The 232566-nt window shown below is 42.8% G+C and overlaps 3 protein-coding genes and 3 long non-coding RNA genes across 22 annotated transcripts; 3 read left to right on the plus strand and 3 right to left on the minus strand.

Moving 5' to 3' along the window:
- Positions 1 to 11493: 11493 nt before the first annotated feature.
- On the minus strand, positions 11494 to 24365 carry RBM17 (RNA binding motif protein 17). 6 transcript variants are annotated; one of them, XM_052680986.1, is made up of 12 exons: positions 24278 to 24365; positions 22227 to 22367; positions 20766 to 20882; positions 19969 to 20135; positions 18809 to 18906; positions 17864 to 17920; positions 15397 to 15538; positions 13696 to 13847; positions 12952 to 13028; positions 12470 to 12568; positions 11900 to 11972; positions 11494 to 11771 (listed from the first exon to the last, which is right to left on the minus strand). In XM_052680986.1, exons 2-12 carry the CDS (start codon positions 22347 to 22349, stop codon positions 11668 to 11670), a joined length of 1209 nt encoding a protein of 402 aa, XP_052536946.1. In that variant the 5' UTR covers positions 22350 to 22367; positions 24278 to 24365; the 3' UTR covers positions 11494 to 11667. The 6 variants fall into 6 exon arrangements, with proteins under 6 accessions (XP_052536946.1, XP_052536950.1, XP_052536945.1 ...); XM_052680990.1 differs by having other exon boundaries at positions 18809 to 18903; positions 24189 to 24334; XM_052680985.1 differs by having other exon boundaries at positions 24189 to 24334.
- A 17822-nt stretch (positions 24366 to 42187) lies between these two features.
- IL15RA (interleukin 15 receptor subunit alpha) lies at positions 42188 to 57963 on the plus strand. The gene is made up of 5 exons (XM_052680955.1): positions 42188 to 42479; positions 53708 to 53893; positions 54109 to 54216; positions 54793 to 55029; positions 57770 to 57963. The coding sequence occupies exons 1-5, from the start codon at positions 42419 to 42421 to the stop codon at positions 57811 to 57813; spliced, it is 636 nt and encodes a 211-aa protein (XP_052536915.1). The 5' UTR covers positions 42188 to 42418; the 3' UTR covers positions 57814 to 57963.
- A 7258-nt stretch (positions 57964 to 65221) lies between these two features.
- Positions 65222 to 77222, minus strand: LOC128079602 (endonuclease domain-containing 1 protein-like). 2 transcript variants are annotated; one of them, XM_052680953.1, is made up of 3 exons: positions 69750 to 70970; positions 67642 to 67962; positions 65222 to 66946 (listed from the first exon to the last, which is right to left on the minus strand). In XM_052680953.1, the coding sequence occupies exons 1-3, from the start codon at positions 70008 to 70010 to the stop codon at positions 66401 to 66403; spliced, it is 1128 nt and encodes a 375-aa protein (XP_052536913.1). In that variant the 5' UTR covers positions 70011 to 70970; the 3' UTR covers positions 65222 to 66400. The 2 variants fall into 2 exon arrangements, with proteins under 2 accessions (XP_052536913.1, XP_052536914.1); XM_052680954.1 differs by lacking the exon at positions 69750 to 70970 and adding an exon at positions 72159 to 77222 and having other exon boundaries at positions 65227 to 66946.
- A 30967-nt stretch (positions 77223 to 108189) lies between these two features.
- Positions 108190 to 230257, minus strand: LOC128079471 (uncharacterized). 11 transcript variants are annotated; one of them, XR_008206162.1, is made up of 8 exons: positions 207973 to 211899; positions 207677 to 207862; positions 192800 to 193040; positions 169407 to 169459; positions 114818 to 114907; positions 114491 to 114563; positions 112590 to 112675; positions 108190 to 111682 (listed from the first exon to the last, which is right to left on the minus strand). It is a non-coding gene; the product is annotated as an uncharacterized LOC128079471 (long non-coding RNA). The 11 variants fall into 11 exon arrangements; XR_008206164.1 differs by adding an exon at positions 137053 to 138405 and having other exon boundaries at positions 207677 to 211899; XR_008206161.1 differs by lacking the exons at positions 207677 to 207862; positions 207973 to 211899 and adding an exon at positions 228976 to 230257.
- On the plus strand, positions 125350 to 127117 carry LOC128079477 (uncharacterized). The gene is made up of 2 exons (XR_008206174.1): positions 125350 to 125514; positions 126550 to 127117. It is a non-coding gene; the product is annotated as an uncharacterized LOC128079477 (long non-coding RNA).
- On the plus strand, positions 135767 to 140666 carry LOC128079474 (uncharacterized). Its single transcript, XR_008206171.1, has 2 exons — positions 135767 to 136297; positions 136890 to 140666. It is a non-coding gene; the product is annotated as an uncharacterized LOC128079474 (long non-coding RNA).
- Positions 230258 to 232566: the final 2309 nt, after the last annotated feature.

The following is a 232566-nucleotide window of genomic DNA, read 5'->3' on the forward strand; positions in this document are numbered from 1 at the left end:
TTCTTGGGATAAATGCTGATCATCAGTTCATCTCTGGAAGAATAACCCAAGAATGTGGTATAATCAGGTTTAGACCCAATTTTGAACTTGGGCACCACATTTATCAAAAGTCCATGTTTGGATGCTTATGTCTGGATCTTTTGTCCTTTATATCCTGCTCATGCTTGCATAGTCTGGAAAGTGCATAAATCCTCAGTTGTTTTTTGTTTTGCAACCTTGATCTTTCTCGGATGCTCCAAAAGCATCTCAGTTGGAACATCTCGGAGGTGACCAGGATCCATGTTAGAGGTTAAGATCCATGGGAGGACCTTGCTTCCATCAGGGAGTGAAAGAAGCTTTACCACCCGCTTTGCACATGGAGTGGTGCAAAGGGGGTGGCAAATAAGTAAAACACCTGGTTGATAATTGGGATTTGCTCCAGTTGCTGTATGTGTTGGGCCAGAAGGCTCCTGGACAGAACCGTGTCTCCGTGTGTCTATTCTGCTTTTCCATGTTTCCTCGTGGGCCATCTCTAGAAAGCAAATTGCATGTTCCAGCCAAGACCATCGTAGGAGTCAAAGCATCTTGTTGCCTCATTCTCTGTATTACATCCTACTGTTTTTCACCCACAGAAAGCACCTCGGGCATCTACGTGGTGCCAAGCAGTTTAAATAAACAGGAAAGTGTCCAAACATAGTCTGGGGATTTCTGGTACGCTAGGATTTTCATCCCTCACCCAATATTCATCATAAGAATGGCACAACATTGAGAATATTTAAAAAAAATCTGGAAGATGATGTCAAGATGGGATTTAGATGGAATCAAAACAACATATGGCTTGGGTTGGGGAAACAAGGATGGCTCTTCTCTTGGTGGAGCACAAACACCAGACTGCACGGGCAGAGAATGCAGCTTGGCATCACTCAGGCTTTTAGGAACAGGTTGGGCAAACATGCTGGGAGTGGTCCTAGCCAGCACTGATCCTGCCTCGGGGCTGAGGGATGGTGTAGATGGATTCTTGAGATCTTCCCAAGGCTTCCATGCTGGGAGAGACACCGACAGCAGCAGCGTTTGCCAGCACCTTTCCAGCCGTGGCCTGTAGGAAGCTGTCTCCAAAGGAAACAAAAGCATGATTTAATGGCTACTGAAATGTTGGTGTTGTTCAGTTAAAATTAATTCAGTGAAGAGTTCTTTTACCTTTATACCAGGTTTTAAGCCCATGTTTGGCTGAGACCCTGACTGCAGCCAGGAAGGCAGTATTTGTGCAGAAAACGGTGGAGATACAGCCCAGACTCCTGACAGACTCCAGCTAAAAAACAAAACTACTCATTTTCATCAATATTTGCACATTTCAAGGGGCATGGGAGATGGAGTGCTCTGCCATGCTAAGATACTCAGCATTTCTGCACATACCTAAGGAAAGTGGAGAGACATTAACCTATACATGAGGAATGGATATTTCCATCAGTGATGGCCCAGCCAGGAAATCACTACTGAATTGACCTGCCTTTCCCATCAGCAGCATGGCAAGATGATGCACTGTCTGCAAGCCAGAGATGTCAGTGCTGTTCTTGGGCAGGAGCCATGCAGTCATTTCATGCTGAGAATCGGACACAAGGATCCACTTTGCAAAGAGGCTTGTGCACTATGAACAAAGAATAATGTGAACAGCTCATTTAAAATATTTATATCATCTAAAACTACTTGTGTGGCACAAACCCAAGAAAGACAAGGGTGCCTATAATAGCTGGCATTGAATGCATGATGGGTTATGCTTGCATGATCAGTCAGGCTTGCATAATTCTATTTCTTCCTTTTGTAAGATGCTGGATTCCCTGGGCATAGGCTGTTAGCCCCTGGCCTCAACCCCTGCATTACACAGTGATTGAAGGTGTTGCTTCCCCAGACCTTATCCCTCTGCTCAGCTATTTTTCCATTGCTGCTCTCCTAAGCCAATCTTTCCTTGCTCCCAAGGTTGTACTTCAGTGACCAGCCACTGGCAAAGCTTTGTGTTGTTTATAGCCCCAAGCCTTCTATTTTCAGTCTGCATCCTCACTTCCAAGGCTTTTTCCAACCATCCTGAGCTCCAGGTAGCAGAGACACCTGATACCAAGCTCTGTTTTGCAGCTGGTGATAACACAAGTTTGATGCTTCAGCCTTGAAAATTTAGCAGAAGGGAAAGTTGCAGAGAGGCCTCTGGCTTCTTACTATGTCACCGACAGTAACAATAGTGTTTCTGCTGAGAGAGTAGGCAGCACACAACCAGGTTGTCAAGAGTTTAAGGTGCAGCATAGGCTGGAAACAAGCAGCTCTTGGAGACTCTCCAGTCAGGCTCCACGTGCACTGCAACCTGACCTAGACAGATTATTTTTGCTAGCCTGGTATTAGGGCTGGCATCCTCATATCACAAAGATTAGGTGCGCTATAAAGGTGCCATGAGAAGATTGGATTAGAGTGATGCAGGTCAAAGACTTAGGTAAAGGTGCTCTTGGTCCCTTGCACAGCTCTGGGCCCCAGCCTCATGTTCTGCCTGCAGTAATTGGCTTTTGGGTTTGAGAAAGAAAGGCCCAAGAGCACTATAAGGAACTGGACAGCATTTCCCATGAGTGATCTGCATGCAGTAAGTACTGCAGCAGTACCACCCACTGCCAGAGACATACCTTAGTGGCTTTCCTGCAGATGCCTGCTCGAGCAGGTTCCTAAATGTGATCGTGCTCTTTCCATGCAAACCCAGCCTCACTTCTCCAGGGACATTTCCATTGATTTCCATGGCTTTGAACTGTTACAGCACTCCTCTCCAGCACTGAAGGGAGAGCATCACACTGAGAGAAACACCTACATCCTTCTTCTGATGCATCCAGGGTGACAATCTATTCCTTCTCGCCAAGTCCCCCTGAAAGATGAATCCAGGCTCCATGCTTTTTCTTTCTGATTTTTTTTTTTTTTAATGTATGCATTGATTTTTATCAGTGCCAATGTCACAGTGCTCATAATACAAGAAATGATAACAACCTCATTCTTTTTGTGTTTTTATTCAATGTTTCTTGAGCTTTGACTGAAAAGTGCTGAAGGAAAGACTATCAGGCTTTGTCCACAAATAAAGTAAACTCTTTCATAGAAATAAAACTAAGCAAAACACTTTGGCAAAGCAAAGTGAGGAAGAAAATACATGAGTAGCACCGTGATAGATGGCCATATTTTCAGGACTTAATTTTTTTTTTTTTCTTCCTTATTAATCCTTAATTCCTGACATCCTCTGAAGAGCTGAGCCTTTGCAGGTGAATGTGATGCTCTGGGGACTTCATTTGCAAAACCAGCTGTGTTGTGCTATGTGGTATGATGTGCAGAGCTTTAACTGATGCACTGTAGGTAGCTGGGCTGCATGTTCCTCTTTACGTTTATGTTTGAAGCAAATACCTGAATCCTGGTTTGAGTGCATTTCATTTCCATTTTCCTATCAAGGTCCTTATATGCCTCGTACACAGACAAAGAGGGAAGAGGAGCCACTGGGATCTATTCCAACTCACATCCTCTCCCAGTGAGGAGAATGCACCACTACAATTGCGTAACTCCAGCGTTCTCCTGAAGTGCCTCAAACAACTCAAAACCCATCAATTTTTCCTTCCCATCCTCACAAGAGAATGCTGGAGGAGCAGAAGCTTGTTTTGCTAGAGTATCACTTGAGTTTTGGTTCACAGTTGCTATACAAGTTTTACAAGTTTGAAGCAGCAAAGTCCAAAAACATTACCCAGCTTTCTGCCCGCAGCAAGAGGTGGAGAGATCTGTGAGGAGCTGAAGACCTTTGCCTTGGCAGGACCATATGGATTCCTGAGCTGTCTCAGATGGAGGCAGGAGATCACACCTTAGAGACTGAAAGAATAAAAATAACAAAAAGGCTGTGAGATGGTAAGATGCTTAAAAATTGCTTTGGGAAAAACACATTCTTCCTACAGGAGAAAGAAGAGGTAGAAGAGAAGAGAAGGGCTAGTTGTCTTCCTGTGAAATGCCTTGTTTTCTTTATCACTGAGGTTCTCTTGTGTTTTATCAGCCAGTGAAGCACATGCAAACTTCAAACACTGTTGCAAAGTCTCTGGCACCTGCTTTTATCTGGTTTATGTTGTAAACAAAATTTAGTACTGGAGATGCTACACTTGCTCCAAGATGTAGGGGAGCACCAGCCTTCATGCCTGCCAAAGCAGGGTCCTGCACAGGGAGCACAGCTGAAGGGGAGCACAGCTTCAGTCCCCCACCTATCAGGCTTAGGGTGCAGTAATGCTGCATTGTGACCAGCAGCAGATGTACAGCTGAACTCTTGCATTCCTAAACTAACACAATAGGAACAGGGAACCAAGTCTTGTGCTTTGGGATTAACCTACTTCCCGTTACTTAAGAAGAAACACTATAAATACTTGTGTGGTGCAGAAACTGGAGAAAGCAGATAAGAGAGGAGAAATCTGCACAGGTGTGCATGCTATCCCTTCTCCAATTAACTGCTTTGTTTTCCTTGAGTCTCACCTGCTCTGATGTTCCTCAGTGCCCATTTCCCACCCCATGTCTGGCATACCCATGTCTCTCTCCTGAGGAACAAAGAAGTGGAAATGGTAGGTTTGTGCAACCTTCTCCAGCAGTTAGAAGCCCTACAGACTTCAATCCATTTTCTCCTCCTTACCAATAATTTGGTTTGCAACTCAAGTAACACTAGACTTGTAGCAATAAATAGCATGTAAAATCACCTTGCATATTGAAGGCATACAGAACATATACCTGCTGGCTTGTAGAAAGAGAAAGGCAGTCATACCAATGTGAGCAGTCATTTCAAGAATGTTTCAGAGTTCATGGGTCCTTTGGTGAGGAGCAGAAAGGAGCAGCTTCCCATTTGTTGCTCCTGTCACAAGGCATAAATACTGATGAGAAAGCATGGAGCTGCACAGGAGTTAAGGCTTCTATGCTCTGGGGCTGGCTGACATTAAAAGCCAGTCAGCCAATTCTTGCAACACTGAAAAATTCTGCAGTTCTCAGAGGTAAAGTTTCATTTTCAAACTCACTGTGCAAATGCATAACAGGAACAGATACGAGACTTCCCTTGAGATTTGCCTTCTCTCTCACAGACCAGTCTTCACAGCACCTCAAAACATCCACATATGCATCTCATTCATTACTCCAAGCACCAGTGCTGCCCCCCTTCTCAGCTCAGTTATTTCTCACGAGCACCACAGCAAGCCAGCATTCAGAAAAAGGAAGGGCATTGTGTCCTTCCAGGAGCTGCCTGCCCATCTTCAGCTGGGCTGTGCAGAAGTCCTGTAACAACCAGTGATCAGATATTACTTGTGCTGTGCAAACAATACTCTGCAGAGACTGTATTTCTAGGTTGTGTTTTTTTTTTTGTTGTTATTGTTGTTTTGTTTTTTTTGTTACAGCTGCAAGGGTCAGTCTGATTTTGTGTGTTGTGCCTCCTTTCTACATACAGCAACGTGCTGTGAGGGAGGGAGAGAGATCAATCACGTCACCTATTTGTTCTGAGGTCCATATGTTGAGCTAGAACCAAAATCTCAGTCTTCAGGAAAGTATGCTGGTGACATAAAGCTGGCTGCTGGAGTGACCAGAATAGCAGTAAGCAGTATTTCTAACAGAAGAAAATGGGTGAAATACAACTAGGAGTAAGCAATTTGACCTGTTTACTCATGAGGTTGAATACTCACTACCTGCTCCTCATCAGTGCCTTCCTATTGATAGCTTTAGTCCAATAACTCATCTCAAAGTCTTCCCATTTCTGAAGGTTCATGCAAGTTTTCCAGGGAGAGGGCAGCATGTGAATCACAGAGGGCAGGCCCTGAAGCAGTGAGAAAAATAACAACCATTCACATAACCCAAACTGCAATTAGAATGAAGTCTTCATAGAATCATAGAATTGCCTGGGTTGAAAAGGACCACAATGATCACCTAGTTTCAACCCCCTGCTATGTGCAGAGTCGTCAAGCACCAGACCAGGCTGCCCAGAGCCACATCCAGCATGGCCTTGAATGCCTCCAGGGATGGAGCATCCACAACCTCGTTGGACAACCTGTTCCAGTGTGTCACCATCCTGAGTGAAAAACATCAGATTGCAAGAGAGAAGTCATTTAATGGAAGTCTTGCCTGTAGGACATGTAAAATTCTGAAGCTCAGAGTTATTCTCCAACTCATATTTGAAAAACCTCTCTTCCACAGTTCAGCACAGCAGAAAGACAAAGACATTGTCTCCTGGCTGACAGATCCAACATTTCACAAAAGCTCAGTTCTTCCCTCTAGCAAAGGGGAAAAGCCCCAGCTCAGATACTGACTGCCACCAAACAGGAGTTGGAAGTTGGCCAGTGGGTGGAAATAGAAGCAGTGGTACAACTCGTCACGGTGCCTGCATCTCCTGAAGGGTCTCCTCCTATATGCAAAAGTAGATTAAAAAATATAGACACAATGTGAAGAAACATGAGAGTTTCCAAAGTAGTTCCTAAGGGACTGTAAATTCTCATTTCTTTGCTGGCAGCAAATTAACAAACTGAGTGCAGTACTAATGCAATCAAATCACTATTCCTCTTCTAAGGACAAGTGTCATCACTTAAAGGTATGAATTCTTAAGAGTCCCATCATTATCACACAGCACTGCAGTTATTGGGACAGAGGGTGCTTGTAATCAACATGATTGGTTCTCTGCAATTGTAAGGAGCTCTTGATTTATTAGGGAAAGCAGCAAAATTACATTCAGGAAAATGTTATCAACACTAGATACATCTGAAAGCAGCCCTCAGCTGTATGGATGCTCTTACTCTTTTCCAAAATTCTGTAGAGAATTTTCATTTATATCTAAGATTCTGGAGCAGCAAATTGTAGAAAAAAATTGCAGGTGTATGAGCAACAAGAAAATCATCAGCAGCATGCAGCATGATGTTGCCAAGGGAAAGTATGCTTGACCAACTAATTAACTTGTATGGTGAAGTGGCATAGTAAACAAGAGGAGAGCAGTGGACATTGTCTACCAGGAAGGCCTTTGAAATCATCTTCCCTAGGATTCTCAGTGTGTCATTGATGCCAAAAAGGCTAAAGTTATGCTGGGCTGCATAAGGAGTGTGACCAGCAGGTGGTCACATGTGGTTTACTCAGCACTGGTGAAGAACCTCGAATACTGGGTCCAGTTCTGGACTCCCCAGTACAGTCCAGGATGGACATACTGGAGAGTATCCAATAAGGAACTGTGGAGATAAAGACTGCAATAGCTCTCCTGGGACTGGTCAGCCTAGAAAACAGAAGGCCCAGGGAGAATCTCATCACTGCCTACAAATATTTGAAGGGAATGCTGAAGGATGGGGATATGCTCTTGTCGGTGGTGCCCTGCTCTAGGACAAGAAGCAGCGAACACAAATCAGAGCACAGGAGATTCTTTGAACATCAGGAAGCACTTTCTGTGCTGTATGGGTGACAAAGCACCCAGAATGGTTGTAGCCCCACTCCTCGCAGACCTTTGAAAGCTGCTTGGAGGTGGTCCAGGGCACTCTGCTCTGGGAGTGCCCTATTTAAGCAGAGGTTGAACCAAACAGACCCAGAGGTCCCTGACAACCTCAGTCACTCTACAATTCTGTGAAATTAAGGGCACTGAAGGACTTGCACTGATAGTCCAGTAACATTGATTTCCCATGAAATCCAGAAGAGAAATGTAAGCACTTCCTGGATCTTGGTGGCGTATCACTTTTCACTACCAACTCTATCTGGCCATGCCTCTTCATTGGTACTTCACAAACTGGGAAAAAGAAAAAGCAAATAATAATAAAAAAGAAGCTATTTTAAGTGCTATATTCCTATTGCTGCATCTGCTGGCAGAAATGGAAGAAGCAATATTATTTTACCATCTAAAAAATGTAATTTGCAACATGAGGTAAGCTGCAACTTACCTGTGCGTGGATCAACACAGCATAGAAGCAGAATCACCTGTAGAATTAACAACTTCAAGCTGATTGAGCCAGACCTGAAATTTCAGCCTCTTGCTCCTGTGGTTGACATTCCTGTTGCTGCTGCATGGCTTATCTCAATTTCCTTCTCTATAAAATCAACTGCTTACTATTTTACTACATCACAGTTCTGTCTCACAGGAAAGAGCTTCAGAAGTACAAAGTGTATTATTTTGATGAATGATGGGTAATTAAGGAAAAAGGTCATTGTAAAGTCTGACTAAGTTTAAGGCTAAGAGCACTTACCATTTTCTGCCTTTAAATAAAAAGCAACTCCTCCAGGAGGAATTTTGGTTTTAGTTGCATAGTTGCAAATATATGGCTAAAGGGTATAATCTCAGCTCTGCAAACAACCTTTTGCATGACCTTGGGCAAGACTCATTTTAGCTGTCTCCCCCTCTCTTTGCACGGCTGTTTAGATAACATTTTGAGGCAACAACTCTCATCTTTCATATAATATTAGCACATCAAGCTTACATTTTGACAACAGTAATTTAAAACTTAACATTCCCTGTGAGCACAAGGCTCATCAGATTTCTTTAGTCTGACACTAAGTGGGCAAGTGATGAACTGACAGATTAAACTCAGCATAGGCTAAATACAGAACAGTGCACATAAGAAAATACAGTTGTAACCTATGTTCATAATGATGGGCTCTGAAATACTGTTACCACTCAGGAATGAAACCTGGAGGTTATAAACACTAAAAATGACAAAGGCATCAAGTCAGTGCTTCCCTGCTTTTAAAATAACAATCACTGTCACAATTTAGAAAAGTAAAAAGGCAGCAAATGGTTCTGCCATGATGCAAATCCCTGTTCTTTAGACTTCAGGGTTGGTAGCACACTACAGACATCTTGTTCAGCTCCTGGCTGACATGTCCTAAATGTCCCTCTCAGCTTGCTGCTAGCATCAGGACGCTGCCAAATCTTCCTTAAGTAGGCATCTAATCTAGATTCTCGGAAGTAATGAACAGTTTGTGCTTAGCCTGAGAGGGGATTCAGTAATTCAGCACCTCAGAGAATCAAAGCCCTTACAAGGTAACACAGAATTAAAGTTTAACTTTAGGAAACCTGGACTAAAAAAGGTTGGTGCCTAACTTCAAGTACAAAAAGACAAGGAAACAAGTGCAAGCAAAAGTTCATAGGTGTAACAGAACTCCAAGTGTTGTGGAGCTTTTTGACAGGGTGCTGACAAATTATGGAAGGAAAAAAGGATTCATAAGCAGGAAGAGCTGTCAGTGTTAAATGAAAGGGAATTTGAGAACCTAAAGTCAGTAATAACAGTTTCCAGAGGAGGTAGGAAGTAGAGAATTCAGAAACTACATTTTTTAAAGGCATGCAAGGACGAGTCTTATCTGACAAAGCCTGAGCCATCACATAAACATACATTAAGTAGAAGAATATGCATTTTCAAAAAAGAGAATACTTTTCTATTAACTACCTTAACTTACAAGTCACCTGTAAGACCTTAAACTAAGGACCATGATATGTTTGACCCTTTCCAGGCTTCCACGTCAGCCTCTGTGTCATTTCCTGCAGCAGCACCTAGAGGCCAACTGCTCACAAACCACACTCCAACATCACTAAACTCTGCTGCACCCAGCAAAATTACTTGCTACAAAGGAATGAAGCTTGAGGTGCAACTAAGGCAACGTATATCTGCTAACACCTCAGGAGGAGGTCAGCTGTCTTAGTGACCCCACGGTACAGATAAATACTTTTTACAGAATATTTGTGTCTCCCCTATGCAGATCACTAAACCAAAAAGCCCCTTTCTCTGTATTTACAGAGGTAAGTGTTAGGCCTTAAACACTGACAATGATCTTTATAACTAAAATGCACAGAGGTTGCCAATAAAACAATTCTCAGCAAACAGAAAAAACCCGTACTCAGGAAACAGCTACTCATTCAGAACAGCAGTATTTGCTGAAATAAAAGCCAATTCCTATTTCAAGTTAAGTTCAGATCACAATAAATGGATTACCAGCAGGTACCTTTCCACAGCATGACATACAAATTATTTAACTCTTGTAAGCAAATATATGCTAATTGCTGTTAGCCTAATTTCTTCATTTTACTACATAGTAGAAAGGGCTTTAAAGCATATTGCTCAAGGTCAAAGAGAAAACTAATAACAGAGATAATAACAGAATCTGAATTCTGTTATGGCCCCAAGACCTGTGGTTTCAGCATTAGTCAGGCTGGTTCTTCACTTTTGCTGCAGTGAGGTTTTTCTAATGGTGGATTACAGCCACTGCCAACAGTGGAAAGGTGCCATAGAAGTGACCACCTTCTTGTGTAACAGGAGACAGTAAGGAAGCTGACACACAGTAGGTAAAATACAAGTTTTTTTTAAAAAAAATTGCTTTCTCTTTTACAGGCAAATGTTTGTACAGAGGTTGTTGGAACACAAGCAGACAAAATCAGCGAGAAACAAGACGAAGGGTTTGTCGTATGGATCTGCAGCCAAAACTTAATAAAAAGGCAATAACTGGAGATACCCACAGCACTGATCAACTACAGGTCTATATCCCCTCCCCCAGGTACATGTGTATAACAGGAAAAATACATCCAGCATCAGCTTTTGAACAGCTAAAATGCCCTCAAAGCTCCCTTCCGTTTTAATACCTACACAATTTCAGTGGCAATTGTAGATGCAACAGAGCACACAGACAACCACCATCACTGCACAGCCTTCTCTTGCCACCTGTCACATACTGTTCCCAAACAAAAGGTGAACATGAAACCAGAGCAGAGTGCTACATACTATTTTACATCAGACTGAAAAGAGCTGCAGTGTTTAGAAATTTAGTTTGTCATTTCTTCATTTTTCTATGAGAATTTTCTTCCATTGCTTTCTTCTTCGGTGTCAATCAATTAAAAAGTTAGTTACCTACATTATAAGAATTGAGAATCTGATAGCTGGCCAGATGAAAGAATGAGTTTCTCCATTCTATACACAGTTTCAATAACTACCTGCAATCAGTTAACACTGGCTTTCTAGCAAAGACTGCCTGGCAGTATAGAGCATCTGCTAACAGTCCACTCATTCTGATTCAAATGCCTAAGCTTTTTAATTTCCTTTCTCCTTTCCCTTCCCTCTATTAAACGTGTTTTCTTTGGACTCGGGAAGAAACACAAACCCACTCCTTGTTACTTTAGTCTCCATTCTGGCACAGAAAATATTGTGCTGAAGTAAAACAAAACAAAACAAAACAAAAAAACTATCTGCCAACTGCCCAACAACCCCAGATCACTCCCGTGTGCAGGGATGGAGGACTGAGAAGCAAGAGAAATATCAGGAAAGAGAAGCATAATAGCACACAGTCCTTTTCCAGAGCTTCCCACTTACTGCGGACGCTGACCAGGAAACTGTGAAGAAGCACCAGAACAAGGAAAACAGGAATACAGACAAAGCATTTCCTCAGCAGTTGGTTTTCAAAATAATGAAGTCATGGATGAAAAGTTCAAAAAAACCAAGGATTCCCAGAGCAATAAGCAGAATTGTGCAATTCAAAAACACACAGACGTGAATCTTAATTTCAAAGGGCTTTATATTACAAAAAATGAAGTCACAACGAATGCGAAAAATCCATTCAATGAGGCTTGTTTCCAGTCTGCTAGGAAAGCTACTTTCTCTTCTTTTTTCCCAGCCTACTGCTGAAAACACGATTGCCAAAACAGTGACACCTCGAGCTAGATTTTTAAAATCAAACTTGCTCTGCCAGATCCAGTACTCTGAACTTGTCCAGGTTGTAGAAACAAGCCTTCACCACTCGGCCGCCAAAGTATCTTCCATTTAGATCCACAACAGCTATAATTGCAACAAAAAACAGGTCAGCAAGCAGCAATGCAGTGACTAAAAATTTGAGTCTAATGAGTGAGACTTTGATCTCTTTGAGGTGAACACTGAAATTCATACGACACAGTTTAGTAACTTACCTTTAATTGCAGACTCAACCCGTTCAAACTCCAAAAATATTCTTACAGCTTCATCATCAGGGGCACCAGGAATCTGAAAGAAAACCCCCCCCAAAAAAAAAAACAACCCAGCAGATCTGATTAGAATAGCAACAAAACCACTGTTCTATGAAGTGCTTTTTCACAAAAGTAGAATGTAAAATTAAGCCAATATAATTCAATTCTCCAGTTGCCAAAGGGAGGTTGAAGACTGCTGAACTTGGGTCCTGCTTCTCTATGGAAACCTTTCAAATCAGCTAGGGTGAAAAGTTTCAGTAATCTAAACTTATAAGCATCTCAAAGTAAAAGATTAATTTAGCAGGAGGAACTAAAAAAGGTTCCAAAAACACAACACTCAAGGACTTTGCTATTTCTGACATTCAGAGTTTGCACTTTACAAAAATTGGAAACATAGAATCACAACACAACAAAGGACCCTTTGAAATCCTCTAATCTATGCTGCTCCTTCACAGCAGCAGCGTGCCAGTCATGAAAGACAAACGGCCAGTTCACTTTTGGAGTAGCCAGAACGAGAGAAAGATTCTGTCTTACCTCAAAGATGACACATTTCCCAACCTTGCCATATTTTTCACATTCTTCCTTAGTTTCGACTTCTAGATCTTCATCCACCTCACCAGCACCCACCATATTCTGAAAGTTTAAACAATAAACCTAAGTCATTGGATGCAGCCTGCATAGATAATAATGTAGATAAATCACAGACGCATGCAACTGTGACTGTGAATAATTTAAGCTATTGTTTATCAGGTCAAGAATCATTTTGTCACGTTCCAGAGCCCAGGCAGTTCCCTAATACTAAGACACTGTGACATGGTTGCTGCATAATCTAAACTAATGTTGATTTACAGTCACAAATTGTATCAAAGGAAAGCATACATTTTCACCACAACACACAGAGCACCACCTAGGTGCAGTTCAGAATTATCCAAACTGCACAGAGTAACTGTAACAGGAATGCAGGTTTTACCATTTAAATCAGTTGTGTATGGTGGAAATACCAAGACACAACTTACCCTTAGTAAGACCACTTTAGTTGGGCATTTCAGTATCTCAGTCAATGGATTAGAATCTGCTTTCTTGGTTGCATCTGCTAGGAAGAGAAAAAAAAAGTTAATCATGGAATCATTTTAGACTAATGATCATATGAAGGCTTTAATCAGCTTTTTCCTGTTAGCAAACAGTGAAACAAAGGCCATTAAGTATAGTTTTGTACAGGTAGGAAGAGATCTTGTCGCTTCTTGGAAGGACAGTATGCACAAAAATCACTGCTACAAAGATCACAGACAACGTGCTATTTCCTTCAGGGAAATCATTCATGAGTTTAAAACTGCATCAGATCCTCTAAGAATTAAAAACCAGATTTCCTGACTTCCAACACTTGTGTTCAGGCAGAAGTGCTGTTCCAGTAAGTGGAGATGCAAACAACAGCAGGGAAATGAGGACATTATCTAAAGCACATGATAGGGAAAAAGCCAGCAGGAATACAGCACTGAAGTGAATATACAGATAGAAGGTTACAAACACTAAAGAAGGACGGCTAATAAGGGAGGATGAGCTAAAATAAAATAATTAATAGATCACTTTAAACAATGTTATAAAGGGAAGTTTCCACAAAAAAGAGCATGAGGCATTGTTCCAATTAAGCAGTATTTTCTGCTAGAACTAATAGCTAACAAAAATCCAGGAGCTTCCACTGAGCACAAACTATTATTTCCCACTATCACTTTCACAAACTTATTGGTGCAAGACAACATTACCTTTCTCTGTAGCATCTCCAACAATGATCTTGCCACCCCTCTTGCTAGTTTTCTCTACAGAGAGTGCTGTGCTCAGCCCCTGTTCGTGCTTTCCCAGCCCTTGGCCCTCTCTGAAACCATACTTCTGCATGATTTTATGAGCCACTGTCCCTCTGCAAAAAGGAAAAAAACATCAGTTAGTTAAGGCTTCTTACATCAGTGTTGTCACTGCATTTCTCCAGAGTGTGCAAGTACTCAAAAGTTGCTCACACTTTTCCAAACACATTCAAGGTTCTAGTAGCAGAGCAAGTCACACATCATGCCAAGGTCCATTTAGTCCAGTTTCTGATCTCTGTCAGTGGCTGGTATCAAAAGCCTGAGAGAAAAGGTGGAACCTAATGTGGAACCATCTGCTTCCCACATTAGATCACATTATACTACCTACTGTTTTGAAGCGTGCATAAGGTCCAAATCACGTGGTTTTGCCAGCACTTCCTATGACAAACCTGGATATTCTCAGTATTAATTGACACAGCTCTTCTTTCTGAATTTTCAAGAGCTTACTCAGGTAATAATCTCCAATCTATTAAAAATACCATCTTCATTGGCATTTATTTGGAGCACATACCTGGCTAAGCCAAGGCATGAAAGAAATGTCATGCTACAGTAATTCACACCACAGTAAATAATCTACACTAAGTCACCTCCATTCTACCAAGAGGCATTTAAGACCGCACAGAAAACACTGGATCAGTGACTACATGACATATACAAAGGCCTGGCTACATAATGCTTGAAAGCTGAAACATTAAGCCACAGGATAAACAGTAGTCAATTGTATAGAGAAAAGATTTTCTATAGCAGCACCTCCTTCAATGAAGTTCCCAGTGCAGTTCTAAATAGAGAAGGTAGCAATACCTCAATGTGTTCCCCAGTACTACTTCAGTTCCATGGTTTGTTGTTGTTTGATTATTTTTTTTAAACACTGCCCAGAAAAATGATGTTTCTATTGAAAAATGGATTGAAAAAACTGTCTCCAAAAATAAATGTAGTGTAACAGTGTAATAAACTATGCTTTTATGGCTGCATTTCGTCCTGCATCCAGTTTGGATCACATCAAATCTGCACTTCTGCAACACCCAGTACGACTGAGAAGAGAGCACACAGCTAACCATGACACCTTTCAAATGAGGTCTCAGGGCTATTTTTAACTATACATTTGACTTCACTTTGCCACCCACTGTAGAAACACAAGCATCACACACAACAAGGACGCCAGGCAGAAAAGTAAACGGACAGATTTGCAACCACAGCTGCTCCCACACTCGTGCAAATATGCTTTGAATGTCTGAAGAAACGAACTGCAGTTGAAATAGGCACATAACAAGATTAGGACAAGGCTGGAAAAGAAACCTAGTGGAACTGACAAGCCACCTTTGCTTTCCTGCAGACTACATTAGCTTGGATTGTACAACCCATAAACGCTTCATGCTGGAACGTGGCTTCAGAACTTGTCTTGAAAACACAGCTCTCTCAAATGCAGTTCTCTCATTCAAGTCAATCCACTGCTTTTTCTGTATCCTGTCAGTTCTGTCTACTTGCACTCAGGCTAACCATATACACACAATGTGTTATTTACCTTACTGAAAACTATTTTAACTTTCCATTCCTGTCACCTTCTAATGCTTTTTTCCACCAAGTGTAAATATGTCAAACATTTACCCCATGTTAGCAAGGAATGAGTTGCTAGGTCCTGTGGGGCTACGAGGTCTGTCTGGCTCATCGTACACTGGAGGAGGAATGGCTGCTTTGGAAGATGGTGCCCGAGGTCTTGACTCATCTTCGTATGGGAACGATGCTACAGCTGAAGAAAAGAGACATTTGCTTTGTCACTAAAATGTGCTGCATGTTACAAATGCTACAATACGATGCTTTCAATTTCAGCTCATTTAGAGAAAGATCTCTATCACAGAATCACAGGGTTGGAAGGGACCTCAAGGATCATGAATCTCACCTCCCCCCTGCCACAGGCAGGGCCACCAACCCTAGATACTAGACCAGGCTGCCCAGGGCCTCTACTTGCAAACTGTACCTTTTCTGCTGTATACAAAAACCTCTTTCACATAAACCCAAACCAGAAGAACGTTTCCTATGCACACAGAGCTTTAATACCCCCTTATCTTCTTTCCCTTGCCCCAAGATTTAAACTTAGAGTTATTCTGGATTTTTGTCACAGAACAAATAATGAGTTTACATACACATCGTGCATGTGTAAGTCTGTAGCACATTCATTAACTTCTTACTTATCAAGCTGAGAAAAACATTAAGCAGCCACCTGCACCACAGTGAGTCTATCCAGACAGGGGACAAACAAACCCAACGTTCCATTCATCAGAACACAATTGTGACATTATGTCAATACACACATCTTAGGCCTAAAGAACTGTAAAGAAAGCACACTGTACACTTACACAAAGGAGAAATCAGTCTTCCAAAAAAGAACCAGCACAACTCAAAATATTTATACAGATCTCTCTGATAATTTCTGAACTGACACAGAATGGGAAAGAGACACATATCATCCAGATTAGATTACTATCTTCCACTGAGAAGTCAAACTGAAAAATGTAAAAAAAAAAAAAAAGCCCCACAACAAAAAAGCTACAGTACACTGAAGAAAACACACAGAACACACTTTTGAGTGTATTTAGGGCCTTTTAAACTGAATTTGTTTTAAATTATCTTATTGTGAACTACCGTTTATATCTTTCCCACTATGTCATATGTGAAGTTTGAGAACACTGATGAGGAAAAAGAAAATACTATCTAGAATCAGAGTACCTCAAGTTGGAAAGGACTCACAAGGCTTTGAGTCCACCTCTCAGCTCCACCCAGGACCACCCAAAATCCAAACCCTATGTCTGAGGGCATTGTCCAAATGCCTCTTGAACTCTGGCAGCTTGGTGCCACTCTCTGGTGCAAAGCTTTCCCTAACAGCCCCTGCCCCAGCTCCGTGCTGTTCCCTCTGGCCCTGCTGCTGTCACAGAGCTCACTGCTGGCCCCTCTGCCCCCAGTGCAGAGCTGTGGGCTGCCACGAGATGGACTGAACTGCTGCACTTCTGCTACAGCGCTGTTTTCTGAGGTTTTTCCAGTCTAGCTTTGGGTATCAAGTAACCAGCAGCACAAAGATTTCTTTGTAAGCTCATCTCACAGAGCTCTCCCCTCAGGATATTTCTAACATTTCCAGCCTATATTTATTTTTCCTTGACTCTACTCAATTGCTCCTAATTATTTACTCAGGACAATTTCTGTTTCTAGAGTTTACACACTTCAAATGCTTTCACTATTATATCACTCATTTACTCTGCCAACCTTCCATTATTTTATTTTAAATCTTCTTTCAAATAAAATCTGCAAAGTCCTTTACGTGCACAGCTTAATTATTTTTAAGGACATAAAACAACAAACAGCACATTGTGTCACTTAAAAACTTAATCAGACATACAAAAAGAGCCCTGAGCATTTTGCTCTTACAGCAAGAGTCTGCCACCTAGTGGAATACTGCGACCTTCAACCTGAGTTCATCGAGGACAACCCTTCTGCACATGTAATTCTTCAACAGATATTATTTGCATTATCTATTACTAGTAAAATGGAAATAGGAACTTATCTTTTGCCTCTAAAGTAAGACCTTCAACGTTTCAGCTTTCACACAAAGATGAGAGCTGCTTAAGAGGATTCTTCTGAGTGTTTTTTGGTTATCCCTCAAAGATTTTAAAAGTTGCGTTTGCAGTGCCTGATTGCTTTAGAAAAGGGTCATTCATAAAGCACCTCTGAAAGCCAAGGGCAATGGAAGAATTCTCTCTTCATACCACTGAGGTTTTTCATCCACCTTTCTGCAACACCACTTCTTTTACACCACAAATGAATAACTGGACACAGTTACAACAGAGCAGCCTGCTAAACCACTTCTACAGCCATACAGAAAGAATCCTTTAACATAGAGACAGGAAACAGTATTATTATGGGTTCCCCACAACCTCCCTGCAGTCAACAATAAACTAGGATAAGTAATCAGGCAAGAAACAATCACTTGAAAAGAATAGCAGGATGACTTTACTGAATAGAAAGCTGAGTGAGAATTAAAAAATATTACTGCTTTCAGAGAACAGGATTTTGTTGTACTTACGTTCTTTGTCCTTCTCAACCAGAGAAGTAGGTGGTGCAATTGCAGCTCCTCCCATACCTATGAGTAAAATGGAAGAGAACACGTTTGTGTCATTATGTTCCGCTGCTTGGAATAGCTGCACTGAGGTGTAACACAGCTGCTGGCTCCAAAAGCAGCAGCAAGAGTGTGAGTGATATGAATGAAAAGCACACCAAAGAAGATCACACTGCAATCACGTGCTGCATGTTGTTTCCAGAGTCAATATATTGCACAGAATTTCAAAAGTAAAGGCTACAAGGGAAGCAAACCTTCAGTCCTAAAACAGTTCAATTAAGCCAATACTCTGCTCAAGTTTGACTACACTTACATAAGAGAATGGTACAAAGCCCCTTCTCTATTTTAATATGCAGCATTTTAAGGTAGTCACTGACTTCCAAGGCAGAGCCAATATTTTCCATGCCCGTGTCAGAAATTTACTTTTCTAAAATAAATCAGACCTCAATTATTCACTCAAATGGCTGTTGTTGAGAAGAATGAAGTTTCATTTTGTTAGTGCTAAGGTATCATCCCAGCACGTATTTTGCTAACTAGTTCTGAGAGCATTCAAATCACCAGGAATGGTAAGCACCAGTAGCTAAAGCTCAACAGTGATTCTCGTGGCTTTATTTTATTCCACGCTTTCCTTCTCTCTTGGAATTCCACACCGTGCATAAAGGTAAAATAGGTACTGACAAACCAGTGGAAAGCCACAAATAATTGAGAATGTACCTCCTCCAAGGAAAAAAAAAACAAACTGTATTAAAATAGTGATAATGTAATAAAATACTGGGTTTACTCCAATGGCTCGAATGTTAACAGTATGCCTCTCAGCTAAGAGAAATATAAAATACATTAAACCAGGACTGTGACCATATCCTCCTCCTCCCTGCATTTTTCTCCTATTAAGAAAATAAACAGCTCTCTTACTTCTTTTTCTTCTCTCCCTTTCGTAATCTTCATCTTCATCAGAATCTGGATCTGGTCTTCTTGAAAACCCACTGGCTTCATGTCTGTCTTTACGTCTTCTAAGAGACACAGCAAGTTAGGATAAGAAACAATTCAAGTCTGCTTTAACTCATGATACTGCCTTTGCCCTGTGAATTTAATGGCATCTGGCCAATCAGATTAGCATTTTATAATGTGTTTTCCATGAAAGTGAAAATAAACACCCTTTTAGGTTTTTTTTTGTTGTTGTTGGTTTGCTTTTATCCTTTTTTTTTTTTTGTAAAATAGAAAATGGATTCAAAACAAGATCGTTTTCCATCTGCAAATCAATCAAGGATAAAGTATGGAAATGAAGAAGCCTATGAATAAGTGTAGCCCAAGCTGATGACAGTGACTGACAGACTATAATGGGAGAGGTGCTGGATGCAAGCAATAGCAAGGTAGCAGAGACATGAATTAATCACCCTGCATTGAAGAGAAATTGAAATTTCAAATTCCTTTCAAATTCCCCACCAAAGGCTATCTGAAGCAGTATTTAATCAGTCAGTTTTTAATGAAAAAAAAAAAAATCCTCATGCTTAAACAGTGTAATTCCACAGACTTTATGATTCGTACTACGATGAAAATGCTTATTAGTTTCACTTAGAATAAGCAAATGTAATCTTATTTCCTGGCTGGCAGATGTCTTACCACCTATTTCAACAGAACTTTGAATCTGCATTCAACCTTTAATAAGATTAAAGAGGTTTCTTATTCCACAGAAAAAGCACTGAGCTACTTAAAGATTTCTTTTGGCCAGAAACAAAAGAGAAATAAATACAGAAAGTATGCTTCAACTGAATGCAGAACATGAAGTAACTGGCAACTATGCTTCATAAAGGCAGTGCTAGCTACGCCTTTAAAACTGGAATGAATTCACAGGTCAGTGTGAAGTACGTGAAAAGAGAAAAGATGATTTATCTCTGAGTGTTGAAAGCATTTCTGATGTCAGGTTTTACTGACATGAAACACTTCAAAACAATCTTATTTGCTAAACCTAAAGAAATTTCCTGACACTCTTCAGGGGGATAAAACCAAACAGACGTACATTTAACAGCCTATTCTTCACCTAACTGCCAACTCGTCATACATTAATGCCTTACTTTTCTCTCTCTTCTATTTCCTTTTGCCTCTCCAGCTCACGCTGCCTCTGTCGTTCCTCTCTTTGCCGCTTCACCACTTTTTCATAGTCATTTGGAAACATGGGATCATACTCATCTGCCAGAGGAATCAATACATCTCCTGCAGAAAAACCACTAGGTACGGGATCCTTGGAAGAGAAAAAGGAGAACAGGGACGTTTGTCAGCTGAGATCATAGAATCACAGTCCTGGGCAACCTGTTTCACGTGTCCTTGCTTGAGTAGAGATGTTGGATCAGATGGCCTCCAAAGGTTCCTTCCAATCACAGCTGTATCACTGTGATAACCATTTGTATCATTACACAAGTCCAGTTCCAACACTGGTGCAATTACAATTACCTTCATTATTTACCTGACCAAATCACCATTTTGCAAAGTATTTTGAAGCTATCCAGAAGAGATATGATAAGAGCAATGTTTTATTTTAATTGTACATTCAACAGGATGCTTTCATGTTGTACAGAATCATAGAATCACTAGAATCACTCAGGTTGGAAAAGACCTTAAAGATCATTGAGTCCAATCACGACCTAACCATACTACCCTAAAATTAGCATCACATAGAAATCTGTAAAAAGCTGAAATGCTCATTCATGTAAGAACCTGGGAGTTGAGATTCCAATTCTGGAATACAATTGGTTCTTTTAGCACTCAGAAAGACCATTTAAAAATAAAATGCAGATGGCTGCCAAAATATTCCAATTCAGAGACATCTGTTAGCAGATGGAGCCTATCTGCTTCTTGAGTTAATGGCTCTTACCTTTAACCCAGCTGCTACATGAGGCGGTGTGTCCACGATCTGTCTTTCATCAGAAGAACTCCCTCGCTTCAGGTCAATCACTGGAGCAAGTACTGTTGTCTGCTTGGTTCTCTGACTCTGAAAAATGGCCAAAACATAAAATGCCTAAAAAAGCTACAAAAACCATTTTCTATCTTTTGTTTCCTTTCTACAAGATAACAAAATAGCACACTTTCCTCTTTTTAAGCAAGAGAGACTTTGCTTGTGCATGCACTAAAACACACAACTAAAATTCACAGATAAGTGAATGCTTTGCACCAGGATGAAAAGCACACATTAGAAGCTCAGGGGACCTCTTCAGATCAGGTTGAACCTAGCAGATTTTTTTCAAGAAGGGTCTTAAACCTATTCTGAACACATGCTTTACCATCCAGTAAAACATATCGATGTATATTCTCCATTTTTCAAACTTGCTCTGTTCTATTACTGCTGTTCTATTTCATAGAATCACAGAATGGCCTGGGTTGAAAAGAACCACAATGATCATTGAGTTTCAACCCCCTGCTATGTGCAGGGTCGCCAACCACCAGACCAGGCTGCCCAAAGCCACATCCAGCCTGGGTATTTGCACACACACAGACAAAGAAAATACCTAACACAGCAGCCATTTCAAATTTCATTCCCACACACTGCTCCAACTAACAGCAAAATCCTGCTGTCGATTTTAGCAGCATAAATCAACATTAATTCAACTGAAAAATTGCCATGTCTCAGTAATCATTTCCTATCTGTACCAGTATTTAAGTAACCTCACTCTAGACCTTACAGATCACAACAAATGTACACATATCCTGCATGAATCAAAGCAGAATAACAGTACTGTGTAAAGCCATGAGATGAAATACTGTCACAATAAAAGAGCAGAAAACAACTCTGTTGCAGTTTAAGCTCAAGGAATTGGCTTGCACTACTTCTCCCTTCCATGCACACGCATTTTCTCTAAGAATTTCTAATACACAATGATTTGTACTTTAGCACCTAAGGCCCTTCAAACAGAAAGCATAAATCGATGCAGATATATAAGTAATAACTCTATAAAGAATGACCAGAATAAGCAGCACTGACAACTTTCAAGAGCAGCACGATCTTTACTTACACTTTAAACAAGAAAAAAAATAATTAACCTAATTATCTTCAATGTTAAATGTGAAGATCAGCTTTTGGCTCAAGTAGTAACAAAATTTGAGGCTCACAGCAAACACCAATTCTTTGTTAATTTTCATCTTGCCATACTTCCTTGAACAGACCTGAAGGAAACGCATCTTTTGTGCCTCCCACCTGTTTTGTGAGGCCCCTTGCTAGAAACGCACAGACAACAGGACAAAATCACCTCAAATCTGTATTATAAGGTCATGAACTCTCAATGGTCTGAGCATGAAAGAATATTAAACAACAGGAAGCAAAATTAGGAAGAGTCCATACCTTTGCTTGAGTCAAAGCTGCCTTCTTCACCTGCAGTTGAGACTGTAGTAGTTTGAAGTTTTTAGACCAGCCTTCTGTTTTGGAATCGCTGGTCTCAACTCCCAAGTCATCGTAAAGTGACATTTTTTCTTCAATTTAAAACTGGAAAACAACAAAAGGTAAATCAGATGTTGTCACTATGCCCAGTGCCTAGCTGCTGCTATTTCGGGTACGCCTTGTCTTGTAGCTTTTAAATTTTAAATATCCTTTTTTTTTTTTCCAAGCCAGAAAGAATTCCAAGCAATAACACTGTTGTTTTTTGGGTTTTTTTTTGCTGCACAGTAGCAGACATACAGGACCTACAAGTAAGACTGTGCAAAAATAACCACTTCAAAGGCAATGAGTACTCTTCAAAAGTTGATAGGTGTTAAAAACATCCTAAGTTTACACTTCCAGCAGTATATATCAATCATTTCAAGCTCTGAAGTTGCACTGTAACCCAGACCAATATTTGGAGATTTACAATGAAATTCAACATCAAGTGCATCACAATCCTCAAAACTTCAAGATCCAGACAGAATTATTCTCTGTTGATGTTAAAATTGATACGCACAAACATACCAACACTTCATTCACCTGCTTAAATACTGCTACTTTTTTGCCTCCCTGCACATTCAAAAAGGGTATCTTACTGTAATTCTATTTTCCAGAGTATTTTCACAACACTTAAAGGCCTTGCAAATACACAGACATACATTTATACAAAATTAGCAAAACAACATCAGCAGCAACGCAAAATGGAATATATCACCTTGTGTGTTGCTTCACCTAGCATGAAAGGCAGAAGGAAAAATGTGAATATAAAGAGAAATCCACCACCTGTGGAACAACCTGTAAGGCCATTATTTAGTCTCGATGAGGCCTGGACTATAGTCTCTCCTACCAAGAGCTTCAGTTTGTTAATTTACTGCAATATTACTGATGAACAGATTGCAGTGAAATCCTACAGATTCATCAGCAAGATCTTGCTTTCACAGATCTGACAGGGAACTCAGCATATAGGTGTTCTTTGCTAAAGATATATCTGAGATGCATTTAAACTTAGGGGAAAAGTCTCAGGTAGAGCTGACAGCAAGCCCCAAAGGGGTCACACTCAGCAACAATAAAAGGCAAACAAATGAGGTCTTATCTTGCAGTGGAATAGGAACAGCCAGGGCTTGGTAGAACAGAGTTCACTGCAAGATACTGGAGAAGACAGGATTATTGGGGGTTACTGCACATATGGGCACGAGGAACACCATACATACAGGAACACAGCACAAGGGAACAAGATGTGGGCAGGGTGAGAACAAGGTTAGAATACAAATTCCTGACTGCTGCAGGGAAGTGCAGTCTGAGAATCATAGAATGGCTTGGGCTGGAAGGATCAAGTTCCAAGCCCCTACCACAGGCAGTGCCACCACACAGATCTGGAATGAGACCAGGCTGTCTAAGGCCCCATCCAACGCGGCCTCCAACACCTCCAGGGATGGAGCATCCACAGCCTCTCTGGGCAGCCTGTTCCAGCACCTCACCGCTCTCTGTAAAGAAACTCCCCCAAACGCCCAATCTAAACCTTCCCTTCCTCAGCTTAAAACCATTCCCCCTTGTCCTATCACTGTCTACACCAGTAAAGCAGGAGTTCTGCTACTCCGGGGCAGATAGCACACACCTGGGGTACGTTACTGGACAAGTATAAATAGACAGGACTTTGCACCTCCAATTTGAAGGGGATGGGCTGCAGCACACCGGGGGCCGAGCCAGCAAACACAGAGCCTGTAACCAGCCACGCACAGTCTGCCCCGCAGGCGGGCAGAGGGCCGAGGCCGTGAGGCACACAGGCCGCGCAGCGGGGCTGAGGGGCCCGACCCCCCCCCCACGCTAGGCCTTCGCCCCTCTGAGAGGAGCAACCCGCGGCCGAGGACCCGCTCCTACCCCACCCACCTCTATGCCTTCCCTACCCGCACCCTCGGGACGCGGAGCGGGCTTCCCAAGCGGGGTGTGCCGGCCAAGGCCCGCCGCCCGCTGCTCACCCGTCACCGCGCCGCCGCCATGAGCCGGCCGCTGAGGCAGCCGGGAACGAGTCCCCCTCACGGCGTCTGCGCCTGCGCGCTGCCGCCCGTTCCGCTCGGCCAATGGGGAGCCGACCGCATCGCGGTGGCGCCGCCGTTGTAGCTCCCCCTGGTGGCTGGAGGAGGGAGAAGCATCCCTCGCCTCGCAGAATGGACAAGGTTGGAAGGGACCTCAAGGATCAGGAATCTCCAAACCCCCTGCCCCACACAGGGCCACCGAACTCCACATTTAATACCAGACCAGGCTGCCCAGGGCCCCATCCAGTCTGGCCTTGAGCACCTCCAGGGATGGACGGGGCATCCACAACCTCTCTGGGCAGCCTGTTCCAGCACCTCACCACTCATAGTAAAGAATTTCTCCCTGACATCCAATCTACATCTTTCTTCGCTCAACTTCAAACCATTTCCCCTTGTCCTGCATTATCTACCCCTTCCAAGATTTGATTCCCCTCCTGTTTGTAGGCTCCCTTTAGGTACTGAAAGTCTGCAATGAGGTCACCCTGCAGCCGCCTTTTCTCTGGGCTGAACAAGCCCAGCTCCCTCAGCCTGTCTTCATAGGGGAGGTGCTCCAGTCCCCTGATGGTCTTCGTGGCTCTGCTCTGGCCCTCTCCAACAGCTTCCTGTCCTTCCTGTACTGGGGGCTCCAGACCTGGACACAGTACTCCAGATGGGGCCTCACAAGAGCAGAGTAGAGGGGGACAGTCACCTCCCTGTCCCTGCTGGCCACCCCTCTGCTAATGGAGCCCAGGATACCATTTGCTTTCCAACTGCAAGAGCACACTGCTGGCTCATGTTAAGCTTTTCATCCATCAGGACCCCCAGGTCCTTCTGTGCAGGCTTCTCTGCCTCCATCTTCCCCTCCCAGTTTTGCCCCAGCATACACCAGTACGGAGTGACCCCTTCAGAGACAACCTCAGTCCTGTCTCCTCCCATCGCTGTGGCCTTGGGGAGGCTGCTTTCTGATGCAGGAGGAGTCGCTGCCATTCCTGACATCCCTCTGCAACCGGAAGCCTGACAGTAGAGCCCACTCCCACCAACCGGAGTGTCCCCAGTGCAAATTCCTACACAGACAGAAATGAAACGGTGTTTCTGGGGCTTCTGGCATGGTCAGGGCACTTGGTTAGGACTGCCCAGTGATGTTTTCTGGAAACAATCGAGCATGGAGTGATAGTCCCTGCAATTTCACAGTATGCCATTGACTCTTTTCGGAGCCATGCTGAAGTTTGAAGTGGAATTAGGAATTCGGTCGGCAGAGGGCAGGGCTGCATTCGTTCCCAGTGCGAGCTGCGTTTCCCCGTACGTGGTACCACATTTCTCCATCCTAATTTCTTAAAAGATCTGTGGTAGCTTACGGAGTGAATGATCTGTCTGACTGGGCATTCAGCTCACCTCCAAACCTTCCACTCGTTATTCAGGGCCTTCATTTTGACTGTTGGCTTATAGCGGGCAAATGGATCTCCAGCCCATAAAAGACAGTTTCAAATCAGATGAGGTGAGATTTCTAAGAACTGCAGCCACTCGCACCACATGACAAAGTGGTGGAAATAGATAAACACGCAGCCCTGTCTGCAGAAGAAAGCAAAACACCAAAGCGAATATTGTCACTTCGTCCTCAAAATACTGTGTGCACTATCTATCTCTTTATTGATCAGAAAGGCCTTATCTCCAGTACTGCTTTCATCTGTGATACTGTGCCATCTATTTCCTTATGGTTAGATGAAAAAGTAATGCCAGAGAGTAAGGCTACTGCTTTGAGAAGAGCCGTTTCCAAATTCTGGACTCTTCCCCTGCTATTTCTGCTATCCCCTGCTGAGCAAACCTTTCTAGGCATTGCATTTCCAGATGGATCTATTTTAATAATAGCAGTGAAAGTGAGAAAGAAAATGCTCTTCAGTTTATTTAATGCATCTCCCAAGCGGGTTTTTTTTTTAGGATTTGGACTAGATGGCTTTCAGAGGTTCCTTCCAACTCTAAGGATTCTATGATTCTATGATTTAGGAGGAAGTTTTTCACTCAGACGGTAGTGACACACTGGAACAGGTTGTGCAAGGAGGTTGTGGATGCCCCATCCCTGGAGTGATTCAAGGCCAGGCTGGATGTGGCTCTGGGCAGCCTGGTGGTTGGCGACCCTACACACAGAAAGGGGGTTTGAAACTAGATGATCATTGTAGTCCTTTTCAACCCAGGCCATTCTATGATTCTGTGGTTCTATGGTTCTATGATTCTACGATTCTATGATTTCCCCTTTGCCCTAGAAGTGCCTGCATTTTTAAAGGAAGGAAATGATATGAAGCACATTTCTATAGCTCTGTGCAAGAAAGAAAATCAACAGGATACTTGAATGCTGATTTTACAGAGACAGAATCCCATTGAGAAAAGACTGGCATCCTATGTTAAAGGAAGGAATCCAATGGTTAATTGCATCAAAAGGTACTGAGAAGAATCACTGTAGATTGAAACACTGCACCGAAACAGCATAGCGCAATATCATAGCATGAAAATCATCAGGAAGGGATTAGAGTGTGCAAAGGTAGAAAATGCAATCATAGTGGGAAATTTCAATTCATGCTAGGCAGACTGGGAACAAGTCACAACAGGGAGGGTAACGATTGAATTATTAGACCTATAAATAACTGCCTACTAAAGCAATGAATCAGATAAATTGCTAGAGAAACAAGTCTTGGTTAAGTAAGTCTGGAAAGTGCATCTGATGTGGATCAAAATGTATCTGTCCCTCTTTGCAGGAATACCCACAATATACTTGCATGCACCTGCATAGGAGATGGGCAGATGACAAAATCCTTGTTAATTTCAGGAAAGCATGGAGCAACTGCAGGCAGGTAAAGGAATCTCAGCACGCTGCAATGTGTAGAGGTCCCCACGTAGAGAGGTTACAGGCAGGAGCAAAAAGTGATGGAGAGACAGTGGAATCAGCCAGAAGCTGAAAGCACAAAGGTGCAGAAGGATGGCATAGAGCTGGCTGGGTGATGAGATGGCAGATGGGACCCAATGTTAATGAATGCAAAGCAATGCACGCAAGAGAAAATAGCACTGACAAAACACACACAGCGGCAGGCTCTAAATCAGCTGCTGCCTTTGAAGGGATGCTGCATTCATTGTGGATAATTTGCTAGAAATGCCAACTCAGTGCTCTGAGGGAGGCAAGAAAGCAAACAGGCTGCTGGAAATACTAAATAAAAGAAGAAGAAGAAGAAGAAAACATAATATGAATGCAGTACACATATGTACTTTGAACGGCCATCTGCACTCTTGGGCATCAATCACCCCTAAGAAGCAACAGCACAATGTATAAACTTGAAGACATCAGATGTCATGGATAAGAGGCAGTTGGAGGGGACCCAGAAAGTATCCAACATCCAAAATAGTACCAAAAAAAAAAAAAAAAAGGGAAATAGGGTGACCTCATTTTTTCACCCTGATGTGATCTCCAAGGGAGCGTGGATCTGTGTGCTGTGGGATGAGGGGAGGTCCTGGAGGAGGGGCTGATCTTTTACGTTTTTTATTAGGTATCCTCGAAGGACGTGAGCTGCTCGTATGCCGAAATGACATTAGAGGGCAGTGCGTCGCAAGCTTTGGGGTGTTCGTGTGGGTGCGGAGCACGAGGACAGCAGCAGGGCACAAAAACACCAGGGCTGCTCCGAGAGGGGTCTATCGGGTTCAGAAGGTGGGTGAAGCCCATGAGATGGAGCTGTGATTTTCAGCTGAGGGTTTCACTGCCAGCTGACCCCACTGCACGTTGTGCTGTTTGCACAGGCAGAGCCTTCAATCCATTCTGCATATTTTGCCTATTTATTTCTTCCTTTAGGAAAGAACTGCTTCATTGTCACTGCCATCTTCCCAGTGGCATTCAGCATTGTCTGGATGGCAAAACGAAATATGAGGAGGGCATTGCCAGTAGGAATTTAATGCTGGCTCAGGAAGATCAGTTCAGGTTTGGGAAATCTCCAAGGAGGCATGACCTGAAAGAACTGAGAATAGTGATACAGAACACTTGACATATTCTTCCTTCTGCTGAGGGAACAGGTGAAAATACCTACAAAAGAATGAAGAAACTGTATATTTTGCTGTATATAAAATGACCCAAACTGCGGAAAAATGTTTACCTAATTTTTATTGGCTTCACATTTTTACCTAATTTCACATTTTGGCTCAGCTCCACCATGAGAATGAATAAGAAATATTCCGAAAGATAAATATTTCATCACAAATTAACGTGTCTGAAAGACTAATTTCAGTGTTTTTTTATCACAACTATAGAAAGCTGTGTTGCTATTGGCACTGCACAGTGAAGTGTTTCTGTTTGGCTGGTGATGGGGAAGAGTACAATAAATGACGACACGACCGTTTTGTTCTAGCATCGCTGTCTCAAGCTTGAAGAGCTCAGAAAACATGTTGAAAATGCAACAGTGAAAATATTACACATGACCAGACTCAGTGCAGATGGGACGTCTGCCGTCATCGAAACAAAAAAAAAAAATGGTTGTGCTGCTCTGCTAAGGAAAGGTTTTGGATGGGAAGCTATTCAGAGCCCCCCATGTCAGCCATAAAGGGACTCTTGGTGCCAAAGATGCAGGTTTCTTCTGTGCTTAAAATCCCACTGGAGGATCAAGAAAATTGGAGACATTCCAGGAGTATTTGTTTTTGTGAAAATAAGAAGGGAAAAAATACATATATATATATATATGTATATATATATAACCTTTGCTGAATTGTTCATCGCCTTTAAAATGAGAAGCTTTCAGAAAGATTTTGGAAGCCAGAGAAACAGAGCAGGAGGGTTTGGAAGAGAAGGAAGGAATTAGCTTTGCAAGCTGCTTGCCTCCCTTCCCAGCCATGACTGAGCATGCCTGCATTGAAAGCTTGCTCTCTGGTCTTACTGTCTTTCTTTTACTCTCCTCCTACAATCAGAGACAAACCTTGGCTGAACTGTTATATTTTAAAAAAAATTTAAGAGCTTTCACTCCTTTTTAAAGGTCAAACAATGTTAAGTACTACAGTGGAGATCCTTCACTATTAGACGTTTAGACTTGTCTCCAGATTTGAAGATCTTATGCCAGAAAAAGCCACTGTTTAAATTCAGTGATTTTCTTGCCATGTGAAAGTGCTGATTTGTTTCTAAAACCATCTAATTCCTTTGATTTTCCACCCTAAAATATTACACAAATATACTGCAGGTTCAATCAATAATGACACTAATTCATCTCCTTTTGTTTTGAGATTCTGACTGGAAACCATTTGAAGCATTCTGGGCATCATATCTCTGCGTATGAATGGATCTCAAGTTGAGTCCTCAAAAGATGGAAGGAGTCTCAAACTTTAACATTCAACATCCATTGAAACACCTGCACAAAAGCTCCATCCACAACTACAGGTGCTGTTTCTGCTTTAACTACACTATCATTCTGGATTTGAGGTTAAATTCTAAGAAAAGTGGCCTGTTAATGAGTGATATGACATTGCTCTGGAAATGCATCTGTACTGATGATTTACATATAGGTAAGATTAGCCTTCTGCTTGCTGCAAGATTTGTATCAACTTCTTGTGAACAGTTGTTTTTGGGCCAAAACAGCTAAATCCAAGAATTTAAGGTTTAAAGAGAATACTCTGAAACCCCTGAAGACATCCATCGTGATCCTCTCTGTATAAACAGGATTACTTGGGGTTAATATCACATTGATGAGCACCAAGATGGTCATGGATTGTCATACATTGTCCAGAAAAGTTGTACAATCTCCATCCTTTGAGGTTTTCAGACCCAACTGGATAAATTCTAAAATCAAAGGGGTCTGTTAACTAATCTTACGTTAAACAGCAGATTTAATAGACACTCCATTGCAGTCTGAGTGATTCTATGCTTCTATGATTATTTCCTTGGCTTTTTCACTGGAATACTTCTCCAGGGAAGTGAGACCAAGGAGAGGACTTAGCATCTGAGCTTGCCCTGCATTACTTATCCAGTGCTCTGATCACTGAGAAAATGTGCAAAAGGATTCCCCCTCCTTCTCACTGCGTAGTTAATTAGAAATAGCTTGGGAATTGTAAAGCACAAGTAGATTGTGGCACCTGCTGTGTTCTCTGAATAAGCCACTTGCTCAACCTCATGCCAGTGAATTTCCTACTGCCTGAATCCAGGTGACATCTTTGCCATAGAGGAGCACCGTGACAGATGTTCAGATCACTCCTCCTAGGTCATTGGATAGAGTTGGATATTTCCACTGAACCAAAATCTCACCTAGAATGTGCAAAGGATTACCAGTTTTTAAACAGAAATTCAACTTCTTTCCCATATATACAGCCTTTTTGTTCTGGGACATGTTTTTGCTTATTTTTAATATGGCTCTTTCTTCCTGTGTGAAGGATGTGGTCTATCCTTGGCCCCAGTGGCCAAGTGAATAACACTGATACTCTCAGTGGATTTTTGAAGCTAAGATGAAGCTGTTAAATTGAGAATCTGTTGAAACACAGCTGGTTTGGATCTGTCCTTGAGGACTTGGGGAGTCCTAGAGGACTTACATGCAAACCCTTCCAAGTTGCCTCCACCATGGAAATTCTCTGTCCAAACAGGAACACGTATACCAAAACATCCTCATCATCGACACTGGGAATGGACCAGTCTGGTCTGAATGGTACTGCTTTAGGGTTTTGACCTACAGCAAGATCCAGGCAGCATTTCCCAGCTGTTTAGCAGATATATCCCACACTCCCTTCAGAGTAGGAATGCCTATAATGGATATATGGACATGTAAGATTTAGTAAGAAGCCTTATACAATTATAGCGTATTTCATCTCATCCAATTGTAGTTGTCTAAAATTAAGATATCCAGTAAGTTTTCAAGCATGAGCTAAGGACAGGAGACAAACCATCTCCAGGAGACATTCCATGAAGGAACACTTTCTACTTTTACTGAAACAGTTTCCATGTCCCATTTTATGTCCCAGCAGTTATTTTTATTCATAGCAGTAATTTTGTAAAGAGGTTTGGGTGCCCTGGGGTTTCTGGTAACTCTACAATTCACAGCGTACTGCTGTAATGAGGTACGACTGGAAATTAAGACATGCTTCATGGCAAGGGCAGACTATTCAGCATTTTAGGTGAGTTTTCTTGCTTCTTCCTTTGGAGATATCCTAGTTGTTGGAATGGATTACTGGACCTGATACTGATTTACGTTGATGGGGAATTTAGATCTACCTAGCAATTCCTGGTTTTCTTAAGAAATAGCATTGCAGCTAGAGATAGGGTACCCTGAAGTCCTAATGATCTGGTCCCATGGCATCATGCATAGCAACATGAGGAAAATTGGATGTTGAACTTCCATCTTTTTGAAGGAAATATTCACCACGTTTCTTGTTTTTCTCCCTTTTTCCAGTGTATAGAAAACCAAGACCTTAGACATAAATGAACCATAGCCAGAAGTGAACATCTTCTATTCTTCTGTTCCTGAAAAACGAGGAAGACATCAGAAAAAAAAAAAAAAATACCCACTCTTTGGGTAAGAACCTTGTAAACAGCATTATCTCCATCGTCAGAGCAGACCACATGCACGTAAAAGGATGTGTTATCAAAAATATCTATAATGGTGACCTTAAAACAGTACAAGAAGTGCTAATGAATTTCTTGTTATTTTAGAAAGGGACTTTCTTCTCTGTTGGTGCGGAGAGCTTCCTGAAGCAAAAACAAATGAAGCTCTTCTCTCTCTTTCTTTTTTTAAATTTAAGTTAGAAAACTTTTCAACTAAAATTCTTCATAGTTGTTTTCTAGCTATTCAGAATTAGAACTGCTCTGAACAAAGACTTCTACTGTACTGTCTTTGCTCAAAGACTACATGACACTAAACAGGATAACACAGAGACATCCCTGTACTTACAGTCATGATTTTTACTAAAAATGTGTTGTTATCAACACTTTATTGAGTTTCAGCAGAGGAAGGGCAGTGAAGTGCTTTCCCCAGGCCACATTCAGAGCTGGAGAGACCAAAATTAGTATGTGGCACTCTTAGCCATCTCTTCTGGGCTTATCTTTTGACACTCCCTTCAATGGGAGGCCATTCTCAATGAGCTTTCCCTTGCTTAGCTCATCTGTTTTCTCAGTTATTTGAGCCAGAGTGAGAAGGTACACAGAGCTGAAGCAAGCTATGTCTTTGTTACTTGCCCAGTTCCACCGTGTTCTCTCCTCTCTCTCTGGAGTTCAACTAGCAAATCTCTAGGGCAGTTGTCCATTGAAGATAGCAGAAAATACTCTAAGTCTGAGCTCTGTCATTAGAAAGATTTGTATTTTTCTCAATAAAGTGAGAAAAAGTTCAGGTTCTGTGAGCTGATGACTGGACCAAGAACTGGAAAGGAAATCTTTCTATTTTAGTGTATTCATGCAAATGTAAATTCCACTTAAGAGTGATGATACAGATATGCTCTTTTTGGAGGACATGGTATGAATACCACATAGCCAAGCAGGCAGATACCATCATTTCATTATGCTTTATATTTTTGTATTGTCCTATATCTGTTCTTCCTGTGATATCTGACTTGCACGTACCTGATGTGGCATCTAGAGTGCCTTCCTTTTCTAACTTTAAATAAGTTGGCAAAACACTCTGAATCAAGGAGTCTTCTCTGTGCTTTTTTTATTAGTCATATCAACTGTTTTAGGGTTTCCATTGTTCTCCATAAAAACAATCAATGATTTATTATTATAGATATATATATATTTAATGGTACATGCTATTTTTCCATCTGACCACTTGCTTTCTGTAAGTGTTGCTGTATCCTTTTGAAGCACGAAACCATCTGAGATGTGATGGGATGCTGCTGAGGGAAAGTGGTCTTCAGCAAAGTTTGCATATTTCTTATCCAGTTGGGAAATGCAGCTAGTTTTGAAGCTGTTTGCACACACCGTTTCAGCTCGGAGTCCTGGAGCAAGGACCCTTATTCGGGACCAAATACTCTATGGTTACAGTGAGCTTTGTCCTGGTGCAGAGGAGAAAGTGTGAGGCTATTTGCCATGCATGAGCAAGTACTCTACAGCCTCCAAAGACAATCACCAGGCTGGCCATTCCTTGGTCACATGAACAGGGTAATGGGTCTGGCTATAACGTGTGCAAACTTTTATTTATGAAGGTCATACTTCCTCAGGGTAAGTGGAGTTTTGTTGACTTCACTGACTTTGTTTAGCAGAGTTTTAATACAGCAGTTTTAATACAGAGCTGTTTCGTTGTTTTTCTGTATGTTTTGTTGTTGTTGTTGTTGTTTCAAGGAACAGCTACAGGGCATGAGATAAAAGCTGTGTTATGGAAATACCTCCCGCACTTCATTAACATGTACCTCATTCAGCTCCTCTCTAGATCACATTTCTCCTTCTTTGTCCTCCCAAGCCCCAGAAGGGCACTGACCATCAGAGGCCTGAACAGCACAACTACCAAGACATTTTTTACTACTAATTGCAGCAGATGGAGTTTGTTTGTGGCAACTGAAAGCCAAGAGTTAAGCTTTGGTGGGTATCCTCAGACCACATGTGCTAATCCCACGGTAGCTGTCCCAACCCCACACCTTCTCCTCTGCACAGATAGTGCTTGGTCCATGAAAACAATATGGTAACAGCAATAAAGTAAGATCACAGAAATCTAACCCAAAAGAAAGGAAACCAGACAATTATTTAGTATTTCACACATAAGTGTCTCTTTTCAGACTTACAGCTGTTTACTAGCATCAGTTCTCCCTCATTAGCCAGAGCAACACTTAATTGCCTTGTTTTAGATCATCTTCGTCTACATGTCCTTGAATATGGGTGTCATTGCAGTACTTGAGAACAGCTAAATCTGCAGTATAAATACACTCCAAAGAGAAAACCCTGAAGCATCCACAGGAAAGGAGTGCTTTAAAATGATGTCCCCAGGCATGAGGTCTGACTTTTGCAGCATTTTCTCAACCTGGGTTACTCTGGCAATAATTTGAAGGATTGCTCTTGATGCTGTAAGAAGAAGCTTGGGGACTCTTTGAAAGGGCGTCATAAAAGAATGCTGGGCCTCATTAGGAGCAAAAACAAAGGAACGACTCCTTAATATGCAATGAACAATAGGCCAGCTTTAATAATTTATGCTCGCCGAGGACCAAGTCATATTATTTTCTATTTCTTTAGCCATGCTGATGCAAAATGTATCCTGGCCTTTCTACATTGACTCTACTTCCTTCCTCACCAATTTTCTCACTCTTACACTAACATTTCTTGGTTAGCGGTTAGATTTAGAAACCTCCAACTTAGCCTAGCTGCAAAACTTTTCTAAACATTTCCTACCTCTAGTATTTACATTTAAAAGTTCTTTTTTACACTTCTGTAAGGAATCCTCAAAATCTGTGCAGTATGGATTTTTTCACTCTCAGGGAATAGGCACTGGATTAAGAATATCTAAGAACTGAAATGCAACCACTCACATTTATTTCTATGGTGTAGTATTTAACCCCAGTTTCTGGGACATCTGTAACAGCTTCCTATGAGATGTCAACTTCAGGGCTGACTCAACAAAATTCACACCGCTGAGATTAACTCTGCCTCAACTGAACTGCCTCCTAAGGAGAAGCACTCACCCCACTTCTAAAACTGAAAAAGAATTAGAAAGCTGCCTTAAGATGAGCAGAAGGAAGATTTCTAATGGTGGTCTTCAACTATGGTAGGTTCTCTTATGGTTGTGTCAGTGTGAGCGCCCAATGGTAGGATAGGAGTAGTATCACAGAGGTCGGACTCATCCCTCTGATTTCAGATGCCTAAAATATGGGGTATTTATGTCTGAATTTATCATCTAGATCCTCTTTATTTTCAATGTGGAAAAACGGGTATTTAGAAGGCATGTTTCATCTGACCTATTTAAAACACTTTCTGAGATACAGTCATGCCCTAGTTGAGTCTACATGTCTTAGTTGACAGTAAAGGGAGTCTAGACAGACAGCTTGGGTATAGACGTTTCCTCTGTGAGATTCTAAAAGTGTGGAGAGTTTCATCTTTGGTGTCTAGGGAGGAAAGCCTTCTTTTTCTTGGTTAGATAATGGCAGGTGTTGCATATCCAGTGTCCAAGACAGATATTACACAGAGTTTTGGTCTGATTTCTATTTCAATAAACAACATCATTATGTTATACACATGTATAGACCCAATACAATCACAAACTCATGTAAAAAGGAAGGCTAAGCACTTTCTCTAGGCTAAAGAATTGTTGGTACAAAAATCAGTTGGTCTCTGAGACTGCCCAGAGAGGTAGGTTAGATCATAGAATCATAGAATGATAGATGGCAAATAAGAGTAAATGATAATACAGGACTTTCTCTGAGTAAAAATTATAGGTTGAGAGTGCTGATTGTAGCTTGCTGTGTCCAGAAATGGAGGAGCAATCCTTAACAGAGCCTAGAATCTACATCTGGAAAAAAGTTGAGGGGTCGTTTATGCTGTGCCCAGGCAGAATCAGCTCCACCTCAGTCATTACCAACCATTACCAAGGTCTGTTACCTTGTCCCTTTCTTCCCCTTCTCCATCATCATTCTGCTCTCAGTCTCAAGTTATCCAGTCTTTCCTTTGAGATCATGTTTTCCAGACATTTTGTCATCCTCTTTGCCCTTTCCTCTTAGCTGTCTTCTGCTGGTTCATGCTTGCACAACATCCTATCCATGTCTTTATTGTCACAGCATCAAACAGAGAACTGCTTGCATGTTTTCTACATTTCAGAATTACATTTACATTTTTTAAATGCTTGATTTGATCTTTTTACATGCGAGCCCTAATTTGTTTTCAGAAGAAGAGCTACCTAATCATTGATGCAGCTGTTCAGTTTTGCAGGTAGGATGTTTTATTCTGTCTACATGTACTACTCACACCTGTTCTCTAATTTGCAACCAGCTTGTCGGTTTGTTTTTTTTTTGTCCAGTGTATTGTGGTCATTTTAAATTCTCTTCCTGCCCTTTAATATATTCATGTGCTCTCCTGGCTTTGTACCTTCTGCAGATGCAGCAAATATTATCTATATTCATGGTCCAGATAACCTGAAAATACTGAATAGGCGAAGACTCACAGTATAACTTGGGAAACACCTTTCACTACATCATTCTCTTCTGACATTTATTCAGTGCCATTCAGTATGTTCACCCATTTTTACACAACTTTTCCTATAAGCCAGAAGCTCAGCCTGACACCAAGTCTGAGGAGAAAGAAAAGTTTAAAAATTATGTCTCCTTCAGATCTGCTCATTAGATATTGTTTTATTTTAATAATAATGTGCTTGGTGTTGGATTCCTGCAAGGAAATGATAGAATGTATTTTGACTGTTGCTGCACGCTAATCTGATCATTTTAGAGAATACCACCAACAGCTAAAAAAAAAAGCCAACAGAATGTCAGGTTCCATCACCAGGAATGGGCTGGGAACAATGTTTTGCTGCCATCTAAAACCTCAGTGGGACCACATGTAGGGTGGCCTGTGCTATTGTGAACACTGCAACTCAAAAATGACTTCGTGGAATTGGAGAAGGTCCAGAGAAGGGCAATTAAATGATCACAGGGATGGAACAGTCGCCTTACAAAGAATGTCAGCACAGATCTGGGACTTTGACATGAAGAGAGGGAGAACATGGGGCTGATGAGTTAGGTTAACTGCATTATGGAGGTGAGAGTAAACGAGCCACCAAATCCTACAGTAACAGAAGGGAAAAGACACGGTAGATCCATCTAAAACAAAAAAAATGGAAGCTGTTTTTTGGTATAGAATATTCCTTCAGGTTGCTGCCAGACAAGGTTTAGTGGAGGACAGTGGTACTGACAGACTCAAATGGGGATTACGGAGTTGATAGTTGTCCATAAATAGATCCAAAATCCATGAACAGAGATGCAGCCTGTAACTCATGTAACATCCATGGATGTTAGTGGAAAATGGCCTGATCCAGCTAGGTTGTGCTTATGTTTTATGTATGACACTGCATGAACCTTTTCAGTTTAGGACCTTGCACACACTGACCTGGGAGGGAAGAGGGTAGCTTTTTAAAAAATACTATTGTTATTACTATCATTACTATTGTCATTATTATTATTTCACATGAAGGATCTTCAGGGACACTATGTGATCCTGGTCTCTTGGTCCTGGTCTGGTTTTACATAGGGAGCTTAAAGCTGTTTGTCCAACAGCAAGAATTTTGATGCAAATTCTGTGTTTCAGAAAAGCAGAATTTCCTATATCTCTGTGGATGTGAACAAAAGGCCCATATTCTCAACTTGTTGGCCGTCAGCCATAGTATAATAAATATTCATGGAGACAGCTATGGTGAGAAGTATTCAAAACACTGAGAAAGGAGAGATGTCGATTCTTGGATTTGCTCTGGAGGATGAAACCCTCCTGATACCAACTGACAGAGGTAGGAGCACATCAGGTTCCTTTCAGTACTCACGTACACTCCAACTTTTGAAATGAAGCATAATGGGTTTGTAAAGGAGTGAGTTAGTTGATGGATTTTATCCAGCTCTGAGTACCAGACCCCAGTGGTTCCCTTCAGTTTTATGGTCTTCATCACGGAGACTGGCATCAGTGAAAGAAATGGTTAATGAGAGCATGACGAACAACGCCCAGGACGGTTGACAGGTGAGACTGTTCATAGTCAATAAATAATCAATATAAGCTCCCTTTTGAAGTTCAGTGTGGATTTTTGGGATGGATCCACATCACCCAGCCGTAGCCACGTAAGAGGCTCATGGTTGGTTTAAATTGGTTATGCTGGTTGAATAGTCTGCAGATGGGGGGATGGAGAGAGGTTTGGATGGGTGATTCATCATATAGATGTCAATGTCCAGAAGAGGTGAATCACCCTGTAATTGCACTTGTTGACTTTCTCCGCTGACTCAAGAAAGAACTTTCAACAACTATCTGGACCATGCAGTTCTCTCTTGACTGTAACTGTGACCTTGTCAAATATGATTCACTTAAGGTACAAAAATTGTGTGCCACGTGTCAGCTCTTCCCCATTTTTATTGGAGATAAAAAGTAGATAAAAAAAATTGGTCACCATAAGTAGGTCTTGGGGAAACATTTCTGATGATCATTTCTAACATGTGGCATAACCAGGATTTCCCCATGTTTTCACATTGATGGGTTGATGGTTGACTAGACGATCTTAGTGGTCCTTTCCAACCTTAATGATTCGGTGATGCTGCTTTGCAGCAGAGCTGGATGTTGTTGTGGAGGATAGGAAAGTCCTTTATGCCAACATGTAATTTTTGTCATCTCTGTGAATACATTCCCACATTTGGCTTAATTCTGAAATTCTGAAAGCTGACAGCAGATGCTTTTTTTTAGATTCTTCCGTTCCTAAAGCTTCTTTCTACACTGAGCATCCTCCAGATTTAGAGAAAACTTTCATACCTCGAGGTGGTGGTAGAGCAAAAAATATTGTGTTTGTGTGTATCTTTTCCACTGCAGAAAAGATTTGGGCCAGAAAATAAGCGTGTCTGAAAGAAAGAAACTAGAGCTGATCTGTGGGGCAAAAGCCTGTTTTATCATGTCATTGTAATGACTTTTAATGAAAATACTAATCAGTAAGTAATCTGTAAAAGAAGCCAAAAGTGATTTAAGTGCAAAGACTATCTGAATTGCAGCTTTTATAGGGTAGCACTGCTTCCCCATGCCTAGGGTGAGGTTCCCATATATTTCTTCCAAAGTAAAAAACAAAACAAACAGAAACAGCTTTTGGTTATTAACCACCCTCCCAATACATTCAAGGAAATATAAGAAACATACAGGTTAACAGCATTTAGTTAGCTATTCATGCACCCCATGTCCTGACAAGGACCATATGAAATGTTACTCCCTTCAGCAGAAGGTTTAGGTAAGAATGAGTCACAGAGGAACTGTTGAATTAAAGAAATAAAGCACAGAGCTTGCTTATTCTAGTGAGTTCTATGGATATTTACCACTGTTTTAAAACAGACCATGTTGCAAAAACATCATAGCAGTTCTTTAAGCGGACTTGTCTTTGCTTACAACACCATAGGTTTTATTAAAAAACAGTGCCCAGCTGAAAACTTCATACTAATCTGTTTTATTTCAGATGCTGAAGTAAAGGAAATGTGTCTCTGGGAAGATCTTGATACAGGGCTCTGTAAATTTCTGCTTTTTGTCTGGTTTCTGAATGATTCTGCTGTTTTCCAACAGATAAGCTGCATAAGGTGCAGGGTAGGTGAACTTAGAGCCTCCACTGATCAGAAGAACTTCAAACAGTAAGATTTTTAAGAGCATTTTTGAGGGATTTTAATTGGCCCTTGTTAAGCATAGACCTAAGAAAGGCTGGAACTGAGTCTGCATTCTGCTCTCTGACAACTCCTTTTCTGCATCTTGGAATTACAGAACCATTGAGGTTGGAAAAGAGCAGTAAGCTCATCCAATCCAACTCTCAGCCCATCCCCAATATGGCCACCACCCAATGTTCCTCAGTGCCACATCCACACACTTCTTGAACACCTCCAGGGACGGTGACCCCACTGCTCCCCTGGGCAGCCTTGCCAATGCTTTCCTGCTCTTTCTGATAATAATTTTTTCCTCACATCCAACCTGAACCTCCCCTGGCGCAACTGAAGGCCATTGCCTCTCATCTCTCTTGGTTTTGCGGCATTGTTTAAAATCAAAAATAGTTTGCAGCATCTTGCTTTGCCATCCTCATTTGTCTCTGAGACTGAGACCATCTGGTGGTCTCTTTTCCTGTCAGCCCTCTGCTGAAAGAGAGCGCTTTCTGAGCAGCCAAACCCTGGAGACCATTTTGAGAACACACAACTACCAGCATCTTCTTTTACCAACCCCACCTTCCTCAGAGCTCAAGAAACTCCTAGTTCTCTCCATCATTATCCAGGTTTCGTAGAAACAGAGAATCGTTTGAGTTGGAAAAGACCCTTAAAATCATCTGGCCCAACTCCCTTGCAATGAACAGGTTTCCACCACTTCTGAGTTTTTTCATCACTAACCCTTCTTTTCTTGTCACATATTTCTGTTACAAATCATCTAAATTATAACACCAATTGTAATTATTTTTCTTGTAAAAAAAGAATCTTGTGTTTTTTCCTATGTACACATCTTTCCCCTGCTCTTGCTGCCCTTCCCTTCCCCCCACCTTTCTGCACCCAGCTCTGCTTTAGGGCACCTGAATAACTTTTGCTGGCAGAAGCAGTGCTGTTTTTTTCCAGGAATCGCTCAGCACGCTGACCTATTTCACCAAGCTGACCTAACTAATTGCTCTCACAAGCAGCAACCGTTTTTCTGACCTTTAAAAAGCCTAAATGCTGAATTACGGGTCTTTCTCATGCAAACTGTGCTTGTAGTAATTAACCACCTGGGGTCACCGTTCCTTCCGTCTGACAGTACATAGCGTGCTCTTGCTTGGAGGAAAACTCACCATTTCTAATAAAATCTTAGTGGTTACTATCCACCTATGCTGAGATTTGCTGTTTGAAAGTAAATGGTTGCATGGAAGTGCTCACAACTTACCTTCCAAAAAAAGACTTTGGCTAGCAAGAGAAAAAAAATGTAGCTAGTGAAGAATCTGCATCTGCTGCCCTTTTCTCAGGGTCTGCACTCATGTACTGACTGCTGGAATTTAGAATAGCTGGGGGATGCAAATTGGCACGAGGGGGCTGCAGGAATGGTTCCCACCTTCCAAATTCAGGTTGGATTTTAGGAAAAATTTGTTCTCTGAAAGAGTGGTGAGGTGCTGGCACAGGCTGCCAGAGAGGTGGGGAAGTCATTGTCCTTGGAGACGTTTGAGAAAAGGGGAGATGTGGCACTGGAGGACATGGTTTAGTGATATGGTGGGTCAGTGTTGGAATAGGTGACCTTGGTGGTTTCTTCCAGCCATAATGATTCTATGAAATAGCTATGAAAGTCGATAGTTCAACCAGGAAAGAAACAGAAGAAATCATTGGAAGTGAACTCCTCTACCCCCAAAGAGCAGATCATCAGTGTCTAGTAGAGGAAAGACAAGTTTTGAGAAAAACTCTGGGATTTCTCTCAGTGCTATTCACTAAATACGTTTTCCTAACCCAGTTGACCCATATGAGGTTGCATATCTTTGAGCACCTTGGAAAAAGGTGATAAATTAGGACCTATGAGTGTCAGATGTTCAAAGACCAAATCTCTCCAGGTCTTTCACTGGACTTTGGTATGAGTGCTTCCTATTATCCTCTTACATATGGGAAATAATTTGATGAAAGCACCCTCACTACTAAAACAAAGCCAGTGAAAACCTGTAAGCATGGAGTCCCTGGTGAACAGATGTAAGTAGTGCATCTTGTGGTTGTATCCAAACCAGTGGGGGGGGAAAAAAGCAAAAAAAAAAAAAAAAAAAAAAGCAAAAAAAAAGCAATTTAAATCAATTTTTATATGAAACCTAAACAATTTATGGACAACAGAAGCCATTCCCAAAACTGCCAAGCTCATTCCTATAGGTAGGGGATCATAGATTGGGGTCAAATGTCCTTCCTTCAGGAGTTCAGCTGCCTCAGAGAAGCTGCATGCATCAAAACACAAATGAAGTGGGGCTTCACTATGAGCAGATAGACTTCCAAAAAGCCAAAGCAATATCCATTGGGACTTTTTACTCTATAGGCAGAGCACACAGTTTGTGTCTAATACCCACGCTCATACACCAGACAGCTATACTATGGTGATGATCCTTCTCAAATGCTTGTTCAGCTGCATGTTTGGAGCTGTGAGGCTGCAGAAACCTGCTAATATTTTGCCCCTTCTACTGCCCTCAGCTGCAGGAACAGCTCTGGAGTTAGCAGCTCTGATGTGTCAAACCACTTCCTCCCCACGACAGCACGCACTGCGGCGCTGTGCATTAAGTTTGATTTCCTGGATAAAAGCTACTAATACTTGAAGAGGGAGCAGCCTTTAATCTCTCTGCAGAGCCAGTCAGTGAAACGACCATTTGCTGACCACAGAGTCCTTGCTAGTCCTTGGTAGTTCTAGGGCTAACCACGCAGTAGACAGCTTGTAGGGTCAGCCAACACAAACCCTTCGCTTCTCAGAAACTTCACCATCCTCGGCGTTACGGAGGAAAGATGTAAACAAGTCCCATGGAGCTCAAGCACCTTTTGATGTGGCTCTTGCTTGGATCCATCATGGGGACAAGGGCAGGTAAATGACTATTTCTGCTTTCTGGGGAGGGAAAATATGATTTGCATTTTCATGGTGGCTGCTGGAGGATGTTCGCAACATCCTGACTCTTTTCAGGTAAGGAAAGATGTTAAGCACTAAGGAATTTTTATTCTAAGAAAATGAGAGGAATGGGTTTTGTGCCCACAAAGCATCAGTCAGAGACAATTTAGAGCAGCATGGGATACTTTTGTCTGAGTAATGTATGTATCCTCCAACCCACCTCTGGAACAGTGGGCAGATCAAAGCAACTTTGGGCTTCTCAGGCAGCTTCTGAATTTGTTTTTCCATTTTGTGCATTAGGAAATATAAAAACAGACACTGAAATGTCGTTGCTTCTATAGATAAAATTGATAGCCCTGCTATTAGCTAAAATGTGCCATCCAAGTTTGCTATAGGTACTAAAGGTACCAAATGTCCTTTCAGCCACACCTCCCTAGCAGCAGAACCTTTAAAATATAAATGGAGGCAGCTAATTCATTCAGCACTGTTTTATATGTGTATGCATTACAAAACTGCTTATATTTGGCTTATTTACTGTGACAATTGTGTGCACTAAGGAGTGGTCTGGTGATGTATCACTGTGTTTGCTTTTAAGCTGCTTTATTCAGGGGGGATTAAATTTATATTCTCAGGATAAATGTGGTATTTCCTTCTGTATCTGATGGTGACACCTAGGTTCAGAGGTGTGAGCAGACACAGCCTAAAGGGTTTTGGATAAACTGATATTTTAACAGCTAATGGATCATCTCCAGCAGAGCTGTGTCTTTCACTAAGGTCAGGGCATCTCAAGGAAAGATGCTTATATCCAAACAGCTCTACCCATTAATGCAGAAGTACTTCAACAAATATTTCACTCTCAGTTGATTTCATTCTGTTTACATAATTTTGACTGTAAAGGCTGAACCTTTTCCTATGCGGGGTATTTTGTTTGCCAAACGAAGTACCACTGCCCACGGCAGCTGTTCAAGTGCTGCATGTGAGAGCATCGCAGTGAGACTTTCAGCCATAGAAATGTAAATGGATGGGATCGCTTCTGGGATGAGTCAGGTCCCTGCATCTTGCTTTCTGTATTACTGTGCCCAGGAGACATTGTGAGAGTTCTTGCTGACAAGTCTCGTTTATCAGAAATCTTTCTGGGTTTTGGAAAAAAAAATGGTGAGGTGTTAAGTAGTTGCATTTTATGCAATTTCACATGTTCCAGTTCTTTGATGAATAAATAAACGCATAGCATTGCATTCTTCGCTGTACCTCTAAGCTTCCCTCAGCTCCCTGTATTTATTTTGAATGTCTCTCCCAGTGCTCATACATAATAATTTATATCTATATAAATTCGTCCCTGCAAGTAACACAATTGGGTAGAAACACTGCCCTTTGTACCAGCTTAGGACTTTTTATTGTATAAATGCCTGAAGTACTGCAGTTGCAAGACCTGCCGTATTTATTCTTTATGGGGTTCGACAAGGAGAGTGTTTATTCCTTATGGTGTTGAACAAGCAGACCTGGGAACAGGCATAAGCAAAGAAAAAGGAAAGAAGCTAGACCAACGTGGTCAAAAAAGAGCCATGTCTTCCTCATCCAAACACACACAATCCTGGTCATGTCGTTTTGCCTTATTCTTTTCAGCTTTTCCCAATATTTCAGGTTCAGTTCAGTAAACAGATCTTGCCATAGTTGTTGTTTGCAAGAGTTTCAGTTAAAAAAAAAAAAAAGAACCATTGGGAATAAATATCACTGGGGGAAAAAGAAAATAAAATCTATTATTTCAAAGAACAGTTTCACTGATGGGTCTCAAAGTGTTTTGCAGAGGGCAAAGTTCTCTGACATTATATGGGGAAACCAAGGGTCGTTAATTTAAACTACACCTTAGTGCTGAAGAGGAAAAGAGAAATTCAGGTTTTCTCCTGAAGAACATCTCCTTTACCTCACTTACCCTGCACAGCAGCAGTGCCTAGGAGCTGTAGGCATGGACAAGACACATGCTAGGTGAGGGTCAAATACAAGATAAAAGCTAGACTGTGCTCCTATGACCTTTCCATCTTGGTATTCATTTTACAGGAATACACTGAATATATTTGCAAGTCAAACCTGGAAGGGATTAAAACTCACAAAAGGAAGAATTTCATTCAGCTGAATTTCATTCACACAAGATGGGTACCAGATCTCAGTCATTTAAATGAGAGGAATTTCTTTCCCATTATACTTGCATATTAGCACTTGCTTCCATGGATTTGAAATGCAGTGCAGAATAAATTAAAGTTGTCAACCACACACAAGTGCTTCTTTTAAGGTCAAATAGAGAGCAAATATGCTTATAGAACTTCCAGTTACAGTGATCCTCAGCAGCAAAGTGCCCATCATAGAGTTACAATCTAAAACTAATTTTTAATTGTTAAAATTGTGATCCTGCTAAGAAAAAAGAATATTGTGGAAAGAAAGCCTGCAGTATCTGCTTCTGAGATAGAGAGATCTCCTCCCTACATATGTCCCCATATGTCCTTCACTTCCAGTTTGATATTAAGGGTCTTTTAGAACCTAAATGATGCCGTGATTCTGTATGATTCTATGATTACCTTTTATTATGGTAAAAAAATCCACTGTAGCTACTACTGGAAAAAAACGACCTTTGACTCTGCTCACTATGTAGCATCACTTGCTCCCTGTAGTATCATGATTTTGGCCCCACTGTTTTATTTCCTGATGTCCAGCTGAGTACCTTTGTCTCTCCTGTTACATCAGCTGCATCTTCAAATCCAAGCTTTTGGATGTTAACTACCTGTGTTCTCCATCTCCAGAACTTATCTCAAATCTTGGAACAGTTTCCCAACCTGGATTACTTACTCTTCTTTCCACCCTCCTTCAGTGCTTCTCTAAAATCACATTTCCAAAGTCCTCTTATGACTTTCTTTGCTCAAATCCCTGTTCCTCATCCCAGCACTTTATCATCTGCCGCTTTTTCTTGATGTTCTCTCTTTTTAAAGTGCAAACATTCAGAAAAAGGATATATATTTTTCTTTAGTTGTCAAAATGTTCCATTCATCACAAGGTCAGAAAAAGCAATCAACGCTGACAGATAATTTCCATTCTACTCACGAGAATTCCAACAAAGATCTCAACGACCAGTTCTACACTAAGATCATAAGTCAAATCAAATGAGTTCTAAATTACTAAAGTTAAGATTCCCACCAGGCCTTTTATCAGTGTTGTCCAAGACTGGGACACTTGCTGATCATCCAGTTCAGTTATTATCAGAGAGGATATTTTCCATAGCCCTTCCAATCCAACAAAAGGAAAGGCTGAGAAAGTTCCAGCCAAAGGAGTCTGAATGTCCACCATTGCTTAAAAAGCCAAATTTCCTTCTCAGTGATGTGTAATTCCATTTAGAGGAAAATACTCAAGAGCCAAGTGTAACATAAGCCACAGATTAATTAAAAAAAAATTATATAAATCTATTTAAAAACAAATGGCCACATACCAAAATGATGCTTTCACATAGAATACCTACAAAATCAGACGCTATGTTCTCCTGTCATTTTGCATTCAGGATTTTCCTTTAAAGAAATGGAGCTCTGTGACTTTACCACAGAACCAAGAAGGCTGCATTTGAGCTGGTTTACCTACCGTTACCTCCCTTATGAAACATTCCCCCTCTTTCCTAACTTTCCCTCTTTCGAATCCACATTTGCAGTGCAAGTCCCCTGCCCAGTTCCTACCAGGTGTGAGATTTCAGCTTCCTTAACTTTAGCCATTTGCACCATTGATGTCTCCATCAAGATGGATGAGTAGACCCCCTCCCTAGCCAGAGGAGATAAAGAGATACTTTTAGGGCACAGATCATCTACCAGATTGCATATAAGGGTGTAATGAGTCACCTTCTGCAAGTCCCTTTCTAGTGACTACGGGGGGATTTGAAATGTCTGCTATTTGTTTGCTGGGTGACGCTCATTAGTTTATGCTTTAAAAAAAGGCATGAATCTATTTTAATGGAGATAAATATGTTTATGGAAGAAGGAAGACAGATCACTGAATCATAGAATCATTACAGAATGATAGAATCATTTGATTTGGAAGGGACCCTTAAAGGTCATTTAGTCCAGCTCCTCTGCACTGAACATGGACATCCACAGCTCGATCAGTTTGCTCGGAGCCCTATTCAGACTGGCCTTGGATGTCTCCAGGGATGGGGCAACCACCACCTCTCTGGGTTTCCTGCTCCAGTACCTCACCACCCTTATCGTAAAACCTTCTTCCTTATCTTGTAAAAATTCCTTCCTACTTTTAATCTCTCCTCTTAGTTTGAAACCATTTCCCCTTGTCCTAACACAACAGATCCTCCTTGGATCATTTCTGAGGCCCTGTCCTGGACGCACTCCAACAGGTCCATGACTCTCCTGAGCCAAGGACTCCCCATCTGAACACAGTGCTGCAGGGGAGGTCTCGTAGCGCAGAGCAGAGGGGCAGGATCAGGTCCCTTGCCCTGCTGGCCATGCTTCTTTTGTTTCAGTCTGGGACACAGTGGGCTTTCTGTTCTGAGAGGGCACGTTGCCAGCTCACGTCCAAGTTTCCGTCTACCACTTACCCCCAAAATTATCAGTGAAGGAACACCTTGGTCACCAGAAGACACAACAAATAGCCTCTTCAGGCTATTCTGTCAGGAACTCACAGCAGTGGAGATTTCAGATTGAAATGAAATCAGTGTACTGTCTACACCATGTTAATTCCCAATGCAAACACTAACAGTGCTCACCCACCTCTGCAGCTGATAGAGAAGCACCTGTAGGCATTGCATTGAAGAATGTAATTTACATGCCTACTGTCCTCCAGAGGTGCCTTCTCAGCTCCACTCCTTACAGAGGGAGATAAGAAAGCAGCTTCCTGAGGTTAAACTATGCTTCATATCTTATCCCTCCGCACGAGAAAGGTTTTTTCCACTGTAACAGATTCCAGCCTTGTTTATGGAAATATTCAGATTAAGAACGCTTTCATCCTTTTTAACAAAGTGTTAATAGGGAAGTCCCCAGCTCATACTCCAACTTACTTTATGCTGTCTTTTCAATAGAAACATGTTCTAGAATAACACACTCAGCAGACATTCAATTCTCTATTCCTTAGAATAAAATAGGAACACAGAAAACCATCCCCTGCCCTGCAGGGTTGGTGTCTTTCCTATTGCTGTTTTCATCTGCAATGCATTTCTGTCATTTGAATTGCAGACTCGTTACAAACCAAGATGAATTCAATAATCTGTGTTTAATCTACAGTAAAGACAACCAAAATCTTGCAGGCAAATTATCGTAAACATCAGGTCTGCAGCTCAGCACCACAGCTTCCATCTACTGCCAGCTTACAAATCCATATAGACTCACATGACATTAATCAGATGGGAAAGAAGCAAGCAGAGCTACAGCTACCTTGCTACTGGGCCCTTTGGGAAAAAGTTTTCAAGTTAGAAAAAGTTCATTACCATTTCAGTCCAGTTGCTGGTATCAATTCCTTCTGTTCACCCATATCAGTTTCGTCTTCATGAGGTATGCTCTATTTAGAGAGCACGGAGTTTCAGACAGCAAGAACCCCTTGGGCTGAATTAGCTTTTCAGGAACAGCTGGGGAAATCTCTTCATTTTGACATAGTTGGATTCCTTGGCATCTCTAGGGAAAGGCTCTCTTCATCTCTGAACTGGCAAGTGTTTGAACTGCTTGGCTTCGTCCCCTGCTCCTAGCCAGATCTTCAAACAGCCAGTTTCCTACTGATCCCTTCCTATTGCCTTTGTATTTAGGGGAAAAATGTCCTATGTCTGCAGCTTGCTGTTTTAACTTTACATCAGAGTAATGTCAGCGCTGGTGACACGTCACGTGGCAGAGGAAGTTCTGAGTTTAGGTTGCCATGGCATGACTCACTGCCTGTGTTTGACTAATCACTAAAAATACCTGCTAAGAATTTCCCCATTCACTTATTTGGGACGAAAGGTGCTGTTCTGATGCCTTGTCTAACACCACTTGGCCAACTCAGATATGGAAGAGAAAAACACAGGTGAGCTTCATAAAAACTGGTACTAAACAACTACTGCGAGCAAAGATTTCTATTGGGTCAATAATATATGTGACTGGGAAATCTCAGGGAAGAAATACAAGCACTAAAGGAACTGATGAGGTTTAGCTAATGGTTTTCTTTCCTCTGAACCTACATAGGGGAGATTTAGACTGCATATAAGAAAAAAAAGATCTAGCTGTAGATGTCCCTGTTCATTGCAGAGGAGTAGGGCTAGATGACCTTTAAAGGTCTCTTCCAACTCAAATGATTCTATGATTCTATGATGATGGCATTAAATGTCGAGGAGAGCCAAAAGCCTAACTTGTAGGGATAGAAAGTAGAGATAAAGTCAAAGAGATGAAGCTGTGAAAAATAGATCCACAGCAAGTAATTTATGGAATTTCTCAACTGGTCAGAGCACTGAAATAAAGATCTCCATCACTAGTGCCATGGGATCTCTGTGGCTATTTTATGTGTTATTGAAAAGCTCTTCAATCTTGCAGCATAGAGTAAGGTTTATCTTGCCTAATTTCTGGTTAAGGACCCAGTCTCACCCTAATGCCTGTATTCCTTGCTTAATTACTGAATTACAGTGATTTAATTGTTAGGTATGCATCAGTTACAGAAGGCAGTTAAGTTTCATTTAGCACAGGATGATAAACTTACAAAAGATTTGGCATGGTTTGTAGGCCAAAACACAAGCACATCAAGGAATTCTGCCTAGCACTGGCCTCTGATAGCACCTGTAACATGTCTGTGAGCTTTTATGGGTGCCTCAGATGCCTTGAGACATCTGAAATGGCACTGGGGAATCTTTCCCTAAGTTGGAATAGCAAGAACCCACCTATCTTATGGCAGAGATGACAAGCAGAACTTGGAAGGCTTAACCTTAATTTTAGGGAGCACACCAAAAGATACTCTGCTTTTCATTTTACATTTGGCAGGTATTGATCGTCTGAATTATAAGTCTCCATGCACTACATGATCATATTGAAAAACTGTTCCAAAATTTCCAAGAATGCTGTAGGCACCAAAAATCATAGAATCGTAGAGTCATTAATGTTGGCAGAGACCACTAAGATCATCTAGTCCAAACATCAACCCATCACCACCACGTCCACTAAACCATGTCTCCCAGTGGCACATCTACCCTTATTCTGTTGATAAGTGGAGAAATGAGGACTAGAATAGTTAGATAGTTAGTAGCTCTGAATGTTAAAGTCATATGGCAGTTTTGGTGGGGAGGAGATGAAAATGGTGAGAGGTGATGAAGCTTGCAAGGGAAGGAAAGAGAGGAAAGTGATTATCAGGTTTGAAGTAGAAGGCAATGAGGGTAAACAGCAACTTTAAGGATGGAGATATGAGCGGTGTGCTGAAGGAAAGCGAGGAGGCAAAATCCCAATAGGAGATTTGAAGGTGATGTGAGGACACTGAAACAAAGACCACTGTTACAGTGTCATGGAATCTTAGTGGTTTTAAAACTGATTATTGGCACGAATGTAGCCCCAGAGCTGATGTAAAATTAGGCAGAAGTCAGAGGAAGAGAAGCTGGGCTGTGGAAAACTGGGCCACCAGAGGTTATGAGGTAGCTGTCTCCTGAGTGTGCTGGTCTTTTATCAGATCTACATATTCTTATCACGAGAACAAAAACAAACTAACATTAATTGCCTTCTAGGTGAAAAATAGCAGAAAATTAAAATTGACCGTCCTTTAAAAATGTAAAAAAGTCAGAAATCTAGTCACAGAGTAGACCTGCACTCCTATTTCTTAGTTGCCTTGCTTTTTTCCCATCTGTTGACTCTTCTATCACCCACACTGCAGGGATTTTGAGTCTTTTGGGGTCAAACCATCCAATTTCCTTGGGCACTCTTGGAAGAGTGACTGGGGTGATGGTAGAGATGGTAGGCAATACAATCCAAATCTCTTCCTGACTCCTTCTTGGCACAGTTTTTCTACCCTATCCTGTGATGTCTAGTGCCATGAAACATTCTTGCATGCCTATATGCAACCACATACAGCCCCTGCAGCTTTGGAGGACACTTACTGTACCTTGAAGAGAGTCTAAAGATATGAATTAGTTTGAGCCTATGAAGCTTCTAAATGTCAAAGCACTGGAAGTTCTTTTGGGTTTGGTGGCCAAATTATAGTTTCCAATCTTAGATGGACTTCACTGGGTGTATTGTCATGATCATGAATTACTATCACTATGTAATTTATATTCACATGAATTACTATCTAGTGCTACAATTTCTGGAGTACGAGATGATAAGTTGGGCTTTTTTGGGTCAGGCATGGTGCCACTAACTGTCAGACACTGAAAATTTAGCATTAAAATATAAGACATTAGAAGTACAGAAATACTATAGATCAGCATGTCGGGAACCTACTTATTCTTGAAAGGCAGGTAAAAGCCCACTTAAAGAAAAGCACCCTTGAACACAGATAGGACGCCTAGAGACAATGAAGAGGAGTAATGGCAGTTGATGTCTTGGCACATCCATATTCATGCATGAGGACTGGTATAATAGTAAACCCTAAAGCTGATCAATTCTGTATCAAAAAAAAGGGAGAGGAGGTCAAACATGACAAGACCAATGGTTTTGAAAGGATATGATTGTTGGAAAGGAGAAGATTCTCAAAAATGAGAGCAGAAGAAATGTTTAGCTGTGGTACTAAGGGACACGGTTTAGTGGGTTTATATTGGTAGTGGGCAAATGGTTGGACTGGATGATCTTGGAGGCCTTTTCCAACCTTGATGGTCCTATGATTCCATGGTTCAAAACACGTGATGTGACAGTAAAGAAGTGGAAGCCAATAGAGAGAAGCAAAGAGAAGCCCAGAGTGGCCAAGGTAAGGCCTAGGAGAGTCATCTTTCTAAATTCTTTCTGGATCAGAAGGAATGCGGCTGTAAAAGCCAAAGAAGATACATCAGTGGTTTAGATGAGAAAAGGTGAGAATGTGAGTGATGTGGATGAAATTAAAAGTCTAGATAATAGGAATGTTGCATGAGATCCAGCTGAATCTTGTACCTTTTGATCCAAGGGCACAGCTCAACTGGAAACCAGGTATTGCTCGCTGCCACCCCTGTGCACCATTTATATGCAACCCTCATCTGATGCCTGCAACTTCAGAAGAAACCTAAACTCATTTGATCATTGACTGAAACAGTTGCCCTTCATGATGAATAGGCTAGATGCTGTGGCTTTTCTTATGAAGAGACTAAAGAGTTGTAGGTTTGGGTAACTTGTGTTGAGATTCAGATCTGCAGCCTGCTTCAAAGAGGCGTTTGAAGTCTTGAGGGAAACATGCTTTTAGCTTATAGGGAAAGTGAGAGTACGTGCTCTCAACTTGCTGCTCATCTGATAACTCTTTAATTTTAATCACCCTGACAGTCTGTGGTAAACCATGTGGTTAACTATTTCGAGTGCCGTGTGCTTCACTTGAAGCCACAGTCTGATTTGGTTGTGAGGTGAGTTCTTTGATAACACAAAGACACGGGGCCATGAAAACAGTCCTTGTGTGGCTTGGCTGTTAAGCCATTCACAATGCTCTTCATTGTGGCCTTCTTTGAAATTAGTGACTTTTACCAAGTGCAGGATAATGAAAAGCAAAAAGGGCAGAAAATATCAAAGTGAGAAAATGATGAGTGGCTCCAACAGAGCTTTACAGGACTGGGCTTGGGGATTGCTGGCTGGTTTGCTATAGGCATGGCTTTGTTTCAAGGAGAAGTCATTTTAGGAAGTCAAGGGCAGATGCCAAATGAACAGCTATCAGGAATTCAAGGCCCTTTCAGAGTCTTTCTCGCTAGTTCCCAGGCTGAATTAATTGTGGCTGTAGAAAATGTGAAGACAGTGATTAAACATTTTATTCATAATAGCTGTTACTATTGTGCATAAGCTTAAGGGGCCAACGATCATGAACCCAAATATACCGAGTGCCTGCCCCGATGTACCCAGTATGTTTTGTTTTCAGATTTCTCAGCCTTTAGACCTTAAAAAAATCATTAAGTAGTGCCTTCATTATATTCTGGGTCTGCAGCTCAACTTTCAAGTGCACTGAAAATGATCTCAATTCATTCCAACTGATTGAGAAGTATATTTAGTTGCAATTTGCTGATGACACAGCACTTAACATCCTTGTTTGGGGACAAGTTATATATAGGTTTGAAAACTAATTTCCTAGTAAGCTGCTTGTTGGTGTGCCCAGAGAGAACTGTCTACTCTGCTTTTGCAGATGACTGAAACTTTTAATAATTTTTTATTAAGTGTAGACAAATGCAAGTTTCATGTTACATCGTGGAGATTCCCAATGGAATTTTTCTGCACTTTGCACAAATCTGTTCTTGTAAAATCAATGGTAATGGCTAATTCCAACGTGAATAAAGACAGTTAATAACAACAATATTTTAAAAATAATATAAGTAATAAGTGTATTTTAAATCATGTAAAATAATAATTTAATTAGAAAACCAAAGCCTCTTCTTGACCTGGAGACAATCAATCAAAGAAGCAAAACTTCTCCCATTGCTTTCATGCCATCCGGTTTCATCCCTTAGCCCTCCAACAATGGACCAATCCTCTGTTAGGAGGAAGAGGAGGAGGAGGAAGCTGGATTTGCACACTGACTCAGCTGACTCTGGGTTTACTTCCAGACCAACCAACCAGAGCTGCAGACAGACCTGGATGTCCGCAACACATGGTGCCATCACCTCATGGTCATGCACCAGGCTGCACCTGAGTGACTTTCAAACCTCCCATGATGTCTTTCTACAGGAGTGCTGTCCTGTCACAAGCAGCAGCTCCAGGAGATCTGTACATGGAGAGCTCTTTCTAAGAAAATTGGTACAGGGGAGCCTTTGCCCATCTAACTTCAATGCCACAGCCCCATAGGATCCCAGACATAAATGCAGTAATGCAGAGCTCACTCTGGTTGACAACCTGAATTGTGTTTCACCCAGGTGATGTTCTTACCAAGCTGAATTTAATTTCCCATAGCCAGCTCAGGTGAATATCTCCCAAACCCCTTCTTCTAACGTCTATCACTTCAAACCTCTTACTGGGAGCAGAATTAGGCCCAGATACTTAACTGAGCACAGTCTGGCACTGTTGTTCAGAAAGATACTGGAAGCCTTTGGAGGCAGGTGCACAGGCTGTTCTAAATCATAGATTTTCTGATTGCAGAAAAATGCCCACCTCTTTCACCTACTGAATTTGCTGACGTGGCTGCTGACACATATCCACTGAAGACCAAACTGCGTTATGAGTGTGACAATGGCTACAGGAGAAGAAGTGGGAACTCCTTGACCATTCGGTGTTTGAAGGTATCAGGGACTGCTTCTTGGGTCCACGATGAACTTGTATGCATTGGTAAGCGATTACCAACTTTTTTGGCACTTGTGGTGTTTTCCCAGAGTGAGTATGCAAGATGTAACAGGGCACTTTGGTAACAAATGATCTTTTGTGCTTGTCTTTGCAAATTAAAACTTCTAACAAGTCTGTTCTGTCTGTAAAAGCTTGACTGCTCAGGCTTAGCTCTGCTCTTTGTCCTGCTATCATGCAGTAAATATATCTTCTTCTCACAGATGAGAAAATTTTGTTCTCAAAGAATCACACAGCTAAGTTAAATTCTACACAAGAGCCACCAAGAGAAACCCAGAGCCCAGCACCTCCAAAGCAAGTAAACAATTCAAGTAAGTTAGAGTCTAATCAGTACTGTAACACTTCTCCCATTCATTTCCATGGAAGCCGTACAGGAGTGATAATGAGCAATTTTTAATTATTTTGGTAGTCAGGGAGAATAAATATGCTATAATACCTGTTTGTCTGAGCAAGTGAAAACAAGCAAGTAAATGATTTCTTTATATGTTCAAGAGGTAGGAAAGTTTGGTATATCTTACTTGCCTGTATTTTATATGAATACAAATCACGTTGTTTCTTCCTAGGTAACAGTGATAGGGTGAGAGGTAATGGCCTTAAGTTGCAGCAGGGGAGATTCAGGTTGGACATTAAGAAAAATTTATCCTCAGAAAGAGTGGTGAGGCATTGGCACAAGCTACCCAGGGAGGTGGTGGAGGAAGTGTTAAGGAAAGGGTAGATGTGGCACTGAGGGACATGGGTTAGTGGGCATGGTGGGCATGGGTTGATGGCTGGCCTGGATGAGAGCTTAGAGGTCTTTTCCAACCTCAATGATTCTATGATTCTATGCAAAACAAAAGCAGTAAATCAAACCTATCTGCCTAACAATGTGCTGCTTTGTGAATTCCCAGGTTTTTGTGGTATGCCCAAAACTGTCCTTCATGCCTCTCTGAGCGTACAACAAGTATATTCTGTGGGGCAAGTATTACGTTTCACATGCCCGACTGGCTACAATGAGCAGCTTCCTACCTCTGGCACCATCACGTGCAAGAATGTGACTGGAAGAATCAAGTGGATGCCCCTTGATAAGCCATGTACCAGTGGCAGCAGCCCTATAAACAAGCAGCTGTCACATCTTATTGAGGCAGGTAAGATTTTTCTTTGGCATCACAACAATGTCATGACCCGTTCACAGAGGGTCCACAGAAGGTCCTCTGCCAACACAGGAACAACCTGAGAAAAAACCTGCGTGGGGTTCAGGATGGAGAGATCAGTGACCATAGGACTCTGACAGTGGTGGAAATGATGCTCATGGGAAGGACATAGTTACATCCCACTTGGTCTTGGGAGATTTCATACTAAAAAGGAAGAAGAACTTGGGAGCAGATAGAGCCACTCTGTCACAGATTAGGATGAAAATAGTAGAATAAGCTTTTCTCTTTTCTCCTTGCTACTGACAGATGAGGCTATTGTAGCTTCAATTCAAACTCCAAAATTGTATCAGCATTTCTCATGATGAATAGTTTTAGATGAATTGTACAACAGAAAGACTTACTTATTCCCAGGTGAGTATAACAGAGCCCAGATGACTACCTCAGAAGCTACACCTATATAATGACAGGTGAGAGACATGGCCAGGTAGTGGGGCAGGGACATTTGGACAGGCTCCTTTGCCTGCAGAATGACCTCTGCCTCATTGCTGCTCTGTCTGTAGAAACAAATCATCTTACTGGGCACACTGGTTCAGCATTATACAAAGAATGTCATCCCTTTTTTATAGATCTGGATGTTTCCCTGTGGTAGTTAGCAGTGTTTCAAATATGGCAGTCACAAACTGTTCTTCGGTCTTTACTCCTCTTTCAGGTCATTTTCTTCCATTCATAATTACCCTTAATGCTGTCAGGATGAAGGAACTTCTCGCTACAGTGGAAACAATCCATCAACACGCCAGTCCTAGAACAGGATACAACCTCTTGAAAAGTCAGAGATTATAAATATTTGAAGCTTTAAAACTAGGATTACAAAAAACAAATGTCTGGATGGTGACATGGGCCATCTGGGCCTTTAAATTCTTTAATTCAACAGAACAATAATTTCATTTTCCTGCAAAAGTGCACTAGAGCCTGAGTAAGACCAGTCTTTTTTGTCAGTGCACTGAAAATGTATTCGCCCTAAGGAACGGGCTGCCCAAGGAGGTGGTGAAGTCACCATTGCTGGAGGTGTTCAACAAAAGGATAGATATGGCACTGAGGAATATGGATTCGTGGGGATGGGTGGATGGCTGGACTGGATGACCTTAGTGGTCTTTTTCAAACTTAATGATTCTATGGTTTTATTTTTTTTTTTTTCCTTTGTTACTATGTGGTTCCTTTAGTGGTGCCATATATGGTCTCTCCTTTCTCTGCTTTCTCCTTAACAGTGAACACAAACACATTTATCCACTCTTAAAAAACCTCCCTTATTAGAAGGTAAAAAGCCTTCTAATACCTCATACTGATGTATGAGAGTTCAGAGCTTCCTTTTTGCAGGATAAGGGAGAAATTCAGTGGATTTCTATCACTAGGAAGGATTTTGTTTCCATTTCTGGGGAAAAAGAGGTCCCATTTGAAGCCATATTTCCAAAGTCTTGTTTGGTACTTTGACAGTCATCCTTCCCAGTCTCGTGTGAAATAATCTTAGCTGGATCCTATTCCCTCCAAGCCACCTCATGCCCACCCTTGGCAGATACCAGATCAGCAGATATGTTGCTATCCAGGCTGGCAACATCCATCGATGGCCAGGAAACAAACATGACGATTACTCAGTGTGCAGTGGCAGACCTGTCACACCTAACCCAACTTTGCCCTCATTACTACCTCGATGCTGGGATGAGCTCTCTCCTCACCAGAAGAGCAAATCAATACAAAATCAAGATTTTCTCTCTCTTTGTATGTTCAACTCATCCATCCTTTTCCTCATCACTGATATGGCCAGTGACAAGCATGTCATTTTGTTAATTGGGCTCAGACTTCACCTCATCTTGTAGAGAATTACTTTGCCTTTAGTTTGCTGTTCTATTGAAGAGATCCATCTCTGTTCTAAGAGGTTCTGCAAGACATACCTGTGCCCATGGATCAGAAGAAAAGTCAGTAAACAAAGTGTGCAGACTGTTTAAGCACTACAGCTTTTTACAAAGTGGTTTCCAAAGGCGTATAAGGGGTGTAAAGGAAAATAATCACCCAAAAATCTGTTTTTTAAATGAAGTAATTTTCAAATTCTTCCTCTGAAACTTTATGTGAATTCAGTGCATATCTTCCACTGAAGAAAGGGAGGAAAATGTAAATATTTAAATGATGTGTTTCTTACACATTTCCAAAGGGCTGAAAGAGGACGGGAAAATAAAATATTTGCTCACAGCTAAAACCGATGCATTTAGATCAGTCTGAAATGATTTTCTCCTCCCCCTTCCCCATCTCCCATTCAATCATTAGCTGCTAAAATAGAAATCAGCTCTTACTGTGCATATGCTCAAGACTTCGTACAAGGGCTCTTGATTCCAGCTGGAGTCTGCTGGCAGCCGTAGCGCACATAATAATGAAGAGGAATAATGTAGTGTGATAAAGGAAGGGAAGGAAGGATATTGCTAACTATGCCAGAGGATGCAACAACAGGATCTCCTGGTTATTTGGCCATGGTTGCTCTCTTGTCTCCCAGATCCCCTCTGGCTGGGTCTGTTTGTCCCCAGGAGCAAAGCAATGGGGCCATGTGGGGGGAATTATTGTCTCTGGGCATAGGGACAGGATAAGCTGCTCTTCTATTTCTCCCGGTTGGGGTAACTGCAGTAATCCCTGTGGAGCACTGCAGATAACTCCAGGTGCTGATTTTGTGCTGATTCTCTATTTTTTGCAGTCATTTTTTCCATTCTGCTTCTCCATTCTGCTGTCTTATTTTGAGTCACCGAGCAGAGATGATAAACGGGAAGGAACCAGGAAAATGTGAAACCTAAAAAAATCCCTGGAAGAGCTCTCAGCCGGATCTACCACTTCATTACTGCACTGCTTGGATTTCTGAATACCTTCTCTGGTATTAAATAAATGACCCCGGATTTTGGGTTGTCTGGTTCAGCTGTTAAATACTGGCAAAAGAAAAGGAGGAATCAGAGCTTCTGAAATCAAGAAGTGTGCACAAAACCACTTTGTCTCAGCCACTGTGGAACTGAGAGTGACAGTTCAAATAACGGGTGGAAAATGAATCCTGCGAGGAAATTAAGGTTAATTATGCAAATATGTTGGTTTCAGATAGATTGCGCAATCAGTCTTTTTCTATCTGGCTGATCTGTGGGAAGTCTGATGGAGCATCTGCCATCACCACCAAGTTATTCTTTGTCCTTCGTCCCCCTGATTTTTCCGACGTGCCACGACAACTTTGTACTGCAGGCTTATTTTAGTCTGGCCTCCTCACTGCTTCTATTACTACACTGAGATGTAACTTGTTCCTGTTCAGAGCCTCCTCCGCCAACGTAATCCAAAGTGTCCCTGTTTCACACTTGCAAGTTCTCCTTTTCTAGTCTTTCTCTGCAAATGCTCATTCCAGTTTCTCCTTATGTTTTTTACTAATTACTAGTGGGCTCTGCCTCTCTGCTGAATGGGAATTTTTCTCTACAAGGCGGGTGGAATTATAGAATAGAGTCACAGAGTCATAGAATGGCTTGGGTTGGAAGGGACCTCAAAGATCGTCTAGATCTCACCACCCCCACCCAAGACATAGAAAATAACTTTGCGAAGCCATCAGCAATGTGTTTAGCAGTGCTTTCAGTCAGTATGTGATAGGATAAAGCCATAGGTAGTGTAGAAAATGCTTTGAAACTTGTTTTATTGAAGATGGTCTACTGTGGTGCAATCTGTGCTTGGACTGTTACGGGGTTTCTGAGAATATGATAGGTGAAAAATTTTCAAGAATAATCGGCATCTTCCTGACTCTGTGGTGGGACAGAGGGCTGAAATAACCAATACCAGATGAAGCAGTAACTGAGGTCCTAAGTGGTGTCTTTTGCAGAACTTACAGACTGATTGCTCAGGCTGCCCAGAGATCTCCCATCTCTAGAGACATTCAAAGTCAGTCTGGATGGGGATCTGAGTGACCCAATGTAGCTATAGGTGTCCGTTTGCTGCAGGGCAGTTGGACTAGATGACCTTTAAGAGTTCCTTCCAACCCAAATGATTCCATGATTCTATGACTCTAAGATTCTACAATTCTGTCACCTCTCCCGGTACAGACAAAACCATAGAAAGCCCGACTCTTCCCTGTAGTAAAGTTTTTTCTACCCATGGTGATGACTTTCCAGGGAACTGTGGCACTGAGATTTAAGCTAGTGAAACCAACGCCATGCTACAGAACAACCAGTTTGCACTGGTGACTCCAAGACCAGCAGGACCAAATAAGCAGGAGGCCTGGACACTCACATCCAATGTGAGAAGGTGGCACAAAATATCACAGCCTAATTCTTAGGACAGCAGGGTGACTTTCCATCTGCAGAGGACAGATGGAGGGAATGCACTCCATCACTGAGATGAGGAAAGAGTCCTGCCTGAAGCTGCCTCCCAGAAACACTTCTACAGTATAGCAATTATAGTATTCTGACATTACAACCTCATGTAAGTGACCAGGTGGACAAATGGACTGATCACCCAAGCACATTAGATGGTAGTACTGTCCCTACAGATCACACACCACTTTTTCTACAAAGAGATGCTGGAAGCCTGATTTCACCCAGTCCATGCTGTGCTATGCTATGCTATGCTATGTCATGCTATGCTATTCTATTCCATTCCGTTCCATCCCATCTCATTCCATTCCATCCCATTCCATTCCAGTATTGCTCCGGAGCAGAGGAGGCACAAGATTAATTTGGCAGTTCCTTTTATACTTGCAGAGCATCAAAAAGCCTAGTGTAAAGGCATCTGAGGACAGATTAAAGCATGACTTCAGCATGTGCAGTATTTGATATATACCTACTTTATTGGGAATTTATGAGTTTTGAATAGACCTCTGCTTCTTCTTCATTCTGCCTGGTATGATAGAGTTCAACTGAGAAAATACAAACAAATCTGAGACAAACAATGGGAAGGAACAAGTTCCTTAGAGGAACATATTTATCTCACCCTATTGCCTATATGTATATGTATGCCTATAGTTATTTATTTATGTCATATGTATCTACATACACATATACTGCACATATATACACATACGTATATGTAACTGTACATCTATATGTACATAGTTGTACATATACACATGTGTGCCCATATGTAGACCAAATCCCTCAGTGTTTAAAGGCACTTGTTTCTCTTCACTGACTCTAAATGATGCCCAAATTGACCAGATTACCTGTAGATGCTTACATGTTATGTCAAGAACCAAACAGGATTAATCCCTTCTAATTTGGTGGGCATGACATGTTAGTTTGTTTTCTATTTTGTAATAGAGTGCATGTCATTACTTTAATGAGTTGTATTCCTGTTGAGTTTTTCTCACTCCATAGCTTTGACATTTATACTTTCCATAGTTTTATTCCTGTTGGAACAGGACTGATTTGTAATATGTATCTTTATAAATACATGACTGTCTATTACACACTGGTATATTGTATGGGAGCAAACAGCAATCTGTATTTATGTAACAGATAATATCTTTTCAAACCTGCCAGCTGCTCTGAAGTGTGCAAGCAGTGATACTGAGCTCTCCTGTTTCCTTTGTTTAATGCACATTAGTTACTGTTAACATAACTATGTTAAGCACTGCAATTAGGTTGGCATGACTTGTCCCACTCATGGCAGTTTACTGCAGAAAGCTAATATTTTACCTGCTTCTAGCATGTACATTTTTAGCCCGTTACGCAGAAAATGAGTCATGTCTCCCATTGCTCTGATGACTTATTCTACTTTCTCTAGCCAGGTTGCTTCATGGGCTCTCTCTCCATATTTTGTCTTTGTTTCTTGGCAATCAAGGGAGATATACTGCTAGCATGGTACCTGTAAGCCATACATACTGGAGAAATATTACAGGATTCAATTTTCTTAGCTATTAATGTCTACAAAGGGTCAGAACTCAGGTGGTGTCCAGCATGGGAGCTGTATGTGTCCTTCATCAGAAAGCCGTAAGTCTCAGACGAGCTGTCCTTCACCTCCTGGTGGAGCTTGTTGGCCCTCTGGGGACATGTTTGTATTGGAGGCTCGATCCTTCAGTGCGACACACAGAGGAAATCAATAGGGTGCAGCCTGGAAGCAAAATCCACCATTGAAGGAGGCTGTGGCCAAACCGTCACTGTCCTGCTTTCTCCATAGCCTTTCTCCAATGCTTTCTCCATTTATTTCACATGAGGTTTGGTGTTTGATACTTTTATTCGGTAAACTTGATTTTCTCAGCATGGAATGATCAACAAACTGTAACAATAAATTATTCCAGGTGTTTGAATGCAGCTAGTCCTTCTTGTTATGTCTACCAACCACCACGATTCTCTGATTTTGTAATTCCGTGTAAGCTGAACTTTGAAAAATCTAAGATTTGTTTTCCATTACTCTGCTGGCAGCTGTAGAGCACATAATGAGGAGGAGGAATAATGTAGTGTGATAAAGGAAGGGAAGGAAGGATATTGCTAACTTTGCCAGAGGCTGCAGCATCAAGATCTCCTGGTTATTTGGCCATGGTTGCTCTCTTGTTTTGTCTTGTCTCTCTGTATTACTTTGAATGAAAAGTATGAAGAAATCAGGAACATGATATAAAGAAGGTTTATTCTAGAGGTCTGTCTAAAGCTCACATCATGGGTGGACTGCTACACCTAACCTTTAAAATGCAGCAGGAAACTAAAAAGTTCTGTACAGGAGGATCTCTGACAACACAGATAAGGTGAACAGTGAGTAGATTTACAGCCTAGAGGCAGTGAAGCTCCCCAACCCTCACACAGGGGTGAAAAAACATATACTTCTGTTTCCTATATATACTCAGGTGTCAGAAAACTTGGTTTTCCTGAAGTCTGTAGCAAAAAGTAATCTTGCACACTGCCATTGCATGTGCCTTCATGGAGATTATGATTTTACTAGACGATCTTAGTGGACTTTTCCAACCATAATGACTTCATGATTCTATGTCTCAGTCTGAGTTTGTCCCATCACAGTGGAGAAAAGGGGAGTCCAGAGAGATTCAGCTATTAAATGCAGAAGTCCAACCAGGCTGAATGGTTTTCCAGACAGCATCAAAAAGATCCTCATCGACTCTATGGGGTGCTCAGACAGGAGCTCAATGGAAACACCTACAGTTTGATCTGGTTCCCTAAACAGAAAAATATGCCAGGGTCTGATACACGCAGTGTTGTCAGAGGCATCACAGGAATAGATGCCACAGCACAGGATCTATCAGAGGTTCTGCACTGACAGCTGGAAGCCAAGCAGCACAACTCAGCCCATCCTGCAGAATTACCCCCACATGTGGATGCCTACTTAAAGATGCCCAAGCAGTGAGCTGAGACCCAGCCCAAGAAATAACTGAGACTTTCAGAATATGTCATGCACCTCTCTAAAGGCACTGCTGAAAGCATCTGCTACCACCCAATGACCAAATAATTACTGAAGTTCAAATTCAAGCACGATACTTTTGGCTGCAATGACAAATGAAAAAACAAGAGGTGGGGACGTCATGCACAAGTACCATTCAGCAGCCAAAAATGGTCCATATCTCAGACAATTTAAAAGATGTAATCTGAGTGCAGGAAGGCAGTGAATAATACAGGTCCGCCTCTCAGTCACATTTCAGTTACCCACTCTTTTTACATTCATTTTTACTTCTATAGGAATAAATGTTTGGCAGGGCCAATATATGCTTGTCTAGGGACTATGAAAGCATATGAGCAAAGAACTCAGGACTCCAGCAACACCAGCTCCATCAGTCATTTCCAGGTCACTAATTCCCTATTTTCTCCTTTGGTTTTTATGTAGAAGAAATTCAGGGAAGATATTTCCCAGATAGATTTTATTTTTAAAGCTTCAGCAATTTTTATCCATGCTAAATATTATTCTGGAGAAGCTCCAATGATTTTGCCTCTACTATGGATAGGTCCATATGGGAGAAGGGTGAAGTCTTTGGCTGCAGGGCAGAGTGGTGCCACTACACAGAGCTCTACGAGCATTTCTGCACAAATGGTTTCACCCATTTGCAAGACCTGAAATTGAGTCTTCTGTCTCGCCAACAGCCTACATCTTCCCTCACCTTCCTGACACCACTCCTTCAATCGCTTGGCTGCATACTTGAGTTGCAAACCAGCTGTGCAGTGCCCAAAAAGTCCATCTGGGATGAGCGCTGCCAGAATAACGCTCAGAGCTGGGTGACCCTTGGAGATGCTCCTGAATAATGTCACTATAGATGTCCCCAGAAAGCCTTCCACATCCTCAGGGAAGCAGGTCGTGGTGCTGCCGCAAGCTGCTGAGAAAGTCACTTTCTTTTAGCACGTCTAGGGCAGGAGGAGGTATCAGAAACACCCTGCTTCAGCATTTCCAGGCTCAAACTTTCAGAATTTCCATTTAAAGGGGAATTTGGAAACTTCTGGGGTTTTGTCGTGATTCAGATTGAAACCACATTTTGAAATGACAAAATTTCCTGTGCACGGGTAGTCCTGTTTTCCAGCTCTCTTTGCTCAAAACCAAAGGTTTCTCTCTCTTTTTTTTTTTATATTGTTTTTGTACTGTTGAAACTCCCCCAGTCCTTAAAAAAATATCTGTCCTAGTGTGGCAGATGAGGAAAACAGTAAAACTGAAAGTTGTTGTACTATCTGTTTCAGCTCTAGGACACAGTGCACAGTAAAATGAAAATAATTCTGTTTTCATTTCATGGATTGGAAACTTCGTAAAGTAGTCTCAGCCCCAGTCCAGTGCTCCATGTATTCAGGAACCTGAAACAACTCCTGACAGTTTGAAATGTTAGGGCAGGAGACCTGAGTCCATATGGGTCTACAAAGAAAGGGGGATATGAGTGCCCTAATTTTGTCCTCTAGAAATGTTCTCCTACCTCACTGAGCAAATATTGATGCTATTGTTGCTCCCAGAATGGCACTGGAGATGACAGGAGCAGATGTCCATGATGCCACTTGGGTGGGACCTGGCCGCCTGTGCTCAGGTGCCCAGGTACCACTGGAGATAGCCTCGAGGTCCTGCCCCCATTGCTTCTATGCAGCCTTCAAAGAAGTGTGTCCTGGGTGAGTGATGAGATCTGGCAGGTTAATGAACCATGTGAAAGGGAAGGTGACACAGCTAATGGAACATTTCTGCAGTGAGCAATGGAGCATGTGGCAGAGATGCCAGAAGACTACGGACACAGGGTCAGCTCTGGAGTCACAACAGTCCAGTAGCACTGGAGCTGAGCTGCTCAGGAGCTGAGAAACTCAGGGTCAAGCTGCTATCTTAGTAAGTGAGACAGATTGTATGTGCAGTTTGCACCATGATCTTCTTGGTAGAAGACAGTTTATAGAAGAAGTAACCAAGCTGAGTGTAGCAGCTGACACAGTGGAAGGGAAGGATGCCGTTCAGAAGGAACTCAAAAGGTTGAATAGTGGGCTCGGGTGAACCTAATGAGGTTTAACATAGCAAAGTGCAAGGCTTTGCACTTGGGCCAGAGGAATCCCAGGTATCTATACAGACTGGAAGGAGCAATCCCTGAGAGCAGCCCTGCAGAAAAGGACCTGGGGGTCCTGATGGATGAAAAACTGAACATGAGCCAGCAGTGTGCTCTTGCAGTTGGAAAGCAAATGGTATCCTGGGCTCCATCAGCAGAGGGGTGGCCAGCAGGGACAGGGAGGTGACTGTCCCCCTCTACTCTGCTCTTGTGAGGCCCCATCTGGAGTACTGTGTCCAGGTCTGGAGCCCCCAGTACAGGAAGGACAGGAAGCTGTTGGAGAGGGCCAGAGCAGAGCCACGAAGATGATCAGGGGACTGGAGCTGCTCCCCTACAAAGACAGGCTGAGGGAGCGGGGCTTGTTCAGCCCGGAGAAAAGAAGGCTGCAGGGTGACCTCATTGTACCTAAAGGGAGCCTACAAACAGGAGGGGAACCATCTCTTGGAAAGGGTAGATAACTGCAGGACAAGGGATAATGGTTTGAAGTTGAGGGAGGGAAGATTTAGGTTGGATACCAGGGGGAAATTCTTTACTATGAAAGTGGAGAGGTGCTGGAACAGGCTGCCCAGAGAGGCTGTGGATGCCCCGTCCATCCCTGAAGGTGTTCAAGGCCAGGCTGGATGGGGCCCTGGGCAGCCTGGTCTGGTATTAAACATGGAGGTTGGTGGCCCTGTGTGAGGCAGGGGGGTTGGAGATTCCTGATCCTTGAGGTCCCTTCCAACCCTGGCCATTCTGTGATTCTGTGTTTCTGTGAAGTAGTGATAGTGTGATGATAGGTGTCATGGTATTTTCAGATTGGGTTTGGACAGCCTATCTCTGCCAAAGAAGCCTTACAAACTAAGGCATTACTAGAAGTGGAAATTTCAGTGGAAAGCAGTTCTAGGATTTAACATTGGAGCAAATAATTTATATCATAAACAACTCAGGAACAAAATTATACAGCATATATTGAACTTTTATACCCACTGAATACATTTTACAATGGAAAAAAAAAAAATCAATCATATATAAATCTGCAGAAAAGGTTCAAAAGTAGGGCAGATAATGAAGTTATCCCACTGCTTACAGAAATTTATCTTTAGTTGGTCAAAGTCTGCTGTGTATCTGATCCCTAAGCCCAGCTGCCTGATACCCCAGCTCTTGCTCTCAAGGTACCTGATCCAAAACCAAGCAAACAAAAATGTTCTAGTAAATTTACATAAGCATGGCCTTCATGTAAACTCAGGGTTAGGGAGCTTAGAGATTAGATGCAGGTTATCTCCTTCCTTATTTTACTTATTTACAGAGCTCAACAGAGCTGTGATGTTCTTCCCATGCTTACTAGCCTTCCTCCTTTCCACTTTCCTCTCTCTGTCTGCTCTTTGCCTTTGCCATTGGCTGTGTCAGGCGAGTCAGCCAGAGCAGGTTGTCCATTACAAGGTCCAGATGGATTTTGAGTATCTCCAAGGAGGAATCTGGATAATCCATGGATTATCTGAGCCAACCTTGCCTGGGAACTTTCCTGAGGAGGCAATGGATAAATCAACAGCATGTTAACAGCAATGTTGAATGAAAGAGGGTAAGGAACCACAGTCTGTATGTGGGCATGGAGAAACAGGGAGGAACAAAAAGCAGTATGTCTCTAGTCTTAAGGACAAACTGATTCCTTACCCACGGACTGGTATCCAGACTGTCCCTCCAGAGCTTTCAGGGACTCATCCCAGAACCATCATTGCAAGGGTGGGCAGCAGAGTAGGAAAGCAAATGAGCCAGAGGCTCTACTGGCCTCTTCCTTTTATTTTCAAAGAAGAGACTCTGAGTGCAACTGGAAAACCCTAGAGAAGGAAGTAGATCAAATGCTGGTGGGTATGATAGGATACCTATGATGTGAAACGGGGCTTATTCCCTGGGACAGTCACTATCAAACAGATAAACCTGATCCCTGCCATAAAGGTGGGTCAACACCTCCTCCAGCTCCCCCAGCGTGAGGAGCTGTACCTCATTCTTGTCATTCTCAGCAATGACCCCCCAAGCCTCCCTGTGGTTTTTGTCCACCTCACAGCAAGCGCTCGACCAGATGTGGCTGGGCTTATTCACTCTGCCCTTGGCAATATAGTTGTTCCCAGGCACAGCACCCACCACGACGTAGGTTGTGTTACACCCCACTGTCCTCCTCATCATGGTTTGCTGCTCATAGTTGTTCCAGGCACCACCGTTGAGTTTCTCATCCTGGGCCACGATGTTGGTGAGGCTGAAGGTTGCCGTCCTGCTGCTGGAGTCAGAGTGATGTCCACTGGGGTTCAAATGGCCGCGGTTCAAACCCGTCAGGTTCTTGTAATCCTGGAGGATAGCTTGGCTCTTGCCAATCTGTTCTGAAGTGACGTTGTAATATTTTGAGAGTGTCCATTCTCTTTCCATTGTTTTGGGATAACTCAGGCCCATCAGCTTGACAGGTAAAGAAGAAAAGGTGTTAGCACTGGGGATGGGAGTAGTGGAGCAGGTTTTCTGGAGCAAAAGTCTTTGAGTGCCGTGCGCTCATTTTCTGCCATTTCAATGCAATGAAAACATACTTATCACAGAGAAATCGTAAAGCTGTCCTTCCTTGACAAGAGATTAAAATAAAACAAAGCTCAAAATATGACACCATTTCATCTGTCTTGTGACCTTTGAGACCCAGTCTGCAGCAGGAATGTGGATGGATACATGAGCTATGGACAAATTTTCCATTCTCTCAGGTTTGAGAGGTGACTTTGGAGAGACACAAGTGTGACACATCTGGTTCCCTTTCCTTTCATCTCCACATCCCACACCTGCCCAAGGCTCTCCTCAGTTCCTGCTGCCCTGTTAATCACATCCAACCTTCATCATCACCTACATCTCATCACACTGTCACCAGTCCTGCTCATTGCTCCATTCAGACCCACTTCCACAAACAGCTCTCTCTATGTTTTTCATGCCTCTTTTAGTTTAATCTGTCAACACTCTATTGCTTTACAGGCTTGGGGAAAACAAGAGCACAGGCATTCTCTTTCAAGCTGAGGTCACTTAGGGAGTCCTTACAGGTGGATAGAATGGAAGAGAATGAAGAGAAGAGCCATGGAGCCCACAGAAGTCCCAGAGGAGATGAGGAGAATGCTCACCTGGGGTTCCACCAGCCAGGTTTTGGGTCTTGTGCCAGATCCAGGTTGGTACAGGTAAGCAGAATACACGGGAATACGCCTGCTCCTGTCATACAAGGTGGCAAAATAATACTGATTCTTGTAACGCTGGCAGATCCAGGCTGGGCTCTCTGGTTCCAGGGCTTCATTTGGGGGGGTTTCCCGGAAGAAAAACTGAGGGCATGAACTTTCAAAGGATGTCACCACCTCACCACGTCCCAGCCAGAGGCAGCTCAGTGAGATCTGCAGCAGCAGCAGCAGCAGCATCGCAGGGAGGACTTTGAGGGATGAGCTCTTGCTCACCTGGAGAGCAAATGCAGACAGACAACAAACTCAGAGAAAGCTCATCAAATCTAGACTCATTTTTGTTCTTGGGCACGGCTGGTAGAGAAGGAGACTTTGAAAGATCAAGGAAGAACAATTCATCTCTTACTGGATACTGAAAAAACAACAGCAGAATAAGGTTGAACTCTAAAATGGGTTTTGGAATCATAAAATCACAGAATCATTAAGGTTGGAAATGACCACTAAGCTCATCCAGTCCAACCATCAACCCATCCTCACTATGCCCACTAACCATGGCCCTCAGTGCTCCAACTGCCCTCAGCTGGATTCACATTCTGTTCCAACAGCTTGGATGCTGAGTTCAGCATTAGTCTTGTGAAGGATTTAGAGGGAAAATCGCAGTGGTGCTAAGCTCACCAATGTTCCTTGCCTCATTGAAGATCACACAGAAATGCACTTTTCTCTAACTTATCTGTGCTCACAGCAGAATTTAAATCAGACACATGATCCCAAATGGTCCATCTTGGAGTTCTGGCACTCAGACAGCTGTCACTGGGCAACATGTGCTCTTCTTGCATTTTCAGGGTGTCCAACCCAAAATCACAATCTTACAGAGACACATGGACGAAGAGAAGGGATTGAGCAGATGGCAGCAGCAAGCACAAGGGATGATTCTATTGAGCTGCTATAGCAGTACAGGTAGTCATGGAATCATATAATCATTAAGATTGGAAAAGATCATCTAGTCTCACCAATCACCTACCACCAGTATTGCCCACTGAACCACGGCCCTAAATACCACATCTCCACATTTCTTGGACACCTCCAGGCACACTGACTCCATCACCTCCCTGGGCAGACTGTGCCAAAGCCCAACCACTCTTCTGGAGAAAAATATTGATGTGCTGATGTATACTGATATATAATGCTACAGCTCTTCCTATGATTGTACAGAATTTTTACAGATCCATGTTTTCAGCTTTGCATGTTCTTTTTCCTGTACAGTGAAAAGAGCGGACACGATATTTTCTATTTCTGGTCCAGAAATAGATTTATTTCATCTTTCTCAGGTGTTGACATGATTGTCAGCAGTCAGCAAGATCTTTCTGTTGGAGAAAACTGTTCCTAATTTCATTGTGGTGCAGGATGCTTTATCTTCTTTCAGCTGCACTGCAGGCTTTGGGATAGCAGTGATATTTCCATTTTCATTGCTAGATGTTCAAATGAGTGATTTTCAAATAATTAGCATATGAAATCAGGCTGGTAGGAAAAGCAGCTGGAGGGATTCACAGGAGAGGAAGGCATTATGGCCTCTAAAACACAAACCCCACATTTGTCTGGGGAGGTGTCTGAGCTGAGGACTGCTCTTGGCTTGGAAAATCTCCTTGCACACTGCCCTTTTGTATTCTTTTCTCTGACCCTCATGTATTGATTCCCATTACATTTGGAATACAGAGAGAGAGATATCCTTTATATGACACAAGACATAAAACCATAGAATCAGAGAATCACAGAATAGCTTAGGTTGGAAGGGTCCTTAAAAATCATCCAGTTCCACTCCCACTGCTGTGGGCAGTTACCCCACAGGCCCTTTATCAGGCCCTTTATCTCTTTACTAGAGTTGGATCAGGAACAGGATGAGAAGCAAGCTGAAAACTGAGGAGAGAAAACCACAAGAGGTGGTTCTGTCATGCCCTGGAGGGCTGAACCTCCTCAAGCAGGAAAGTTCCTTTTTTTGCACCACCCCCTCCACAAACTTACTACATACACATAATTTAATTTCAGATATGCAAAAACCAACCTACCGTGTGAAAGAGAAGCACACAAATAGGTTTATTCACGTGATGCTGCTTGCAGCCCCAAAACTGTAGAGGATTTTCAAATGCCCCTGCTACAATCTGAAGTTGTGACTGTGGGTGATTTATATATAGTCTCCAGGCAGGGAAAGTTGGCCATAATACATTTTTATTGGATTTCTCAACCAGGAGTTCAAGCTGGATAGTCAAGGGGTGGAGCCAGGATCTGCGTTGAAAATGGGTTTTTCCAGAGGTGCTTTGCAAGGTCATGGGTAGAGAAAGCTCCCTCCTTTATTCAAGAGTTTGGTGTGAATTTTCCAGGTGATTTGCCAGCTGAAACTCACAGGTTCATTATGCAAGGTGTTTTATGGCATTTCTGATTAACCTTGAACCGAGTCTCTGCTATGGCTGTAAGCCAAATTCTATTCATGGGACAAAACAATATCTTAAATATACCTTATCCTGAAGTTTCATACAAAATAGCATACAAACTCCAAGTCTACTCCCAGTTGCTTGGTACAGACTGTGGTTGGCCAGCAGTGATGCAAAGATCAATGATGTTGCCAGATAAGGCATCAAGGAGTACCTGTCTGCTCCAGCCACCCAAAACCTTCAGTGCATCTCATACAACCTTGGTCCAGCATCACTGAGATATGGATATGAGTGGCTTTGCTGAAGGGATGCGCATTGTTCAACCCAGTTTGTACTGTTTTTATTCCAGAGCACAAAATACCCTTAGAGCTTGTGACAATTCATAAGAAGCAGGTGACAACCCCCTGTTTGGGAACAAATTCAAAATCAGCTCGAAAGGCAAATGGGATCCTGGGCTCCATCAGGAGAGGGGTGGTCAGCAGGGACAGGGAGGTGATTGTCCCTCTCTACTCGGCTCTTGTGAGGCCCCATCTGGAGTACTGTGTCCAGGTCTGGAGCCCTCAGTACAAGAAAGACATTGAGATTTTGGAAAGGGTCCAGAGGAGGGCGACTAAGATGATCAGGGGGCTGGAGCACCTCCCCTATGAGGACAGGCTGAGGGAGATGGGCTTGTTCAGCCTGGAGAAGAGAAGGCTGCGGGGTGACCTCATTGCAGCCTATCAATACCTGAAGGGAACCTACACCCAGGAGGGGAGTAAACTCTTCAAAAGGGCTGACAACAGCAGGACCAGGGGAAATGGATCCAAGTTGAAGGAGGGAAGATTTAGGTTGGATGTTAGGGGGAAGTTCTTCACAAGGAGAGTAGTTAGGCCCTGGAATGGGCTGCCCAGGGAGGTTGTGGATGCCCCATCCTTGGACGTGTTCAAGGCCAGGTTGGACGGGGTCCTGGGCAACCTGATCTGAATTTGTACGTTTTGTGGCCCTGCTAGGCAGGGGGGTTGGAACTACATGATCCTTGAGGTCCCTTCCAACCCGGGTGATTCTGTGATTCTGTGAAATTAATAACAATAATAAATGATACAGTGATGATGATAATATGATGGTGGTCACCATCAAGTTGAATAATTAAAAAGGCAAATGGAACGTGTTTTCCTACAGTTCAACATCTCAGTTCACCTTTAGTCATTTTGTACATCAGTGCCCAAGGCTTCTTCTCGCAAGCAGTTTCCCCGAAGTATCTCAGATCAGGTCCAACATTTTTCCAGGTCAGCAAGTGAGCAGCAACACCACTTAAAAGTATCCTGCCAGGCTTTGATGCCTTTTCTAGACAGGTGACACAGCGCCAATGCAGTGCTGCATCTCTAACACGATCCAGGGGATTGGAGTCTCGTTGGAGATGCTCAAGGTCAGGATGGATGAGGCTCTGAGCAACCTGATGTAGCTGTATGTGTCCTTATTCATTGCAGGGGAGTTGGACCAAACGACCATCAGGGGTCCCTTCCAACTCAAACGATTCTACAATTCTATTCTACGGTTCTGTGAGTGCTGGCTCAGAGGGCTGGCTTATGTCCATTGGGAATTATGTTCCTTCTTTGGGGTTTTTGTCCAAACATCACTAGAAGTGATTTTTTTTTCCTGGACTCCACCTGATTTTGTGATTTTTTCAAAGAACAGTTCATATGGTGACAAGTTCCCAGCTTCCTCCAGTCTCTGCTGCCTCTAAGTACTTCTCCCACATTCTCCAGATTTTTACTTCTATGTGCTTACACTTCTTTTCCAAGTCATTCCTTCTCCCCTTACCCTGTAATACAAAATGCTAAAGCTCTGAAAAGTATGTAGGCACACATAAAATCTAGTTTTCTCCAACGGGGATGGTTAGATCTCAGTAATTGCAGCATACCTTTTGCCTCCTGTATTTATTCCAAAGATCAAGGAAATGCTTTGAAATCATAGAATCATTAAGGTTGGAAAGACCACTAAGATCATCTAGTCCAACCATTAACCCATCAAATATGGGAGTCAATGGAGAAAGGAGCAAGGACTTACCTTGAAGCTGTGTCTCAGAAGCAGCAGCTGAACTGTCAGTTCCTTTTTCCCCCTTGAGAAATGGACATATGTTCACAGCCCTGCTGCAATACACACCTGCACCAATATAAATCTGCACCTTTTAATAACAAACAAAAAATTACACAAAGAAGAGAGACTTATGTTGTTGTTATCCTGGGGATATTTGCTCACATCTTCCTAGAAACGGGGGGCAACAATTGCTATTTGCTGTTTCCTCAGAATTTCACCCAGGTTTACTAGAGAGCACCACGTGTCAGAAACAGATCGGCATTAGATAGCTGAGCCTGCTGATTTCTCTTTCTACTTCCTCATTTCCCATGGGGTGCACGGAGTTTCTATTCCCAGCAGACAGCCTCGGTGGCATTAGGCAGTACATCCTGTCTCTGAGTACACACAGATGTTCATGGGCTGCTCTTCTACAGCCTCTCAAAATACAGTTGATGGAGTCTGAGTACGCATTTGCCTTCACATAACTGTAATGGTTTTATAGCACGTTAATGACATTCTATATGTATTTTATTTATTTCTATTTTCTAGATATAGGAGGACCGTTTTCAAATTGTATCTCACTGGACAGGTCCTCTCCTATGCCTGCACCAATACATGAACTATGGGCACTTTCTTTTTCTATGTGGTGCTTATCAACTCCAAAGCCCACGCTCATGAAATCCAGATTGGTATCCAGATTGCCCCTTCCAGGGAATGAGCACACAGAGGGTTGCAAACCTCTCTGTCTGCTGCTTTACAAATCACTGATGAGCCCATGTCCAAACAGCATCCCAGTGTGCATACAGGAGGCGTGGTGGAGACAGGGTTTCTTCCATTAGTAGTGGATAAAAGGTTTGGAGAGAACACCCTCATCTGATTTCCAAGGGAATGAAAAGAGTTCACTCCTATGGTCTCCTAAAGGAAAGCTGTAGGAGAGCTGCTGTTTTCCCACATCACAAGTGAGTTGAAAATGGCATTAAAAATTGTTAACGATGATGATAACCAATAACCACCTGTTGTAACTATGATGTGTCAGAGTTTGAGACCTGGACCAGAAACATACTAGACAGAAGTCAGGGAGTCTAATGCTGTGTTAAAGCTCCTGGAAGTGCACCTTTACGGGATCACAGAATGGCTGAGGCTGTAAGAACCTCTGGGTCCACTTGGTCAGCCTCAGGTAGGGCATCAAGAGCAGCGTGCAGCCTTGAGATATTGGAGCAAAGGGATTCTGGGACTCAAGTTGAGAACAGCATTTAATGGACATTTCTGAATAAGAATAGCAAGATGCTGAGCTTGGTGTCCCAGCAGTACTCACTGGGCTTCTGCTTTTAACATGGTGAAGTGAGAGGCTGTTATCAGTGTTTTGCTGCTCACAAGAGGTCACTGCATACAGAGAAACAAAGAACTAAACTGTGTTGATTCTTTTTTCTCTGTTTGGTTCGGTTTTTCTTCAAAAAGGACTTACAATATCCACAGCTAAACAGGAAGTAAGCAAAGCAGATATCAGCTAGGTACTGAGTACAACCAGGACCCAGGTGTGATATCAAAAATGCTGTGCAAACATAGCTGAAGTTATCAAAATCCTGATGGTGAAATCCCACCAGAGCAATTAGCAGCAAGTCTTGGATGACAAAAAGTTTTCCCACGTAGTTGGAATCAACAAAAGCTAATAAAGATCAGCTTTAGGGGCAGACCAATGTAAAATTCTTATGTGGGCAGTCTACACTTGTCAGAGAAGGAAAGTAAGTCCAGTTTAGCCATGAATGAGTGATCTGTGGGAATGAAACTGGACCCTTCCATAGTATGGAAGTGTGGCCTTGCCCATAGTTTTAATTAATCTGAAAAAAAACCCTGCAGAATATATACATAAAGAAATAAAATGTCCTGTGCCTAAAATATAGGCAACAGTCAAGGACTGTTGAGTCCTTGAGAACAAGCCACGAACCCCATGCTCAACTCCCGAAGACTGTTAGGTCATGCTTTTTCATTTTATTGATGTTTATAAAAATTGTGCTCTCCTGCTTCATTGCTGGCACCATTCTGTCTTTCAAGTCAGTGTAAGCAAAGGCTGCACAATGAAGGAGCTGTGCATTTTCTGTATGGAGCGGAGCTGTGAGTAATGTTGAACATCCCTCTACTGCAAGCCAGCTCCTATGTGGTCTGCCCTGCAAGACAAACCTTCATTTCTTCAGTGCTAGAGCTCAGAGATGGAAGAATCTTACTGAATCCTCCAGTCTCCTCTGAGTCACATGGGAGTTGAGATGTTTGTAGATTACATACTTCCAATAATCCTGCATCGTAGTAGAAAAGAAACAGGAAGGGGTGTTCAAGTCCAACCCTGTCATCTCCATTAGAATTTTCTCCTGACATTTACCTCCTTTCCCTTTCTAGCAGATATTAGACTGCTGCTGTAGCAGCCCTAATGAGGAGAGATATGCCTCTTGTGGCTGCAGGGCAGGAAGGAGAGGATTTGGAATCAGCAGAGTCAGAGGAGGGTACTATTTCCACTGCTGAAGAAGAGATGCCACCAAAGTCTTTTTTCACTTTTCTATCTCCATGAAAGAGTCAAATGAAGAGCCACAGAGCTCAGTGTAGATCTTAAGGAATAAATCACAGCAGCAGAAGCCAAATGGGCACAAGAAAACAAAATGCAAGGGAGATTGATTGATGACTGAACTAGAGGATCTTGGTCATTTCCAACCTTAATGATTCTATGATTCTATAAAACATGGTTCACATACATGATACAGGCTGTTCTGGACTGTTCTCCTTAAAGAGCAGCAAAGAGGAGGGTCTCAGGTGAGGGTCCTCAAAGGTTTGAGGTGCCCAGAGGAGACAGTTGGGCTTCTCTTCAAAAGCATCCCAAAAGTCTCTCAAAGCAGCTCTGTAGTGCAACCTCCACTAAGGAGCATAGCTCATGCAAAGAACACAACTCTTGTCCAGGGCCGTGGAAGAAGTGCCATGTTTATGGAGAAAAGTGGGCAGAGAGATGAGGATGCAAGAGATATGAGGTTGCCTAATCCAGCACCAGAACAAGTGCCATATTTATAAACTACTGACCTAATAAACTATTGAGCTATTTTCCTAGGGCTGTTCCTGCATTTTGAAGAGAAACATGTCCCTGTAAGGATCAAGCAGTATTTTTAATGTATTACAGGTTAGCAGGAAAACCTTGCATATCGGGCTATCCAGACTTGGATTACTTGAAGTAACTTTAGGTGTACGAACTCAGCCAGACTGTGTGCCATGGTCCGTGTGCATGCACAGCAGGTACAGCTCAGTGGCAGTGGGGTCTCATCTCTGTCACCAATCACTTTGCTACAAATACTCATTAGCAGAGAGCTGGCAGATTTGCCTGTGGTTACTTTCACTCTTTCAGTTTTTTTCAGCTTTGGAGACCAAAAATTGATCAGTTGTTTTCATTTTCTGATTCCTGAGCAGCAGCACGGGTTCTGCAGGGGACAGCTAAGCAAGCAGTCACCAAATTCCCAAGCTACAGATGCTCACCAGTTAGGTGCTGCTGGATAAAGAGATGGAAACAAGAAAGAAGCAGGCTCTTTGCCTGGGAGCAGAGGTAAAACACAGACTTCAAAAGTGATGCTGCAATATTGATGTAGAAAGAAAACAAGAATGCTCCTATCTATTTAATGGCACGTAGAAACGTTAAAATAATATTACACAAAACAGTAAAAGATATTAATCTTCATAATCTTCATATGAGAGATCTATCCTAACATGAAAACTAGCAGAGAACAGCTATGTCTTAATACCTTTTGCAGACAAGAAGTGATTGCTGAAGCAATCTCAGCTACGTCAGACCTATGGGATTCCCCACGGAAAAAACTGATTTGCTTGAAGTTCAAGAAACTCAGCTCTATGACTCAGGGTGAGGAAGGCTGTCCCCCTGTTGATTTCATGGTTCTGCATTAAGAAAGGCAAACAATGAATGGATGGGGAAATCCTGCCAGTGACCACAACGCATTGGAGTCAGCAGGCTTGGGGCCCTGCTTCCTCCCGCTGTCTCCTTGCATGGCCCAGGTCATAAGAAACAGCACAAGAGAAGAGTAGACTGATCTGGGATCTATCATCTTCTGGGCCTCAGGAAACTCCTTTCTTCCATCTCTCCATATTGTTTCTCCCTCAAAGGGCTTGCCTCATTCAGTCTCCCAGCATAGCGGCTTCACTCTGCCCAAAATAATTAATCACAGCCTTCACTACAGCCTGTTGAGGTGATTAAAATTCAACAGCTGTCAAGTTTATCAAGCTTCAGGGAGCAAATGCCCTCACTTCCCTTCCAGCTAGGAGACTGTTCTGTTCCCCACTCCAGGCTTTGTTCACCTTTATGGGCAGCAGGTCACTCACCTCCAGCAAGGCATGAGCTTATCCAGGGAAAAGCTGTGCTCTGGTTTCATGAACAGGTTTGTCCTTATAGAAACTAAATCACGCTGTGGTTTCATACAGATGTGTTTTTAAGAAGCTGAAATGATCTTTTACTTACTAGAGTTTAAGTAAATATACAATATTTAATTAAATAAACAAATGTGCGAAGGAACTTCTTTACAGTGAGGTGACGGAGCACTGGAACAGGCTGCCCAGGGAGGTGGTGGAGTCTCCTTCTCTGGAGATGTTCAAGACCTGCCTGGATGCCGACCTGTGTGACCTGCTGTAGGGAACCTGCTTTGGCAGGGGGTTGGACTCGATGATCTCTGGAGGTCCCTTCCAACCCCTACGATTCTGTGAAATACTTAATACAGTCTGTTTATTAAACCTTTGAGTCGTCCTTCTGGAAGACACTATATTTTAAAGCCCAGATTTTAACATGTAGGTGGACTCCCAAGTCCTGTTGCCATGCAGCTGGATTGAAGCTGCTCTGAGACATGCCACCAAGACCCTGGGGCACATCTCTCAGGAGAATCCGAGGGATTCAGGCTTGAAGGTGAAAGGTGGAAGAGGGAGCAAGTGAGGAAGGGGAGGCTGACGGGCAGCCCAGCAGCTGCCTATAGCTACTTGAAAAGGCAGCTGCAAAGTTAATGATGTTGAACTCCTTGTGGTAGAGCCAGACACTGTAACAAGGGGCAGCTGCCACAGGCTGCTGCTGGGAGGTGCAGGCTGAACAACAGGATAGAAAAAATTGCCTCTAGGAAGGTACTACAGCACTGGAACAGGTTGTTGGGAAGTGATTAATGATGAAATGCAGAGGTGATTCAAGGCTCAGCTGGATGAAATCATGCTAAGCCAGTCTAGAGCTGACAGTATTCAAGCACAAGTTGAATTAGAGACCTCCAGCTAATGTGTCCAACTAATATCTCTGTGATCCTGTGGTAGGCAGAGCTATCATTTGCTCCTACCCTTCCCCATCCTGACAAACACATCTGGAAAATTATAGCAATGCAATAGATGGCCAAAATTCCCTGATCTTGTATCTTCAGGGCTTTCTACAGCCCAAAGGCCATAAATACATAACTAAATAGACACCACATACCTCAAAGAGCCAAGAGGAGGGCACATTTCCAGATACAGTGTTGAGAGTCCCCTGGGGGACAGATGAGGCTCCATCAGCTCATTTCCTCCCATGAGAGAATGATGATACCCCACAGTTCACTGCAGCCACTCGGTTCCTCTGGTAATCCTGCAAAATCACTTCTCCATGAGAACTGTGCTTCCGTCTCCTGGGAGCCCCAGGTTTGTCCTCTGTGCCATACACAAACTGTGTTACTGCTTATTAATTACGCCGAGGATAATTAGCAGTTGCGTCAACAAGATTTCCAGTTTGGTGGCTGGCTCACTCTGTATGGAAATTAGATTGTTGGTTGTGTGTGGAAATACGTCAGATCAAGCTCCAGTTCATTACTAATTAGAAACAGCAGTCCCTTGCTCAGGGGTTGTGCCTTGGGTTGTCCCTGCTGGACTTGGGATGCTCCATGGATGTGGCACCGCAAGAAGAGCCAGCTGTCCACAGTGGTCCTGATCTTCATTTCACCTCTGAAGATGTCAGCTCTCGTTGCTCATTGCTCTCTGCCTCGAGGCACAAAGGATGTGATAATGCTGCGTGGTATGAGGGTGGCAGATCCTGCCACAGCGCCAGCATCATCTTCTGTTAAGAGATGGGAGCAGTGATCTGAAAAAAAGTCCTTGGAGATGCTGAAGCTGCCAAGTGAGATCTTGTTTCTGATCTTAATTATGTGTTCTGTCATTTTACATTTTTGTGACTTTCTTGCCATTACTCAAAATCCAGACTTTTAAATAAACAGATCATTCATAAATCTTGCTCAATGCTCACATCCATTGATTCCTATTTAACATTTAACTTATGGGAAGCTGATAAAACCAGTGGGCATTAAGTGCTAAAAAGCAATTACGATGTTGGTTTCAGAACTTCATTCTGTGCATTTATCAAGTTTAAGATAGGATCTATGTTTAACAGAGAATGAGCAAACAGCCTGCTATTCCATTGTGGGGCATGATGGTTTGGTTACAGCACACACAGAGCATGAGCTCACTTAAGGTAGGTACCTGTGGTAGGAGGTCAGAGTAAGACTCCTTCATTTTGACTGCCTGTGACAGAAGTTGTTGATATTTTCCAGCTGCAATTCCTGGTTTGTGACTACAACATAGTTTGTGACTACATTTCATATCCACAAAATCTGTTCACTACTGGCTATTGCTTAAAATTTGAGCCCAGAATATAACCTGAGGACCAGTGGGAAGACAAAGTTCAGACAGAGTTCAGAGAGGCTCAGTGCTGCATCACAATGTATGGATGAAGAAACTAGATAGGGCTCAATCCTCACCAGGAACATTCCTCAATTATACTTAATTCACAACAAACTGGCCCTCAACGCCAAGCTAAGAGAGGCAAACAATTGCAATAACCATCACAACAGCTCACCCTGACAAAATGGCACAGACTCCCAGATTTGTTTCCAGACCTCTGTTGATTGCTGGACAATAACTGTCTGGCTGAAGAGGTAGTCTTCATCATTGCCTGTAGAGTCAATAAAAGATTAATGAATGTTTTCTGAGCACAGCTCATAGCATCACAGAATCTTTTGAGTTGGAAGGGACCTTTAAAGGTCATCCAGCCCAACTCCCCTGCAATGGTGAATGTGGATACCCACAGCTCAGAGTGCTTAGAGCCCCATCCAGTCTGACCTTGGATATCTCCAGCTCATACCAGGCAGGTGGAATTGTACTGTGAAAATGCTTATTTCTCTCTGATGGCTACAAGGAAATAGCATGACAAGCTCTAATTTACACCTCTAAGGTTACATGAGATGAACCTCATCTTTATATATGTGACACCTATTTTTTATTACTTACCTAGCCAAAGCATAATAAAAAAGTTACCCTTTGCCAAAGTTGCTTCCTTATGGACAGACCTCAATGCAAACAGCCCCTCCTCATTAATTCTTATGACATTGGCATGTCAACACAACAGGAATTGCACAGGAACCAGGAAGCAGGAAAGTTTGCAACACTCTAGGACAACCTCTAGGAGAACACCATCTTTCCTGTGTCATCAGTAACAAGGATGTGACTTGAGAACAAAACAGGAAAATAATCCGTGTAGCAAAGAGGGAAGGATGCATGTTGTGCCACTTCAGGTTGAATATTAGGAAAAATTTGTTCTCATAAAGAGTGGTCAAGCACTGGAACAGGCTGCCCAGGGAGGTGGAGGAGTTGTCATCCCTGGAAGAGCTCAAGAAATGTGGAGATGTGGCAGTGAGGGATGTGTTTAGTGGGCATGGTGGGGTGGGTTGATGGTTGGACTACATGATCTTAGCGGTCTTTCCAACCTTAATGGTTCGTGATCCTATGCTGTTCAGTCTTCATTTTCCTAGATCTAACTATTTGATGTGGTTTGAGAAGCCTGTAGAGATTTATTTTTCTTAGCTCTTGGCATGGTTGGCTGAGTTTAGAGTAGCACTCTGCAGGTTACTCAAGTCCAAAATTGTTGTTAGCACCGGAAATCACCCAGCATGCAGGTGTGTTCATGATTGTCTAGCTGTGGGCTGGATGCAGATTTGAGGAGCTTGGGAAGTGAAGTCAGGAGCTGTTTGTGCAAGTGACTCGTGCTGCTGCGCTGAGTTAGGCCTGCTGTTAGGCCACAAACACAGTGACTCAAGAGCCAGCTAATGCTCATGGCTGACTTTGTCCTTGTGATGCAGCCTTGCCTTGTAACACTCCCCTTTCAAACCAAATACATGGCCTAAGAGGGCTGAGCAGATCCCAAGATGATGCTCCCTTTTTGTCCAGGATATCTGCTTGAGGTACCACCTCTCTGGATGTGGTCTTTACCAAAAGGATGCATAAGAAAATCCTGTGTTTTGACTCCATGGATGCAGAATTCAATGTTTATTTTCGTTTTATGCATGCATAGAACAAGCTTACTATAAATACAAACCTGTGTCCATAATAGGCAAGTGGGGAAATTTGAAATGGGTATTTCCAAGAGTATGTCAACAAGATATGGTGAGTCACAAGCTGCGGTAAGACAAACTCAGCATTTCCTTTGTTTTGTGGGTTTCTGCATTGACACAGCCTTGAAAGTGTTACACATGGGCAGCACCCATCTTTGCAAGAAGGAGAGAGGAATGGGAACACCGAAGGTTGACAGGTCTGCAGGTCTAATTTGACCAGGGTGAGAAAATGAGCCAGAACAGCAGGTAAATTCCTCAGTGGTAAATGAAGATTTTCCCCAAACATGAGCCCAGCAGGAAAATACATAAACCTGCAGGCAGCCAGACCAGACTTTACCTCACCTGGTTCTCTGATGCCTCTTCTGAGATGAAGCTGCTTCCTTAGAACACAAAATCCACAGCAAGGACTGAGTGCCAGGACCTATATCTCAGTAGGGCATATTTACAGGGGCAGAGAATAGTTAATACAGCTGATTAAACTTTGGGTGGGAGAAGCCTGTGTCCAGGCAGGCTACAATAGCATTTAACTTCCAGCCCACCAGACAGGTATAACAAGAGAATCTATGCTCTTGAAAAGCAGAAGTGTTTGCTGACACCAGAAAGGAAACCAGCTCAGCAAAACTGTGCTATGGAAGTTGCATCTAAAATCCAGACTGGTCGCCAGGAGGCAGATCTTATAATCTCATAATCACAGAATCATTAGGTTAGATTGACCACTAAGATCATCCAGTCCAACCCATCCCTACCATGCCCATTAACTATGTTCCTCAGTGCCACAGCTGCCTTTTTCTTGAACACCTCCAGAGATGGTGACTTTACCATTTCCCTGGGTAGCCTGTTCCAACACTTCAACTTGAGGGTAATAAACTTGTGGATATTGTTTAGATATTTCTGCATCTTTAGCCTTGGGAGTTGAACCATACCTTGTTGCCCTCTCTGGATCTCAGGGTCACCACAGTAGTAAAACATGGATTCACCAGCTGAGTATACAGTATCGCATCCAGGCAAAGGAAGAACAAATGCCACCACCAGCATCTGGGATTGATAAACCCTGTATCAGAAGGTTCCCAGCCTCACAGAAGAGTTATTGCTGGCAAAATGATGGGCTTGTTTGAATTGCGCAATGTCAGCACTTGTAGGCACTGTGAAGTCTGGTGATGCAAATGGCTTGGAGCATCTTGATCTAAACACTGATGTCAGACTTGCTGTGAGTAGAATTTTGGACTGTCCAGAGCTCCATTTCAACCTCAGAGTTACCATGATAATCGTTTTTCTCCTTGCCTTGGTTTTGCAAGACATGAAGTTTAGTTTCAGTTATGGATGCTGACCCCACTGGAGCAATAAAAGAGGAGGCTGATGTTGAATTTACCAACTGCATCTCTTTTTTCCCCTCCTCTTTATATTCACTCATTTATTCATCAATTCCATATCTGTTTGCAAAGAAGTCTGTATTATAAAATTATGGCCACAGAGTGCGATACAGCACCCAAATGAGGTAGGATGGAAGGAGTGAGCATGTCAAGTCCAATCTCAAATGGACTTGAGTAAGGACATCATGATAAAGCCTTACTGAGAACAAGACCAAAATACAGGAACATGCAGGTGAATCTGGAACAATCAGAAAATACCTGCTTTAGAGCTCAGCTTTGACAGCTTGGTTTTTAAGACAGCTGCAGGACTAAATCACAGGAATCATCACAAAATGTACTGCCTGACGCTGCTTGGTTTTCTTGGTGGTAAGGTGGATTTCTGATAAATGCAGAGCTGTTACCATCAGCCCCCAAAGTGCATCCTGGGAGGTATGCCACAGGAAACACAATACTGAATGTGACTGTTCTTTCTGTACCATTTTTATACTGACTCCTAAATCTTCCCCATGGACACTGATGGATGCATTACTGGGAAAACATGTTGGGAGTAGTAGCACAAACTTGTCATCAAAATCCATGCATTCGTTTAAGGCAAACCTTTCAAAACATAATTTTACCAAGGATTAAAACAGGTAACACCCCTCTTTATTGTAACCTAGGGCAACAGCTCAGCCCAATTTATTCCATTACAGAGTTAATTTCTCCTGAACATGACTGATGCCCTACAGCTATTTGGATATTATTTGTCAGTGCTTACAACATGAAGTCTTATGTTCATACAAGATTCTTCATCCGTGTGTCATGCTCTATGTTGAACTTTTATTTTGCTCTTGGAAACCACTCTAACATTCAGAAGAGCTAATAGAGGAATGCACTTAATGATGTTACTTACTCTCAATCTGCTCCTTCATGCTCTGAATTACATTGTCATCCAGCATCCATTCAGGCAGCTCATATAGGTAGCCTTTAAAAGGCTACATGTTGTTTATTCTCAGTCATCCAAACAAACTGGCCTGCAGGAACAGTTTGTCCCCAGAGATGAGGAAAGAACATTTATGAATGGAGGGTAAAAACTGATAGCTTTCTGCTTTCTCCATCAATTACAAATTAACCTTCAGGCAGAAGATTATTTTCCATGCAAGTTACAAACATTGCAATCAGTATTTTAGGTTTCATTATGGCAATAAGGCTGGATATCATTATTGATAAGATCGGGGGAAAGGCAATATAGAGGTTACTACCTTATCTGCCTCCTGCCCAGCCACGCTCAAGGAAATACACACACAGACTCCAAGCTTCCTTGTTTACTGACAATATTGTTGAACAGTCCAGGAGTTGGACTCAATGATCCTTATGGTTTCCTTCCAACTTGGGATATCCAATGATTTTAATAGAAGTCGTCTTGGAAGCCCAGCCACCCCACCATCCCTACTACAAAGCTGACAGATCATCAACCATGTGTATCAGCAACCAAACAGGGGGCAATTGGAATTCATTAATGAAAAAAAAAAAAAAAAAAAGCTACTATTTTTAACAGTGTATTTCACTCCATGCCATCCAGGGCACTCCGAGGATGTCAGCATGAAGGAGGACATCCTGCCCTGTGCATGCTCTGCACGATGCTCAGACTGCACCACAGAAGGGGCTTTCCCCGGGAAGTGTGGTTTCTCTACGCTGCATTGTAAGAGGGAAAGCAAGACTGGGAGGTTTTCTGGTCATCCTTTTAGGAGAAGCAAAGCTGTCCTGCTCAGTGTCAGCAGCCCCGGTGCAGGAAGTGGGCTGTTTGCAGTGTGTGCTAGATCTGTGCTATCGCATGTAGGAAGTGGTATAGCACTTCCCTGTACACAGCAGTTACCAACACCGCAGCACCTTGGTTTCAAGTTGGGGACCAGCAAACTCGGCAGTTTGAAACCTCACCCCAAAGCTGAAAAGTTCTTTATCTTTGAACTGAGCTAGAGAAGTCGGTGAGAGATGAACTGTAACTGGGGTTTCGCTGGCAAAACACAATGGTGTTTGCTGAATTGCAAATACAGGGGAAATGCTTTATGAGAAATATCAGACCTGGTTCTCCTTTGATTTGACTCCATTGTTCTGAAGAGCAGCCTCTTTATAGTTGCAGACTCCTAAATCCTCTGCCTCGGCCTCCCTACCTGGATATGACCAACACAAAGCATTGAGAGCTTCTGAGTGAACCAAAGAGCGTAGCAGTTGGACCTGGAAAGGACTCTCAGCCCATCACCGGCCTTCAGAAATATTCAGCATAGAGTATGCCATTCCTGGCAGCTGCCTGGCCCATCTCCTCATAACAATTTACTTAGCGTATATTTTACTTTACTTTACCCCACCGCATGCCCAGGCAATGCATGCCTAACCTGCATGACCTAACTGCATTGGCTGCCCTTACTGCTGGGATTTTTTCCTATTGTAAACTCTAAATATGCCTGCTGTGACAATTGCTGAAAAGTTGATTTAATGCTCAGTGCATCAACAAGTTGGATAGCTGGAAAAACTTCTTCTCTGAAAGGGTGGTTGAGTACTGGCACAGGCTGCCCAGGGAGTTGGAGGAGCCGCCATCCTTGGAGGTGTTCAAGAAATGTGGAGATGTGACACTGAGGGCTGTGGTTAGTGGGCATGGTGGGGATGAGTTGATACTTGGATTGGATGATTTTAGAGGCCTTTTCCAACCTTAATGGTTCCATGATCCTATGATTCTGATTCATACAAGAGGAGTTAGTCATCTTTCCTGTGCCACCAGTTGCAATTCCAGACAACTCCACAGTTATATAATTGAAAATATATCATAGAATCATAGAATGGCCTGGTTTGAAAAGGACCACAATAATCTTTTCAACCCCCTGCTATGTGCAGAGTTGCCAACCACCAGACCAGGCTGCCCAGAGCCACATCCAGCCTAGCTTTGATTGCATCCAGGGATGGGGCATCCACAACCTCCTTGGGCAACCTGTTCCAGTGCGTCACCACTTGAAATATATTTCACCACTGAACATATATTGTATATGAGACAGAAAACAGGGGAAATAATATACAAATGCCCTCTTTCTTTTAGGTCCCAGGCGCTGTTCCTTCTCTTCATTAATAATTTATTATTAATCATTATTCTTTAAAAAGTGTATTATTTGGAAGAGCTTTGCAACTCAGATTTGCAGTTGCTTGTAGCTGAACACAAGTTAGCCTGTGTGCTTAACTTCTTCCTCAGTTTTAAAATAAACAAAATAAATGACAATGAGATCACAAGAACAGAGTGCCCCAAAGTGAAGGAAAGAAGAATCATTACAGACAGAGCAAATCTCAGATTCTTCATTGACCTCAGCCTCAGGAGGTGGCATACAGAAAATAAAACTAGGTCAGCTTCAAGAATATGAGTCTCAGAGAATACATGGAGCATGCTGAGACTAAATCAGAATGCCGAAATAATAAAACTAAACAGATCTGGGGCAATGGCAAATCCCTTCTTACGTGCACTGGCCGTCATAATATGGCCAGAGGGAATTTTAACCTGCTGTAAAGCGCAGAGGGGAGGTTATTGATGGGTGACACCACAAAGCTGAAAGAACCCAGAAGCAGCAGATGCCTTTGGATTGCCTGGGTCCCAGGGAATTTTCTGGGATGTCTAAAAATAGCCCTAGAAGTTATGTTGAGCAGCTTGAGCAGTATGGGAAGATGCTCTCAGGTAAAGAAAAGGAAAAAGTAATTATCTTTTAAGAAAGCCATAGACAAGGCCTTCAAAGAGGAGCTTTTAGAGAAGAAAGGCATAGATGGTATAAATGAAGATCGTGTGCCAAAGACTCAGACATTGGGAGAGAAAGCTTGCCTCCAATGCAGAGAGAGCTCAGGAGTTATGTTTAGACCCACACATATTTTCTCCCCCTTATGTGAACCTATTGAACAATGAGAATGATGAAAAGAGTGAATTAAATGAAGGTAGGCTCACACCTTGGATGTCCTGGCAAGATAGCATGCAAAACCCTTACTGCCTGAATTACGCATGACTCAAATTGGATAACGACACTGTAGGACACACTGGGCAGCACCTAAGTGTGACCAAACTCATGCATTCTACTAAGATTCAGCATTCAATTTTGGAGAGGTTGCAAGAGATGGCAGTTCCTAGACAGCAGCGCTTGCTGGACACCTCCTCAATGTGCACTCCATGCACTCCATGGTGATTAAGGCTCCCTGGAACAGGGATCAGCTTACATATGATGGAGGTACAGTTGAGAAGATGCTGAGATTTGAAGTTCAAAACCCCACAGAAGAGCAGAAAGGAGGGAACCCACACAGCTCTGTAGGGGGTGAAGCATGTGAAAAGGAAACTACCGCATCTGCGTTAAGTGGTTTCTCGCTCAGAGTTGGGGGAAACGTACGGTTGCAAGTTGCTTGCTGGGCAAAGGGTGTTAGTCACATTCATGGAGTGCTGTCCCAGAGTTACTCTAGTGCCTGGGGCTGATCTGCTGCTGGTAGGATTTTCCCAGCTACACCAGGATTTGGGCTCAGCCCCCACATCTGAAACAGGAATGGAAGAAAAGACGAATTTCTTTTCTGATTCCTTGAAAGCAAAAGGAAATTTCTCTTCTATCCTAGAAATAGACACTGCCCACACACATCTTCTTGAGGGAAGGAAGCTCCTCTCCACATGACCCACAAACTGTCCCGAGACAAGGAGGGTGAGGCATGACTTGCAGCTATTCTCCTCAAAGCACCACCAATAGTTTATAGTGGGAACCCACAGTCACACAAATGAAACCTATCCTGGCAGAAGGGGTTTGTAACCAGGGGTTTGCTGTGGACGCCCCATCCCTGGAGGTGCTCAAGGCCAAGTTGGATGGGGTGCTGGGCAGCCTGATCTGGTAGGGGGCAACCCTGCCCACAGCACTGGGGTTAGAACTAGACGATCTTTAAGGTCTTTTCCAACCCAAGAAGTTCTATGATTCTGCTTCTGTGATTCTGCTTCTGTGATTCTGCTTCTATGGTTTTACAGTACTATAACAGAGACATGGATGAGTGAACGACTGACATTACACCTCACTGTAACTCAGCAACCAGAGGAATTTTCGCTATATTTTTTCCACTGTGAAACGGGGGATGCTTCTCTGAAGAAGATTGACTGACATCCTATGTGTCCTTCTAGGTAGTGACAAAGGTCTGAGATGCTTGAGCTTACTCAGCAGGCTCACTTGTGCGTGTGGGAAGATGACATTGGGCAGAAAGTATTTTTCAATCCCTCTCAGCATTATCTCAGAAGGATTCAGACTCCGATTTCTTGACAGACTGTTGATGTTCAATGGCTAACACAATTTCCAAGAGAAAATAATAGCCATGGCTGGGAAGAAGGGAGAGAATTTTCCCTCCAGGGTTCTAAGCCATGAAGAGCTTTAGTTATGCACAGGAAACTTGCTGACTGAGAGCGTGTTGGGTTATCAGCATGGCTGCTTACAATGAGAAAGTGAAAAGCAGAAGCTGAGAAGGTCACATAAACCATTTCTCACCCTCAAGAGTGAAAGGACAGCACATTCTCCACTTTTACTGACATCCCTGTGCAGTCAGGGTGAGAGCAGTGTCTCAGTAAGCTGTTCAGATTTGCTCAGTGCTGTAATCACACGAAAAGCCCCTGGAGATCGAGCCCAGCCATGTCCTGCCTGGTGTAGGATGGGGGCTGGAGGCTGGTTCAAATCCCTAATCCCTCTCAATGAAGAACTGCAAAGAAATTCAAGTGGGGAGATGAGGGGGAAAGTAGATGAAGACCCCCTGTTTCACGGAGGAGGATCAATCAGAAGGCATGTATGAACCCCACAGTTACCTGCACAAACGAATACTGCTTGAAAAAGCAACAACTGCAGCTCTTTATCTGGGGAAGAAAACAAACAAACGAAAAAAAAAGTACAAAAAAACTGCTGGAATGACTTTCCTGTCTTTTCCCCAGTGTAAAACTGATATCTGAGGAGACATGGTGTCAAAGTGGAGCTATCTAGCACTTTGTTAATCAGCACAGTTCTGGCTAAGTGATGTATCTCCGCATCCCTTCACATCTTCTCAACTTTGTTCAGCCCTGGTCAGCAGGAGGTGAGGGCAGGAACAAGACACAGGCATCCTGACAAAGCAGAAAATATAGAAAACCTTCATGTAGCTAGCTCTTGCAGCTGTCTGTAAAACAAACCTCATTTACATTTCATTGCTTGGATTAATGCATGCTCACATTTCAATTCAGAGCTGCTGCTGCAAGTCAGAGTCCTAGCAGCGAAACAAAACAGCAGAGCCGAACATGTGAAGGCAGGATGTGTAGTTCTGCTGCTAAAAGGGAGCCCAGAAACATAATGTAAAAGGAAAAACAGGAGAAAAAAAAAGAAAAAAGAAAAAAAGAAAAAGAGAGGAGAGAAGGGAAGGGAAGGGAAGGGAAGGGAAGGGAAGGGAAGGGAAGGGAAGGGAAGGGAAGGGAAGGGAAGGGAAGGGAAGGGAAGGGAAGGGAAGGGAAGGGAAGGGAAGGGAAGGGAAGGGAAGGGAAGGGAAGGGAAGGGAAGGGAAGGGAAGGGAAGGGAAGGGAAGGGAAGGGAAGGGAAGGGAAGGGAAGGGAAGGGAAGGGAAGGGAAGGGAAGGGAAGGGAAGGGAAGATCACTGTCCAAGCACCCCTTGAACTCTGATAGCTTGGGACTGTGCCCACTGCCCTGAGGAGCCTGTTCCATGCCTGCCCCCTCTGGTGCAGAACCCTTCAGCCATGCAGTCTGGAGAAAGCTGCATGGGTGGGAATAAAGAAGGTGAGGATGAGGTGTTTTCAGTTCATGATTCTTCTGGACAAAACTGTAGCCTTTGGGCAGCCCTTGTGATCTGCCCCTCAGCATGGGAGTCTGCAGAACCAGTTATTTAATCTGTCATTGTCAAAGAGCAAAAGGATTCAGACACCTCTTTCTGAAAAAAGAAAAAAGGAAAAAGGAAAAAGAAAAAAGAAACAAAAAAAGAAAAAAAGAGAAAAGAAAAAAAGGAAAAAGAGAAAAGAGAAAAGAAAAAAGAAAAAAAGCACTTGTTTTTGCTGCAGGAAGTTCTCACCAAAGAAGACAAAACAAAGTTCCTTTAAAAACAAAGCCTTCATTAGCACTTCTTGTTCATCGCTTTAGATCACCATTGGAGCCATTTCACCATCTTATCCTTTTTTCTGTCTGTGAACTGGCCAGCTGCTGCTGCTGCATACAACAAAACTCTCCAGTTGCAAGGGCCTCAACTTCTCTGAAAATAATAATGATACATTTTGCCTCTTCTTTGTCTTCCTGAGGTTTTTTTTTCTCAAACTCAAACTCAAATCTCCCTCCACACTCAAATTACTTCTGCAGGCAATAATTTTAAGCTGCTGAACTAACATTCTGACAACAACTAACACTTTACATATTGATTTCAAAATACCATTGAGTGGCAGACAAACCAACCTATTTCCTCACCACGCCACGAACCTCTTTTCTGGTCATATTCCTTCCCCTGCTCATAGTTTTACTGCTCTCCCAACTATCCCCTCTTTGTACAGTTACAAGTACTACCAGAAGGAACCAATTTGGGTGTAGTTGATGCAAACTCTCCACCGCAGCCTAAAGGTGCTTGGGATCTCTCTAAGCTCTTCCTTCGTCTTCAGCACAACAAGCACCAAGCCCCAGACACAGCACTGCATGGTTCTGCTTCATCCCAAATAGCTGAGCAAACATTGGTAGTGTGGCTCTGATACTACACAGCAAGAGAAAGACCAGGAGGTATAAAACTCCAAACCATTATTTATATAAGAGCAGGACAGAATTAAGACATCTGTCAGTACAACACTTAATCCAGCAATATGGGCATGGTACATGGGAATAGTTTCATCTGTGTCTCTCCACAGAATTGCCCTCAGATGCATCTTGCCCTGAGGCTTGCACAGCCCTGGGCAAACCTTCTGCTCCATCCCTTGGTAAGGAATCAATCCAATTTCCTACAAGTAAGATCCTCTAGAATCACCTTGCTAACAGAATTCCCTGAAATCGAGAAAAACAGCACATTCACCTTTGTTCTGTCAGGTTGGCAGAGAGCTATTGCCTTGTGCTGGCCAAAGCAGCAAGCCCTGGCATTTCTGATCTGCACTACCTGCTAGGAGAGAATTGAGATGATTGAAGCTTGCAATGACATGGGCAGAGCTGTGGCAGCAAGATTTGTTATTGAACTAAACTCCTGGCAGCTGCTGGTGATTAGGTTGACTTTGCATCAAAAACCTCTTGGGAAGAGGAAAGGCAACTGGAAAATATTACAGGATACACTTATTTTGAAATGAAACAACAGTCTGGACCAGGCTCTGAGCAACCTGATCTAACTGTAGATGCCTTCACTGTAGGCATTGGGATAAAAGACCTTTAAGGGTCCCTTTCAACTCAAAGGATTCTATGACTCCCTGATTCTAGGAAATCATCTCAATCTGCAGCGGAACACTCAGCATTAGGTTTCCCCAGAGATGTGGATGGGCCAAAAGGTGGGCTGCATCCAAGCCAGACCCAAGGAAGAACTCAGTATCTCAGTGGAGACGAAGGAAGAGAAGGAGAATCCTCCACGTTTCCAGCATCCCACAGATTCACACCAAGGGTTATTACTCTGGAAAACACACTGTCCCCAAAGATATCGGGCATCTCCTCTCGGAGCTAGTGGTGCCTGAAGACCCCACTCAACCGTAATGGCCAGGATCTCCCACCACTGGGAGTCACAGACTCATAAAATGCCACTGAAGGACATGTCCAGCATCATTTCAGCTGCACCATTTCCCCATGGCTTTCATCCGTCACCCTTCACTGGAGCTCTGCCCAGTTCACAGTGAGAAACGTGACCCCTTTTCTTATCAAAAGGTGTCATAGCTGGGTGCTTCTGCTCTCTGTCACCACCACTGCCTGCCCTGGAGCAGTCACATTGATGTCAGAGCAGCTCTGTGCACACGGTTCTGCTTCCCTCTAGTGACAATGTGGGCTCACATCAGCACAGGATGATGGCAGAGCTCCATCTGGTGAAAGGACCGCTTTCCCCTATGATCTGGAGAGATGTGGCCTCGGGGTTGGAGCCCTCTCTGCATGCACCAAGGACATGGGATGGAAGCATCTCCTTTCCCATTGAGATGTGCAGAGCTCCGCGTGGGACATTTTGTGTTCCCAAGTGTAATCTTCATTTCTTTGTCCATGTCCTCTTAATGGATGACCCATGTCTGTTCATGCATGTTGTTGAGATGTTCAATGTCCCTTGAGGAGGGTGATCCAGGAGGGAGGGGCTGAGCAGAGGATAGCTGGTGGAAGATGTAACCCTCCTCACACACAACGTATGACACCTCCACAAAGAGGAGCATTTATTGACCATTTATGCTCATATTCCTCACCCGCTTTTCCTACAACTGCATCATGGAGTAGATGTAAGATGGGTTAAGATGAAGCATAGAGTGAATTTGCCTCCAGTCTGGTGGTCTGAGCACTGTTGGGAGGAGGCATTCCCCAGTTCCTTCTTTTTTGGTAGAACACCCAAAACTCATTTCCAAGGCATACTTCATTGCTTTTTAAGCAATGCACACCTCTCCTAGGTACCCAAGATCAGTAAGGTCCTATTAACAAACAACTCCACACCATACTTTCAGCAAGATGCAATCTCTGCAATGTCTCCCCATAAGATTCTTACCCTAAAGCTGCTGTGCACAACTCACCTTTCTAAAGAAACCTTTCTCTCCTCCATTTTTCTAGGCTATCCTCACTTCACATTATACTCATTATATTATATATATTATATATTATATTCACACACACACATATATATATAATATATATATTATATTATATTCACAGCTGTAGTATCAAGGCTCCTACTCAAGGAGATTTGAATATAATTTCTATCAATTTCTGCCTTCCTCCAAGGCTCTTCAGGAAAATGCCAACCATGATCCAAGTGTACACTGGCTTTGCTCCTGGTGCCTGCACTGTCAGGCTCTCACCATGGATTGCTCACAAGAGATTTATCTGCTTGCTTAGATCCGTTCCCTGCACATTTGTCCAGCAGGAGTCAACTACCTTTGGCCACATAACTGATCGTCTCTGTCTCCTCTGAATTTTCTGCCTCATCACAGCATTGTTTTGGGAAAAGGGGCTTTGCAGTGAGGTGATTCACTGCTCTGTGGATTTTCCTGCATATTCAATCCCTTGGCTGCTCTGTCCTCTCCCCGTGTTGCTGCTTCCCTGATTCACCCATCCCTCAGAGCAAATGGATTCACTGCTGAGGTTTATTTTTGGCTTCCAGCTGTCGCTCTCCTCACAGCTGTTTGTCCCTCCCCTTCCCCTGATGCCATCTCTCTCCTCCAGATTTTCCTCCTGATGCTTCTCCTGACCACATCCCTCCATCCTCCTTCCCTACCTTCTCAGTGCAATGCTGACAATTTTCAGAAGCCCACCTGCACACATTTACATGCCAGTTAGCTCTCAGTAGCCCTTCCCCTTTTTATTTTCTCTCTTGAGTTCTCTGTTTGTTTCATGTTCGGAAGGGGTAAAAAGCCAGTAGCCAAGATTTAACAGATCTTTAAACCATTTAACAACTTTAACACTGTATGCATAAGGTTTTCAGAGTAGCTTTTGACCACCCTGCTCAGGAAACAACCCCAGCACATCTAAATGAGCTGATGTCTGCAAGGGGGTGAAATCAGTGCAGCTGTGGTGTTTGGGGGGGGAGGAAGGAGGAGGATTTCAGCAGCCTGATGTCAACAGCAGCTCCTACAGCCAAAATGTGGGTCTGAAAATCCCCAGTTCAGCTGTTATTCAATCCCAGAGGTATCTCAGTTTTGCAGATGCTGCTAATGTGATGGTGATGCTTGCCATGCTGAGGGCCATGCTGTGGGCAATGCTGGGGAACTAGTGAAACCTTCAACTCCTGACAAGTCGAGCCTTCCTGGATTCACAGATGCACGTGAAGTCTTCCCCCTTGTCTCAGCCAATGCGTTTAGGTAATGGGACACTCACCACAAAGCACAGCCTAAGAACCAATTCAGGACCAAGGTCTCCAGAGGAACCTGGGCACAGGACTTTTGACAATGGGCAGAGGTTGACTGCTCACCTGGCTAACACACAGAGCCTGGATTCCCCCCTCTGAGTGACGCTGTTTCCAGTCTTTTCTTGCTCCTGAGGCTCTTGTTTGAAATTGTTCCAATTTTCTAGCCTCCTTTCTGCAGTGCAGACTCCAGACCTGGGCACAGCATCCCTGTGTCTCTCACTACACACTCCACCTGTTCCAGCTGACTCTCACCTCTCTAAGGCACTTGCCCTTAGTTTGAGAGTTGCCTGGGGCTCCAATGTAGATGACCTCTAACTCCAGGTGCTTTGGAGATTTTTCACTTCCCAGCCCCAGCATCCCAGTCTGTGCCACTGTGGAACTGTATGATCTTTAAGATCTCTTCCAACTCAAGTCTTTCTATGGCTCAGGATGTGGACACTGATAGTTTTGGCAAATCTCTGATAGGCATCATTTCCAAAAGCATGATTCTATTCTAGATTCATTCTACAGCCCTACAAAACACAGGTTTACCAATCTCCACATCACCCACAGCAATGAACTTTTTTTCCCATTTCACTGTTGTAACAGGCTCTCTTGTGATTTCAGATCCTTCTGAGGCTGCATTAGGAGCACAGAGTTGACCCAGGGGAACATTACTAAACATTCAGCATTCTGCAGGTAGATTTGTGCTAGGTTTAACATGGGCCACGGTGATATTTGCAGCCTTTCCATGGGTATATTATGCAAGGCTATGCAGGATATCCTTTGGAAGCCTTATTATGTAACAAAATATGCTCTCTCTCTCAGGATCTCATAAAAACAAACTCCATCACCTTAGTTCAACAGAAGCAGTTTGGCTTCTGTCAGACTCTGCCACACAAATTACATCACCTTCCACTTTACTTGAATTAGCTCTGCCAAAATTATTGCACGGCTGGTTTTTCTCCACTAGGTTGCAGCATTAACTTTTCTTCTGTCGTTGTCAAGCCTAGAAAGCAGGCCCTTTTTCAATAGGTTACTCTGCCCCGACCCTCCCCTGTAACCTGCTGGCCCACAAAAGACACTGAAGCCCAGAAGAGGTAGATGAAGGACTACAACAATTTTCCCATCACACCCCTTCTTCCAGACAGCTCTTTCCCTCTGGTGCTGGCAGTGATGGCTGCTAAGTTGTTCCTGCCGTTTTTCAGATTTATACTCAATTTTTCATCATGATGGTTCAGAGATCTCATTATATTTAAGGTCACATCAAACAGGTGAAAGTCCACAGCAATACTAAGCATTTTACGGTGCATGTTATGTCACCACAGGGACAGTAATGGGAAGCTAACTGTGGTCTGTCATTGCTCGGCCACAAAGCCACTCATAGTTTGAAGTAGGGCTGGAGGATCATTGGAACCACAGTAAAAGTTCATGTGGACAGACTGGGCTGTAGAATGGTTTCTAGAAAAAACAACATGGGTGATGTTTCCACCTCCTTCCCCTGGGCACCCTTAGAGCTCTGCCCTGCTCCTGTGTGTTTTCACTTGGCTGAAGGTGCCTGAAGCAGGAGTCACAGCTGTGCTTTGAATACATGGTGGCACTTCCAGGCAGGGATGTGACATGTAAACCAGGCATCCAGGTACCAACGCTCATGATGGGCACAAGGGGAGGGTAGGTGCTGAGGTACTGGTTCAGGCTGCCCAGAGAAGTTGTGGATACCCCAACTCTGGAAATGTTCAAGGCTTGATTGGATGTGGCTCTGACCTAATATCTGGTGGATGCCAACCCTGCTCACAGCAGGACACTGGAACTGGATGACCTTTAAGATTCCTTCCTACCCGAGTCATTCTATGACTCAGGATGTGGGCACCCTGATAATTTTGGCAACTGATAGACACCATTCCCAAACACATGCCCCCAGGATGGACTTTGTGAGAAGAGAAAGGGAACGCTCAGATATGCACAGAGCCAGAAGGTGTTGACTGCAAATGACAGATGCTCCACCTGCTGCTCTGTTTTGCAGTGGAGATGAGCAGGGTTTGGAATGAAGGAAGAAATTTTTACTATGACCAAGGGGTACACATAGTGGGGAGAATCCAGGGGCAGCAGGGTGCAGATGAGATGGAGAGAATGGAGTGGAGGAGGGTAATTTCTTGAGATTAAAGCCAGGTAATTACAGGCTGCAATAGCTCTTCTGAAACCATAATTTCAGATGTGAATATGGAAGGATGGAAAGTGCTAGAGGTTTCCCAAGGGCTTCCACGTATATCTGTGTGTTCTGGCTTCATCTATTTGCTTCTGGATGCTGAAAACATACGTGGCTGGTGTGGAGCATCCCACAGCTGCTTTGTGGGGCTCTGCCTGTGACAACCTCAATCCCACTGCAGGAAGCAGGGCTGTGTCGCACAGGAGAGGCAGTGGTGAGCTAATTCCTGGCTGTGAACATACCAAAGGTGGTTAGGGATCTGCAGCCAAACTCCATGCCTCAGTGCCAGAGCATAGCAAAAGGCAACAACTGCAAACTGGGGCGCAGAATGCTCAGCTTGGACATAGGGATGGGCAAGGTGGTGATGCTCTGGGACAGACCCCTAGAACTGGTGCCCCTCTGATCCCAAGGGCTTTAGGATCCAGCAGGACTAAGTCATGGCTGACAGCGTGGCTGCAGTCCTGCTCTGCGATGGAAGTTGGATTTGAAATGTCCCTTTCACCCAGCATTTCTATGAAGGTTTGACTGCAATTAGCTGTTTTCCTGCTTCGGACCATCATCAAATTTCTTTTGTGTTGTCTCTGCAGATTAGGAGCTTCTGCCTTATGCTTATGGAACAATGACGTTTCCAACAGAATAGCGATGCAGGACTCAAGGGTGAGGAGAAGCATAGGAATTCCCCATGACCATGAGGAAAGCCCAAAGGCTGGACAGATATATGCAAGGTCCTCCTTGAGCCATGCACTACTGCACAATAACTCACCTTCCTTCCTACCCTAAGTCTCTCTCAACTGCCTCCCACTCAATCCCACAGCTCAGAGCTCTTTTAAGGCCCCAGCTACATGGCCAGCAATGGTGTTTCATTCACTTCCTCCTTACGTGTGGGATATATCCTATGCATGTTCACTAGCCACTGAGTAACACAGCCAACAAACCCTCCTTGATGCCAGCCTGAAACATTACCTTCTCATTCACAGAATTATAAAATGCTTCAGGTGGGAATGGACCTCAAGGATCACCAGGTTCCAATTCCCCTGCCCCATCCAACCTGACCATAAACACCTCCATGGATGGGCATCCACAACCTCTCTTGTTCCAACCTCCCCACTCCCTCAGTAAAATACTTTCCTCTGACTAATCTATACCTCCCCTCCCTCCACACACTGCTGAAAAGAGTCTGGCCTTGCAGGGGGCAGAATGGTGAGGATGGGCTCTTTTCAGTGGTGAATGGTGACAGGACAAGGGGAAACGGCTGGAAACTGCAGCATAGGAAGTTCAGCACAAATGTGCGCAAGAACTTCTTTACAGTGAGGTGACGGAGCACTGGAACAGGCTGCCCAGGGAGGTGGTGGAGTCTCCTTCTCTGGAGATGTTCAAGACCTGCCTGGATGCCTACCTGTGCGACCTGCTGTAGGGAACCTGCTTTGGCAGGGGGGTTGGACTCCATGATCTCTGGAGGTCCCTTCCAACCCCTACAATTCTGTGATTCTGATTCTGCCCCCCACACCTTAGATATTTATAGACCTGGATCAGGTCCCCTCTCAGTCTTCTTTTCTCAAGGCTGAACAGACCCAGTTCACTCAGCCTTTCTTCATAGCAGAGATGCTCCAGGCCCATCACCATTTTGTGTCCCTCTGCTGGACTCTTTCCAAGGGATCCCTGTCTTTTTTGTACTGGGGAGCCCAGAACTGGACGCAGTGCTCCAGATGAGGCCTCACCAGGGCAGAGCAGAGGGGGAGGATCACCTCCCTCGACCTGCTGGCCACACTCTTTTTAATGCACCCCAGAATGCCATTGGCCTTTTTGGCCACAAGGGCACACTGCTGGCTCATGGCCAACCTGTCGTCCACCAGGACACCCAGGTCCCTCTCTGCACAGCTCCTCTCCAGCAGCTCATCCCCCAATAAGGTCATTCCCCCTTTAACACAATCTACCCGTGTAAAAACTTGATTTCCCTCACATTTAAAAACTCCCTTTCAATACGGGATTGCCTTCTTCTGCCACCAGTCTTGGACACCAACCTTCAACATGTGCCAAAGTCTGAGCCCAGAAAGTATTTTCAGACATGGGGCACAGAATGCAGTTATTAGAAGGCTGTCCAGAAAGAGGATGTCCAGAAAGTGGGCAGAAATAAAGGGATGATGCTCCTGGAGGGTGTGCAGAACATAGCATGTCCCAGTGTGGATGTGTATGGCTATGTCTGAACCCATTGTGCACTGCCTTTTCTCATCAAATGCTTCAAGGCTTAGAAGTGTCCCATGATGAGCTCTGGGCCTCATCCTCAAGATCCTCCTGGCATCTAACAAAATCCCACAAGTACAAGCTGCCCCCAACACAATAAATATATGATGGGTCTGGCTAGCAGTACTGCTCACCTCAACTTCCCTGACTCCCCATCCCACTTGTGGGCCTGGCACCTCCTCTTCCATATGCAATCCTCCTCAGCTGCCTGTACTGACAGGGTGAAACTTTGGGCACCAAGTCCATTGTGGAGGTAAAAAAGCAGCTTTTTCCTATTTTTCAGTCTCCTTGTGCTGTCCTCATTCTGCAGTAGGGTCCTTGGAAGTTGCAGAGGGTACAGAAGGTGAAGGGATCTCCTCACTGTCCCACAAGCTCATGCGTGCTTTGCTTTTAATGATGTCTTGCAGCTTTTTACCTGCAGTGACCTTTCCCTGACTCCTTGTTTACACTGCGGAATAAAGCAAGACTTACTGCACAGTTCAGCTGGAGCCTTTCAGCCAGTGATCAAAACACTCTAAGAGTAACGTTTGAATTTTAAAATCATAATCAGAGTGCCCGACTGGCAAAAGTTGGAAGAAGGCAATAAACGAAGCAGGGGGTTGGAAGAAAACAAAGAACGGCATGAGAGGAATCTGTGTTTTCAACAGAGTCCTACATATTTTGCACTGCCTGCCTCACATTCAGCATCCAAAATTAATAGATTGTTTGACCTTAATTTCTATGTGCTTTGACTCCTTGTTTGTGAAGTAGAAATAGTAACAGAGCCTTCAGAAAGGGCTGTCATCACAATAATTGCTTTGGCCAAGGCACTTGGACGCTGGCTGCAGGGATGAGCATGAAGAAAAAAAGAACGTGGCCACTGATCACCATCGTGTGGCCACAACACCTCCTGGGTGTGCAATTACGGCCTGCACCACACACAGGAGACAAGAGGAATGTTAAAAGTCACACGAGTGGGATGCCCTATTTGTGGAGCCTTGCTCCTTTAAACACATGTGGGAGGGAAGACTGGTAAATCCTTGGACAGTTTCTCATCTTGGCTCGACTGGGCTGGACTTCAGGCTCAATCTGTTGTCTGGTCCCCTGTCATAGCTGCTGTTATAGTGATTCATCCATCTGGTTTTCTGGGAAGAGAAAATGAGCGAGGGAAATGCTTTTTTTTTTTTTTGGTTGAATTTCTTCTGCAATGACTATGATTTTGCACCCACTGGAGTTGACGGGGGGAAGTTTTGCACATCACTTTTTGCTTTCTGGAGCAGATGGAGCAGTGCTGAGAAGCCTGTTCTCTGAAGCCAGACCACAACAGCGATGTTCTCAGCTGTGCTTCAAGAAGAAAAAGACTGTAACAAAACCCTCAGCAGATCCTAGGACCACATTCATTCCCTGGAATTCACTCTCCAGAAATGATGCCGACTGACAGTGGGAAGGAGACTTGGACAGAAATCCAGGTGGAAAATATTGGTGTGGGAGGTCTTCACGTTGGAACTGAATAGCTGTTCTCATGAAAGTTCTGATTAATTGTAGATTAGGCACAGAAAAAAAATCCTATGAGATTTCACATTGGATGATATTTAATACTAGAACAGAAAAAGCCACAGCGCTTTTTTTTGTTGGTGTGCATGATAAAGACACTGCTCCTTTGGCAGAGACAGTGAACTCATCCAGCTGGTAGCAGCAAGCATTCTGGGTTGGCTAAGTGGAGACACGGTGCTTAATAACACTAGTTTAAACAAGTCAGCTTCAGGAGATCCTTTTTTCCTCCCCTTATTCCCATCTTTGTCCCAGCTTGGCCATAGGTCAGACTGGGGAAGTAGCAGTTTGGGTGGGAGCAACCATTCCTTCATTTAGAGACATTATTAATTCCTGCCAATTGGGTCACATATCGAAGTTCAACTTTCCTACTGTATTAAAGTAAACCCTCCTGGGAGAAAGTCTTCTCTTTCCACCAGCTTCATATCCATTACCAGCCCTCCTATGAAAACCAGATTCTCCTTGAGCCCTCCAGCACAGAAAGAACCCACCTTGCTGCCTTAGCATCCTTCCTCTCTCTTGCCCCTTATTTTAGCCTTGACACCTTTTCCTCTGCCCCAGCAGCCTTCCCTTGGGTTTGCCCGTTCCATGATTTCACCCCAAGTGGGTGGTGAGCTCGCTTTCCCTACATGCAGCCTCTTCCCAGCGGCTCCTGGGCCAGCTGCCAGCTCCTCTCCACCCACAGCCTCTCTCACAGAAGTGAACCATGCAGCTCCTGCAACCTCCCGGTCTGAAGGAGACATTTCACATCTGGCTTGCTTGGGGAAGAGAAAGGGAAGCCAGAGTGTCCTTTGATGTGACAATGGGCCCATCAGAATCCTTGGCTGGGAGGCCCTGCTGTGGCAGTGGGATCAGATGGACCCACTGATCCCTTCCAAACTCAGCCGGGATGTGATTTTATGAATCTAGCTTAGGAAATAGCTTTTCAGATTCAATACCAAATGGAACTTGGCCTTTTAAAACCACTTACTCTCCTCTGCTTGGATTTAAGCCTTCTCTAAACCATTTGAGATGTGGCTGTATCAGCCCTTGCTAAACAGCAGCACCAAACAGAAAATAGTCCCAAGTGCTCAGAGTCTGTGGAACTCAACATCACACTAAGAAGTGCATTTGATTCAGATTTTGAAACCTTTGTTAAACTGAACAGAGCGCAGGATGAGTGTTCAGTGTTCTCAGGTTCTTCCCCCAGGCTTCAATATGGTGTTCCGGGGCTTGAATAAGAATCTTCTGACTATTTCTTCTCCCCATGCTGTATCTGTGCTGCCAACCCAGTTCCGATTCCGATGATTTATTCACTTTGCCCAGAATGCAGCACATAAGCACTTCACTTTTTAACTTGCTTTACTCAAATATTTTCAGAGAACTGCTTCCTCAGATGCGTTTACATTTGGGAAATTAAAAGCTAAGCAACAGCTCCGCTAGGAACAAAAACATCATAAAAATTCCATGGTTGCCAGAAAACATCCCAATACAGTGACAAACATGGCGATGCTGTGGTACTGCTGATCATTCGTGGGATGGTTCACGTATCAACTATTCATGACCATTAAAATGTCCAGGCTGATCTCAAGTAGAAAGCATTGGTTATGGTTTTAAATCAGTATTTCACTCAGAAGTTCTCCAACTGGAATTCTGATTTGCACATTGAAATCTGCAAATCTCCTTGCACTAAAACAAGGTATTTTCCTTAAGCTGTGACTTCAGTTCTCCTGAAGCGCGTGAAAAGCTGTTACACAACAGTGTATTTCATAGCCTGTCATTATTTGATAATCCGTTGTTGTTTTTGTGAATTTTCAGGTAAATTTAAGTCTTCCCAGATGTAATTTTGGGCAGGTCCTAATCTGCAAGGTGCAAGACACCTTTTGGTATGCAATCCTATCAATGCAAGGAATTTCTGGTAATGGCAAATTATACTGGAGGCCACTCATTCTTCTCATTTGTTCCGCAGTAAGGATGGGCAAGATTAAATAATGGTAATACCTAGCCAAGAAAATTCTGTGGTCCTCCAAAGGTTATTAAGAGATCAGATAACCTGGCTGTGCTAATGGCTTTTACAACAGGTAACTTGCTTTAGATATCAGGCTGCATGAACTGGGACCCCAACTGTGAGACACGCAGGACCTGAACTTTGATTCCTTTGGAAAATAAGGCCTGAACACATCTGTCCTCTGCAGCAATCAGATGAACACTGCGACCACCAAATACTCAACTTCAACTCAAATTCTTTCAATTCCAAGGCTTACCTCTCCTTTTTATGACAGTGAATCATGAAATCCAAGGCTCATCTCAGCTTTTTATGCCAACAGATCATTACAAAACTCTCCTGCCACATGAAGAGAAACTGGCTTTATGGACCTGGAAGCACAAGTGAAAAACACCAGTGCCCAAGTTACCTTTTCCTCAATTTTGCCAGTTGCAGGAAAGAGTGCAGCCATAGATGTATAATGCATATAAACTCCTGGCCATGTGACTGATGCCAGCACAAGAGTTTTGGTTTTTATGACAATGAGACTTTCTATGAGAATTATAATCTCTTAGGGAGGAATGGAAGCCCTCTGCTCAGAAGATGCAGGTGAATCTCTGGCAACAGGCTGGTTAATATAATGATGCAGGCTTTACACTGAAGGACTTGGGAGACAGGGTATAAAATGACAGTGTTCACAGCATTGTAACCAAGGAGTGAGCCAGGTCAACCACAACAGGGACAAACGTTCCTTAGCTGCCTTTCAGTCACCTCACAGATGGTACAGAGCTACAGAGATTCCTCTCACATTCTCCTGGGGAAACCTGTATCCTCTCTTCCCTTTTCTTCTCCAAAGAGTGCATATATCAACACATGCAGCATAGGGAATAAATTGGAAGAACTAGCAATCAACGTGCGTAATACAGGCCACCTGGTAAGAAGGAGGAAGGTGATGGTCTGTGTAATTCTATGAGGCCTTCTACAAACAGCTGGAAGTAGCCTCATCAGAGGCATCAGATTTTATGGGGGATTTCAATCATCAGTATCTGCCATAAAAGTAAAGCTGCCAGGCACAGCAAGAAGTAAGGACTGCAACAATGGACTTCAGGAGAGCCAACTCTGAAATCCCCTAGGACCTACTTGGAGATATCCTACAGATTAGAGCACTGGAAGGTAAAGGGGCCCAAGAGTCGATTAACATTCAAGCAGAACTTTTTCCAAGCTCAAGTGCATTCTTATGAGTAAAAAATCAGGTAAAAGTAGCAGGAGACCTGCATGGATGAGTAAGTCAAAACTCAAATGGAAGAGGAAAGAGGATCTGACCAGAGATTCCCTAGGCAAACTCAACACACATAGATCTATGGGCATGGACTGATGAGCACAGAGGGAGCTAGCAGAAGTGACTGCTGAAACACTATTATCTATGAAAAGATATGGAGAAGTGCATGAAGACTGGAGGACAACCGATGTCACCTCAGTCTTCAGAAATGGCAGGAAGGATGAGCTGGGAAACTCTGGTTCGGTCAACCTCACTTTGAACCCTGGGAAGATGGTGGAACAACTTTACTTTGCAGATTATCTTCAAGCAAGTGAAAGAAATGAATGTGATCAAGAGTAGTCCTTATAAATTCCCCATGAGGAAACTGTGCTCAACCAACTGGGTAGCCCTTCATAAACGTCACGACTGCTGGCAGATCTTGTCTGCCTTGACTTCGGTGAGACTTCTGTCTAACTCCCAAAACATCCTTGTAGGTAAGCTTAGTGTGGCACAAGCAAGCTAATAGGGAGGTGGATTGAGAACTGGCTGAAAATCAGAGCTCAGAAGGTTCTGATAAGCAGCACGAAGTCTTGTTGGAAGCCTGCAGCTAACAGCATTCCCCAAGGACTGGAACTGGATCTGCATGTTCAACATCTTCATACAATGATCTAGATGAAAGGAAAGAGCACACCCTCAGAAAGTTTACTGATGATACAAAGCTGGGAGGAGCAGCTGACACATCAGAAGGCTGTGCTGGCATTCAGTAAGACCTGTACAGGCTGAGAACCAGGCAAAGAGAAACCTGATGAGGTTCAAGAAGACAAGCATAGAGTTTTGCACCTGGGGAGGAATAACTGCATGCATCAGTACAAGGCAGAGACTGAACTGCTGGAAAGTAGTTCTGCAGAGAAGAACCTGAGTGTCCTGGTGTACAACAGGTTGCTCATGAGTTGCATTATGGGTTGCATTCAAAAGAGCGTGGCCAGCAGGGCAAGGGATGTTCTCCTTCCCCTCTACTCTCTCTGAAGGAGGCCACCTCTAGACTACTTTATCCAGCTCTGGACTCCTCAGTTCAAGAAAGAGAGAGAAGAGAATCCAGCTGAGTGCTACAAAGATGGTAAGGGGTCTGGAGGAGCATCTCTTCTATGAGGGAGGAGTGACACCTCAGTCTAGAGAAGACTGAGAGGGAATCTTATCAACATTTCTGTATATCTGAAGGGCAGATGTCAAAAGGATGCGGCCAGGCTCTTTTTGGTGGTACCAGATGACAGCATAAGGGGCAAAAGGCACAAACTGGAATACAAGAGTTCCGTACAAACATGGGGAAATCTTTATTTTGAGGGTAATAGAGCACTGGAACAGGCTGCCCAGAGAGGCTGTGCAGCAACTTCTGAGCAAACCACTGTAGTTACTGGTGGTATCTAGTTATGTCCTTACACACCTGGTGAACAGCTGAGACAGAAGTGGATAACTAATCCAGCTGTTATGCCTGGAACCACAAACCTCTGAACCTTCTCAGGGGAGATGCATCTTTGCATCTCATTTCTTCACAAGGAGAGTAGTTAGGCCCTGGAACGGGCTGCCCAGGGAGGTTGTGGATGCCCCATCCTTGGACGTGTTCAAGGCCAGGTTGGATGGGGTCCTGGGCAACCTGATCTGAATGTGTACGTTTGGTGGCCCTGCTAGGCAGGGGGGTTGGAACTACATGATCCTTGAGGTCCCTTCCAACCCGGGTGATTCTGTGATTCTGTGATTCTGTGATCTGGTGGGAAACACTGGAGAGCAGAAGCCATCTGTTAGATGAACTCTGGTAATAGGACAGGTAGGCAAGCACACAAGCAACCAAAAATTGCTTCATTATCCTCTGGACATGATTTACCAGAAAAGATATCTAGGAATTGTAACTCTATTTTTGCTAGTGTTACCAAAAGGAGAATTTGCTCTCCTGGCATATTCAATTTTCTAAGCTTTAATACTGTGTTTTACAGCGCAAGAAAACTCTGCCAACACAAACCTCTGCTGTTCCATACTTAGTAAACATCCCAGCTGGAATCACCCATGGGTAGCAAAACCCATGCTACCTGCACTTCTTCTGCTTGTATCCCTGAAGCCCATTACTACACTGGAAAAGTGCATGACATGCACTAAGGACATGACCACACTAAGGACATGACAAAAGGTCAACACAGTTAAAATAACCTCAACGCAGGTTATTTTAGCTATGAAATCTCAAGCTGCTTTGAAAGACTTGGGAACAATTTATCAGAATATACAATTTTGTCTTATTTTCTACTCTTCCCTCTGACAAGCATTTTATGCCTGCATGCTTCATCAATTTATGCAAGGATTAGGCTGCTGAAAATTACTGATCTGACCATGAATTCATCTGTCATGGACACAAAATCCTTGTCCACCACCATCCCAAATTCTTACACAATGTTAGAAAGTTATTTCCTCCCTAAATCCCCAATGCATGATGGAGTTTACAGAGCTTCTCTACGCAAAATCCAGGTGTCAGAATTATGATGGAGGATAACAGAAGTCTAGAATCACAGAATCACAGAACAGTTTGGGTTGGAAGGGACCTTTAAGATCATCTAATTCCAACCCCTTGCTATAAGCAGGGATACCTCCCTCTAGACCAAGTTGCTCCCAGCCCCATCCAGCCTGGCCTTGAATGCTTCCACAGAGGGAGCAAACAAAATTTGGTGCAATAGCAGTGATTGTCTCTCAGCGCTGTTTTTTGGCATGGTATCAGTTTTTACTCCATTTCAACATCACTCCAGAAAAGAAACCTCACAGGCCATGAAGGAACCTCCTCGCACTTTACAACTGCCGCAGGGTACTCAAGGGTAGGATCATCACAGAATCACAGAATTGCTCAGGTTGGAAAAGACCTTAAAGATCATCAAGTCCATCCTCAACCTAAGCATACTACGCTAACTCTTAACAACCCCCTGCTCAATCATGTCCCTGAGGAAATGGATGAATGGATGGAGGATGGAGCAAACTTGCAAGCAAGCAGTAGGGACACTGTGGGACCTGACAAACATTCTAAGATGGCTGCGGTCTTCATCAACACTGCTTTACATCTACATCTGGCTGCATGACAAGGAAGGCTGTTCTCTAGTAGCAGCTTCACTTTCAAAAAGATCAAGTGCAGAGAGTAAGCAGAAACAAATCCATTGTATATTTCTCCTCTACTTCACAGTGAATTTTGTTTTCACTTAGCATCTTTCTTTCTTTCCTTCCCTTTTCTTTCTTTTCTTTCTCTCTTTCTTTCCCTGCAGCTGCAAGAAAGATCTAACAAGCAATAGGACGCAGTCTTCTAAGCACACAGGCACATTTGCAGCATTACTCACATCAGAAAAGCTTTTCAGGGAATCCAAGTACTTGGCAGCTTCCTTGTTTCTCACTATATGGTACAAACAGAGAAAATTACTACAGCTTAAAAACCTCTTACCTTTCAACAGAATTAATTAAATTTTGATAGTATCCTTGAGGCTTTTTTTTTTCCTGTGATCACTTATTATTGATTTGTAATTGATTCTCACCATAAGATTAGTCTTTGTGATAGCAAATTTTCTTTAAGTGTAAAAACTTCTTCGTTTTCAGACCTCACCTTGGCAAGCACAGAACAAGCCACTAAACTCTGAATACCTTTAAGTCCTTGTTGATGGACTTTGCATAAAAAATAATTTAAGCAAAGGTCTGTATGGGAGCTACTTCTGCGCTAAACAGACTCAAAACATACTGATTATTTGTAACCCACATTTCATGGCTGCAGTATTTTTTTTTTTTTTTCCTGTATAGCTTACAAGCTCTGTAAGAACATCTGCTAAACTCCCCAAACTATGTATGTAGGCACGTGTCAGCTCTTGGCATCACAGTGCAAAATATACTCCACTAGCTGTTCGACACCCTTGGAATTTTAATTGTTTTTATGGTAACTTGAGAGCTAACTAAACACAGCACTCACCACCCACTGCTGAGAGTTTAAACAAGACAAATCATGGCAGTGGATTTCACAAAAGGACTGAAGCAAGAGACCAGAAAGAGGCCGTGTACCTTCCACACTGAGCCTCTTCTAGATTGTGACAACTTGATGCCTTCTTAGTCAAACAAACACAAGGGAAGGCAAAGGGTGAATGTACTGCTCCCAACAAGTTACCAGATTATGAATGTTTCTGAATCCTCAACAGCTGCTCCACTTGTTTGCAGTCTACAGCTGCTATTTTTCAGTTTCCCCACAGAAAAGAACCAGTAAAAGCAAGGTACTCCTTCTATAAGCAGTTAATCTAGGAAAACATCCCCTGCTAGAGGGATGTACTGCAGTCTGTGTTACTACCTCCCAGAGAGTATGATATTCTGGTTGAGGAATGCTTTTCAGAAATTATCTTCACGGCTAATGAGCTCCTGCTGCAACTGAGGATATGACCCAGAGTCAGACTCTGCATCTCTGGCCAGTTCTGCTTCCCTGAAGAGCACAATTCTTGGAGAAAACTTCGATAAGTAACATCCTTGGGAAGATGACTCAGTTTTGTGGCTTATGCTGTTAGCAGTGTAAGAGTGGAGAAGGCAAAAGCTCTTAGGTTAGCAATGAAATCTTGCACAAGATCTGTCTTTCAGAATGTCCAGAGTGCACTAACTGGAGACTGGAAAGGTTCCTGCTGCTGACTTTTTATTTCCTTATACCCCCTGGCTAGATCATTAAACCAACAGTGTTTTTCAGCATGTTTTTTCTTGATCTTGAGTCCACACTGATAATTCCCACTGGAAAAACAATCTCCCTTTATCTTCACATTGAGCACTGTTTGACTTTCCAAAGCATTCTGAATATAATTTTTACAGTCCTTTTTTTTTTCAGTCCTAGGTACCAGCATTAAAAGATTCTCTTTGGAGTCTCTTGTATAAAATTCACAAGGAGCAATTCCCCAATCACTATAACCGATTTCAAATGGTGCTAGAAAATATTATTGACTCTGAACACCAAAAGAAATCAGTCATCCTCTAAAGGGGTTACTGAGATCTGCAAGGATGAAGAGTTAGGTACTAAACAGTGTTTTACATTGGAGGATCCCCAAATATTTGAAAACATTCGTAGTTACCTCTGTGCCATTATTCCCTAGAAAAATTGTTGAAACACTTCAGACAAAGATTTAGAAGATGAAAACTTTCAAAATCTTTAGTTACATACTCCTTTGCAACTGTACAGAGTAGCCTCAGTCAATGTGCTCTACCACGTCTGGTCCAATTCTCACAGGTATTGATGCTAGTTATTTCCATCAACTACACCTATCACGTTAAGCTACCGACTGCAACCTGAACACTGAAAAACCTAAAAAATAAATAAGCACATTCAGATCTACCAAACACACCACATGAAAATGCAAACATGCAGCATCTGGATGTGGACAGCATCCAGCACTTTCAGTGTAATGTATGATACACACACTGTATGTAACAGGCACTTACAGAAGCAGTAAAGAACAAAAACCCAAAAAGGCATCCACGACGGGCAGAAAGCAGAGCAAATGAGGCTCCCTTCCTCATTTCTTGCCATAACGTAAGAATGTAATTCAACAGGGGCTGTTTTAACATCAATGTCTTCAATGCTGTGTTGCAATTCCATATTATGCTTTTCTGTAATGTTTATGTCTTGTAAGTCCTTCTCTGTTTCCAAGTTCTGGTTGACCACCTACAAATACTATAAACATGCTCGTGGCCAGCACCATTACAACAGAATTTCTGCCTTTGAAATCACATATTGCACTGCTCTCCCAAGGGCTGTCTGAGGCATGCACTCTGAGGTCACAGCCTACTTAAGGAGTCTGTCCAGTGGTGAAGCTAACTCTAGCAACAGAAGCACAGAAAGATCTTGACCTTCTTTCTCCACCAGTGTTTCCAAGGATCCACTTCACTGATGAACACAGCAGGCATTCTTCCTCCAAGAACACTGATTTCAAATGGTGCTAGACAATAAATAGTTAAATCTAAACCACCATATGAAACCAGCTTCCTGAGGGAGCTTGTTTCTAGCCAAGACCATATTCCTGTAACAATAAATCAGAAGAGTATCTATCCATGGTGGTTTTTTCCATCTTTGTTTTTTCCTATTAAATAATCAATGCTTTTTTCTTACTTCCTGATTCTGCTTTGAGTCACCGAATGCTCATTTGTTTTCTATTACAGCGCTACCAACAGAAACAGAACTGCTTACAGCACTATTACCCTGAAGAATGTTGTTAATCCAGATTACAAGACGTACCAGGGTGTACCGAAGGAAGAAGGACCCTCATCCTACTTTCAGAACTGCCGTTGTCCTGGCACAGTGTCTGCCGAGGTCTCCCCACAGCACCGAGATCACCGAGGACGTCAGTAAGAGAAGCACTGCTGCAAACTCCCTCTAGTGACAGCAAAACACCATGCGAAATGCCTCCTGCTCAATGCTGAAACACATTATTTTTAGCAGCAGTAGCAGAAATAACAGCGTGTGAAACAGTCTATGTATCAGTCCCTGCATGCTGACTCGCCCCAAAGATGGACCGGTCCACCGTTTGTGGGTATTTGTAACGCTAGAGGTGTGTGCCCAAACCTAATGTGAGGGCTGCATTAATTAACTGCTCAGTGCTGGCACTTACCACCTGGTTCCACCACAATTTCTAGGAAGTCTGACACAAGGATTTTTCTTGGAACTCTATTACTCAAGTGTGTTTTAAACCATTTAATCTTTTCAAACAGATGTATTTTTTATAACCTGTCTTCAATGTCTCATTTCAGCTGGCAGAACAAACATACCCAAGTCGAGTCTACGAAATCAAGTCAAACAACTCCCAGTGTTTGCACAGATGAGGCACAGCCACGCTCACGGTGACATTCTGCGAAGCACTCCATAAGCACATCACAGAGCTTCAGCAAGAACAAATTACCCAAAGCAGCAGCAGCACAACAGCACAGCATGTTCTGATGATAGAAGGCAACCGCTGTGCCCTGTGTGGCTGTAAAACAACACTGTTCTGGCGGGCGCAGGAAATGCTGATGCTTTAACACTGTGGACAATTTCCTCAAGGCTTGAAAAAGCCTCAAACTTTGCCCTGCTGCAGTATAATTCAAGAAGTTAAGGGCTGTACTTGTTCCCTTCTGCAGTGTCATACCTGCACATTCTGTGCCTGCTGCTGGCAGCTCTGTGCAAGCTGACTTCAGCTGATTACAAACATCACCCGAGATGAACCCATCCGCAGTCTCCTGAGGACAGCCAAGTAGTGTTAAAATTGTTCTCTTCAGGCAGCAGGAAATCATGTCAGAAATGTAATTAATTACATCTATTTCCATGTGTTAATTACCTCCAGAGGTGTGTAACTCTTCATTTACCACAGCGACAAGCTAAACAACTAGCTGAGCCTAGAAACTGAGCTTCTACATGGCTGAAGATGGAAGAGAGAAATCTGAAATGAGCATAGGCAGTTCCCAGGGAATATCTGTTTGCAGGACAGCTTAAGCACTCCCCTCCCAGAAAATCTTCGAGAGAAAATCCAACAAATTTGGCATCAATCTGTGAGACAAGGAGGCAGTAAGGCTTCACAACTGTTATCTTCCCTGCTCAGAGGCAAGGCTGAACTGTTGCAGTGTGTGTCCATGCACAGTTACATGTGCCATGTACAAGGGATTTGCAGTTGAAGTTCAGCATGTGTGTATGTGCATTTATTGCTACTCCTACAATGGGTGCAGACCACAATGTCTCAGTATGACTAACCAAAGGACAGACTCTTCCACTGAACACATCTGTACTTTTGAAGAAAGTGTCTTTCAAAAAATGTAAGAACAATGTGCAGTTCCAGAGCACAGACAGCGAGAAGCACTCCTGCATTAGGGCTGCAAACTGTTCTTCTAAACTGGAAGAACAAATGAACTACAGATAGAGAACTAAGCTAATTCTCCAAGACGCCTCCTAATTAGCTCCTTCAACTATCAGACCCTGTACATTTTTAATGAATCTTTAGATCTTGGACTTCTCTGTTCCTTCCACATTTGCTAGCAATAATTTCTTTGTTTAAATGGAGAGGAAGAAGAGGAGCAGAGGAGACAACACCTTCATGCTGATGATTCTACTTAGTAGAAAAGCAGGAACTTGGGAAATATAGAGAGCAAACTCAGCTCAGTTAACAGACTTGCATAAAAACTTGAAATGAACAAGCTTCTTGTTTCATTGTTTCTGTAGTTACAAATAAACACTATTCTGTACCCTTTCAGAGGAAATAAAGCATCAGCAGTTTGATCTTCAATATTACAGAATTCACAAGGCCTTATCTGACATCAGTGAGATTACTTACACGAGTGAAGCTACATCAGAGATTAAACCACTGCAAGTTTGGAGTTTTCTCTGGTTTTGTTTTGCTGTTGAATAATTCTAGTGACTTACGAGTGGTTTAGCTGCAGCCAAAGGCTTACCAGGTCTTTCAGTTATTGCTTCCTTTCCATGTTCTGCCATCACAGGAGCTGCCTAAGCGGATTTTGTTAAAGCTTTTATCTATGACAATTTTATGATCCATCCATGACAGGCTGCAAGACCGAGTCAGCCTGTAATTTGGAGACAATAGCCTTCAAGTTACTTACGTCTGACAAATTGCTCAACTTACTGTAACTTTTCAAATTCCTTTTTTTAATAAAATGTGAAGCCAAGAGAAGATGACAGATTGATAACTTTGCAGAAAGCCTCTGTTAACAGAGCGGCTATAGCATGGGAAGCAGGAGTGCGAACTTCCTACTCAACACTTGGCCATGTATCTCACTTATGAGTTGCTGCAGATACCCCACGGCAATAAGACCAAGGAACCATAAAGGAATTGTTTGCCAGCTGAAAAAACAATTAATACTTACTGCAGTGAGGAAGGGAAGAACTGCCTACCAAGACAGTAATTGAGACTGTGAAGTCAGCTACAGATGTCTTTAAAGGGTTTTTTCCCCAGTAATTTTCAATGAGAACTTAAAGCACTGCTATTGGTGAAAAGCTGTTTCATCTTTTATTTTTCTGCACCATAAATCCCCCAGCGTTTTCACCACCAGACAAACGAATTCCAACTATCAAGAGAGCTCATCCGCTATGTAATTTGTCTTTTTTTGTTCCCTTCATAAAACAAGCAGGAGAAATGTTTCTAATTTGCAAGGCTGAATAAATACCTACTGTGTTTGCCAAGACTTTATTGACATCCACTGGCTGTCCACAAAGCTGACTTATTTCTCAGATAGATGGTTTATCTCAAGCAAAAAAAAAAAAAAAAAAAAAATCCAAACAACACAAAACCCCAAGATATTAATCCTTAAAAACAAACAAACAAATGAACAGTTCAATAAATATTTCTACATCCAGTGAAACCCATCCAACTGGGATACAGTACCAGAGCAGGTTTTTGCTGACAGCAAGACCACTTAACATTGGGACATCCTCCAGTGCTTGCTGTGCCTCTGATGCTGCAGTTCATGTCACCTCCAGTTGTACTGATGCAGCTGTCCTTGGGCCACGCTGTGAACAAAACCATTCACATGATTCTGATTCAAAGAAAAAAAAAAAAAAAGCATTTATTTGCATTTCTGTTCCTTACTAAGATATTTTCAGAGCCCTGGGTTTTCACATAGTGAGGAAAGAGATGGCATGGCATTGCTGCTGACCTGGAAATAAACGGATGGGAGTAGGCAGAAACTTATTAAGCTGGCGCTAGCTAGAGACACGAACTGTGGAATCACACCTTGGATAACATCAAATCCCATCTCCCTTGCTCAGCTGGTCACGAGAAACAGAGATGAGAGTTTCAGTCTGCAATGAAACACCTCTTGAACTTACAGACAAAAATCAATACATCAAACTTTGCGATTCTTACTGAAGTTTTACTAGGTCTTCATAAAATGCCCAGCTTTCACTCCTGGCCAGCTGCCTGAACTTTTTTTTTTTGCTGAGTAATTTTGTTATCTTAGAACTGGCAACGTGAAAGAAACAACCTAAGCTTTTACAGCTGTGATTTAATGACTACAAGGTCTGTGCTGGCTTGACACAAACAGGTAACAAGAAAAACTGTTTAGTCAGTTGGGGAAGGAAACTAATGACATGACAAATCATTACTGTTAAAATTTCCTACACTGATGACAATACTTTGCATACCTCGCTTTCCTTCCTGTCCTTTGTTTAGCACTAATGAAAAGATCTACCAAGCAAACAATTGGGAGTATTTCCTCTGGAATGGGCGAACAGCCCATGAATAAAGACCAGTATTACTAAGCAAACATCCATTTCATTTGTTCTGAGCGCACAATACGCTTATGTTTTTCATTTTTGAAGCTTCTCAAAGCCTCTAACAGGAAAGGTCTGATGGCTAATGCTGCAAAGCACTTACAAGTACCACCTGATACCAAGGAGGGACACAGATGTGCTATACCTTAGGAAAAAAACAGCTTCTACCACGTCCAATTGTCTTTTTTTTTCTGAACAATCCATTATGAATGAGAAAGGGTTGTCCTCAATCTGGAAAAAAAAATAAAATGTCAGAAGCTGTTTGTGTTGCTCTTGAAATAGACAATTGAAAATGTAACCTCATAATCATTCTTCTCTTCCTCCAGACTCCTCTACAGGCCTCGAGCCCTTTTCTCAAGGTCTGAACTTTGAGTGCTTTTACAGTCAAATCAATAAAACAGGCAACCAAAGTTTACTACTAAACTTAGAAAACACTGTGTTCCCTGTCAAATGAGTCATTTTGGACTAGAGACCCAAAAATTACTGAATGATAGAAGTAAGATTTAACTGATTTGTTTTACTTTGAGGCACTGAATCCCTGGCAGTGGCACAGCCCCATACTAGGGTAAATAATTCCCTGCAGAAGAAGGACCTGTAAATAGTAGGAGCCAGCAAATCACCTACTGAATGAAGCAACGCCCTTGCTATGCAAGTCTTCGAAACCCCTTCATGTTTATTTTTTTGGGATTATTAGGGAAAAAGAAATCCTAAAAATACAAAAGCAAGCTTATCAAGCTGGGGAAAATACAGTGAGATGCTCATATGACAAAAACTATAGTATACGAATTATGCATTACAAAAATTACTGTAAAAAAACTCACTTCAATTCTTATAGGGGGAGAGAGATTTCCGTGCGCTCAAATTCAAGCACAACCAGTACTCACTGCTCTGCAAGGAATGATACGCAGATCTATATGAACATTATCATCATGCTTCTTTTTGCAGTACTTGTGAGAATGTGAGGCAGAGAACAGTGAAACAGTCTGTCTAACTCCTTGGAATCAGCCATCCCCAAACTCAGAAAGAGCTACTGAAACAATAAGGGAACAGGAGTAGCCAGGCTTCTGTCTCACACTCCACTGTTTCTGCCCTTGTTCCCATCCTGTGCCCATCACCACAGCAGCTGACTGTTCCTCTGTCAAACAGCAATCTTTGGGGCAGCACAGGGGCTGCAGCCTTGTTTTTTTGGAGGGCATCACGGCTTTCTGGACAGAAGCATCACATGCTGCACTTCAGAAATTGTACTGGAGGATCAATGACTAACTTAATTCCCTATTTTTATAAGGTGTGTTAGAAGTACGTTATCACTCACAACAAAAGCCACTGTTTCTTCCTGCTATCTTTTCACTCTACAAACATCATTTTTTTCATTCCCACTGCTGTTTTACATACACTGTAGTTTCTTACTGGGAACAGGGAGGAAACCAATAATCACTACGAAAATAAAACAGTCCTTCAGTTTAAAATATTTCCTCTGACTTACATCTTTTGGAATCTGAAGAGCCATGATCTTATTTAGAAACCACCCCGGCAAAGTCTGTGTTACGTAAGATCCAAGGGAAGTGCTAATCCCAATGCTGAGCAGAAATGGCCCTGTCACGAAGCACTCAAAACCTACAGCTCCTGTCTGGATTCTTACGCCTTGCACTGTACCACGTCCACTCAGGCCTCTACAAAGGGAGCTCTCCAAATGAGGCGCTCGTAACTTTTCCTCCCCTCTGCTTATCTTCAGTACTCGATTTTCTTACACTGCTACATAAATAATCTTGCCAACTTGCCTGTCAGAGAAAGAAAGGTGATCTGGAAATAATTCCTCTTAGGCATGACTCAAAAGTAACAATGAATACACATCAAAGTGTTTATTTCTCTGTATTTTTTCTGGTATCGCACCAACTTCAATTATGACTATTTTGAAAAGATTCTCTGATAACTGGAGGGCAAGTAAAATAAAACTAGCAGAAAGAAGAGAAGATAGCAAATAACAGAGATAAGAAATCAAATCAGACCCAAGTGTGATTATTTTTAATCCCAAATGCATTCCCATACCTGATAAACAGGCTGCAGAAGATCTTCTAGCTGAAGATTCAAGTATTCCTGACCCCTCCCATGAGGAGTGACACTGCAAAAAACAGAAAAGCCAAACCAGAAATATTTTCAGAGCGAAACAAACCACCTTTGAATCTTTCTTCTGTTATGTTTAAGAAGTAAAGAAAGAAAAATTCATTTTTTAAAGATGCCTACTTCCTATGTACCGGGCTGCACAGTCAGAACCACAGTACATGCCAGATGTATTTGCCCACATATTTCTCAGCAGGAAACACATCCCATGTAGAGAATGTATTCCATCAACTTACTGGAAAGGGGATTATTTACCTTTCTGTTTGTACTCATTTAAAAGTAGGCTTTCCATCAAAAACATGTTCTTTCTTTGGCACTGGGAAGGCACTCACAGAAGATCAGCACCTGGAATTCATTAAAGCATTTATTTAAATGTACATTTACATTTTCATTACAAAAGTATCTCCTTATAAAGGCATAGGAAAAGTCGCATGGCTATCACACATTGTTACCAGTTCCCTTTCATCTCAGATTACCACATTCTATTACAGATGAAGAAAGCAGTACACATAAATAGGAGCTGCTGACACTTCCCACCACTCCAGGAACCCCCCCCTCTCTTTGACCGACAGAATAAACAGAACCACCCAGAGGTTTTATGTACGTGTATTTATATGTTTAAAAAACCTCATGTGAGAAGTTATATCTATACATAACCTTTTCTGCACCTGTTATTGTAGATCAAGAAATGTGACCTTATTAAACAGTTTTTCTTCTGTTCTGAAGTAAGAGGGTCGACAGACGTACCTGAAGATTTTAGGGACAGATGACTGGCTCCTATGTTATGCTACAGACTGGAAAAGTCATAGAATCATAGAATGGCCTAGGTTGAAAAGGACCACAATGATCATCTAGTTTCAACGCCCCTGCTATGTGCAGGGTCACCAACCACCAGAGCAGGCTGCACAGAGCCACATCCAGCCTAAGCAAGGAGATGAGAGCCATCTTCAACACACATGCAGCAGAGATGAAGGATTCCCCATCACCTGGCACTAGCAATGGCAGCACTGAAATTCCTACATCCTGTGGACCACATGCAGCTTTGAGCATTTACTATTCCTCGTTCCTGAACCTCTTCATAATGCTCAGTTCATGCATTTGACTGCTGCTGCAGGACAAAATACATCTCTAGGATAAAAACAGGCAATGTGCTTCAATAATGAACACTGATGCCATGCCACAGAAAATTACAGAGCTAATTATAGAATCACAGCATAAAGCTCAACATATTAAACAGAGCCAAACTAGAGATGTGAGAAAGTGCTGGATTTTGAAACCGATTTTGTTTTGCAGAGTATTCTTTGCTTTAACCTATTGCAGCTACTGAACAGCTATAGCTGTACTAGGAAAATACGTTCCCATCTGAAGAACAGAACATACATGTAGCTATTTTGCTGGAACTTGCTTTTCATAGAATCATAGCATCATTAAGGTTGGAAAATATTTCTAAGCTCATCCAGTCCAACCGTGAACCCATCCCCATCGTGCTCACTAAACCATGTAAGTCAGTGCTGTGTTCCCCTTTTACTTGAACACCCCAAGGGAAAGTGACTCCATCACCTCTGTGGGCAGCCTGTGCCAGTGCCTCACCACCCTTTTTGAGTTTTTCCTAACATCCAATCTTCTGATCCTATTAGTCCCCTCTCTGCATCCAGCTCCACATTTTGAAGGTACAAATAAGGTCAGCAAATTATCTGTTCAGCATCAAAACAAAGGAGTCTGATGTTTCTGGTCTTATTTTCTCTGGAGCATGAGAAACTCAGGTTGAGCACATGATAAAGCTATTTCATTACAGAGATGTTAAGGTTCCCTATGGTTTCCAGGGGAAGCACTGTAAAAATGCTGTAGCAGATCAGAGTCCTGATGATGGACCAACATACATCGATCTGAGAGTTTCATATAGATCAGAATCAAAGCAGTTTGTTTTCTGTTTCAGTGCCTGAGATAAGGAAGGGTAAAGAGAGATCAAAAGAAAAGAAAGCATAAGGAATAATCAGACAATAAAATCTCCCACGTAGGCAGATTACCAGCTTGATGGCCTATCTAATCCAGGCATCATAGAAAGGTACAACCTTAAAATTGAGGCTTTAAGGTACTTCTGTAGCATTTACAAGAAGGTCTACATGAGAGAAAGCTCCTTTCTGCTGAAATGATACGGAGCTGCAGCTGACCACTATCAGTTCAGATGTGTGAAAGTCAGGGAAACATTTTCAGGAGACAGATGAAATGATGCACACCCCTGTGAATCCACAACTTTACTGCAGCAGTAGCTAAACACGTGCTAGCAAAGAAAACTTCCAAGACAGAAGATCAGGCCTTCTGATGAATGCATTAAGAATATAATTAGCAGAGATCACAGAAATTAAGGACGCTGTGTCAAGATTAAAATTCAACCTGGACCATGTGTTGAACGTTTGCCCAGGGAAAAGAAGATGAGGATGAAGAATTAGTGCTAAGAAAAAGTGACTACAGACTCTGAAGATTCAAATGGATTCAGGATACAGAAGCTAGCCTAGAAGTGGTCTTTAACAAATGGTTCAACACAGCACTTGTAAAAACGTGGCTACTAAGGAATAACAGTGACAAAGCAAATCAAAACAACCCTGGTGACTTACTAAGAAGAGTTAGGTCTTCATTCAGCCCACATATGAATCCTCCTATCTACAATAGAGAGATAATTAAATCAATTAATCAATGACTAAATGAGCTCACTTACTTCAGGGCATGCCTTTCATTTAGTCTGATCCGTCAACAGGCATCCTAATACCAATTTGTAATAATTTGCAAATTCAATTTAATTTCTTAGACGCGATGAGAAAAGGGGAATTGTCACAGAGAACAGAACTGCATTAAAGACACAGAACTCACTGAGTTAATGCACAACACAAATAGCAGTAAGCATCTGTCAGCAAGGCCCACTCCCTGCTCAGCAATGCTGACCATTCTGCATTCACTGTGCAGTGGTTAGAACAGGTTTGACACGACATATGCAGCTGCCAGCCCACAGTGGTGTCCCCAAAGCACTGCCTTGCAGCTGGACTGAGTTTTCACGATGTATTCCCCTTTCAGCCCCTTGCAAATAATTTCATCAAGAGATTCCTTTTGCACAGAATTGCTTTGGATTTCTTTGTGGTTTTAATACTGGCCAAGTAAATTCATTCTAAATTATCCCCACAATTGTCTACTGCAGCAACTGTGAAGGTTAAAAGGATGTAACAGTTGAAGTGATGACTGGGGTAAGTAAGTATGTGCCATGTAACGTCAGCTGCAGAAAAGGACCTGGCAAAGTAAGATATAAGGAAAAAAAAAAGAGAAAAAAGGAGAAGGCAGTCTTCAGAAGGAAAACCTGATAGGGATAAGAATGTGGTACGCACATAGATCTGCATGCAAACTCCCGAGTGTAGAGCAGGTGACAAGAGGACAACTTGGCACAGTGCGGGGCTGTGCAACCAGACTGTGCAAAGTGCCCACATTCCGTAGCAAACGCAGAGCAGCATCCTCCAGAGGCATGGTCTGCCTCAGCAACGCTGGCTGTTCTAGCAGCTTCCTTTCAGCATGGAGAGAAAACAGGGAAGGAGACACAATCAGCAGAGAAGGGAAATCAGGCGAACAATGATAACATTAGTAGACTATATTAAGCCCTCTTTAATGGTAAAATTAAGTTAGGTTTCTATCAGCAGCAAGCCAAATTTTTTTTTTTGCTGGCGCAGAATACATGTGACTGGAGCTTCAGGAAGCCCACAGTCTTTCTGCTTAACGGGTGACAGCACAGAGCAGCATGACATGACTGTCTGTGAAGATGGCTGCATGGCGAGCACCCCCCGCCACCAGGCTGGGTGCCAGACATGCAGCCTGTCACCATGCCACCAGCCAGTCCTCTCCCCCCTGCTCACATTGCAGGTTCAGGGATGTAAAGGGAGAAATTGAGTTATGTGCCAGGCTTTTTTTTTATTCTGCCTAAATTTTGGCAGGATGGAGAACCTGGAGTGATCAAACTCAAGTAGTTGTTTGGGTATCAATGTATGATCTTAGAGCCTGGTGTGACCTGCTGCTCATGATTAAAGGTGTCCCATTGGAGTGATTCTCATCTAGACTCTACTGCAACCCACATTTAGGTAAAAAAAAACAAAACAAAACAAACTATCAGCATAAGCATCAGGCAAGTCCCCTGGCAGAGCCTGGAACCCATCACTCAGGTTGGAAATTAGCAAAAATTTATCCTCAAAAAGCGTGGTGAGGCACTGGCACAGGCTGCCCGGGAAGGTGGTGGAACCACCATCCCTGGGGGTGTTCAAGAGAAGGGGCAATATGGCACTGAGGGACATGGTTAGTGGGCATGGTGGGGATGGCCTTACAGTTACTCTAGATGATCTTAGAAGTCTTTTCCTCATTTCCAAATTAGATGACTGTATGATACGAGAAAAGCAATGGTGACACAGAGCTCCTTCTCTATCAAGGCAATGAGGAGGCAGCAGTCTTGCTACAAGAGTTCCTATCTAAAAGCAGGGTGTGTTTTTTACCATCATAGCCTCCTGCTGCACCCCCTGTCCAGCCCAAAATATGGAAGCCGTGGACATCTAGCGCAACACCACGACTCCTGAAGTGGCCCCATTACTCCTGGCACCCTGACAACCCCTCTCAGAGCTCACCTGAGCATTCCTGTGCTTGCTGCCCACATGCACACATGACTGGATTTACTGGTGCCCCAACTCTTGCTTAACACATCACAAACAAGGTTTCTTGGAAGTGCCTCCCTCTATCCTGATTGCTTTGTGTCCAAAATAGTGAGAACTACATCACACCCCCGCTATCCTCGTAAGTCCTGAAGTGTTCCCCAACAGCCATGGCTCAAAGTTCCCTTTCTGCTGTGGTGAAAACTGAGCAATTCTGTGATCCAGCACTTTTTCACAGCAGATGCAGGAAGTATTTCCTCATCCTGGCCCAGGCAGTGAGTTCCATAACCAAGAGCAAAAATCCAAGGACATAAAGCTCATCATCTACGTGCTTTTCAGAAAATTCAGAACCTTCTCAGTACTGCCTGTTTCAAAAGTGTGCATGCTGCATGTACACAGCTAATGATGTGAAGCTAAAAATACACCACTTCTGCTGTTACCTCTGTCTGTGTGAAACTGGTAATATTCTGGATGAAAGTTTGTGTATAGGAAAAGGAGTAAGTAGAAGAATCTTGGATGTAACTGCAAGGACAGTAACAAACAGAAAGCACAATGGATGCAAAACAGAAGCACAGACTGAAATAAATGGAGGAATGAACATGATTATGTCTGAGGTAAGGTAATACATGACAAACTTGCAGCAGAACTGTTACAGTGTCTTGCTGACTCTACTGTTAATCACAGTATTGCACCTCAGACGTTCTATAGATTCCCCTTACAGCCAACGAACAATCAGCACTTTCTCCAAGAGAGGAGGCGTGCCCGGAGTTTGCTGGGGAACAGATCCAGTTGCATTTCCAGACTGAAGCAGTCTTCTGTTTACACTGAGCTGTAAAACATCCAACTGAAACAGCACTCATCCTGCTTTCAAGGACCGTAGAATCGTATTCGGTTTCCAGTTAAGATGAGGATAATGTGTACCCTGTACGGATGAGACAGGGTAGGTTGAAATAGCTAAAATAACTGAACTAAATATGCAAACTGCACTGTTAAAACCTATGGAATAACCTTTGCATACAAAGTCAGAAAAATGACAGACATAAACATGAACTATAGAACTGTAAAAACAAAGAGTTGTATAATGAAGATATAAAAACAGATGCTTTTTTCTTTTCCATCAGTACACATCCACAAGTTCGAGTTTCAGCATTCCTGACACACTGCCTTGTGCTGTTACCCGTGAGTAAGACAAGCTTTCCTCAAATCCCATCTCTTTAGCAGTTCTGCACCCCAGTACCAAACATTTATGGAGGTAAGGGAATGAAAAATAAAGGATTTGCTACAATCCAATCAAGCTCTTTTCTTCACAGATCGACAGTAGTGCATTATGAAAGTGAGATGCTAAGCCTGCCTTCTGCACTACTAACTCACCCCAGCACTTTCTGCTCTTTCAAACATCCTGCAGGGAAGATTTCCAACACTGAGTTGTGCATAACTCCGCCTCTGACCCTTCCTGTCCGGGACTGAGCAATAGGCTTTGTCTCATTAATTCAGTGGTTTTTAGGAAACTACTTTTTCCTGCCAGTTTTGAAACCCAGAGGAATTTTCTAGATGCGCAGTGACAACTCATGAGTAATAGCTGCCCCATTAACTACCACGGAGTCATAAAACATAACAAATTATTCAGCTTCCCAGTGTTTTTCCGATCAGCTTTCCCTTTCCAAACCCTGTAGTGCTCACAAACATCCCAACTATCTAAGCGACGTCATTTATAGTCAGAATCCTTAAAAGAAACAACATGCCCAGGTTGCTCAATCCTTTGGTATTCTTGCCGCCATTTCTTTTTGCCCTAGGGCACTTTTAAGTTGTTTTCCCTTTTTATTTAAGTTTTGCCTACATGAAGTGTATGTGTCCCGTGCCCACGGTCAAAAAGCAATGTGGGGAGCTGTCAAGACATGAAAGACGAGAATAAACCTGCTCTCCCACAGCTCTGTATCTGCCACCACAACATCCACGCTTGCTTTTTCTCCAGCACTTGGAAAACATTCCTTGGTTGGGAAAAGAGAGACTGTCTGAACTCAGGATACAGTTTTGCTCCTCATTCACCTCTGGGCAGTCCAGTGTTAAGAAATCTCCCTGCATCTCTTCAAGACAGGGTGACGCTGTTTCTGAATTGCCTTTAGTCAGTAGGTAGAAGCAGATCATCCATTCCCTTTCAGAATCTGGGAGTCAAAAAGAACAGTCTGACGATTTAAGAAATATCCTGTAAGCTACAATTTCTGCAACAATTTGTGAGAACGAGGGACAAGACTCAACATCCTGCCTTTCTGTCCACTACGATGATCACCTTGTGCTGATACACACAGGTCCCCAACACGGTACCCACCATTTCAGAAACTACATCCTATCAGGTTCTGTCTGAATGCACCTTCAGCAGGCCTGTGAGTACCTCACATAACTCAGATTTGGAAAAAGCAGATAGAGCTGTAGATGTCCCTGTTCACTGCAGGGGAGTTGGACTAGATGGCCTTTAAAGTTCCCTTCCAACTCAAATGATCCTACCATTTTATGAAAGTGAAGATGAGAACAGTTCCACACCTTTTACAAAATGGAGATAAAGTAACATAAGATAACAAACTCAATTCTGTCTGGGAGATGAAAAAATTTAACAGTATTTCTATTTTGCATTTATTTTGACAAAACTGCAGAAGTCTTAACAAAATGTCACGATTCTGTGATTTCAGCATAAACCTTTGAGGTGCAGTTGTTAACCCTGTGCTACAGATGGCAAAAAGGAGGACAGAATCAAGTTGGTATAAGGTGACCAGAGCTCAGTGCTCTAACTGAAATGTGTGTCCTTCTTCCTTCGGGAAAACTTCTGCTCCTGGTGCCCAAGTGAAATCTTGGATGCCACAGAATAAAAACCTTTTTAGCAACCCTAATGTCTCAAATTGCTGCAGACCTGGAACCTGTCTTATAACGAGCAGCAGAAAGCAAAGGAATGAGATGAAGCGGGCAATCCAGGCTGTGTTTCACAATGCTAAATTTAGCTAAGCAGTGATGATATCCAATGAATGTAACTCACTGAATTTACAGATTTCTCCAGGCCATTTAGTTTTAGTCAGAAAACTAAACAGTGGAACACTTATTTCTTTGCAGAGAGACCCGCTGGCACCTTGCTCTTTGTCTCCAAGTCAGTAGCTTTGGTACTGAGATCAGCAACTTCGAGTAAACATCTGTGACAGAAAAGAAGCACAGTGATCAAAGTCAGCAAGAGTTTGCTTGAGCACTAACTGAGCAAAGATGCCAGCCCAGGAGTTCAGGAGACTCACTGATAATGATCTCACTTGGAGTTTGGTGTTAAAAGTCAACGGTTGTGAAAATTTGACTTTATGCATTGCTGTACACCAGGCAACACAGATGGGATCAACTTGCCAGCTGAGCTTGTCATAGCTTTTTTATGAAAGAGTATGGAGGTACTGATGAGAAATGGGGATTTTCAGCAAGGCTGAGATATACAGCAGACAAAGAGGCAGACTGCGTTGGATTAACTGAAATGGATTTGTAAAGTTTCAGGTGTTTAGAGACTGCTCATGTAAGATGAAACAAAAAAACGGTGTATGAAATGAAGAACTCCGAAAAACAAAAGAAGCACTCCTGCTCATCCTTTTCCTAATGTAAGGTAATGTAAAACAAACTAAAATTATGTTAATATTTAGCTACTTATAATACAATCCCAACTGAACACTGGTCTTAATGCACTGCGAGCAGCGATGTGCACAAACACAGAACTCCCACTGCCCTGCATGCTTTACAGCCTGGAGAGTGGGGGAATACTCAGTGCATTTGTAAGCACAGGTCAATGCCACAAGAACACCAGAGGCAAGATCTTCTAAGGCTTCACAAATCAGGCCTCTGGGTAAATAATGAAAAACATTCAACAGCATTAATTTGAGTGAAAAAACAAGGCACATGATTCCTCAAACCTTTGCAACTATCCTTTCACAAGAACTTCATAACCTCTCCCCAGATCTTTCATACTTGCTGCTGTTAGAGATGTTGTCAAGCAGACAGGCTGACCACACATCTAGAATCCTCTACTGTTCCCGTGCTCCTCTGACATAATTCAGCTCTGTCATTTAAGCTGAACATTTCAGAAACAAGAAAGCTACTGAAACTGAGTTTGGAAAGTGTTTCCAAAGCTGCAGGGACCATCAGGCCAGCTGACAGCTCCTCATTAAGAAAAGCAAAAAGAAACAAAAGAACAACATCTTTTCCAGGCGGTGAATGACACTAGCATGAGACTGACAACTTTTGGAATGAGGTCACCTCCGTTTCCCTTCAGAAATGAAGCTACCAAGTACAATTAACAATAATTAAAAACTCCTTTCACAAAAGGACACTATACTTTTATTATCTCTGTTGAAACCTAATCAAAAGCATCACAATGGGCTTGTTGATTTTTTTTCCCTTTAAATCAAGGCTGACAGGAAAGAGAAAGAAATTGGCAATTAAAAACAGAAGCCCAATTTTCTTAGGTGCTGCAGTGTTTTGGCTCAAAATTTATGTTCTCCTCTACTCCCAGAGAAGAACAATTCACTATTTACTACCACGATATGATAAAACACAACCAAAAATTCTAATTAAAAATAATGTTAAAAGCTTAATGGGGAAATATGTGATCTTGATAATCAAATTTGGAGGTTAGAATGTGATTGCCTTTAACGTCTTTTCCAACTCATGCCATTCTATGATGATTTGATGAATTTATATGGAAAATGTAAGCACTAAGTGTTATCACACTCGTAAGAGTTTACTGGCCCCAGGCCTAATGATGTTCTACATCAGATTCCAGATACATTAAAAAATGCTGACGTTTCTTTGCATTCCAATTCACTATCACAAGTTCTGAGATGTTCACTGCAAAGATGTGAAAGTGTTTTTAACTTTTCCACTATTCCTTATTCATATTTGTTTCCTCTTATGAGTGGATGAAATATAACACAGGAAGCTCTCAGTAGAGACCCAGCAACACAGCAGCACCTGTAGAGCAGTACTGCTCCCCTCAGGATACTCAGAACTAAAATTATTTCCCTAATAGTACCTATGCCTCCCGTCACGGTCAGGTGCTGTACTTGGCCTGCAGCTAACATTCCACAACACTGGGATACTCCCAAAAACCTCATGATGTACCTGCCAGCCCCATGGGAACGTCCCATGAGGTGTCTCAGAAGCATCACTCACGTGCCAGCAACTGAACCCTGTACACTCGTAAACAGGCATGGGCACATGTACGAAGTTATTTTGTCTTTGTACCAGTGCCAAATGCCACCCACGTAGTCCGCCGCACATCCATAGTGTTATGAGAACTAGAAAAAGGAATAAAGCCTTTAGAAGGCTTTTGACTGTGGACAAAAGAAGTTGCACCGTTCTTTATCAAGAAAGATATTTGGATGTTAAGGTCTCCACCTGCAGGCAGGCAAAATTGCCAGCTTGAATTCACCGAGCAGAGCTTTAAGGTGCAGATCAGACACTGGCAAGTGGCTTTGCCCGGAAAAGAGCCCTTACACTTCCAGAACACGATTCATTCTGAAAGATTTATTGCTGTAACCCCAAAGCGACCCTGTGCCACGCAGTACAACGCTACGCACCTGAGCGCTGCCCACGGCCGTGGCAGGGGCTCTCAGGGCCATCCATCCTCCTGCCTGGAATGCTGCTGTCTCATCTGCTCGCACCAAGCCCACTGCAGAGATGGTGCTAAGGCTGGGGAAAGGGAAATGACAGGGTTAAGCAGCAAGCATGTAGGATACGGGTGAGGAGAAGACCACCTGCACACAAGCCACGTGCCGGTGGACAGGAGAGCTGCCAGCCAGCAGCCAAGAATAGCGGCAAGCAGGCAGACGGAAAGGAAACACATGCTCTTAAGCAAGAGGTCAAGGCAGTCTGAACTCATCAGCGCTTAAATACAGTCTTGCAGGGACTGAATGCTGCAAATCCCCACTGGTATCAAGGGGAAGGTGGAAGGCTGACGACCACACAGACCAAGGATGTTACGACAGGAGCAGATAATTCTGCTGCTGCTGTTTCACATACATATATTTACAGCTGAGCTGACTGTAAACAGGGAAGTCACGTGGCATCCGGATTGTCACGCAGTGACTTCCTTAGTGTCACGCAGCCTTAGAACACTGCCTTCAGCGTCTGTCAGACCAGAAGGCTCTGCAAAAATGGGAGCCTTTAAGCAACTCCTATCAACAACGCCCATCTCAGCCATCTTCCATGACTCAGGAATCTGTTTCTGGATGGCAGCGTCTATTTTCCGCTTTAGTTCCCAGCAGGGTATGTAACAGAAATGAATCTGAATGCTGACACAGGGAGTAGATTGATTGCAGTATTTTATTTTTTTGGACCCGGTCCCAATTTTAGTCTGATCTGGTTCTCAGATAGGAGGTTGTACATTGTCATGTACTTTGTAAAAGCAGTTGCTACACTGATCTGACAAGATATGCAAGGCTGTGCATCTGCGGCTCAGAAAAGCAGATCACTGCGCACAGCAGATGCATCAAATTTTCTCAGAATAATGAACTAGAGATTTACTGAAAGGAATATGGAAATAATTTTATGGGCTTCTTCCAAACACAGAGATATAAATACAGGTCAAATTTGCAGAGCATATTCATATAAGCACAGTTGTGTTTTAAAAGCAATTTTTAAAGAAAATATTTTATAATGTTACTAAGCCTGGAAGACAGCAGATCCAGACAACTTTCTTTACTATTATGCACACTACATTCTGGAAAAAAAAAAATTAATTCAACTTTCAACCAATTATCCACATGACAGATGAAATTTTCCAATTTCCCAGCATCCAGAAGGTGTCACCATGAGCTGGAATGAAGCACATAGGTGCTGTCTGCTGCTGAGCGCTTTGAAAACCTTATCATTTAGAGCTACATGCTCATAATGGCAATTCATTATGCAGTACATGTGAGCAACAGAAGCAAATGCATCTGAGACACACAAGCACACAACCACTTTCCTTCCTATGGCAAAATCAGTTATTCAGAGTCCCTTATCCAACTTGTGCTTGCAGCATGTACAGCTGCTTTACTTTATCTTTTTGCCACAATACCTCAGTTACAGATTCTGAGACTGGAAAGGTTGATCTCCTCTTATTCCATATTATAGTTATTCCACTCCTTGACACAATTTTACTAACTTTATCCAAGTAAGAAGGTTGCCTTCTTATTATAAAGGGCTGTGTGAGAGTTACTGTACGCACATTTTAATGGGTGTACCACTTAAGATACCATTTCTGACAGAATCTCAAACCTTGGGATGTAGCCATGATTTGGTCTGTTTGTGTGCCTTCAGATCAGATTCCTGAAGCTTGCAGCATCTCCTAAGCCACCAGAGAATTGCCATCTCTTACTCCGTGCTAGCTGGTAAGCATTTCTTCTAGTGAAGGAACTGTATGATTTTTTTTAAGCAGACAAATCCTTCTCTGACAAATGGACTGGTTCTACTGGACCAAGCAAGACAGAGAAATGGTGAAATCCTATGTCTGGCAATAAAAAATAAGCTGCTGTGAACAATCTTTCAGACCACAGCTGTAACCTAAGAACCCCACGTTGCTGGAGTGTCCATCCATGAAACACAGCAACATGTAACAGGGAGCCATGAACCCTAATGCAGAGTGTGACAGGTCTTCCAGGGAGAAAGCTCTACAAAGACATTATTATTATTACACACCCCTATTTTTAATATTAGGAAAATAAGATACCCCTTGCTAGTAGTTACAGTCTTGGAGCAGCAAACACAACTGGAACACATGACTGACCATAGGCAGAAAAAAAGAAGAAATTCAGAGCATCACAAGGCATGGGATGAGTGACTTTGTCAAATTTTTTTTCTCAAAACCACCCTCCCTGTCCTCCTCCCATTTCAGCATTTTAAGCAGCTTCAGCCGGCTAAAAATATTCTTACTTCTTGTTTGAACCGTCTGGCCATTTTCCTACAGACGCTATCTCAGCATTACAGTCAGTACAACTAACAGCATTAGTTACTTTCTTCTTTCTGAGATCAAGTGTTTTCCTTCACTTTTTCCTGAGCACGTCCCTTTAACAAACAGAAAAGGCCCAGTAATGAAAGTATCGAGATGATATCTTCTGAAATAAAATCTGTTTTACAACAGCAGGAAACGATTAAGATAATGCATAGACTTTAGGTAACCTATTCCAGTTTTGTGTTTAAGATGACAGCTTCAAAGGCTCAGAACTCTATGGGGCAGAAGTAAAGTCAAGTAAGCCAAGCCAAAGGGATGTAACAACGCACCTTTTCACCAGGTTGTTCTGAACATTCTCCGTAGCATCTAAAATACGCTGCTTCATCGTACAGTCCCAAACCTTTAAGAAACTGTAAACTTCCTTCCCTGTAGCAGCTTCCTGCAACCGCCCCTTCAGGTAATAAAGGATTAGAATGATCAGAACCGCAGTGTTTATGAAACCTTTTTTCTGCAGCTCTTTCCTCAGTCTAAAAATGAAAGGAGCGGCTATGCTAGAAGAAAAAAAAAAAAAAAAAAAGAAAGAAAAACAACATAATGAAAAGGAAGCACACACCCATATGGAAAAAAAATGGCAACAGACGAAGCATGCTTATTACAAACGCTTTGTAAGCTTGCCACCGCCAAAAAAACAAACAATTAATTAAACAGAAAAGAAACTTTAAGGTTTTCTTTCCTCTGTACTCTCAGAATCTTACGACAACCCGCGTTTCCAGAGGACACTTGCTGCTCTTACAGTTGTTATGGTTAGTTATAATATCAAACATAACAGCAAACAAGCTTCTCGTTAGGGCTGCAACTGTCAATATTTTAGCAGCCTCTAAGCAATCCCGCTGATGGCAGTAAGAGGGGGATTTTCACCCTAGCAATTCAATTCCTGCAGTTCCTAAAACACAAAGCACAAGTAAACACTACTGGGATTTGTGCTTATGTAAGTAATGCAAATGTGGGGCTATGACAGATCTACAACCCAGCAGGCTTGCATTAAACATACCCACACATTCCTCTGCATCTTACTTTGCACAGTTACTACGGCATTTAAACATTAGCAAGAGATTTGAGTTCTTGTACCAGCACAGCATCTGCCTTAGTACAGCAAAATATTTCTGGATTTGACTCAGATAAAAAAGATTAAACAGACTACTGTAGGAGCATGCGTGACTATACTTACAGCTTTGGAAGAGATTTAGATTGCAACAGGTGATGCTTAAGATGAAAAAAAGACTATGGCACAGCAACCTTGTTTGGTACAGCAGGCTGGGTGGTGTGCTAGGCCCTCATCCTGCTGTTAGAGCACTTATAGAGCAGAGCAGTCTTCCTCAAGAAGTAGGTTCAGCAAGGTGGAACTCTTTCCTTGCCTGGTTACTCGATGCAAAGACCTGCAGGGCCTGGTCTCCAGTAGGGTATTTCAATCCCACACAGTGTGTTAGCTATTCCTCAGCAAACACACGCCTTTTTGGCAGCTAAGATAAAGCTGTAACTTTCTGCAAGAGTCATTCAACCCTATTTGGTCTTCAAAAGGACTTGCTTTATTATAACAAATATTGAAAACATGCCACACACAACCCAGTGTACCTTAACGGGACAGTACAGTAATTACCTTCAACAATAGCCTGACTGTATCTGACTAGAAAAGGTCACAGATAGGGTTTAAACTCTGCCATGGTAAATTAAAACCAATTACTGATTAGACATAGTGAACTAATATACCAGATACAGGAAAAAAAAATCTAATTAAAGTTGTCAGTCACAGTTCGCTAATTATTTAAGAATATTTCATGTTATGCTCATTCAAATGAAAGGTTTTCCTAGTGTGGGAAATTCTGCTAGGCTGATGTGTTGAACATCTGTAATTTGAGCACATCATGTTCGTACCTTCAATCTCAGCCTCTCCTTACAGTGAGGCCGAGAGCTAGGACTGCTTCCCTGAGGGAGAGGCAGCTCAGGGGAATCCCAGCACACCTCTGAGTACCTGAAGGGAGGGCACAGAGAGGATGGAGACAGGCTCTGCTCAGTGGTGGCCAACACAGGCCCAGAGGAACAGGCACTGGCCACCATTTGGAGCCCAAGAGGCTCCTTCTGGACACCAGGCAACACTGCTGTGCTGTGGGGATGACAAAGTCCTGGCACAGAGATCCAGAGGCTGTAGGGTTCCACAGGGACCTCGGAACTTGGCCAGACATGGGGCTGAGCACAGCTCTAGTTTTCCCCCCTTGAGCAGGCTTTGGACCAATGGACACAGAGGACCCTTCCCACCTCCACCATTCTGTGATTCTGTAATATTTGCCAGGTAGCTCTTTCCATCTACAGCTTTAAATCTCTGCAACTACTGGAGATACCACCACAAACGGCAACGCCTCAGACAGACTAAAGCATATGCTGAGTTCACCTCGCTTCTCTTTCATTTAATTAAGAATCAAAACCACCGTCTACTAATGATCATCTCACATATTGTTGCATGAACATCAACAACTGACGAGTTGTCAGCTGCTCACCAGATGCACAGGCACACTAAGATTCAAGCAGTGGAGCTGGATACAGACTGTTGGAAAGCAAGAAAGGTCTTGGAGCTCTCCTTTCTACCCAAGCACACCATGATGCCTGCAAACCTTGGGACATCAGTTTTGCCATTCCTTCAGGTATTGTTAGTCAGCCCATGAAATGGTTTCAACTTTTTTGCTACATACCTACCCATCAACTCACCCACTCCTACCTGCTCTCTCACTTGCCAGTCTAATCACTCACCCACTCACCTTTTCTCTTGCTCAATCACACTAAGCCATCCATTTACATGTTTCTCATTCATTTCCCCATTTGGTTACACAATCCAATCTCCAAATACCTTCAATCCACTCTCTAATAGTAATTTAACCTCTTATAATATTCCTGTCCTCACCTTTCGCTTCAACATCCCTAGCCTGTATGGAGCTTCTTAGGTGGTTTTAAGGAAAGCAAACAAAAAACTCCTCTCTGAAGACTGGCAGTGCAATCCTCTCATCATTTGGGGCACTATGAAATGAAAAAAACAGTTACGGTGCTTTAGAAAATGGAGGTCTGGGGTAAGGCACTGGGGTATGACCAGAGGAACTGTGGTTTGAGTCAGGACAGCATGGCCATGGGCCAGCTCACACCAACTGGTCTCTCTCCCACAGGGTGACAGCAAGAACAATGCCCATTTGTCCTCCTTATGGTCAGGGAATGTTTGTTTTGGGGGGTGTTGATCAAGCTCTTTGTGGTTAAGACGTTGGAAATGTTCAAGCCAACCCTGCTTGAGCACCCAAAGCTTCTCATCGAAAAGACCAAGCGCTGAGAAACAAACAACAAACAAGCAATCTCCAACCACCAAAACGAATGGAACTATGCAAGGAAACAACAGTTAGAAAGTGGTTTTGAGAAGAATAGAGGACAATGGAGAGTGTGTGTGTGTGGGGGGGGGGAGAGGAATAAACATGCAGGCAACTACGATACAACTTCCAGTATTTCTGTCACTAATAGTAGAGTGTCACTTTATTCTTTCTCCCTGTGATGCATTACATGCATAAGCTCACTTCCTCAATGCCACAAAAGAATCACTTTATTTATACTGGCATACCAACCCTACACAAATCCACTTTCATTTTCAGAGTAAAAGTGGCCTTTTCAGGTAACTTTAACAGATTCTCAGGTAACACCAGAACAGACCACCCTTATGTTATAATAAAATCAGCTTCTGAGAAATTATACTGTTAGCAACTTGATTTAAAAACAACTAAGTTTAATAATTATTTTTTTTTCCCCAAATCCTCAAGAACTGAAGGTGCAGCACTTGGGTAAGCGATGCTTTAATATTCAAGAGCACATCATTCTGTTCTGCTCATACTTACAGGCTGTTAGCATCACAGAGCAGAGAATTACTAAAAGATGAGACCACAGACTTGAAATAATGTGATAAAACAAAGAAACGGAAAAATTTAGGCCAAATATCAGGCAAAGAAAAAATGTGCCATCAAGTTTTATGGAAAAGAGTTCCAGAGGGCCAAGTTCTTGGAGTTTCTCTAGCCATAAACCATAGAAGCAAAACTGCAGCAGAAAACATGTCCTGGCAAGACGACGGTCTGAATGATCTAATGCACTTTCCATCTCTTAACATCTATGACTGTGTGGCTCCACAGGAGTGCTTAGCAGATGGCTGGCCAACTTCAGTACCAGCTCAATCATCTGATAATAATCTAGTAATCAAAGTCTTCAATTGAAAGGATGCCCTCGCATCTGCATACTGCTGTTATATCACACCACGTTCATTCAGCGTTGAGAGTTACACTGCCATCAGAGAGCCTGATGCGAATGGCAGTAATTAGAGATATGTACAGCTCTCCTAAATAGGCAAAACAGAATTTAGTAATTAAAGAGACAATCATCATCTTTCTTGCAAAATGTTCAGGGTCAACTTTTGACAGCAGATTTGATGATAACAAGTTCAACTTTGTCAACATTTACGCATGCAAATAATTTTACTCATACACGCAATGAAGCATTAGCATGACTTGATCTATTCCAAAGGGCATTTTGAATTATACTCCCTTGACTTTTGTGCTCAAAATACCAGATTGCTTCTCAGATCATGTGCTTTGCTGCTTTCAACTTATAAGGTGAACATACACACAGAAAGCTCAGAAACCTGTACAGCATGAGCACAACTTTTGTGCTTAATGCGTAAGAAAACTAGATTGTAACAATAAAAAAAACTCAGAATAAAGATTACTAGAAAAACACAGAAGAAACAAACTCCAAAACAGAAGAGAAGGAAAAAAGGCATATGAAGAGATGATTCTTTACAACATGAATAACTAACTGACTGTGTGTCTGCTAGGATCATAAATCCTTTGCATTGGAAGGGACTTTAAAGGTCATGTAGTCCAACTCCCCTGCAACGAACAGAGACATGCACAGTCAAATCTGTTTGCCTAGGGCCTGATCCAGCCTCGCTTTCGAAGTGTCCTGGGATGGGGTAACAACCACTTAACTGGGCAACCCGTTCCTGTGCCTCACCACCCTGAATGTAGGAGATTTTTTCTTATATCCAACCTGAATCCTCTCTCGACCTTGAAGCCATTCCCCTTTGTTCTATCACTGCAATCCCTGCTGAAGAGCCCGTCTCCTTCTTTCCTGCAGCTCCCCTTCAGATACTGACACAGGCTGCTATCAGGTCACCCCACAGCCTTCTCTTCTCCAGGCCGCTCAGCCGCAGCTCCCTCAGCCTGTCCTCATGGAAGAGGAGTTCCATCCCTTGGATCATTCTGGTGTCCCTCCTCTGAATGCACTCCAACAGGTCCACATCTCTCCTGCACATCTAGATGCAATACTGCAGGCGAGGGCTCATCAGTGCAGAGCAGAGGGGCAGGATCACCTCCCTTATACATACCCCCTGAAACACCTCTGTCCTGAAAGCTTCTTTGGAGGAACTGGTTTGGTGTTTTATTTTTTTGGTTTTTTTTTCCTGACCAAAATAAATTCTACCTTGACTCTAATTAGGATGTGGCATTATTTGTGAGATTATAGCCAAGGGCAAATTCTGTGAGGAGCACGAGCTCCAAGAAGAATTTGTGACACTTTTGGAAAAAAACCATTGTGAGTCTGCAGATTCTATGAGTCGCAGGATGTTTATAAATACTATTTCTATACTAGTTATTTACATTAATGACTAAAAATTTTAGTACTGGATGGATCCCACCATACAAGAGTTGCACCAACCCCCTCTCACAGAATCACAGAATTGCACTCAAGCACTTAAGACTCTGAAGAGAAAATGGAAAGGACTACTACCATCACTGATATGGAAAAAAAGTAAATTAAACACTCTGTGTGCAGTGATGCTCAAGTGAAATGCAGACATCTAAAATGCAGATGTCAACAGAAAACAAGGAATACCAAATATCAATACCTGCTTGATTTGGAGATCAAGGCTCCCTAAGCACCTGTAACTGACAAGGTCAGTGCTTAGCTCTTGCTTGAGGTCAACGTGGGAGGTAGGGTTTCCTGATCATGCCAAACTCCACTTAATGCAGGTGTCATGGAAGGGACAATTCCACGTTCTCCTGTGCTTCTGACCATGAGTTGCTGCTACTTCCGCATGAGCAGCCATGCAGCTATGCATTGAATTACATCAGCTTGGACAGTCACAACCTTATCTTCCCCTCAAAAAGGAAAGAAAAATCTGATTTTCAGTGAGATAAGCAATTGATCCAGCTCAATCAAAGCCACACGGTCACCAGCACTGACCACAGAAGAAGCCAGCCCTTAAATCTGACATGAGTCTGCACAGCTGTTCAACGCGTTCTATACCCTCAGGTCACAAGGCAACACTGACTGCAGGGCATGCAGCTGTCCTGGTCATGGTCATCTAGAAACCTGTACAAAAAAAGATAATATTGTTGCCTTGGAAAAATAATCCAAAGGTGAGGCCTCACCTGGAAAGCTGGGCACTATTCCCTCTGCAGATCCCACTTCCTACAGAGCAGACTTCAGGCAGAGCTTGGGCTGAGGCCACCCTCTGTCCTCCCACTGGAGCTGTGCCAGCATAGGGAGGAATTCAGAATTCACAAAGCCATAAAGAGAAAGCACTGCAGGGCAAATATCACTCCACGAGACTGAGACTCCCAGGAGAAGGGGCAGAACTCTATGCTGTGATCCCTTCTGCAGGAAATGCTCATGCCTAATGCACTGAAGATTAGATAAAATGTACACACAGCTCCTTTTATATTAAAGCTTGGAAAGATATAACCTATGAGCTATGCAAATACACTGAAGAGCCAAGTGAGAGCTCTGCCCTAACAGGAGAACAGCACATACCTACCTGTATTCTTGGAAATATTTTAATTTTTGGTGGATAAAACTAAATCAAAGAGCAAAGCTGAGATCTTCGCAGTTATGACTCACTTCTGCCAACCTCATGTTTTGGCAACAGAACTGTATATACAGGACCTGTTATAACAGGTCATATGAGAAGTTACAATAGCCGCTTAGGTCCTTAAAGATACAACTGTGGTGCCCAAATTTTGATCAGAAGGGCAAAAAGCCTACTGGCTGCAATGTGCCAACAGCAGGCCAGGTTACCAAGAGATGTGTAAAAGAGGCCAAAAAGCAAGCAGAGCAGTGATTGCTGCACAGGTCTGTTCTGAAACTGCGTGGATGCAAATGGCTTCCATTCATGCCTTGCGCTGCTGGTATGCATACATTTTTATTTGGCTTGATGGATTATTTTTGTTTGAATGTTGGATCACGATTCTAGCAGAACAATACCAGAGGAAGTGCTCTCCTCTGCCAGCCCTAATTTTGAGCTCACCATCCTGGAGGCAAACTTCAGCCACAAACTCTGCGTTTGGATTGCTGCAGGCCATGAAAAACTTAGGAAACCACAATACAGTCGAAATAGCAAAGCCAACCATGCCTCTATACCTTGCTTGCAAACTTTCAGGTGGGAATTCCTCAGAAGTCAGCACAAATGAATGCTATCAAGAGACTGCATGCACCTAAAATGTCAAGCACTGGGGTGCTTTAGTGAAAGAAATCATACTACAGCAAAAGAACCCATACTATGTGTATCCGATTTCAGCTTGTTTCAGTGTTCCCTTACATGCAATTTAAGGCTTGAAAGACATGGCTTACGATAAAGGGTTTCCTGCAGCATCAGGTCTTCCACTTACTAATGTAATAAGCAGTTTTCTGCTTCAGAAGAAGCGCTGCTAAACCAACCTCTGTGTACTGCATTTTTTCAGTCAATATAACCACAGAAAGCGTGGGAGAAAAATAAAGCAATCTCTGCACCACTTATTTTAAATTCTACCTCTTCAATTTAGTGACACTTTAACAAGAAGGAAATAGAGATCATGCAAACACACGTGCAAAAACAAGCAAAACAAAATCAGCAGCATTCGGAATACAAGATCGTATTTCCCATTAATTTTGGGTGTGCACCATCCTCAGCAGTGAGCAGACAGTAAGGGCCTGCTCCCCAAAAGCAGAGGGTTTCAGAGAGCAGCAGTCCTCCTGTCGTACAGGTGGCTACACAACAACCACCTGAGAATCTAAAACTGCTTCTCCTTATAAGGGTCCTGCCTGTAATTTCTTAGTAAATGAAACTGCTCCAACGTGAACCAGAGGAAATTTGATCTGCTGCTTCAATTTACGTTTAACAATTAACAGTTCAAGGGCTATAAACATCCACAACTTCCTTTCTCTCTATCTGAAGTGATAAGAAAACAGGGATTTCTTTTTTTTTCTTTTAATATACAGTCCCTCCCGAGAGCACTTTGATAAGCTTATTGCTGAACAAACGCTTTCCAGAAGATACGCATTAATTCACAAAAACACTTGGCAGAAAACTACCTTCAAATATTTAATTCACGTAACATTCCCTCTTATTTGTTTTAATTCAAGTGAAATATTTTCCCCCGCCTTTCCCTTTCACGGGCTTTTCACACCCACATAACAACCAAGTGACTCTTCCCTGACCCTGCCTCCCACTCCGCTCAGTACAACTGCTCACTAGAAACTCGCCACGCACGTAAGCTCCTCTCCCGCGGTCCAAAGGAAGCACTTAAGGAAAGGAAATCCAGCACAATGCTAAACCTGCCCTTCTGTCGTTTTTTGTTGGTTTTTTTTTCCTTTTTATTTAACCGCTGGGTTTGTTCCCAGCTCTGCAGGGAGACGCTGTGCATGCTGCCACTGCAAAAAAGAGGGCAGAATATTTCCCGAGCGCCGTCCTACAACTCACGCCTCCGTAGGTTGGGAATGGTGAGACGTCCTCATGTCACCCACCCAGGACAGGAAAGCCACCACTCTGCACTCCTGGCGTTGGACTGTGAGCACACAGCATCAACACTTATTACGACTGCTGTCTGGAGGAGACGCGGCACCCAGCGAGATTAATTAAATAAGCACTATTCTGCTTTCCCTATCTTCTTATCATCTATGCATGCAGAACAATTTTCTGGAAAGCAAAGAGCTACGGTGTCACATACCAGAAAAACAGCTTCCTCTTTTGAAGGAAAGCACAGTGATAATGCTGATGAAGCACTGAAGGTAAGTTAAACATCGCTATCCTCATTTTACTGACGGGGTAACTAAGGAATAAATCACGACTTGCTCCAGAAGACCCTCCTCCAAACAAAACACCCCCAAAGCAGTGGTAGAGTCACAAGCAGATCCAGGGAGCACAACTTCCAGCCACAGCTCCAGCAGCCAACGTGATTCCCTCTAGCCAACAGTACATTAATAATTCTTTGTTTAGTTGTTGTTTTTTTTTTTTAGAAACCACTAATTGATAGCCTTTTTACAGAAGATTCACAAAGCCACTTAAAATATCGTTATTTCTATTCTAGGAATATTTCAGGAAAAGTACCATTGGCTTTACTGCATGGTAACACATATCTGATTTTCATACTAAATTCAAAATAAACCAAAGCTTTGTTTGTTCAGCAAAGACAACAGGAAAGCAGTGGAGCAGCAGGGGCTCGGGGATGCTGCGATCCCAAAGCTAGGGCATGGAGGGCTGGCCCATCTCTCTGCTCAGCACCAACACAGCACAGCTTTGTAGGTGGAAGCTGGGAGGGAAAAGCAATTTCAGATTGTATTTTGTCAACCCAATGGCCTAAGCTTGCCCCTTTATTTACAGATTCCTGCACTCCAGCAGATCAGCTAGCATTTTCTGTGAGAGCTGCTCCCATGAAAAAAACCAACATACCTTGCCATGCTCACAGAGCTGGGAAGAGATTTCTTTCCATTATGTTTAGTAAGATACCATCTGAGCACTAAAAATGAAAAGTATATAAACTTACCACTGCATTATCAGGAAAAGCATCAGAAATCAAGCTTAGGTGTTGCTGAGCAGTCAGCACCTCAGCTCCTTCCTGGCACAAAATCCATGCAGCATGCAGCAGGTACCAGAAGCACCTCTCCTGTGCTAGTCCTACCCGTATGCTCACAGATGTCTTCTGAATCTGCTACCAACAAAAGAAACCACAATAAGACCGTTTCCCTGATTCTTCATAACTGAGTCAGTAGGTCAACAATTCCTTCGTTTTAGGAGCCAAACCAATTCCCTTAAACACCCCCTGTTTTTTTCTCCCTGATGGAGAAGCCAACTGTCTGCTGCCAGTGGCAGCTCAGCTGCTCGCAGAACAGAACCAAGCTCCAACAAACCAGCTTGCCCTGGCGCAGACGTTCATCCTGACACAGCTCCATTTTGTCTCTCACGTCTGGGAGAAGCCACGAGCAATTACTTACGTTTTCAAATCGAGCCACAGGCAGGGAAGTGCTCCGCGTGCACCTTGCATGCTGCCACCAGCTCCTGCAGCCCACATCCTCACTGCCCATGGCAGCACACGGTGGCACGAGGAAGGGAGCATCACCAAATGCCAGACCTGCTCCCGCTCCATCCTTCTCCACACCAACACAGAATATCCTGCCCGTGCCTCTCATGCGCTCAGCTCAAACAAAGAGAAAGCTCGGAAGCTGCTCTCCTTCTTCCCAATCCATGACTCAAATGTCTGGTTGAAATTGGTTTCGTAATAACCCTTTAGTACCACCTACTCACATCACCAAGTGCTTCTTTCAGCAAACGCGCAGGAAATCACCAACGAGTGCCAATGGATCTACTATTCCAAGAACTCGCTCTTTCGGTTATTCCTCCATCATTTGGGAACCAAGACACTTTTACTTTCCCTATCACACCGGGTATTTTTTTTTTTATAGAAGAGCCTTAAACTGCGATCCCATAAAATACTTGGTTGATAAATCACCAGCTGAAAACTCGCCCACTGTAAAGAAAAGAATTTCACAACACTCATTCCAGAAAACACAGTAACTCCTTTCTGGAAATAATTCACCGGACAAAAATCAAAAGGGCAGAATTAATGTTCGGAGACCGTTTGCATCCTGCACAGCAGACAAAGACGGTGCAGCGAGCCACGTGCCTCTGTGACTGTCACCAGCAGACCCCTGAATCACCCAACCACACGATGAGTCGCTGTGAATGGTTTCCTCTTCCTCTGCACTCCCCCAGCGGGGCTCGGCGCTGCTGGAGGATCCTGAGCCTAATCCTGACTTTGATGGGGATTCCAAAACTCATCTCCTAAGGCTGCAGTCACCAGCGGACGCCGCAGACATCTGCTCCTCCTGCTTTGAGTCACCTGTCAGCAGTACAAAAGGAAATTGCTCAGCGGTGAGCACGTGGAAGCCCAGTGCTAAAGTGCAGAAATACAAAATACCGGAGTGCTCACATCACCCTCAAGGAAAAGTACTTGGTTCTGAAGCACTGATATTCAAAGAGGTGAAACTTGGTAATAATGAATAGGCGCCAGCAAGCCTTACAGCTCAGCCTGCAGTGCCAGCGTCGTTGAGGCAGCAATGGAAGGGGGAACAAAATAAAAGAAGACATTTCACAAACACTGGACCTGCACTGTGCGTGACAAGAAAAATAATTGAAACAACTGAGAGAACTAATCTGTGGCTGCTTAGGAAGTTAACTCTTCGAAGGAAATGATTAAGTAAGAGAACAAAAGCCAAGTGTTATGTTTATCAAACAAGGAAACCTCACAAATGAGCATGCCTGCTCGTGGCAGCGGGGTCACAGCACTGACAGACCGCACAGGAGCGGCTCCCACCACGCTACCATCCCTGAGGTTAGTAAGCAGCTCCTATCTCAAGGAAATACACTTTTTAAGAAATGCAAAGCATTGCTTTGCCAGAACGAAATGCTACAGGAAGGCATCCGCAACGTCCTGTGCCTTTATGAAATTCCCTTTACGCAATTCCTGCTCAGCATAAAACTCACTACGATTTCAGCAAGGAACCCCGGTTAAGCAGGACAGTATTTACAAATTCAGGCCAGAAAAGCTCGCTTTTGTGTCGTTCCATCACAAATACAGCGCTCACAAATTCAGCCGTCCAAAACAAGACTCCAACTTTGCAAAAAACAAAACAAAACAAACAGGTGAGTAAAAAAAGCAATTAGAGCACATCGCGCTTCGAATCTTCAGGAATTTGATAAAAGGAAATTCATTCTAAAGATTTAATTGTCTAACCTGCTTCTCCATGCTGAAGGAGCCAGACCTGGTGCCTCTAGAGGGAGGGCGAGAGGCACTTCTTGTTCCTGTTTCATATCTGAGTTCTTCCCTGCGCGGGAGATGATCTAATTATTCAACACGTCAGTATATCGCTTCACCCCTTCTTGCACGTCTACTGACATTAACATATTTTAACAATTCAGCTCATTAGGAAGGAGGGGAGGCACTGAATGACAAATCGTCCTTACAAATCCACCACAAAGGCACGAGCCTTCCTGCGTTTTGTCCCGCACTTAGCTCAAACTCTATGGGAGCACACGACAAACGATGCTGGATGCAAGCTGGCAACAAAGATCAGGCAACACAGCCCCTGTGCTGCTGGTCAGAATTACACATACTTGTTCAAAACATGAGCCCCATCCATGAGCTCTGGCCAGAGTAAGCAAGCTCTTGCCCGCTTAGGAAGCACAGACCTCCTGGAGCCCATCTTCCCATTGTATTCCCATTGTTCCCAAGCTCGGTGCTCAGCAGGGACTGCCAGGGAGAGGGGCTGTCACACCTCGCCTAGAATTGGGCATAGGCAATGAAAGCAAGGGATCAGACCACACAAGGCTGCTGCTGACAGACTTGAAACGGATCTGAAACAATGCTGAAATCCAAATATAACATGCATGGCACCTGCATTTGCATGTGTGGGATGCTGAAGGATTCCAAGGCTTTTTATCAAATGTCCTTGTTACAGCAAAAGCAGAGAGTCACTGGATTCTCAGCTCCTTCTGCATGCAATGATTTCAGAGATGATGTTCTTCTCTTTCAGACCTCGCCTCGACCTACAACAACACATCCACTCACGACTGGCTGAAGCAGACTTCACAGCATATACTAAACCTACCAGTACATAGGAAAGTTCTTCAGCGAGTTTCTATATATCAACATTTTTTTGTTTTTTATTACAACTATTTCTATGAGCCCATTCACAGTCGGCTCCTTTACTGCAATCGAACATGATGGATTGGTAGCCAGCTAATGCTTATGTAAGGCCTTCAAGGAAGCAGAAAATTATTTCATATAAAATCAAGCCTGTATAGCAATGGAATTGTACTACTACATATTAAATATTATTAATAAGAGACCTGCCTTGCAGTCAAATGCTACATCCCATTAGTATAGCCAAATAATTCCTGCCATAAAAGCTAACTCTTCTCAGTCAAAAGAATGATGATAGCTAAGAAGCACCTGCTTTTTTGATTTAAAAACACCACACTTCCTAATAAAAACAAACATAAAGAGGCAGGAAGAGTATATCTTTATGATTTGCCTAAGTCCGATTTAACTTTGGTCAAAAATAAAAATAAAGAAAACAATTTTCAAGCGTGTGACGTAAACTTCCCCAACTCAGGTGGTATCTTGTTTTGGTTTTTTTGTATCTTTGCTTTCATTTTATTGCTGGGTGTTTTCTTTTTGTTGGCAAGGTCACGTTTTTTTCCCAGACATTGTTTCCTTCCTCCTAACTCACCCCATCTAGCAGCAGACCTGACTTGGTCAGCCCAACGATGCACTTGTCTCAATCACAGCCCCAGCTGCCCCCATCATACTCAGGAGCTCAATGCCCTCTTCCTTCAGGAACGAGCAGCAAGAGTACATGCCTGCAGGTACTTAGCCTGCAAACAAAAATGGAAGCTTGTGAATGATGCTTTATAGTGGTTTAGTAAGACACAGAGAACACGAGGGAGTTTGCTTCAGGAAAACAGTTCTGCTGCTTGGGGGCTGGGAGGAAAGCACTGCTCCCTGGAGCGGATGCAGTTGGTGTACACAGTGACACAGCCAACACGGCCAAAGTACCCACTGCACTACCAACAAATCAGCCTCACATGATGAAAACAGGCACTTTCCACAGAACTTCCTGGGTAGCACCAGGGTTTCTCTCTTTAGCTACATCCCATTTTGTACCACGATGCTGCAGCAGCGCATGGACTAAACCAGATTGCAAACTGAACTTCATCCTGTTTAAGGGCCTGTTCCCGTGGGTTCCTGAGATGTGCAGGCTGTGAATTTAAGGCCAGAAACACTGCTGACAGCATGTGTGCACTGGGAACAGACTGGCCCAAGCACTCAGGTGTCGAGATGACTAAGGAGGCAGAGCCCAGCCTCATCTTTCTCAATGGCTTTTGCCACTGAGCAGCACTCCAATCTTCTTTGGAAGAGATTGCCAAAGAGATGCTGCTCAACTCCAGCTTTGGTTTCTTTTAATCCTCTTCCTGCGTTTTATCCAAGGTACCTAAGCAGACCTCAAGTTAGGACAGATGCACTTCCAGCACTTAATACTGGCACTTAATTTGGTTTTCTTCCCACTTGGCTCGCTTGGTATTTTTACACGTTTAACTTCTCTAATTCTTTCTACAAGCATCTTTCAGGTTATCTTCAGTTCGCAGTTCCAGTGTTGGAAATCTTTTTTCACATTTGGTCTCACACGCTTTCACGCAAGCACTGTGCACAAATGAGCTGCAGGAGCTGACAGGAGAGGCTCCATTCCAACACTGCAACTTCCAAAACGACAACTTGAGGAGTATGGAGAGAAGCAGAGAATTACTCTCCTGATTTACTCTGGTAGCTACAACAGATGGATCATATAATTCACTGCAAACAGTGTGCTTGCCGTAATAAAGGACACAATGACCTCTAGGTAAAAATCCTAGGAACAGCAAGCACACAAATTTCAACCTGCACAACTTCAATTCCGTGCCAGGGCTCAAGTTGAAGATAACTGTAAAGACAAACACTCTGGACAGATTAATTCAGACCATAATTCACTGCACACACGTGCCAAATTGTGGTGTAAACCTACTGCCTTTTAACACTCCTCACTGTAAGACCTATTTCCGCTGATGAAGTAGGTTTTCAGAGTGATCTCTGAGTCTTATGCAATTTGGCACAGCCTCCTTTAGCACAGAGAAAGTAGTTCAGGTTCAAGCTGCAGTGCAGAATGCCCTAGCATTGATCTGCAATGGCAAGGCTTCTCACAACAGAGCTCTGCTGGTGTTCTGTAACCATGCAATGATTCATCACATCATTGCTGTTACCTCCCTTCTCCATCCTTGCTCCCCTCTCAAAGGTATTTCAACCCTAAGATTTATTTATATGCTCGGTTCCTCAATGGGAAGGCAACACCAGCATAAAGTTTTTCTTGGTATGAAGGTACAGACTTCCTGAGTGTACAAGTACTTTTTATATAATAAGACTACAAAATTCCTTGCTCCTTCTGATTAAGAAGTCCTCAAAGAGCTCAGTTCCACACACTCCAAATACTGATGGGTTGCAAGGGCTATAAGTGTTCATCTCTGTCCAGAAGAAATGAATTTTTCAGAAGTAAAGAATACAAGAGGGGCAAATTTGTGGAGTGCCCATTATTTGAAGTGCTGTGTTTATACCACTAGATGGCACGTTTGAGGCTCCTGGCATCCGTAAAATGACAGTAGACTTCACTCTGCATCACCATGCTTATCCTGCTATTCTTGCTCTGGATGGAAAAGTACAGGTAAAATGATACGACAGCAGTTGAAGCAGCAAGATAGGTGGGTAACTACATGTAAAAAGGTGCACGAGAGGGCAATGCACACCAGTAAGCTGAGAGCAGGACTGCAGGAGCCCTGAGCTCCAACACCGCGACCTCTGATCCCTGGAACAGTCTTAAGAAACCACTTCATGTCTTGGGAGAATGCACTTGTGGGTTTGGAGAGGGAAGATGGGAAAGGAGGGTCAGAGTTCAACCTTCTAAGACACGGTGCCTTGGTTCTCTGCTGTTCTCCTGCCCTGCAGGGCTCACACTGTGAGCTGGGACTCCGTGCAGAGCTGCAATTAGGAGGAGTCAACATACACAACGTGCTGTCTATCACAAGAATGTATTTATTATGACACGTGCATACTTTAAGACTTCCAAAATAACAAGTAGTTCTCCTGCCTGAAAATCCAAGTAGCCAATATTAGTGAAATGCAAGTATTCCTACTATCTCAGGAAGACGGAGCAAACTGAGAGATCCCTAAGCACTCAAAAGGACACAAAAAGAGTTCACAACCTCTCCAACACATCACCAAAAGCATAAACTGATGGGACAGAGAGCTTACAGAGCACAATCTTAACAGAAGAAGATTTACCCATGCCACAGAGTTACACTTTCCCTCTGCAAGACCCAGCTTCTCCAGAAAACCAAGCACTCTGCATCCCATGGCGTGGACCTAAGCGCTCCATATCAGATAAGCAAACACACAGCAGCCCACGACCCGCTGAGTCAGCTTCATGGGCAAGTCATCTCCTGTGCTGGATATGCTTTGGTGTGTGCCCAGCTGTGCCCTGGTACCAGCCTTGACATGGATGCCAGCATTTGGCAGCATCAGTTCCTTTAGGCTTCTTGCTTGTTCTTGCTGCCAGTTTAATTTCACTCGGCCCACTTTAGCACAAGCATGTATCTGCCACAACCAACATTCCCTCGAAAAAGAACAAGTTAGTTCAGCACCATTGTAACGGTTGTGGGCACACAGAGACCGTACTTGTCATGGCATTGCACCCCACATGCCCCATGCAATTTCAATAAAAAGAGGATTAAAAATTCACTATTATCACTTCAACACTTCACTCAGTCCTTGGAACTGGCAATAATGGCAAGGGGAAAAAAAAAAAAAGTCAATTTAAATTTGAGCAGGAAAGAAAATTTGCTGATAAACCCCAAGGGTAACAGCAAAGAATACTTCTTGTCCAGATGGAGGAAGCAGCATCGCCTCATCCCATCCAATAAACAACAGCTCACCCTTAGTGCGGTGGCAAAATTAAAAATCCACTTTGTTTTCCTTCTCTATGTAGGATTTAGCTCTGGAAGGATGCCCCAGATTACACAGCTGATGTGCACCAAACTGCCCTCATTACCATCAGTATTAGATAAAGCCACCACGTGCCCATGAGGCAGCACAGGACAGCTGATGGAGCACCAGCCATCCCTTCCTTCCATCTAGGAGTTCTGCTCTTCCCTCATCCATCAGTTTGGTACTATTTGTGTATTTACATATTCATGCATCCTAGGCAAACTTTTCCCCACAAGCACTTCTGCTTTCATGTTTGCAGACTCTGCCAACACAGCCGCATGCACCAGTAATCTCCTGCAGTAACAGCCCGGCAAGGCCTGTTTTAGACATACAAGCAATCCACAAAACTATGTCAAACATCACGATGCAATAGCTGCAGCTTGACCTCACCATTCCCCCTGGGCCTGCATTATGGGTGCAGCTCCCATTCCTATAAGGACACAGTAATGTTTGTAAGCCAACAGTTTTGCGAGACTACAGCAATTTGAGCTCCATTTTCAAAGCCACTGAAAGCAACGGCTGTCCCAAAATGCAGGTTTCCACTGAACAGCACCAAATCTCTTCCCAGTATGCACCCACCATGTTTTGACGGCTTTGAAATGAGAACAGCAAGTGCTTTGATGGGTGGGCTCATTTCTCAGCATAATTACCAACCTCACCGCAAAAAACTTGGCAGTAGATAAAATGGCAGGTATTTATAAATTAAGATTGCAATCCTTGAAAATCTGTTTCACATTTTGTCTAAGCCAGTGAAACAGCCCAATATGCTGTGTTCCAAGAGGAAGAGAGAAGCAGACTTGAAAACTGGTATTAATCTCACTTTGTGTCCGGGTTAGCCACAGGGACCTCCCTAAAGGCCAGTGAAAAGAAACACTTCCAGAACATGATTCATCTGCCCTACTCCACACAGCTACCTTAGGGTGCTCTCCCTTATTAAAGGAAGCTGGGAACTTCACAGACCTGCCACATGAGTAACAAAGGAATCAATTTTCAAGTTCTGTTTTAAGCTACCGTAAGAGGTACCTTGAAAAATGAGAGCTTTTTGATAATGACTTACTGCGCAGTTTTTTCTCCATCTCCTCTAAGTGGAAAAATACAAGTGTGGTTTCTTACAGTTTTCATTTAACAACTACCCTGCTCAAATTTGCAAATGAAGCTCTGCAGCAGTTGCCTTGGGTATGAGAACTGATGAAGAATTCAGGCCGACACGCAAAGGAAGCGATTGATCTATTTTCACTCTTACTGGGATTAATTGGAAAGTAAACACAGCCAGATAAAGAGCAGAAAGTAGATTTCATCATGCAATGTTCTCCTACTTTAATAAAAGGATGTTTGCTTATAAGGAAGGAAGAATAACCTCGTGGCTAAGGACATGATGTTCATAGTGCACTACCAGCTCTGGACAACATTTCCTGCTTACCTCAAATGCCATCCAGACCGTGTGTGCTACCACAAACTTCAATTTCTGGAGAGGAGATGGTCATGGAAGGAGGTCTTAGGAGCAAGACGAAATGGGCACTGCTGAAGAGGTTTCTCTACAGCACAGCATCGAGTGCCGAGTTCCTTCTGTACAGAAAAGCTGACTGTGGGGAGGAAGGACCCCAAGGACATTAAGGAGGATGTGACTATTACAGCACAGAGTTTAAGCTCATGACACTGCCCTTGTCCCTGCAGTGCTGCCTCACTTCAAATAACTTCTCTGGAAACTCCCCTGCCACGCAGCCTTGCTCTCTGCATTTGAAAGGTTAGCAGCAAGAGCCTCCTTAACTTCACAGCAAAGCCTACCTCCTTCCTCCCCAGCTGACAACCACGTGCACACAAATAGCCTTCTGAAGGAACCAGGAGGGATAATTTCTGCAGAATTAATGAGAACACTTAACATGTGAGTGCCAGGAGTGCATCCTGAGGGCAGCGTTTGTGCACTGGCATGGACTATGCCCCGCTGAAATCTGCCTGAACCTCTGCTGAGAACACTTCACACCTCCTGATCCCTTACTGTTTATAATGCATCTGGATCCTCACCTTGCAGAGGCAATCCTGTGTAACAGCACTGTTCCCCATGCCAATACTGACCTTACGGCATCACTTTCAACTGAGGACTTTTAACTTCAGAGCCGATTCTGCATCAGCAGGAGAGACTTTGAAAATGTGTAAGTGATTCACGTCACTTCCAGTTCTCTTTAATTATTATCTCCCATCTACATAAACAGACTAACTCCATTCACACCCATACTTGTAACCATATTATGGCACATACAGTTTTTCTTCTCTTAGATTGGCTGCGCAGGATTGGCTGCTGGGAAAAGTCAACATCCTTGGTCAAAGAGTATCTAATAATTAATACACTTCATTTAGCTGCCACCAGTGATGTCACCAAGTGCAAAGTACAACAACAGAAGTGACAGCTGGGCAGGATGCAACTTTTCTGAAGTATTGCTTGAGCAACAGCCACAAAACCCCTCACTGTTTATCTGCCTGGGGAAGCACATGACATGCAAGCAGCTACCTATGCGTTGCTCAACACATGCTACGAGATGTCAGGCAAATTTATCACGAAAGAGAACATCTCCAACAGACTGCAAGCTCAATCATGTAAATTTGGGTAAAGAGAATCCTATTAAAAAAAGCAAAATTAATTTTAAGTGTATCAGATGAAAGATTTTGTTTGTAAAGCCTACGCCAGAACAAAAATTCAAGCTACTTCGAAGACATTCAGGTCATTCAGACAATAATTTTAAGATGGCAACGAAAGACAGTCTGATGATCCGTGTATGGAAAGAGGAGCCAGAAGCTCTGAATCATTATAACAACACTTAACAGTTAATCACTATAGATCTCCACTACTCCACAAAATGGATATGAATCGCTGGCACCAGACCGTGGCTCCTCTGCAGTAGGTTGGCATCATGCGGCTTCACGAGGAGACCTGCAGAGAACTGGGGTGCTTTCCAAACACCAGTCGGTAATTACAGTTCCTGTCCCTGTTTATCTACCTACCTGCAGCTCTCACTTAACATATCCCATGCTGCAGTCCTGCCTCCTTTCCTTCTGCACAAAAGCAGGATGAAATGAAGTTTTCACTTAGTTCATCTGCAGCAAATATCCTTTTCAGAGAGTCAGAACTGCTTCGAGTAGCTGAACTTGACTTTGAGCATCCTCATGTACTTCGGTAGACTCATCAGCACCCACTGTATCTGAAAGCACTTTCATGCTTTTAAGAGCAACACAGTGTTCAGCTAAACCCATCTTTCCAGTCCCTATCTCTCTGTGCTTTGCTATTCTTCTCAGTCCCACTTAAAGCCTCTGCATTTCCTTTGGCAAAAAAAAAAAAAAAAAAAAAAAAGGACTAATGCTCCCAGAAAATAAGCAGTGTACTGAAATAATGAAATGAATGTCAAAGGTAGCATCAGGCTGCACATCACTAGAGCACTGGCTTTCTATCTGGCTCCCTCAGCAATGCTAACCCGACTGAAACTGCTTCCTACAAAACGTGTCCCAATTCAACCTCTGCACAATGGCAACAGCCATTGGCACAGGGAAGAAGTGAAAACCTGCAAGGCTGTCCACTTTGTATTTGAAATGCCTTGCTAGTAATGACACAATGCTATCACTCTATTTCTGCAGCTACCCCATTATACCTGCACGCTTAGAACATGACCATCTCCAACCAAAGGACAGGTACCCCTCAAGTTCATCCCTCAGACACTTTTATCTACTACAAGTCCATCAGAAACCAACACAGAGTGCATTATAATGAAATCCATTTTTTACCAGCTACCACTGCAGTCAGTGTGAGATCAAACTTTACACTCTCTGAGCTACACCCCTCACTTCTATTTCACCCCATAGCTAAGTCATACTAATCCAGAGTTTCTGACATCCTTTCTTTCCACTGCAATGGTAGGTTGACATAAGGAGAAGAGAAATTACTTCACACACTGAGCCTCTACCAAAAGGAACAAGAACTTCATTAAAACTGAAAAATGCACTATATTACAAAGGGTTAAATCATGCAGGAAAAATATTTTTATCTTGTAAATCTGGTTCAGATTTTTGTATAAAACTTTGTTTTCCTCTCCCCTGCGTTTTCTCTAACACAGAAGCTGCCTTGTAAATCTTTGTGTTGGAGATATTTGTCCCAGTAACGTAAACATCATATAACAAAGCTACAACAACTTCAAAAGGAAAAGGCTGTTCATGGCAAAGCTGAGGAACATTTGCTGTCCCCCAGACAGATTTTTACAAACTTGCTCAAGCAAAATCTATTTTAAAACCATATTCTCCAGGTGTGCCTTCAAAGGGAAGCGAAGCTGCCTCTCCTTGACATTGAGCTGCAGAGAAAACCGTTTCCTGGTCAAGGTCAGGTTTTGTGCCAAGATGCTGCGTGGCCAAGTGGCAGTGCCAAGCCGTGCTGAGAACTTGCAGCAAGCAAGGGCTGATTTTAACAACCCAACTTCCCGCTTTTCAGAGGGATTATCTGCATTCTTCTTCATCCAAATCTGCTGGATACTTCCACAGTGTGTCACAGATTTACTTCCTTCAGTAAATGCAATCACAAATTCCTCCAAAGGCCTCAGCTGATACCCAGGAACTCTTCTCTCCCATCCTGCTGAAGTTCGTTAGCTACATGAGAAATGCACTCCCACTTCTCACTCAAGTTCGTAATTTGCATCACCTTATTTCCCTTTCAAGTATGAAGTACACTGAGCAAACATTACAGAACAAACCAAGATGGAAGGGACCTTGCAAGATCACCTTCCGTGGAATAAGGGAGCCCAAATGAGACTTGGCCATACTTGGGAGTATCCACGCTTCCTGAAGTCGGTCCATTACGTCTAAACAGAGATGCAGGAAATCAGAACATAATTATCAAGTTTTCATTTTATTGTTGTTCTTTCAGTTCTTAAAGGAATTTCAAAAATAAACATTCCCACAAACTAACATCCCAGAGGACCACATTTTGATGTCATGTGAACTACCGACATACCTAAAACACTTTACCTAGTGCAATTCTATCAGGAGATCTCTAGTGTTTCTAGCAATACTATTCCCGTACAGCAGAATCCAAAACTGTAAGAAGGGCAACCTGGTATGTTCTGCTACCTCACCCTAGGTTTCATGAATCCTGTCCTCAAGGAGGGTCCAAGCTGGGGGTAAGGATGAAGACAGGACCATGCCTCTCAGCAACACTGTGGACTGAAACCTTGTTAAGGGGACTGCAAAGGAAGACACGGCCTAAGCAACTAGAGAAGTTACGAAGAGAATGATGTAACACAGATGTGAAAGATGAGCTGTGGTCTGTCCTGAAGAGGGCAGTGACAGAAAGCAAGCCTGTCCTACAACCACCAGCCACAGGAAAGCATACAGCCTAGCCTAGGTACTTTCCTTCATTTTTTCAAATGGAAAAAAATAGCAATTAAAAAAATACGTGGAAGTATAAAATTTTCCAACCAGGTTCATTAATCATACCCACACATGTTGAAAGCAAACAGGCAGAACGCATGTCATGCTTCAAGCGGTCATTCAAACCACAGCAGTCTTACACGACCAGGCTCCCTCGAGCCTCAGTGAGCTGCCTCCTGAGCTGTGACACGTCTCAGAAACGCAGCGTGGTAATGAAATAACTTACAATTTAGTCTAAGGCACATTTGGCAAGTGGTGAAAATCCATACAAGGATGATTGATTGAAGTACAAGTTCACTGTTGGTGCCTGCTCTTCGCCTTTATCCTCTGCCACAATCACACTTGCTCCTGAGAAAGTAGTTACTACTTTTAACAAGCAGCTTGACTGAAAACTTTTCATTGCATTAATGAAGTCAATAAGCCTTTCATCAGCCAGAGGCTTTTTCCACTAAATAATCATAATTACTTACAAAAATTTGTTTATAGAAATGGACCAGTGACAGTCAAGTCTACTCAGCAAGAGGTTGAACTACAGACCTCATAAGGTCCCTTCTGACCTAAATCCTATGATCCCAAAGTGAAAACAATCACATTTTATTAAATACATGCAGGTTTATTCATGTTTCGGAGTCTCAAGAAAAAAAATAAAAAATAAACATCTCTGCTGCCAGAAAGTAAACTGTTGGGTGGCAGCAGAAAAGGACCTCGCAACTTTCATCTACAGTGGCAACGCTTCAAATTTGTCTGAAGTTCTTTTCACCTTGGGATCTGGAAATTCCCTGAGCCCCACTCATTCCACTTCACAATACCATTTGTGCTTGCTCGTAGATAGGCAAATTCACTCTGGCACAGTCAATGATATCTTTTATTTCCCCTTGACTTCCTCTTTGAAAAGGAGTAAGGATATGGAGAAAACGCATGTCCAATCAAGGAAAGGCAACCCAAGAAGACCAGTGTCTTCTTTATTTACTATCCACATTTGAGTGTTAAAGTACGAGGGAAAATTTGACTAGACTTCCTTGCAGCCACACCACTCTCACTGTACTCCTCAGAGATACAGCGCAGACTTCGGTTAACCCAAAATCTGTTTTTACCCAACTTCAATTTAGACTCTTCAGCCCACACAGTTAAACATGCACTGCAGTCATTTTTAGCAAGTTAACTCAATGAATCTGCTGTATGTCTTACAAAGCTGCCAGTGCTTTGAAAACTAGACCTCTTTAACACTTAGTCCACATGAAAGGAGGAAGGTCTAAGCTCTATGGTTATGTCTTTCTCCTCCTCTGCCCAGCCACTTGATTCCCAGCAGGTTGGCCATCTCACTCGAGACTCTTTACCAATCCTCTGGTGTCAAATGCTGTCCACAGCACATAATGGTAACATGGTCCCAGCATGCAAGTATTCAAGAGGAAGATTCAGGACTCCAAAGTTGAGTGTAGGGAAGAAAAGATGATCAATTAGGATCATAACAGAGGTAAAGCACACTGCAAGAAAGGACAGGATTCCACTCTAGGAGGAATGTCAGCAGAATACATGTCATGCAATTCCCTTCCATTGCAAATAGTGTTGAAATACACTATATATATATATGTATATATATATATATATATACACACACTTTATATACACTTTATATACATACATATACATATATGTATGTATATATATGTATATATATATATATATATATATTACACACACTTTATATTATAAATAGTGTTGAAATACACCAAGAAGACTTGGGATGTAACCTGCAGTAGGAACTTCCACCTGGCTTCAGGCAAGATCTTTAGATCAAACATCAAGCAGAACATTCATATTCAGCCCAATCACAGAAGTCAGCACACACAACTGAAAGGTTCTGCTTATTTCCTGCCCCAAAGACCCACTGAGTGCTCTTTTCATTGTAAGAGGATTAGCAGCACATAAACAATTTATGTAAGGAGACTGACAATTTTATTGTGATGTGCCATTTAGCATTTCCAGAGGATCAGATTATAAAATTTTTTACTTAGTTTTCCATGAGTCACCCTCTGAATAACATGTTTTGATTTACCTAACAGCAAGAACTCTTGGTCGGAGGCAGTTTCACTAAATGTGGTCACCCCAGCCTATCGTCACTCTACTGCTGGATGCAAATTCTGTACAGAAAAATGGAATTCTCTGCAGTGAACAATGGATTTTTCATTCTCACCTACTTTTGGTGAAGGAACATGGTGATGTTTACAATTATATTTATAATTATATGTCGAATAAGACAATCTGGCGATGTCTGGATCACAAGTGATTCTGAAAACAGAGCTTTGAGCTATCTCAGAAGAAAAGCCAGCCAAACTTCTGGAACATGAAGCAGAAGTTAGGAACTCCAACATAATACAACACAGTCAACTCTCAAATATGCCAGATAACAGGAAGCTGGGGTAACCTAGTTAATGAAAAACTATCAATAACAATACTACTCTTTGCAAAGCCAACTCCTGGCATCTCTAGGTGGTTTTATTAGCTTGGCCACAGCACTGCAAGGACGCACAGATCCAGCCTGGGACCCGGAGCAACACGGTCATGTTCCTCTAACAGCATGTGAGCCTTGAGAGTTTGTGTGGAGCAGCTGACGTGTCTTTGCTCTGCATGGCTTCCAACATCAGGGCTTATTCCAGAGCAACTATCAGTGCTCTGGTATTTGGCCCCAGCACAGTCACGATCCAAATGCTCTGCTTACAGACACCAGCCCCCTTCGGCTCCAACAGCACTACTCCTGGTGCATCAGGACAAGGACATTCTTGGAGTACCAGCTTCAGATCATGAAACAGTGACTGAGGCTGAAACTAACTCAAAGAAATAATTCTTCCAGCAACTTCGAAAAAGCGTGGGGAAAGAAGTGGAGGGAAAATAAAAGCAGATGCTGAGCAGAGCTATAGCCAGTGCAGAAGGAAGAAGCTGCTTTTTCCTCCTCACTCAACCAGCATGCCTCAAGGACCACAGGTTTCAGCCATCAGTATCTAATTGCATGCATGTCAAACACTGGCAATCCTAAAGCAACCGGTGCCCATCCTCCTACAGGCACTATATGCAGGTAGAATTTCTACCCATTTCAAGTTTCTCCCATGAGAAGCCCTGTTCCAAACATCCAACAACACATCAGGCTGCTCAGAGAATAAAGCAAGGCAAAACTAAGGCTGCTGACAAAGGTAGAATACACAAGAATACAGCCATGCTAAAAGGCGACCGACACGGGTGGAAAGTCAGTAAACAAAACAAAAAATAAAACGCAGATGGTATGCAGCTAAAGCAAACTGTATGGTTCAGTGCATACCTAGCAGGCCAAGAAGGAAGGGAAATTCCTTCCCAGGGTTTACGTGAACAATGAGTTTCCCTGAAAACTCCAGGAGGCCGTTCCCAGCTCCTCTGCTGGCACCGGCACTAGGAAAAGCAAATGCTGGAAAGGTTGTTTCAGTTCATTACTGACCTCAGTGCAAATCGTAGCACCGGTGAACTCCAGCACAGATCAATGTGACCTCTTGCTTCAGTGGTATTGTTGTTACAACGCGTACAGCACGCAGTGCTCCTTTTTACAAGAAAACACAGCCATCTGTGTGCCACTGTATGTTCCAGCGGTCACACAGCTCCGATCAAACCCAGCTCAGCGTGCTGCAGGCTCAATTCCACGCACAGGAGACCAGCCAAACCCTCCTCATGTTTAACATAAAGAGAGGAGATGACACAATGTGCGATTGGAGGCAAAGGGGGAACTCCTGAAAACCACCTATGTATAATAAAGAAGGAAGAAATAAATAAAAATCAGCGTATGTTTCAGCCAATGCTACAAATTAGATGTGAATGAAGATAGACAATTTGGGGTGTGTCTGTCACCCAATTTGCTGGAAGGCCTTTGGCAGCTGGGTGTGCAAACAAATCAAAATGCCTCCGAAATATTCCATTAAAAAATATGCCCCCAAATCCATCAGGAAACTCTAAAAACAATCTTCTAAAAGCCATGGCATGAAACACCAGAACATCTAATGGCTATGTGCAAAAAAGCTGTGGCTCTTCTGCTCTATTGTTTCTGTTGCATTAAAATGTCAGTAATGGTTAAAATGTGAAAAATAGGAAAGTCTCACCAATTCAAACCAAACCACAAACCACTTTGTAAGATCATGGAATTCTACAAGTTAACAGACAAATGAACAAACATGCACACCAATAAAACTGCACATGAAGAAACATGCCAGCTTCTATTTATTCTCATTCACTGTGTTCTACAGTTTAGGAAAAAAGGCTGTAGCAGTTTTATTAAAGTTGGAGGAAAATTTCAGAAGTTTCATTAAAGAATTCAAAATAGTTTTCTTTTTCAAAATGGCTTTGATTCAAATGGAATGGAGGAATTTATCAAAGCATTTCAGAACCTGAAAATACAGAAGAATATAACAAACATGAAGTCACATGATTAAAAATGCTCTCCAAACACAAATTCCTACATTCAGCCTTTTGGTAATGCTCTGCTGTGGTTAGAGAGTTGAAAGAAAGGACAAAAGAGAGGTAGGCTCTTTATTTGTGTGTACATGCAATTCCTTATGGCAAAGTTTTAGCTCAGATATAAAAGCTGGTCTAAAGCACTGGCACACATTTTCACAGAAGTTTCCGTCTCATGTTTTCATATGGGTTTAGAATTGCTGAACAATTCTGCATCCTGTGAATAATTCCAAACACTAACCTATTTTTGCTGACAGCAGAACTGAGACAATTTGATACGCACCAGGCATGACCTAGCAAGAAATGGAGGAAGACTGGAGCAGGAATCTCCATCTGCTCTACTCATGTCCACTTTTTGCCAGGCAGGAAGGTCAAGCTCACCCCTCCTCACATGGAAATCGATGGTGAATATACATTTAAAAAATAATTCACCAACTTATCACCTATTAAACAATAAAATAAAGGAGAGACAATGTGACCATACAAACCCATAGTACAATGAATCACTCCTTAGCTTAGTCACATGCAGAAAATACACATTAATGCATTTACAACTTTCAACCGAAGAAGCTTAAACCTAAGAAGTTATTTGTTAATTCCAGAGAAATACTCATTAAGAGATCATATATATATATATGTATGTATATACACACACAGACGTATACATATATATGAAGTTCATTACTGAGCAGGAGTTCAATGATGGCAAATTCATCTTGGGTTACACACTCAAAGTGTCAAAGTCCTACAGACACTGGACAGCTGGCTGCTCAGTTAGCTAGATCTTGTCTGTTAGTGTAACTGCAGAACTTAAGAAAACAGGGCAATGCATGATCACACGGTTTTAATTAAATACACATAATACCTATTTTACTCTAACTATCTTACCCTATCTTGCCTTCTTGCTCTTCAACCAGCATCGTTTTAGGCTCCAACCTGCATGCAACTCAATGGAAGCAAATGAGGACAGTTTGCCTTTAGCTCTAATTAATCATGCACTGCTTACCAAACCTTTGCCATCACTCAGAAGAACTCCTCGCTGCAGCAATTCAAGTCTCACAGACTGTTTTCATACAACACAGGTAATAAATGAATTAGGTTTCATTCATGGAGTGCGAATAAAGCCGAGAGGAGTAGGTATGACTAATCTTCATTTTCCAGATGGGAAACCCACTGTGCGGAAGAACGCAGGGCTGTGCTCAAGATCACAAGCAGAGAACTGCAATTTCACCTTACGGGTTTTGATATAAATTTCCCTGTTCAACGCAGTTGTCTGCTCTTTGTGGAAGTACTGACGAGCGAACATCACAGCTCTCAGCACTCGAGAAAAATCTGCGTTTTCAGAAGCAAGCTGACTTATGTTTCTGCCATAAAAGCTAACAGAAATATTAGAAGCCACATTTACAAACGTTAATAAACTTCTAATAACACTTTTTAAGCCAGGACATACAACCAGAGTGTGTTTCCCGGTGTCCCTTGGAAGTTGGCCCGTAAGGGCCGTGGCTTCCCCCTGCAGATACATGGTGCACTCACACACACTGCACCAACACCCATCCAGCAGCACCCAGGACGGCTGCAGGGCTGGCAGCCTGATGCTGGGATAAACACCTTGCAAGAAACGACTGAAAAAAAATGGAGAAATGCACCAAACAGAGGCTTTCTGGAACAGTTCCAGAAATGACTATCTGAAGTAACCTTAGCAAAATCTAAAGGATTTCCGTTTGTCCTTCCTTCCTCCCCTCATGCAAAAACCTTGCAAAGGCGTTAAGAAGCATCAAGTTACCCTGCAGTGTTTAGGAGACATTCTTCATGCTCCCACTTCAGACGCCAGCCAAGGAAAATGATCTGTTGGGCACTCACACGCCGCACGGCTCCGAGCCCCAGCAACCTGCCCTCACAGAGAAGGGCCAGGAGCACACTTGGTGTGTCACCAGAGAAATCCTCTCTGCATTAAATGCTGCCAATCCTGCATTTTCAGTTTGCACCGGATTAACAATAAAAGTATCGGGAAGTCCTACACTTCCAAAATAGCTTACTAAAAATACCTCGTTACTTCAGAGAAACAGCAACAAGAACTTGCTCATCAGTTTACAGGAACGTACATTCCCAGCACAAAAAGTGCTGGCAATATCAACAGCACAGAGAGATGTTCATTTAGGTACAGGTCGATGATTAAAACAAAAACTTGCTATACTAAATTCTGGCTGCAGATTTGCTGATGCCTGCTGGAACAGCTCTGCAACCCTCTGCAGAGAAAGCTGTGATTCTCACTTGCATAGCCTGCATCTGAAACTAAAGCCCCATTTTTCTACATACTAAAAAGTTACTGGAACTTACTGGGATTGACAGAAATATGCCTATCAGTCAGCTCTACAGCTGTGTGAACACACTTAAAGTAGTTGCAACAACAAAATGATAAAAATATAAAAAGCTTGTCTGATAAAAGTGAAGCACTACAAGAAAGAAAGAGACTCAAAGAATTACCTCTGTTCTTGCTGAGGGATACGTAGTCAGAACAAGACAAACTGCATGCTTCGAGCCGTTAATAAAAAGAAGAGCAAGCGAATGAATAGCTTTCAGAAGAATCCAAATAGTTTTTGTTTCTCTGCTGCAGTTTCACCACTCCCACTGGGTAATTTCTACGTTCACTTTATAACGAAAGCAAAGTACAGGTCAAATTAAGAAAGGGAGGAGACCAAAAAACTCCACTGTATTAGCCTCAGTTAGTCACTCCTGCTATCTCCTTCTCAAATAGGGGAAGAGGGCTGCTGTGACAGAAGGGGACTTAGAGGGGGTATTCTGCTGAGGCTTATAAACCAGAAGCTCGGTTCATCTGCATTTTATATGATCTGACTGGTAAAAGCAGGAAGCAAGAAAACCTTTCAAGCGCATGATTTATGGAAACATACCACGTGGCTATCTTAGAACATAAAGGGCCAAACTCAGCTTTCATTTACACCAACTAACTTTCATGAAAGTCCACTACCTTCAATTCAAAACAAGTTTTAACATCAGAATTAGTTCACACTTTTCAAATGCAACAACTGCTCCAGCAAAGATCTCCTCAACACAGAATTTCTCCACTGGCCAAGCACCACAGGATCAAGGCAGAATAGCTTTATACAGTTCTGCCGCCCCATCTCCGATCACTTTGCCCCCAAACAAGCCAGCTACCTGCAGCTCCTGTATGCTTTCATATTCCTAACGTACTCCTAACTCCTTTAAAATCTACCTAAGTACCTGAAAGGCAGGACAATCCAAAAGTGCACTGGGAATGCTCTCCTACTTCACAGAATGTGGTTATGGACATGTACACGCTATTATTTAAGGAATAAAATACAACCAGGGAACATCCAGCAAGCTCAAGAATTTTTTGTTCAAGTGAGAATATGCAGCATTAAAATACTCTGGTTTTTGTTCTATCACATCTACATTTCCATAAACAGTTGATGGATGGCATGAGCCATAGGCCTGTGCTGGTTTGTTTTTCTTCCCTACCTCATGTATGGAATTCTATACTAAGAGAGGAAAGTGTGAGAGGTGTAAGAAAACTGAAGAGAAACACTCATTAGGATACTAGCTGAGTGCTGGGGAAAAATGTAAAGGAACAAAGGGGTAAGAAATTGAGAATAAAAATTACAGAAGAAAACAAGACAGGGAAATAGAACCACCCTACTGAAGGTGGGGTTTTTGTCAGAAGCATTGCTGCCCCTCCAGCAAGCTGCTCAGATGGCACAAGGTTAAAAGCACTGAGGAAAACCTGAATCATCTGACACAGAAATGGAAAAAAGGAGTAAAAAGGCCTTGTGGTAGAGGCTCGCTTTTAATAAGATGACCTCTTAAGCACTGAAGGACTCAATACCCTTTTGACAAACACTTGCTAAAACACATACATTACATGCACAGATGGGGAAAACATAATGAAAATTCACTTTACCAGGCTGGGGTCAGAAATATCATCTCTCTTTTACACTAGGTAGTAACAAACCATGAATCAACAGAGTAAATTTCATCGCACAGATTTATGTATATTATCAAGTATTTCAGTAGACTTACTTTGCAAGCTGTAAGTGACAGATCCAGCTATTATGCTGGGATTTAATAACTAATAAAATGTTAAAACAAAGCAATTATTACAGAATTCTGTCTAACTCAGCAGTCTAACAAGAATTTCCTCTAAAGAGCTGAGAGGGAATGCATGTAGTGGATAATACAGTTGATGGGTTTATCGTGCTGTCCAGTAAGTGTCTCTGTTTAAGAAATCCTGAGCAAAAAGAACTTAGTGCTCATTTATAAACTTGTCTTCGGAGTACTCTGGCATCCCAACCATGGGCCATGAGTAGCATTCCTATGTGCTCTATAGGATTTCTATAGCATCCCTATATACAAAATGCCTTGAGGGTGGCTGCATAGTGGTAACGCAGTCCTATACTAAAACAGATGGCATTCAAGTGAGGAATGAGAAAAAGAGTAAAAAGAGCACAGAGTAAAACCTCAAGGACTGAACTCAGAGCAGCAGTTGTGAAGATACACTGGCTGGATACAGAGATGCTGTGCTGCTGAACACCAGGGCTGCAGACAGGACTGATGTCTGTTCAATGCTGTGCGCTCCCACTTGCAGCCAGCAGCACTTTGCTGCAGACACACTGAGCTGGGGTTGGGGACATCTCCCAAGATCCTGGTAGGACACGTGACAAACAAGCAGAGTAACCTACCATCTAATTCTGCACAAATAAACTAGTATTTGCAGCTCATTCTGAATGTCTGTGTCATAAAATTTTAGCATAAAATTTTAACTTTTCCTAGTTAAACTAGGAAAGAAAAAAGCACTGAATCCTAGTCTTCCTACACTTACAAAACATAAACCTCCACAAAAGGTAACAGACACCCAAACAACTTAGAAACTGTACAGTGCTAACAACACAGCATTCTGAGATTTCACTTTGAAGAACTGCTTGAGTTACAGACAGAATTAAAAGCAGCCAGAGCCCAACAAGGGGTTGTGGGCATCAGGGAACCATGTATCTGGTGCCGCCAGCTCATCTGCGTACCACAAATAAGGAACAGCAAAGATGTTCTTTGAACTGCTACATTTGAATTCCATCATATATTTGTTGAGGGTCCTCCCCAAAAAAATGCGGAAGCAAAGCAAATCTAAAGCATTCTTTCTAGATTGATTACACACAAGAATAGGAAAACTAAACTCACGCCTGTCTTCCATTTCATTCAAGATGTAAGCCAGACAGGAGGTATTACTCACAATTCAGAGCACAATATTAGGATGTTGACCGTGGCCAGTCAAAGTCTGACGTGTAAGAATGGAGCCATCAAATTCATTTCCTGGTCAAGATTCACAATCAAAATGAGAGATTTCTCAAAGGGAGGGTGAAACATGGGAACAGAAAAGAAACAGAGCCTTGGAAGTTGACTGCGCCTCCAAGTTCAATTGTCATGTAATTCCTCCAGAGGAAAGGGAGTGTTTGTGCATGACACAGCCAGCCAAACATGCAGGAGTCACATCCTGCCAAAGGGCTGCAGCTCCAGCACATTTGACCTAAGTGGACAGCTTTATTGGATTGCCAGGAACACTACCCACCCTGCTGAAGATAGAGAGAACAAACACAAAATAAACTGATTTACTTAAAAGAAGGCGTTAGTAGGATACTGCCTTCTTGAGAGCATGTTTAGAACCTCAACAGGCATCTCCAAGGATGCGTTTAATAGGTTTTTCCTCACGGTCACTTCAAAGCCCAGGGAGCACCCTCACATACTGCTGTCATGCTGAAGACCAACCACAGTTCATTGGTATCATTAAGAACAAGCAAACCCCAGCAAGGGCACAAAAAGAAAAACCTTTCCACACCCTCTAGGCTGCAGATGGTCTACTCACCATTTCCAGGGACTGAACTGCTGATCCTTTCACGTTCCCAATCATGGATGTCCACCCAGATCCCACTGCCACACCAAGAGAACACTACAAGCTCAGTGTAATAATCCATTTCTACATATAATTCAGTTTCAAACCCTACATCCATTACCGTGTCTTCAAATGAATCTAAGGATAGGTTTGACTCACTTTGCAAAATCTGACTCATGCCTCTTGAGTATGGAAAAAACCAGCTTGCAGTTAACTCCTGTAGGCTGCAACCTCCTGAATCTCAATGCACATTTATTTAACAGCCACATTATCAGTCTTCCAGTTCCCTATGCGTCTTGAGTACTGGAAAAGAAGCTGGGAGAAAACAGTATGCACAGAGAGAGTTTAAATAGTTACCTTTTGCTGGGAGAGGAGTACCAGCCATACACACTTTTTGGTTTTTTTTGGAAGACTGTTTTAAAAAAGTAATTAAAATGTATATTTCATTTTGCTAGACATGTTTTACTCTCCAAATCTAAAGGCAGGCAATCAGACTAAGGAATCAAGTCAATATTAGATGTTTGCTTAGCCAGTTCAGCTCCTGGATTCAAAGGCTAGGCTTTCCCTACTAAGCAAGTTCACAAGATTATACCTCCTTTGATTTCTATGGAACGACTTAACTATTGTGACTCTGGATAGGCTCTAGTGAAGTTACTCTATATGTACAAAAGAAGGCCCAAATCTGTACAAACTGATTACAGGATGGCAAAGTTCCCCTCTTTGTTCTTTTTACTGGTGTTCTTGGTTGTTTTTGTGTTCCCCTCTGATGGTATTTACGCATACAGCTTTCACACAGTGACTGTGCAAATACCGAAGTTCCAACAGCCAACAACAATAAAACACAAAATTGTCTGCATTTTCAGATGTATTTCCTTAGTAGCGAGATACATTTAAGACCAGTTCGTTTGACATTATACAATTTGTAATGCCTGCATAAACAACAAATCCATCCTCAGGAATACTCAAAAGCTGCTACGTTAGCTTCTCCCAAGAATCAAAGCTGCACTCGTGTTTCCTCTGAAAGCAGCAACGACTTCAGCAACTGAGTTATGACACTACTTGAAATTATTTACATTGAACTGCCGAAGTGATGATTCAATGTAAGCTCACAACTTCAAAATGCAAAGAATCTCCTAAGGAGGGGAATTCATTTATTTAAAAAAAACTAAAAATACATTCAAGATGAGTTAGATCTGTCTTAAGTGCTAGACACCTGGGTCAGTCATGTCAGTGGATTTGAGGAATTTCAGATGTTACAACAGTCCAGTAAATGCCAACATCATTTAGTTACATAGCTGTATCTTGAGGATCTGATTCTGATGCTTCTTACCACTTCCACGCCCAAAGAGAGGAAGAGTCCTTAAAACACATCTCCTGGATACTGCTTGCAAACACACAGAACACTTGTTATCAGCCAAAAACTCTTTATCAGCACCCTTCTTACCTAGAGGGGGTTAGTGAGGACACAAAACTTTTCAGAAGCCAAATGGCAAACAGCCACAGTCACAAGCTGCAGTAAGGTGAATTCTGACTAGATACAAGGAAAAAATTGTTCAGTGTGAAAATGAGCAAACTCTGGAAAAGAGGCCAGAAAGGCTATCAACTCTCAGTTCTTGGGGATTTTCAATTAGTAAAAGATTGAGCAGCTTCATTTAGCTTCATGCACAGCCTTGCTTTGAGCAGGAGGCTGACAACCTGGAAAGTCAAGTGCAATTTATTCACATGCTTTAAAGAGACAACACAAACTGCTTCAAATACGCGCACCGTGCTGCCAAGCTCTATTTGCAGGACTTTGTGAGATGAGAGAGCAGTCATGTCATGACAGAGCACGAGCTGTGTGGACGAGCACACTTCCACACTGCTCTTCAGACCAAACAGGCCTCCCCTGAGCTAGGCTCCCATTGACCACTCTTAACTCAGCACCTGACCCCACCAAAAGATGGTGGAACTGTGTCCTGCAGGGCTGGATTTCACCAGCATAAACTTACAAGAAAATAAGAAACACTCAAGAGAGACACAGAGAGGTGAGCTAGCAGACCTTATGCCTCCTATGTGAATACTGATATGCATCGAGAGATGTTTCATACCGGTTGAAGGAGAACATCCTTCCACCTGGATTTTCTTGTGAGAAGGGAGCTCGTATTTCTGTGGAAGCCTGTCTCTGACAACAACAAAAAAGAGCCAACGATTTCCAGAAATCACTAGTTAAAACAACTGCACAACATAACATCCCAACACAACAACCTTTACACTGCAAAGCATGCATCACATGGAAATGTGCTGATTCCATCAAAATGCTCTTTGAAAGGCAACAAGTCTGTCCAACTTCCTGCCCGGCTGCCTGCCAGTCCTGGGGTGGCTAGTCCAAGCTCTCCAATTCAAAATACAAAAATGGAATACAAGAAGACTCCCACAGGATGGGAATTCTGCTTCCTGTAGCTCTCTAATTAAAATAAATTCCTTATAGGTGTGTATTTCAGGAAGGACAAGTATGGCTCTGGATTCAAACAGCAGGAATGGCTTTACAAAAGCAGAAAGTGGTCAGAAAATTTGTTGTTTGCACAGACATGCATTGCTAATATCACAGAAAGAAGAAGATGAAGTGTCTCCGTCCAAATTTGTGTGAGGGAAGACAACAGCAAGGAAATCCAGACAGCAGTAGGACTAATCAGATAGAGAGAATCCTTGTCTCACCTCTTCTGTATGTATACATTTTCTCTATATAGCTTTAAAAAGGGTAATTTCTATTCACACTGCATGGTTTTTAACACCCTACACCAAAGCACAGCAGTGCTCAGTATCCATCCTTCAGGAGTGTGCTCACTCTGTTTCTAGTAACAGAATGTAGGTGCCTGCCATGGTACAGCTGCAGCAAGGCCAATGCAACAGCACAGCACAAAAATTCCAAGGACTTTCAGTTTTTATGAGCTACTTCCTCAGCCCCACATCAGGGATTAATGCATTGATGATAAACCACAGCCTAACACTTGCTCAAATTCACTTTTTATTTTCTGCAGCAGCAGAACATTAGCCAAAATGTTTCTGGCCGCACCAAAGTCAATACTTGCTGAGCCTCTTGACTGTCCACTACTGCAGCAGACCCTGTGGTCTGAGGATGTGGAGTTCAGAAACACTGATGTACTTGGCATCATCTGTTTGCATGGCAGAGCACAACACTCAGTCTGACAGAGTGCTGTCTGGTGATATAAACTGTATTTTTCCTCCTCAGTAGCCTACAGGTAAGGCATCAGTCTATGATGCACTGATCTCCAGCTGGCTGAAGATAAGATCAGACAACACTAACATAAAGCAGCCTGCACAGGATTTTCAGGAACCCTTGCTTGCTACATGAAATGAGTAAGGAAATGCCTTGTGCCAGACCACATCCCCAGTAAAATTGGAGATGCTACATATCCGATCATTTTCTTAATCTAAAGCTGATCACTGGATATTTGGAGTAGGTAAATCCTACCTTCAGCAGTTGCAACACAGTCAATCATACAATTTGAGGAAAAAAAAAAAAACAGTCCTGTTATTCTTGTTTTGGGAAGGCTTGAGTGAGGAGGAAAAGGGATTGTAATTAAGCTTAAAATCTGCAATGATATCAATTCAAGATTTACACTGAAGTGCTTTAACAAGAGCAATTAAAACAGTTACTGGTGACAGAAGAACTGAAGGAAACAAGGTAAAATCTCCAAGCTTATACAATAGATGAGGAATAGAATCAGGTTCCATGGCTTTCCCTGTTGGCTTTTGCAAATACAGTGCTTCTAAAAAATCCTACTTCGCACTGCAGCCAAAAGGCCTTCCATGCAGTTTAAAGCATCATCTCTGAGCTCCATCTCTGCAGAATTTTCCCTGATGTTATATCACCTCACCAGTTACTTCCCCCTCTATACAAAGAATAAATGATTTAACAGCTTCAAATCAAAGAAAAGGGGAAAAAATTCTAAACTTGAATCTAATGGCAAATTACTGCTCATTTGGACACGAGCAACATGAAGACATGTATTTTAAAAGCCGTGTGAGGTATTTCAACTCTGATGTTACACTGATGGTAACAATAAACACCTAAACCTGTAAGAGCAATGGAAAATCTCTATGATTCATTTGCCACAGATAAACCCAAGACATACCATCTCCTCACTGCATCCTCTGTGCCACGTCCCATCATAGGAAGGCTGGTTCCATACCAAGAAGACAACCTGGCTCTGATGACCTCGTCTCTTCACGAGCTTGCTGCCTCCAAAAGGGTCCTAAGGTAATTTTCCAGCCTGAACTGTCAGCTACCTTCTCTGGAGGATTGAACTAAGGAGAATGATATCCTGTGAAAGGGCAGGAGCCATGACACCACAGCAGCCTGAGTGACAGGGAAGGGGAAACATTTCTTCTACAGAAGATGAGACAGACCTCAGTCCCACAGGAGAGAGGCTGAACCAAATGGAAAGGAATGCATGTTCACCACTTCCTGTATCTGTAACAACCTGGTATTTTTACAAGACCCTTGTTTTTTCTTTTCCTGCAATGTTATATCTCCCCCACCATTACCTCCATGCACAACTCAAAGCCCAAAGCAAACAGAACTGTGTGATATAAATATGATCTTGAACTTGCAGTTTTACAGAATGCCAAATCAGTGATTTCAGAGCTCAAACCTAACAGGCTGCATCCCTTCAAGTCTAAATTCTGGAGCAGCAATTCCTCTCCCTCCATCCTGTGACAGTGGAGAAGCACAGCACACGCAAGGCTCACCAACTCTTAGTGGTTTTTCAAGTGAAAACAGGTTGTGACAACAATTTGTAACAACTTCAGGGAAATCTTTTTCTAGCTAAGGGTCAAGGCTCTTAAACATATTTGGCAGGCTGTGGCCATATGTTAACAACTGTGTCAGTACTGTTCTTAATGTGAAGAAATAATATGATAGGCTGTATGAAACAGCTGTGAGTCATATATAGCCTTTTAGGATATAGAGGTTCCCAACCCTGAGCTATAGAAACCAACCTCAGTTAGGGGAAAATAAAACCTAAATTAAGTCAGATAATGATTTGTTAATCTCTGAGTTTCATGTTAAGAAAAACTATTATCAATGCAAAAATAGTCAAATAAGACTTTTTTTTTTTTTTCAACCAGCACCTCCACAGAAAGAAGTTTAAAATTATCATCCTCTACCTACTACTCATTCTTACCAACATCAAGAGATCAACATGGAGGCAGCCTGCAAAACCAGAAGTAACAGTGTATTTAAGATGCTACATTCCTCCATTCCTCCCTGGGTGTTTGTGCATGTGTTTGCAGGAGAGAGTTGAGGGAGGCATCAGTGAGCAACACTGCAAGTCAGATACCAAACAGCTCTACCAACATACATTTTATTAGCTTGCAAAAGCAGAGAAAATAAACTTTTGCCTTAACTCCAGTTTTCCAATAAATGTCAAAACCAAGTGCATTTTATCTCGTTTATAAGGTGAGTCATTAGAAGAAAAACAGAAAAAGAAAATGGTGAAAAGGTTTTGCTACCAGGTGACTTCCCATTTCACACATTAGAAGTCTTCAGAAACCTGCAGGTTTTGAAGCATTAAACAGACTGATTTAACAGACAGAGGTGAGGAAAGCAGGAACACGTGCCATTTACCACTTAGCTTCATACGTATCTGCCAGATCTTCTTAATAAAGCAGCACAACATTCCAAGTTAGTACTTTTTTCTTTTTGTTTGTTTTGTATGCAGGGCAGGGAAGCGGGAGTACAGAAAGCTCTGCTCAGTGCAGCAGATAAATTACTATGGAAAGGAAGGAGAGAAGCTGAGAGAAGCTAAGAGAACACTGCTTCCTACAGGTAGGGAATCCAAAACCAGTTAACTGCCCATCGTTCACACCAATGAAGTGCACTCAGCACTACACAGCTCCCACTCGTGATACTGGAGCATAAAAATTTCCCAGTGTTAATGATGGTGCCTGAATGTTGTGTTTGAAGCCATTATACCACAGCCAACTCATAAAATGCAAATCTAGTAACTGGTCCTAGCTTGCTGCTCTATTTGTAAAGCACACATTAAACTTACAGGTACTTTCACATCTGACAAAAATTAAAAGTGCTCTTTTAAAAACACAGAGTGTTTTTATCTTTACAAGTCATCTAGAAGACTGCATTGTCAAATGAAGAGTTTCTTTCTGAATATTTACTGCCTGTGTTAATGGCTACTTGACACAGGTCCAACAGCACTGACCTCTTAGTGGTTTGTCTCCTCCTGTGCTGCATGCTAGTCAATCTCCTGAGAAGATGACAAATGCCTGACGAGGAAAATGGCTTTCCAGACCACTACTGGCAACGCTCTTCTCTGCAAGCCATCCTTGTCATTCACTATCCTCAGCTGCCAGAGGGAATGGCACAACATTCCATGAAATCCATTTGCCTGCACACGTGCAAAGAGTGGGCTTTCTCTTGACGCCTGCAGTCAGACTTCTGAAAAGCCAAGAGACTGATGTGTATGAAGTCTAAAGCAGGCACGGTCTCCTCACTTCACAACTGAAGATCACAACTAAGAGCCTTTCTCAAATGTACACAGGTTAGCTGAACTTGAGCTGCCAAGAAAGGCCTTCCCCATCACCCTGTCAATTTGTTAGACCGCCCCAGGTCTTGACATAACTGATTAACAGTTCAAAAGAGAACCATGACAGCTAAGCCCCCTGCCAACTCTACAAGTGTGCATACACATACACTCAGGAAAAACAGTCCCCAGTCTTTTCTTACAGACAAGACTCTCATTAACAAGAATGAGAGTCAACACAAAACACGGCATTGTCAAAATCCTACAGTTTAAGTAATTTTTAAGCCCACCTTCAAGTGAAGAACTTGCTCCCTGTTGTGACTAACAGTAGCTACAAATACAAGAAAGGCTATTTTGCATTATTACAAAGAACAAACTTGAAACCATAAGGTTTACACTTTGCTGTAAAAGCATCTGATTAAAATGCTCTGATTATATGTAATTACGATTGCAAGGATCTTTTTTTCAAAACAAAGGTAAGAACAGATCTAATACACCTACTAAAAACCTTCAGGGAAGAGCAAAATCTTAGCCCCAAGTACCCTAAGGTACTTAATGATCACGTACCCCAGACCCCAATTCTCAAGTACTTCTAAAGGAATCACTCACAGAAGAACCAGCCCCAGAACTTAACTGTTCTCCTCAGTGCTGAGCTAAATCAAGGACAATTCCAGTATCTGACATCCACTAAGAAAATATCAGAGAAACAACATTATTTCGGAAAGCTGCAGATTTTAAGGTATTCTGTATTTCACAGTATAACCTGGTGTTTTCATCCAAAGAAGATCCTCCAGCTGTGCAGAATTTGGGCAAACACTCCTCTCCCTTGCCTTTGCACACATGATGCTCCCAATGAGCTACTTAATGGCCTGCCTTGGCACACCCAATAGACAGAACTTATTACGGGCCTCTTATCTGCTCCCAGTAACTAAGTGCTGATTTTAACAGTCTTCTCCAGCTGTCAGAAAGCCACAGAGATTATATAATGTTTGGCCACCCTCTGGAGACAAACAGAGCAGGCATAACAAAATTTATCACCCTTGCGTGTCTGATGATTTATTAAATTGCAATCAACATCAATGACTTCAGCATTCATTTTGGATTTTTCCTACATACGAGCTTGCAGTTTCCAAGTGATACTCTGATGGCAAACCCAAATAAATTCAAGCTGACAGCACAACAGACCACATACTGAAGCAGCTCACTGTTGATGGACTTTCCATACATCTTCAGAACCTAAAAGTTCCAAATGGCACTGACTGTAAGTAGATGTTAAGAACTATCCTGGATGAATCTTGTCTTACGATGCTATCCTCTGTGTCAAAAAGCCTGCTGTGCCCACCACACCATCCACCAGCCCTGTGTGCAAATGCTTCAGGAAATTAAGGAAGCCCCTAGCAATTTCATTACTGAACTAAGTATAAATTCCTGTAAGTTTTTTTCTACTTTTTTAAATGAAGACACGTTGCAAATCACACCACAACTTCGCCCGCCTTTATCCAGGTAGGCATTTCTTAACTTAGTTTAATATGGCACTCCAACAGAAAACTTACCATGAGCTACCAAGAGAAATCAGGATGGTAAGGAGCCAAACAGTGGTTCACCAGGGCCAACACAGATGACTTACTGACTGCAGTTTTCAGAATCCACGACACATTGCAGGGAAAAAAAAGTGACCCGCTTAAGAACTTTTCCATTTTTAACTCTGAACACTCAGGGAATGTGCTAAGGAAACAATCATCCCACTGAATCATTTCAAGAATTTTACAGCCAAGATGATTTATTACTGTAAAACAGGTCTTGGAAAGAAGAATATTTGAAGAGACTCAATAACTATTAAATCAGTGTGGAAAACATGACGCTGGAGGAATTGCATATGCCTGACACATGTTCTACCCCTTTTTCTTTTAATCTTTCTTTTCCTTTTAAATAGAAAGTGCCTCTAAAAAGACAGCCTGTAGAAATGCCTACTCTCTTAGACAAAAAAGAGATAGTAAAATTACATTCACATGACTAATAGAAAAATAATGAAGAACCCACGAGACTGTTTGACAAATAGAAGGCATCAACAGTATCAAAATCTACAGTTAAAAACATACTCATCCCTTACTGAAAAAGCTGAGATGCTTTTGCAGACAGATCATTTGACTCAACAATACGCAGAAAACCTCATGCAATCTTTTAATGACCCACTTGTTAAGCCATCACGAAAACAAAATCAGAATAATACTAGGTTTTTTATTACAACTGCTGTGTAGATGTTTTTATCACATAGCACATGGTCTGTTCAAGACAGCTAAAAGCACACATCCCCAGCATCTACTACAAACGAGTCCGAAAGATGAGTTGTAAGGCTTGCCATCTGAAACACCACCAAAAAAATGTCTTCCTTCATTAACCAAAATGGAAGAAACTCCTGTGCTAAATTGCAAACACACACACACAGTACTCCAAATAAATGTTACCAATATATTCAGAAATATTAATCAATCTTAAAGTTTTAAATTTTCCTTACACCAGTTGGTACTATGGAGAACTTTACCACATTTTTGTGACCTCCAAACCCTTTCTCACCCTTCTTGCGTATCTGTAGGTTCCTCTGAACACTCAAGTTTTATCAGAAATGACTTAAGATGAAGTGTTTCCCCACAAACCTCTTCTCTTCACATTTTTTGGGCCATCGGGGCTCTAAGAAAAGCAATAATGAAATTGCAGGACACGATCCTGAGCAGTATCTTGACATAGAAATGAGAAACTATCTACTAAATGCATCTCACCCTTAGCCACAAGACTTGAAACCAGCTAACTCAAAACAGCTCTACAAAGCACGCGTACCTCGCTGACACAGTCAAAGAAAGAAGGAAAACTAATAGTCCTTTCAATTAAATATATGTTCTACGTATACGATCACACTAAGTAGTCTTTTTTGACTGACTTACTTTTTGAATTGTCCCTGGATGCTTGTATGACAACTCTGCCATCATTTCTTCCTCTGAAATACAAGAAAAAAATGAAACGCTGCTTTAAAAAAATTATTTGCTTGAAATGAAGTTTCTCATTATATTTTTAACTAATTCTAAAAGGTTACTGTTTGCTTTTTCTTAGTAATGGAAAAAAGTTGTGATGTACACCCAAATTTTTCCTGTTTGATAACCAGAACATTTCTGCTACATGAAACTGCTCTACCACGATGAACAGCAGAGTCTGCCTTGTGACATGTGCATAATGCCAAAGAACGTGGAGAATTCTCAACTCTATTTCAGAGTTGGCAAAAAAAAATTCCTCCTAGCCACAGATAAACTGACAGAAAAACACAAAGCAGCATTTATTTGCTCAAGGACAGCAACACAGCATCACCACACACCCTACGGCTGCCCCCAGTCCTGCTTCCAACATTTGCTCCAGTAAGATGGGGATTTTTCTTCAGTTTTGGTCATACTTGCTAAACTCAAGTTTCAGGCACTCTAAAGCACATCAATGGCCATTGAACATAAACAGTTTGGCCACTCTGTCCTCCTCTGTGCTTCAGATTCACATTCGTAAAAAGGAAAATTATGTTCATATCTTACTGGGAATTCACTGAAGTCTGTAAAGCATTTTGAACCAATCAATCAAGAAAAACCTCAAACACATAAAAAAGAATCTAAATAGAATTATGAAAGTATTGTCCTTAAACAGAATGCTCTAATGATACATTCTGTTTAGCCACGTAATTAATAAACCTTTAGCAAAGCCAGCAGAAGAATTCCTCATTTCCTTCCCATACCAACCAGTGACCTGGAAGAACTACTCAAAACCACCATGAGGAACTGGTTATGTTCGAGACAATGGAATAACTAGCAACAGAGGGATCGACTGGAAAATGAAGTCAATGACATTATGTCATTCAAGGTTAGCACTGTTAGCCTGCAAAGAGCAGTAACACGTAGGCACCAGTAAGGAGATGGAAAGAGAAGGACAACGGATAAACAGCAACTCTGTTAATCAGCAGGGATGACAGAGGGACAAGTAAAAAGACCTATCAAGCTGCTTAACTTCCCTTCACAGAAATGGATGTGGAGAAGGTGCAGCAATCACCACAGTCATCTGAGTCTGTTAGCTCTCATTCTGTCACACTGCTTTTCCCCAAGCCAATAAACGAAGTACAATCTTCAAAAACGTACAGTAAAATCAGATGGAAAAACAAACATGAAACATAAAACTATCAGTGGTTCACAACGGAGACCATACACTGATCTTAGCACAAGGAATTCAGCCTTCAGCATCAGCAATAAATAAATGATAGATCAGTGCATTTAGAAGGGTGTCTCATAAGTTCATCAAGCAACTACGTGTGAGAAATGTTTTCGGAATCCGGCCTGAATCATCTGAAGTTCTAAACTCTCATTGTAAAAAATGCATGCCTCACTAGGAGGTATGAAATTCTCTGAGCCCTTTAAAAGGGACATCATGAAATATTAAGCTGTTAAACTTAATGAAGCAACAATAGAGCTTTATGAAGAATGTTTTTCACTAATGACCTGGCCACTGGTTTTGTTACGCCTGTCTGTAAAACACACAGCCAATATTTGTGGTTTAAAAAAAAACAACACAAAACAAAACAAGAACAACAAAAAAAGACATTTCTGGTCTTAAAATGTTGATGCGACAGGAAAAAAAAAACCCCAAAAAAATAAACACCAAGTACAATGAAATGTACAAAGTCAAACCACACAAGTACAGATTTCATCCCACTCCTCCCAGTTTTAAATAGATGATCGTATTTTGGAGATGGGTGTGATTTTATCCAGCTATGCCTCCTCACAATTGGCAACTGCATTCCGTTCAGTGGCTTCTTATTCCAAATTCCAAACACTAGTTGAAAATAGATCTCACAATAGAGTCCTACAGCTGAATATACTCTAGGGGAAAACTATTTCCTTTAATTTATTTCAAACTCATTTGCATGACAGTATGTCATTAGTATGTACCAAAAAATATCCTATGAACAGAGGAAGAACTCCATGCCCACAATTTAAGTTCGCATCTCACAGTGGTCTATCATTAGTATTATTATCTAAGAAAAAGAACTGTCCACAGACAGCAACTACTCAGATATCACATGCTATCAACAGAAAACACCACAAACACCATTTCTTAGATACCCCAAATCTTCTGAATAGCTAAAAAGAGCCACACGGACAACCTGGCACAGGTAAAAATAACTGGGTGTGCTACAACACCATGCAAACAGCTCAAGCACAAAGGGAGGTCATCCCCCCTCACCGATTAATGAGAAATAAAGGAGAAGGAAAGGAAACACACATTCAATTTGTCACTCCATCATCAACCTCGTTGTCCTGGAAACACGTTCTGCAAGAGAAGTGGTACCTAACTACTAAAAACATTTTCTACCACTACTTTTTCCCTCCTTTCTGCAATGCTCTGTTTCATAAATAGCCAGCAACAAATATTTCTCATAAAACAGCATATAAAAATGCATCTCTTGCTCCTTGAAGAAAATATATCGTTCCACTTGAGCATGTGGTACTTACAGGAATACCAGGTCTGCATGAAGCCTTTGGAAAGAATTCTAATTTTGCTGTTGTTAGAATGACCTACTAACTGAACCTTTCACTTTGGGAACATGCAGTACTGGTAAAAGGTAATTGCTGATTTTAGAGCACCACATTTTTTCATGAGAGCAGAGCGAGAAATATGAAAGCATGCTCCATTTTCACAGTAAAAAAAAAAACAACAACAAAAGAAAACAAAAAAATACAATGCTGCCAGAAGGGCCCAAACCCTGCTTCTAGGTGGGAGAAAGTCCAAACATACAGCACATGGAACCCTGGTCAAGAAAAATATTTGCTGCATGGTCTCCCCTTCCCTTGACACAGACTGCTCCCTGCCCTACAATCAGCTTTTTCCTTCCATGCAACTTACCAGAAACAAAGCACCAAGGACCCAGGTCTGACTGGGTCAACATAATCCATCCTCCCAAATACTCCATGAGTAGTGTTGCACCACAGAGTCATCGAGTACACCGAGTTGGAAGGGACCCATGGGGATCATCAAGCAGCATCCAAGATCCAAATTCTACGGCTGAGTGAAATCTAAATGCTCCCTCAGCTCCAGGCTGTGCCCACCGCTCTCTGATGCAGAACCTTTCCCTAACCTGACCCCAAGCTGATTCCAGCTGGTACAGTTGCCCGGTTTTATTTTACAAGAATACAGAAAATTAATAAAAAGGTCTTGGGAGTCAGGCTCCCCATGAGACAAAAACATACTCCCTAACGTCCAACAGCCCAGCAGTTACATCAGAAGAAACCTATGTTTAGGCTTTAGCCAGACAGGTGAGACTGACTTCACGTCTTGTGACAGCACCTCAGCACCAGCTCTCAGAGTATTTGGGCTGAGAATCCTCTTCCTACATCTGCAGATGACCACGAGTGCAGCAATGCAGCAAGTAAAACCATCAAAAAATCTGTATATATCTTGATTGCACACATTAGGTTATAAAGTCAGTGTATGCATTCAACAGTGGGACAACCTTCCAACTTAAGTTCTGACAGTGTGTTACTGCATTACTGTCCACAAATAATAATTAAAAAAAAGATGTTAAGAGCAGAGTTTTGATGGCCTCCCATTTCCAAAAGAAAGCAGAGCAACCTAACGGACAAAGTGGGTATGGGGCTGGTAAATGTGGTCGGCAAGCTTTCTCACCATAGAATGGTTTGAGTTGGAAGGCACCTTTAAGATAGAATTCCGACCCCTGCTATAGCAGGGACACCTCTGATTAGACCAGGCTGCTCAAAGCCACCATCCAGCCTGGCCTTGAATGCTTCCAGGAAAGAAGTATTCTTAACCATATGCCTACTGTCCCTCCCTCAGAAATGGCCTCTGCATCACACTGATCTCTGGAAGATGCCCAAGTTCTGTGCTGAAGAGCACGAACTGATCCAGGATAAAACTGTGGTGTGCTGTCTGTTTTAAGTGATGAATTACCGTGTCTTGGTACCCAGAGCTGCCTGTGCCCTTGCTTTCTCAGTTTATAATGGTTCTTCTTTGGTACAGTTCTTTATGTTCTACTTCTAGAGAAGAAAACACATTTTCAACTTTCATATTAAACAAAAGCTGGTTTTAGAAATGCCACTTGTTTCAGATCTAAACTTTTAATTCCACATTCTTCTGTACATTAGTCTTGCTAGGCAGCCCAGCTGATACAACAGTTACATCACACCCAAGCAATAAGCTGGATCTGGCCTAACAGAACACAGAATCATTAAGGTTGGAAAAGACCACTGAGACCATCATCTAGTCCAACTCACCCCCACCATCCCCATTAACAACGCCCCTCAGTCCACACCCGGCCTTTCCCTGAACATCTCCAGGGATGGTGACTCCTCCACCTCCCCGGGCAGCCTGTGCCAATGCCTCGTCACTCTTCCTGAGAAGAAATGTTTCCTAACATCCAACCCAAACCTCCCCTGGCACGATTCAAAGCTGTTACCTCTCGTCCTATCAAACCACTGTAATAAATGTAATTATTTAAACAACTTCAAATTCTTACGTACAGAACTGTCTGTGTACTGAGTAAATTTTGCCTTTGATACTCTCAGTCACCCCACCCATGCATATTGTTTTCTAGTCAAATTCCAGAGTTTGTATTGCTCTTGAAGAGAAACACAATAATTCACTCCATTTTCAAACTGTCTGTTAATTACCAAAGTTATTTGGCAAGTCCAAAGGTGTTTAGGTCCTTCAAAAGACCTATGAATAAACACAGTCAGGTTCACCACTTCATTTAGTGCGATATCTACTGTTTATTATCAGTCTTTGGCAAGAAAGAGGCCTGCATTAATGCCACATATTACTCTTTTTGTATTTCAGATTTTATATTAAACCTACCTGATATGCCTGTATATAATTACTCAATTGTGTGTTCTTGTTTTAACTTCCAAATGACTTATTCAACACATTAAGGCAGATCTCTGCACTCCACTTCCCTTTTTATCTGGCATTTTTATTTCAGATGCTTTGTTAACTCTCAGGTGCCTCTATGCATTCTCTTATTGCCTTGACTACCTGTATGCTTCGTTGTAAAGTTATCTGAAATCTTAAGTAAGGATCTAATTTACAACCTAGAGCTGCTACTAATAAGCTACCACCACTAACAGACCCCAAAGCCTTCAGATCTCCATCTCACAACTTTGAGCTAAATGCTACACAACGTTTCCCAGCAACATCTATCATACAAAAATAAGGATTCTTATCTGCTCAACTAAGGATCCAACTCTCCAGGCAGCATTTATTTCACAGTCTCAATACTCCTCACAAATGTGTGATCAAGTGGGCAGTCAACATATCTACAAATTCTGCCTCAACACGTCAAACATCCAAGGGGGTTGAGCATCTTATCCTCCATACCACACACAATAAAACGCAACAGCAGAGACAGAGAGGAGGATGATATTTCAGAACTCCGTACGTGTAAATTTAATATTACGAAAACTGTGGTGCATTAAGGTTATCAGCAGTGTTTGCACATGGCACAAATGCTGTTTTTGTCAAACTATCTCCAGTAAAATCCATTTCTTTCCCCTTTCAGCAACGGAGATGCATTCTGTGAACACAGATCTTGGTCTTCTGCACTCCATCATTTGAAACAGAACGTGTTTACCAGCCATCTTTTAAGAGTATTTAGAGTCCTCCTGCTATGGAACAAAAGCATGCCGGATCTCAGAACGGAATAACATTCACCCTTCCCCTCCAACCCCCTACTTTAGACAAAAATTCTGTGAAACAGCAAAGTAACCCTAATGCTTCTTAACAACCACTGCGCTGCAGCACAGTGACAGAGAAAGGCTGGTTGTGATCTGAGAAGAGTTACTTTTTAAAGTCTAGCATCTGTAGGCATCTTCCAGTAGAGCTGACTATGTTCTGGATAGGACAGGCACAGAACAACGCAAGGGCATTTCACCACTGCAGTGAAGAGCAGAGACAGGAAAAAAGGAAAAAGTGTATGGCTGTTTATGAGGGTGCATAGTGATAGGACAAAGGGGAAGGGTTTTAAACTAAGACAGCGGAGGTTCAGGTTAGATATTAGGAGGAAGTTTTTCCACACAGAGGGTGGTGACGCACTGGAACAGGTTGCCCAAGGAGGTTGTGGATGCCCCATCCCTGGATGCAATCAAAGCTAGGCTGGATGTGGCTCTGGGCAGCCTGGTCTGCTGGCTGGCAATCACATCGCATGGGGTTGAAACTGGATGATCATTGTGGCTCTTTTCAACCCAGGCCATTCTATGATTCTAAAAGTAAAGCTGTTCCACCTCCCATTTAATACAAAGCAAAACAAAAAAACAAACCCTCACCCTCTGTAGATTACTTTTACTCTCATCTAAAATCCTATAAAATACATAATAAGACTGACAATTTAAGACTAATCACTTGAGGTTATTTCTCATTTTACTCATTGTGATGTACATTACCATAAGGATTTACACCAGTTTTTTCCACACAAATGTTTCCAGTGAAGTCAGTGGGGATTCAACAAGGCCATGACCACAACATAAATAGAAATCAGAGAATAGTATTTCCATAAGAAACTGCTCAGGGTTATTGGATTAACAGGCATTTACAAGTGACTCACGCTGACACAGCCTATAGTAATCCAATCTATTTGTAATGAAAAATTTCAAGAGAAACCTTAAATTTAGAAAGTCACCCCTCTGGATTCTCACATGTCTGGTTTTATTACATGAAATCACATTAGCCACTCCCTCCAAATGCGAAGACAAATAAATTAAGAAATGCATTTTAGTCATTCTTTTTATACCATCAGCGCAGGATGTTCTTACAATACTAGCCGCCACACAGAGCAGGAAAAAGGAGCCCTGAGTGGAAATGCATGCAATTTCTGTGTCCCCCAGTCCTGAACACACACACACAGCATCAAAGAGGACAAAGAATAAAGTCACTATAGTCTTTTCACTACATCTTCCTTGATAAAATCAAAGCAGAACGCTGGATGCATTACGGCAATTGTCACTGATTCCTTCAGTCTGCATACTGGTTTTGACTTCTAAATTTGCATTTCTTGAGGGGCTTTACTTCTCCCTAGGGGATGAACTACGACTTAATAAATACTGAGGTGTTCTGGCACAGATAACTGAAGTCCTGAAGGATGCATTCACAGCTATCACACCTCCCTGAAGAACAGGGTGGCAAGCAGGGAGGCTGCTGCTGTTACGTACCACATTGCCATAAATATTCCTTTGCAGCAAGTATTCAGCATTTGATACACTACCTCTTAGTACTGTAAAGAAAAACAGACTAAATCATTACTCATTAGAAAGTTACAAATGTCAGTAAGGGCAATAATGGCCAAAGCATGCACTAGGGACATGGAATTTTGACTTATCTTTTATCATCAGTTACTGCAAATACTGTAAAGTAAGACACTTGAAAGTCATATCTCATCATCCTCAAAGCTAGACACCGATCCATACAGTTCTACATCACTAAGCATACAGGTGGGAAAAACCCACATCTGTAAGAATCAGCTGCACATCAGTGAGGACAACAAAAGCTTTCCCCATACCAACTTCAAGGCTGCTGCAACAGTTGCTATTTAGAGAACAGGAGCTCTTTCCCATGCCACCTAGCTCAGTCAGATCAAAGACAACAGCATGTACCTAACTGCATCATAAGCAAGAGGCTCATCTTCATCTTTTTATACACACTTCCTTGATGCATACGCTCCCACTCAAACAATTTCCATTAATGGCTCTGGTACAATTCTAAAAAACAGTGTGTCTTAGCCTTGGGCTAACTAAATTAGGGTGATTTATGTTGCAATTAAAAATCAGAGGGAAACCCATGAACTCTACTTGCACCACAACTCAAAATACACCCTTACAGAGCCCCAACACAACGTAAGGGTTAAAAAACAAAAAACCTACCAGAGTATGTTGTGACAATCTGAGGGCTTGTCTGAGGACACCAGAGTAAAGATCAAAAATCTAGCAGCCAAGATTTTCTGATCCTTGCGCTATGCATGGAACAATTTGCATGTACAGGTACATTCTCCTAGCTGGAAAGGTAACGGGGATGATCTGAGGATGCAGGAGAACAGCAAGTAAAATAGCAGGGCACAAAGGGACAATTCATGATATACTCTGTCTGAAAAACAAAGTTAAAATGCAATACAAAATGGGATTTCTTATGGGGTTTTTCTCTGTAGTTTTTTTTTTTTCTTCTTTTTACATGTAACCTCCCTACCCTTGTGCCTTTTTCATACTTGTTCTTCAAGAAATTTTAGTCTCCACCTTACAGTAAAATACTTGGAAAATTTTCAAATCCTTAGATTTTGTGCTAGCCCTAACTCATAATCATTCTGGCCTTGCAACCATGGTGTGAAATGTACTGAGCTAGACAGCTGGCAAGGGGTGGGTGTGAAGAGAGGGGGTGGTATTGGTTTTTTTTATTATTATTATCTCACTTCTGGTGCTCAACCCTTCTGCCCTACAAAATCCATATTTGCAAATAGGAATGAAGACGATTCTTCCACTTACAGCTATTTGGTTTGATTCTAAAGGCATCTGCACCTTTAACTGCGATGAATGAATCCACTTCTCTTCAAATTTACTTTGGCGACTAAAATAGAAGTACTTCCAGACCGTAGCCCTGACCAAGATATAAAGTTACAATGCTCAAAAAATTGCTTTGTCCATGTAAGGCTCTGCCTCTGTAGTAATTTATACCTCCTAAAAACTCTTTAAAAAATAAAAAAAATAAAGAAAAAGATGCTGAGAAATGCTTTACAAGGAAACCTATAAACAAAAAAATTTCCTGAGTTCACAGTGCTGTTAGCAAACGAAGATTTCGCTGAAGTTCCATGAAATGATTGCTAATTTTTCAGGTGAATGCTTGGCAAGTTTTGACTGAAACCTTAAATCCTACTTCACCAGCATATTCATGCCTCAATTTAGTACTCCACCTCTTATCGCCAGTCATAACAGCAAGCTGCTTTGGCTCTGCAGGTTTCAGAACACAGTCAAACCCAAAACTGAGCATAACTGTGGCTGACAGAACTCAGCCCTGGACTGAGAAGAGGGGAAAAGAAAAAGAAGCTGAGACAATCCACAAACCTACTTTGCTTTCAGTACACAAGTGGGCACCAGCCACAGCGCCGTGCCAGGCCGAGACCTGTGCACACAGCCCCGTTTTACCCACTCACGTCACACGTTCTGAGTTGCCATCACGTGCTGAGCAAATTTACATAGCCTCCTTGCAAAGCACTGGAAGGTCAGCACACGAGGAAGGCTAACTTGCCCTCCATTTCTTGTGCAACCACTGGTCAATTATTATGTTTTCATAAACCTTTTACATAACAATGCTTTAAAGGTCACTATCCTCACATACGTGACAAGAACTGTGCAAAGCAACACTGGGCTGATGCCTGGATTGTTTCCCAAACGTAACATGTTCAAAGGCACATGATATCACTATTTCAGCCTCTGTAATATTTTCTTTAGACAGTTCCAAATCGCCTCCGTGAGAAAACATTATCTTGTGTATGTCCCATTGAAAAGATTAATCTGTTCAACACCTGATGATTCACTCACCCACATGTTGAAGTCCACATGAAGATGACTCACTCCGTCCACAAGAATAATCACCTGGGATATAAAGTCCCCTCATCTTTTCCAGAGCTGATAAACTGCTTTCTTATGCAAAGTAAGTGGATGATAGGCTTTCACATCACTGCACGTGTGACATGAACAGCCAGCGGTATCAAACTGGGCCCTGGCAATTTTATACTTGAATTTGCAGATGACAAGTGTGGCAGAGGAAACAACAGTGCTCTGCAGTGACCTTGTCATAGATGAAGGCAAGTTATTCCAATTCCACCAAATCCAAGTCACCCATGATTTCAAAGTCAAGGATACACGGTCAACCTCTTCTCAGTGGACTGTGGGTCAGGGCAAAGGAAAACGTTCATGAAGTGGAGCATAGCAAGTTCCACACCAATATGAGAAGGGACTTCTTCACAGTGAGGGTGACGGGGCGCTGGAAGTGGCTGCCCAGGGAGGTTGTGGATTCTCCTCTGGAGATACTCAAGACCCACCTGGACGCCTAACTGTGCAGCCTGCTGCAGGGAGCCTGCTTTGCAGGGGGACTGGATGCAATGATCTCTCGAGGTCCCTTCCAACCCCTACAATTCTGTGATCAGAGAAGGAATACAGGCTGCTCCTCTGGAACGTGGACGTTTTCTGCCTAGGAAAAACTCCAAAGTGACTGAAGTGAATCATCTCCATGTGAAGTGCCAGCAAAGGGCAAAGGTCTACAGATGACACCATCTTTCAGTGATGATGAAACAAAACGAGTGCAATTCAATGCTAGGACTTCACGTCCAATTCTGATGGCCACCATGCAAAGATGCTGAAGTAGCAGCAACTGTTTGAAGAAAGATCTCAGGTAAGAAGCGGCAATACAGACCTCATGATGCCAGGTGAAAAGACCAAAGCCATTCTATTAATGAGAAGATGAGGATGTGACCCAGTTTTGAATAAACACCTTGTGAATATCACAACAAGCAACGCCTGCAGTTCTTGTAGAGAAAAGTACAGCAAGATACTACGGCAGGAAGCTGAAAAAGAACAGCTTTGAAGTAATTTGTCTTTTTATTTTCCCCGCACCATTGTTAAATACTTAGCATGGAAAAAACAGAAGATTTACCACTGTTTGGTGCATTAGGATTAGACAGGTTTCTTAAAGACACTCCAAGCCTCGCTTTCTGGGAAAAAACTCTCGTTATCATACATTTGAGACCAAATTAATCCACAGGACTGTTACAGAGACACGAATCTGAAACTTCATTGCAAGCTTGACGTGAAATCATGAAGTTACCTTTGAAGTTTCTATGCAATGCTTACTGCTGTATGCCACCTAAAGATGAACTGTCCCTTCCCGACTTTAAAGTAGCACCTTAAGGACTAAGGGAACAGCTACGTGCAAAAACACAGAGAAAAAAGTAATGAATTGGGTATTTTGCCACCTAACTTCAAGAATTAACATGGAAGCTGAGGTCAAGATAGGAAGGAAAGGAAATAAAGGAGAGAAACAAAAAAAATGGAGACTTAAGCTGTGCATTACTAAAATATGATGAAAATTTACGTAAGAGGACATCAACCACAAAACAATTAACAAATGAAAACACGAAGACATGCTTTCTGCTTTCACGATACAAGACCCTCCTTCTATTCCCCCCATCATTCAAACATTTAATCACCATCCTTTATGGCTCTCCAAAACCTGAGGTTTTTTTTTCCACTGAAGCTGAGATACTACCAGGAGGAATTAAGTGAACAGTACACAGTTCAATAATCATAGCATCTCCCAGGCTAGAAAAGACCCTCAAGACCATTGAGTCCAACCATCAACCAGACCAACAGAATTCTGTCACTGAATTACATCCCTTATTGCCGTGTCCACCTCTCTCCTGAACACCTCCAAGGATGGGGGCTCCAGTGCACCCTTGGGCAGCCCTTTCTAGTGTCTGGCCAACAAGATCCATCAAGAAACTCTCCCAATATTCAATCTAAATTTCCCCGGTACAACACGAGAGCATTCCCTCACACATTATTAACACGGTAAATAAAATATCATAGAAGATGCACTTTTAAAAGTACTCTACCTACACAGCTGGCTGTGCCAGTGTGCAAAGAGCCCATCCGTATCACCTGATACGGAGTAAAGTACAAGAGGCAAAAGGAAAGAACGATCACAAACACATCCTCATAAATGAGCAACAACAGAAGAAATACTGCAGGAAAGGAAGGTCGTTATTTGACACTAACAAGAAAAATAATGGATGACAACTCTGAAATTAAGAAACAAGAGAATCAGAATCAAAACCAGGCACTGAACTGTATCCTACCCTTGATGTATACTGAAATATTCTAGAAACCTAGAATTCTGACTGAAGATGGAGAAGTTGACTTTCAGTTCCTGAAGAACATGTCCTGCAGGTATGCAAGGTTAAATATTTCTGACTATTTTCTATTTTATACCAGGCCTTACATTTTCAAACTCTGCTCTACAAAAACACCTGCACACAGTTCCATCTTCTCTAATACTCAGACAGTTCAGGAGTGGAGATCATTCCTGTTTTATTCCCCATTACTGCACTGCAATCACTACAGAGACATCTGAACCTACCCACCCCTTTACCTCCCGTAGGAAGAGAATTTACACAGTGCTAGACAAGGCATCAATTTTGTGTGCTTTCAATTCTGTAATTCAAATAAATTAGACAGAATAAAGCACAACTCACTCATTTTCACTCTTGAGTCATCCTGAATTTCTGGATTCATGTGTCAGACTATCTGTATGCTCTGAGGAAAGCATCAGAACACAGCAATTTCTTACCATATTCAAAATTATGAAATGCTCATTTTCATTTCTGGAAGTGAAACTTCCAGGCTGGCAGCAGAAACTGGTCATCATTTCCATTTTGTGTTGAAAAAATTAATAAAGCCTCCCCACAGAATATGGTAGTTTTGAATAGTTAGATGGCCACATGAGATAAAAGCAGGCAGAGCCCCTTCTGGCTCGTCCAATTCGTAACTACAGATTTTGAAGAGAACAAAAAGCAGTGTTGAGAGATGAGAGCAAGTCCCTTCACACAGGCCTGTGCCATGGGCTACACATACAACACAAAAGCTACATCCTGCAGCATGTGCTGAACCTAACAGATGAAATACTTATTAGTTCTGCTCCTGATGCCAGGAGAATTCTTCACCTCCTTATAATTCTATTTTATTCCACTTCAGTGCTCTGCCAAAACTCAAATGCATTGTTTTTATGTCATAACCATCAGTATCTCATTTAATCTACCAGGTTTGATTTTCACTCTTTCATGATACAATCCTAGTTCTCAGAACACCACATCCCTTCCAGAAGCCCGGAACACCAGTATTGCTGGCAAAATTATTTCAGGAGAATTCAGCACGTTACTCAGCCTTGTAATTTCAGGACAAGGTGTGAATTGCTCAGCATTTTTCTTAAAACTCCTGTTAACAGAATTAAGAATTATTATTTTTTAAGTCTCTGAGGCAGCAAAGAAATCAGTGAAAACTACCTTTTTCTCCTATCACATAAGAAGGCACGCAAAAAGAGCTCAAAATGTTCTTTTAAAAGTCTAATTTAAATCAATTCTCAGAATACTAGTAGACTAACTGTGCTCTAATACTTATAGAACATTTACATTTAGAACTGTTCCATACATTCCTGTCAGGTCGTCTTTAACAAGGGAAAAAAAGCGCTGTTTTGCATCAGTTTTCCAGCCTCTTCAAGATTGCAAGCATCTGATGTTATCATTAAAATAACTATCTTTGTTTTTAATACAGTGTATGAATTAAACTAAAACATTTCCATATGAGATCACTGCACCAGCCTCTATCAGATCAGCACGCAGTAAAACCAGCAGGAATACTTTCCTACCCATGAGAGCAACACACAGCACTTTCCATTTACTGCTTCAAGCTCGTCATGAATTCGTCCTGAAATGACCTCATGGAGAAACATAGCTGGGACATGTAATGTTTCTCTTTATCAAACGCCTACAACAAACAAAAAGGAGGCATCTTAAATATCAGTTCACAGCTAATAAACACAGGCACGGTCCACAACTTTTGGACCACACACGTGGACTTTGAAAGATGAACATATACATCAAAAACTCTGATGTCTACAGATCGATGCGAGCAAACCGTTACATCTGAGAGCTGCCCAGAGCAGCTGGATGCCCAAATCCAGCATCCAAGCTTCCAGAGCTGCTTATAAAAGCTCACCTTTTACTCTCCTTGCTCACTGGGTACCAAACTCTGCACCAGGAACAAAGCCCACAGCTGCTCAGGAAAACAACTGGACAAAGCAGTATTAATACTGTGCATGACCAGCAGCTGCAGTGACCACTCACCAAATACTTTCCCAGGCCAAAAGCCTCCCAACCATCTTGCACTGGCACGTGGTTCAACTAATTTCGGGTCTTCTGTAGAATGAATAAGGGCTCCAAAATGGATCCCTTCACTGAATTCAAATCTCAAATTGCAGTTCTGTTGATGTATATTTTAACACAACCTGCGTGCTGGCATTATACCAGCATATGGTACACCAGCATACCACCTGTGTGTGTTTAATTTGGAAGAGCTTAAAATGAGAGAAGAAATGCCACTAGAAAAAAAAAATGCTTATACAGAAAAGGGGTGGGTTTTTTTTGGTTAAATGGAGCTAGGTCACTCCAGATCAAACACGAAGATTCCTCTGCACAATTATCTTTAGACTGCTTTTCCATGGCAGAACACCAAGGAATTAGAAATGTGAAGGAAGCCAAAATTTTCTGTTTAGAACAACAGTCACAAAAAGAAGAGCAAGCCCTGCTACTTGCTATTTGAAATTACTTCTGCAAGAAGCAACCTTGGAAAAGTCTCCCTTTAGCTCTACGAAAATTAGACATCAGACGAGGCTCATCATGCAAGCCCTTCCTCACAATCCTGGGGATCAGATGGATCTCACCCTTCACAGTGCTGGTCAGCTGAGAGGAAATACTGGAGTCCAGAAGAACCAGACCTCTGCAGAACCTGTATTTGCATTACAAAATCTGAAAAGCAGTTATTGCAAACAAGACATAGGACATACTGCATCACTGGCAACAATACCTCTGCAGAATCTGAAATCCTTCATCAAGCATCCAAAAGAGAAAGTACCAAAAATATATTACTGAAATAACACTGGGATTCTGCTGAAGGTACAACTGGACAATTTGAAAGAAACAACAAACTCCAAATAAACAAAAACCCCATTATTTGCTGACAGCTTAGAGGTCCTGAAGACTGTGCAGAATTAACCTCTTTCTTCTCATGCAGGCCTCAATTACAACAACAAATCCTTACCACTGATTTCTGTATAAGCAAGGACTATCTGTCCACTTCCTTTAGAACTGTAAGAAATACTCAGCAACAGAGCTGGAAGCTAACATACCCTAAAGAAATCGAAATACTGCCCCACAAATTCCATGTGAATCTTCTTTTCCAAACAGCTAATTCGATCCAAGAACTCTGTATCCTCTCATATGTGGAGCAGACAACTCCTCATGCGAGTATTCTCCAAGACCACAAAAATTTCATGTTAATTTTTCTTAATTCCTGGCAGGCATTCACTGAAAACACCCTTCATCTTATAAGGCCTGACACTATCCCTGAACTCATATCAAATCTACATTTATTTGATGGGAACAAAGTCACAGTGTTGTTGTGGGATCCTTCAGCTCTCCAGAAAGTACCATCTTTCCCCAAATTAAGTTAATGACATGGGACCAGTGAATGCTTTCAGCCCCATCCCAGACACCCCTCGGTGGGCACGTTCAACCTACATACAAACCAAGACCTGCTTTCATGCAGCTGAAATAAAACCCAGCAGCACGTTATGTAATCTACATAGTTTTTAGACCCGTCTGCATTCTGACAAAGCACAGACCTGAGGAAGCAGCAGACAGAAGAAAAGGGAACAGAAAAAGTTCAAGAACCCCAGCCCAAAAGCTGCTAAGGAGCCTGCATTTGCACACTTACACAGTATTGTCCATTCACCCACACAAATCTGAGCTTCAGCAGGTACTCTCCTACTGCTTCAAGTAAAACAGCACGAAATTTCCAGCGACTCAGATCAGTCATTTGGATGAACGATCTCTAACTAATATGCTAAAACACTTTTTGGAAATAACTCAAAAGGTTTTTTTGGGGGGCAGTCTATGAATAACTCCAGAATGACACAAACTCATCTTAGAAACCTCAAGGACAGCTGTATCACCGCTGTCTATACAGAACAACCAGAAAGTGGTAATACAGAAATTAAATCTCACCTTAGAGGAGTGATTCAACTCACTCAATTTCATCAGTTGAAGACATACAGTTCTCATTCATTTATGCATTTTCTACAACTGCAGAACTGCATTGCTGCTACTTTACCCAGATCTCCCTGAGATCTTGCAGCATGAATACAAAAAAGGATTTGCATGAAGTAGAAATACAAGCAGTACCTGACATCTCTAGCATATATACATTTGTACTTGCTCACATTCAAGTACAACTCTATTAACCATACATCTCATGGCCAAGCTGCCCCACTATATTTACAACAGCATTGTAAATATCATTACAGTGATTTATCAGTTGACAGATCTCTACATTTTACCTTAAATTCTACTCTCCCTTTCTCTCTCAGGTCAGCCAGAAAGAGATACTGTCATTTCACCAAAAGACACCATGAGCCTTCATTGCCCTGTGTCATGGGATAAAGTCAATTATCTTTTTAGAAGTTTGTAAGATGCTCTGTTTTGGATTTTATGAAAATAATAGGGATAACATAGCAATGCTAGGCAGTATTTATACAGAGTCAAGGACTTCTCAGCTTCTCACACAGCCTCACGAGTAAGCAGCTGGGGGTGCACAAAGAGCTGGAGTGCATCACAACAGCTGAATCAAACTAGTTAAAAGGATATTTCATACCATGTAGTATCCTGCTTGGCATTAAAAGCTGGGATGAAGGAGGAGAAAAAGGGATGTCCAGAGTGACGGCATTTGTCTTCCTAAGAAATGGTTATTTGTGATAAGCCCTGTTTCTCTGGAAGTAGCTGAACAACTGCCTGCTGGCAGGAAGGGGAGAGTAAATTCCTTGTTTCCCTTTACTCACATTTAGAGTTCGTGCTTCACCCTGTGAACTCAACCCATGAGTTCTCACACTTCTACCTTTCCAATTCGCTCCCCCATCCCTTCTGAGAACAACAGCAAATGTCTGCATGGTGCTGAGTTTCATGTCCCAGTGTTCAAGATAGCAAAACTTCCTCAATCACCATGATGACCACCCTCCAGTTCAAAGGAGCAAAATGGGATCACAGACACCTGATTCCAGATGTCTGCAATGGACTTACACGCATCCTGGGTATTCAGCAACCTGGTACAGCTGCTGTAGAGTGCCTGACCCAGCAGGGTCCAGTCACAACACATCTATCTGACCCCATGGAGATGCTTACAGCAGAACAAGCCAAACCTGCTCTCTGAATTTGTGGCTGGAGGCAGGATCCACAGAATCACAGGGGTTGGAATCACAGAATGGCCTGGGTTGAAAAGGATGACAACAATCACCCAGTTTCAACCCCCTGCTATGTGCAGGGTTGCTAACTACCAGACCAGGCTGTCTAGAGCCACAGCCAGCCTGGCCCTGAATGCCTCCAGCGATGGGGCATCCACCCCTGGGCAACTGGTTCCAGTGAACTTCCAGTTGGAAGGGACTTCTTGGGATCATTCCTTGTTTATGTTCAGTCTCCTGCTATGCTGGATGGTGTAACGTGCTAAGAGGGCTAAAGACACAATCCCCGGAACGTCTTTTCAAGAGGTACTGTGTCACATTGACTCACTTGACTATCCCAGCACATGTGAAAGCTCACAAAGCTCAGATACCCTTCTCCTTCCAACACAAGTAAGCACAGTAAGGAAGGGGAGACACGAGGGAGTCCAGCATGACGGAGGAGCTACATTAAGTCCCAACACATCATTCTTAGCCCAATGCAGAAGACAAGCCAAGGTCCTGTGAAGATAACTGACAGTTACCAGTGACTAATGCTGCTTCTTGAGATTCATGTGGCTTAATTGAAGGATTTCAGAGACATAAATTCCCAGTATTATCAATGTGATGTAAACACTACATTAAGAGACTGTTAATTACCACTTCTTCAAATAGCTCTTAAAACCCACAACAAAGCAGGACTTGATGCAATCTGCAAGATGCATACAGGATCTTGCTCAAAACACTCTCTGCCAAAGAGTGAACCTACCAGTGATTACAACATATTCAAGCTGCGTACTTGGAACAGCAGTATTCTCCACTTTTAGTTATGTAACTAAAAAGGGGAACACTCCAGAAATTTCTAGCATTACAGCCTGCCTTCACAGCACACAAAGAACCAGCATCATCTCAGGTCAGAAGACAACTTACGACAAAATCTAGTAGTAGCAATTAGCCAGGAACATGTGCATTTAACTGAGATATGAGAACTGCCTAGTGATGTGCTGCAACACAGAGAGCACACCTCACACAAATGAAGTCACTTAAAGAAGCTCTGATGAACTGTGTATTGAGACACCACAAAAATTGCCCGCTTTGCTTTAGTACTGATGGAAACAGCCACAGTACAACGAGGAGAAAGGTCTCACTAACAGTTAATTAACACGTTAAGAACACGTCTCTTTCCACACACACACAGAAGGGACTCCTGTACAGATCTCTACTTAGATCTTTGTCATTTAATATGCAACCATAAATTACACTGAAAATTATTAAATGTGAGAACTCAAGTCTACTGAAGAGAAAACACCGGGCAAGTCAAAGCGTTATTCTCAGTCCTTTTTTTCCAGCTCGTTGTAGCATGACTAGGACAGAAAGCAGAAAATGAAATTCAAGTAGATAAATGCAATATCTGTGAAAAAAAAAAAAAACCAAGTAACTACACCCAAAGTGATGGGTTCTAAATTAGTTTATTCTCATTAAGAAAAGCCTTGAAGTCTTTATGAATATGATAGCTTTATGAAAACACGGCTTTCACAAGGGTTGATGATAGCAGAACGCAACTGGATTTCAGGAATAACTAGGCAGAGAACAGAGACAAAGTAAAGCAGCAGCAATTTGATGCTGACTCATCTGCTCCATGTTTGTACCCTGAGCCCGGCACACTGCTTTGCTCCTCCCATCTTAGATACAGGGTGACAGCAGCATGCCAAGGATGAGAGTCAGAAACAGCTTCCACAAGAGGAAAGGTGATACTAGGCAAGATTCCTCAGCCTGACAAAGAAATGGCTGAAGGCAAAGCATATGGAGTACGTGGAGATAACTGCCTGAGCGAGGGGCAAGAGCACTGCACAAACTGAGATGAGCTGTACGCAAAACCAGTCTTCACAACTCTAAGACCTGAAGGAAGACAAGGGGGATTCATATTAGAGAAACACATGGAAGCTATGACGATGTTGTCACAGTTCAGGACTCCAGCAGGCTGCTGGACTCTGCCCTTGGAAGCAGGGCTGCATTCCCTCTTTCTGCACACTTCCTGAAGGTGCAGCTGCCCACTGATACTCAGGAAAATGATTTCAGGCTATGTGTCCTATTTTGAGTCATTATGGGCACTCTTGTTTTCCTGTTACTGAAGTAGGCAATTGCTCAAAAAAGAAAACAAGAACTACTAATAGTTCTGCTGCTAAGGTAACTTCCTACACTTAAATCACCTAAAACCACCGTACATTCAGTAGTGTGAATATTCATTCAATTGCTGAACTTCCCTCCTTCAGCACAATTTTGTATATGCTCCTAACACAGACTGCTGATGATACTCAGTTACTCAGGGTAGCTGAAACAGCAGATGAGTAGGAAAAACTAAAAACGAACAAACCACGAAGATGTACCTGACTGGACATTAAAATACATCAATGAGATTCAGTTGTGAAATTCAAGATATCTGTGAAAACAAGTTTGAAGTAGGCTATGTGGATTAAAAAAAAAAAAAAAAAAGATAAGTCAACAGACTTTGAACTGAGTCCTAGAGAAGGCTGAGTCTATAAAATTATGATCACCGTGGAGAGAGTAAGCAGGGATCAGTCATTTACCTCCATTTCAGTACAAGGAATGGAATTCAGGTTTGAACAGATATGATCCTTCGTTTACTGTTGTCATGCTCATTCATCTGTTGAACCACAAAGTATTACACGTGCTAAAACTTCTTACGGCTCGAAGGAAAGATGAAACAAATTCAGTAGTCAAATCCTGTAAGCTCAGCAAGTTACCCAGCTCAGTCAATCCTCGCACTACAAATGTCTGAAGACCAAAGAGTGCACACAAGGAGAATCACAGGGCTTTGCTCTGTCCTGCACTCTGTATTTACTCAGTTATTTATACCACTGCTGGAAAAAAATGGAGCTCTGGATGTGTGCATGAGAACAGCTGCTCTTTAGTCTCATACTTACTACTTCTCCAAAAATCATTTTACCTTGCACAGGTAAAACGTCCTGAATAGCTGGCAGGTTTTCATCTCTTCCCATCCCTCTGCAAATACACAGATGTTCACAATTTAAAGCTGTGTTCCATCCCCCCACTAAATACATAATTCTGAAGTCTTACACTGCCTTATATTGACGCATCTGGAAAACTTCCTTCATACTTTTCTCATCTCTGAGGAGCCAGAGAGGAAAGATATGGCCCTAAAAATCTTGAGATACAGGACTTTACGTAGAACCCTGACGACTGACGCTCCCAGAAATCACTGCTGAACATCATTTCTACAACATTTTAATGAAATGCTTGATGTACTTGACCGGGCTGACATATCTTAAAATATCCAGTAGAGATGCAGAGATTAGCTGCCCCAGATAAAGCCTAGGCAAGAAGGTCAATTCCTCATTGGAGTTCCCATCTCAAGAAATGGAAGGTGTTTGCTGCCTAACTCTCCTTTCTCCTTATCACCTCTATGTTTTTACTGTTGACTTCTCTTGCCAGAAGGGAAAATTCCCTTTGAAAACCCCCAATCCAAAAAATACCTTGATCTCCCAGCAACAACAGGAAAATGTTATCTTTCTAGGAAGCAGTACTACTTACATGACAAAAATCAACCTGTATTTTAGTCACCCTTCTAGACAACCCCACTCTAGCAGACTCCTTCAATACAGCTGTACCAACAGCACAGAAATTGGAGGAGAGCTATAATAACCAGACAGATAATTAATAAGAGCTTTACTCTATCACTAATTCCCATTTCTTCTTTCAAAAGGAGCTCAAATTACCCCAACATGGAAACAAACATTTCTCTCCTTACAGAAAGAGTACGAAAAAAGTTGCACTTGTTCTAGCTGCAAACAGCACTAATCCTTGATAGCGTGGGTTGCAGAAATGAACTCTATGTTGCCATCTATAATCGCTTAAAGAAATCAGAACTAGTGAACAAATCAATGCTTCTAAGTTTCTACTCCCTTTCCATAACATAAATTATCTCAGAGATAACAATCAGTAAAACAGAAGCTATATTCATAGATAAGAATTCAGTTCTGCCCAGCCACTCCATTTTCTTTAATACAGTCTAACTGCCCAAAATTTGTTTCTATTAAAATGAAAACGTGCATGCTACACTAACAAACCCTCAAGTACTCTTGGTATTGAACCACCATGCTCAAAGTCTGGAAAGACTGCCAAGGTGAGACATCTGAGTTGGAAATAACTGGATTGTATCAGTAATCAAGTTCACATCCACTATATTTCTGGATTAGGAATGAAACATAGAGAAAGAAGTGTGCATACATGAAATTCACACGTAAACACACCCAGAAGTATCAAACATCCAGGCTTAGTTACTGGACTAAATCAACAGTATGAGGTATGTGCCCCAGAAGCTGTCATCCTTTCCAAAGGTGTAGGCTGAGCAGCTCCCTGAAGCTCCCTACCTGCTTTCCACCATCAGCTTCAACGCTGCCTGGAAGTTTCACATTTCACGAGAGTCACCTCACCCACACTATCTGAGGGGAAAAAGAAAAACTGAGGCACTTGGATACGACAAAGATGCTTTCAAAACGTGCCCAGGATGAAGCTCTTCTCCTCTGGGATTGTTGACTCACTTCAATCAGTTGCTACATAACTATCATGTATCAGTCTTACACACATACACCTGGACACTCTTGCACAAGTATACAAGTTACCTTTCAGGGTTACTCATGTTTCTTGGAAAGCATTTGGATCCACATGTACATGCATGCACACAAACAATACCTTCCTCTACTGCACTTGTATGTCAGCTTTACATTATATTCTCCATGCTTGCTGCAGATAGTTCACCAGCATATTTTTTCATAGGGTAAAAGCAGTAGTTCTTCCTTAAAAAGAAAAGCCTCCCTCAGCTGTATATTGAGAAAAGTGAACTGCCTGAAGCAGCATCTCAAAATAAACAATCTAATAGTTAAGCTGTGACAACAGTAAAACTAGAAATAAGTATTAGGGTATAAAATGACAGTCTCACTCAGACTGTACCTACAAACATTAGCTTCTGAGATTCTGTAACAGCTCTAAAAGGTAACAACTTACTAGATTAAATGGCCTTCTACATATATTCCATCCAATCTAAAAGCTGCCATCAAGCAATTTCTATTTCTTCTTGGACCCACCGTATCTAAAAAACAATGATCCTCTTGTGCTGTAAAAGGCATGGAATGTGAAATCCCATCCACATCCGAACAGAATCCCACAAACATTTTGGCAGTAAAAATTTATTATGTAAAGTCCAGATGGTATCCCAAATATTTCTGCTTTAAAATTTAGAATTTTTTTTTTCTTAAAATAAATGACACAAAAGCATCACACCCAAAACAAACTACACAAAAGCATTAAACTAGGTAACCAAACTTAACTGAGCAGTTATTTGGACTATGAGAAGAACGTGAAATGTGGCTTTCTCCATTTAACTTCATTGTCAGAAATGAACAATATTTTTCTATTCAAGTACGTCTGAATGACTGGCAGAGAAGGAAGATATAACAAGCAGATAGGTCCAGCAACATGCTATACTTAAATAATGATGTTTCCAGTTCTATCTAGAGCCTAGGAGCTCTCCATAAACTTCTGTAGTAATGTTTTAAACTTTCAGAGCTGAACTCAGCATTTTGGGGTTTTGTTATTCTGACAGAGCTCTTTTCCTTACCTTCTGGTCCACTATGACATTTCATCTCCTGAACCTGTCTTAAAAATGTTTTTTAGCTTCACCAGAGCAGAACCGAACCTGATCATCGGTTAAATCAACTTGATCGCTGCACACTCTTTAGTAAGCCATGAGATAAAGAAACAGCCTTGACCCTGCCATTTTGCTGTGAACCCACTCCTTTTATATCCACCACTCCACTGAACGCCAAAGAAATCTCAGTGCACTTGGCATGAAGTCTCCACTTCCTATATTTATGCTTCCACTCATGTACACTCCGTTTCATGTACACTCCGTTTCAGTCCTTACCAGCTTAAATTCATCTATGAGTAAAGACAGCAAAAACCATAAAACAGTACATGCAAATGTTTTACTTATGTGATGCACTGTTCACCCACATTGCTCTTCCATTACCATTCTCCAATTTTTAATATATTTGAACAGAAAATTCAACACTGAAGGATCTATGACCATTCTAAGTGAGCTCCGACTGGTCATAAAGGGATTGCTGCTCTTAGACAAACTTTCAGTAATTCCAGACAACAAACCAGTATTCTTTAACTGTGCTACCTGAACTGTGCTGGCAGAATCACATTCGAAACAGCTGAAAACGAAGTGCTCTCTCCAGGCAAGAATTTCGTGCATCTGGCACACCAACACTTCATCCTTTTTAATTATTCCACAGGTGGTTGCCTTGGAAACTGCTGAGTAGCTCTTGGATTTGAGGAATCCAGAATGAGACAACGGCAAGCCTTTATCACCACAGCATTCACATCCATGGTGGTTACAGCAACAGAACAGTCGTGAAAACCTGAAAGAGATGGATAAAATGAGTGGAGTTCAGTTATATTACTTTATGCTTTAAAAAACACAATTCAGTGAAAGTGAACAGTTCACAGTGGATGTAAACAAGGCTTCAGGGAAATACTGCTTATGTAGCTTTGCAGCACAGCATTTCACCTTTGGGAAGGTAGCATGAAAGAAGGAGCTCATGAAGTCAGCTTTCAAGATCAAGCTATTTGAGACGTTCCTCTGCTTCAGCAGAGGTTTCCCTTAGCATCTGCTCAAACTGCCTGAAACTCACTGCTATTGTTTTTCTTCAAATGAAAACAGAGTTAACTATAATAGATCCCACCGTGGATGCTGAATCATCCTACTCTGTATCATACAGCTAATTGGTCCAAACTTCATTTAGGCTTTAAAAACGGAAAAGTTCTGTTTGCTTAGAACACAGTTAAAACCCTAGCAAAACATCAAATTCTGGGCACATATACACATGCACACACCACCCCGCAGAATCTAGAAATTGTACTTTCTATCACTGACCACATTTTGAGTTTTCATTATTCAGAATCAGTTTTCCTAGAAATGTTTCCTAGTTTTCCATTAGTCAACAACAAGTAATGACCTAAAAATAGTTTCAGTGAAATTATCAATCATGCAAATGATCACCCTTGCACCCACAGACTGTCTCTGTTAATAGATCCATAGCGACAGTGAGGCCATCTCAAGCAGTATTGCAAATTGCCTGCGGTGACCTCCAGTAACAGAGACACGGATGTGGGCTTGATCCCACCTTTCCCTGAAAAGTCCTAAGAGCATGTTTGTTAACTCTAGGCTAGGTAGTTTATACTATGAATCGCCTTCACCTATGCTCCCAGGGCTGACTGGTTCCTTTCCCCAGGTGCTCAACCAATGGTTCAGGCCGTGACTCAACAGTTCCCATATAAAGGCTAAGTGCAAGGTCCTACACGTGGGTTGGGGCAATCCCAAGCACAGATACAGGTTGGGTAGAGAATGGCTGAAAGCAGCCCTAAGGAGAAGGATTTGGGGTTGTTGGTTGACCAAAGACTGAATATGAGCCAGCAATGTGCACTTCCAGCCCAAAAGGCCAATTGTATCATCCTAGATTGCCTCAAGAGAAGTGCGACCAGCAGAGTGAGGGAGGCAACTCTGCCCCTCTACTCTGCTCTTGTGGAACTCCACCTGGAGTACTGCATCCAGTTCTGGAGCCCCCGAGACAAGGAGAACACAAAGCTGTTGGAGTGGGTCCAGAAGAGAGCCACGAAAATGATCAGAGGGCTGGAGTACCTCTCATACAAGGACAGGCTGTGGGAGCTGGGGCTTTACAGCCTGGACCAGAGAAAGCTCTGGAGGTTCTTATAGTGGCTTTCCAGTACCTGAAGGGGGTCTAGAGGAAAGCTGGGGAGGAACTTTTCATAAGGGCATTTAGCAACAGAGCAAAGGGAAAATGGCTTCACATTGGAAGAAGGGAGATTCAGACAAGCCATTACAAAGGATTAGCGTTAGTGAGATAGTGGAACAAGTTGCTCAGAGAGGCTGTGGATACCACCTACCTGGAGGTGTAAAAGGCCAGGCTGGATGGGGCTTTGAGCAACCTGGTCTGGTGGGAGGTGTCCCCACCTATAGCAAAGATGTTGGAACCAGATGATCTAAAGGTCTCTTCAACCCAAACCATTCTGTCATTCTGCTGCTTATAGGGAGGACAGACCAATTTCTGCTACAAAATCAATTCTAAGAGTGCAAATCTGTTTTTCTTCTGAACAAGATCCACTACATGACCAATTCCTCAGTTTTAGTCCTTTTCACCCACTTAGCAAGAAGCTCCCACAGAACACAGCATGCAGTTCTCAACAGGTGCTAAACCCTCCCACTTCCATTTGCCTTACACTCAGAGCAGAAGACCAATATCTCAAACTTGCACTGCAAGGCCTGTTTTACCTTGACTTAAATCCTACAGCCTTCTAAAAACAGTTCTCAAAAAGATGAATTCTGAAGGCTTTGCCTGTAGCAGCTGACGGAGTTCATGTATCAACCCATGACATAAAACCATCCCATACAATAATGGTCTTGAAAGCTTTGTCTTTTTTTCCTCTAAAAACACATTTTGGAACCCTCTTCTCTACCCTATCCCCTGACAAGGTGCTCCTTAGAAATATGGAATGCCAGTTTTCCACCTACAGAAGTTTCCCTGTGATGCTGAAGACAGCAGCCAGAGCAGCACAAACAGGGAACCCTGATCCCAGCGTAGTTAGCAACAAGGCTAGCAGCATTGTAAATTGGATAAAGGTAATTCAAATGCAGATAATTCAAATGCAGTGCTGCATTAGGGTCTTCAAAGAAGAATCGAGGAGGGTCAGACTGCCAGAACCTAATGAACAGGATCCGATTCTCAATTCCCTTTTTCCTCTTTGGAAACTGAGTTTAGGTCATCAAGCAAAGCATGCTTGAGCTACTATCACGTCTACAAAGCAGGCTGTTTTGCTCTTGGTTTTATCCACAGCTCTACACTAAGTCCAGAAAAATCTGACCACCTTTTACTGTGCACTCAACACCCATTTCTCTACTTACAGAACAATTTCAAGTCTGCAAGATTTGAAAAGCACAGAACTGTTAAGAACAGGCACACTGCTTGTACTTTTACCACCTCAAGTACACACAAAGGTTTTATGAGTACCAGACTTCCTTTTAACTGCACGTTCTGAATGTTTTTAAAACACACACATCACAGACCATACGTTCAGTACAAAGCAGAGGCAGTGAGAGGGAGCCTTTCAGGTTTCCTTGAGAAATGAAGTTAAAGCTCCCAATGACTCCAGAAGTAGTTGAGTAAAGGCGCAGTAATAATTCATCATTTAAGAGTCCCCAGTAGGAAACAACACAAACTGTTCATTTCAACAATGCCTACTGATTAACTCCTCTTACATCATTTACCCTTACCCTAAACAGAGTCAAATGCTATTTTAGCAAGATCCGTGAAACCTGGATACCTTTTGAGAAAGCTTGTCAGTTCCCATGTTCCTATTTGAAACATAACAAGAAACAGCAGCAATCTTAGGAAAAGTTTTATGGCTGCCCAGAAACCCTCACATATTTCTGGGAAAAGACCCCACATTGTCATGAGTTACCTGTTCTTTAACACAGCATTTTTCAGGGCTTACCTCCAAGTGAAATGAAGTACAAAAGTAAATACAAAGGAATCTCTCCCAAATTATACTGAAGTACAACTTCTAAATTAGACTGCAAAGCCTTCTTTAAACTACACCACACTAAGTGAGGATCACAACAGCACTGCCATTTTACACCAGACAACATGCATCTGCACAATGAATACAGAAATCTAATATGAGCAAGAGTCACCCACTTCTGCCTTCAGTAAAAACCTTAATTGAGAGTTTTAAATGAGAAATACGGGACTTTCCCCAATTAATTCACAGGTAGCCTGAAATTCCCACCCAAGAAAGTTTTTCTAAAGATTCAACAAGAAAATATACAAAATAGGTACAAAGAGACTGATCAGAACATGAGGCACCTTGTCTGGAATGCACAACACCACCTACCTGCCAGCAACCACACAACAAGGAATGAGCAGACAGCTAACAAGGCTGGGAGGCTTGTCAAGTAGAAGCTAAGAAAGCTGAACAAGTGGAGCAGCAGCAGCAGAACATCCTTCAGACAACTGCATGTGGGCACCCCGGGAAGCTTTATTTAAGACAGAGCAATTCAGATAACAGCAGTCAAAAAGCCTGACTTGTGGATACGCAGGCAAGCAGACTTCAAGTCAAGTGGCTTCCTCAAACTCCAAAGCAGTGGTAGGACCTCCAGTGAACGGGGCTGTTAGGAGCCCCTGCGCAAGAAGGAAGGATAAAGAACAAAGTACTCTTGCTTTGTTTCTCAGTTGCAATGGATGTGAAAGGCAATCTGTCTGCTCAGAGAACCTGTGAAGTCAAACGCAGTAAAGTAACTCACAGGTTATCTAAAACCAAATGAACCACAAAAGGAAAAAGATACTTTTAAGTCAAGCATTTACAGTTAACTGCACGGAAGGGAGACGGATGGGGCTTTCAGCAACCTGGTCTAAAGGGAGCTGCCCCTGTCTATAGCAGGGAGTTGGAACTGGATGATCTTAAGGGTCTCTTCCAACTCAAACTGTACTGTGATTCTGTGATATGGTATCAGCATACTGAACAGAGAGAATGCAAGAAATAGTGCCAGATGCTTCACTCATCAGCACTGTTGCCTAAACAGAGCTGGAACCTCTGGAGAAGAAAACATAGCATGCATTTTTATGCAACAACTTTCATTATAGTGAGAGTCACTGGTAAACATCAATACAAACACAAAACGTGTTCAGACAATGCCAGAAGTCCATGCTTTAAGCAGTATCTGCAAGAGATTTTTTTCCACCTATAGAAACCAAAATCACTATCTGACACCCTAGAAGACTAGTACACAATGTGACTGTCTTCATTTTCAATAATCGTGTGAAATCCATCCCCATTCAACCAGAAGCTGGCAAGATAAGAAATACAACCCTGGTAATTGCAGGCCCATCAGTCTCACTTCATTGACTAGAGAAATTCTGAAGAGTGTTCTGTTGACTTACTGAAAAATATATGAAAGACAAAGCAGTCGTTGGTCACAGGCCATCAGGGAAGACCTCACTGCAAGCTACAGCTTCACCAAGAGGGTAATTGGGCACTGGATTATGCTCTGCAGGCAGTGCTCAAAGCACCAAGCTGCTGTAGTTCAAGGAACATCTGGACAATGCTCCCAGACACAGGGTTTGGGTTTTGAGTGCTCCTGACTGGAGCCAGGAGCTGAACTGAGAACTTCTTATGGGGCTCTTTCCAATTCAGGATATTCTGTGAATGTATGTGTAAGGGTGAACTGTACAGTTTTTTCCAGTCACAGTGCAAGGCCTGGAGCCATTCCACCATCCACTGAATAATTCTGCATTGCTGAGCTTGACTTGCTTCTGGGACCTTGCTCTTCAGAACTTCCTGTGCCAATCAATAAGGTGAGTTCTGACTGCCATATCACTTCCCAGGTCTTTCAGCCATGCTTTAAAAAAAGAGCTGTGCTTCCACTTCTCTGCTGAGTGGAACTTTACCAGACAACCACAACTTCTCAAACATGATGGACAGTGGCTCAATAGATTCTCTCAGCAGCTCCCTTAGGACCCACAGAGGCATCTCATCAGCTCTCACAGGCTCATTCCTCGGGCCACAAATGAAAACTCAACAATTATCACAACAAACGTCTCTTTCACATTCATAAAGGTTGGTGATCTATTAGTACGGTGCATGAAGAAGTATTTGTGAAGTGAGAGCTGTCAGTGACACTAAGAAGAAACGCAAAGACTCAGCAGAGAGCCTGGAACGCTTTATATCTACTGCAAAGTTTGCCTGGTTCAGATGCAGCTCATCAGCTACAAGGCCTAGCTCAATATTGTGTCTTACAGCTTCCCATTACCTATTAACTATCCATTTATACCTTTAATACTGAGTTGATTTTTTGGAAGATTTATATATTCTTTTGTATTTACACAAAAATATGCATTTTTCACATATTAAATACAGTTCTGACATACTGTGAATTTGCTCTTTCAACATGCTGAGATTGAGACTGATTTGCTCCACATGAAGCCCATAGAAAGATTGTCCAAAACCTTTTCTGAGTGTCACCACAACAGATATTAAAACTTATCAAAGCAATACTTGGACAACATTTGCTTCTAAACTGCTTTTGCTACATAAACTGCATTTTTTTTTTATTTCAGAGTTCTGACATATGCTGAAATGTGGTTATTTTATGTATGGTTGCAAAGTCATGATGTTAAAGCCATGAGGACCAAGCCACAGATGCAGAAACAACAGGGGGAGCCACCACTGTAACTATTATTTCTAGCATGAAATGGCCAAGAACCAACAGCTGAAACTAACTGCAGCTTCACCATCTGCTATTGAAACAGCCACCAAAACAGGCAGCTAAACTCACTGGTAATTTTTTGCTTGCCACTTCTCATTGCTGACCGTTCATTCCTGCCCCTTTTCCAGCTGTGTTTGTTTACACAGCTCTGCTCTGAACCAGATCTCAGTACCAGCCCTGCACAAGACTGGTGTTGCTGCAGGTTCTGCAGTTGGTTCCCTGCACAGCTGTACAGAGACCAGGCCAGCACTAGGGGCCAGCACTGCAGCCATGCCAGCTGGCACCAAAGCAGGAAGTGACTGCTTGTTTCAGCAGCTCTACCATTTTATGCCAGCTTAAAATTGCTGCAAACTAGAAGCCAGACATACCCAGGTTAGAAATGCAAACAGTACAAAGAAGAAGAAAGCACAGAAAGCGAACACAAATCATTCAACCTTCATTTCTCAGGAACTTCAAAATAAGACAGTGTGCCTTTCTGAAGAAGTTTTTCAACAAATGCCTGCTTATTTTTTAGTCAGTCACAAACTACGAAGCTCAAAGCAGGGATAAGAGTCACACATAATGACCCACAACAGCAGATGTCAGACTAACTGATTCAACAGATCCTTCCTTCCGCCTTACATCTTTGAATGCATGCCTGTCTCAGTTCTCTCCCTGGTTGGCAGATCTGCACGCCTTTAGCAGTTGGAAGCAACGGAGTCAAATTTAATGACATTCCTGTCTGAATACAGTTAGGGGTTGAACCTGATATCTTCATATAGGAGCAAGTTCTAACACTTGATCTTGAATTCATACCTTGTTACAAAGGAAGCAGCAGAGGTCCCACATGTTCCTGTTACTAAGCTAGCAGTGATGAGGGAGAAAGAGCTACGTTGTGCCAGAACCAGTTACCAACCTCGTCAAAACTCTCAGCTGTGAACACAGTGAGAGATAATTTTGCTTGCCACAAGCAGACAGCTTCAGTGAGTAAGAATCCTCATGTACAGCAGCACTAAGTAGGAGGGTCAAATTAGAACTCTTGGCTTTCAGTTCAAGAGTACCTTCCTTCATGTTTTAGAGATACATGCAACTGCTGAGTTACCGAGATGACCTCATTTAAAACAATTTTGAAATAAGGAAGCTTTACATATCTAAACCTATATACTCTGTAAGGCCAAGAAAGATGGAAGACATGATAGAGGGCATGGCAATAAAGAGTGCTGCCTGCAGCCAAATGCCCATGTAATACTTCAGTCTCTCTCAGTCACAGCTATACACACACACTACCTTGGGGAAAAAAAAGAAAACAAAACACTCAGGGTATGTAGGAGTCTATTTCTAGTGCTGCCAACCTCCTCAAAAATTCTATTATTCATTTTAAAATAAAGATTACACTCACTGAAGCACAAGATAGTTACATTACACAGCAATACCTGCCAGGAAAGTAGAAATGGAGCAAGAAGGAACAGAGCAAGACATCAGCATTCTTTTACATTCTCTTCCCCTTGCTTCCTGTACAACCAGCTCCCTGAAGCAAAGTGGAATCAATCAGCACCAGTGGCTAATTGTACATTTAAATCCAATGCAGAGACACAACGTAGTTGAAGCAGCGAGGTCAGGGCAGGCAGCAGAGAGAAGGACTACCAATATACAGGATGTGAAAGAACTGTTGGAGGATAAAAGGTGGTCACCTATTACACTAAACTCATGTTTGGCATTACGTACTTTGAAAGCCAACAAGAATATACTGTAAATGACGACGTCACACAAGCACCTCAACCAAGCATCTTAACCATCAAGAGTCCTTAAAGGCCCTGTGCACACTGTACAAATTTACATCCTTTGCTCTGCATTTCTCTTTCAAGTGGTTCAGTTGTGGGACTTGAGACAAGCAGCTGAGCACAATGAACAGCTTGTACCTTACGCTGGAGGTAAACCAGGACAGCACCAAAACCCACTGGTGTTCTCCTCCTTCTGTTCTTGGCACTGTTTGACAACAGTAGATCATAAAGCATTGAAAAGTTTTTCCTTTAGAATACAAAATAAGAAAAAACATTTTACTCATATGCAATAATTACCCGGGATTACTAACCTGTAAAGGAAACACTGACACCAGCAACCAAAGGACAATGAGAAGAATTCTTTTACTGTTTAAGTTACAATGCTGACTGCACTTGTTGGGGCCAAGTGGAATTCTTCTCGTGTAATAGGCTAATTCATCGAGGGCTGATTTAAGCCAGACAACAACATAAACTGAACTATTCACAGCATAGGCTGATTTGGTTGTGTGATCAACAAAAGCTAAAACCAACTTGGGGATCAGAGTGCTGCTGCAACACCGCTGTTATTAGAGAATAAACACATAAAAGATCAGAGGCATACGTTAACCTCAAACCCAGTGTAACACTGTTCAGGTACCAGCAACATAGTGAAAGGATTCCTGTTACATCTGTGCTGATGAATGGCAGTAATGATGGCAGTGCAAGAACTGTAAAGTCATCAGCCTGTGTACTACCCTGTTCATTGCCCAAAAATGCAAATGGTCAAGGATGGATGTACCTAAAAAAAAATAAGATACACATTCTTACGGATTACAGTAATACCCTGACTTTGTTAGTCATAAAGAATTTGCCCTCTCAAATGACTGAAAATATATCAAATTCCTTCAGCCTTCCCTTTGCTGAATGATAATTACAGATCTGAATCAATTCCCAAGAAAAAAATAACGTATCACTTCTAACCACAACTAAGGCATAAGAATTGCTAGATCTACTCTTGCAAATCCATGTCTGCTGACAATACAAAGCTGGGAGGAGTGGCTGACACACCTGAGCACTGTGCTGCCATTTAGCAAGACTGAACATACTAGAGAGTTAAGCAGAGAGAAGCCTGATGAACTTCAACAAGAACAAGTGTAGATTCCTACACCTGAGGAGGAATAACAGCACACATCAGTACAGGTCAGGGACTGATCTGCTGGAGAGGAGCTCTGCTGAGAAGGAGCTGGGCATCCTGCCCTTCTCAGGAAGGACAGGATCCTGTCCATGAGCCAGCAGCGCAGCCTTGTTGCCAAGGCCAGTGGCACCCTGAGATGCATTCAGAAGAGCACGGCCAGCAGGGCGAGGGAGGGAATTCTCCCCCTCTACAAGATGATGAGGGGTCTGGAGCATCTCCCATATGTGGAAACGCTGAGAGACCTGGGACTGTGCAGCCTGCAGAAGACAGAGAAGAGCCCATCACTGTTTAAACATACCTAAAGCACGGGAGTCAGACGGATGGGATCCCATCACTGTTTAAATACACCTAAAGCACGAGAGTCAGACGGATGAGGTCAGGCTCTTTCCAGTGGCATGCAACCACGTTTGAGAAATTCTATGCAAAACCATGTTTTTAAATACTAAAAAAATTGTTTCAAATCAATTCAGTTCTCCTTTATGAGGAAACAGATCTCTTTGCATCCTTCGCAATTTCCAGCACAACTTGAAGATTCAGCTTTATGACTATTAATTTAAAAGTCAGCAAAGTGAAATCCATGCCGAAAAATGCAGAGATAAAACTATTTTTGAAGGGAAGTACAAAAACTAAAAAATTTAAAAACCCACCATAGTAGTCATGACAACCCCATTCCTTTTCCTTCTGCTCGCCCATTTCATCAGGATGATACTGAAAATAATCCACATTAATTAAACTATTGGCAAAAGAGACCTACTGGTGCAGAAAATAACTCTTAAAGAACCAACATAACCGAGAAGCAACTCAATCCTTGGGTGCAGCCAGAGCACTCCCCTAGCTCAAGCCTCACCAAACCAGAGAAGTGACACCAGTTCTGATGACAAATAGCTAACGAATCACACCTTGCACTGCTTAGATCTGTTTTTCATTTCATTTGCTTACCATCTCAGGAGATGTCTGAAGCACAAAGAGTAATCTGCTGCATGTTTTAATTAGAGACACAAGGCTTTAACCAAAAGAACAGTTATTCTACAAATCTCATCTGCTATGACTGCTTAGAACTCTCTTTTAGCATGGCTAATTAAAAAGGTTCATCACAAGATCTAATGCCAATCCTTTTGGTATTCTTACAAGTGTAATTTACTGAAAATCATGCACATTGCACCTCTGCTGCATACACTGTTACTATCACAAGTTACAGGCTTCTCCCAAAAAACTCTGCATCTTGACAGTTGAAAACCACAGTCCTTAACACTTTATTCTGCATGTATCCCACACAAATTGGTCTTGCTTGTTATACACATTTGTATGGAGAATTCTGCTAGCTTTCCTCTCCAGCAAGTATGGTTACATTTACAAAAAAGAAAGTGGGAATAATCCCAATTGCAGAGCATAGACAAGAGTTGTTTCTGGAGCTTTCAATGGCCTCCATTTCTCTCTACTCACCCAACATAAAACTCAAGTAACTGAATAGGCAGCTAAAACTTACACCTCGGTGCAAGCATGAAAAGAGCAAGACCCTATCCAGTAACTTCAGCAGACATTTACAAATGTAATAAGAAAGCTTAGCTAGATACACGTTCACTTCACTAACACAATTCAACTTTTTTTCTGTATTATTTCAACAGTGGATGGCACTTCCAGAGATGGCAGAATAATTTGGAAACACCAGGAATGCAGTCCCATAACTCAGCATCTCTTTAATCAATCCATACAAATAGTGTAAGACTAGCAGCTAACTGCATTACAGAATTTGATTACAGTAACAGAACAAAACCTGTCAATATTATTATCTTTGAGATTTTAAACACAGCGATGAAGGCAGACACACAGACAGAATGCTGTGCATTTAGAGTTTAATGGAACAGATTTTTCCGGTCCAACACACTCTCCTGTTCAATTCACACAAACTGAGAGAAATCCAAAGATGAACGCGCAGTAGAAAAACAAGAAGTGTGATAATATTTCTCCATTCTGCCCATTTTCTCTGCAAAAGCCTGTTTTAGCACGTATCCATTCTGAAAGACAGAAGACCCTGGATTCTACAGAACTCCACTGAAAAACACCACGACACACTGATAGAAATTGAGATTTCTCACAAAGCATCACAATCAAAGCCCGCTTATCACCCCGGATTGTATTTATCTCACTTCTGAACAATATAGGTGCCCACATGTAAACCAGCTGTCTAGGTTACCCCATAAGTAACGGGGAATCAAGTTAAAAGAGTCAGTGGTTTCGAAATTCAGTCTCTACGTGAGAAAAATGGGAAGCCACCCCCTAAATGTCCTACAATAGCCCTCCTCTGACTGTGAAGAGTCTGTGACACTCACAGGTGTCATTCATCTACCTTGCTGTTCCACATCTGGAACCTGGAGGGATCAATCTCACTGGCAACTGCAGGATTCTAGGCAATTTTGAGGCACTAACAGCCATGCTCTCATCCCCAAAAATGAAATCCTTGGCAAAAAGATACGATTCGTATTTTAGTATCAGTGTGATAATACATACATGCCCAGAATATTAAAGACATGCTAACCCCTGGCCTTCAGGCAAGGAAACAACACAGAGAACAAAAATCCTTCTACCCTCCTACCCTGATCACAGTACTCCACAAAAAGATGTTATTTCATCATTCCAGAAGAGAAACACACCATCACAACTAGTCCTGCTTCCTGAAACTCCTAAGTCTCCTGTACCTAACCAGAGAACAACAGCAAAAAAAAAAAACAAAAAAGCCCTTAGACAAGAAATCATAAAGGCAGTGGAGTACAACTTCTCCTATGTATAGCAGTCTGCCTCATCTGATCCTTACACCCACAGCAGCCAGGTGATCGTGACCAGGGAAAGCACACAAACAGCACGACGGGATGTCAGTGCTTCAAACTAAGCTACTTGTGACCACCCACCCCAGATGAAAGGCAGGATGGTCATCCTGAAGCATTTTAAGTTACAAAGCTTACCTATACAAATAGGTAACCATATCCTGGAACCAGCTCATCCAAAAGTTTACCCCTTCATTCTTCAACATTTTTTTCTTGTAGCTCAAATATATTTATGTGGTTACACACAAAAAGATAACATGTTGGGGAAACACACAATGCTGTGAGAATGCAGTACCCCATACTACTCTTGTAAATATTTTATCACTTATATTCAAGTTCCTTCAATTTTACACAAAGTAACTCCAATTCCAGTGGTTTCTTACACAAAGAATCATAAACAATACGTTGCTGAATATTTGAGCCACAGAGACAAAGAAATCCCACGCTGATCTGATACACACCCTACTGACCTTCATCTGCTATCTAGGAAGGGTCTGACTTCTCAACTGAGCTATCAAGTCTGATCTCAGCACGCCTATTGAAACTTCATAGCTTGTCATTCCTGTTAGTGATATAACAGCTTCAAATATTCCACAGAAAAGAAAAATACCCCGAACTATTCCAGAAATAGCACACTTCTATTCCTGTTTTAGGTATATTTATGTCAGCCACCATCCTCTTCCAAGAAATCTCAAGACATCTTTTGAAACAGAGGCATAATTCCATTAAACTGTTGGCAGTACTGTGATTAAAAGCAAACTGCCAGAGCTTCACCATCAGTGGCCAACAGTTCTAAAAGACAACTCCTTGGTAAAGCTCTCTGTGGGAAAACAAACGCTTGACTTTCACACCCAGAAGAGACTCACAGAATGGCTTGGGTTGGAAGGGACCTCAAGGATCATTAAGCTCTAACCCGCTCTGCTGCAGGCAGGGCTGCCTATTTTTACATCAAAACTGTGTTTAAAACAAACAATGACTGTGGAATATAAAGAACGTTTTGACCCATAGGCACCCAATTCCCACGCATGCTTTCGTAACACACAGGGATGGAGCGCTCTGGTCATCCCTTTGTTCTCCCTCTTTTCCTCTACTGTTCCTACTTAAAACTGAGGAACATGACAGGACTGGTACAACTGCACTCAAGAGACTGGCACCAGCTAAAGCGAGTCAACAGAAACAAGGCCCTAAAAATGGCTTCTGCAGATGCTGCGTACAAAACATCTACAGACACACTCACACGCTTTGCACAAGTCGCTGAAGACAAATCATGTCGATAAAGGAAGACCTTCTACACGTCAGTTCAACCACTTTTCATCTTCAATAAACTACGCTTGGTAACAACATCACTCACTTCTCGTAAGACATTTAAAGACTAAGTACACAAATACCCTACTGCAAACCCAAAGACCAATGCATCACCTTTGATCTTCCTATCAGAACTGAACATCAGATTGACTCAAGTAAAGCCGGTGCCTACAGAAGAATATTTATTTCTTTTCTCCAACTCCAACCTGCTTATGACTAGGCTGACAGCACAGACACTGCTTGGTACTGCAATTGGTTTCTGTTACAACAAACCTCTTTGGTCAAAGCACAATGATGTGCCAACAACTACATAACGCACAGCCCGTTGTCGTTACCCATCTCATCCCAATGCAGTTACCATCCGTAACACACAATACCAGAAACTCCATTTATTCTTAGAACCTTTGAGAAGATAGAATAAGCCCTAGAAATTTGATCCGAACTGCACAGAACTGCTCCGCCTAATGGGGTTACAGTAACCAGCAGTAAGAGGGAAGTCACATCAAACCCTGCACCAGTCTGGTACCACAATCCAATTCAGTTCACCTTCACCACAGACACGATGCTGCTAACTGGCAATCCTCTGATGGAGTTTCTCAATAATGCTGCAAGCGTTTCCAGACTTCTACACAAAAGTACCAAAACTAACTGATTATTTATGGAAACGATACCATAAAAATCCCTTTATCTCTGAAGACAAAAAATCCGTTGTTTTTTTCCCTTGATCTTTCGATTAAAAAAGAACACACACTGCACACTCCATCTATTCTCAGAAAAACCTGCAACTATTTCAGAGGAACATTCTGGTTTTGGCGGCCAGCTTGAGAAAAGCCAATACGCACTGACCTGCTATCTCAGCGCCTCTCAGCCTACGCCTCATCTCAATGAAGAATGCTTCTCTCCAGTTCCTAATATTCTTTGGCTCCAACACCGAATGGAGAAGTCTGCTTCATACTTTATTTACTCTCTGCAACACCTCATAGGCTGCAAAGTGCAAGTCTAGCAGATCTGATGTAATAAGAGTCTAAAAGCTGCAAAAAATAGAATTTCACATCTGACTGCACTCCTAGTGATGAATGCATAGAGTATCCTAATGTGCTGCATTATAAAAACTAATACAGTACTACTGCCATCTGCACTGCTTCATAATAAAGAATGTGCCCACCAGCCTGGTTTCCTGCTTTAACCTCTTGCTCTCTTCTGCCTTCTCTGCCCTGACCCTTCTTCCAAGCCTGCATCAGTTGCCAATCTGTCAGCCTCTCAGCTGAAGCGATGTGACATTCTTCAATTTGATGTTACTCACAAAACAGGATTTCTGTATTGATCTGTTCTGGTAACTCTCTTCAAATCTGAATGATTATCTGAAATGTAAATCCTTGAATGGGTTCCAAAAAACCCACGTTCAGTCAAAGGTTAAAAACTACTACGCTGTTAAACAAAAACCTAAACAAATAAAGCCATGTAATCCAGTGTAGTGCAGCAAGCTATTTCCTTTCTAATTTGAAGGATGTGGGGAAAAAAAAACTTGCTTTGCTACCAACATAATACTGCATTTTGAGAATACACACTGTTATACTATAATTGCTCACTTTGTAAATACTCTGGGAGAATAAGAACTATACTGAAGCGTTTATTCATTCTAAAAGCAGCTCACCTCATTCAGTTAGCCCAATGCAACTCTTCAGGAAACACCACTTTCACCCAACTTTTGGCAAAAAGCAGTACAGAACTTTCGAGCATTTTCAATTCATGAAGTCTTGTGGCCTGGTCCTCGCACTCCCCATTAAGATTAAATGGACCTTAAGTCTTTGTTCTGGCTAGATCAATCCTTAATAGCAGCCTGTAGCAGTTAGATCAATACAGTGGGAAAGGCATTACAACAAAGGTGTGACAACAAAAAGACTGGCATGACAGAGCGATGCTACAAAGGAAGGCAAGAAGATTGCTCACCTGTATCAGAAGATTCTAGATTTCAGGGGAAAGCTTCACCGAGAAGGGCTCCAGAAAAAGATCCTTCTTCAGTGGCAGTCAGCCCTTAAATGAGGTCTAAGAGAGGTGAAGCCAGGCTCCGCCCCTTCCAGTCACAGCTGAATTGCCTTCACCTGTGCTCCCAGGGTTGACCGGCTCCTTTCCCCAGGTGCTCAATCAGTGGGTCACACTGAACTCAGCAGCTCTCATGCAGGGCCTCATCTCCACTTTCAAGGCCTAACATTTTGTTTCCAAAATTATAACCAGAACAAAAATGCTACGGATCTCTAATGAGGTAAGTAATATTATGCAGTTTCCACTTTTACTTCAATTGTTATTTAGAATATCCTGGATTAGTTTTAGAGCAGGATCTTTACAACAGAAATCCTACAGACAGCATGAGAAGGCTGGACAGGTAAAACCAGATGTCACCTGATGCGGAAGAGTTGCCTTGATGAACCTGTAATTCAATTCAAATTCTAAAGATGCACGTGGTCCAGGGGGCTAAAGCCACAGATCTGCACAGTGCCCAGTCCTATCCACAGAGCCAGCACACGTAACAAATGGAAGCCAGCTGTGCTCCTGCTTTTTGACCATTAAGAGCCTGAGCAGCACACCAGGATTTCGTGGTACAAAAGAAGACTGATTCCCACAATAAAATAATGAAGTCAGCTAGCTGGGAGAGTAGAAATGGATGGACAAAAATATTGCTAGTAAGAAAATAGAACAAGCTCTGTTCAGAATCAAAGCAATACTTGAAGAACCACAAATGCATGAAAACAAATTATGATTAACACAGAATGAGCAAGAAGCAAACAGGTTTATTTAATCACAAGTTTCAGTAAAGCATCCATGCAACAGTCCCAGACCTCAGTTTTCCTGCAGGCAGGCAGAGTGCTTGTGTTGCTGAACCTTACAAAACTCAGCAATAGAAACCAGCTGCAATAGTGAGGAAAATGTCTCAAAGCAAATTAAGTACATGAATCCAGAGATGTGAAACTGTATAATTCCATAAATAACACCTCTTTCTCAGAACTCTGTTCTGTTCTAACCAGACTTAGTGGGTCGTAACAATCCAGAACTACCTAAAACTGGGCTCTGCTCCTATTTGCAATACCAGGTATTATTCCAGAAGAGTCGGCGTATTTTCACTTTATGTAACAAAGCAACTCTTACAGAAGTCACAATGAATTTCATGCACTGGCAGCCTGCAAGATTATATTCTATCTAACTGTAGCACATTGTACTTATTAATAATCTGTCTTACTTTCTTTTTCTCTCCATCTGGTGTTATTTCCATGGATCTTTCACTAATTTTAAGTCTGAAACCATTTTTCATTTTCTCGTGTCATTTTATTTAAAGCATATGCTTCAGTTATCATCTTTGTCTGCATGTGTGATATCAATAACAATCCTATACGGAAAGAGTCAGATTCTGAAATCCTTATTAGGTAACAGCTTGCCTCAGCAACACGGGCACTCTACAGTCTATTACATCAGTGAGCCTCATTTCCATGTTCCTTATCCCGGCACTGTACATCAGAATCTAAGTAAACATGCACAGAGAACTAAAAGAAAAGCTATCTGCAAACACCGTGCGAGACCACAAACAGGTTAAACGTTAGCCGAGACGACAAGAAGCGATGCGCCAAGTCCCAGCCAGTGCTCCATCTTACACAGCACCCTGCCCAGCAGAAGCCCGTAACATAAAGAGGTGTTAGAAATTACTGCACAGACAACTGGACAATAACCAATAAAAAAAGCTCGCTTCCACCTACATGTCATCAATTACTGCCTGGCATATGTGCACACGAAGCAGCATTCTGCTGATTCAATGACAAAGCACCGAGAGATTTCCAAATGTTCTCATACTCCTTTCTCTTCTGTTACACAACTCCCTACTCTGAGTAAAACAATACCTGAAGCCACAAATTACAAATTATTCAGCCACTTTTCCCCATGTACTTTTCTGGATTTTATAAACTAGCATCAAACCAGTTAATACGAGGTGGTAAACAAGCAGCTCCTTGATGTCGTGGTCTGTGTGTCCTCCTAGTGATAGCTATCTGAAACTGCAGTGATGTGCTCTTCAGAGCCTTTCTGTTTAACTCTCAGTTTACTTCATTTTTTTCTTTATTGTTATAATTATTACAGCTCAGCATGACTGCAGCTCTTAATCCATATTATTACTCTTACCTAAGCAAAATCTCCACAAGTTCTACAAGTGCCTACGCAGTCAGGAATTCAGTGAAGTATTCCTAAGTAAAGATGTTAGTAAAGATGGTTAGTAATTATTCCACACCAAATTTAAAACTGAGAAAATTTCAGAGAAGCATACAGATACTGAAGATCATTTTGCAAAGTACTTCAGGCCTTCTTCCTATGTTTTAAGCAACACAGAAAACAAAGAATCTGATTCCAACCCAATTTTCAGTTAATTCTATGCGCCCAACTATCATCCCCAAAACTATGCATTTTAAGTATCAAAAAAAACAGGGTGTTCTCTCCAATCCAGAAATCACTTGAGATTCTGGAATTCCAACTCCATTTCTACAAAGCAGATGTATACATGTTGGTGTGTATCACAACCTGAAGATTTAGGTTGCTTACACCAAACACTCTTCTATCACAGGTCACTGCAGCTCATCCTCATGGTCCTCAGTTTTTTCCCCAGTTGAGTGACTAGATCGTATGCTGGATAGAGAATTGGTAAGAACTCATTCAATTAAACACTCCCAGATTCCCTTTACAGGTGAATGACAACATAGAGGAATGCAACAAATCCTGAAGAGGTCCACCTGGAGCTGATATCTAACAATCAGGCACATCGTTTCAGTCTAACCACACTGGTAACTCCTATCTGTTATTTATTTCTCAGAACTGATCAAAATCATGCACGAATCTGACAGTGCAGTGATTGCATTGTGATACCAGGACAGTAAATCAGCACCTCACATTAAGAGACACAAACTGAAACAACTAAGGTGAAGTTAAGAGCCTGATATAAACCAAAAGCACGCTCCCACAGTTCTCAATAACATCAGCACCTTCACACTAGGAGAGAAGTTTTTCAGTAATCAATCCCAAGATTAAGAACATACTGACACAGGCATTGCTTCCACTTCTCCACATCCATGAGAAAAGAGAGGGGAAAAGCATCAGCAGACACCAAACACGGTTATCTCAAGTCAACTTAAGTCTAGTTCTTCATCCAACAGCAACTGAAGCCACACGAAGCTGAGGTCTGAAGGGTATTTTTAGAAATCTGCAAACTGATTCTGGTGAGCAGACAGCGTTTGGGAGATGTGAGATTTATGGTGGACAAGCTATTGACAAGTGCTAATAACCGATGAAATTACCATGAAATGGACAGGAATATTGCCAACAGGCAGCAAGGCCTGATGGAGACATGGAGAATGACTTTATTGCTGCGATAAAACTGTGTGCTGATTGGCAAAAAAAAAATTAAAAATTATTACAACTGTTTGTTTCTTTTAGAAGCACTTGTATTTTTAAGGCTCTCCCAATGCTATTACTTCTGTCAAGTTTAGCAAGTCTCAGTATTATCTCTGATGGTCATTAAACAAAATAACTCATCTGAATTGAACAAGTATATAATTAGCCACAAAACCAACTGCTGTTTTTCTTGCACCTTCAAACTGACATGAGGTTCTCCTTTCCACAGCAGAAGCTCTGTATGTTCATACATTTTAAAACTTCAGATCGCTTACAGACCAAAGCACTTGTTCACAGTCTGTTCTAGGTTCTCTATACTCGGCTAGTATAGCTATTAGCCTTGCTTAGCAAAGTGAAGAAAGTTAAATAGGTGACCCCTACACTGTATTTTGTATTCCCTTTAAAAATTATACATGTTTTCAGTAACTTGGTTTGTTGGTTGAAAAACAGAATTCTTCTGTTCTGCTCGCTTCCTTTCTCACACACACACATACATGCTTATCTCCTTTTATTGCCAAACCCTTGAAGTCTGATGAAATTTGATGGTTTCTTTTAAAAAACTAAGCATTCAGAAATTCACTGATTGTATGAGAACCCTAAAAGAAAAACTGCAAGTAATTTCAACCATAGCACTGCACAGAAGTAACTGCCCCTTAGACAATCAGAACTGAACATGAAGATAATGTTCTGAATAGTTTTGCTAGTTCAGGTTTAGCTTAAGTTAGATGTAATCTGATTATTTGCCTCTGTGTGACTCACAACTCTACTAACGTTTGAGATGTCAATACTGCTGCATGTCAGACTGCTTTAAGCTGTTCCTACTCTATCAGTGGTGATGGCTTTTTGCAACTATCTTTCTCTGCAGCACTCCACCAACACAGCTCGTGCCCTCCGTCACAATGCATCCCGTTCTGCAATAAGCAATGGAGCAGAAGCAAAAGTAAGGAGACAGGAGACAGTCAGAAGAAGGAGAAGAGAAAACAAAACACAGCTGAGTTTTTCAAAGAAATACATTTTTAGATTTACCATGTAAAACAAAAGCTTTCAGGAAGTGGCTCATACAGGAAGCCAATGACCTCACAGCTTCTTATAAATAACACACTATCACAAAATGAAAGAGAGCAGTATTACTTGCTCCCTTTAACATTCACATTAATAGTTCAGTCAGTTCTTATCAGCTGTCAACAGCAAACTCCGGACAGAAGGAATCAGAATTTAGGAAGTTCAGAAGACACATCAATGCACTGTTTGTGTCACTTGAAGTAGTGAAGTGACCATTAAATCTCTGGACTTCCTGATTTATTCTTTAATTCTGAATATTAAATGTCCGTTGTTCAAAGCCCTAGCAGGAACAGGCACCCTTGATATCTAAACTGAACATGAAAGGTGTGTTCTCTAAAACCTGCCCTCATTCCTCCCCTTCCGTTTCCTAAACTACCAGTCACCACTTCTTGGCCACCTTGTCAACAACATTACAGCTCTTTTGATAAAAGTGCTGCTTCAGTAGCATTTTTCTATATAGGTTCCCATCAAGGACCTTACATAAAGTAAGTCTTGCCAGAGAAGATATCAGAAGGTATTTCAACATGAACTACATTTGATAAGCTGACTGTATTTCATTTTCTGTGTTGAACACTCAGTGGGAGCTTTTTTTCCCCAAGTCTTCTGAAGCCACCAGTACACACAGCTGTCCAGTTCTAAGCTGTCCAAGTTTTGTTACTGTTTAAAAAAGAAAACAGCAATCTGCATTAAGTGCAGCAGTTCAGCTATTTCGATATATACATTCTTTATGAAAAACATTAACACCACAACTCTGGTACAGCTTAAAAAAAGAACTCTTGAAAGCTTTTGGAGCACACCACGTGATCTGTACTTCAGTGCTTTAGCACCTTTCACTTTTATAACTACCTCAGTTTCTAAACCCTTACATTCACCAGCCACCCAGCCTTCTCCCCCCATGATTTTATAAACTGAATGAACTTAAGTGCTACCACCTTTAAGGAGAGCTTTGCTTCCCCTTTCTATTTCACTGTTCGAATGACCGAAGCACCTTTTGGTATTTAACCCTTGTCTTAGCAGGGCTTACTGGTTCCACTTCAGTCACCTCCCCACTCCTTATGTTCTTCTTTAACACATTTATCCACACAACTGGATCAAAAGTATTCTCACTCAATTAGTACAGAAAGCAAAACAATATTGAATCAACTACTTTACCACTGATTTAAGGAAATGAGCAGATTTTCTGTCTGGTTTCCTTCACTGAGTTCAGTAACTCAGAATGAGCTGAAATGCCTTCAGAAAAACTGGATCACACTGATTTTTTTTAAATCCACCAAGATGCTCTAAACATGTTTTAAATCCTGATAATTTTTTTTTTCCTCCTCCAAAACACCACTTTTCTGAAGACTTCTACACGTAACTGTTCTCTACTGATGGAGAGGTACAGACACTTAGAATTAAACACTAATCAGATCGGTTTAGGAATTAGTCTTGTTATGTTTTTTTTCCTATTAGCAATCCTGGCGTAAGATGAAGGAACATGGTGATGTCTGTCGATAAAACCACGTTACAGAAGGACAATCAGGATGCTGCCCAGAAAGAGCTGGATAACCTTAAGAACTTGAATAAAAGAAGAAATTCTATCACAGAAGATTCAACCATATTTCTGCCATAAACAGCTCTTCAATTCAGGAACCAGGAGGAAAAAGCTCAGCCCGTTACAAAGTGACCATGGGTCATGAGACTGAGGTACTGTGAGAGAAAGCAGGTGAGACCCAACTTAGAGCAGCAACTCATAGCTGGCTGGAGACTTTACCTGATTACTGTGTGTGCCCTGTGTAATAAGAACGAAGACTCAAGCACCAACACAGAAGAACTTTCTGGCAGCAGAGATGGCAACAGAATAGTAACTACTGACCCATCAAATGACAGCACAGCGCTTACAGAACAGAAGAGATCCACCGGAAGGCTTTGTGGGTTGTTTATTTTTTAATAAGAGACAGAGCTGCATGATCCCCAGCAGCGGTCTTAAGACTACAAACTACAATTTCTCAGCCAAGATCACTAACAGCAGCCAAAGGATTCAATCTAGACCACAAGGAGAAAAGAGCAAAGAAGAGCACCAGCATAAATGACAGATGGAGAGAATGTGGTTGCTTGTTCCTGCTGCTTCCCAGCAACAACGGAAGACTGCCTGCATGAGCTTTCACTGTTATTCTCCGCTCCATCGGTGGTTTGCGTTCAACTGTTCAACGGCAGCAATCAGCTGAACGAAGCACAGAAGCACCTGCAGACTCCATGCCGGCCTCAGCTGGGAAATGACACAACAGCAGCAGCTCCAAAATGAACGACAGGACCACGAAGTTTCTGAGGCAGGAAATGGAGGACGATTCACGCAGCGTCAGCTGTAGAGCAGCAGCTAACAACTGCACGATGATTAAGAATAGTTTCTTAACCCGTGTTTCTGCTTTGATGAGCTATTCCAAGTGCACTGCACATCAAAGCCCAGCACAGCAAGCTAACTCACCACAGACTTCAGGCGTTCTGGAGGATATTAAGAGATGCCAAGGGACACTGTGTCCCATGCTGCTTTAAGTGAGGGCAGTAGGCAAACTAAGGTGCAAATCTTTCCCAGATCTGAGCCAAATATGCAGATCAGACACAGTTTAGGATGATCAAAAGAAAGGGGAAGGGGCGGGGCTGGAAATCAGTGCTTAGAGCATAGAGTAGAAGCTATGTTTGCTTACCTGACTGAATAAGCAATATAGTTCCTAGTCATAAAAGCATTACAGGAATAAACATGAAGAAAGAGGGCTGTGTAAGACAAAAGCTGCTATTACTTAAAGTGGAAAAAAAAAGGGTACGATGACAGCCTTAAAAACTTACGTCAGTAATTGGAAAAAAAGGTTCTACCCATCACAGCAACTTGGGTTTTAAGTCTTCCAGTTTAATCAAAGAATTAAAAAACTGCACTTAAGGAAGAGTTTCATTAGTTTAAAATTATAGCCATTAAAGTGCACCAGGCCTCATACACCAACTGACAAGGGTGAAAGCCCAGGAAGCCTTTTTTTTTTTTGGCCAACATGCTTGCTACAAATTCCCAGTGATTCTGCAGTTACATCACAAATGCTGTCAGCATTACGTATCTTAGACCAGAAATTCAATATTTCAAAGCAATAATAATTATCAAGTACTGAAGAAGCAATAAATAAAATCGACCCAACTGAAAATTCTGTAATCTAAAGTGACCCCTCCAGCAATAAAAGCAGAACGGATAAAACTGAACCATGATCATTCATTAAAAGTCTTTTTGCTCCACCTTCTCCTAAGCAGGTATTTCCTGTGACAAGAAACGTCTTTGAGAAAACAGAAAACTACATTCAGTGGTGTACGAAAGAAAGGAAGTGATCACCAGCTATTAATGTAGTACGTAAATAAGAGCAAGCATGCACTGACAACACTGCTTTTTTCTTTTAAATATGCAGAATCCCAAGTATCAGTAATATCATTGCTACGGTACTGTGCTCGTTTCCTCATTAAGGTCCACACCACTGCTGCTGAGTAAGTGAAGGCACCTCTAGAAGCCAACTCCCCACCACGTTATGTGCAGCTCTGAAGCCTAAATGTTAATATTCACACATACTGTAGAGAAAAATAACCCCACTGTGGCCCTGACTTAGAGAAGTAATAATAAGACTGGTAGTTTTACAGGCACATAGCATAGAAATATGCATTTGGAAACAAGCAGTCCTAGGGGGAATTTCTACACTGGTATTTGAGTCAAACTTGTATACTCCAAATCACGATCATTCAAGGGCAGAAGAAACCCTGCAAGAAGCATATTAACCATAAGAGCCATTAACCAATTAACTACAGTTACAAATGAACAGAAATGACTCACGTAAAAAGAAACAAATCATTTCCAGCATTTGAGCCAGAGGAGTGCTGGACCACATCACTTCATGGTGAAACACAAGAACGGATTTTTAAATATTTGAAGATATGCTCGTCAAAAGCCAGTGTTATCCTGGGCCAAGAAATTAATCTTGTGATAGCACGGTGACATATCTTCTCATGAAATCTATATTTAAGATTCCAGATTTATTCCTGCACTAACTTTTGTACCAAAACCTCAAGCACTTGACATCTCTCAAGTTAATCCCTACATCAATTCAACAGAATTCAGCAAGAGGCTGTATGCCTGCTGCTTCACTTAAACAGCCGATTCAAATACCAGCACTTGTAAGAAAGAGAAGTAAATGAACACGTAACGTGACCAAATGTGAGAATCATGGAAGCTCCGAGCAAAACCTGAATGCAGAGGAATACAGGCTGGGAAAGTCAAGTGAAGTGGTTCAGGCACCACCGCCCTCTCACACAGCTGAGCAAGGGATGGGATGCTTTCCTGAGCTGATGTACTGCTCTCTTCCCAACCCTAAAAATGGATAATATATTACAGTACAGTGACAGCGGGCTTCATCCCAAGAAGGAAGCTTCCACCCTGGAAGCATTCAAGGCCAGGCTGGATGGGGCTGTGAGCACCCTGCTCCACTGAGAGGTACCCCTGCCTACAGCAGGAGATGGAGAAAGGTCCCTTCCAACCCAAACCATTCTATGATAACAAAGCTGTCTATGCTACAGTACAAGAAGTGGAAAATGAATTAATGAAACAGCTTATAAAATTCTTATTATACATCCCTTAAGTTAGCTAAGTGCATGATAGCATGTACAAGGCACATGAATTAATAACTATCAGATCAGATACAGAAGAATTACGTGAAAGGTTCAAATATGATTTTTATGTACAGAGTAAACACTTTTGTGTAACAACTCATATTGAACTTCACTAAAAATAGAACCTCACCTGTTCTGGCCTCCCTGCACTGGTCATCCCTCTGCTCACAGCCTCTGATTTCTAATCACAGCCTGTGATTTCTAATCTTATCTAGTCTGGATTTTTGTGCCTCTATGCCTGAACATCTCTTTTCAGGAACAGCTGAGTTCAGGCAGTGCTCACTTGATGACTCCCTTACTGTGCCCTCCTTGCTGCCAACTCGATTTTACTGTATCAAACAAGCCCTACCAGCCACAGCCAACTTCCTCACTGGGACATCCCAAGCTAGTTCAAGCTGATCCCTTTTCCAGCAGCTGGCAGTCAACACTGGAACAACTCCTCTGCAGCCTCAACTTCTTATTTACAATGCTTACAGGAGATGAACAACACAGCAGCAGAACTGCTAAATATAAGCAACTTGAATCTTGAGCTATCCACAGAGCTGGTTAACATAATGTAATACTTAAATATGCTCTTATAAACCACAGGAGAGCACAGATGATACTATTAATACAAATACTACTTAACAGAATTCTTTAGAGGCCCAGAGCACAGAAGTAGAGGGGTCAGCTGAATACCAATTAGTTGAGAAAACATCTTTATATCTTTACTCATTTTAAAGTGAGATAACAATGGTAGGAAAACAAGTTCTGAATTCAGTTCTATAAGAGACGTTACTGGAAAGTCTGTCTTAAAAGCAAGCACTCTACAAAGTTCCATTCACCTACTGCAAGCAGCGCAGATGAAGCCACTCATTTACAGAGAAGTCAAGTTAAGTGAGAAATGGGATATTCATTTATTTTTAAAAAAATTTAACGTTAAGAATCAAAAGAGTTGCAAGCCATAGGAGGATCTCCTTAAGCATCACTAAGAAGGTAAGATGAGTTTGCGTTCATCTTCATGTCTTCTGCCTCCTGACAGCAACAGACAAGAGCAGAAAACAGACACTACTGAAAGCATACATCACTGAATGCAGCTGAATGCTGTTGTAAGGCAAACTGAAGTGAGCACCACGGGGCCTCACATCACGGCAAGGACGGGGCAGGAGAATCCCAATGATGCCCTTCCTTGCTCAGTTTCCTACTCTCTCTTTAAACTTCCAGAAGCACCAAACCACAAAGGTAACGTAACATTCAGGAAATAGGCAAAGTCCGCTTTTGCTGCAAGAAAGGTAGAGAAACAACTGAAGAAAAAAAAAAAAAAGAATAGAATCATAAATACCACCTGCAGGAAGAAGATAGACTTATTCACCTTTCTTTTTTTCATTTTGTTTGCTTTCTGCCAGGCAGTAGCAGAATGAAGGCAGACACCAGCAGCAGCTACAAAGGAACAGACAGAATAAACCTGAAGGGAATAGGAATCACCACAACTTCTTTTGAAATCCTCACGCATTTCTGCCCTTATTATTAAAAAGAACAATGAACTGTTAACAATATTGGCTAAGGTCTTTGCAAAGATTTATGATCACAAGTTAAAATGAAATAAACCATGCATAATCTACCCAAATAAACTGCGCAGAGAAGCCAGTAACATCAGAGGTATACAAATAATTAGACACAGCTACAGAAGAGGATGTATCTGCAAGTCTCAGGGAGGGCTTCCAGTTTAAACGGGTTGGAAAATATTCTCTGAAGTAGCAGAGTAAGAAAAAAGCTGTAGTCCCTGTCTATTAGAAATGTTACGTGCATCACAAACCAGTTCTTGAAAATAGACCTCGTACACTGCAGGTAAATACATTATTTTTGTGGTAATGGATTTTGTTACGAACTGCCAGAAGATGCAATCATTGCTTTAATCAGCCAGCAGCGTGGGGAACAAAATTAAACCTGCTCATGATAACAGGGGTACTTTGTCATTTCTAAGGAAAACATGAACGGAAGGTACAAATACAGCGAGGTACATCCCACAGAGACCGTGACTAAACTGATACCAGAGGTGGCAAAATTGCATTCATATTATTTATCTGACCTAGGAACTATGAGAATAACACTATATGAACATTCTCAGAAGTAACTTTACCCACGGGAACACGAAGTTACAGGAAAAGACTAAAAAAAGTTTGGTTTTGAAACCAGTGGTCTTCAAACTACAGAGGCATGCAGTATATCCTGGAGAGGGCATGAAAAAAAAAAAATTAATTGCTGGTCCAGAACAAAATAAAGGCCACGAAAGCAGTTAACTGCTATCCACAGATGCAGCCTATGCAAAACACAAGGGAGAGACAGAGGTATTGACATTAACGGCCAGTATTTGCACAACAAAAAAGAAAATGGATGCATGCCGACTGCCACTTACAAACTTGTATTTACTGGGGAATTGAGTCTTATATTTCTAAGCACCAGTGATATCAAACACAGAACAGCCTTTTGAGAGGACCAGGGACAGTTTCAATTCGGAGCCTGAAAACTGAGTCGTAACACATGCCCATGTGCAATATGGGACTGAACCCAGTCATCCAGGCTGCTCCTCTTTTTTATGTATGTCCTTAGAGAGATCCTTCTCCCACCATAATGTTAAGGGCCCAGGCAAAGCAATCAAACACCCCTATCAACATTTTTTTTTCCTTCTGTATCACACTGTTTTGATTTCCAGTATCACTGCTTATAGGTGCCACTCATTACCAAAACAATACTTCTTTAAAATGACCGGAATTGGATCAGTTCAATTTACAATCCATGGTTAATCCTCCCTGATCACCATCTCTGACTTTTTCTTTCCAATGCTCTGCAAAGACTTCCTCATGAATGTCAGTAATTCTGTTAGAGAACAGAGGCTCTCACTGACGTAGGATAGCTGAACTCTGTCTTCATTACGTCCCTTTAACCTCAACACCACTCACACATGAAAACTCCAGTTTCTGGAGGAGAACAAAGCAAGAATTTTCCTAAGCTGCAAAATAATAATAAAAAATGTACTATGCTATCCTATAGGCTTATCAAAACCAGCAGATATATTCCATGCTAGCGAAACCACACATTAAGTCAGCCAGATCTCACTTCTGTAACACGCTGTACAAATGCTATTCAAAGCTAGGTGTCTTTTAAATTCAAAGCATTGATTTATTTGTCAGAGCTGTTCCATAGGTACCTCTGGATTAGCAAAACCTAACAGGGCTAACCACCTACAGATTAAAACCACAGTATTATTTTTTTTTTCTTCTCTGGGAAGGGCACATGACTTTTTCAAGCTAACAGAGTTAGCTGTGGTTGTAGATGACAGTTTTTAGAGAACTAGCAGGTCCCATGACACTGGATCTGCCGTTCTGGCTTCTGTTTATACAGACAACTACAGGCTTCACTGAACAGATGCCCATGGACATAGGTAAGAAGGAAAGAATACCAACTAGCCGATCTGGCTCGAACCTGAACTGACAAGGAAGCCAGAACGCCAAGTGAGGCGGGGAGCGTTGTCCCAGAGCCCCGCGGGCAGCTCGGGCCCACCAGGCAGCGCTGTGCTTCTGTTCTCCTCCGGCAGAGGGCAATGACACTCAAACAGCCCTGAGCTGCACTCAGAGGCTGCTCTGGAACGACGGGAGCAGTTCCGAACATCACTGACACCTGTCTTAAAACACAAGCATTATTTAACACTGCAGGATTTCAAAAGTTTCTGTTCGGTTTAGACATGGCTTACGTGTGTCTCTGCTATTCGTACGTCTTGTTGAGAAAAAAATACCAACTGCTTTTCACAGACTTGGAATCCTGTCCTGTATCAGCAGGATAAACAGAATCCGGATAGCTCCAGGAGCCTGGGCCACTGCCCTGAAGTCACAGAAGCCAGAATATGAAAGATACCCCAAGAGTTATGTACACTGATACATAGCAGACATTAACAGACTAACATATAAAGACAGGTCAAATAAATAGGAGGGGTGAGGGGGAAAGACACTCCTAAAATAACACTGAGGACTCAGGACAGTACAACAGCTAAATCTAAAAGCAAACAGTGCTTTCAGTTTACAAAACACATGCAGATAGCAGCTAGCAATCTCCTTTTCTCCCCTCCTGCCAGAAGTAAACACCGTTGCTAGATGCAACTTCTCTGTCCCAAGAGACTTCACGGCTCCTTATGCTAGCTGGTAGCAAGAACTCTCCCACTGAATTCCCATAATCAAGCAAAGATACGTTCAGCTTCAGACATCTGGATTAACTACCACCAAGCATCCAGCATCCCATCAGGCAGAAACACCTGACAACGCTGATATAAATGGCAACCAAGAAAATATTTGCCTCCCGAACAGGTGAAAATTTCATCTCCCCTTCAGTTCTACTTTTTCTTGGCACAGTGCAGTTGATGAAGTCGGTATCTGCCTTCATTTTACAACTCTGCCGTGCTTGCAGAAGCTCCGACAATAGCTGCCATGGATCTATTAAAGCTCTGTAAAGTGAGCATAATACAGTTATCATACAAATTAGCACACATTCTGGGCATTCCATACACAACGTTAACATAGAAATACAATGATCTTTTCTGAAAATGTATATGGTACCAAAATTGTACCAGAGCATAATTCAGGGGAAGAATTACCTCAGATTCAGGATATGCTTTTTAAAATAAACACCCAATCTTAGAGGACTTAGTCTGCATCTCCCGAAAAAAAAGCCCTGTAGAGAATATTCAACCCAAGCTAATAAGCACTATGAAGGAATGAGGATTCCTTCAGCCACAGCACTGCACGGGCTGCTCACAGCTTGCTTGGTGTCGGTGGGACACACAGGCAGAGCAGCACGTTGCTGCATGCAAAGCACCACCAGGAGGGGGGCAGAACCACGGACATTTTGTGACAGTGGAGCAGGATGCTTTCCACGCTTCCCTCTCCCCATTTCTCCTCGGCTTTCCATCCAGGCAATTAACTGCTGTCTTGGACAGTCTGTGACACCAAGAAAATAAGAAAACCTGTCAGTATTATTAGCACACTGACTTCTGACTTCACAAGCTTGCTGTTGAGATCCCTGTACAGTACTTCTGACATGTTAGTACCTTCTCAGTTTGGTGCCAAGGAGTAATAATTTGGAAGACAGAAGAAATACTATGCCTGCTTTAGCATCTTTTCATTTACCACATCTGCCTGCTTACTAAAATAATCACATGGTTTTTGCTCTTCAGTAGGACCTTCTGTCTAACCAAGACTTACATTCAGAGAAGCACTAATAAAAATCATGGCTTACAGTGCTATAAATGCTCCTGAAACTATTTACTTCTCTATTTCTTTTGTTTATGCTTTAATAACAGATTTACAGCCCAGAAATTATTTAAAAAAAAAAAAACAAACAAACAAAAAAAAACAACCAACAACATCAGCAGAAACCATTAATGCTTCCTAACAGAATAATACCAAAAAAAAAAGTTCTCACATAAACTGTACAGTGGGATTCAGCTCACTGCAACACGGGGCTCAAGAGCAGCACCCTCTCCTCTCCCCCCCCCCCCCCCCCCCCCAGTTATCCCACATGTTCAGACTGAAGCACTCAAACTACTGACAATGGCAAAACTTCTGCATCCAGATTGATTTCAACTAATCACAACCAGCATATACTACAACCACCCCCTTTTTCTTGTCCTGCTAAATACATCACTTTCTGTCAGGAACTGAGGAAACTTTCGGCTCCAATGTTTTACTGCCACAATTCATATTTTTTCTGTGTTGCCGTCAGTCTTTCGGGGATTTTCAGGGATCTCCTGTTACGTCTGTGGAGAAGCAAATTCCTGGGGACATTTAACACGTTCCTTCCTGAGCTCAGGACAGGTCACAAATACCCACAAACGAGGGCCATCTGCAAGTGTTAAGTTGCCAGATCAGGAAACTACGGAAGGATGAAATCTCTGACCTTGATAAGGGCGAAACTCAGAACACAAACAACTCCAGTTTGCAGCCCGGCTGTTAGGTAACCACGCAGCGCCTGCCGGCTGAGGTGCAGCAAACTGAAGGGCTCACGAAGGATGGTAAACCTTACGCTGTATTTAGCAAAGTCCAAAGCCAATAAAAAAAATACTATCTATGCATAAATTCACTGCAAACAGTCGCAACTCTGTTAATTCTTTCTCCAGAAAGTCCTGAGTCGGGACACAGAATTATCATGAAACTGACTCGGAAGAACTATCCGGGAAAGGTTTCGTCATTTTATTTTTTAATTTCTATTTCAGCATTCATGTTTGCAACTACTTTTATCCTTTATGTTGCAGTCTTTTTGAGCTTTTATTCTGGTGCCGCCATATAACTCGAGAAGCAGGATATTTATGAAATAGCACCATGTAAATACTGCATGATAGCTACAGCCAGTGATACTATAGACAGGGCAGCAAAAACATAATTCCATGCTTTCGTTGTTAATAAGGGGGGGAGGAGAGGGTAAACGCGTGGTTACAGCAATGGAAAAAAAAAAAACAGCCCAGATTAAGGAGCTCCTCTCTATTTTAACCGTGTAATAGGCAACAAGTAACATAAACAAACACTTGCTTTTAAAATAAGTTCCCAATTTCCCTTTTTATTAAAGCAGGAAAAAAAAAGACTTTCACTACTTCCTGCAGCAACATCGACGCGAACACTCATTTAGATAAATACTTCTCGAAGCCTTTTCTAAGCACACGCAAACAACAAAACACATCTTTTTGCTACTGAAATCTGGCACGAGATCCCACCGTGAAATACTGAGTACATGAAAGATAAATTGGTACTGTTTACACAGAAGTGAGAAGAACTGGCACAACACCTATTTTTCATAGGCTTTTTTTTCATATACATTATACTCGTCACCAAAACAGCTCAGTAGAACACCGTGTACAGCACACATTGTTCCCTGTCATGAACTGACAGCAATTGAAGAGAAGGTGAACTAAGTTACAAAATGAAATATTTTTTCTTCCAGCCGTCTGAGAAGATAAACGATCTTAGTTATATTAAAGAGAAATGGGATACGGGATCCAAAGCGCTCATTTTATGTTAACTGCGTGTCACCAACAAAAATAGAGAAAGCAATTTCCTGGGGCATCAATTCCACCAGCAATTCCACGTACACAAAAATCAGACACTGACGTGCTCTGCTCCTGTGCACCCTCAGATCCATAACAAATCAACTGCTCCCTACCCAATTTCTATTTAAGGTAGATTTTTTTCCCCCCCTGAAGTAGGAAGATATAAAGACATGCAGATGTGCCAGCACAAATAAAGCTGATACTGCTTGGGCAAATAGATGTATTTCTGTGCCCAGCACCGTTTCATTTGACTCCCATAACCAACACAGAACACCAGCACTCCACAGCAAGCACCAAATATGGCTGATTACCATCCTTTCACCATTCGGCACAACCACCCTTTCTTGATATTTTAAGGTGAGATCCCCTCCTCTCTGAGGCAAGTTAATACCTGGAAAATCTCACAATTTCACATGCAGAAGATAGTGCTGGTAATGTTATGACAGAATGGAAGCATCATACTGAAGCATCATAAATCCCCAACACATTTAATGAGCTAGACCTGCATATACTGTGAAAAACTTTATCCTTCTATCCTCCTTCTCACATTCTATTACAGAGCATTAAAGCCCCAACACCAATACTACTAACACAAGATTCAAGCACAACTCTGCTGCAGTTTTAAATGCCCAGGCACGCTCATCAGCGTTGGTTATAAAATCATCTCTCCCCAACCTATTCTTCCTCGTTCGTCTGCTGTTATTTAACTTTTTAAGGCTATTTAAGAATCGCCACGCTGTGCTTATGTAACTCTTCAAAATACATTAAATTCAACATTTTTTAAGCTCTATAGTAGCAAAACAGACAGCAGAACACCCAGTTACAGTTCACTTTCCCACTCCTCCTCCGCTTACTCTAAACTAAAATATCTCCGTCATCTAGAAATAGTGGTCTTCCATTTTTTTCCAGGATTTTGAGAGATGCAGAAGCCTGAACTCCAAGCATTTGCCTACAGGCACAGATGCTTCTTACAGACCCCGTGCAAGCCGCCAGCAGACTCCTGGGGTCCTCTGCCTGCGAGCTGAAAGCCTCCGATCTAGAACTGCGTATCCTCTTACTTGCTGTTTCTTCTGCTATTTGAGAAGTTGCATTAAGACAGCATTACGTTCCTCAATGCCAACTCGCCTTTCCCTACGCAGCTTACCAGCGCTCTTCCAGAGCTTTCCATAAAATCCTAACTCCGGAACACCAGAACATCACTAACACACCTCGCTCAGCCCCAGATCCGAAGGCACTCTGCAGTAAAGTCTGTCCAACCTATAAATAGCGTTTATGCTCTGGAGGACGGCAGCAACCTCCGTTCCCCTGCTCACCAACCAGCGTGCCATAACAACACGGCCCGGGCAGACACGCAGGACGGCACCGGGGGAGAGAAAACCACACAAAGCATAAACACGTCGCGCCCACCGGGCACGGCCGGTTCTAAAAGCCCTCCTGTCGGGAACCTCGCGCCGGGCTCTGTCACGGGGCCGGCAGACAGAGCCACTCACCGGGAAAAGGGCCCTCAGGAGGCGCGGCCCCAACGCCCGCTCCCCTCAGCTCCCGGGGCTCCCGGCCGCCTCTCTTCGACCCGGCCGCCCCACCGGCCCCGCTTCCCGCCTCAGGCCCCGCTCCTGTCACAGGCCCCGAGCCCGCCCTCCCCCGCCGCCGCCACGAACTCCCCGCGGCCGCCGTCGCCCCCGGAGCGGCTGGGGGCGGCGCGAGGCCGGGCCGCGTGACTGCCTGAGCCGGCGGCACGTGGCCCCGACCATAACAAACAGGCGGGTGGGCGGGGGCGGGCCGCGCTCGAGCCCTGCCAAGGGCGGGCGGGCTGAGCGAGGTGAGGGGGCGGGGGGGCGGAGAGGGAGGAGAAGGGAGGGGGGTGAAGAGCGGGAAGGGAGAAGAGACAGAGCGGGGGGGGGCGAGGGGGGAGAGCGGCGCGGTGATTGGCCCGCGGGGAGCGGTGGGCGTGGCCAGCCGGCCCGCCGCCGTGGTGCAGTGCTGAGGAGGCGCCAGGCGGGGGCTGCTGCCGCGCGTCGAGGGGTCGCGCGCGCTTCCCGCCCTCAGCGACGCCGCTTGCCCGCCCCGACGATGACCCCCCGAGCGCGGCCCGCCGGTAACGCGCCGCCTCGCAGCCCCTTCCCCGCTGCTCGACCCACCCCGTCATGCCCTCCAACCGACCCCCTCGTACTCCCAGGCGGCCCTGGGCCCCCAGGCTCTCCTCCCGGAGAGGCGATTGCCTCACAGCCACCTGCCCTCCCTCCACAAGCCAGTTGCGCCACGCAGGAAAAAACCGCTGCGGCTCTGCCCACAGCCCTCGTCCCCTCCCTCCGTCCCCTCCCAGCACAGCTGCTGCCTCGGGCACCCCCCGATCCCCTCCCTATATAACCATTCCTTCAGGTACCCCAAAACATCGCTCTTCGTCACCTCAGGATCTCTTCAAACACCCCAAAACTCACTCGTCGCCTCAGAGCATAACTGTTCCCTCAGGCACCCCGACACGCCGCTCCTCATCACCTCCGCGTCCCCTCCCAACGCGGCCATTTCCTCGGGTCCCCAAACCCGTTTCCTCGACGCCTCAGGCTGCTCCCATCTCAGTGTAACCATTCTCTGTGGCACCCCCAAACGTGGCTCCTTCCAATCACTGCTGTTCCCTCCGGCACCCCAAACCCATCTCCTCAGCACAGCAGGGATTTCTCCGTCGCCTTTCAGCATGACGATTCCCTCGGGCACCCCAATGCCACAGTCTGCAATGCCACAGTGTCCCCTCTCAGCAAGGCTATCCGCTCAGGGACCCCAAACATGGCTCCTCCATAGCAGCATCCCCCTCAATCGCTGCTGCCCTCCTCAGGCACCCCAAAAATTAACCCCTTTCAGCACTACAGGGCTTTCCCCATCCCCTTACGTTGCAGTGATGCCCTCTGGCACCCCAAAACCTCACAACATCACCTTCCAGGTGCAGCCATTCCCCTCCAAGCACCCCAGAAGCCAGCTCTTCACTGCCACAGGGCTCCCTCCATCCCCCTTCAGCACGATCCCCAAAAACTCCACTCCTCAACCCCACACCATCCTTCTCTCCAGCACCCCCAAACCCTCACTCCTCAAACAGTGCAGGCTTCCCTCCATCCCCTTTCAGCACAGCGGTCCCCCCGGCCACCCCAAAATCTCACTTCTCAACACCACAATATCACCTCCTGGCACGGCCATTCCCCTCGGGCACCCCAGGACTCCTCACCACCGCACTGCATCCTTCCAGCACAACCATTCCTTCTGACACCCCAAAAATCTCACTCTCTGACACCACAACGTCATCTCCCAGCACAGCCATTCCCCTCAGGCACCACAAGCCCTCACTCCTCGAACACCACAGGGCTTCCTCCATTCCCTTTCAGCTCGACGATCCCCTCGGGCACCCCAAAACTTTGCTCCCCGACATCACAGCATCATCTCCCACCATCAGCCATTCCCCTCAGATATTCCAAAACTCCTCAGCATCGCCGTGCCCCCATTCCAGCACCTCAACCCCTCTCTCCACAACACAACGTCACCTCCCAGCACGGCCACGCACCCCACAAACGCACTTTCACCCCCTCAATCCCCCCCACGGAGCCCCACGCACCCACCTGTAGGGCCGTGCCCTCGGCCGCCCACCGTCCCCGTCATGTGGCACCGCGGGGCGAGAGCTGCGTCAATTAATTAAGCGAGCGCTCCGCACCGGGGCTGGAGCATGCGAAGGGCTCGGGGAAGTGCTAAATATACTCGCTGCCAGCGAAACCGCCTGTGTCACAGGCCCGGGGCTGGCGAGGCAGCGGCGCTTTCCTCCCCGCCCCCCCCTCCCCCCCCATCGGCCACATTTTGTTTTTGCCATACGCACTTCGAAACGCAGCCCGGCCCCCCCTTTTCTCCCCCCCCCCCCTTCGCTCCGCCGCCCCCGAATCCGCGCTGCCGCTGTGGGGCTGCTGGTGGGGTTGGCTTTTCTCTGTGTTTATTTTAATTTTTGAAGGAGGTGTACATTTTCTTTTTTTTTTCTTCTTCTTTTTTTTTGTTCTTTTAAATCTTCACCGCGAGGAAAACAACACCGCGAACCCCTTCCCTCCTCCCACCAGCCCCCCCCCCTCTCCCCCCGCGCAACCCCTCTCGGCGCCCACCCGCGACGCAGACACCGCGCACCTGCCGCGCCCGCAGAGTTTATCCCCTCCTTGAAGGCACCGCGCGGGATGGGGGTCCCTACGCTAAACACCAACCCATAGGTCCTCCATCCATACGGGGGAGAAAAAGGGGGGTCCGGGCCGAGCACTCGGGGCAGCGCCGCCAGGTGCGTGGGGCGGGGGGCAAGCAGAGGGGCGGGCGGGGTGCGATGGAGAGAGCCTGCCTCCCTCCTCCTCCTCCTCCTTCTCCTCCTTCTTCCTCCTCCTCCCTCCCCCCGCCTCCTCCTCCTCCTCCTTCCCCTCTGCCTCCCCCCCCCCAGCGCCGCTTGTGTTTACCTCAAGTTTGAATTTTATCTGCGCAACATGAGCTGGAATGCGGACATCGAGGCGGGCACGGAGCTCCGCGGAGCTTTTTTTTTTTTTTTTTTTCCTTTCTCTTCCCCCCCCCCCCCCCCCCCTTTACGCGGAGCTCCGCCGCGCTAAACATGGCGGGGCCGCCTCTCCCGCACAGCCCCGCCGGGCCCCCCCCGCACACACACGCACACAGAGCAACCGGCGCGGCCGCCTCCGCGCAGCGCTGCGGCCCCGCTGCTCACTCACCTCCGCTCCGCGCCCCCACGGCCCGCTATGGAGCTCGCAGACAGGTGCAGGGCTGCGGGCCGGGGGAAGGGGGGGTTACGTGCCCCCTCCGCGCTCCTTCTGCCCCGCGCTGCCCTAATGCTTCCCTCCCCAGAATGTTGTTTCATTATATCATGTCCATCATGTGACACCCGCAGGCCTCTCGATGGAAACTTAAAGGGGACTTTCACGTGACGATGCCGGACCCGACGGCACCCCCGGGCCTCCCCCGCCCTCGGGGCTCCACCGCCCGCAGCCGCGATGCTGCCGGGGCCGCTCTCCCCGCACCGCGCGGGCTCCTCGAGCCCCAGCAACTCGCTTCCTTCTCCCTACCCTTATCATCCCTGTTTTTCCCCATTTCCCTACATCGCTACTATTTCCCCCCCCTTTCCCTATCATCACTATTTCCCCCTTTCCCCTATCCTTATCCCTCCTATTTTTCCCCATAGCATTATTTTCCCCTTATCCGTACCCTTATCACTACTTTTTTTTTCCCAAAAAAAAACCTTACCATTGCTATTTTTTCCCCTACCCTTCTCACTACTATTTTTCCCCTTATCCGTACTAATTTTTTCCCCGTCGCTATTACTGCCGGTTATTTCATCCCTCCCCACTCCCCGCTTTGCTCTCAGCATCCCGCCCGCCTGGCACCTTGCGCAGCGCGGACGCAGCCTGCGGCTGCGGGATCCAGCGCGGCTCCGCTCGGCTGCGGCTCCGGTGCTGAAGTGGCAAAAACTTGTTTGTGCCAGCGAGGAGGCAGAGGATGCGAGCAGTGCCATTGCTGTGCTGGTGCACAGACTTGGTGCGTTGCTTGCAAGCGTGCTTTTAGATCTGCAGCTCAGCCGGCTGATGGAAAAACTATTTAGCGAGGAGCTAATCTGTAACAACATCAGCTTTCTAACACGGGGCAGAGTTGGAGATGTTTGTAGGGAGAGATGCTTTAAGGAGTGATGCCTGGTAGTACCCTAGCGCAATCCTGCACGCAAACAGACGTAACAAAAGAGGCAATAAGATGACATTTTCCACACTTTGTGGAGACCCGGTCCCACGCACGCGGCGGGGGTCTCCCGGTGGAGCCCCGCTGGCGGCCGGCGCTGCAGAGGCTGCTGTTCTGCCTTCAGTGCTGAAGTGGCTTCGGCTCGAGCTGGTGCCCCAAGGTTGGTGGGAATGGGGCTAAAGCCCACCCGTTCCGCGCACCCATCTTCAGTCCGTTGCTCCACAGTGAGACTCCTGTGATGTCCGGGCGATAAGATGGTCTGCTGGTCCCTTGGGAGTTGCCCAAATTCGGCTCACAAATTCATGATGCTGCAGCAGTGTTTGCAGCTGAGTGTGAGGTTCAGGGGACTGGCTGGAGGGCTATGCATTTCACAATCAAAATACCTCAAGAAGGCGGTTGGAACTGAAATGGGCTCCCTGAGACGCTGGTCATGGTCCTAAGCTGCTGGGGTTCAAAAAGTGTCAGGACAACACTCTCAGCCGTATGGTCTGATTTTTGTGTGGTTCTGCATGGAGCCAGGAGTTGGACTCAATGATCCCTTATGAGTTCCTTCTAACTCGGGATATTCTAAGATTCTGTGATTCTAAAAGGAGAGTTGAGGACGCATTGCCACATTTGTTTCCTTACAGCCTTTCCTGAAAATCACAGCCCCTCAGTGATTCAAAGCATGACCCACAGCTCTGAGAACAGGGTTGGAATACAATTTATTCCATTTATTCAACATCTCATGGGGTTCTCTTGAAGGGACCACGTTTGCCACCTCAGGTTGATACCAGTGCCCATCAAGTGCCCCTGAGACATGGTGGCCCAGCCCTGGTATGGGAGCAGAGTTGCTTGGACAGGCCCTGTCCCGGTCCTTCCATTCTCCTTCTGGGATTTTTGGAGTTGGAATATTTTTGCTTAACCCCATTACATTCAGCGTGCCCACACAAGGAGCTGCATATTTAACCGACAAGTATTTCTGATACTTGATTTTTTTAGTCATCGAGGTTGGAAGAGACCACTGAGATCATCCATCAACACATCCCCACCATGCCCACTAACCCCGACCCTCAGTGCCGCATCTGCCCTTTTCATGAACACCTCTAGGGGTGATGACTCCACCACCTCCCTGCGCAGCCCATTCCGATAATGCTTCCCTATATCCATTACAACTTGTGTTTGCTCATCTGCTCTTCCCTACCAAGTTTTGCACTGTTCTCCATCACTCTTTCTGCCATAATATCCAGGCTGTCCCACTACCATGGATTCTAGCTCCAGTATTCCTCCCTTTCCATTTCTTTGATGTTTATCTGCCTACTCCATTAAGCTTCTTTTTATTCCCTCCTCAAGATTGTTCTTAAAGGAGAAAGAGGCTGGAACTGGGATACAAATTAGTCTCCTCGGAGCACTGCCAGAACCAATCACTTTTACACTGCTGCTGCTGCTGCTGTTCTGCTGTGTCATGGGAAGAGAGTTACCTCGCCATGCAAACCCTTGCAGACATGGGGGCTGCAGCAGAGACCTCCAACCAAACTGCTCGCTGCGGAGCCCAGCCCTGCTTTGCAATGCTGAGCTTCACCCGGCGCAGGATTTTGGCTCAGAGAAGGCATCGCTCTCCTCCCCTGCTCTGATGGGAAGATTTGCAGGAGGCAGAGCAGCAGCAGCAGCCACAGCGTCATGCGGCTGTGTTTCATTTTGTCAAGCCCAGATGCTTTAGGTTTCAGCTGAGTAGAAAAGTAAAAGGATGCATTTCTGTAAAAACTCACTTTTTCACCATGTTTGCTCTGAATTCTTATAACAAGGTCTTGGACTAAGAGAGCAAGGATTCTGCCTCTTCTTAAAAGCATTGCTTGTTATAAAATCTTTACAAGCTTGGCTCTGAGCTTATTTGCTTTAAAATCTTATTTTCGAAAATGTGTGGTTTAAATATAATTCTCTCTCTTTCTCCAAGCCCATCTTCCTTGGAAAGGCCCAGAGGAGCCCAAGGCTGTGTCTGGCTGTGAATGAAAGAGGTCTGAATAAACGGTGGCGTGCACATACACGTGCATACACATGTGTGCATGCGGGATTTAAAGCATCCTGTTGAAGTGAACATATAGGAAAATCCGTCGGCATGTGATAGGCTTTAATATCTGCCTTGAAAGTAATCCCTAACTGATGGAGTCTGTCTGTGTGGTGGCAGATCCCAGGAGGCTCAGTAGCCGCGTGTTGTGCGCAGTTTTGTTAGAAGTAGCAAAAATAATCTCTTCGTTTACTGCTGGATTCATCTGTAAGTGTTTTCTCCACAGCTGCCTGGGAAATGTTCTTATAGTGAAAACAAGAAAACTTTTCTTTTTCAGATCCACAGGGTTTGTTTCATAGAACTGCAGCCCTGGTTTTCCACAGAAACATTAAAAAAAACACCTTACCGTGGGGCAGCAGCACAGGCAAAGCACTGGCAGGACTGGAGCTGGTGCCATTCCCTAGGGAAATACATTCAGGGCCCTGCAGAGTTCCTTCATTCCTTTGGCACAGATAAAAACCTCTGGGTTATATTAGAGATGGAGCTCCGGAGACGCTCCTTCTTACTGCGAAGATTGTCTTTGCCTCTTCTT

Source organism: Tympanuchus pallidicinctus, unplaced genomic scaffold, assembly GCF_026119805.1.
Source record: "Tympanuchus pallidicinctus isolate F22 unplaced genomic scaffold, pur_lepc_1.0 scaffold19, whole genome shotgun sequence".
In the NCBI taxonomy this organism is placed as follows: Eukaryota; Metazoa; Chordata; class Aves; order Galliformes; family Phasianidae; genus Tympanuchus; species Tympanuchus pallidicinctus.

What these genes read in the sequence shown, in the direction of transcription:
- IL15RA (XM_052680955.1), top strand. Translation starts at nt 42,419, where the DNA reads ATGGAGCTCAAGCACCTTTTGATGTGGCTCTTGCTTGGATCCATCATG. An exon ending in AAAGCAAGTAAACAATTCAA is followed by an intron (nt 54,217 to 54,792) that starts GTAAGTTAGAGT and finishes GTGAATTCCCAG; the next exon opens with GTTTTTGTGGTATGCCCAAA. An exon ending in GTCACATCTTATTGAGGCAG is followed by an intron (nt 55,030 to 57,769) that starts GTAAGATTTTTC and finishes TATTTTTTGCAG; the next exon opens with TCATTTTTTCCATTCTGCTT.
- LOC128079602 (XM_052680953.1), bottom strand. Translation starts at nt 70,010, where the DNA reads ATGACCTTGCAAAGCACCTCTGGAAAAACCCATTTTCAACGCAGATCC. An exon ending in GTGTGCTTCTCTTTCACACG is followed by an intron (nt 67,963 to 69,749) that starts GTAGGTTGGTTT and finishes TTTGCTCTCCAG; the next exon opens with GTGAGCAAGAGCTCATCCCT. An exon ending in CCTGGCTGGTGGAACCCCAG is followed by an intron (nt 66,947 to 67,641) that starts GTGAGCATTCTC and finishes TTACCTGTCAAG; the next exon opens with CTGATGGGCCTGAGTTATCC.
- RBM17 (XM_052680986.1), bottom strand. Translation starts at nt 22,349, where the DNA reads ATGTCACTTTACGATGACTTGGGAGTTGAGACCAGCGATTCCAAAACA. An exon ending in CAGCTTTGACTCAAGCAAAG is followed by an intron (nt 20,883 to 22,226) that starts GTATGGACTCTT and finishes GCCATTTTTCAG; the next exon opens with AGTCAGAGAACCAAGCAGAC. An exon ending in TGGAGATGCTACAGAGAAAG is followed by an intron (nt 13,029 to 13,695) that starts GTAATGTTGTCT and finishes TTCTCTTCCTAG; the next exon opens with CAGATGCAACCAAGAAAGCA.